General features: G+C 56.3%; 7 protein-coding genes and 1 non-coding gene across 9 annotated transcripts in view; 5 read left to right on the forward strand and 3 right to left on the reverse strand.

The window, feature by feature from the left end:
• The window catches only part of RAD54L (RAD54 like), a 27,890-nt gene extending 16,442 nt beyond the window's left edge, over positions 1–11,448 (forward strand). Inside the window, exons 9-18 of the mRNA XM_056130962.1 lie at positions 1,960–2,110; positions 4,327–4,453; positions 5,619–5,693; positions 5,835–5,965; positions 6,377–6,487; positions 6,594–6,717; positions 7,010–7,088; positions 7,907–8,086; positions 10,981–11,144; positions 11,224–11,448. Of these exons, the coding sequence (XP_055986937.1) occupies positions 1,960–2,110; positions 4,327–4,453; positions 5,619–5,693; positions 5,835–5,965; positions 6,377–6,487; positions 6,594–6,717; positions 7,010–7,088; positions 7,907–8,086; positions 10,981–11,144; positions 11,224–11,434 (1,353 nt within the window). The 3' untranslated portion in view covers positions 11,435–11,448. The remainder of the gene's footprint in view (positions 1–1,959; positions 2,111–4,326; positions 4,454–5,618; positions 5,694–5,834; positions 5,966–6,376; positions 6,488–6,593; positions 6,718–7,009; positions 7,089–7,906; positions 8,087–10,980; positions 11,145–11,223) is intronic.
• An 85-nt stretch (positions 11,449–11,533) lies between these two features.
• LRRC41 (leucine rich repeat containing 41) lies at positions 11,534–33,583 on the reverse strand. The gene is made up of 10 exons (XM_056130958.1): positions 33,375–33,583; positions 28,652–28,738; positions 27,987–28,057; positions 16,351–17,488; positions 14,401–14,661; positions 13,440–13,604; positions 13,250–13,348; positions 12,562–12,684; positions 12,306–12,381; positions 11,534–12,207 (listed from the first exon to the last, which is right to left on the reverse strand). Exons 1-10 carry the CDS (start codon positions 33,571–33,573, stop codon positions 11,988–11,990), a joined length of 2,439 nt encoding a protein of 812 aa, XP_055986933.1. The 5' UTR covers positions 33,574–33,583; the 3' UTR covers positions 11,534–11,987.
• Positions 33,584–33,949: 366 nt separating this feature from the next.
• On the forward strand, positions 33,950–44,814 carry LOC130039110 (cytochrome b-c1 complex subunit 6, mitochondrial). Its single transcript, XM_056130977.1, has 4 exons — positions 33,950–34,069; positions 40,131–40,154; positions 40,923–41,084; positions 44,706–44,814. The coding sequence occupies exons 1-4, from the start codon at positions 34,016–34,018 to the stop codon at positions 44,736–44,738; spliced, it is 273 nt and encodes a 90-aa protein (XP_055986952.1). The 5' UTR covers positions 33,950–34,015; the 3' UTR covers positions 44,739–44,814.
• Positions 44,815–45,140: 326 nt separating this feature from the next.
• Positions 45,141–45,247, reverse strand: LOC130039117 (U6 spliceosomal RNA). The gene has a single exon (XR_008794833.1). It is a non-coding gene; the product is annotated as a U6 spliceosomal RNA (small nuclear RNA).
• A 26,496-nt stretch (positions 45,248–71,743) lies between these two features.
• On the forward strand, positions 71,744–90,810 carry NSUN4 (NOP2/Sun RNA methyltransferase 4). Its single transcript, XM_056130894.1, has 6 exons — positions 71,744–71,837; positions 76,210–76,553; positions 79,777–79,931; positions 84,575–84,735; positions 88,377–88,501; positions 89,428–90,810. Exons 1-6 carry the CDS (start codon positions 71,745–71,747, stop codon positions 89,702–89,704), a joined length of 1,155 nt encoding a protein of 384 aa, XP_055986869.1. The 5' UTR covers position 71,744; the 3' UTR covers positions 89,705–90,810.
• A 19,611-nt stretch (positions 90,811–110,421) lies between these two features.
• Positions 110,422–126,723, forward strand: FAAH (fatty acid amide hydrolase). Its single transcript, XM_056130867.1, has 15 exons — positions 110,422–110,665; positions 116,732–116,845; positions 118,494–118,628; positions 118,727–118,860; positions 118,946–119,152; positions 119,368–119,408; positions 120,181–120,305; positions 122,416–122,541; positions 122,876–122,973; positions 123,922–124,021; positions 124,179–124,219; positions 124,810–124,849; positions 125,230–125,338; positions 125,750–125,895; positions 126,146–126,723. The coding sequence occupies exons 1-15, from the start codon at positions 110,474–110,476 to the stop codon at positions 126,272–126,274; spliced, it is 1,737 nt and encodes a 578-aa protein (XP_055986842.1). The 5' UTR covers positions 110,422–110,473; the 3' UTR covers positions 126,275–126,723.
• A 25,680-nt stretch (positions 126,724–152,403) lies between these two features.
• Positions 152,404–187,604, forward strand: NDE1 (nudE neurodevelopment protein 1). 2 transcript variants are annotated; one of them, XM_056130868.1, is made up of 9 exons: positions 152,404–152,487; positions 157,062–157,245; positions 158,039–158,192; positions 163,270–163,418; positions 166,260–166,396; positions 169,481–169,660; positions 170,845–170,936; positions 172,652–172,803; positions 173,913–174,009. In XM_056130868.1, the coding sequence occupies exons 2-9, from the start codon at positions 157,163–157,165 to the stop codon at positions 174,007–174,009; spliced, it is 1,044 nt and encodes a 347-aa protein (XP_055986843.1). In that variant the 5' UTR covers positions 152,404–152,487; positions 157,062–157,162. The 2 variants fall into 2 exon arrangements, with proteins under 2 accessions (XP_055986843.1, XP_055986844.1); XM_056130869.1 differs by lacking the exon at positions 173,913–174,009 and adding an exon at positions 187,367–187,604 and having other exon boundaries at positions 152,405–152,487.
• MYH11 (myosin heavy chain 11) lies at positions 175,957–243,434 on the reverse strand. Its single transcript, XM_056130866.1, is given in 41 exon segments — positions 175,957–176,090; positions 181,329–181,501; positions 182,205–182,313; positions 183,107–183,315; positions 183,511–183,531; positions 183,533–183,635; positions 183,847–183,935; positions 184,123–184,251; positions 185,024–185,185; positions 185,317–185,529; positions 185,863–186,075; positions 187,253–187,501; positions 187,684–187,836; positions 187,938–188,042; positions 189,165–189,371; positions 191,027–191,171; positions 191,855–192,067; positions 194,260–194,431; positions 194,630–194,753; positions 195,881–196,018; positions 197,162–197,368; positions 197,457–197,588; positions 199,762–199,870; positions 201,299–201,459; positions 201,910–201,979; positions 202,064–202,185; positions 203,532–203,725; positions 204,072–204,186; positions 204,672–204,845; positions 205,796–205,969; positions 206,877–207,029; positions 208,105–208,223; positions 210,039–210,134; positions 213,806–213,949; positions 218,633–218,731; positions 220,669–220,732; positions 221,420–221,512; positions 224,527–224,629; positions 230,458–230,485; positions 235,627–235,783; positions 243,096–243,434. Coding segments are annotated over 41 exon segments (5,913 nt in total). The 3' UTR covers position 175,957.
• Positions 243,435–250,123: the final 6,689 nt, after the last annotated feature.

Below are 250,123 nucleotides of genomic sequence, written 5' to 3' on the forward strand. Positions count from 1 at the left end.
ATGAAGAATTTTCCAGGACTGGAGAGAGAGTAGACCGGTTAGGTAGGGCACTGGCCTTGCCCATGGCCAACCTGGGTTTAATCCCTGGCACCACTTAATGGTCTCACTGCCAGGAGAGATACCTGAGTGCAGAGCCAGGAGTAACCCCTGGATATCACTGGGTGTGGCCCAAAAGCCACACCCCCCCCAAAAAAAGAATTTTCTAAGGGACCCTGGGGCAGATACATTGTTTCCACCTCTTGTTTCTGTTAGTTTGTATTTCTTTTCTTAACTTGTCTTTAGGCATAGCAGGGGCACTGGGAGCGGGGGTTACTCCTCTTGGTGCTCCAGAGAGTGCTGGGGATTGAACCGGCAAAGCATGCCACGTCAGCCCCCTGGGTTGTCTCCCTGGTCCTGTTGGCTCCTCTGCGGGAGAGAGCCGAGGTCACTGTGCTGGGTGGTAGGTGTCCAGTGGACAGACAGCTGGGACGGCCTCCTCCTGCCAGCTGATGGCCAGGTTGAACTCTGTTCCATGGACGTGGTCTACCCTGGTACCCAAAGGTCTCTGGGGAGAGGAGAAAGGCCGCTTTGGGGGTCACATGCTTGTTGTAAGCTCTTTTCCAGTTGGCCTTTAGTTTTTAGGAAAGGTTGGTTATTGACTGGCATATCTGCCAACTTCGGACACCGTGATGACCGTTACCCCCGGTATGGGCAAAGGACTCAGCAGGTCCGGTGACATGTAAGCAGCTCAGCACCTGGTCGTTACGTCACCACCACAGAGGGAAACTGGGACTCTGGTTCTGGGGCAGTCATGGTGGGGGTGGAAGGGGGGCTAGCTGAGACTGTCGAACCCTTGAGGTTGGGATGGGGCTTTTCAGGTAATCTTCTGCGCTCTATAGTATTTCCCTGGAGGGGGTGGGGGGTGGGGGTGGGGCGATGACTCACAGCGCTGAGTGCATGCTTAGCAGCTGGGACACCAGCTTTCATGCACCGTGTGGTCCCCTGGGCAGTGAACTGAGAATAGCCCCAGAGCTCTGCCAGACTTATCAGAGAGAACTTTGACGTCTTTATCTGCCCAATCGCTTGGTTTGTGAGATACCCGGTTGGGGTTTTAGATCTGGGGGTGATGTTGGCAGGAGCAGGTTCTTAACCAGTCATGCATCTAGGGAGGTCTTAGCCAGGAAGTGGTGGCTTTTTCTAAGGGACCCCCGGCACTTCGTGTTGGCCTGGGTCTCTCCTTCGGTTACTGAGCAAGTGTCTTATCCGTTGGGCTCTGGGAATCCTGTTGCCCGCCCTCAGGGAGCTCTAGTTTTGTTTTTTCTTTTTTTTTTAGTGAAATAAATAGATTTTATTTGGAGGGTTTTTTAAGGTGTGTGTGTGGGGGAGAGAGAGTAACGTACTCCAAGGGCGGAGAGAGCCTCTAAACACATCCCAGCATTAGACATGAAAGCATGAAAGTAAGCATCTCAAGAGGGAAGATGTGGGTGACACATGTGCTTGGCCACATGGGCACAAGCACACCTGGACCTACCTGTTGCCAAGGCGCAGAGCAGCCCAAACGTACTGGTCTGGCGCCTCCTTTTCAGTCACACATACGCACAGATGTGTGTTCTATAGGTGAGAAAATGGAAAATAAACCCCCTTTGGATCTGAACCAAGTTGAGGGGCCTCTCCGTGGCCTTTCTCTGATGTTGGGAATATGGCTATGGCCACTGCAAAAAACAGTGCTCTGAAGGTCGGACAGGGAAGAGGGAGGGGAGGACGGCCGCCCTGCATTCTGAGTACAGAGCAGGAAACCGACCGCCTCAGGCCTGCTGTTTCTCCCCAAGTGTGGCGGTGAGCTAGCTTCTGCTGCCCCGTTCCCAAAGCCCCGGGGCTTGGCGGTCTCCGACTCTTCTTTTCCTGTCTCCGCCAGACTCTGCTGCCCTTAGGGATTCCACGAGGGACACAGACCTAAGAGCCAGTTTATTTTCTTGCCAGGGACACAGGCTCAAGAACTCTGACAACCAGACTTACCAAGCCCTGAACAGCTTGAACACCAGCCGGCGGGTGCTCATCTCTGGGACCCCTATCCAGAACGACCTCCTGGAGTATTTCAGCTTGGTCCATTTTGTGAATTCAGGCATCCTGGGTAAGAATCCAGCATCCCGGGCTACACTGGGCGCCTTGCTTGGGTCTTGGACGCATAAGGGTGAGAACAAAGTTCTTTGGGGGCATTGGAAGTGCTGGTGGAAGATGTCTCGGGCCTTCTCTTGGCTGAGCGGCTCGCTCCACCCATGCTGGACCTTGCACTACAGGGGGTGGCACCCGTATGTTTCGAGGTAGAAGTGCCCCTGGGTATTTTTGCTCTGTACATGCTAACTGCTTCATAGGAGCTTTGGCCTCAGAGCAGTCTGTCTTGGTATGTTTCTTTCATTTATTAAATTTTTTTGGTTGGGGCCGCCCTCCGCAGTACTCAGGCAGCGCTGTTAATTGCTGAAGGACCAGGTCGTGCCAAGGATCAAGCCTCGCCACAAAGCATTTCAGCCCATTTAGCTCTCGCCAGCCCATTATTTAAATTTATTTTTTTAAAGTCTTTTTTTTGGGGGGGGAGGGTGCTGGAGCAGTAACACAGCAGGTAGGGTGTTTGGGTGTTTGTCTTGCACGTAGGAGTTCGATTCCCAGCATCCCATAGGGTCCCCGAGCACCGCCAGGAGTCATTCCTGAGTGCAGAGCCAGGAGGAACCTCTGTGCATTGCCGGGTGTGACCCAAAAAGCCAAAAAAAAAAAAAAAGTCTTTTTGTGGGTGATAGAGGGGGTCAGGGCCACCTCAGCTCTGTGCTCAGCTGTTTTCCCCCGAGGGTTGTCGTAAGTAGTGCTTGTGGAACCACATGGTGTCATCCGAGATGCCAGGGATCGAACCTGAGTTGGCTCTGTGCCAAGCAGAGGCCTTACCTACTGCACTGTTCATTTGGCCTCAACTTGACTTTTTAAAATTTGTTTAATGTGATTCATCTGGATAGCGGCTTGTTTTCCTTTTCACCGTTTACAAAGTGCATTTCGTTCATTCTATGAATATTCCCGGATTTCTTTTCTAGTGCTTGTGAGCAGCAGGTTCTTCTGTGCAGTCGTGCCGTGACTACTATTCCCTGAGCAGAGTTTGCGTTTTTCTGTCCCGAGTAGTTTTTCCTTGGATCATATATTATTGGATGACATTGGTTTATCCTGGGGGCCCTCCCCTCCCCTCCCACCCAGCGGGGGGCTTAGGTCTATCGAGTCACACCTATGGCAGTGCTCCCACGGCACTCCCATTCCTCTGTGCTTATCTTTGACTTCTCCTTTGAGTTCTGCTCCCCCTGTCTGTCGATCGCTTATAGCCCCAAATCGGATCCTGGGATTTATAAAGTCGGATTCTTCTGAGGACTCTGGGTTTTGTGTATGCATGTGAAATATCACTTTTCTCTTTCCTTTATATCCTTTGCCTAGTTTACTAGAGAGCAATATCCTTTCTGTATAGACACAGGAAGACAGTTAATGCTATGGTTTTGTAACTTGGGAGTTAATTGACAGTAATATTTACTCCTGGGCATCTCTCATTTACTCGACTTAAGCCTCCCAACACCCCAAAAGGAGGGTCCTGATGAAGGAATTGGATAGATCCAGGGCAAGCAAAGCGCCATGAAACTTAGAAGTCAAGAGCACGGACAAACTCTGTTAGGACACAAAAAGAAGTAACTGGACAAGGAACCTGCTGGGGTTAAGAAAGACTAAATTAGTGTGAGAACTGTAGTCTGGGATACATAACAAGGCGTCCCCAGAAAGAGCCAGGTAATACACCTTAGATGGAATTCCGCCCTGGGGTAGACCAGCCTAGTGGCCGGCTCTTTCATGCACCCATTCCCATCGGCCGGCCGGCCGGGGTGGGGAGGCGACTTTGGTCCAGTGAACATACCCATTGTGCACCCACAACTTGAAGTCGCAGTATATTATGCATCTGTTCAGTCAGGTGTACAAGTAATTTTACTAGGGGTGAGAGAAAGGACTCCATGTTGGATTGTCTCTTGATTGTGAAAAGTGGTTGATTTATATTTAATGTAATGAAATATATTTTTGTTTTTTTTTCCCCTTCTGCCTCATTCTCAGCCACTCGAGTTTTTGTTGCATTGCTTTTTTGCATTGCTGGATTCATTTAAACAGAAATTGCTGGGATTTGTTGACAGTGAGGAAGTTGGTTAGTAACCAAGTGGAGGCCCAGAAACCTTCCTTCGCCACGTTGTCTGTTTTACGGGAGGGGGTTCCCGTCCAGCTGTGGTCAGGGCACCGTGCCGTGCCTTCGTGCTTTAATCCTCCCTGCTCTCCTTTGCTTAGGAACCGCCCACGAGTTCAAGAAGCACTTTGAGCTGCCCATACTAAAGGGTCGAGACGCAGCGGCCAGTGAGGCAGAGCGGCAGCTGGGAGAGGAGCGGCTGCGGGAGCTCATCGGCATCGTGAACAGGTCTGCGGGGTCCCGTTCGGGCATCGCCCCCGCAGCTCTGCCCCTTCCTCTTGGGTCCCTCTAAGGAGGGTCAGACTCAGAGGATCGTCTCCCCCGTTGTCCCAGGCCAGTCCTCCGGGGTCTTGGCGGAGTCCTTAAGCGATGAGAGTGGGGCCTCTGCCTTGCTAGTGCCGGGCACGGCAGTGTTCCGATCCGGCCCTGCAGCCGGGCCCCTGACTCTGGCCCTGCAGGCTAGGCCCTGTGGTCTAGGGTGGGCTTCCTAGCAATCTGCTGAGAACGTTTCTGATGACCTGTTAACTTATTGGGCAAGTATCAGGCGTTTCTGATGACCTGTTAACTTATTGGGCAAGTATCGGGCGTTTCTGATGACCTGTTAACTTGCTGGGCACATATCCCTTGAAACATTGTTATTGCTTGAGAAGCATCGTACTGTTTGGTTTCCAATCAAGGCCACTGGCTTCCTTTCTCAGGGCCTGTCGCCTTAGCTCCCAGGTAGGAATTGCCTGAAGGAGGGGAGCAGGTTGAGAGGACCCACTTTTTTGGTTTTGGTTTTTGTTTTATGCTCGGGGGTCACTCCTGGCTCTGTGCTCAGGAACTACTCCCGCTGGTACTCAGGGGACCATATGGACTGCTGGGATCAAGTCTGCATCGGCCATGTGCAAGGCACACACCTTACCTTCCGTACCTTCGGTCAGGCCCTAGGACCTACCTCTTTACCATTCGTGCTCTGGCGCCCAGGGGCCAGGACATTCCTGCACTCCTGTTATGTCCCAGAAGTCCTGCCCTTCTTCGCTGCCCCTCTTGTTCCCTTTCCCAGGCTTAGGTGGCAGGAAGGAGCTTGTCCTCCTCGTCTGCCAGGAGCTACGGGCTTGATGTCACTGGGTCTCACTCCGCCCAAGGACCCCGTGATTTGCTCTTTGTGTCAGCGCCAGGCTCCGTGGGAACCCTTGACCCTACAGAAGGAGACGCTTGCCTTACCCGGCTACACTGGACTGTGAAGGGGTCTCTGTTCCCACAACGGGGCCCCTGATAGGGAGGTCTCTGCCACAGGACGAGTGGGTCTCTGACTCTTACATTGCGAAAGGGAGTGACGTGACCACTGTGATTCCAGTCGTCTGGGTGCCAGTTTCACCAGCGCTGGCTTTTCTTACTCTGTTTTCCCCAGGTGCCTGATACGGAGGACCTCTGATATTCTTTCCAAATATCTGCCCGTGAAGATCGAGCAGGTGGTCTGTTGCAGGTACCGAACCACAGAGGAGGGTCAAAGAGTTGAGCGGGTAACAGCTGAGCCCCCAACACCTGGCCGGACTTCCGGCAATCCTCAGAGGCAAAAGGGTCCCCCCGTCTTACAGCCGCAGGTTGATCAGGGGCCGTTTTTCAGGCTGACTCCTCTTCAGCTGGAATTATACAAGCGGTTTCTGAGACAGGCCAAGCCAGCAGAAGAGTTGCGGGAGGGGAAGATGAGCGTTTCCTCCCTTTCTTCCATCACCTCACTGAAGAAGCTGTGTAACCGTGAGTCGGGCTCATGCGCAAGGGCCGTGTCCTGCAGGGGGCCACCACTGGGACTTGTCCAGGGTTGTCAGAGAGGCCACATGTGGTTTCGGTCTTTTTCCGTGTCTGCACGTCCAGCCAGACCGTTGGCTTTGGAGCGTCTAGCTTCTAGCTACTTGGGGTCTATCTGTGTTTACACGTGTATGAATAAAATGTAAAGCACGAGGAAGAATCACGAAGAAATCTTCTCTCCTCAAGACAGTGCCCTTCTTGTTGGGAATATTTAGCGATGGGCATGGCTGTCCTCCTGGCCCAGCAAGCACGGGCAGCGTGTGGGAGGATGTGGGAGACCGGCAGGTTTGGAGTTCTAAGGCACATCGAAGTGGAAATTTCTGAAAAGCTGTCTTTGACTTTTTTTCCCCTCCTCTTCAGATCCGGCTTTAATCCATGAGAAGTGTGTGGAAGAGGAGGGGGGCTTTGAGGGGGCCTTGGATTTATTCCCCGCCGGCTATAGTGCCAAGGCTTTGGAGCCCCAGCTCTCAGGTGAGTGCGTGCCCACAGATCCTTGGACTTCTCAAGCGGGACATCCAGAGCAAGGCGCCGCGTCAGTGGGCCAGCCGCTGGGGCTAATGTTGTTGCCGATTCCCAGGTAAGATGCTGGTCCTTGATTACATTCTGGCAGTGACCCGAAGCCGCAGCAACGACAAGGTCGTGTTGGTCTCCAATTACACCCAGACACTGGACCTTTTCGAGAAGCTCTGCCGGACCCGGAGGTAAGGGGGAAGGCTGCCGAAAGGGGTGCCCTTCGCTGGCCCTCTAGTGAGCACAGGTGTTCTGAAATGTAGTTGAGAGTTTCCAGAGGGCTCTTCCCACGGTGCCCGTGTCTTGCTTCGGTCTGTCAAAGAGTCCTTGGTTCCTCTGGTGCTCCTGGGGCCAGTCTGTTTGGAAGCTTTGGACTTCAGACAGTTCAGAAGAGTCTAAAGTGTGACTAGTCAGTCATGTTGATGGCTGTGGCTCCAGGGGGCCTTCTCTCCTTTTGGGGTTTTAATCTGGGATCCCTTCCAGGTACCTGTATGTTCGCTTGGATGGCACAATGTCCATCAAGAAGCGGGCCAAGGTTGTGGAGCGCTTCAATGATCCGGCGGTAATTATACAGCCCCTGTCTTTATACCAGAGATGCAGTAGTATCAGAATTAAAAGGGCTGAGGGACTGGGAAACTGACCCAAGGGATGGAGTGCTTGCTTTCGTGCTCAAGTCCTGGGTTTTCTCTTGTACCACATGGTCTCAAGTGGTGAGTAGCTGCTAAGTATCTCAGGGATAGCCCTCGAGCAAAAGGAAAGGAATGAAGGGAGGAAATGAATAAGAAATGGAGGGAAGGAGATGGATTTCCTAAATAGCCTCCCATCTGTCCCCTCCTAGCCTTCTCGAACACCACAGGGGGAAAAAATGATGGGGCCAGGGAGTATAGGGAGTTGGTTGGCATATGCTGTTTTCACGGCTGACCTTGATATGATCCCGCGCATGGCAGCAGGGCAGGAGTTATCCCTGAGTACAGAGTCAGGAGTAAGCCCTGAGCATCAGTGGTTGTGCCCTCCAGTCCCCGAAACAATAGCAACAGAAGACCCAAGAAAACGAATGCAGAAATGGTTGACTGAAGGGCTCTGAGAGGGGCTCAAAGGACTGGAGTTCATGCTTTGCACGTTGGACCCTCAGCTTCCATCTCTGCATCTTACGGTCTCCCGAAAAAGGGTTTGAGTGGCCCAAGGAATCAGAATGGCAAGAGGTTTTGCTTTCTGGTCCTCTTGACCTTTAATCGTGGTTAATGATGCCTGACTAGGAAACTGGCCTATCGGCAGGCCGACTTCACAAGAATTCCAGTTTGAGTTGGAAAAACTGGCTGGGCGGATAATTCGAACTCAAGTCTTAAGAGGTTCTTTTCCTTCTATCTCCTTTCTTTCCAGAGCCCCGACTTTGTCTTCATGCTGAGCAGCAAAGCTGGGGGCTGCGGCCTCAATCTCATTGGGGCTAACCGACTGGTCATGTTTGACCCTGACTGGAACCCAGCCAATGATGAACAAGCCATGGCCCGAGTCTGGCGTGACGGTCAGAAGAAAACCTGCTACATCTATCGCCTGCTCTCGGTAAGGACGGTGACACCGTCGGGACAGCGGTGGGCTCGGGACCAGGTCTGCTAGAATGACTCGCATTCTGGGTTCCTCTTGGCCGTTTTCTCTCTGGCAGTGGCCAGCCTAGAGCCCTGGGGTTTTCTGTCCTCCTTATCCCGTTCCTTCTTAGTCTTCCCTTTGGATGTGTGCTCAGTAATCAGAATACTCCCTTATGACCTCCTTCTTCTCACTTTATCTCATATCTTTTGCGCCACTCGCACTGTGATCATATGTCCCGTGGGACGAAATGGCATTGACGTTCTGCAGATTCCTTTTGTCTCTTTGGGGCCACATCCCGGGGGGGTACACAGGGACTACTCCGCTCTGTGTTAGGGTCACTGCAGGCAGAGCTGGGAGGACAGAATATTAGCAGGGGCCTGAGCCAAGGCCTACTGCATGCTAACTTTCTGTCTGGTCCCTCTGTTTTTTTTTTCTTCTTAAGTTTGGGGGCCATACCTGGCGGGTGGTCAGGGCTTACTTCAGGGATCACTTCTGGTGGCTGAGGGGACCACATGCGGTACTGGGATTGAACCCGGGTCAGACACATGCAAGGCAAGTGTCTTATCTGCTGTATTTTCTCTCTTACCTCTCATCCTTTCTTTTGAAAAAGGTTATTTAGGGGCCGGGCTGGAGCGATAGCACAGCAGTAGGGCGTTTGCCTTGCACGCAGCCAACATGGCCGACCCGAGTTCGATTCCTCCGCCCCTCTCGGAGAGCCCGGCAAGCTACCGAGAGCATCTCGCCCGCACGGCAGAGCCTGGCAAGCTACCCATGAAGTACTCGATATGCCAGACACAGTAACAACAAAGTCTCCAATGGAGACGTTACTGGGCCCGCTCGAGCAAATCGATGAACAACGGGAGGACCGTGATTTAGGGGCCAGAGTAGTGATGGTACAGCCCATAGGGCGCTTGCCTTGCTTGCAGCTGTTTGGTCCTCGGCATCCTATATGGTTCCTCGAGCACTGCCAGGAGTGATTCCTGAGCGTAGAGCCAGGAGTAATCCACAGGGTATTTACTGAGATTTTTGGACCATACTTGGTTTACTGGGGCTACACCCAGCAGTGCTTGGGAATCGTGTGGTGCTGCGTATTGAACTGGGCCTCCTGCCTACAAAGCATATACTCCAGCCTTATAAACAATGCCTCCAACTCTATCCTTTCCTCTTTTTTGAGGAGGGGGGTGGAAGGGGGGTGTTTGCAGCCACACCTGGTGATGTTCAGGGGTTACTCCTGGCATTGCATGCAGGAATCCTGGCCATGCACCAGGTCCATCTGGGGTTGTGCAAGGCAAGGGCTCTCTAGCCCTTTGGACTGTTACTTTTTTACTTTTTTTCAACCCATTCTTACGCTGTTCTATTTTTTGTTGTTTTTGTGCCACACTCTGCTGTGCTGAGGTCTTACTATGCTGGCACTGTGCTCACTGATCAGTCCTGGAGGGTTCAGGGCACCACCCGTGTTGCCTGGAATTGAATCTGGGTCAGCCTTGTGCAAGGCAGGTGCTCTACCCTCCTTTGTCCTTTCTCTTCAACCTCATTTTTGTAAAGTCTACAGATTTTTACCTTTTCCCCTACTCATCAGATTATAGGCCGCTGAACCTACTTTGAAGTGTTTTTTTCCTTCATTTCCAAAGTGAGCTGGAGTGATAGCACAGTGGTAGGGTGTTCACCTTACAAGCGGCCAACACGGCTGACCCGAGTTCGATTCCTCCGCCCCTCTCGGAGAGCCCGGCAAGCTACCGAGAGTATCTCGCCCGCACGGCAGAGCCTGGCAAGCTCCCCGTGACGTATTCAATGTGCCAGACACAGTGACAACAAAGTCTCCAATGGAGACGTTACTGGGCCCGCTCGAGCAAATCGACGATCAACGGGAGGGCCTTTACAAACTTTACCTTTACCTTTCCAAAGTGAGACTGTCAACTTTTTCTGTTTGAGCATCTGACATTGTTTGCGAATAATCTTCAGCTTCTTTTGTTGGGGTCCAGAGAGCTTGAATTCAGTGCGCTGAATGCTTAGAATGCAGCTTTGCATGCTAGAGGCCCAGATTGGACCTCCACTGCTTTCGACAAGCTGATCACGTCTCAGTCCTTGTGTAGGCCAAACCTTATAACTTAGTCCTTCTGCTAGAATGCCTTTTTTTTCTTTTCTTTTTGGGTCATACCTGGCGATGCACAGGGGTTACTCCTGGCGGTGCTCAGGGGACCCTATGGGATGCTGGGAATCGAACCTGGGTCGGCCGCGTGCAAGGCAAACGCCCTACCTGCTGTGCTAACACTCCAGCCCCAGAATGCCTTTTATCTTGCAAACTAAGTTCATCTTTCAAGATTGAGCATAAGGATAATCTTTACTGCAAGCTTCTCAGCAGTCACTCTCGGTGGTGCTCCAGGACCTGTATTTATTACTGGGAATTAAACTGGGGTTGGCTACATTCACGGCAAGCACCTTACTCCTGTACCTCTCTCTGACCCTCTGCTCTGATGTTTCTCTTGTCCACCCAGTACATATTCTGATAATCCTCCTTTATGTCTGACTCTGCCACTCTTCTCCGGACTAAGAATAGACAGGTTAGATTTCTTCTTTGTGTCCTCCTCTCACCCAAATAACGTTTATTGAATAAGAGACTTGGGCCTCACGTGGAGGTCCAGTGAAGCTCCTGAGGGCCATCTCAGCTACCTGAGCTGTGTGGCTGGTGCCAGAAACTCTCCTGGGTGTTCCTGAGAGACTAGAGGAATGGGCTGAACCGAGCGGGGGTGTTGCTCCTGGGCTCTCTATTTGTGGCTTCCCTTGGGAAGCTCTAGTTTCAACCCTTGGGTGTTTCTGCCCCATCTGCGGGGATGAATCGGATCCTCATCCCTGATCTCTGGGCCCCTCAGACAGGAACCATCGAGGAGAAGATCTTCCAGCGTCAGAGCCACAAGAAGGCTCTCAGCAGCTGCGTGGTGGATGAGGAGCAGGACGTGGAGCGGCACTTCTCCCTGGGGGAGCTGAAGGAACTCTTTTCCCTGGACGAGGCGAGCCTCAGTGACACTCACGACAGGTGAGTGGAGAGCCCTTGCTGGCAGCTCTCTGTGGAGGGCTGGGACCCGTAGCGACCACTGCTTTCTCGTCTTCCCCAGGTTGCGGTGCCGCCGCTGTGTCAACAACCACCAGGTCCGGCCACCCCAGGACGGTTCTGACTGCACCTCGGACCTGGCTCAGTGGAACCACAGCACTGACAAGAGAGGCCTCAAGGACGCGGTCCTGCAGGCTGCCTGGGACGCCGCCTCCACTGCCATCACGTTCGTCTTCCACCAGCATTCCCACGAGGAGCAGCGGGGCATCCGCTGAGAACCAGCCGAGCGAGGCGTTGCTGTGCAAGGGCCTCCCCGCCCCGAAACGGGGGCTGCTGAATTTTGTTCTCTGGGAGAAAAATCAAGAAGGGCGACATGATGTTTGCCCAAAATTTATTTTATAAGAAAAACTTTTTTGGTTAAAAAAAAGAAAGGAATAAAGGTATGAAAGGGACTGAGGCCTGGGAGCAGCATGGTGAGCCCGCCAGAGAAGAGAGCTGGTAGTGGGCACCCTACATGTCCCTAAAGCCTGGTACCTGCCTGAGAAGGGAAGCAGGAATCCTGGGGCGGGGTGCGGGGGGGACAGGGGCTGCCCTCGGTGGCCAATAAGCATTGTGACCTCCTGGCCAGGGTTTCCAGGGCACTGAGAAAGGGGCCCGATGGCCTAAGCCTAGGTGGGGGATGCTGTTGATGGGCCCCATCAAGGCCTCCCGGACCTCAGTGAAAGGGAGGAGGGAGGGGAAGGTGGCCAAAGAGAAAGACAGAATTGGTGGCGGGAGTTCTGGGCACACCACGCTGAGCTTCTGCAGGGGCCTGTGAGGAGGGCCCTGTCACATGGTGCTGACGTAATCCGCGAAGGCCTGGGAGGAGTCCCAAGAATCGCTAACCACGTGGCAGGTGGCCCGGAGCCGCCGGATGGCTTCCCTGGCTGTGACTGCATCCTGGTCCAGCCAATTTTGGAAGAGGCGCAGGTGACCAAAGGCTCCACGACCCCAACGCTCCAGCCGCTTGGCGAATTCCAGAAGTCCATCTGGCTTGATGCAGTTGGAACTGGCAGGGGTGAGATGGGTTAGAAATCCAGGAACAACTAATCCCTCGTCTATACTCCTTGGGCTGCATGCCCTGATCCCCGACCCTGCCACCTGTACCTGATATCCAGCTGACACAGCGAGGAGGATGAGTCCTCTGAGAACACGTCTGCCAGGGCCAGCAGGCCAGCATTCCCTGTGAGGAGAGAGGGGAACAGTGCCTGTCACTGCCGCTCAAGAGCAGGGGCGAAGGGGGCCCTTCCCAGTCTGGCTGGAGAGAAACCCAGCCCCCAACCGCCCAGCACCCTCCCCGGCCCCCCCACTTGCCAGGTCAAAGGACCGGCTCCTTCCCTCTTTCCCAGGGCCCTGCCCCCACCCAGGCGGTTCCCCGGCAGCCGAAGGCCCTTCAGTGTGGAATTCCCCTTCATAGCAGCAACCATCTCAGGCAGAAATTGGGCTGGGCGCTTCTCGAACAGCCGGCAGAAGGAGAAGGTAATCTCTGTCAAGAGAAATCGAAATACAGTCTGATGGCTGCCTTGGGACTGGTGCTCCCTCAGTTGGCCTCAGCAAGGGGCGTGAGAGAATTGTCCAAGACCCCAGGCAAGACTGAAACTTCCTACATGAGGATCCACACCAGAGACTGCACCTCTGTACGTCATTGTAAGCTGGTTCTCTGCACGGACATTCTCCACTCCTGCCTCTTCTCCACTGACCACCCGCTCTGCAGGGGGGAATCTGAGGGTAGCTTCCCAACAGCACTCACTCTGCCAGTCACTGACAGTTAACATCTTTTGGATGAGGCAGTATGAAAGTGAGTGATTTCCTACGTTTTGCAGAAGATGAACTGCATTTTAGAAGGAAGGGAGGTTTTAGAAGGAAGGTGGTCATGCTGATTACTACAGCCCTTTTATGTTTTTGTGGTGCCAGGGATTAAACCCAGGCATGTACCCCACTACCGAGCCATAAAGCCGACTGTTTCATAGTTGTGGTTTGTCCCTTGTGAGAGTGGCAGTGCCACAGTGAGGATCCAGGAGCGTGCTGGGGATTCTGGAGGAAGGATTTACCTTGAAGCGTCAGGTTCTGTAGCAAAAAGAGCACCTCACTCTGACAGTCCGCCAGATTCATGTCATGGAAGCTGAGCCTCTTCAGTGCCAGGTTGTGCTCTGGATGGGGCACAAGACGGGTCTTAGGCTTCCAAGAACAACGCACGGTCCCCTCCTGTCCTCCACCCTTTGCCACCTGGCTGGATCCTACCTTTGAGCGTTTGCAGCACAAGCCCAAAGTCCTGGGGCGAGGCAAAGGTAGCGCTGTCCAGGGACAGCTGCTGCAGAGAACCAGAGGCCTTCAGGACGGCGCAGAGCAGCGAAGCCGGCTGGGCTCCTCTTGGAAACCCCATTTCCAGCTGTTCCAGGCAGTTTTCTGGATATGGCGGGGAGAGACTTTAATTGGTCATCTCTACTCCATTCTCTGTACCATCCCAGTTTTGGTATACGCTGCCGAAACAAGCGCTCTCTTGCATTCTCATAACTGATCCCATCCGATCCTAAGGGATTCGCCAAACAGTAACTGACGCACTTGTCTTGAGCGCCCACTATATGCTAAGTACCGCGATACGTTCAGGAACTAGCACTAAGCAAAAGATTTAGTCCGTGCCTTCCTTGATGGGACTAAAGATGAAATTGTGACACAATTAAACAGAATGCAGCGTGACATGAGAGAAACTAAGGGAACAAAATCGCCAATGGTTGGGTTTGTGACACCTAGTACGGAAAAAGCCATCACTGGGCCCAAGACCTGTGGGCTCCATTTTCAATGATGACAGGCTACTGGGTGGGAAGATGGCTCTAGGAGCTAGAATGGGGTTGGAGAGGGTGCTTGCCTTGCATGTGGCTGATGCAGGTTCAATCCCCCAAATCCATGTAGGACCCCCAGAGCCTGCCAGGAGTGATCCCTGAACAGTCCGGAATCAGCCCTGAGCACAGCCCTGCTACTGCCACCCTCCCCCCCACCCAAAAAAAAAAGTATGCTTGTGTCTGGAAACCCCACGTTCAATTACCGGCACATGGCTCCCCAAGCCCGACCTCTCAAAACCAAAAAGGATAGGCTTGAACCCAAAGACTGCAGCCAAACTAGGTCTGGATGGTGACAGGCCTGGACTAGAGGCTTTCTTGTCCTCTACACATTCGTACGGAGACGCGCATTCTCAGTGCTTCACCTGGTATCTCTTCATCCCCAATCATGTGTCTGGGGGGGCCCATATTCCCTGGCACCGCCGGATTATCCCTCTGGCTGGGGTGGTCGACTCGGACGGAGAGGACCCTCAGCAGGGGCAGGGCTCGCACAATGGCCCGGGTCAGCTCCAGGATGGGCAATGGTGAGAACAGGTCACTGAGATGCAGGGCTCGGAGGCGGCACCCGGGCTGGCCCGACAGGGCGCGAAGACTGTCCAGGAGGCGGAAGATGTTGGAGCCCAGGCCTGTAGCAGGAGAGAAATTTCTGTCAGCAGGCAAAGTTCACAGGTAACTGCACATATCTCTATTGGTACTACCAAATCTTGAGCCTGGGGGCTGGAGCAGTAGAACAAAAGGGAAAATGTGTGCCTTGCACGTGGCTAATCCAGGATTGATTCCTGGCATCCCATATGGCCCCCCGAGCCCTGCCGGAGTAGCTGTTGCAGAGGCAGGAGGAACCCTGTGTGTGGCTCAAATTTTTTTAAAAAAAAATCTTGACCTTGGGTCAGATCTAAGTCATTGTTGATCTACTTAACCCACTGTCTTGCTTTTTCCTCAGGTCACCAGCAAACTGATGTCTGCTGTACATCAAAAATCAGCCAGGGAATCACAAAACTGAAGATTGTGTTGGTATGGCGGCATGTGTTTGCGGGTAGGACGACAGGCTCTGGGGACGTCTGCAAACTAAGCAGCAGAGAGATGAGGGACTCGACACAGAGATGGTTCAAAGGGCTACAGGGCAAGCTTTGTGTGCAAAAGGCCTGAATTTGTTCCCTGTCACCCTGTGGTTCCCCAGACACTCTAAGGAGCAAGTGACCATTAAGCGGGGTATAGACCCTGAGTACTGCTGGTACAGCACCCCCCCCCAAAAAAAAAACAAACAAAAAACTCACCAAACAACCTATGTGAATTCAAGCAAGGATGCCAGGGTTTGAATTCTGGCTCTAATGAACTATCTTGATTTCACAGGGTTAAAGGGTTAACTGGGTAACGGAATGAGAATACTTAAAATGTGCCAGGATACATGCCAAGTGACATGTAAACGTCGTCTTACAATGAAGCCTTCTGAAGAGTGTCCCTAAACTGAGACCCAAAGCACATGTATCATCTGTTCCACTGCAGTGAAGAAAGGGTGAGTGCTAAATTGGGGTAGAATGAATATGTTGGCTACTGGTTGAAGGGCAGGTATGATGGCTCTGTGTTCTCCACGAAGTAGAGATAAGGTCTGGCGAGGAAAGGTTTGAAAGGGGTAGTGTAGGAACGGCAGCTTCTGTTGCAACCACAGGATTCACGTGACTATGAACACAGTACCAGCTGGAGGCGCCAGAGTGATAGCACAATGGGTAGGGAGTTTGCCTTGCATGTACCTGACCTGGCATCCCGTATGGTCCCCTGAGCACTGCTAGGTGTGATCTGTGAGTGCAGAGCCAGGGGTGACTCCTGAAGACCGCCAGGCGTGGCCCCCAAATCAAACAAACTAAAAAGAAAACGGCACTAAACTGCATAGTTGTGGATTTCTTCAGCAGCGCTGAGCAAAGAGCTTGCTGGGTTTGGCTACTTGGGTAGAGCCAGACGGGAAAGGAACTGAGGAACGCTTTCCGGATTTCTGGTCTGATTTAAAACAAGAACTTCTGTGTGTACATGTCTGTTCCGAATGACTGTAGGATGCAATGTCAACCCCTAGCTGGGCCTGGAGACACTTTGCCAATCTTGGATTGGCTTCCACATCTAAAATGTGCAACTTACTGGTCTCACTGCTCCTGAGGAACCCCTTTATAAATCGTTACAGCTCGGTGGTCTTTATCATCGTCTGCTGGCCATTAGTTCTCTTTGCCTTCTGTTGGCCATGAGGCCCGTCTTCGGCCACCTAGTCAGCTCTGCTCTGCCCCGCTGTTGCTGCTGGTATTCTCAACCCCGCCCTCCAGGGCACTCACCGTTGTAGGAGAGCGTGAGGCTCTCCAGGGACACCCAGGAGCTCAGCAGGTGGCACAGCGTCAGCGCCGCCTCCGTGGAGAGTGGGACCGTGAAGAGCTCCAGCGTAGAAATGCTGCGGAACCGCTGGGAGGCCTCCAGGGCTGGGAGTCCCAGGCAGCTGGGGTCAGATCCATCCAGGGCTCCGCAAGCCACTTCCCCGATCTCCATCTCTTCCCCGTCTTCCTTTTCACCGGCCACAATGAAAACAAAGTCATACAGGTCTTCCGACTCTGCGCCTGAGCCCTGCCGGCTGCGAGGGCCCTTCTTCCCTGCGGCTCGCTTGAAACGCTTTAGGGGCTTAGGCTGTGGGGCTGAGCAGGCCGGAGCCCGTTTGGATGCAGACGAGGAAGAGGCGGCAGAGGAGCTGGTGGCTGGCGAAGAGGGCGGCCGCTTATTGCCAGAGGCCTCCTGGGAAGTGGCCGGAGGGTGCGGCTCCTGCTTTGGCCCTGTCCCTCCCGCCGCCAGGCTTTCCTGTGTGCTCCTGCGTGTGATCCGAGAGGGAGGCACAGCTCTGGCCGTCTGCTTGACTTCGTTCTTCCGCCGGGAGGCCATGAGGGCCGCGGCACATCGCTCGGCGGCATCCCTGCGAGGTCGGCGTGAGCCCAGCAAGAGGGAGCCTTCCTCGCGGGACGGGGCCCGGCCCCGGGACACCTCGCCACACAGGCGGCAGGGCGGCCCAGCAGGGCCTGGCTGCCAGAACCCAGCACTCATGGTGAGGATGAGGATGAAGAGGGCCGACTCGGGCACGGGCCAGGAGTACAGCGACACCTGGCTGACAGCCCCGTGGTGGATGAGCTGGTGAAGCAACTGCCTGAGGGACTGCTGGGCAGCCACGTCAGAGAACAGGAGGTGACGGAATTTGAGGGTGTGCAGGGAGCTGGCCAGGGTCTCCAGAACCCTGCGGTTGGGCTCGGCCACCAGCTCGGTTGCGCCCTGCAGCATGTTGCAGATGGTAAGCTGCCGGACGTGGCGGGAGCTGTGCAGGAGAGGCGAGAAGCGCTGGTCACACAGACGCCGGTCAGAAGACACGTCGATCGTCCCACGAAGCACGTGGGAGAAAAAGGCCTCCATGAACTTGGCTCTCCAACAGGTCACGCTCTGGAAAGAGAACACGGCAGACAGACATGATACGGAGTACGACCCATGGAATCACGATCTGATTTGCCCTCCCAATGTCTGCTCACTGAGCCAGGTAACACTCTGCAAAATACAGATTCATTAGGGGCCAGAGCAACAATACGTTGTGTTGGGCATTTGCCTTGCATGTGGCCAGCCCTCAGTGCCCCATATGGGGACTGGGGGGACAGTATAACTGAGATGCGACTAGTGGTGGTAGCAGCAGCATGGTAGGGTGCTTGTCTTATATGCAGCTGACCTGAACTCGATCCGTGGCATCCCACATGGTCTCCCAGCACTGCCAGAAGTAAATTCTGAGATCAATGCCAGAAGTAACACCAAAAACAAAACAGAGCAGCATCCCGTATGTCCCCTGGGCCTCGCTGAGCATTCCCAGGAGTGATCCGAGTGCAGAGTCAGGAGTAAGCCCTGAGTATTCCTGGTGTGGCCCCAAAACCAAGGCGGGGGGGGGGGGTGTGAAGTCCATGTAGTCCTCATGTCTCTGAGATACGTATTGCTCTCTGTACCATTTGAAAGGCAAGCAGGCTCAGAAGTTGTGTGACTCGTCGAGATTTGGTTTCAGGAAATAAAGTTCCAGGGACTAATATGTAATGGAGAAGTCACTTGACCTGCACATTCTCATGTCTGCTTCTAGAACCCGATTCCACTTTAGATTGTTCACTGTCCTCCCAGTGTTCATCAATTTGCTCGAGCGGGCCCAGTAACGTCTCCATTTTGAGACTTGTTGTTACTGTGTCTGGCATCTCGAATACGCCACGGGGAGCTTGCCAGGCTTTGCCGTGCGGGCGAGATACTCTCGGTAGCTTGCCGGGCTCTCCGAGAGGGGCGGAGGAATCGAACCCGGCTCAGCCGGACTGGCTATGCACAAGGCAAAGGCCCTACCACTGTGCTACCGTTCCTGCCCCGACTAACTTTAGATTCTTACCACTTTTGTTCAGACACTCTTACCTCATGCCTGACTATATAAGCTTCCTGACTGTACTGTCCCTTTTCTCTTCCCAAATATTTCTGCCGTCACTGGGTTCATTTTTGCTAAACACCTTTACACCTTGTAACACTCCCAATGTTGGGACAGAAGGTACGGGACTAACAATGCTTGCCCTGTATCCTACTGACCGCAGTTTAGTTGTTTCTGGACCATACCTAGCAGTGCTCAGGATTACTCCTGGCTTTGCATTCAGGGATCATTCCCAGGGGACAATGTGGGGTACTGGGGATAGAATCCAGGTTGGCAGTGCGACAGGGAAGTCTTTGGCAACTGTTGTACTATTGCTCCAGCCCCACTACTGACCCGTTTGAGTCCTTGGCATCATGGAAGGTCCCTCAAGCACAGCCAGGGGTCATTTTTTTTTTTAACTTTTTCTTTTTTTTTTTTCCCCAGGGGTCACTTCTGAGCAGAACTAGGAATAGCTTTAAGCAGTGCTGGTTGTGACTTTGTCCGTAAAGAAACAATCTAATGTCATGGATTGGATTGATGCCGTTGGGTGGTAGAATGTTTGCCTCGTGCTTGTACAACACTTATCACTGCCCTATGGGCCCCCCCCCCCAAACCAAACAGGCTTTATTTCAGTGGGGGGGATATGAATGCCTCACCCAGAGGTGCCACTTAGCAGGGGCAGAGCTGAAGCTACCGTCACAGAGGAGATGGAGGTTTCGTGGGAGGGAAGAAGGGGCCAACTCAGCTGTTCACCACCTTGAACTCTTTGGGCCCAACACCCTACTTCTGGGGTCACACCTGATGGTGCTCAGGGCTACTGACTGCATTTAGGGATCACTCCTGGCAATACTTGGGAAACCCTGTGGGATACTGGAGGTTGCATGTACCTGACCCGGGTCAGGTGCCCCCTACTAACTGAACCGTCACTTCAGCCCCCTAACAGGTTACTTTTAAGTTACTTGGCCTGGAAAATCTCTCCGCAGTTTGGCCTGTCTGAGTTTTTGTTTGGTTTCTAAACCTTGCAGAGCAGTGTTCAGGGGCTACTCCTGGGAGTGCTCAGGCAGTACTGGGGATCATGTGGTGCCCTTGACTGAATCCAGGCAGGCGTCCCAAATGCAAAGCAGCAACCTCTCTGCACCCCTATCTGATCCTTATCTCATTTCTTGCTTTTTTTTTGGGGGGGGGGGCTTTGTTTTCAGGCAATAGCCATCTGTGCTTAGGGATCACTCTTGGAGGGCTCCAGACCCAGGTGGGCCACGTGCAAGGCAAACATTACCTCTGTCCCTCGATTATCTTTCTGACCCCAGCCTCCCAGCATTTTAAGGACAGGGCTGGCACCCAACAGTGCAACCTGCTAGGCATGTGGTCTATCACTTGAGCTACTGCCTTCTCCCCCTACATTTTGCTCTGGCCAAAATAACTGCATCACTGTTCCCGGCTTGCTTTGGTCTTTTCCTACTTTTGCCAAAGATGAGTTCCACTACTACCATGGACAGATAAGGTCCTGGGTTTGTTTTCACTGAGGCCTGTCTGTCTCCCCAGCCGGCTTCAACTCTCCGTCCTTTTGCTTTTTGCCGGGACTTCTCTGGACCAGGGATATGGGTGGATCCAGGAGAGCAAACACAATGCCTTGTGACCTCGCAGACATGTTCGATGGCATCAGCCCACGTACTTGTCAGCTCAGTAAGAAAGTCATGGAAAACAAGGAGCAATTCTGAGATTTCTGTTTTCTCTAAGGCATAAGTCTCTGATGAACAGACTTCATTAGACCTTGAGGACTCAATGCAAATTATTTTCAACCTTGAGTGCACATCAAAATCACCTGAAACTTGTTCCAAATAAAAAATTCCTCCCAGGGCCGGAGCAATGAAGTTTCCTCCCTTGTGTGGGGAAGGCTGGAGAGACAGTACAGCAAATAGGGTGCGTTTCCTTGCATGTGGCTAACCCAGGTCTGATCCTTGGTACCCATAGAGCTCCCAAGCACTGCCAGGACCAAGTGGCGTTAGTACAGGAGGTGAAGTGCTCAGCCTGCACATGGCCCTCCTAGTTTGCTCTGTAGTGCCACATATGGTCCCCTAAACACCAACAAGAATGGCTTCTGAGCACAGCCCAGGAGTAAGTAGCGTTCCTCACCCCCAAAGTATCTTGCTTCAGCTGTAGCACAAGCAAATTACTCAAGTCTGGGCATGAGGCCTTTTGGTTTTGGGCCATGCCTGGCTGTGGTTAGGGAACACTCCTGGCTGCACTCAGGGATCACTTCTGGCCGGCTCATGAGACCGTAAGTAGTGCCGGGGTTTGAAGCTGGGTGGGCCACATGCAAGGCAAGAACCACGCACCTGCTGTACTACCCTTCTGGTGCCTAGGGACGCTTCTGATTCGGAATAGTCACAGGAGGCAAAACCCATGGTCCATTTACGCCAAGAATCCAAATATATATAAAAGGAACCAGAATTTGGGGGAGTCAGTGTAAAGGTGACTCGAGGTTTGGGTAGGAAAAGCACGGAGAACTTGGATATCATGTCGGAACGCAGGGGCATGCTACAAGCTTGATGGGCTTCTGAAAAGGGAAGCTCTACTGCTTGAAGGTTTCACAGTGGTCAAATCTGAGGTTATTTACATATCCTAATAGATCAGTTAAAAAGTCTACAATTTTTTTTTTGGTCCATACCTGGAAATGCTCAGTGCTATTCCTGGCTCTGTGCTCGGGATCATAGTGCTCAGGGGACCACATGGGGTGCTGGGGATTGAACCCAAGTTGGCTATGTGTAAGGTACGCAACTTGCCCTTTGTACTATCTCTGGCCCCTAGTTTAATGATTTTTTTTTTCTTTCTGGGTCACACCCAGTGATGCTCAGTGGTTACTCCTGGCTCTGTACAAGGACTTGCTCCTGGCGGTGCTCGGGGGTGCTGGGAATCCAACCTGGGACTGAACCTGGGCTGGCTGCATGCAAAGCAAAACACCTTGCCGGCTGTACTATGGCTCTGGCCCGATTTAATGGGGCTCGTAACAGGTGGAGACAACACAGGCGGAGTGGCAGTCTTTAAAGAATGACATTGACCTAGAGAGCGAATGGAGGATTATTTACGGGCTGCTGACCAATTTGACTGATTCCTGCTTGGTTCTCCGAGCATCACTGGGATGGCCTGAGCCACTACAAGTACTGCAGGGCCCCTAGCATTGTGTCCCCGGGCTCTAATTTTGGACTACCAGCCTTGTAAATTACTGGGTGAGGTCCCTGACCTCCTAAGCATCCCTTTGAAGCCCGGCCCCCCCATAATGGTGATTTGGGGGCTAAAGAGCTCAACCAAGTTCAAGCTTCACATGAATTTCTACGGCCTGGGTTTGACCAGCAGTGCAATGTCCCCTAAACCCTATCGGAAGTGACACCCAAACAGAAAGCCGAAGAGTGGCCCCGGAGTCATTGGGTGTGGCACAGTGAACCAGGGACAGGGACATGGCTCAGTGCTAGAGCACTTGCCTGGCATGTGAGAAGCCCTGGACTCAATCCCAGCACAGCAAAAGAAAAAAAGTTCAGGGGCTGGAGCGATGGCCTTTGCCTTGCTTGTGGCCGACCTGAGTTGGATGGCCAGCACCAGACACAGTTCCCCTGAGCACCTCCAGGGGTAGTTCCAGAGTCTGAGCCAGGAGGAACCCAAGCATTGCTCGGTATGGCCCCCAAACCAAAGGAAACAACAAGTTCAATAAACTCGTCTGCATGCAAATAAACGTCACATCTTCCACTATAACACACAGGCAAGAATTATGAATCCACTGAAGTTGCTGGGTGAAGATTAAGAAAAAGGACATTTCAGCAGTCTCAAAAACAACTCACAGCACAGGTAAAGGTTGGAGCTGGGCCTGTGTATTAAAAGGTAAATGTCCGTTCCCAAGAGAGCCTGCTGTGGTGAGAGTCAGAAAAGACTTTATGCCCGAGCTAACTGCCTGGCACCAGCGAGGCGCTTACCAGCAGCAGCACTGAAGGCTTTAGGAGAGAGAAAATGTCTGGCAACCAAATCTGCTGATCTCTGTCAAGGGGAGGCAGAGAGGATATTCCTGAATGTTTCAAGCACTACCTCTACCTCTAATGTCTTCCCCTACAATCTGTGGTCCATGATGATTATGGAATAGCACTGTGGCACTGTCCTCCTATTCCTCAATTTGCTTGAGCGGGCACCAGTAACGTCTCCATTGTGAGATTTGTTGTTACTCTTTTTGGCATATCGAATACATCACGGGGAGCTTGCCAGGCTTCGCTGTGCAGGCGGGATACTCTTGGTAGTTTGCTGAGCTCTCCAAGAGGGACGAAGGAATCGAACCCGCGTCAGCTGTGTGCAAGGCAAATGCCCTACCCACTGTGCTATCGCTCTGCCCAACTACTAATTTCCAGGTAGTTCTAGAACAAAGATGTGAGCCAAGATAGTGTGGCTGTTTCTGACCACAGTTAAATTACATCCTATGTAATTTCGTTCACTAAGGGGTGAACTTGCTGCTTGATGAAGACAGTGGGAGAGAACACCTGAAATGTACACACAGGAGACAGAGAGGCCAAGCAGCATGACAGCAATTGGAAGAACACAACCTGGAGCTAGACTGACTTGGCTTGGAATCCCGGGTTTGCCCCAGATGAAGTAACACGAGGGAAGTCGCCTCATCTCCTTCTCCCTCGGCATCCGTGAAGTGGGGAAGACAACTAAAAATCCACCTCGGAGTTGTGAGGGCTAGTGAACAGGTCGAGTTAACCATGGCAACTGTCAAGGGCTTTCTCGTGAATTAGTGAATGCGTCAGCAGAGTTGACTGCACTTTATTCCACCCTGACCTTTTCATTTTAGCTTTTGGGCTGCACACGGAGGTGCTCGGGGGGCGATATGGGATGCTGGGGGACGGAACCCGGGTGCACACTATACTATGGCTTTGGCCCCCGTTCATCACCATTTTGTTCTGGTTCTGTTTTTCTGGTTTTGGACCACATCCGGCAGTACTCAGGATACTCCTGGGTCTGCACACGGGAATCACTCTTGGCGGTGCTCAGGGGGCCACATGCGATACTGGGGATGGATCAAAGCTTGGTCAGCCATGTGCGAGGCCAGCGCCCTACTCACTACTTTCTCTTTGGCCCATCGTAACCCATCGTAACTTCAACTCTCAGAAGTATCAGAGATATGGGCTGGAGCGATAGTGTAGCGGGTAGGGCATTTGCCTTGCACGCAGCCAACCCGGATTCAATTCCCAGCTTCCCATAGGGTCCCCTGAGCACCGCCACGAGTGATTCCCGAGTGCAGAGCCAGGAGTAACCCCTGTGCATCGCCGGGTGTGACACAAAAAGAAAAAAAAAAAAGAAGTATCAGAGATAGCTAATTCAAGTCATTTTGTAGCTCAGACAATGGACATTGATTTAAGTGGTTTCTTTAGGGTAAAACTGAAATGAGGTATCACATAGAGATGAAGTAAGATTGGTCCATCTAGAATGGTTTGCAGGCCAGGCACTGGTAGGGACGGAAGAGTTTGTGCAAACTGAGGGGGTGAAGGTTTACAGCAAATTCACAAATCACAATCAAAAATCACAATCTTGATTTTTTTCTAATACGTAACTGTGGAAAGCAGCAAAAAAGTGTTGGGGCTGGAAATGTGGCTTAGTGATTAGAGTACTTTGCTTTGTACGTGAGGCCGCAGGTTCTGTTCCCAAGCACCAACCCAGGAGTCATCACTCAGCGCCCTGAAGCGTGGTCCCAAAACAAGAACCACGTGTAAAGATTGTGGAGCCAGACAGACAATATAGCAGAGACTTGCACACGGCCAGCCTGGGTTTAATTCCTGGCATCCCATATGGTCTCCTGAGCCTGCTAGGAATGATCCCAGAACACAGCCAGGAAAAAGCTCTGAGCACCATTGGGTGTGGACCCCAAACCAAAAGAAATCAAACAACTTGGGGCCAGAGCAACAGTATAGCGGGTAAGGTGCTTGCTTGTGTGTGGCGGGCCCAGGTTAGACCCCCAGATCCCACCTGATACTCTGAGCATCGCCAGGTGGAGCACCCGAGCACTGCCAGGTGTGGCCCCCCAAACCAAAATAAAAAGTGAAAAAAAAAATAAAACCTTTACAGTTGGGGGTCTATAGGACAGTGGACGGTGCCTGTCTTTCGAGTGGCTGAGCTGGATGCAATCTCTTGTCTCCAGCTCCATGATTGACTCACAGTTTAACTTTCACGTCTTTATGGGGTGTGTGTGTTGTTCATAGGTCAGACTCAGCAGTGCTCGGGACTTACTCCTGGTTCTGCACTCTCAGGTCACTCCTGGCGGGGCTCTGGGGACCATATGGTGCTCCAAGGATCAAGTCCACGCTGGCCGTGCGCAAGGAAAACGCCCATTGTGCTACTGTTCTGGCCACCAATTCTATTTTTCAATCACTGAGACTGAACTGTTGCCCTGCGCTGGAATTTTGGGTGTGTCTTGTACTTGTCCGAATTTTTACTCACTGTGATGTTCCCCCTCTTTTTAAAAATATCGGGAGTGGGGGGCAGGGGGTTTGGGCCATGCCTGGCACTGCTCAGGGCTTATCCCTGGCCGTGTTCAAGGACCACACATATGGCGCCAGGACACAGACAGAGCCTGAGTTCGTTGCTTGCCAGGTGGGTCTCTCCCCTTCTGTGCCACCTCTCTGCCCACCCTGTATCTACATCCCTTTGTTGTGTCGATTTCACTTTACACTTCTTGGTTAAAGCAACTTTTGGTTTTTAATGCTGACTTCTGCCTGAATGCTGATTTTTTGCATTGACGGTGCTCGGGGCTTACTCCTGGCTCTGAGCTTTGGGGTCCTGGTAGCCTCGGGGACCGTATTGGGTACTAGGGATCTGACGCAGGTCCAGCAAGTTCAGGGCAAGCACCCTAACTGATAATCTATTACTCCTTTCTCTATAGTGCTGGCATTTTTGTATGTCAAAATCCAATTTTTTTCATTCTGCCCTCTTAATAATTAGCACTCTCCATCCTGAGATTTGATAATGAATCACCTTTATTCTTTCCAGTTGTTTTGTAGTTTTATTTTTGACTTTTATAGTTCATCTTTAGTCCATATAGAAAGAGTAGATTGTGAGTCTCTAACTTCACTTTTCCAAATGGCTAAAGAACCAATGATTCAGTAATTCTTCATTTTGCCACTGCTTTATCCCCAGAATATCTATTTTACTCCACAGCTTTATTTTTACGTCTACAGGTACTAGTGTTACTGCTGCTTTCTAAGCAAGCAGCCAGAGATCGGGCCTATTCTGCGCACCACTGCATCCCTAGAGCCAGGTATGGTGCCGGGAACTGAGCATACACTTCATTTATGTGAATAATGTGTACTGAATTGTGAATGCTCGAGCGATAGTACAGTGGGTAAGGCATTTGCCTTGCACACAGCTGACCCGGTCAGCCCAGGTCCGATTCCTCCGCCACTCTCAGAGAGCCCGCAAACTACTGAGAGTGTCTCGCCCGCACGGCAAAGCCTGGCAAGCTCCCCGTGACACATTCAATACGCCAAACACAGCAGTAACAAGTCTCACAATGGAGGTGTTACTAGGCCCGCTCGAGCAAATCGATGAACAACGGGAGGACAGCGCTACAGAATTGCGAATGAAAGTTACTGTCATGCAGAATGGGGAGCAAAAGAAGATACCTTTTGGAAAGGGGAATCCAAGTCAGGACCGATGCGATGACGACTGTTAGGTCACCAAATATGGGACCTCCTTAACGTTATCAAAATACTCTGAGACAAGGAAACAGAATAACAGACATTTTCCCCCAAGAACCTTAAGATGTTGGAAAATCTCTACAATGGGCATAATGCTTTGAAAACACTGGGACAAAGTAAACCTCATGTTTCTTTAAAGGTTGTAGGAAGTTGTTCCTGTTTTCCAATATTCCTGCATCCTCTTCTTTTCTCGAAGGGTCTATCTCCTGACATAGCACCTGAGGAGTTTGTTGGGCATCAGTGTCATCACACTGATCCCCACTGGTTGCATCCAGATCTAAAAATGGAAAAGCTGAAGGATATGGAACTGAAGATCACTGCATCACCAGAAACGCCTCCAGCTCCTGACGAGAGCTGATAGTTATTTGGTCTCATGCACCTAAGAGCCCAATTCAAATACTTCTTCGGAGAAACTCTTTAATTTCTTTCTCCCTCAAGCTCCTCGCTACTCTCCATCACGCAAATCACCTCATCATATCTATTTGCCTGCAGCTTCCCCCACCAAACAAAGAACCGTCTGTACCTTCAATATCTGGTGTAAAACTTCAAGGCAGCAAGGTTAGTAGTGTACACTGCACTCAATCTGTCACCTAATTATGAAGCACAAAAGATGTTTGGCTCAAGTGGGTGTTTCACTGCGTTCCAAGCACTCCCACTATACCAAAGAGTAACAGAATCGGGGCTTAGTCCTAAAGAAGTATCTTGCCCAACTTCTTTTACAATGCTCAATTTCTTCTGTAATACCCCGCGTCAAGTAGTTAAACAGATTCTATTTGAACATTTAATTGTGGGAAGCTTATCATCTCTGAAATTAGCTCACTTTAACACCAATAAGCTCAGTGTTAAAAAGTCTTACGCTCAGGGTCCAGGCAGATGGCACAAAGGGCGAGAGCTGATGCTTTGCATGTTATTGCCTCAGCTTCGATCCCTGGCATTGTGTGGTTCCCTGGACATCGCAGGGAGTAACCCCAAAATAAGTAACAACAAAAAAACCCCCACAGAAGTAGCGACAAATATTTCAAGTCAGTCTGTTCCCTCGACTTCTCTCCTTCAGGAAACCACCTCCAGTCCAGTCTTCCAAACGTGACTCAATGTGGCTCTGACCGACTTCTTTCTTCGTATCCCAGGAGTAGCCTGACGACTACAGAGCCAGGTAGGACTTATCATTTCCCTTATCCTCTTTTTAATTGTTGTTTGGAAGGGGGGTTGTTGGGCCATTCCCAAGGTGCTCAGAACTTAACTCCTGGCTCTGTGCTCTGGGAATCATTCCTGGTGGGGCTTAGGGAACTATACAGGGTGCTGGGGATCAAATCCAGGTCAGCTACAGGCAAGGCAAGCTGTCAGTCTGCCCCTCATTCCCCTTACCCTGCAGTCTCTATTTACATTAGTTCACAAAATTCAAGGTATTGTCATTATGAACAGCTTCAGCACACTGTTGACTAAACTCCCTTAACCTTTTTGAGGTCAGGCCCTGCCATTAGAATCTAGACTAAAGTGAAGAGTCGGCTTATTGTTATATATTAAATATGAAATTTGACCGTTATTCCAGCCCTGTCAAAAACTACGAATCCGGGTTCTACTCTCTACTCTGTTCATTACCTTTTCCCTTTTCGTGTCACTTGCAAACACTATGAATAAGCAAGTCGATGCCAAATGGGAAAGAACTTGTAATAAACCATCAGTGTCCTCCCAAGTACACTCCATCCTTACACTTTACCAATCCCCAGCTTATCTGCTATTCTTTCAAACTGTGCGAAGTTGAGCCAGATTTCTACTTGGTGTCTTAACTTACTTCCAAACTGGAAGGCCTTGTCTTCATTAACTCGTCCCATAGTCGACGCCAGATGGCCTGAGTGGAGAGGCCTGTGGAGAGAAATATCACACTTACTTGGATGATCCTGGACGATATGAGTGAAGGGCACCAGCCCTTTAATGTCTTCTGTGCTCAAAAAAACCATACGGCATCAGCAGTCACACTTACTCCCAGCACCACCATGAGTGGCTCCTCAGACCTTAGTCCTGCCAGAGTAAGGTGTGTGGGGGGAGGAGGAAGCTATTTCACAGGATTATTAGTTGCATAAAAGATTTGTTCTCTGTAGGAAACGTGGCTGTGACAGCTCTTGGTTCATCAAGGTTGTATAACGCCAGCTTGTTAACAGATGTTCAATGAGAAAATTGAGAGGCAGCTCAATAGAAGAGAAACACGGAAATTCAGAAAATCTATGACTAGTAGGACTGCTTTCTTCTGACCTCAGTTTCATTAATGGAGTAAGAAGCTTATTTATTTGCTTTGTACTTCACAAGACACCGAGTGATCAAATAAGAAAACTGGCGTGAGGGCAACATTTGAAAAGCATGAAGTGTTCGAGACAGGTAACAGGTGTAATATTTACCTGACGAACATCATGGTGCTTTGGCTATAATCACTGACAGAGATCAAGAGAGAAAGACACTCACCTTTCTTGAGGGCAGTTTCCTCAATTCTCTCCAAGTAATATATATTGAGCAGAGGTAAGATGCTTTGCAGTATTGGGCCTGGGAGGGCTATGAAAACCAAAATACAAAATTTATTTTTCCTCTCTCAGGGTTTCAAGCATTATTATCCAAATGAAACGGAAAAATGAAGGACACACACTTTTCACTTGATAAAAAGAACCTGAAGAGCCGGACAGGGCCCTTGCAATCCACCCCAGGTTCAATACCCCCAGCGTCCCACGTGGTCTCCCAAACACCACCAAGAATAATTTCTAAGTGCAAAGCCAGGAGTAATCCCTGAGCATCACCAGGTGTGAACCAAAAGCAAAACAAAACAACCTGTCAAAGCGAACCGAGGGACTGGAGCGATGGCACAGCGGGGAGGGCGTTTGCCTTGCACGCGGCCGACCCGGGTTCGATTCCCAGCATCCCATATGGTCCCCTGAGCACTGGCAGGAGTAACTCCTGAGTGCAGAGCCAGGAGTAACCCCTTTGCCTTGCCGGATGTTACCGCCCCTCCCCCCAAAAAGGTGACCCTAGCCCTAAAAAAAGGTGAACTACCCGTGAGTATTCAATATGCCAAACACAGCAACAACAAGTCTCCAAATGGAGAAGTTACTGGGCCCGCTCGAGCAAATCGATGAACACTGGGAGGACAGCGACAGTGACAGGAACCTAAACTTAATTCCAACTTTGTCTACTTATACTCCTTTAGTTGTCAGCTGAAATTTCAGGGTGCATCAAGAGTGAGATAATCCCACAAAGCAGGATGATATATATACCTTTAGAAGCTAGTCAGTTCCCTAATGCCCAAGCGTAGTAAAGCATCTGCATTAAAAAGATGGCATTAAATGAGTTCCTTCATAATCTGGGCCCCTGCACCCTCTCTAGCTCTTTGCTTTGCCCCCAGTACTTCAGCCACACTAAACTACCTTTATCCAGGCGGGGGGAGTCCACACCCAGCAAGGCACAGGGTTCCTCTTGGCTCTGCACTCAGGAATTACTCCTGACGGACTTGGGGGGCCATGTGAGATGCCAGGTCAGTCAGGTGCAAGGCATGTGCCTACCTGCTGTATTATTTCCCAAGTCCCCTAACCTACCTTTTTCTTACCTTCCCTAATACTGAAGTCTCCGTACCTCTGTCACGCTATTTTCAGTATATCGGCTACCACATACCCTTCATTTAATTCCCTCCCCATTTCCCCAGACTTTTTGTAGTTGGGGCACAACTGCTGTGCTCAGGACTTACTCTGGTTCTGCACTCAGGGATCCCTCTTGGCAGGGATAGAGGGATATACCACATGGGGTGACAGGATCGAACCGGGTCAGCTGCGTGCAAACCAAGTACCCTACCCACTATACTACCTAGTCCACCATTTTGTCAGATTGACCACCAACTTCATCTTTTAGCCCCCACTATACCATGAACTAGTACATTCTTATTAAAAAAAAAAAGGACCAGGAAGATAGCTCAAAGGACTGGAGAGTAAGCTTTACATGTTCAGACCCCTGTTCAGACTTAATCCTCAGCACCGTATGATCCTCAGCATCGTGGCATGTGGGCTCAGAACACCCTCCCCAAATAAACTCAGAGCCAGGCCAGAGAAAAGGCTGAAGTGCATGCTTTGCACGTGTTTGATGAAAGTCCAGGCTTAATTCATGGCACCACAGAGTTTCTGAGCACCTCTAGAAGCAACCCTAAGCGGGGGTGGAGGACCTCCAGTATGTCATCCCGAACCAGACAAAAATCAGCACTCTAAATTCAGTGTTTAAAAAAAACAAAAGTAAATTCAAAGCATTCTCAAAACAAAGCTTGCTTGGGATGAAGGGGACAGGGACTTACAGGGACTAAGGCACTTACCTTGTATGACGCGTGCACCAGTGTCCCCAGACTGGCTAAAGGCCTCCAAGCACCATCGGGAGCAACCCAGAGCAGAGTCAGGAGGAGCCCCCAGCACTGTCAGGTGTGACTCAAACATCCCTCTCCCCGCAACAAGAGACCCTGCTTTTCTGACTTCTCCAGTTCTAAGAGGCGCCACAGCAGGAGGCTAACGGGTTTCATCTGACAAACCGCGTAAAAATCTGCTTGTACACGAAGTTAACTTGACTTCTGAAGTAACTATCTTTAGGCCTCAGTTTTCAAGTTTTAAAAGGGAGGTGGTGAAAGGTGCGAGACAGTTCAACCTCTTGCCTTGCGTGTATCCAACCCCACGGCAGTCCACTGAGCCCTGCCAGGTCAGGAGTGACCCCTACGCACTGATGGGTGTGGCTCAAAACCCAAAATAAAACTTGAAACAGCTGGCAGGGCCTTGAGATAGTAAAGTAGGTAAAGAGTTCGATTTGCACGCAGCCAACCTGGCCTTCATCCGAGCATTCGATGTGGTTCCCAATCCCACCCACCAGGAGTGATTCCTGAGCACAGAGCCTGGAATTAGCCCTGAGCACAGCCAAAACAACCAAACAAACAAACAAAACAGAAGAAAAGAAAAAGAGGAGGCCTGAGTGATAGCACAGTGCAAAGGGTGCTTGTCTTCCACTCTCCTAGCTGGGTTCCTTCCCCATAGGGTCCACCAGTGCACTGTCAGGAGTGATTCCTGAATCCACTAATCAAAGTGCGGGGTGTGACCCCAAAAAGCCAGAGACAAACAAACTAAAGATCCTGGTTACTGTCTAAGACCATACGTGGCCAGGAGCTAGAGAGGGAATTCAATGGGTTGGAGCTTTGCATGCAAGCCTGGATTCAGTTCCCCCCTGCAGCACGGTCATCCACACACCCCAGGCATGATTCTGGATACCACAATGTGAGCAGCTCCTGACCAGTGCTGGGCGTGACCCTCAAACGAGTAACAAGACCACATCTGGCCGTAATAAATTCACTGACTGTTGTCTGTTACTCTTCTCTGGGGGGAGCGGGCAGGCACTCGGTAGCACTCGGGGCCCGCCCCACTCCGGGCTCTACGAAGGATCTTCTCTGGTTCAGGGAACATGTGGGCTAGTGGGGATCAAACTGGGGTGAGTCGCGTCCGAGACCTTAACACATCTACTCTCTCCGGCCCCAATATCACTGTCTCGTCAACAGCTTCTCTGTTCTACAGAAACAAGTCGGGGATGTTGGAGGATATCGCATGCGGGGAAAATCTTTCAGAGCTTCCATTCGAAGTCTTGAATTTTTACTTGTGGAATAACTGGGTCCTGATGCCCAAGGGCGGAGTATAACTCATCCTACACACTCTGCAGACCTGCTGAAGGAAAGTATCCCACGTGCCATCCCGTCCCCATCTCTAATGTGGGCTTGGCACCGCGCTCAACGCAAAATACAGACTTCCTGCCTGGCACTCCGGGCCTAACCCACCTAGGCTGTCTACCTTCACCTGCTGCATCCTTCCGCTGCCTCCGATGCAAAGCAAGAGCCCGTCCGCGGCTTCCAAGGCGCCTTTCCTGGCCACTGGCCAGTCCGGGGACCTTCCTCCCAAACGCCCCGCCAAGCGGGCGTCTCACCCTGCCAGGAGGCCTAAGTCGGTCCAGCTGTCCCCGCGCGGCCATTTCTCCTGGGGCCTGCAGCGTCCTGCCCCCTGCCTCTCCGCTCTGGCCCCTTTTCTGGTCGAACTGGCTCGCGGTCAGCAAGGATCCCTGTGCCTCCCCCTCTGCGAGTTCTTGTCCTTTTCCTGTCCCCCCACCCCCAGCGTTCTTGGCCCACACCCGGCAGTGCTCCGGGGTCACTCCTGGCGGTGTCCAGGCACCATCGGGGCGCTTGCAAGGGAGCGCCCTGCCTGCCGGGTGCCCCTCCGGCCCCTCCTACCCTGGGCACCTGGGGGCTTCCCGGTCCCGGCCCGGGAGCGGGGTCGGCCCCCACTGCCAGGCCTCGTCCCTCCCCTCGGGCGGCCGGCTGACCCCGACGGGCCTGGGCCGGCCCGGGCCTCCTCCTGGGCCTTGGGCCGAGGCCTCCGCCGGCCTGTCCCCGGGTCCGAGGGCGGCCGCCGCCCCCCGCCCCGCCTCGGGGACCCTCCGCGCCCCGGGGCCTCCTCCAGGGCGCGTCCCCGGGGCCCAGGCCCCCGCCCCCGCCCGCCGGCCCCGACCTGACCTCGGGCCTCCCCTTGAGGCCTGCTCGGCCCCCGCCGGCCCGTCCAGGCCTCGGCCTCCCGCCCGTCCCGTCCCGCCCGGCCCCGGCCCCGGCCGCCCGCTCGGCCCCCGCCCGCGCCCCTCCCGCAGCAGCGCCCCCGGCCCGGCCCGCCCCGCGCCCCCGGCCGCCCTCCGCCCCGGGCCCGGCCCCGCTCGCCCCGGCCGCGCCCCCTCCCTCGGGCCGGGCCCGGGCCTCGGGCCTCCCGCCGGCCGCCCGCGAGCCCGCCCGGACCCGCCGCGAGCCCGGGCCCGCGAGCCGCGAAGGACGGGCCGGGCCGAGCCGAGCCGAGCCGAGCCGGGCCGGGCCGGGCCGGGCCGCCCCCGCGACCCCCCGCGACCCCCGGCCCGAGCGGGCGCGCCGGGCCTCGACCCCGGGCCGCCGGGCAGGCCTCGGGCCCCCCTCGCCTCCCCGGCCCCGCGACCCCGCGGCGTGACAGGCAGCAGCGGCCGCGGACCCAGGCCCGACGACCCCCGCCCCCGCCCCGCCCCGCCCGAGGGTCCCCGCGGCCCAGGAGCCGCCGGCCGGCCGGCCTGTCAGCCGCGCCCCGCGCCCCCCGCGCCCCCCCGCGCCCCGGCCGCGACTCACCCCAGACCCCGCTCTCCAGGACCCCCATGTGCGCGCTCACCGCCCGCCCGCACAGCTCGAACAGGGCGGGGGGCGCGCCGGGGCCCGAGGCCGAGCTCTGCGCCGGCGCCGCCTCCCGGGACGCGGCCTCCATGCTCGCGGCCGCCGCTGCCTCCCAGAACCAGCCGCTCCGGGCGCGCCAGGCCGCGGGCGCCGCCATCTTGGGGAGGCGCGCGAGCCCGGGGCGGCCCCGCGAGGGCGCCATCTTGGGAGGGTCGGCGGCCGGGGCGCCTCCAGTCGGCGGCGCGGGGAGGGCGGCGCGGGCCGCCGCGGGGAGGGGGCCCGGGCGCGCCCGTCGCTCGAGGGCCCCGGCGCTTCCGGGCCTCGGGTGAACCTCCCGGCCGGCGGCCTCGGGCGCGGAGGGGCTCCGGGGCCGCTCCGGGCCGGGACTCCCGCGGGCGCGGCGCCGGCTCCCCCCGCCGCGGGCCCCCGCGCGATGGTACGCGCCCGCCGGGGCGTGTCTTCCCGGCGCGACCGGCCGGCCTGCCGCACTTCCGGCCGCGGCGCCGGATATCCGGCGAGTGACCCCGCGAGTCCTTCTCGCTCGGGAGCGGAGTCGCGGCGGCCGGTGCAGCTCGCGGGACTCGGGGCCGGCGCGGGACATGGGGCTGGAGGACGAGCGCAAGATGCTGGCGGGGTCCGGAGACCCGCAGGAGGTGAGGCGCGAGCGCCGGGGACCCTCGCGACCCCCCGCGCCCCGTCCGGCTTGGGACGCGGACTCCGGCCGGGGTCACGGCGCTCGAGGGCGGAGACGCGCGGAGACGAGGGCCCGGGCGCGGTCTTCGGGGTCCCGGGTCGCGGCTTTGGGGGGCAGCGAGGTCCTCGCGCGCCCTCACGTCCCCCCGGGGTGGACCTGGCGTCGCTGCGGGAAGCGTCTCCCTCCGGCCCCGGGGAGCGAAGCGGAGGAGGCGCCCTTGGGGGCCGTGGCGGGGGAGGGGCCGGTGCCCCGGCGGGAGCAGCTCCAAGGGCGGTCGCCTCGTCGGGGGGCTGGAGCGACGGCACGGCGGGGGGGCGTCGGCCTGGCACGCGGCCGACCCGGGTTCGAGCCCCAGCGGCATCACCCCTGAGCGCCGCCAGGGGGGACTCCCGAGCGCACGAGCCAGGACTGACCCTGTGCATCGCCGGGTGCGGCCCCAAAGGCCAAAAGGATCAAAAAAGGGCGGTCGTCGGCTGCTCGCAGCGCCTGGGCGCCCGTGGGAGGAGCGTCGGGCCCTGCTCGAGCCCAGAGGGTGTCCCGGGACAGCAGGCGGCAGCCCCCGACCCCGACCCCGACCCCGGGGTCGGCCGCGAGTGGCCGCGCAGCGTGCAGGTTCTGTTTCCCTTCGACCCCCCTGGCCCCCGTGCCCACCGGGGCATTGCAGAGCAGCCCTCCCGGGTGGGCCGGCGAGTCCTGCTGACCCTCGGGGCTTTCGCTTTCAGAAATGCGGAGGCAGCAGATAAAGGGGGAGAGCGAGTAACGAGTAGGATAAGTCGAGGACGAGTGAATAAGACGATAGAAGCTTTTTTGGGGGCGGGGGCTGTGAGGGGCTGCAGCGGGGTGCTGAGGAAGTTTTGGGACCCGCTTGACTAGCTTTGAAGAGCTTCCGTGCAAGGGCCCCCAGCGCCTGGATCACCCAAGCCGTCCCGCGGGTGCCGGCTGGGGCATCCAGAAGGGCGCCCGGCTGCGATCCTAGACTGGGCGGTGCTTGGGATTGCAGCTCACACAAGCGCGCGAGGCACGAACCTTGGCCCCCTGCTCTGTCTCTCCGACCCCCAGGACTCGCTCTATCTGGGGTGCTTTGCTTGGGGGCCACTTTAAGCGGTGTTCAGGGTCTACTCCTGGCTCTGCTCGGGACCATCGTAGGTGCTGATCCAGCCAGGGCCAGCCACGTGCCCAGCAAGCGCCTTATTATTGATCTTTGGACCACCTCTCCAATCCCAGGATAGATTTTTTTTTTCTCTTGTTTCCGCCATTTATACCAGAATAGATTATGTGCTTGATTCATAAATTTCAGTGTGAGTTTTATGTGTTCTCATGTGACCTCATATAGGTTGGTAGGTCTTACATCAAGCACTCACTTATTCAGTAGTTACCAAGCCGCCTCTGAACACAGTTATTTTTATTACCTTTTTAAGCTACTGAGAGTATCTCGCCCGCACAGTAGAGCCTGGCAAGCTCCCCATGACATATTCGATATGCCAGACACAGTAACCACAAAGTCTCCAATGGAGACGTTACTGGGCCCGCTCGAGCAAATCGACGATCAACAGGAGGGCCTTTACCTTTTAAGTTCCAGCAATAGCACAGTCTGTAGGGCGTTTGCCTTGCACACAGCTGACCCGGGTTCGAGTCCTCCACCCCTCTCGGAGAGCACGGCAAGCTACCTAGAGTATCCCACCCGCACAGCAGAGCTTGGCAAGCTCCCCGTGGCATATTCGTTTTGCCAAAACCAGTAACGACAGATCTCACAATGGAGACGTTACTGGTGCCCACTCCAGCAAATCGATGCACAACGGGACTCCAGTGCTACCTTCTTAAGTTGAGTGTGTGGGTGGATGGTCACGCCACACCTGGTCGGTCCCTCCAGCTCAGTACTCAGGTGATGTTGTAGTTCCAGGAGTTGAACTCAGGGCCTCACACGTACAAGGCACATACTCTTAATCACTGAGCCGCATTCCCATACTGCCTCTAAACAATTTGAGTTGTTAGGATGAGGGAAGATACATTTCTGTTTGAGGAAATGGCAGGTGCAGCGGGATGGTAGCCGAGTCTCCAGTGTTCATAACTTCCCTCTCCCCCATTAAGTCCTTTTTTTGAGGTTCAGCAACAGTACAGTGGGGTGGGTATCGCACACAGCGAACCAGGGTCCATCCAGGTTCCGTTCCACGCCCCTTTGCCCAGCACCACCAGGAGTAACTCCTGAGTCGGGGGGCTAGGAGTAACCTGAGTATTGCCGGGTGTAACCCAAAAAGCAAAAAAGAAAAGTGGGGGGTATGCCTGGTGATGGCTCGGGGCTCGCTCCTGGGTCTGCACTCAGGAACTCCTCCCGATTGGGCTCTGGACCATATGGGATGCCGGGGGCATTGGACCTAGGTCGCCCAACCGTGTGCTGTCTTTGCAGTCCCTAAATTCCTTTTTCGTTTCTCGGTGGGGGTTGGTGGTATTTGCAACCTGAATTGCTATAGGCTGTCCCAGATTCTCTGATCAGAAGTTGCTTCTGGACACCTATGCAGTGCCCAGACTTCCTGTAGGCAAAAGAGCACGGTCTTCCTGCATACAAGAAGACCATCTCTCCAGCCCTTGGTTTCGTTTGGTTTGGGGGCCAGACCTGGTTATATTCGGAGGCTGCTCTCTCTCCAGTCCCTGTTGTCCTTCCAGCTTAGGCCAGAAGCTGATTTTTCCTTTCACGTTTTCTTTTCTTGTTTGTTTTTGGGCCAACACCTAAATAACCTTAGTGCTTACTCCTGGGCCTGAGGAATAGTACAGCGGGTCGGGTGTTTGCCTTGCACGTAGCCAACTTGGGTTCAATCCCTGGCACACGAGTACCACCAGGAGTAATTCCTGAGTGCAGAGCCACAAGTAATCCCTGAGCATCGCCGGACGTGACCCAAAAGGCCAATTATATTAATAATAATAATAATCTCAGTGCTTACTCCTGACTCTAGTGCTCAGTCCTGGGTATCCAAACCCCCGGAGAGGAACTTGGCCTCCAGCAAGGCATTGCCCTACCAGCTCTGCTATTTCTCCAACCCTGAGGCATGTCGTGATCGCTTTCCTTCCCAGCCCACCTCAGTCCCACCCTCCCACCAATGAAACTTTGTTTTTATGGTGCTGGAGGAGGATGCCTGGGCCCCTAGAGTTTATGTCCTAAGTCCTCAGATATGAATATAAACTTTGACCATGGTAAGAGTTAAGAGGGCCCCCCCCCCCCCCCGTGCCCTTCAAGCTGGTTTTATGAACTTTGGTCTCTTCCGTGGTGAGCTTATCACCGGATTAGAAAGGTTGGAGTTTTGTTAATGTGATGATTGATGAGATGGCTACTATTATTTCCACAAAACCTTTATTTATTTGCCTTCTCTCACATGAAGACATGTGTGAGATATTATTCAGATGATGCTGTGCTCCTGATTGAGGCTTAGGGTATTCTCCAATAGGGGTTTTGTGTTGTGTTTTAGGGTGACAGCTGGAGATGCCGGGAGCTGCTTCTGACTAGATGCTCTGGGGAATTCAGTTGCCCGGAGCTTCTGTATGCAAAGCATGTGTTCCGGCCCTTTGAGCTATCTCCCCAATCCCAAAGATTGGAGGCTGGGGTAGACCGGTGACTGGGCCACCCAGCGGGGGGTCCGGAGTGACTACTTCGAGATCAAACCAGAGTTGGCTGCATGCAAGGAAAAATATCTCACCCCCTGTACTATCTCTCTGGCCCTAGGGATTTATTATTAACCCTGCTCTCCTTGGCGGGAAAGAAACTAAATTTGAGATTTGTACACCTGAATCAAGTAACTAAGTAGGATCTGCTGTTTCCAAACTTGTTGGTGGGCTCATAAACTTACGGTGTAATTGTGGTTGGGTCGGTTGTTTTCATTTTGTTGGCCACTGCTTTGAAACAACTCCGTCAATCTGCTCTGGGGTCGAGCCTGGGCCTCCAGCATTCTGCATAGAAACTGCCCTCAGCTGGAGCAATAGCAGAGCGGAGAGGGCGTTTGCCTTGCATGCGACCAAACCAGGTTCCATTCCCAGCATCCCGTATGGTCCCCCAAGCACCGCCTGGAGTAATTCCTGAGTGCATGAGCCAGGGTGTGACCCAAAGAGCAAAAAAGAAAGAAAGAAAGAAAGAAAGAAAGAAAGAAAGAAAGAAAGAAAGAAAGAAAGAAACTGCTCTCAGCTTGTTGATCTGTCGCTCCAGCCAGAGTACTTATGTTGATACCTAAGTAAAAACGCCCAGGGCCCAGAGAGATGGCTGACTCTGGGGCGCTGCTGTTTCCAGGTGCGGCCCTGAAAGCAAAGTCAAAAGGCAGGACCCATAACCATAAAATAAAACTATCTTGAGTTAAGGTTTGGCTAAAATAGACTTGAGCTTTGACATTTTCTCTGTGTGGTTTTTTGTTTGTTTTGTTTTTTGTTTTTTTCTTTTTGGATCACATCAGGCAATGTTCAGGGGTTTCTCCTGGCTCTGCACTCGGGAATTACTCCTGGCAGTGCTATGGGGACCATTTGGGATGCCAGGGATCAAGCCCAGGTCAGCCAACATGCAAGGCAAACACCCTACCCGCTATGCTATCACTCAAGCCTCCAGTTTTTGTTTTGTTTTGGTGTGGGGGGGGGCATACCTGGTGATGCTCAGTACTCAGAATTACTCCTAGCAGTGCTCAGGGGATCATATGGGGTGCTGGGGATTGAACCCCGATGAGCTGCGTTCAAGGCAAGCATATTCCCCGGTGTGCTGTCACTCTGGCTCCAGATTTGACATTTTCATATTCCAAATTCAAAGTTTAGAAAACAGTATTTCTCCTTAACTTGGTTTGAGAACTAGACTTGGTTATTTTTGGTAATACTTTGGGTTTACTAGGATTTAGAATTAAATATATTTAAATTTGTAAGTCCCAAATGAACATTTGACAGCTGGAATCTCTACAGAAAATTAGCATTTTTTACTCTTCAAACTGGTAGCCCCTTACAGGTGAGTTCTTAATCAAATCATTAACAGTATGAAAGTTCTTTATGAGCTTTAAAGTATTGTGCACTTAAGATGTTGCCTATTTTAATGAGCTGTGGTAACTTAAAGGCAGTGGAACTCAGGTATATAATCCCTAATACCATATATCGCCACCCAAGGATCATCAGGAGTGATCCCTGAGCACAGCAAGGGCTAGGCCCTGAGCTTGCCTAGGTCTTGCCCGACCCCTCCCGGGCCCTCCCCAAATAAGACAATAAATACGTTTGTTGCTTTTAGTTTTCAAGAGAACTGAGCACTGAGCCACCTGGGACCATGTGGGGTAGTATCAGGGCCAGTCAGCATCAGGAGAACCTGTTTAGGGAAGGCAAGGGTCAAGCAGGGTGGGTAGAGAGGGCAGAGAAAGTTCAGGGAGGGGGCTAGAAAGAGCACAGGAGCTTGCCTTGTGCACAGCCAACCCGGGCTTGATCACCAGCACTCCGTCTGGTCCCTTGAGCCCACCAGGATTCAAGTCCTGGGCACTGTTGGGTGTGCTTCCCACCCCTCCGCCACCACTCCCCATCCCCCCCCCCAAAAGAAGGGTAGGATGAATGTTTTCATTTTGGGTAGACCTTAGTCGACTTGTATTTGACCCTGGGGTGATCAGAGCCAGAGTATTCGGTTTGGGAAATGGTGAAATGAGTTTTAAATTGGTTAGTTTATTCCTGAAAGATGTCCCAAGACACGTTTGTTATGTCTAGACCTTGGCCAGCCCTGGGAGAGGCAGTTTTCCCAGAGTTAGCAAGGACCCTCAACTGTCAAAGCATCATAAGATTCGGAATTTTTATTTTGCAGGGTCCTTTTGAGGGTGAGGAGCGGACATAGCAAAGTTCGGGGGTTTCTCCTGGTTCGGCTTCAGGAATTACTCCTGGCAAGTGCCTACCTGCTGTATTATCTCTTGAGCACCAAAATTCAGTTTTAAAGACATGATCAGTGTCAGTCCTCAGCAATTACATCTGTATGTTAGGGAATGTGCGTATGACATGGAGTTGCTTCTAACTTTAATTTTATTTTTCTTCTGCAGGAGGAAGAGGAGGAGGAATTAGTGGTAAGAACTGTTTCAGGTTTGAAATCATCTGAGTAAAAGGAAGTTTGGGCTTCATGTGAAACTTGTTTCTGCATGTGGATTTTGAGCAAGACCCTGTGGTGTGGGGGGGGGGGGCAGCGTGGCAGAGTGGCTTCTAGTGGTGGTTGGCACTGGGGAGTATAGACACCTTCCAGAGAAGGCTAGCAGGAAAACCTTTTGATGCCTCCTTGTGTGGCAGTGTTTGAAGGTGTGGGCTGGGGGGTGGTTTTCTTGAGTTTGGGGCTTGTCCAGTCCTGGAACATCTCCTGTTAAGTGTTTTAGCAAATTATAGGTGACTCTCTCATAGGATTGACTCATATCTTGACCTTTTTTCCTGGAAAGAACTATTCTAAATGGTTCTTTCGTTAGCATTGCTTCTCTGGCTGATTCGCTGTGATACATAAACCTGACTACCAGGCAAAAAACTGAAATTCACAGGCCTGTGCATCTAAAAAACTATGCCGCCAAGTAAGGTCTCCTGTGGTTCTACTCATGGTTGGCCGGGTTTCCTTGGCCACTTTGTGTTTTAGATAGGACTGAAACTTTCAGTGTGCATACTGACATTATTTAAAGGCAGAGCTATGACATTTTTTCATACTAAACATCAGAAATGGATGGCAGACCCTTTTCTGTTTCTGGTCGCAGTGAGGTTCTGACAGCTGGCCTTCGCATGACAATTTAGGGCAGCGCCTTAGTTTGAGGACTGCGTATGGTTGCGGTCGCTGGTTCTGACTGGCGTTTCTCTTTCAGGATCCCCTGACCAAAGTGCGAGAACAGTGTGAGCAGCTGGAGAAGTGTGTAAAGGCTCGGGAGCGCTTAGAGATGTGTGACCAGCGTGTGTCGTCCCGGTCAAAAACAGAGGAGGATTGCACTGAGGAGCTCTTCGACTTCTTGCATGCCCGGGACCACTGTGTAAGTCAGCCTGAAAGTAGGACAGGGAAACGCTTACGTTGGTGAGGAAGGGCCACTCTTTCATCCTGGGATCCGCCAGTAAGCATTTACTCTGGGTCCAGTACATGTTGGATGTAATGCTTAGAACTTTATATTGAAAAATTCCCACTTCTTCTGAAGATCGGTGTAACTAACCCTGCTTCGTAGATAAGGAACTAATTTGGGGGCCAGAACGGTAGTGCAGCAGGTAGGGTGCTTGCCTTGGACATGCTGACCTGGGTTTTAGGGTTCCATATGGTTCCTGAGCCACACCAGGACTAAGCTCTGAGCACCTTCAGGGGATAGTCAAAAAAAAAAAGGTAGAAGCTGTTATCTCTCTAGCCCTCAGATTTGTTCCCTGGCACCACATGATTCCCTGAGCGTTGTCGGATGTAGCGCCCAATTTTTGAACTGTACGCGCGTTTATGTCAAGTTACGGCTAGGTTACATTTGATTTGGTTGCTTGTGTCTGAACGTCTTGGGTGGTAGATGAACAAGGAAGAGGCGAGACACATTAGCTGTCGGGAAACGCAGCCCAAACCCCCCGTAAGATCCTTCTGGCGGGAGGCCAGCTCTGATCCCCGAGACCCACCAGGCGTGGCTCAAAAGAGAAACTGATGGGAAGTGTGTGCAGGAAGTGGAGGGCATGCTCCTGGTGGGAGTGGGAGTTGATGCAGCTCCATACAGGAAGCGGGTGGCAGTTTTTCAAAATGACGAACGTAGTTTTACTGTGGCCGAGCAATTCTACTTTCTCGCTATATATCCAAGAGAACGCAAAACAAATTTACGCAGAAATGTGTTTACAAACACTCATAGAAACAAAGTAGCCCACACTGACGAATGCCTATCAATAGTGAATAGAATGTTTGTTCGGCCCGAGAGATAGTAGGCTGCTTGCCTTGCATGCTGCTGACCCGGGTTTAATCTCCGGGGTCCCATAGTGTCCCCCAAACACCACCATGAGTAACCCCGGAGCATCTGGGGGTGTGGCCCCTTCCCCACCACTCAGGGCGGCTATGCATTTAATGGAATATTGTTTGGCAGCAAAAATAAAGGCCAGAGAATATAGCAAATAAGATGCTTGCCTTGCATGTAGCCAGCTAGGCTTGAATCCTGAACACCAGGAGGTGTGGTTCAAAAAAAACAACAAAACAAGTGGAGTGAAATTAGGTACTTAAATGTGGAATTTTATGGCGCTGGCAAGATAACATGGAGAGCTTTTGTCTTGAATGTGGCCAGTCTGGATTCAGTCCCCAGTACTCTGTATGGTCCCCCGACCCCCACCACAAGTGATCCTTGAGCACAGAGGGAGGAGTAAGTCTGAGCACAAATGGGTGTGGCCCTGAAAGGGGGCAGAAGTCAGGTGGGGTGAGGTAGTACAGTGGGGGGGGGCCTTTGCCTTGCACACTGCTGGCCTGGATTGATTTCCAGCATGCCATATGGTCCACCAAGCCCTGCTAGGAGTAATTCCTGCGTGCAGAGCCAGGAATAAACCCTGAGCCCTTCCAGGTGTGGTCAAAAAACAAAGAAAAGGGAAATTAACAAAAGTGGGTTGAGCAGTAGAGGTACACCTTGGAGGCCCTGTGGGTCCGGTTCCAGATCACCCCAATAAAGTATCACAAGAAAGTCACTTGCATTTTTAGAGCGTGTACGTAGATATAGTGTGCCCTTGCGTGCATCGCTAGAATCAAACACAGCCCTTCATACGTGAGAGGCATGTATTGTGAGGCCACAAAGATACGATAGCAGGTAGAGTGCTTATCTTGCACAGGGGTAATACTTCAGTCCCCGGCACCTGGTATGGTCTGCCAAACCTGACACAAGTAGTTCCTGAGTGCAGAGCCAGGAATAAACCCTTAGCACCACCAGGTTTGGCCTGAACAGACCGCTCCTGTACACACATTCCCCCCCGATTTTTTTTGATTGAAGTAGTGGGCCAGAAAGACAGAACAGCGATTAAGGTGCTTGCCTTGAATTCAGTGAACTCTGGTTCTGATCCCTGGCGCCATATATTGTCTAAGCACAGTGCACGGCAGAGACTCTTAAGTACCCCTGGGTGTAGCCCAACCTTTTCTTCCTCTCAAAATTTAAAATGGTTAATTTTATTTTAAATGCTTTGCTTTGGTCTGGTTGGGGGGCCATCCCAGAGGTACTCGGGGGCCACTCTTAACTTGGGGCTCAGGGTCACACGATGCTGGGGATCGAGTTGTCCTGCATGCGAAGTTACGCTCTAGCCCTTTGAGTCATCTCTCAGCCTGTTTGAATAATTTTATGAGCCAAATACTGGGGTTAAGAAGTGGAAGTGTGGAGGGGGTTTTGTTTTTGTTTGATTGGGGGTGTTATATTTTGAGAGAGGGGAACTTTGGGTATTTGGGCCACACTGATTTTTGCTGAGGTGCTATTCCTGGGTCTGTTCAGGAGTGCTAGTGCTTGGGGGTGGGTGGGGGGGGCGGGAAGTGGAGGTAACGTGAGGATCAAACCGGGATCTACTTCCTGAAAAGTCTGCATGCAAGGCAAGGCACTGTATCTCCTATACGATGGGGCTATAGCCAGTAGACTGAATTCCTGATATGGATGAAGCCCTGTGGTAGACCCGCAGCACTAGGGAGAAAAACCTGGGAATGTGACAAGCACAGGCCCACTGTTGACAGAGTTAAGCCAACGTAGAATAATAAGTACATGGGGAGTTCGTTGGATAAAACCTCAGAATGATCTTTATTGACACCCACTCCCCGTTGAGTTTACCCACCCTTTTCTTACTGCATTTACCACGACTCTAAGTTACATTAGGGACTAGGGAAGTGGCGTAAAGGGCGGAACACATACTTTATATGTCGGAATAGAACTTTCACCTCTTGTACCAAACGATCCCTCAAGCACTGGGGACCAGAGAAATGGTACAGGAGATGGGCCCGAGCAGCAGTATGGTGGGCAGGATGTTTGCCTCTCACGAGGGTGACCCGGGTTTGATCCCCGGCATCCCATACGGTCCCCTGAGCAATGCCTGGCGTAGTTCCTGAGTGCAAAACCAGGTGTGACTCCGGATCGTTGCCAGATCTGACCCCAAAAAGCAAAAAGAAAAGAAATAATAAGTATTACAGGAGATAAAGCACTTGCCTAGTATGTGGCCTACTTCAATTTAAATCCTTGGCACCAGATACTGCCAGGTATGACCCAAGTCCCCTCCACACTCCCTTGAGAAATACGAGGCGTCTAGGTGTCTGTGAGGATAACGGAAAGGGTCTTCTTTGGTTCGGGGACCACATCCGGCAATGCTTGGAAACTACTGCCAGTCTGTGCTCAGCGTCAGTTCCTGATGGTGCTCAGAGGACCTCTGAGATGGAACCCTGGCCGCCTCACGCATAGCATGTACTCAGCGAGTCGCACTCTCCAGAAACTTGTATGGGGAAATGAAAGTTGGGGGGGAGCGGGAAAGTTTCAGGTAGAAAGTAGGAAGGAAACTAAGTAGTCAGGAGCTTAAGGTATAGGTGTGTGAGAAAGAAGAGTGAGAAAAGAGGCATTTACTGTTTCGGGTCATGAAGGATCTTAAACACCACGACCTGAAAAGTGCTATTTATTGACGTCTCTCTCTTTCTCCTCTAGGTGGCCCACAAACTCTTCAACAGCCTGAAATAAATGTGCAGACTCACGTAACCAGTCTTCATCACCTGTGTATCAGGCTATTTCCTTATAGTTTTGAACATGCCGTTTGTTTCTTACTTGAAAAAGTTTGTGTGGACCTCATGGATTTGGAGATAGAGTGTCTCCTGTGTAATTAGCAGTGATGTCAACATAATAAATTGCTGTTGTGCAGATCTGCCTCCTGTTTTCTTATTCTTTGTTGTTGTTGTTGTTGTCCTAGGAATTAAACCCAGAGCATTTTGAAATTTTCAAACTAATGTTTAGATAAAATAATGATCCATCATCTACTTTATATATATATATATTTTAATTTTTATTAGTGAGACACCATGAGGTACAGTTGTAGACTTACAAATTTTGTGCTTGGGTTTCAGTTATACAATGATCAAATACCATAAAAATATGGAACGCTTCATGAATTTGCGTGTCATCCTCGCGCGGGGGCCATGCCAATCTTCTCTGTATCGTTCCAATTTTAGTATATGTGCTGCCGAAGCGAGCACTACTTGTTATGTTTTCAACTATTCTTGGATAGTCGCATGGGAAGCCAAGTGCTTTAGGGGCTCAAACCCACAAACAAGACCTTGGGGTTCATGAGGCGTGTGCTCTGCCAGTTGGGCCACATCCCTGCCCCTCGAGCATGTTTTTTCTTGTAGCTTTTTGGGGGGCCATACCCGGTGATGCTCAAAGGTTGCTCTTGGCTCCACACTCAGGACTCAGTCCTGGCAGTGCTCAGAGGACCATATGCCAGGCCAAGGTTAAACCTGGGTTGGGTGAGTACCTTGCCCACTGTGTTTTTGCTCCATCCCCAAGAATATTTTTCTTAGTAAGGACTTAAACTTGTGTTTGCTCTATGCTAGTATCACATTTAAACATTTACAATGATTGCTTAACATTCGTACAAAAATGTCTGGTTTCATAAATGTTTTGTTGGTCAGTGAATGTCTCTCAGGGTGTTGCATACAGGAAATCCAGGTTTTAATTCCTAGCACCACATGGTGCAGAGAACAGTCTGAACAGGGATTAAGACTCATTCCTTGGCCCACATCCAAAAGAACAAAAGCAACCAGTGTTGGCGCGAATGTGGCGAAAAAGGGACCCTCCTTCATTGCTGGTGGGAAAGCCGACTGGTTCAGCCTTTTTGGAAAACAGTATAGATGATTTTCAAGAAATTTAGCTCCCATTTGACCCAGCAATACCACTTCTGGGAATATATCCCAAAAAGGCAAAAAAGTATAGTCGAAGTGACATGTGCACTTGTTTGTTCATTGCAGCACTGTTTACAATAGCCAGAATCTGGAAAAAAAAAAACCGAGTGCCCAAGAACAGATGACTGATGAAAGGAACTTTGGTACATCTACACAATGGAGTACTATGTAGCTGTTAGAAAAGATGAAGTCATGAAATTTACATACAAGTGGTACTACATGGAAAGTATCATGCTAAGCAAAATGAGTCAGAGAGGGATAGACATAGAAAGATTGCATTCATCTGTTGGATATAAAGTAACAAAATAGGAGACTAATACCCAAGAATAGCCGAGATCAGTACCAGGAGGATTACTCCATAGCTTAGAGGCCAGCTGGGCATTCTAGGGGAAAGGGCAGCTCAGATAGAGAAGGGAGCACCAAATAAAGGGTGTTGGGAGGATCCTCCCAGGGTGGGAGATGCGTGCTGAAAGACTAGACCGGACATGATTGCCACTCAATTCCTCTTTTGCAAACCACAGCACCCAAAAGGAGAGAGAGAACAAAAGGGAATGCCCTGCCACAGAGGCAGGGGGGAATGGGGGAAATAGGGGTGGGAGGGATACTGGGATCATTGGTGGTGGGGAATGGGCACAGGTGAAGGGATGGGTACTTGATCATTGTATAATTGAAGCCCAAGCACAAAAATTTGTGTCTACAACTGTACCTCATGGTGTTTTGTTGGAGTACACGGAGCTTAGGTTTATCAGATTGTACCCATCACAGTGCTCCCGAGTCACTCCCATTACTTTGTCTGCCTGTAACCTCTTCTATGCTCTCTTCCCCAACCAATTTGTAAGGTCTCATCCTTCTTAGACACTGAAGCTGTACTGTAAGTTAATATTGTCTTTCTCCTCTCCTTATGTCTTTTGAGCAGTTTACTTTAATGCAGTGTCCTTTTGTATAGATACAGGAAGGCAATTAATTAATATGCTCCGTAACTTAGGAATTGATTGGCTTTGAATATTATTCACTCCTGGGCATCTGCCTTCTCAACTTAAGCCTCAGTTGCCCTCACTTCCTAGCACTCCAAGGGCAGGGTCCCGACGTGGGACTGGATGGAACCAGGGCAAGCCGGTAAGTTATGTGCTACCCTGGCATCGCGATGGGCCAGGCCAAGGTGCCACGATTCTTAACTATAAGTTAAGAGGTTGATCATAGGCATTATGTCATGATCCAATAGTAACGATGAGACTAGGGCCCTGCTGCTAGGAATAGGAAAGATATCTGGCCTGAGCACTGCAGTCTGAGATCGAGATGGCCCTAGGAGAGCAATTCTATAAGCTCAAAGTATTTCTTACTGTGTCCATACGAAATGATTAATATTATGTATGCTTATATGTTGGTTGGACAAGGAGAGGAGAAACACGTCCTAGAAGCAGTTTTCTGTGTGTCCTGACTAGCTTGGATGAGACTGCTTTTTTGGAGATGTAGATTCCAAGCTCTAGCAGACTGGTCTTTGTTGTGCTAATCTAAGTGCTTGTAGCTTGTGAAAAGGTGAGGCCAGGATTACTGGCCTGCGGATGTAAGGAAACAATGTATGGTTTGCCGCCTCAACGTTCTTTCTGTAACTCCTTCTGATGACATCATTATATTGCGCCCTTTAGAGGTACTATGATCTATATAAGGGAGATTTCAGGGCTCTCTGGGGGGACACGTGCACCAGAGAACGGGGGGACACGTGCATCAGAGAACCTGGGAAGATGGGGCTGAGGACAGAAGCGGAGAGAACAAAGGCGCACGTGCTCGAGGATTCCTGAGGCCTCCATGACATACATCTCTTCCATGTAATAAACGGCTACTAAGACCAACTAGCTTGGCCTCGTTTCCTTTCTTCACCTGACCATCGCCTTCGACCTCCCTGGAGTGGGGAAACGGCAAGACTGCCGGCCGTTTTATTTTTTGTGTGTTTACACAGTGTTTCACTAATAAAAATTAAAAAAAAAAAAAAACTCACTCCTTGTTTGTTCCTGAATCTGGTTCACTCCCCAGTTCCACATGGGTCCATGAACATTGCACAAGTTCTCATGGCATATATCAAAGACGTGGACCAATACTGCTAAAATTTATATGGAATAGAGATGGAGAGAACAGGCTAACGTGTTTTGCATGTGGGGTGCCTGGATTCAGTTCCTGGCACCATACGGTGTGGCCGCCGTTGTTGTAACCCTGGAACAATTACATGAAATAATATAAATCTCCCCAAAAGCCAAAGTAGTTCTGAGAAAAAATTGAAGGCTTCTCTGAATTTAAATCATATTGTAAAGCTATAGTGATCAAAACTATGGTACTAGAATAGATTCTAATCTTTGTCCAAGAAGCTGGGGGCTTGAAATGGAGGAAGAAAAGCCTTTTCAGCAAGGTTGCTAGGGAAACTGCTTAACCACAAGCAAAAAGTATGAATCTGGACTCCTATCTCACACAACTACATGTTCATTCAAAATGGATCAAAGACCTCAATAAAAATAAGGTAAAGGTAAAGGCCCTCCCGTTGATCGTCGATTTGCGGGCCCAGTAACGTCTTCATTGGAGACTTTGTTGTTACTGTGTCTGGCATATCGAATACGTCACGGGTAGCTTGCCAGGCTCTGCCGTGCGGGCGAGATCCTCTCGGTAGCTTGCTGGGCTCTCCGAGAGGGGCGGAGGAATCGAACTCGGGTTGGCCATGTTGGCTGCGTGCAAGGCAAACGCCCTACCGCTGTGCTATCGCTCTAGCCCCAATAAAAATCAAACCCATAAAATGCATTAAGGAAAATAGGCAGAACTCCTTTTGGTTTTGGACTTAGGAGTTCTGGTTCTGGACTCAGGAATTGCTCCTAGCTGAGCACAGAGTCCATATAGGATGCTGGGGATCGAACCCTGTTGGCTACATGCAAGAGAAGTGCTCTACCCACTGCATATCTCTCCACCCCCCGAACTCTTCCGAGGCATCTTTAGCGATGCAGTGGGGCTACATTAAACTAAAGGGCTTCTGCACTGTGAAAGAAATGGGTCGAATAAACATCACGCCCTTCTGAGTAAGAGAAAATACTGTATACCTAACAATGGACTATATACGAGATTTATTCAGCACTCAATAAATGGGGGCCGGGGGTGGAGAGATCGTAGGTAAGGCACTTGCCGACCTGGTTTTTATTTCTGGCACCCCAATGGCCCCCAGAGCCAACCAGGAGTGATCCCTGAGTACAGAGCCAGGGATAAATCCTGAGCGCCACTGAGTATGGCTCAAAACAAGATTTAAGATTAAGGTCGATTAGTATGTGGAAAAATTCTCCTTATTGCTTATCGGAAATGCAGATCAAAACTGTGGAGTTGGAGAGATGGCACAGAAAAAGCACTTGACTTGGGGCCTGGAGTGACAGCACAGCAGGTAGGGCATTTGCCTTGCATGGCTGACCCGGGTTCGATTCCCAGCATCCCATATGGTCCCCTGAGCACCGCCAGGGATGGTTCCTGAGTGCAGAGCCAGGAGTGACCCCTGTGCATCGCCGGGTGTGACCCAGAAAGCAAAAAATAAATAAATAAATAAATAAATAAATAAAGCACTCGACTTGAATTCACCTGCCCGGGGTTTGATCCCCAGCATCACAATAGTCTCCTGAGTCCCATCAGGAATGATCCTGAGTACGGAGGAAGCCCTGAGCAGTACTTGGTGTGGTACAAAGACAAAATATCACCTCATATGAGCGAGGAAAACACAACAAAAAAAGACCGGAAACTAGTGCTGTTGTGGATGCGGAGGGAAAAGAAACCTCATCTATACCTGGGCTCAAACCGAGGGCTACAAGAGTCAGCCCTCAGCATTGCCAGTGTGGCCCCAAAAAACAAATAATTAACAACCCGAGAAAAAAAATAGCAAACAGATGGGAGGTAGCAGGAGACTGCAGGGAAGATTAAAAAATATTTCCAACAGTAGTGACTTGGAATCAAAGGCCTTCTTTAAATCAATGAACGTTAAGCAGAGCGGCATCTTGAACTCCCGAGAAACCTCAATGAGCTTGGTTATCGTGTGGATATGGTCGATGGTGCTGAATCCTTTGCGGAACCCGGCTTGCTCGCATGGTTGTCCTTCATCTAGTGTTCTGCCAATCCTATTCAGGATGACTCGAGTGAACAACTTGTAGATGACAGACAATAGGCAGATCAGGCGATAGTTGCCACTGTCATGGATGTCTCCCTTCTTGAACAGTAGTACGGTCCTGCTGGTTTTCCATTGGGACGGAACCTTGCATTCAGACAGGTAGCGAGTGAAGAGCCGAGCCAGTGTATTGATGAGTACTGACGGCAGGTTCTTCAGGTGTTCAGGTCTGACCTTGTCTGGGCCGGGTGCTGTTTGCTTCTTTACTGACGAAATGGCGTGTCGGATTTCGGAAGGGAGAACGTTGGGAACGACATACCCATCCTGTGGAATTTGGTATGTTGGCAAGTGGACATGGCTATCGAAGAGATTTGAGTAGAAGTCATGGATAATCTTCTCCATTGCCATTCTCGAAGATGTGATAGATCCGTCAGGACGTCGGAGGGCAGTCATCTTGGTCTTGTAGTTGGCGAAGGACAGGCGGGTGTTACGAATACTTTTCCCGGCTTCTGCCACATCTACCAGCACTTCTGCTCTTCTCTCTTTGAGGTCTTCCTTGATCGCATCTCTGCACTGCTTTGCAAGCTCGGACGTTAGCTTGCGGTTGCCTGAGGCATGCGCCAAACCACGCTGGCGAATTAGCTCAAGAGTTTTCGAAGATAGGCGACTTTTTGTGGCTATCTCTCTCTTGGCGTTCCTCGCACATTCATGGAGGTGCTGAACCAGTCGATCGTATTCCTCGTCAATGTTGTCAACAATGGCATCTTCCCATGTTGCCGCAATAGTACCAAAGAGTTCCCAGTTGGTGGTCATTCTGGGAGTTCTCTTTTTGAACTTTGCAGCCCTTTCTCCCCGCTCTGTGAAGTAGAATTTTGCACGAAGGAGACGGTGGTCCGATCCCGTTCGAAATTTTGGGACAACAGCGACATCAGTCAGGCAAAACCGTCGATTGAATATGATGTGGTCTATTTCGTTGTGGAATCGTCCACCGGGAGACTCCCATGTCCATCATTTAGATTCTGCCTTCTGGAACTGTGAGTTACCATGAATGGTCTTGGTCGACATGATGAACTCAGACAGTCTCTCACCCTGTTCGTTCCATTCTAGGCCATGGGTCCCGATGTGAAGTTCTTCAGCTGATCTTCTCGGTCCTATCTTGGCATTAAAATCACCCACAATGATCTTGTAGAAGGTGTGGTCTTCTTTATAGAACTTCTCTAGCTCCATGTAGAACTTCTCGATTTCTCTTTCATCATAATGAGATGTTGGTGCGTAGACAACGAAGATAGAAACTGCAGGCAGTGAGCCACATCTATTCAAATGTAAACGTCCGATTCGGGTTGTTAGGCATTCGAATGAATCAATGCTCTTGGCCAAGTTTGTGTTGACAAGGGCACCGACGCCTCCAACACCTCTTTTATCGTATGTTCCGAGGAACAATTCTTCTCCAGTGTCGAAAACAGCATGGTGAGATTCGTGCCTTCTTGTCTCGGTCAGACCAATGATGTCGTACTTGATCATTCGCGCTTGTACCATCAGGTCCTCGATGGATGCATCTGATGCTAGCGTACGTGCATTGAAAGTACAGACGATCATTTTTGTCTTCCTTCGTTGTGGCAGCCTAGGTCGGCCTTGAGATTTTGTCAGCCTCTCCTTTCTCATCCTTCTCGGTGCTGCCATGTCGGTGAAGCCTTCAGGGTCAGGTGAATGAGACCAGTTGTAGTTACTGGTTTTGGCATATTGAATACACAGCGGATAGCTTGCCAGGCTCTTCCGTGCAGGCGGAATACTCTCGGTAGCTTGCCAGTCTTTCCGAGAGGGATAGAGGCTTTTGGGGTGACCTCTAATCACCCTTGTAGGTGTTACCATATTTGAACTCTATCAAATATGGTACAATTCCAGAAGATGGGTATCAACAGAATCAAAGGCCTTCTTTAAATCAATGAACGTTAAGCACTACTTCCACTACCCAGCCGTCGCCACACTCCAGGACGCTTTCCGGACCCGCGCGGCCGCTTGCGGGTCCGGAAAGCGTCCTGGAGTGTGGCGACGGCTGGGTAGTGGAAGTAGTGCTTAACGTTCATTGATTTAAAGAAGGCCTTTGATTCTGTTGAGACGGAAGCGGTCATTGAAGCCCTAGCCAATCAGGGCATTCAAGCCCAATACATCAGGATCCTCCGTGAGCTGTATTGCGGATTCACTACCAGGATCTCACCATTCTACAAAGAAGTGATCGTTGATGTCAAGAGAGGGGTGCGGCAGGGTGATACCATTTCACCGAAACTCTTCAGTGCCACCCTCGAGAACATCATGCGACGACTGGAATGGGAAGGAATGGGAGTGAAGATAGATGGTCGGCAACTACACCACCTCCGCTTTGCTGATGACATTGTTTTAATAACACCAAACATCAGCCAAGCGGCACAAATGCTGGCCGACTTTGACCGTGAGTGTGGAAAGGTAGGACTACAGCTGAATCTTACGAAGACAATGTTTATGAGAAACAGCCTTGTTCCTGACGCCCCATTCGCTCTCAATGGAACGACCATCTCCGAATGCAACAGCTATGTGTACCTAGGTCGAGAGGTCAACATGACAAATGACCTGGCACCCGAGCTGCGCAGGAGGAAGAGAGCGGCTTGGAACGCCTTCAAGAACGTCGAAGAAATAGCTAAGAGGACGAAGAACCTCCGGCTCCGGGCACATCTCTTTGATTCCACTGTTCTTCCTGCATTAACATATGCCTCAGAGACCTGGGCCCTACGCAAACAAGATGAGAACGCCATTCAGGTCTCCCAAAGAAGAATAGAAAGAGCTATGCTTGGAATAACACGTTTCACTCAAATGAGAGAACGAATCCGGAGTTCTGACATCCGTCGACGATCAAGGATCAGGGACGCTGTCTCATATGCCAAGGTGTCGAAAATCAGATGGGCTGGTCACGTAATGAGATTTAAAGACGACCGTTGGACTAGAGCTGTTACTGATTGGATTCCACGGGATGTCAAGAGACCGCGTGGCCGCCCACCTACCAGATGGTCAGACTTCTTTGTCAAGATCATGAACGATCGGTTTGAGGCCCTCCATGTTCCCGGAGCGAAGAGATGCCATTGGGCTACACTAGCACGCGACAGGGACAAATGGAGACGTTACTGGCGCCCGCTCGAGCAAATCGACGACTAACGGGAAGTTAAGTGATAAGTGATAAGTGACTTGGAAGAGTATACACTTTCTAGGAAGTCAACAGACCCTCAAAAGAGTAATTTTTTTTTGGTGAGGGGATATCTCAAAGGCTTGACCAGTTCTGTGCTTGGTCATTGGTTCCAGCAGGACTTAGGGGATCATTCAGTGCTGCAGATTGAGCCAGACCTGCATAGGCACTCAGCCTGTTCAGCTATCTCTTGAACCCTAGAATAAACTATTTTTTCAGCACTCCCAAGTCACATTTTCAAATTGCTATCAGTGATGAAAGTTTTACACATTTATAAGAAATTCATCTTGAATCACTTGAACACTTGACTTCCCGTTAATCTGCGATTTGCTCGAACGGGCGCCAGTAACGTCTCTGTTTGTCCCTGTTGCGTGCTAATGTAGCCCAATGGCATCTGTTCGCTCTAGGAACACGAAGAGCCTCAAACCGATCGTTCATGATCTTGACGAAGAAGTCTGACCATATGGTAGGTGGGCAGCCACGCGGTCTTTTGACATCCCGTGGAATCCAGTCGGTAACGGCTCTAGTCCAGCAGTCGTCTTTAAATCTCATTACGTGACCAGCCCATCTGATTTTCGACACCTTGGCAAATGAGACAGCGTCCCTGATTCTTGATCGTCGACAGAGGTCGGAACTCCGGATTCGTTCTCTCATTTGAGTGAAACGTGATATTCCAAGCATAGCTCTTTCAATTCCTCTTTGAGAGACCCGAATAGCGTTCTCATCCTGTTTGCGTAGGGCCCAGGTCTCTGAGGCATATGTTAATGCAGGAAGAACAGTGGAATCAAAGAGATGTGCCCGGAGCCGGAGGTTCTTCGTCCTCTTAGCTATTTCTTCGACGTTCTTGAAGGCGTTCCAAGCCGCTCTCTTCCTCCTGCGCAGCTCGGGTGCCAGGTCATTTGTCATGTTGACCTCTCGACCTAGGTACACATAGCTGTTGCATTCGGAGATGGTCGTTCCATTGAGAGCGAATGGGGCGTCAGGAACAAGGCTGTTTCTCATCAACATTGTCTTTGTAAGATTCAGCTGTAGTCCTACCTTTCCACACTCACGGTCAAAGTCGGCCAGCATTTGTGCCACTTGGCTAATGTTTGGTGTTATTAAAACAATGTCATCAGCAAAGCGGAGGTGGTGTAGTTGCCGACCATCTATCTTCACTCCCATTCCTTCCCATTCCAGTCGTCACATGATGTTCTCGAGGGTGGCACTGAAGAGTTTCGGTGAAATGGTATCGTCCTGCCGCACCCCTCTCTTGACGTCAATGATGACTTCCCTGTAGAATGGTGAGATCCTGGTAGTGAATCTGAAACTAAAACAAAAACTTTTTAAAATTGTTTGTTGGTGTTTGTTTAGGCCACACCTGGCAATGCTCAGGGGTCACTCCTGGTACTGCATTCAAGAACTGCTGGAGGTGCGGGGGGGGGGGGGGAACCATATGGGATGCTGAGGATTGAACCCCGGTAGGCCATGTGCAAGGCAAACTCCCTAGCAGCCGTACTATTGCTTCAGCCCCAAAACTTTTATATCTCCAAGAACGTAAGCAGATAAAAAATGTGAGGAAATTATCAGATGAGACTCACAATGTTATGAGGCTTTCCGACATTTAACCCTTGCCTGTGAATTACCTTGGGAAGATGTCATATTTGTATTAGAACAAGCAAAACAGAAAAAGAGGACAATAGAGTAATTAGGGAAGACCAAAGATTTGATAATAGTCTTTATGTCAGGTGATAATTGCTGTGAGGGAAAATGTAGATCCCTCATGGGACAAAATGATAAATAGGATGAGTGGTCTCAAATGTACTTTCTGGTCTGCCTTAAAGAAGGCCTCCAGGGACTGAATAAATGTTATAGCTGTTAAGGTGCTTGCATGTGGCCAACCCGGTTCAATGCAAACACTACCAAGGAGCGATCTTCGAGCACCACTAGGTATGGCCCAGACATTCTCCTTTCTTCCCCAAACAAGACTTCTAGTCAGTAAGACTAAGTCACTCAGTTACTCCAAGCCATAGCCAGGAACCCAGTGAAAATCCTACTGCCTTTCTAAAAAGACAAAAAGAATGGTCAACACACTAACATTAACCTTAATGAATTACAGGGATGTATTATATTGAGGGATAAGTGTATTTCCCAGTAGCCCCTGACATATGCCATAGCTCCAGAGGGCCGTATAATCAATCCCTCATTAGATAAATTATTAGCAATAGTCACTAATGCCTTTTATAACTATGACCAGGATGACAAAATCAGTGAAAAGGAAAAGTGGAAAAAAGAAGAAAAGCAGGCCCAACTGTTGGCACCCCTCTAAAAGAGACCTTCCAAGAAGTTAGTCTGATGAGCACAGATTCCTAACGTGTTGAAACCCATTTGCTGGGAGTAGGGGTGAACAAACAGGAGGAGCCCTCCTGGGACACCTGCCCCAAGTATTACAAAAAGAGACACGGGGGAGATCATTGTCCTTTAAGAAGCTTGTAGAGCAGGGAGACGGGCACTGGAGCAGGGAGAACCCGACCTTGCAAAGCGCCCCTGAAGTGAAACCTTGCAAGAGGAAGCAATTGGGCACAGTTAGAAAAACAGGGTTCCTGCATCATGTGTCTGGTCTTGAGCCTCACTCAACTCCTTAGTCATTTATGCCTGAAATGCAGAAATCATCACATATGCCTTAAGCAAGTCATATAGCCTTGAAAGGGATTGGATCAGGGACAAAGCGGAAAGGAAAAAGTGATGGGCCAATAGTGGTAAGCTCTATGTGATTGGATCTCCTGTGAGCCAAGACCCTCTATAAAAGTGTGTGCATTTAACAGCCAAAAGGAGAGAGAGAGAACAAAAGGGAATGCCCTGCCACAGAGGCAGGGTGGGATGGGGTGATGGGGGGTGGGAGGGATACTGGGACTGGTGGTGGTGGAGAATGGGCACTGGTGGAGGGATGGGTATTTGATCATTGTATAATCGAAACCCAAGCACAAAAATTTGTAAGTCTACAACTGTACCTCATGGTTTTTCACTAATACAAATTTTAAAAAATATATATAGGAAGAACATTCCAAGACTTGGACCTCAAAGATGTCTTCAGTGATCTGATACCACTGGCAAAGGCAGAAAAATCAGAAAGAAACAAACGGGACCGCAACAAATAAGATTTCTGCAGGGCAAAGGGAACATGAAATGAGTTGAATGACAGCTGATTGGGGGAGAGTCATTCCCACTGGACATAGTTAAGCCTTGAAACCAGGAAATATAGGTTCTCATAAAGATCAACCCCAAACTTCCCAGAACCCTATCCAAACAACGGGTAGAGGACACGAACAGACTCTTCTCAGAGCAAGACAGGTGGGTGGCGGCAGTCCGTGAAAGTGCTCTGCATCCTACTGTTAGGGAAATCCAAATCAAGATGACAATGAGACGCCAGGTCGCACCGTCGAGGACGGCACACAGAGCCTATGTGACAGTCCAGCGGGTAGTGCTGCCTTGCACGCGGCTGACCCAGGCTCCGTCCCCAGCACCCCAAAGGGCTCCTAGAACTCCCAATTTTAATCAAGTTGTCCCCAACAATTCATTGCATCTACTATTCCAACACCAATCCCACCACCATTGTGCCTTTCCACCACCACATTTCAAATGTTTCCACCCCCAAATCCCAAACTGTGGCCCCCAAGGGAGAACCAAAACAACGAATTTTGTATTGCTTGTTATGAACAGTCTGCTAAAAATGGTCCAATAAAGTTTCCTTTCATTTCATTTTTCATTTCATCATCCTGTTAATCGTCGATTGCCTCGAGCAGGCCCCAGTAACGTCTCTTTCATCCTAGCCCTGAGATTATATTCACGGCTCTTTAAGTTTCCTTAGAGGAAAAAAAAATGTGTGCATTTGGCAATGACGTGAGCTGTGATCAACTGTTTTCAGAGGGTTTTTCCCGCACACTCATCCTCCTTCACCCCACAGCCAGGCTCCTACCCCGACCTGGTGTGCAACGTGTCTGGACATGTTGGGGATAATCATTCCCTAATAGAACCTCATCTCCTGGCTTTGCACCCCTGTTCACAATGAATTGGGAAGACCCCTGGCTAAACACTAGTTCCCACTAATGTGAGTGACACTGAGAATATAGATCCACGGGCTGATAGGGGATGTGGCAGATAAGAAAATGGTATTCATTCTAGATATGAGGCTTTCCTATTATGTTCTTAATTTCTATTGTGTGCCCTTTCCCATCCTGTGGCACTGTGGGGATTATGCATAATTTCAATATTAAACCTTTTACATAATCTCTGACCTCTCAGTGGCAAGATATTTAAGTTCTCACATTCATTCCTGGTTGTCACAGGATGCCCTTCCCCACCCTGGGTAAAATATCTTGGCCAGAGTAAGAGTCAAACAAACTTGGGCTTCTCTACTCCTCAAGGTATATGATTTTTACTTCTCAGCATCTGAAACTTACCCTTTCCAATTTCTCTATTTCAACCAAGAGTCTAGGCTAGACAAGCCTTCATAGCTGCCTCGAGTTAATTCTTTCCAAAGAACCCTCTAACTTTCCATGTAAGAGATAATACCTTGCTTGAACCAAGAGCACTTTAAGGGTCATAATCTCTTACTGTCAAATTTCTTAAACTGCACCATTGTTTTTTGTTTTTGTCTTTGGGTCACCCACCCTGCGATGCTCAGGAATTACTCCTGGCTCTGCATTCAGAAATTATTCCTGGCAGTGCTCAGGGAATGTTGAGGATCAAACTTCAGTCAGCCACATGTAAGGCAAGTACCCTACCTGCTGTACTATCACTCTGGCCCCTCAAACTACACTTTAAATTCCTATTAAGGGGGCTGGAGTGATAGCACAGCGGGTAGGGCATTTGCCTTGCATGCGGCTCAACCCGGGTTCGATTCCCAGCATCCCATATGGTCCCCCAAGCATAACCAGGAGTAATTTCTGAGTGCATGAACCAGAAGTAACCCCTGTGCATCGCTGGGTGTGATCCAAAAAGCAAAAAAAAAAAATTCCTATTAATACCCCCTTAAAATACTTCCATTCTCCCTATAAAGCTGTCTTGGGAGTACTGGTTTGTACCAGGCAGACATTCCTCGACACCTCGTAGCTCCTAACCCCTACTCCGTATTGGAAAATATGTGAGGCAATACAATTCTAGGACTGAAAAGATACCTTCTCTTGCATCCCTTTTTTTAAAACTTATTTTTGGTTTTGAGACTACACTTGGTGGTGCTTAGGGCTTACTTCTGGCTTTGCACTTAGGGGTTCACTCCTGGTGGGCTTAAAAAACCATATGAAGTACCAGGGATTAAACCAGAATTGGCTGTATTGAAGGCAAGCACCCTGGCTGCGGTGTTACTGCTCTGGTCTGCTTCCCAAGCTTTATTGGGCTGGAGAGCTAGAGTGGGACCAGGACACTTGCCTTGCCTTGGTTCAAATTCAGGTATCTCATACGGTCTCCCAAGCACTACCAGGAGTGATCCTTGAGATCAGAGTCAGGTATAAGTCCTCAGCACTGCCAAGTTTGGCACCCCCCCTTCCCCTACCCCCCCAAAACAACTTTATTGTCACAAGGACCAGTATTGGGCATTCCTAAAACTGTCTGTCCCTTCCAATTTTATGTCTCGGAAAAAATAGTTTTGCCTTTGGGCACTCAGCTAAAAATTTGGACCTACTAAATACTCTGTAGGTTATTTATCAAAAAAGTTGGATCTGTGGTCTAGGGATGTCCCTCTTAGAGCTATTGAGCCATGTCATGGCTGGCAGAAGAAGCCCTTAAAACCACTTCAGGCCAGTCTTCAACATTTCTGCCTCACACCTGACCTCTCAAATGTCCAACTTCTTAAATATCAGGTTTTATCTACCTGCGAACTCACATCCTAAGATTCAAATGTGCCAAATCTTAAATCCAGTCACTTTCTTTCCATTATCAGGGGAAGAAGCTTTGGCTCATAATTGTGAAACAGTCAAATCCCATAGTATGGCTATAAGACCTGATTTTAATTTTTTTTTTTGGCAGGGGGGAGGTTGGTCATACCTCAGTGATACCCAGTGATATCCAGGAGTCATTCCTGGCAGTACTGGGGGAATAAGATCTAACTTAATGAATATCGCTTGAATATCGCTTTTAGAAACCCAGAGTTGGGCCGTAGAGGTACGGTAAAAAAGTGGGGAAGACACTTATTTTGCACGTGGCTGACTTGGGTTCGATCCCCAGCATCCCCTATGGTCCCTCGAATACCTGCAGGAGTGACTCCTAAATGCAGATCCAGTGTAACCCCTGAGCATTGCTGGGCATGGCCCAAAACCAAAACCAAACCAACACACACACACACACACACACACACACACACACACACACACACAAACCACCCAGGCTTAATTTGATTAACAGATGGAAGTAGCTTTGTATATTTAGGACAATGCAAGGCTATACAATTGTTTCCCTCTCAGAGGTAATTGAGTCCAATTGTTCACCTCCAGGTACCTCAGCTCATTTTTGCTCTTACCAGAGCTTTGAAATTGACACATAGAAATTAAATGTCTGTACTGATTTTAAGTATGCTTTTTGGTTCTCCATAAACAGGCTTCTGTTTGGGAGGAAAGAAGTTACAGTTACTTTGCAGCTTGTAATAGTTTCAGCGGGTAGGGCGTCTGCCTTGCACGCGGCCAAGATGGGCGACCCGAGTTCGATTCCTCCGCCCCTCTCGGAGAGCCCGGCAAGCTACCGGGAGTATTCGATATGCCAGACACAGTAACAACAAAGTCTCCAATGGAGGCGTTACTGGGTCCGCTCGAGCAAATCGACGATCAACGGGAGGGCCTTTACTTTACTTTACTTAAATATGGCTCTCAGAAGGGATCACTAAGTCAATGATGGGAGCTGTGTGCTGAAAGTAAAGAACCAAACATGACAGCCTCTCAGTATCTTTGTTGGAAACCATAATACCCAAAAGTAGAGAGTAAGAAGGAAATTTTCTGCCATAGAGGCAGCGGGTGGGTTTGGGTGGGCATGGCAGGAGGGATATAGGATACTGGGGACATAGTGGTGGAAAATGTACACTGGTGGAGGGATGGGTGTTCGATCACTGTGTGACTGAAACTCAATCATGAAAGCTTTGTAACTATATATAAATAAATATATATATACATTTATTTATTCTGGCAAAGCCTGGCAAGCTACCCGTGATGTATTCAATATGCCAAAAACAGCAACAAGAAGTCTCACAATTTGTTGTATCTCAAATTCCGTTATAAACTATTCTAAAACCTGCCAGAATAGCAGTAATCCACCAGAAATCACCAAGGGGAAAACGTAACTGATAAAATTGCCCAAGAGGTGGCGCTGGAGAAACCCGTTTTCTGCCTTCCTACATGCCCTAGCACCTGTTTCTCCTCGACGTTTTATTTAAGAAAATTGCTTGGAAATCTGTCGTGGGCATCAGATTCTAAAGGTCGACAGCAATGAGAATGCTGATACACTCACGTGACAGTACACGCACCGGAAGTGTAGTAAATCCCTGCATGAAGCCAGCCACAGATGAAGAGAGTCTTCTTACCAGGCTGTTGCAAAACTGTCCTTCGGTTACAGCCCTTATCACACCCCTAGCGAAATGGTTTCCTCCTGCCCCTCTATGCTTTGAATCCCCTACAATGGAGAAAAGTGCCTCAGGTTCTTCACCCAGCCCAAAGTCAAGAATCCTATCAGGGGGGAAACTGGCAACTTGATTTCCTTCTAATTCCTCTTTACCTCCTCGTCTTTATAAACACTTTCACTGCATGGGGCTGAGCATCCTCCACCCAGATCCTCCGAATTCCAGTAGGCGGGGGTCACACCCACCAGTTGGTCCCCTGGCGCCGTGTAATCCCATCAGCGGCCAAGACTCAGAGACTATAAAAACCAGCTCCCAGAAGAGAACAGCACAGAGTCTCCTGCCCCCGCGCCTGGCTGTCCTCGCCGGGACCCCTTGGAAGGGAGCGGGTTGAGCTTTCCTCCCCGCCACGACCAGGGCTCCAGCAGCTGAAGACCTCCAGGACCAGCCACCACCATGCTGAGACCACTCTCCGCACACCTGAAGGTACTGGCAGAGGGACAAAGCCACGCGGGTTCCGGGGCCGAGGTCTCCAAGCCTACTCGGATTGGAGTCGAGCATCTTCCACCCAGATCCTCCAAATTCCAGTAGGCGGGGGTCACACCCACCACCTGGCCCCCTGGCGCCGTGTAATCCCATCAGCGGCCAAGACTCAGAGACTATAAAAACCAGCTCCTGGAAGAGAACAGTGCAGTCTCTCCTGCCGCCGCCGCGCCTGGCTGTCCTCGCCGGGGCCCCTTGGAGGGGAGGGGGTTGAGCTTTCCTCCCTGCCCCGACCAGGGCTCCAGCAGCCAAAGACCTCCAGGACCAGCCACCACCATGCTAAGACCACTCTCCACACACACGAAGGTACCAGCAGAGGAACAAAGGCAAGCGGGTCCTGGGGCTGAGATCTCCAAGCCTGCTTGGATGGGGGCTGAGCATCCTCCACCCAGATCCTCCGAATTCCAGTAGGCGGGGGTCACACCCACCAACTGGCCCCCTGGCGCCGTGTAATTCCATCAACGGCTAAGACTCAGAGACTATAAAAACCAGCTCCCGGAACCGCACGGCCGCGGTTACATCTTATTATGACATCTTATTGTCTCATTCCTACTTTGGACAAACTAGCAGGCTACCGAATGTAGCCTGCCCACACGGCAGAGTCTGGCAAACTCCCCGTGGCGTACCCAATATGCCAAATACCAGTAACAATGATGGGTCTCATTCTCCTAAAGAGCCTTGAATATGGCACTTTCTTAAAAATCTCAGGGCTAGGATGAAGGGCCTGCTCGAGGCAATCGACGAATAACAGGATGGTTGTGATTGTGATTCACTGCATGGTGGAAGCTTTCTACCCACTGTATGGGCTTCTGAGGCAGTTAAACACTCTTCCGGGAAATCACACTCAGCTAAAACCTTCCCCTTTCTCTGAAGAGTGGTAGTGGACCTGCTTTCATCTCAGCAGACAAGTAACTAAGGCGTTGAGTGTTAAAACTTTTCTTCTTGGATACCTCAATCATTCGGGAGAATTGAGGGCTTACCAACACATTAAACTCACCCTTGAATAGGTCACCCAGGAAATTTCTTCGTCTGGAAGGAAGGTCTTGCTCCACTGAAGAACAAACGCAAGCCCACAATAGGCCTAAGCAATGTGGGATATATAGAATGCAATGTGGGAAAACTTTTCTTGGAGATTTCATTTTATTTAGACCCAGAAATGAATTCACTCATGTATTATCTCAAAAGTCAGTTCTAAGAGACTTCATGACAATTCAGCATTTGTGCCTTCCTGTTCTCATTTCTGAAAATCCAATATATCCAGCAGGCTCCCAAATGCTGATTAAAACTTAAAAGGAGGGACTGGAAAGGCAGTTCAGGGCAATGCATTTGCCTTGCGTGCAGCCAACCCAAACTCTACCCCCCCCCAAGCCCTGCATATGGTTTCCCAATTCCTGTAAGAAGTAATCCCTGGACAGAGCTGGGTGTGGCTCAAAAAACAACCAAAAAATGTGCAAACACAACAGCCAGGCATGTGTGTGACCCCCACCCCTTCTCACAATAGCCCCCAAGGCCCCAGTGCCAGAGCGGGATAAGAGGAGAAGATGGGAGACCCATTGAACCACCCAGCCTCCTAGATGTTCTCCCCATGGCCAATAGAATCTCAAGTCAGCATTTGTTCTCACATTGGGCGATGCTCAGGGGTTACTCAGAAATTACTCCTGGTGGTGACTGGAAGACTATATGGGATGCTGGGTCGACCACATGTACGACAAGTACACTACTTGTTATACTCTCTCTCCAGTTTCCAAATAAGCTTTTTTTTGGGGGGGGTGTGGGTCAGGGCACATCCAGCGATGCTCGGAGGTTGCTCCTGACTCTATACTCGAATCGCTCCTGGTGATGCTTGGGGGACCATATGGGATGCCGGGGGTTGAATCTGGGTCGGCTGCATGCAAGGCAAGAGCCCTACGCTCTCTCTGGCCTCTAAGTCAGCCCTTCACAGAGCTCTGTCAGCAAGAGGACCAATAATCCCACCACTGCTGGGTGAGTCTACCACTTCCTCTTTGGACCAGAGGCCCAGTTGGGATCCAGGTCTGACCTTTATGGTTATGGTTTCCCAGACAAGGCTATGGGGGCCCCTGAAGGGGATTTTTTCACAAAGAGTGGAGAAACCTCATTAGCCTCAAAAGCTGTTCTCTTACGAAAATACCCAGCTACCCCAGGATGAACTAGTTGCAAAAGACAAATCCAGCCGCCCTGTTTGCTAACACTTTACCACAGAAGACACACAGGACCTTTTCCCACTTCTTGGAGAGGTCCTTCCTATGGAAGGAACCTTCTGTGGCCTGGGGCCATTTAGCTCCCGATGACCCTGTGATGGCTACTGGAAGGCTGTTGCACCCACCACCTCAGCCCATGAAGCCACCACTCAGGGTTCGGAACTGCTTTCTCACTGGTGCACTGCTCCTCCAATCCGGCCTCCAGGGGAACACTCATCTTTGATCTCTTCAGCTGTTTCCAGGGTCCTCTTGTCTGGGTCCTCCTAAAGCCTCTTGGGTGCTGTTTCTTGTGTATCTGCCCACCCCACCCTCAATATGACCCTCATTCCTGAACCCATAGAGCTATTTTCTTGTATTCTTTTTTTTTTTTTTCTGGCTTCACCCAGCAGTGCTAGGGCTTACTCCTCTCTCCTGCCTCTACCTTTGGTTGAAGAAACTTTCTGTGTGGATTTTCCTGTCCTCAAAGTCCTCAATCACAATCACAGTCACAACCATCCTGTTATTCGTCGACTGCCTCGAGCAGGCCCCAGTAACGTCTCCTTCGTCCTAGCCCTGAGATTTTTTTTAAAAAGTGCCACATTCAAGGCTCTTTCAGAGTTAGGAGAATGAGACCCATCATTGTTACTGGTATTTGGCATATTGGGTAAGCCACGGGGAGTTTGCCAGACTCTGCCGTGTGGGCAGGTTACATTCGGTAGCCTGCCAGGTTGTCCAAAGTAGAAATGAGATGATAAGATGTCGCGGCCGCGTGCTTCCGGGAGCTGGGATTTATAGTCTCTGGGTCTTGGCCGTTGATGGGATTACACGGCGCCAGGGGGCCAGTTGGTGGGTGTGACCCCCGCCTGCTGGAATTTGGAGGATCTGGGTGGAGGATGCTCAGCCCCGATCCAAGTAGGCTTGGAGATCTCAGTTCTGTGAAATTCACCTCGTTGTTTCAGTTGTTTCACCTGGGGAAAAGTTTGGACGATTGGAGTAGTTACTCTCTAGAAGATATTTTGGTGTTTTTTTTTTTTTTTTGGTCAGTCCTGGCGTTGCTCAGGGATTACTCATGGTTCTGCACCCAGGAATCCCTCCTGGCGTTGCTCAGGGGACCACACAGAATGCCAGGGATCGAACCTAGGTCAGCCGCGTGCAAGGCAAACATCCTACCCACCGTACTGTCGCTCCAGCCTAGAAGATATTCTTTGCAGCTTTAGGGGTTCAGTCTCTTAATTTGTGTCAACAGCCTGATCCCCGCCACTCTGGTCTGTGACACTCTGCCTTCATCCTTTCTTGGTATCCGTGACTTCTGCCAAATTACGTGAGACTTGGGCCCTCTAGACTTTCCCTGCTTCCCAACACAGAACTCTGAAACTTCCCAGAGGGCCATTTTCCACTGCCGGTGTTGTGCGTCTCACTCCTCCCACTGATGGTGTTGTGGATTTGACACAGGCCCATGGGATGTTCTGTTTGTCTGTCTGTCCGTCTCTCTGTTTTGGGATCACGCCTGGCAGTGCGACGGGCTTACTCCTGGCTGCACTCAGGGGTCACTCCTGGTGGGGCTTAGGAAACCTTGAGGGGTTCTGGGAACTGCACCTGAGTTGGCTGTGTGCAAGGCAAATACCCGACCCACTGTACTATCTTTCCAGCCTGGGCTACGTTCTTTAAAGTCTCTGAGGGATGTCCCCTCTCTGGTCTGTTCCAGTTAGATTGTGTCATTGTGAGGTCATCGGTCCTTTTAATTTTGTAACTCTCCACCAGGCGTAACTAAGATGGACCATGGTGTCACCCTCTCCAAACCTCGTTGCCTGCTTCCCTGTTCACTGTTTTCACAGAAATGTTTTGTTTTTCCTAGTTTTAAAATGTATTTAATTTTCTTTTAATTTTTTTTCCAGTTTTGAACTGGCTCTGAGGAAATGGGTCAGGAATTGTGTTATGTGGGCAAGAGAGCCCGTTGGAGAACTGAGGATGAATTTCTTTTTTATGTTGTAAAACTGAAGGTGAATTTTTTCTTTTCAGCATCTTTATAAATGCAATGGAAACAAAAATACAAACTAGTGAGGACTAGAGTTTAATACAGGGGTAAGGCACTTGCCTTATGTGCGGCCAACTCCAGATCCTTCCCAGCATCAATATGGTCCCCTGAGGACAGAACCAGGAACAGTCTCTGAGCACCAGTGCTGCCCACCCCCCCAAAAGAATATAGACAACTACTCATATCCAGTGTTCACGAACCAGTTTTATGTATTTCCTCCTTTTTACAGCAATGGAGTTATTTTATCACTTGAACATCAATCATAAAGTCTAAATGTATTAACAGAATGAAGAAGAAAAATAATGATTTCAGATGAAGGCCTAGGTTGATTCCCAGCACTGCCTGGTTCCTTAAATCCACCAGGAGGGACCAGGTAGAAGTCTCTGAGCACTGCTAGGTGTAGCCCCAAAAACAATTTTTTAAAGACTGAGCAACAACACAACGAATAGGGCGTTTGCCTTGCATGCAGCTGACCCGAGTTCGATTCCTCCGCCCCTCTCGGAGAGCCCGGCAAGCTACCGAGAGTATCTCGCCCACACGGCAGAGCCTGGCAAGCTCCCTGTGACGTATTCGATACGCCAGACACAGTAACAACAAGTCTCACAATTTGTTGTGAGACATCACTGGTGCCTGCTGGAGCAAATCGATGAACAATGGGAGGACAGTGCCACAGAGCAGTGCTATTTTGAAAACTACAACCGACATCACATAAAATTGATGAAATACTGAAAAAAAGCGGGTTTATTTAAAAAACGACAAAAACTTATCTGCTGGAGATGTAGCTCGGTTGTGCTTTGCATGCTTGTGCCATCCCGGCATCCAGGGCAAGACAAAAATAAGTAACACTGAGTGGTGTTAAGTAATCACCTACTTCAGCTCTAACTAGCTTCCTAAGAATAGGATAACACTGGCTTGTTCCTTTCTCCCTGGCCCCAGGGAGCTTAGGCTTATTGGGTTACACCCATCACGGTGCTCCCGAGGCACTCCCGTTCCTGTGTGTTTATCTTTAACCTCTTCTCTGTGCTCTGCTTCCCCAACCGGTCAGTCACCTTTATTCCCAAATCAGACTCTGATTTATATTTGTAAATGAAATATTGCGTTTTCTCTTCTCCTTATGTCCTTTTGCATAGTCTGCTTCAGAGTAATATCCTTGTTGTATAGACACAAGAAGACAGTTAATGCCATGCTTTTGTAACTTGGGAGTTAATTCGCTCTGAATAATATTCACTCCTGGGCCTCTGTTTTCTTGACTTCAGCCTCAGTTGTCCTTAAGTCCTAGCACCTCAAAAGCAGGGTCCCAAGGAGGGATGGGATCGACCCAGGGCAAGCCATGAGCTACCCTGGCATCGAAATGGGCCAGGCCAAGAGCCATAATACTTAACTATAAATCAGGAGCACGGTCATGGCCAAATTCTGTCATGATCCAAAGAGTAACAACTGGATTAGGACCCTGCTAGGGTTAGGAAAGACTAATCTGGCCTGAGCACTGTAGCCTGGGATTTATAGCGAGATGTCCCCAGGAGAGCCACCCTACAAGCTTAATGTATCCCTCGTGTCCATACCAAATAATTCATATTAAGAAGTAGAATTAAGATGAATGTTTAAATGGTTATTGGACTAAGGAGAGGAGACACACACCTGCCTAGGTGGTATGCACTCAGCAGACCTCTAGCTACAGATCTTTGTCTTAGGAGAGCTTCCCTTGGGAGGGCTTTCATATGTTGATTGTGCTACTGGACCTGATGTAGCCACTACCCCCAATGCGTGGAGGTGGGATGTGTAAGCACACACAAAAGAACGGGCAAAGGGGGTGGCAGCGGCCTATCTCTCCCGCCGCCTGCGTTCGGTCGTCTCAGGCCGTTTCCCCACTCCAGGGGGGTCGATGGCGATGGTCAGGCGAAGGAAGGAAACGAGGGCCAGGCTGGTTGGTCTAGCAGCAGTTTATTACATGGAAGAAGTGTATGTCATAGAGGCCCCAGGATCTCTCGAGCACGTGCTCTCTGGTTCTCTCGGCCACGTGCTCCCAGGTTCTCTAAGGCACGTGTTCTCCCGAGAGCCCTGAAATCTCCCTTATATAGATCATGGTACCTCTAAAGGGCGCAATACAATGATGTCATCAAAAAGAGTTACAGAAAGGACAAGGAGATGGCAGAACATACATCGCTTCTATACATCTGCAGGCCAGTAATCTTGGCCTCACCTTACACAAGCTGCAAGCACTTGGAGAACATATCAGAGCCCAGCCTGCTAGAGCTTGGGATCTACATCTCAATGACCAGCCTGCCTCTGACAGTAAGGTTTCTGTGAGATAAGGGAGGCTGCCTCTTGCTCACTGAAGGCAGATGAAGGGGAGAAATGTTCAGTCTCATCCAAGCTAGTCAGGACACATGGGAAGGCTGCTTCTAGGACAGATTCTCATATAGCAGATCAACTCACACTAGAACAGAATTCCCTGGATGTGTTTCTCTTCTCCTTGTCTGATCAACGTATAAGCATATATAAGTCATTTTGTATGGATACAGTAAGAAATACCTTAAGCTTATAGAATTGCTCCCCTAGGGCCATCTCGATCTCAGACTGCAGTGCTCAGGCCAGACACCTTTCCTATTCTTAGCAGCAGGGTCCTAGTCTCGTCGTTACTTTTGATCATGACAGCATTTGCCTATGATCAAACTCTTAACCTATAGTTAAGAATTGTGGCACCTTGGCCTGGCCCATCGCAATGCCAGGGTAGCATATAACTTACCGGCTTGCCCTGGTTCCATCCAGTCCCACGTCGGGACCCTGCCCTTGGAGTGCTAGGAAGTGAGGGCAACTGAGGCTTGAGTTGAGAAAGCAGATGCCCGGGAGTGAATGATATTGAAGGCCAATCAACTCTTAAATTACAAAGCATATTAATTAATTGTCTTGCTGTATCTATACAAAAAGGATATGGCATTAAACTATTCAAGAGACACAAGGAGAGGAGAAAGGCAATATTAACTTACAGTACAAGTTCAGCGCCCTAAAAGGATGAGACCTTACAAATTGGTTGGGGAAGAGAGCACAGAAGTGGTCACAGATAAACAAAGTAATGGGAGTGACTCGGGGGCACTGTGAGGGGTGCAACCTGATAAACCTAAGCTCCTTGTACTCAACAGTGGGGCACGGGACCAAGACTGTGAGATGGAGCACGGAGAGGAGCTGGGAATGAGGGTCAGTGCGAGACTGGAATGGGGCGCCCAGTGAGGCTGAAACAGGTGCTGTGAGAATGGAATAAACAGCAACTGACCACCAACTAGCCTGGCAGCCCCGTCCTCTCCTTCCTGCATCTATTGGTGGCAGTCCTGGTGCGGGAAGCAGCTCATGGCCACCAAACGCACATGGCGGGCAAGAGAGACCACAATGCCAGCCCACCCCCGATGAGTTATTTATTTTGTGATCACACACTAAGAGGGAGTGGTCTGGGGCTTCCTGAATGGTCACACTATTCAGGAGGCCCCCTCCGTTTGATTTATTTCTTCTTTTTGGGCCACACCTAGCAGCCGGGATCAAACCTCGGTTGGCTCCGTGCAAGTCACGCACGCTGCCTGCTGTTCTAGTGGAGGCCCCTCCTAAAAAGAGCTTAAAAATACGGAGGGATACCATCTCACACCTCAGAGACTGGCCCACATCCAAAAGAACAAAAGCAACCGATGCTGGCGCGGATGTGGCGAGAAAGGGACACTCCTTCATTGTTGGTGGAATGTCGACTGGTTCAGCCCTTCTGGAAAACAGTATGGACAATGCTCAAAAAATTAGAAATTGAGCTCCCATTTGACCCAGCAATACCACTCCTGGGAATATATCCCAGAGAGGCAAAAATGTATAGTCGAAGTGACATCTGCACTTGTTTGTTCATTGCAGCACTGTTCACAATAGCCAGAATCTGAAAAAAACCTGAGTGCCCAAGAATAGATGAATGATTAAAGAAACTTTGGTACACCTATACCTTGGAGTACTATGCAGCTGTTAGGAAAGATGAAGTCATGAAATTTACATACAAGTGGTACAACATGGAAAGTATCATGCTAAGCGAAATGAGTCAGAAAGAGAGGGATAGACATAGAAAGATTGCATTCATCTGGGGGATATAAAGTAACAAAGTATGAGATTAATACCCAAGAATAGCTGAGATCAGCACCAGGAGGATTACTCCATAACTTAGAGGCCAGCCGAGTATCCTAGAGGAAAGGGCAGTTCAGATAGAGAAGGGAGCACCAAATAAAGAGTGTTTGGAGGATCCTCCCAGGAGGGGAGATGCATGTCGAAAGTAGACTATGGACTGGACATGTTCGCCACTCAGAGCCTCTTTTGCAGACCACAACACCCAAAAGAAGAGAGAGAACACAAGGGATTGCCCTGCCACAGAGGCAGGGTGGGATGGGGGGGATGGGGGTGGGGGGATATTATCCATGGTGGTGGGAAATGGGCACCGGTGGAGGGATGGGTATCTGATCATTGTATAATCAAACCCAAGCACAAAAATCTGTAAGTCTACAACTGTACCTCATGATGTCTCACCAATAAAAATTAAAAGAAAAAAGCAGTGGTGTGACAAATAACGGGTGTTGGGAGGATCCTCCCAGGATGGAAGAAGCATACTGAAAGTAGACTCTAGACCGAACATGATTGCCACTCAACGCCTCTCTTGCAAACCACAACACCCAAAAGGAGAGAGAGAACAGAGGGGAATGCCCTGCCACAGAGACAGGGTGGGATGGGGGGATGGGGGGTGGGAAGGATATTGGGATCCGTAGTGGTGGGAAATGGGCACTGGTGGAGGGATGGATATCTGATCATTGTATAACTGAAACCCAAGCACAAAAATTTGTAAATCTACAACTGTACCTCATGGTGCTTCACTAATAATAAAAAAAATAATAATTAAAAAAATATGGCGGGAGAGGTAGCTCCGAGTACTGGGCAGGTGCTTTACACACAGGAGATTCTACGACCCCAGCACAGAGCTGAGAGAAGCTGCAGCACCTCTGTGTATATCAACCAGCACAGGTCTTGGGGGGGGGGGGGGTACAAAGGCGAGGTCCTGAAACAGAGTCCGTCACTTCACTAGAATCTGTCTTTGCCTGCCAGTCTACACTTTCCTCTCCTGGAGTGGTTTTCAAGGCCCCTCCCTTTTCTTCGCTTCGCTGATTTTTTATTTTTATTTTATCATCTCAGCCACCACCATGCCGAGACCACTCTCCGCACACATGAAGGTACCGGCAGAGGAACAAAGCCACGCGGGTCCCGGGGCCGAGATCTCCAAGCCTACTTGGATCGGGGCTGAGCATCCTCTACCCAGATCCTCCACCTTCCAGTAGGCGGGGGTCAACCCACCAACTGGCCCCCTGGTGCCGTGTAATCCATCAACGGCCAAGACCCAGAGACTATAAAAACCAGCTCCCGGAAGATGAGACATCTTATTATCTCATTCCTACTCTGGACAACCTGGCAGGCTACCAAATGTCACCTGCCCACATGGCAGAGTCTGGCAAACTCCCTGTGGCGTACCCAGTATGCCTAATACCAGTAGCAATGATGGGTCTCATTCTCCTAACCCTGAAAGGGCCTTGAATATGGCACTTCTTAAAAAATCTCAGGGGCCTGCTCGAGGCAATCGATGAATAACAAGATGGTCGTGGTCCTGATTTTTGGCAGGGTGGGGGGTGTGTACAGGGTGGGTGGTCATGGCTGGTGGTGGTGCTCAGGGACCACTCTGGCGAGCCCTGGAAAGGCAGTGGGGGGATGATCTACGGGGTGCAGGAACTCAGATCCGCGTTGGCCACGTGCAAGGCAACTCGGCCCACCGTGCTCCCTCCTGAGCCGGCAGACCCCAACCCTCCTAAGGCCCCCCAAGGTGAGCGACCTCCTCGGACTCCTCCAAGCTCCAGCTGCGCCCGGGCCGCCGTCCAGAGGGCGGCCGGCGGCCCTTGGCCTCCCCCTGGCCGCAGCCCTCGACGGGCTCCAGCCGCGCGGGACGGGCGTGCAGCGGTGCAGCGGTGCAGCGGCCCCGTCCTCCCCGCGCAGCACCCGGAACCGACGCGCCCCGCGCTGCGTTTCCGGCCGGAGGGACCCGGCGGCGCACCCGGACATGGCCGCGCTGGTGCGGAGGGGCGCGCGGGGCCTGCTGCGGTGCGCGGACGCGGCGGCGACCCCGCGGAGGTGGCGACACAAGAAGAAATGGGTAAGGCGCCGCCGGGGGGCAGGGCGGGACCCGGGAGGGCGGCCTCGGCCCGCCGCTGCCCCGCGTGGGGGACACACACACACTCCTCCGGCCGGCCCGACCCCCGGCCCTGGCGGAGCGCGCGGGCCCCGCCCCTTCCGGCGCGTCGCGCGCGGGCCCCGCCCCTCCCGTGCGTCACGCGCCATCGGCCCTCCTCATAGGCCAGCGGCCGCCTGGCCCCGCCCCCGCCGCCCTGCAGCCCCGCCCCCGCTCCTCTGTGACGTCACGGCCGCGCGGCCCCCCGGGCTCCCGGTTACCCGCCCCGGGGCCGCGCCGCCGCCGCCGCCGCCGGCCTCCCGCCCCCTCCTCCCTCCCCTCCCCTCCTCGCCCTCCCCGGCCTCCGCCTCTCCTCCCGCCCCCCATGACCTCTTCCCCCCCCTTCCTCTTCGACCTCGCCGCCCCCCGCGCCCCCCCCCTTCGACGGCTGCGCCGGGGTCTCCCTCCTGCCCGGGTCCCCGCTGCTCCCCGGCAAAGGCCTCGGCGCCTTCCTGGCCCTCGAGCTGCCCCTGGCGCCCGGGAGCGGCTGCAGCGACCACCCCGCCGCCGAGAGCCCCCGCGCCTCCCCCAGCGCGCTCCGCAGGGACCCCCGCCGCCCCGCGCCCCCCGGGCTCGCCCCTCGTCCCCCGGGACCCCCGCCGCGGCCACCCCGAGGCCTGCCCGGGCTCGCCCGCCGCCTCGCCGTCCCCGCCGGCCTCCCCGCCGCCCCCGCAGGACCCCCGCGCCCGGGCCCCCATGCCGCTGAGCTCGCCCCCGCCCAGCCCCTGCTGCGAGCCGGCCGACCTCCTGGAGCTGGCGCCCGTCCGCTCCCGGAGCACCTACTGCGCCTGGGTCGGCCCCCCGAGGGCGGCGCGCACCCTCGACCCGCCCCCCTACTTCTACTGCTGCTACCCCCCGTCCGCGGCGGCCAGCCCGGCCGCCTCCCCCACGCTCGGCCACCGGCTCCCGGGGGCGCCCCCGCAGCATCCCGCCGAGCTCCTGGCCGCGCCCCTGCTCGCCCCTGCGCCCCCCAAGGCGGCCGACCCCGCCAGCGCGCCCCCCGCCCCCCTGGGGCCCCTGGGCGCGTGCCCCCTGGTCCCGGCCCCTGCGGCTCACGGGCCCTCGGCCACCGGCCTCCTGTCCCCGCTCCTGGCGCACCGGCCCGCGGTCCCGCCCGCCCTTTCCCAGCGGGTCCCGGAGGGCGCGCCCAGGAACCCCCCGCGGTTCGCCCCCTGGCCCGCGGGGAGGTGCTGCGCCGAGCTGCCCCTGGCCCCCGCCCCCGCCCCGCCCGGCGACGCCTTCTACCCCGGCCCCTTCAGGGCCCCGGACGCCTGCAAGCCCAAGCCGCAGGGTGACTTTCCGCCCGGGAAGGGCTGCTGCGACGCCCTGCTTCCCCAGGCCTGCCTGGCCCCCTGCGCCGGCTGTCCCCAGGAGGGTGCCTGCCACTGCTCCCTCCTGGCCCCGGGGTGCTCCCTGGAGGCCCTCGCGCCCGCGCCCGAGAACCCGTGTTGTGCCATCCTCCTCCCTCCTTGCCCGCCCGAGTCCCCGGAGCCCAGGAAGTCCGTCTTCGAGTCCCTCTTCTCCTGGGAGACCGCTGGGAACTCCTACATCTTTGTGAACCCAGCTGACACGATCGCCTGTCCCCCCTGTCCCCCCTGCCCCCCCTGCCCTCCGGAGCCCCCCCTGACTCTCTGCTCTCCCTGTCCTTATCCTGCCATCTTCCCCTCGCCCTTGTGCGCCCCGCTTGTGTCTCCACCCCTCTCACCTCCCTGCAGAAGCTATCATGATCCCCCTCTTCCTATCTCAGTTTGCACCCAAATGAAGTGCCCCAAGTCCGAGTCAAAGCAGTCGCGTGCTCCCCAAAAGTGTCGCTCCCTGGTCACCACTATTGTACACAGTACGGAAGAGCCCAAGCCCTCTGCTGCCAGTGCCTCCCCCTCACGTCCCTCCAATCCCCCTGGTTCTTGTACGGTGGCAGCCGTCACAACTTGCTCAAGTCCCTGCCCCGAAGAATGTCTCCAAGAGCCTACCTTGCCTTCCGTGGTCTCTAGGACCCTCAAAACTGTCATCCCCACCCCCACGTCCCTTCCCCTCTGCATTCCTTGTGAGCCTGTCATGCCCATCACTTACGCTCCTTGCAACCCCCAGGGAAGCCCCAGAGAAGCCACCCGTATCTATTCGATGGTTCCCCCCTCCGCTATTCCCTGCCCACTTCCTTGTTCTCTCGATCAGGCCATCTGCCCAGCGCCCATATGCTCTCCTTCTATCTGCCCAACTCCTGTATGCCCAGCTCCTGTCTGCCCACCTTCTATATGCCCAGCTCCTGTCTGCCCAACTCCTATATGCCCACCTCCTATATGCCCACCTCCTGTATGCTCACCACCTGTGTGCCCACCTCCTGTATGCCCACCTCCTGTATGTCCACCTCCTGTATGCCCACCTCCTGTATGCCCACCTCCTGTATGTCCACCTCCTGTATGCCCAACTCCTGTATGCCCAACTCCTGTATGCCCACCTCCTGTATGCCCACCTCCTGTATGCCCAACTCCTGTATGCCCAACTCCTTTATGCTCACCCTCTGCATGTCCGACTCCCGTGTGCCAGGTTCCCCTGTGCCCACCTCCGTGTCAGCCCATAGTGCCCCCTTGTGGCACGTCTTGTACTCCCAGAGACCCGCCCCAGTCGTATCGCCCGACTCTGGGTCCTCCATGTACCACCCACATCTATTCTTTTATTCCTTTGAGAACACCCTTTGACCCTCAGTGCTTACCGATTTCCTCCCGAACCCGGATCCAGCCTGACTCTATGCCCTGTGGCTTTCACGTCTACTCTGTGGCTCCCCGGGGCTCCCCTAAAGAGCCCCCTCAGGTCCCCTACAGCTGCCCTCTGCCTTCGCCCCTGAGATCCAACTGCACCATTCCCAGCTGCAGCACAACCGTTGTTGTCAGTGACTGCCAAGACACTGACAGCCAGAGCAGCAACCAAGACAAAGGCATGGGCCAGGATGAAGATCCCAACCTCCTTTGCCGAAGTCACAGTCAAAAGGACCTCCGGTTCAGCAGGAATGCGAACCAGAACAACCCCCATCCAGTCAGAAGCCGGAGCCATAGCAGTAATTCCCAAGAAAGCCTGAACCAGGATCAGAATGAGAATCTTACTGGCAGTAAGGATCAGAATTTTCAGTATGGCAAAGACAAAGGTTCGCACTGTAACGAAAGTGGGAGCCAAAGCAGGAATTTCAGAAATGGCAAAAAACATTGCAAGAACACGGGTACTTCCCAGGGCAGGAGTCCAAGCAAGAGTCCCCAGCGGGCCAGAGGCAATGCCCGGAGCAAGAGTCCCAAAAACAAGAAGTGAGGACCAGAGCAACAGTTCTGACCAGACCAAAACTCCAGAACAAAATTCATCAACAGTAGTAGTAACAGTAGCTGTCAAGGAAGCAAACCACAGTAGCACCAGGACCAACTTGGGACTCCAAAGCAGAGGTCTTCAAATTTGGCTTAGTTTACGTTTTTGCTCTTCAAGCCTGACTCGTGCTCCTCTCTGCTGCTCCCGTATAGTTAAAAAAAAAAAAAATTCCATCCTAGAAGTTTTGCATTTTGGTTTTGAGGTTCTACAAGCTCCTTTTCCCCGCCTTCAGGGAACTTGGAACTCACCCTGAGTCACTCCACACGGTGCCGAGTAGCGTCCTTTGGTGAGTGACCCTCATCCCACCAGATGTAGGGGCTGGAGAGAGAACACAGTAGTCAGCGTGATTGCCTTGCACGCAGCCAACCTGAATTTGATCATTGGCATCACATACGATTCCCTGAACCCAGTCAGGTGTGAGCCCCAGATAAAGACTTAAGAGTAAGCTCTGAACACTGCTGGGTCTGATCCAACACCTCCCCCCTGCCCCCCCCCAAAAAAAAAAGATGTGGTAGGTTGGAATTTCTTTGTATCCATCCTTGAGTATATCTGTTACGCTTACATAATCAGAGTCCTAAAAATGCTTTTCAAAATGGAAGGACTTGTTCATCCCTCCTGGCACTCCGGTGTTTGTCCAGCCTCCGCAGGTCCAGGAGTCCTCTCCTGAACAACTGTTCTCTTAAATTCCTCCTCCAGGGGTTTCCTCTTTCTTGCGATGCTGGCAGGTGAGCCCGCGTTGTGCTGAAGAGCTCCGGCTCCTTTGTCTTACGACCCCGAGACAGAAAGGTCCATTGCTCACCGATGCTTTTTTCCCACACTAGACGGCAGGTACAGACAGGAGGCCAAGGCGGCAAAGGTGGGCACTAACCAAATCCACATTCGCCACAGGGCTCCCGAGAGTGTGGTGGCATCGGGTCCTGGAAACCGAGGTCTGTTCTTTCCATTGCAGGCTGCCACCGAGCCCAAGTTTCCTGCCACTCAGCTGGCTCTGCAGAGCTTTGACGTGACGTACAGCGTGCAGTTTGGAGATCTGTGGCCATCGATCCGAGTCAGTCTTCTCTCCGAGCAGAAGTACGGCGCCCTGCTCAATAACTTTGCCGCCTGGGATCACGTGAGCGCTGAACTGGAGCGGCTGAATGCCAGGGACTTTGTGAGTGAGGCCGTGGCCCGTGGGGCCCCGGAGCCCGAGGCGGGGCACACGGAAGCGCCATCCTCCACTTCGAGGGGCTGCAGCCCAAACCTTCGATGCTTCACTTTTGCCAGAGGAGATGTCAGCCGATTCCCTCATGCCAGGTAGGATTTGGTCGTGTCATGGGTGGGTGTTTTGAGGGTCTGTTGCAGCAGAAAGGGAAAAAAAAAAACCACACCTCTGCTCTGTTTAATAGATATCAGTGTTGTTAATATTTACTGATATCTTACACGTTAGGCTTTTGTTTTGTTCTGTTTGTGTTAGGGCCACACCCAGCGATGCTCAGGGTTACTCCTGGCTCTGTACTCAAGAATTACTCTTGGAGGTGCTCTCAGGGTCATTTTTTTTTTTTTGGGGAGGGTGGGTCACACTAGGCATTGCTCAGGGGTTACTCCTGGCTCTGCACTCAGGAATTACTCCTGGCAATGCTCAGGGGACCATATGAGATGCTGGGGACTGAACCCTGGGTTCGCCGCATGCAAGGCAAATGCCCTCCCTGCTGTATTATCGCTCCAGCCCAGCTCTCAGGATCATATGGATGCTGGGGATAGAACCCAGATTGGCCGCATGCAAGGCAAATACCCTACATGCTCTCTTATCACTCCGGCCTGTGTTAGCATGTTAGGCATTTTTCTAAGTGCTGTGTGTGATCACCTTTGTTCTGCAAAGAGCCCCCTAAGGGCAATTTCTTGCCTTCCTCTATGGAGAGTAAGTGGGAGAGTCTTTAGACCCAGGCAGTCTTACTCCGGAACTTTCATTTTCACCCTGCTTTGCTATAGGAAACAATTTACAGCTAGGTTTGGCCCCAAAACCAAGAATAAGAAGGGACACTTGCCTAAGAAATGGCGCTTGTTGCTGGAGCGATAGCACAGCGGGGAAGGCGTTTGCCTTGCATGCAGCCGACCCGGGTTCAGTCCCCAGCATCTCATATGGTTCCCCAAGCACTAACTCCTGAGCATTGCTGGGTGTGACCCAAAAAATGGGGCTTGCCTTGGGACCTTTCAGAGTTAGTACCAGACCAGGAAAAAGAAAGAACATTTGGTCTTCTGATCCAATGACCAGATATATGTGAACTGGACTTTCAAACGCTAAACTGTGCATTAAAAATTAAGAAATGGAGGGGCTGGGGAGATGGTTCCATGTGGGGGGCCGGGGGAACACATGTCTGACATGCGATAGATTTCTGACACCACTCGTTCCCACCCCAGCACTGCTAATGGTTGTCTGGATCTCAAAAGTTATACTTTTTGTAGGAGGGGCTGGTCCTTAAAATCTACTCCCAGGTCAGTGCTGGGGGGCGGGGGTGGCATGCCTGCGTGCTCAGGGAACCCTGTGAGGTATCTTGCATACAAAGCATGTACTCCAACTCCTTAAGCTGTATCTCTGGCCTAAGTGTGTCTCATTTAAAGGACACGCAGGGGGTTGGAACAATAGCACAGCGGGTAGGCATTTGCCTTGCATGTGGCCAACCTGGGTTGAGTCCCAGCATCACTTGAGGGTCCCCTGAGTACCACCTGGGGTAATTCCTGAGTGCATGAGCCAGGAGTAACCCCTGTGTATCGCTGGGTGTGACACAAAAAGCAAAAATGAATTAAAAATAATAAAGGAAACACAGAAGGAAAGTTGCTGGAAATTAAGAATATGGGGATTGCTAAAATAATCAAACTCAGTGAACAGATTTAAGACATGACTAGGACAGCAGATCATACGGTGATGTGATGAGAAAGACAAGGAAGTCTGGGCCGGAGAGATAGTGCAGGAGTTGAGATGCCTGTTTAAAGAGCTCGCCACTCTTTGAATGATTCACTGCTCAGCAAAGTAAGTGAGAAAGAGATCCACACAAGTGGTGAAATCTGGTGAATTTTTAGAAATTCAAACCCAGTGGGCTAGAGCGATAGTACAGCTTGCCTTGCACATGGTCAACCTGGGTTCAATCCCATGGGTCCAGTAAGGTCCCTGAGAACTGTCAGAAGTGATTCCTGAGTGCAGACCAGGAGTGAGTCCTAAGCATCTACAGGTGTGACACAAAAAAACAAAGAATTCAAACTTAGAAAACCATCATCCTCCACACACACACAAAACCTACAAAGCTCTTTAAAAATGCTGGGAATGTGAGTCATTGATAAAAGCTCTTGCCTTCCAGTGTTTAATCCCTAACACCAAAAAAAAAAAAAAAACCCCTCAGGGCTGGAGTGATAGCATAGTGGGTAGGGCATTTGCCTTGCATGCGGCCACCAGTGTTCAATTCCCAGCATCCCATATGGTCTCTGGAGCACCATCAGGAGTAATTCCTGAGTGCATGAGCCAGAAGTAATCCTTGTGCATCACCAAGTGTGACCCAAAAAGAAAAAAAAAATTAAAAGTGATTATTATGAAGGAATAAAAACTTGGTGATTATTTATGAAGGAATAAAAACCTGATTAACATCCAACCTCATTAGTAAAACACTAAATTCTAAAATACTATGAAACCATGTCTTTTAATTCCTTAGTTTGGGGCTCAGAGATAGCTTAAGGGTGCTTTGAGGGGCATGCAAGCATGCCAGGGTTTTTTTTTTCTTTTTGGGTCATACCTGGCGATGCACAGGGGTTACTCCTGGCTCATGCACTCAGGAGTTACTCCTGGCGGTGCTTGGGGGACCATATAGGATGCCGGGAATCGAACCCGGGTTGACTGCATGCAAAGCTAACGCCCTACCTTTGGTGCTACTGCTCCAGCCTCGAATTCCAGGGTTTTCAATCTCCAGTTTTGCAAGGTCCCCTCAGTACTGCCAGGAACAATCCCAGAGCACTGCTGTATGTGACCCTAAAGCCAAAAATAAGAATATTGCAAGCTCGGTGATCGGAGTAAAGGGCCCCCGTTTTAAGAGAGAGAAGAACCGCAGCCCCTCTCTGATGAAATAACTTTGAGACCTGAAGGGAGGGAGTTAATGAGGACTTTGGGGGCAGACGGTAAAGCAGCTACAAAAAGCTGGAGACAGGAGTCTGTGTGGCTTGATTAATGATCCAAATGGCTAACGTCATGACCGGAACGATAGTACAGCGGGCAGGGCACTTACTTCGAATACAGCCGACTCAGGTTTGATCCTTGACACCCCACATGGTCCTCTGATGCCCACCAAGAGTGATCTGAGCGCAGAGCCAGTAGTGAGTACCGCTGGGTGTGGCCCACAGACAAAGCTGTTGCTCTGGCCGCATTGGCAGTGAATGGGTAAGTGAAAAATCTGTGAGCCAGAGGCGAACTTTTACCGAGTAGCCCCTCAAGGCACGGACTTTCCTGGGTCTCCTGGTCTAGAGTTCGACTCAAAGGCGATCTTCTTTCCTCTAGGCTTGGCAGCCTGGGTGTCATGGACTACTACCTGATGGACGCCGCCTCCTTGCTGCCTGTCCTGGCTCTCGACCTCCAGCCCGGTGACACTGTGCTTGACCTATGTGCAGCGCCTGGAGGGAAGACGCTGGCATTGCTTCAGACTGGTTGTTGCCGTAAGTCCGAGGCGTCGTGGGTAAGGGAGGGGCTTTACCTCACCACCCTGAGTGAGGAGTGCGAGGTCCCAGAGTCGAGGGAAGGTGCTGGAGCGACAGTACAGCGGGGAGGGCATTTGCCTTGTACGAGGCTGACCTGGGTTCGATCCCCGGCATCCTGCATGGTCCCCTAAGTACCGCCAGGAGTAATTCCTGAGTGCAGAGCCAAGAATAACCCTTGAGCTTCTCTGGGTGTGACCCAAAAAGCAAGCAAACAAACAAAAAGTTGGAGGGAGGGAGTTTGTGCTTGCCTACTGATCTACTAGTATTTTCTCCCTTTTTATTTATTTTTTATTCAGGTACCATAATTCTCAAAGATTTTTTTTTTCCTTGCTTTTTGGGTCACACCCGGCGATGCACAGGGGTTACTCCTGGCTCTGCACTCAGGAGTTACTCCTGGCGGTGCTCAGGGGACCATATGGGATGCTGGGAATCAAACCCGGGTCAGCCGCATGCAAGGCAAATGCCCTACCTGCTGTGCTATGGCTCCAGCCCATCCCGTATGGTCAAAGATTTTAATACCAGTTTAAGGCATTCAGTGTTCTGACTCCAAACCCACCACCAGTGAACGCGAGGGTGTTTTTCTGTGTGAGGATTTTTTCCTTTCTCTGTCAGCTGACCTGAAATGGTTCTCAGCAGATCCAGGTCTCCGAGGGCACATTTATCAGGACTCTGATCGGGCTACAAATTACTTCTCCACATCCGTTATTCCTTTTTGGTTTTCCAGCCAGCTCAGCGGTGCTCTGGGATCAGAGCCTGCCTGGGCTCATGGACCGTATGTGGTATTGGGGATTGAACCCAAACCTGCTGTGCTGTTTCTCTGGCCCTTTACTCTTTGGAAAACTTAGATCCTTTTCCTTCTCCGGATGGTTAGGAGCTCTGCTTGACCACACTCACTCCCTAAGTTGTGCATAGACGCGGCTTTCTGGAATTCTTCCTGGGGCCTAATGTTCTTCAACTGCCTCCCACGGCTTTCTTTTGCCCGAATAACCTTTTGTCTTTGGTGCTGCTGCTGCTTCTGCTCCCTTCTTCCTTCTTCCTCCTTCTTTCTCCTCCTTCTTCCTCCTTCCTCTTTCCTTTTTTTCAGTTTTGGGGCCATGTTCAGCATGGGACTCAGTTCTTGGGGCATATGCTGTTCCAGAGATCAAACCTGGACCTCCACTTGCAGAGCATCCACTGTATTTTCCCGTCCCACTCATGTCACCTTTTCTCTCTAAAATCGTGTTTCTCGGCTGGAGGCCAGATGGCCCCTTTCGCCCCCCTCCCCACCCCTCGAATATTCCTAGGGGGCTGTAGGTGAAAATTTCATAACTGGGGCTCCTAGCACTACACTAGGGGTCAACTGGCTATTCGTGCAGTGAAGCGCTCTGCTCAAGTGTGCCATCTTCTGAAATTTTGCCTTGTCACACTCTGGCCAGTTGAAAAGAGATGTCTGTCTCCAGTCAGTTGCGTTGACCTTGCGAGTGTGAGCACATTAACCTGGCATCAGAGCTGTCTCTCTCCAGGATTCTGAATTCCTGAGTCAGGGAGGGAGCTCAGCAATAGATACTTTGCCTTGCGTGCGTGAGATGCTGGGTTTGATCTCCAGCACACACACACACACACACACACACACACACACACACACACACTATGGATTCCCATGGGTGGATGAAAGGGTCAGTTGTAGGGTTGCACTCTTTCAGTGGGATTTGCAAGTGTTATGGGTGTGGTGCTCCTGAGGGCTGTGGTCACTTCCTAGCTTTGGTGCTCACTTACTTTTAGTTGGGGTACTAATGGGGTCGCACTTCACCTGTTTATGGTGTTTACACATACCTGGATGCTGGACAACTGGAAATATCTTGTGGTTCTGGGGTTCACAGCACATCTGCCAGGGTCAGGCTCAGTATGTGTGTAACACCAGGGATTTGAACTTGTGAGCATGTAATTGCAAGACAGGCATTCTGAGCCATTTGTCATCCGTCTTGCAGTGATTTTTTTCTTACAGTAGAGCAAAGCAGGATACTTCTTGAACATATATATATATATATTTTTTTATTTATTTTTTTTTAATTTTGGGCCACACCTAAGAATTCTCAGGGCTTACTCCTGGCTCTGCACTCGGGAATTACTCCTGGAGGTGCTCAGGAGACTAGCGCGCTGGGGATCAAACTTAGGTTGGCCACGTGCAAGACAAGCACCCTATCTCCTGTACTATCTTTCCAGCTCCAGAAATTTTTATTTTTTGTTTTTGTTTTTTTTTTAGTTTTTTTTGGCTTTATGGGTCACACCCAGTGAAGCTCAGGGGTTCCTCCTGGCTCTGCACTCATGAATTACTCCTGGCGTTGCTTGGGACCATGTGGGATGCTGGGGATTGAACCTGGGTCGGCCGCTTGCAAGGCATACTAGATACCATACTGTACACCATATTATTGCTCCAGCCCCTTGTTTTGTTTTATTTTGGGGCCACACCCAGTGTTGCCCAGGGCTTACTCCTGGCTTTGTGCTCGAGGGATCACTCCTGGTTGGCTTGGGGCAATATGGGGAGTCAGGGACAGAACCTGGGTCAGCTGCATGCAGCATCCTACCTGCTGTGCCATTACTCTGGCCCCTCTCGAGTCCATGCCTTGTCGCAAAGGGAAAAGGGCATATAGAGGGCAGATCAGAATGAGTTTACTTACGTGTAATAGATCAGTTGCCTTAGAGAAGAAAAGTTGGCGAAACTGGGCTGGTGAATAGATCAAGTGGTAGAACACCTTCCTTCCTTGCACGTGCAAGGCCCCGGGTTGAGCCCCTCTTACTGTATGCCTCTCATTCCCAGCACTGCTGAAATCATGCAATAGTAATTTTTTTATTGGATCAGAAAGAGAGTACAGGGCTTCCCTGAGCACAGGGCCAGGTGTAAGCCCTGACACAACTGGGTGTCCTCCCGCAAAAGCATACTTATAGTGGGGCTGGAGCGATAGCCTAGCGGTTAGGGCGTTTGCCTGGCATGCGGCCGACCCAGGTTTGATTCCCAGCATCCTATATGGTTCCCCGAGCACCGCCAGGAGTCATTCCTGAGTGCAGAGCCAGGGGTAACCCCTGTGCATCGCCAGGTGTGACCCAAAAAGCAAAAAAAAAAAAAAAAGAACATCTGAAAGGGTTTGAGGTATAAGATTGCATGTAGGTATGATTGCTCTTTTACAGAGGTAAAGCATTTCAACGATGGAGGCAGTTCTCTTGGGGGAATTAATTCGAGGAGACATTCTGTCTCCCAGGGCTATACGAAGAGATTCTCTCAGGAGTGACAAGCATTATATTGCTTTTTTTGTCTTTTCCTAGCTACTAGCAAATATTAAACAATTAAATTTACGTAGCACAGTGTTAGGGCATTTGCCTGGCACGTGGCCGGCCTGGCCTACCCAGGTTTGTTTCCTCCGCCCCTCTTGGAGAGCCCAGCAAGCTACTGAGAGTATCTCGCCCGCATGGCAAAGCCTGGCAAGCTACCCGTGATGTATTCATATGTCAAACACAGTAACGGCAAATCTCACGATGGAGATGTCACTGGGCCTGCTCGAGCAAATCGATGAACAACGGGAGGACAGTGCAATGCAGTGCTTATTAATACTTGCAGTTAAGGTGTTCTGCCACTCGAGCCATTCACCAGCCCAGATTAATCAACTCTGTTCTCCTTGGTAAAGTTTGCTTTTGTGTTCTGGGTCATACCTGGTGGAGCTAAGGGCTTACTTCTGACTCTGTGCTCAGGGATTACTTCTAGCAGGGCTCAGGGGACCATATGAGGTTCTGGGGATCAAAACCAGGTTGGATACATTCAAGACAAGCACTCTAGAGAGGCCTGGGGTGATAGCAGAGCGGGTAGGGCATTTGCCTTGTACATGACTGACACAGGTTCAATCCCTGGCATCCCTCTGGTCCCCTGAACACCTCCAGAGGTAATTCCGGAGTAACGCCTGAGCATTGCAGGTGTGACCCAAAAATACAAAAAGGAAAAAAGAAGACAAGCAGCCTACCCGCTGAACTATCACTGTGGCCCTATGAAGTTTTTTGTTTTGTTTTTCTTTTAAGCCACACTTGGCTGTGCTCAGAGTTCAGTCATGAGAATTGACTTTCCTGATGTACTTGTCTGGCCCTTCTGAAGTTTATTTCTTTTTTTAAAATTTTTTATTAGTGAAACACCATGAGGTACAGTTGCAGACTTACAAATTTTTGTGCTTGGGTTTCAATGATACAATGACCCAATACCCATCCCTCCACCAGTGCCCATTTCCCACCACCACGGGTCCCAGTATCCCTCCCACCCCCCATCCGAAGTTTATTTCTTAATACAGCCATTTAGAGTACAATTATACGGCCTGTAGCCATTTATAATACAATTCCTGTCAAAATTGCAATGCCATTTTTTAGAAATAGAATTAGAAAACAAAGTTCTTGGGCTGGAATGATAGTCCAGTGAGTAGGGTACTTGCCTTGCACGCAGCTGACCTGAGTTTGATCCCAGTATTCCATATGGTCCCTCCCCTTTGCATCACCAGGAGTGACACTAAGCACTGTGAGGTGTGGCCAGAAAATGCAATAAATGGGGAAAGACAAAATCCTAAAATGCATACAATTTATACCTACAGGCAATCTTGCTGCTAATGATCTTTCAACTTCCCGAACCAGCAGACTGCAAAAGGTCCTTCATAACTATGTGCCTCAAGGTTTCAGGGATAGGAATCGAGTTCGAGTCACTTCGTGGGATGGCAGGAAGTGGGGAGAACTCGAGGGGGACACCTATGACCGGGTAAGTCATTCTTGACTGGAGACATCCAGCGAGTCAAATCTGATCTCCCCATTCTCAGCCTTAAAACTTAGACCTAAATTCAGCCCCAGATTTAGAACCTCAGGGTGCTCAAACTTCTGTTTGAGCACGTAGGGCTGTGTCTCGATCTCGCTGGCTTTCCATGTATGATTCTGAGAAAACAGCCTGTGATGCTGTCGCTTCAATTTAGATGACCAGCTGCTGTCATCGTTAGTGAACAAGACTGTGGGAAATAAGTTTTCGGACGTTTTCTCAACTCACTTAGGTTTCTGTATTTTTGGATCACATTCAGCAGTGCTTGTAGAGTGACTCCTGGCTCTGTGTGGGGCATGCTTCCGGCAGTGCTCAGGGGACCGTGCAGTGCTGGGGATCCAACCCAGAGCCGTAGCGCACAAAGCATGTGCTCAGCCCTCTGAACTCTGACCTTTAACTCACGCAGTTGCTCAGAACAGACCCAGGTTTGATCCCCTGGATCCCATATGATTCTCTGAGCACTGCCAGGAGTGATTCCTGAGCGCAGAGCCAGGAGTAACTCTTGAGCATTGCTGGGTGTGAACTCCCAGCCCCCCTAAAATTGTCACGAAATATTAAGAAGCTGATTTTATTTTTGTGTGGGAGGAACAGCAATACACATCTGGCAGTATACCAGGGGCCCTCACTCTTGGTGATTCTCAGAGTGAACATAGAATTAGAGATTGAACCTAGAGCAGCTGCGTGGAAGGCATGTACTCGAGCTCTTTGAGCCATCGCCCCAGCCCGTGTTTATTTCTTTTTGTCTTTGTTGGGTCATACCCAGTTACGGGCTGGAGCCATAGCACAGCGGCAGGGCGTTCGCCTTGCACGCAGCCAACATGGCCGACCCGAGTTCGATTCCTCCGCCCCTCTCGGAGATCCCGGCAAGCTCCCGAGAGTATCTCGCCCGCACGGCAGAGCCTGGCAAGCTCCCCGTGGCGTATACGATATGCCAGACACAGTAACAACAAAGTCTCCAGTGGAGACGTTACGGGGCCCACTCGAGCAAATCGATGATCAACGGAAGGACAGTGACAGTGACAGTGACCCAATTATACTCAGGGGTTACTCCTGGCTCAAACCTATGTTGGCCACATGTGAGACAAATGTCCTGCAAACTGTGCTATTGCTCTGGCCCCAATTTTTAAATTAATTTTTGTTGTTTTGTTTTTGTTTTTGGGCCACATCTGGAAGTGCACAGGGCTTACTTGTGGTTCCGCACTCAGGAATTACTACTGGCAGGCCCAGGGGACCATATGGGATGCTTGAGATCGAACCCAGGTCAGCTGCGTGCAAGGCAAGCACTTTACCTACTGTTTTATCTCTCTAGCCCTTATTTTTACTGTTTTGCTTTTTGCGTGGGCTGGAGCGATAGCACAGCGGTAGGGCGTTTGCCTTGCACGCGGCCAACACGGCCAACCCGAGTTCGATTCCTCCGCCCCTCTCGGAGAGCCTGGCAAGCTGCCGAGAGTATCTCGCTCACATGGCAAAGCCTGGCCAGCTCCCCGTGACGTATTCGATATGCCAAACACAGTAACAACAAAGTCTCACGGTGGAGACGTTACTGGGCCCGCTCAAAAAAATCGATGAACAACGGGAGGACAGTGACAGTGACAGTGCTTTTTGCGTGGGCTGGAGCCATGGCACAGCGGGTCGGGCATTTGCCTTGCACGCAGCCAACCTGGCCGACCCGAGTTTGATTCCTCCGCCCCTCTCGGAGAGCCCGGCAAGCTACCGAGAGTATCTCACCCGTACGGCAGAGCCTGGCAAGCTCCCCGTGACGTATTCGGTATGCCAAACACAGTAACAAGTCTCACAATGTTACTGGGCCCGCTCGAGCAAAATCGATGAACGACGGGAGGACTGTGATCAGTGCTTTTTGCGTCAGACCTGGCTCTACTCGGGGCCTGCTCTTGTTCTGCACTCAGGGATCACTCCTGGTGGTGCTCGGGGGATTATATGTGGTGCCAGAATTCAGACCCAGATCGGCTGTTTGCAAGGCTAGTGCCTTACCAGTTGTACTCTCTCTCCAAGGCGACTTTTTGTTTTGGGGCCACGCCCAGTGATGCTCAGGGCTTACTCCTGACTGTCTTCAGGGATTACTTCTAAAGGGGCTTGAGAGACTATCTGAGGTACCAGGGATCAAACCTGTGTGCAAAGCAAGTGCCCTGCCTGCTAGAGTATCTCTCTGGCCCCATGTATGTTTTTTAAAAATAGGAACAACATTGGGCCAGAATGATAGTGTAGCAGGTCGGACTGAGATGGAATTCTCTTTTTTTTTTTTAAGTTTAATTTGTATTTTGGATTATACTGAAAAATGGTCTATATGTGTTTAAAGTTTTGATAGAGATCACTAAATTGCATTCTCTGGAGGTTAAACCCGTTTCATTTCTCAAGTGGTTGGTTCCTCAATCAACCATTTCTCGGAGTCTTGATGTGACCCAAGTGGTAGAGAACATTTATGCTCTACAACCCAGCTCTGACTCTCCATCCCACTTTTGGGGCCTTCGGCCACAGCTGGAGGTGCTCGGGAGTGAATCTGACAGTGCTCAGGGGATCATCTATGGTGCTGGGGATCTAAACCAGGATCGGCATAGTATGCAGGCAAGCGCATTTTTTGGTTATGATTTTGGGGCCACCACACCCAATGGTTACTTGTGGCTGTGTGAACAGGGATCACTCCTGGTGGTGCTTGGGACCTAATCTGGTACCAGGGATTGAGCTGGAATCAGGCATTGAGTCTGGGTTGGTTGCATACAAGGCAAGCAACCTTGTATAAACTATATCTCTCTGGCCCAAGCCAAGCACCTTAACCCCCCTATATTATTTCTCTGGGCCCCTGTTTCTTTGCCAGTGAGGGGGTACACCTCATGCTTCTGGTACTCCTAGTCTGGGCTCAGGGGTTACTGATGGCAATGCTTGGGAACCATGTGGTGGGGATCAAGCCACAATTAGTTGCATGCAAGTCAGTGCCTTAACCCCTGTAGTCTCCTGCTCCCATTTTATGTTTTTTTTTTCTTTTTGAGTTACACCCAGCCGATGCTCAGAGGTTACTCCTGGCTCTGCACTCAGGAATCACTCCTGGCGGTGCTCGGGGGACCCTATGGGATGCTGGGAATCGAACCCGGGTCAGCGCGTGCAAGGCAAATGCCCTACCCGCTGTGCTATTGCTCCAGCCCCGGTTTTTGTTTTTTGTTTTTTTAACTGCAGTTCCAGAGCCAGCTCAGAGAACAAGAACATATACTTGGCATGTAGGAGTTCGAGGCCTGATCCCTGGCACTGCATGATCCCCTGAGAGCCACTGGAGTCGCCTCTAAACACTTAGAGGATGATCCAGACACACCAGTTAAACCAGAACAACAATAGGTACCAAATTGTCAAGGGCCAAGCCAAGGAATGAGCCCCAAGGAACCAAAGACTTCTTTCTAGGATGATGCCATTTAATTATAGTCATTTGTGTGTTGTTGGTTACACCCAAGTGCTTATCAAGTTAAAGTGTGAGTCTCCTCACATACTGTGTAATGGGTAGGTGGTCAGAGAGAACACCTACACAAGCTGGAGGAAGGAGCCTGGAGGAGTCCTAATACTTTGCCCTTGACCCTTCTGGGCAGGTGCTGGTGGATGTGCCCTGTACCACAGACCGGCACTCCCTCTTCGAGGAGGAGAACAACATCTTTCAGAGGTCGAGGAAGAAGGAGCGGCAGATGTTGCCTCTGCTGCAGGTGCAGCTTCTCGCGTGAGTGAGGGCTTCATAACGACTCAGGACTTGTGCAGGAGGGCCGCGAGGGGCTTGGGGAACGGGGGACCGAAGCCCTTGCCGCAGCCGTCCTCAGAGAATGGCTGGCCATCTGCCTGCTGGATTGTCCCGTAGGGCCACATTTCTCAACTCAGCCCCCGAGATGTTTCACGAGGGCCACGAGTGGAAGTCATGCAGAGGGGGCCCGGGGGTGGTGGCGTGGCACCGCATGAGAGCAGGGGACCAACTAGTAGGACAGGAGGACCGCGGGAAGGCAAGAAGGCCAGAAAGAAGGCAGAAACACTGCTTTTGATGTCCCATTTATTGGTAGGACATGCCTAGTAGGGTGAACCGCACAGACTCACTTAAGCCATATTCCCTCCAGGGTAGCCCCAGTGTCGGCGGGTAGTAGGAATATGAGAAGCAGATACTGGAATCAAGGCTCTGCATGCTGGACTGAGGACTCAGTCCCGAGCCACTGTCGGGTTTGGGTCCCTGTCCGTGTCAGAGTATGGGTCATTGTTTCCAGAAGGCTTCTTGGAAAATTCCGCCCGCTGAGGAAGGCAGGTTCTTCTTCGAGAATGACCTTCTAGGCAGTGTCAGTACGGAAGGAGCGTTAGAGATTGCATATTGCAGCTACAATCCCATAGTAGCCTCCCCTGTTCATGTTTCTAGTTTCTTCTATTGCCCGTCTGCTGGGAACTCAGGAGTCACTGCTTCTTTTTTTTTGGGGGGGGGTTACACCTGGCGACGCATAGGGGTTACTCCTGGCTCCGCCCTCAGGAATTACTCCTGGTGTTGCTCCGGGGACCATATGGGATGCTGGGAATTGAACCCGGGTCGGCCGCACGCAAGGCCAACGCCCTACCCATTGTCCTATGGCTCCAGCTCCAGGAGTCACCACTTCTTTCTCTTCCTGGTTCCAGGGCTGGACTCCTTGCCACCAAACCCGGAGGCCATGTTGTCTATTCAACCTGCTCACTCTCACACCTGCAGAACGAGTATGTGGTACAAGGCGCCGTCGAGCTGCTGGCCAATCAGTACAGCATCGAGGTTCAGGTGGCCGACCTGAGTCCCTTCCGAAAGCTTTTCACGGACACGTTTTCTTTCTTCCCATCCTGCCGGGTTGGCGAGCTGGTAATCCCAAACCTCACGGCCAATTTTGGGCCTATGTACTTCTGTAAAATGCGCAGACTGCAATAAACAGCATCACCTTCGGCTGTAGAAGGCCAAAGGTATGTTTTCCTGGACTCTCCAGAAACAGACCAGTGGCGGAGATGCGCTCTGGATCCTGGCTCTCGGACGATCAAGTCTTTCCTGGGTAGCTTTCAGCAGCAGTCGGAGTTTTTCTGTCCTGCTGTCCAGTTGTGGCACATCAACAGGTTTCTCACTCGCCCACTCAGCCTCCGTCTCCAAGCCTGCTCTGGGGGTACCTGCCTGATCAGGGGCTTAAGAAGACAGGCCTGACAGCAGGCCTTCATGCTGCGCTATAAAAATCGGAAAGAAGAATTTGACCAGTGCAACTGCTTGTGCTGCTAAGAGCCGGGGCTGCAGCTGGGGGCCTCGTGTTGTTCAAACTCTGTTCCTTTTGTACCAGCAACTGCCACTACCTACTGTCTGTACACCCAAAAGCCCGGGGCTCAGCCCAATTTCAGCCCTTCTCCCACTTGAGGGGAATTCTGTCTGCATTGTAAGTCTTAAGACCCATGGATCCGAATAAGCCTACCTGGTCTCTCCCTATGGCTCTTGAGCTAATTTAAGGAGTAAGGAAAGATGTTAAGCCCACGCTTATTAATCTGTTTACTTACATGGAGAAAGTTCTCCTGAGCTAAGTAATTCCGTTACTGGCAACAACTGCTGCCTAAATCTGGCTGAAGAGCTCCTCTGCCTCAAGCCTGGGGCTCTCTTTTGTGTATTTGTTCGTTCCACCAGCAAGTATGCCTGAGGGAGTGTAGCTGGAAGAGCTGGAGAATGGGCGTTGGCATCGCGGGAGAGAAGATCACCCTCAGCCCGTGGAGTTGGAGCCTCATGTTTGCTTTCTCCAAACATTTTGCCTATCATCTGTTTACTTGTTTTGCTTTAAAACAACAACAACCAAAAAAAAAAAAGAGCAAGAAAAATCAAAGCGATTGTTGAACCCTCTTGCCAGTTCTGTGACTTTCAAATCAGGCCGTTTATCTCCTAGCATCATAGGTCTCACCACCTCCCAAGTGTGTGTGATGTGCTGGTCACGTTTCTTTGGTGACTCTGGCACAAAGAAGGTAGCTACTGCTGTCGGGAATATTAAAGTTTGCTTATGGCCACTCGAAGACACTGCCTTGTTCATTGCTGTTTGGGGAACAACGGTGGGGCTGCTTCCTGCTGGGTACTCAGGTCGCTCAGGGACCAGGTGATACGGGGGATCAAAGCTGGTGTGTCTGTGTGCAAAAGCATCTGTCCCTCACTTTAAGCCATCTCCCTGGCCCTGGTTTTATTAAAATGTGGGGGTCTAAAGCATTGGTCCTTGTGAGAGAGGTTGCATAAGTTTAGGGTTCTCATATTCCCGGTTGTTCCCTATTTGGTGAGGAGCTTGGAGCTACTAGTGAGTTGCTCAGGTCAGGGCTCCTGAGCTCGCAGGAGGACAGCAGGTGCTCCAGCCCCTGAAGCCACCTCCCTGGCACTGGTTCTTCTTTCTCTTTCCTCATCTTTCCTGTCATTTTCTTCTTTTTTTTTCATTTTTTATAATTTTATTTGAGTCACCGTGAGAGCAGTTACAAAGCTTTCGGGTCTAAGTCTCGGTCATACAATGAAACACCCAGACCTTCACTGGTGCCCATTCTCCACCACCAAAAACCCCAGTATGCCCCCATCCCACACCCTCCCCCTGCCTGTGGGGCAGATGATTTCCACATTACTCTCTGTACTGTGATCATATTCAGTATTTCGACACATTATTTGAGATTTTATCCCAACACTCAGATATGCTGAAAAGGCAACAGTAGACAATTTGTGTTCTATTGCTGGTTTTGAAAAACATATGATGTTGCGTGGCTGCAGTAGGGCCATGTGATTTTGAAATTTCGAAATTTTAACACAAATCTGGAGGGATTTCTGCCAAAAGCCACTGGGTTTCGAGATCTGCTCCTGAGTCTTTGGGATCATGACTGTTGAGCTGCTTGATCAGGAGCCAGAGAGGCTGTTCGTGGGCGATGACTTGGGGTCTTGTTGGGGTGGGGAGGACAGGCCCGGCTCCACCCCATCCCGTGAAGCCCAGCAAGTTTCGTCACTGCAAGCCCAAGCTTGACTGTACAATGGCCTCTGGAAGATGGTGGCCACTGAGCCGCCAGGGGGAAACAGGCAGAGGGACAGCACCGTTTCCCCCCTGGGGTGGCCCGGTGACAGTAATCTACTGCAGAGTCCGGACACATTTCTGCCAAAAGCTGCTAGGTTTTGAGATTTGTTTCTGAGTCTCTGGGGTCAAGGCAGTTAAGCAGCTTGATCAGGAGCCAGAGAGGCCATTCGTAGGCGATGACTTGGGGTCTCGTTGGGGTGGGGAGGACAAGCCCGGCTCCACCCGCATCCCGTGAGGCCCTGTGTGTCTCGTCACTGGGGGCCCAAACCGGACTATCCAGTGGCTTCTGAAGGATGGCGGCCACTGGGCCGCCAGGGGGAACAGGCCAAGGCACGAAACCTATTCCCACCTGGGTTGGCCCAGCACCAGTAACCTACTGCAGGGACCAGACGCATTTCTACCTAAAGCCGCTGGTTTCCAAGATTCGTTTCTGAGACTCTGGGATCATGACCGTTAAGCAGTTCGATCAGGAACCAGAGAGGCCTTGCCTCCAATTATACAGCTGGGCCAATTATACAGAGGTGATTTGTGGGTGTGTCTCCCACATACCTAACTTTTGGCCGTTTACTTTCTTGGTAAACTTGGCCCCAAGTTTTTGGGGTCTGGCCAAAGGCACAGCAGCAATTCTGGGGTATCTGAAGGCCCGACGGTGCCATCAGGCTGCTGATGCACTCACCTCACAGGTACAGATTGACCTGCTGGCGGCACCAGACCCCCCATTTTCTTCTTTTTTTACCTTTTCTTCTAATCTTTGTGTGGGCATTAGAGGTGGCAGCTGAGAAGAATTTTAGGTTAAACCTTTTCATGGAATTTGGATTGCCACTTTCAGAGAAGGCTCAGGAAGGCTTTCTAGACCAAAACTGGGGGGCGGAGGACTTAGGAACACGAAGTTCTAGGAAGCAGGACCCCAATTAGTCTCCATGAGGGATGTGTGGTCTCTGCCTGCTGATTAAATTATTCTGTGCTGGGTCTTTTCTTTGAGCCCAGGGTTCCCACCAGCAATTCTTGAAAACTGGGCTAGGGGTTCCATGCAAAAGCCAAAGGAGGCGATGCTTCTTGGGGCCTGCAGTGGATTTTCACTTGGGGGGCCACTTTCAGTGGCGAATGTGCTCTCTGTGCTTCAGGGGTCACTTCCAGAGGTGTTCAGGAATCATTTTCGTGCCAGTGATCGAACCTGGCCTCCTGCATACGAAGCCTGTGCCCAGCTGATTGAGCTATCTCTCTGGTCCAGCGTGATGCCTCCTTTCAGGGAGACCAGGTTCAGATGACATCCAACAGTACTCAGTGGCCACTCCTGTCTCTGTGCTCAGGGGTCACTCCTAAAGGTTCCCAGGTGTCCATGTGTGGTGCTGTGGATGGACTCGTTGGCTATATGTAAAGTAAGCACCCCCTATACTGTCTTTCCAGCCCATGGGGGGGTCCTCATGGAGGTGGGGAAATGTATTTTTGTTACATATATGCTATAGGTAAAGGTAAAGGCCCTCCCGTTGTTCATCGATTTGCTCGAGCGGGCCCAGTAACGTCTCCATTGGAGACTTTGTTGTTACTGTGTCTGGCATATCAAATACGTCACGGGGAGCTTGCCAGGCTCTCCGGGAGGGGCGGAGGAATTGAACTCGGGTCGGCCATGTTGGCTGTGTGCAAGGCAACGCCCTACCGCTGTGCTATCGCTCCAGCCCCAACCCCTATACTGTACTATATAATTTAATATTTAAAGTTATTTTTAGACATGTATTTTTTGTTTTTATTTTGGGGCCACACCCAGCAGAACTCAAGGCATACTCCTGGCTCTGTACTCAGAGATCACTCCTGCCGGGGCTCCAGGGACCATATGGGGTGCCAGGGACAGAAACCAAGAAGATTATGCAAGGCAGGCACCCTGCCTGCTCTCATCCCCTATGTGTCATTTTAAAACTCATTGCCCAATAAACTTTGTACATAATAGCTAAACTATATCACTATTAAAATACAGTCTTTTTTTTTTCTTTTTGGGTCACGCCCAGCAATGCTCGGGGTTCCTCCTGACTCTGCACTAAGGAATTACTCCTGGCAGTGCTTGGGGGACCATATGGGGTCCCGGGGAATAAACCCGGGTCAGCCGCAGGCAAGGCAGAAGCCCTACCCTCGTGCCATCACTCTGGACAATAATTTCCTCTCCTCAAGTTTTCTGGGCACCTTTCCCCTCAATCCTCTTCCTTACCTAACCCCAGTAACCACTGCTCTACTTTGAGAAGTTTGCGAAGTCTAGAATTTCATACTGTGGAAGAAAGAATTGATTCACAGCTGAGTTACAAAAGCACCATTGCAAGAGATCTTGATTTGGATATCTTGTTTTTTATTCTTGGCCAACTTAAGGTCATTAATGATTTTTAATGTGCCATTTAAAGACTACAACTGGCCTAACTGGTTGCAATGATTTGGCTTGATTACATCGCTAGAGTACCATGAAGTTTATTATGGGGGCCAGAAACAAGGGAATAAGATGCTCTCATTGTACATAACCAACCTGGGTTCAATTCGTGGCACCACATGTGGTCTCCTGAGCACTTCCAGGAATGATCCCTGAGTGCAGAGCCAGAAGTAAGCCCTGAGCACCATGGAGTTTGGGCAAAAAAAAAAAAAAAACACCCAGAAAATGTAATATGGACTGCCAGTAGACAAGAAAAAGTATTTACTGTCTCTTTTATCAGGGAAATGTAAATCAAAAGGACAATGAGATATCTCATACCAGTGAGAATGGCATATATCAGAGATAAGATATAACCAGTGTTGGCAAGGACGTGCTGATAAAGCAGCCCTCTCCACCCCTATTGCTGGGAAAGTCATCCGGTTCAGCCTCTATGTTGGAGGCTTTTCAAAAAAGTAAGATTATAGCTGCGTTATGACTCGGAAATTTAACTTCTTGGCGCTAATGCCAAGGATACAAAAGCATTAACTAGAAAAGATAGGTGCACAGCATGTTTAGTGTAGTCATAAGAAGTATGTAGCCAGAATATGAAGGCAACCCAATTGTCTAACAGCAGATAAATGACTAAAAATGTGTAGGAGGGGCCAGGACAACAGTGCAGTGGGCATGGTGCTTGCCGTGCATGTGGCTGACCCAGGTTCAATCCCTGGCATCACATATAGTCCCCAGAGTACTGCCAGGAGTAATTCCTGAATGCAGATTCAGGAGTCACTCCTGAGCAGAGCTGGGTGTGACAGCCACCCTCCAACTCCTGGAAAAAAAGATAAAGGTGTGTGGGACTGGAGAGAGCGAACAAGAGTCAAGACAGTTGCTTGGCCGTGGCTGACTGACTTGGTCCCCAGACTCCCAGGAATGACTCCTGAGCAGAGTCAGGAGTGCCCTCGGACTACTTCCGAAAACTACTGGATATAGCCCAAATTCAAAACAAAACAAAAATCAAATTGTACGCACCAAGACCATAACTATTGACGCCACTGTAAACCGCAGTTAATATAGGAGTTGAGATAGATACTTTGCAGATAGCTGACCTCACCTTGTGTTGCTCAGGGATTATTCCTGCCTCTTCATTTCTGCACTCAGGAATTACTCGTTTTTTTTGGGGGGGGTTCACACCCAGCGATGCTCAGGGGTTACTCCTGGCTCTGCACTCAGAAATTACTCCTGGCAGTGCTCGGGGAACCTGTGGGATCCTAGCGATCAAACCCGGGTCTGCCACGTGCAAGGCAAACGCCCTACCCGCTATCCTGTTGCTCCACCCCCTCAGGAATTACTCTTAGCGGGCCTGGGGGACCATATGAAATGCCAGAGATCAAACTCCGGTCATGCAAGGCAACTGCCCTACCCGCTAATCTAGCGTTCCAGCCCCCATTTTGAGCATGTCTTTTTTTTTGTTTTTTGACTTTTTCTACCACACCTGGAGGTGCTCAGGGTTACTCCTGGCTCTACACTCAGGAATTACTCCTGGTTGGTATTCGGGGGACCATATGGGATGCTGGGAATCGAACCCAGGTCGGTCACATGCAAGGCAAATGCCTTACCTGCTGTGCTATCGCTCCCACCATTAGTATGTCTTATGTACTAAACCATATTAGTTACTGTTGTTGGCATACCTGGTACATCACGGGTAGCTTGCCGGGCTCTCTGAGGGAGAAGACGGAGACTTTGGGGGCGATCTCTAATCGTCCCTGCAGGTGTTCCCAGTCTAGTAGCTAAAATGGGTCTAATTTCCCTAGCCCTGAAGGAAGCCCCCAACTGAGTTGGGAAGAACGAGAGGGCCCGTACTAAGCAGACAGCACGCACTTCAACACCCCACAAGCAGCTGGCCACCAAGGGACCCGCAAGAGCGCTCCAGCCATGGGTGGTGTGAAGAAGCCACACTACTATCGGCTGCCACCGAGGCACTGGTGCGCGAGGTCACGCAGGACCTTAAGACCGACCTGCGCTCCCAGAGCTTGGCTGTCATGGCGCTGTAGTAGGTGGGTGAGGCCTACCTGGTAGGGCTCTTTGAGGACACCCACCTCTGTGCATTTTTGCCAAGCACGTCACCATTATGCCCAAGGACATCCAGCTGGCATGCCGCCTCCTCGGAGAGAGAGCATAAAGTTTACGATGCCAAAATCTCAGGGCTGGGACCGATGGAGACGCTACTGGTGCCCGCTTGAGTAATCGATGATTAACGGGATAACAGTGCTGACAGTGATATACTAAGCCTACTTCTAGATGCTGGAGGGAGTAGAGAGGAGTGGACAGGGTCATTCTTTGCTAAAATGAGATATACAGGGGGCTGGAGAGAGAGCACAGCGGGTAGGGCGTTTGCCTTGCACGCGGCCAACCCGGGTTCGATTCCCAGCATCCCATATGGTCCCCTGAGCACCGCCAGGAGTAACTCCTGAGTGCATGAGCCAGGAGGAACCCCTGTGCATTGCCGGGTGTGATCCAAAAAGCAAAAAAAAAAAATTTTTAAATGAGATATACAATCTAGTGAACAAGGCATAATACCAGTAATTATAAGTGAATTACAACCAAATTTCAAGTGAAGAAAGTACTTGAGGGTCCAACTTAGCCTGGAGGAAAGGTAAAGGTAAAGGCCCTCCCATTGATCATCGATTTGCTCGAGCGGGCCCAGTAACGTCTCCATTGGAGACTTTGTTGTTACTGTGTCTGGCATATCGAATACGTCACGGGGAGCTTGCCAGGCTCTGCCGTGCGGGCGAGATACTCTCGGTAGCTTGCCAGGCTCTCCGAGAGGGGCAGAGGAATCGAACTCGGGTTGGCCGTGTTGGCTGCGTGCAAGGCAAACGCCCTACCGCTGTGCTATCGCTCCAGCCCAGCCTGGAGGAAAGAGATGTTTAAATAGTCCTGAGTGGGAGAGAGAGAGAGAGAGAGAGAGAGAGAGAGAGAGAGAGAGAGAGAGAGAGTATATTGGGGTGAGGTACTTGCCTTGCAAGTGATTGAGACAATTTGATCTCCAGCACCACCCGTAGCACTAGCAGGAGTGACCCCTGAGTATAGCCATATCTATCCCTCCCCTCCCCCTAAAAGTTGAGTGGGGCAGAGCAATAATTAACAAACACGATTTCCTTGTGACTGGCTCAGTCTGGACTCACAGGGCCCTTAGCAGCATTGTGTCCTGGAACCCTTCAATCACTGGCCTGGTCACTGAGAATCACTGGGAGGGGTCCGGGCCTCCTAAGCACCAGTTGGAAGACCCTTCCTCAAATCAAATTAACAGTCTGAGGATGAGGAGTTAAATTGGTGAGGCAGGAAGTATGTGTGGGTGCTGTCTAGCACGCAGAACAGATCATGTGCTGTGAAGCTTCTGAAACAGGAAGAAGCGTATTTCGGGACCTGGTCCAGTGTCTGTGTCTAGAAGGGGTGGGATGTGGCTGCACAATAAGGGGTTGGAGAAGCTGGCAGAAACCAGGCGCCAGCCTGTGGACACTTGATCCGGGGTAATTGGAAACCAGTCTGGGACTTACAAGCTGGAAAATCATCTGATCAGATTTCCACGGGCCTCCCTCTGGGAATATGATTATCAATAGTATTTGCTGAACGAGGAAATTGAATAACTGGCCGGACGAAAATGCGTCTGAAGGTCATTCGGATCCTTAAGTCCATTCTGCCCCCATCTCTCCCGAGAAATGAGAACTGCCGCGTTCCAAGATGCTCGGAGCTCACTTTGAGGTGATGTTTCGGGAACTGTGTTGGTGATCTCAGGCAGAGCCCGAAGAGCGTAACTAGAATGGAGAGGAAATGAAAAACCTTCTCCACCTAGGGGGGAATTGGAGGGAATTGAAATCAAGCCAGAGGAGGGGAAGGCTTGGGAAGAGAACTCCTGACTAAAAATAGGACCGTACTGATTCAGGGGGATCAGCCCGACTAGGCCAGGAAAAGGAAGCTGTCAGGAGAATTGAGTGTTAAAAGGATTAAAGTAGGTAAAGGGACCTACACCATCACCTTTCAGTATCTGTATTGCAAACTACAGGTCCAAAAAAGGTGATTGGTGATGGGGGGGGGGGGAGAGAGAGAGAAAGAGAGAGAGAGAAGGAGAGCGAGTGAGAGAGTGAGCGAGTGAGAGCCAGAGAGAGAGAGAGAGAGAGAGAGAGAGAGAGAGAATGAGAAAAGTGCCTGTCATAGAGGCAGGCAGGGGGCGGCCTATCTCTCCTGCCGTCCGTGTTCGGCAGTCGCAGGCCGTTTCCCCACTCCAGGGAGGTCGATGGCGATGGTCAGGCGAAGGAAGGAAATGAGGGCCAGGCTGGTTGGTCTAGCAGCAGTTTATTACATGGAAGAGATGTATGTCATGGAGGCCCCCGGATCTCTCAAGCACGTGCTCCTTTGTTCTCTCAGCTTCTGTCCTCAGCCCCATCGTCCCAGGTTCTTTGACTCAAGTGTCCCCCAGAGAGCCCTGAAGTCTCCCTTGTATAGATCATAGTACCTCTAAAGGGTGCAATATAATGATGTCATCAAAAGGAGTTACAGAAAGAGCATTGAGGCAAAACACACATTGTTTCTTTATATCCGCAGGCCAGTAATCCTGGTCTCACCTTTTACAAGCTACAAGCACTTGGATTAGCACATCGAAGACCAGTCTGCTAGAGCTTGGAATCCACATCTCCAAGATCAGCCTGCCTGGAGCCAGGCATCTACATCCCAAAGATCAGGCCTGGCTTAGCACCTGGGATCTGCATACCTAAGGCCAGCTAGGTTCCTGTGAGATAAGGGAAACTGCCTCAATATACTGAAATCATTTATGGAAGGCAGTTTGAAGGGGAGAAAGTTCAGTCTCATCCAAGCTAGTCAGGACACATGGGAAGGCTGCTTCTAGGACAGATTCTCATTTAGCAGATCAACCCACCCTAGAACAGATTTCCCTGGGTGTGTTTCTCCTCTCCTTGTCCAACCAACATATAACCATACATAATATAAATCGTTTTGTATGGACACAGTAAGAAATACTTTGAGCTTATAGAATTGCTCTCCTAGGGCCATCTCTATCTCAGACTGCAGTGCTCAGGCCAGATATCTTTCCTATTCCTAGCAGCAGGGTCCTAGTCTCGTCATTACTTTTGGATCATGACAGCATTTGCCTATGATCAAACTCTTAACCTATAGTTAAGAGTTGTGGCACCTTGGCCTGGCCCATCTCGATGCCAGGGTAGCACATAACTTACCGGCTTGCCCTGGTTCCATCCAGTCCCACGTCGGGACCCTGCTTTTGAGGTGTTAGGAAGTGAGGGCAACCGAGGCTTGAGTTGAGAAAGCAGATGCCCAGGAGTGAATAATATTCAAGGCCAATTAAATCCTAAGTTACAAAGCATAATATTAATTAATTGTCTTCCTGTATCTATACAAAAAGGACATGGCATTAAACTATTCAAGAGACACAAGGAGAGGAGAAAGGCAACATTAACTTACAGTACAAGTTCAGTGTCCTAGAAGGATGAGACCTTACAAATTGGTTGGGGAAGAGAGCATAGAAGTGGTTACAGACAAACAAAGTAATGGGAATGACTCGGGAGCACTGTGATGGGTGCAACCTGATAAACCTAAGCTCACAGGGAATCCAGGACCAAGCCCGGCATGTGAAGGGGCATGCGATTACTGGGGTTTGAACTCAGGTTCAAACACACTCTCATGACCGCTGAACAATCTCCCTAGCCCCCAAAAAGATTTTTTCATTTTTTGGAGGGCCACACCTGGTAGTGCTCAGTCCTACTCCTGGCTCTGTGCTCAGAAATCACTCCTGGAAAGGCTCAGGAGACCATGTGGGGTGCTGGGGATAGAACCCAGGTTGGCTGCATGGGAGGCAATAACCCCACTTGCTGTGCAACCTGTCCCCCCCTTTTCATTTCATGTATGTGAATTCTTTTTTTCTGTTCCTTTTTCTTCCTTTCTTCGAGGATGGTACTCTGTTCATGCTCCTACCTACCATGTTAATGTTTTCTTCAAGGATATAATGATCTTTGCTTGTCCTTATTTATAAAATAAGGAAAATAAAGTTGTTTTTAATAAACCAACGGGGCTGGAGCGATAGCACAGCGGTAGGGCGTTTGCCTTGCACGCGGCCAACATGGCCGACCCGAGTTCGATTCCTCCACCCCTCTCGGAGAGCCCGGCAAGCTACCGAGAGTATTCGATATGCCAGACACAGTAACAACAAAGTCTCCAATGGAGACGTTACTGGGCCCGCTCGAGCAAATCGATGATCAATGGGAGGGCCTTTACCTTTACCTTTACCTTAATAAATTAAAAAACATGGATGGTTTCTTAAAAAGTGACACACTTAGGGCCAGAGAGATAACCTAAGAGGCTCAGTGCTTGCTTTGTATGTAGGAAGCCCAGGTCTGACCCCCTGTGGTCCCCTGGACAGAGTCAGGTGAAGTCACTGGTACCACTGGGTGTGATCCCAGAAGAAAACGAAAGTTACACTTACCCACACAAGTGACACGCACATTTTTATGTACTAGACTTTGATGTTCCTAGCAGTTTTCTTTAAGATATTCCCAACTGAAAATGATCCAAACATCCATTAACAGGTACATTTAAAAAAGCAAATTTGGGGGCTAGGGAGATAATTAAGTGGTCGGGGGCACTGGGGCCCTGGCCTCACCCCACTCCCACCCCCAGCCCGGCCCTGGGGGCTCCTGAGCAAGGCACCACGGGTCTGAGTAGGTGGGCATACCTGGACCCTGGCATTAAGCCACTGAATTGGTTCAGTAGCCCCAGGAATGACCCCAGGGCAACCTGAGCAGTGCTTGGGAGGCCCCCTTGAAATAAAGCCAAGTTTGGGGGCCAGAGGACAGTACAGTGGTTAAGGCACTTGCCTAGCACACGATTTACCCAAGTTTGACCCCTGGCATCTCATAGCTCCCTGAGCCCTGCCAGCAGTGATCCCTGAGTGCAGAGCCAGGAAAAACCCTGAACATCGCTGGATACGACTCAAAATCAACAAAGTCAAGTCAATACATTTACACTGTAGGGGGCATAGTTCAGGGCTTAACACTGGAAGAGGTCCCGAGGGCTCTGTCTCGGTCCCTGACTCCTTAAGGCCTCCCGTCTCCAGGTGTTGCCCAGCAGGCCCCCAGCATCGTTGGGGGTCTTGCTTGTCCCCGCACACCGGGCCCGAGGAGTGCCACATCCTCAACCTCTAGTCTGACCCGCTGACTTCGGGGCTGAGCATGACTTGGACGATCAAAAGGGAGCAGAGGCAAAGAGAACAGATAGACAACAGGGGCTTGAATGGTCCAGAGGAGAGGATGTGCTGAGGGCATTCTGAAAGAGGGAGCAGGAAGCAGAGGCCTCTTGGCCTCGAGAAATGAGTGGACGATGATCATGAAAGGGGAAGTCTGGCACATGCCACCCAGCTGTCCCTGGCGCCTTCCCGGACCCAGGGCAGGAGTCTTGGCCTGAAGTCCCGTGCTCAGTTCCTTTCTCTTCATGCCTGTCGCTCTGATGCCAGTGGGAGCGGCCCTTCCAAGTGGGGCAACTTATTCAGAGTCTCTCCAGGCTTGAGCCTGGGTTGTGACTTGGTTTATCAAAGTGGCAGCACATCTCAGCAGCACCACGTGCGTCACCCTGACTGTCTCGCGACTCTCGTGGCCGTGAGACCAGGCTTCACTTAGAGGACTCCCAGAAGGAGACGCTGACATCCACAGGAACTGTGGGACTTGGTCTCATGCCCCTGCTCGTGAAGAAAGTGGTTGTTGCCAGCCAGGACAGAAGCTGGAGAGCTGGGAGCTGACTCAGTACCCCCAAGGGCAGCAGCCCTGCACCTTCTGCTTCCACAGGGGTTCACCTGGAGACAGCGATTGCATAGGTCCCAGCCCCAGGGAGTCGGGACCAAGAGCCTCTTGGGGGTTGAACTGAGGCTCCAAAGGCAGCTCTGGAGCCAAGGGGAGGACCCTGGAAAGAACGAGAAGGGCCAGAATTCCCAGAGGGAACCCGAAGCTGCTAGATTTGTTTTCGACATCAAGACATTCACTTTGTCTCTCGCCCAAGTTTCAGATATCCCTCGAAGGGCGACTGATTTCTTCGCGAAAGCCATCCTCCCTTTGCAGAATGATTGCCCACGGGCGTTCTTTAAATGACATCGATTTCTGTGTGTTTGACCGGCACATAGACTGCCCAGAATATACCCGGTATAAAAAGCAGTGAGTGTGTAACAAAGGAAACTGCATTTCTCTGGAAGCAAGGACTGTGCTGGTCTGCATGTCTGGTATTCAAAAACGAATTCCCCACCCACGAGAAGTCTCCCACGCTGTCTCAGAAGAGCTTATGGCAGACAGGCTGACTCAACGCTCAGACTGATGTCACCATCACCCAGTGACAAATCTGCAGCGCTCAGGATCAAAACAAAAAATGTTTTCCTGATAAGATTGCTGTCACTGTGGCTCTTTTTTAGTCGCGTTATTTTTTCCTACACCGTTTCGCCAGCGCCGTTCTAAACTCTTTGCTCGCGTGAGTGATCTGATTCTCATAACCAACAAAGTAGCACCATGTCTCCATTTTACAGATAAGCAAACCTAGGCCAGCATCGTGAACTCACCCCACAGTTCCAAAGCCACGTTAGGAGGGAGGAGGCCACGCACGACACGGATAGCTCAAGAGGACCCTGGGGGAGGGAAGCAGGCAGAGGAACGGAGACGGAAGGGGAAGGGTGGTTGGTGTGTGGCCAAGGACTGAGCTCTCAGGACTGGCTCTCAGTTGGTCTGTGTCCGTGGTGTAGAGGACAGCAACCTGGAATCTCCACAAACTGGTTTGACTCACAGGCAGGCCTCCCACGGCCTCTGAGACATGAGTGACTCTCGTCTGCGTGCCTCGGTTATTCATCTGAGCCCTGGGCATTGGGAGGTTTATCTGTCAGCTGGTTACAGCTTGATCGTAAGATACTCCAAAATTGGCGGTTTGAGCAACCCTTTGTATACTCCGAGTCTCCGGTTGTCTTCTCGGAGCTTCTGCTGAGCTAAGATGGGCATGGCTCGGCCCGCTCGGGCATCTCTGCACCAGGGCTCTGCTGTCCAGGGCTGGGCTCGCACCAGCATATGTGCCTGTGCCAGGATGAGGCTCGAAGGTTCTGCTCCCAGGGCCTCCTCCTCTGGCAGGCGGCTCAGGCCTGTTTCTCCAGGCAGTGGCAAGGTTCCTGGAGAGAGCCATGCCCGTTGCAGCCCGGGCTCAGAGTTAGCACAGCACCCCTTGCATTACTTCCTACCATTCCTGATATTTTATGAGTTAAATCAAGTCTCAAGGGTCTGGCCAGATTTACCGGAGTGGGTTAATGTTCCCCACTCGCTGAAGGGACGGGCTGCAGCTTGAGTTCAGGTCCAGAGTGGTGCAGTGTACTGAGACCCTCGATGCAATCAACTTCTCACAGGATCTAAGTTAACTCAGAGCAGGGTGGCGAGGACAGGCAGGGTCCCTGAAGTAGCAGAGGAACTCAGACAGTGTCCCGCAGACAGTGCTCCTTGCGGGGGTCTCCTTTCTCACCAGTGGGACATTTTTTTTTTCTTTTTTGGGTCATACCCAGCATTGCACAGGGGTTACTTCTGGCTCATGCACTCAGGAATTACTCCCAGTGGTGCTCGGGGGGACCATATGGGATGCTGGGAATCGAACCCGGGTTGGCCCCGTGCAAGGTAAATGCCCTACCCGCTGTGCTATCGCTCCAACCCTCACCAGTAGGACTTTAGGCCCCTTAGAGCAGAACTGTCCCAGTCCTCAGCTCCCCCTCAGTAGGGCCAAGGAAAGGTTCCCAGGTATGACTGGCAATAGAGCACGTGATTTGCAAGGATGAGGCCTTGGGTTCAATCCCCAGCACTGCCAAATTTAAAAAAAAAAATCACAGAACCAAAAGACGATGGAGAGGCCGAGTGCGTGCGGAGAACTGGGTCGCGCTGCTCTCACCGCCCTCCCCTGGCAGACTCCAAAGTTCCCCCTCCCTTCTGCAGTCCCGCTCCCACCCCCTCAGCACTTGCAAACTATTACCTAACTTTTTGTTTGGTAGCGAGGGACACCCAGGGATGACAGGCTCAAGGCTGACCGTTCACCCAGGGGACCCCAATTCTGCTCAGGACCGCTTGAGGGCCAGCTGTGACCCTGAGGTAATTGTTCCACGTAATACCAATTCCGGCACAGGTCACCTGAGGATGGGCACGATACTCAGTAATGATGTTAGCAATTATTTCGCGTATTACCTGAGGCTGGGCACGGGCTCTTCCCACGGAGAGGGATGAGGTGCTGTTTACAGTTTCTCTTCTGGTAACAGGTGGATTCCTGAAAACCCATCTGCTTCCCTCCATGGACTTTGCCAGCTGGCCTCCCGCAGTCCTCTCCAAATAGACTTCACAAAACGCTGACAGGATTGCATCACCTCTCTGCTTTCGACAGTGAGCTAACCTTTTAGTCATTGCAGCGGGGTGAGGTGCTGTTGAAGGCGCTTTCCTTAAGCAATCTCATTAAAAACAGGTTATGAACTTACAGATTAAGCCTCGTGAATGATTAGAGTATTTTTTTTTGGGGGGGGTCACACAAAGCAGTGCTCAGGGCTGACTCCTGCCTCAGCACTCACTCAGAAATCACTTCTGGCTGATTCGGAGAACCATGTGAGTTACTGGGGGATCAAATCCAGATCAGCTGTGTGCAAGGACGGCACCTTACCCTATCTATACGGCCCCAGATTAGAGTATTTTTTTTCTTTTTGGGTCACACCTGGCGATGCCCAGGGGTTACTCCTGGCTCTGCACTCAGGAATTACCCCTGGTGGTGCTCAGGGGACCATATGGGATGCTGGGAATCGAACCCGGGTCGACCGCGTACAAGACAAATGCCCTACCCGCTGTGTTATCGTTCCAGCCCCAATTAGAGTATTTTTAAATAAATACATTCTTTTATCTTTTGGGGTTGGGGGTAGAACACCTAGCGATACCCAGGGGTCACTCCTGGCTCTGCACTTGAAGGACCATATGGGATGCCGGGGATCATGTCGGCCACGTGGAAGGCAAAGCACCTTACCTGTTGTACAATTTTCTTAGCCCTCGTTCCTCCTTTCTGAGAAGAAGAGTGTGCAAGAAAGCTTCTCACTAAACGAAAGAAGGAAAACAGTTCCCCGACATCATCCTGCTAGAAACCCTTGGTTCCCAGCAAGAGACGGAGGGCGGGAGCAACAAAGCAGCGTACCACGATTGGGGTGCTTGCCTCCCAAGAGCCCAACCCCTGGTTTGATTCTCAGCACCCCAGAGGGTACCCCAACTCCTGCCAGAAGTAATTCCAGATTGCAGGGCCAGGAGTAAGTCCTGAGCACTGCTGGGTGTGGCCCTCCCAACCCCCAAAATAGAGCTGGGGAAGGATCTACTTCGGAGGCCTGAGTAATACCTCAATGTGCTGGAGCACCTGCTTTGCATGCAGGAGACTCCCAGTTCAATCCCCAGCATCCCGTGGCTCCCAGAGCACCAGTGGAAATGCAGCCTGATCCAGAAGTAGTTCCTGAGCACCGTTTGTGTGACCCTTCCCCTCCCCACCAAAAAAAAAAAAGAAACCAGTGAAAAACTCCTACAGATTAGCCTTCTGCCAGCTATCCTCTTCCAGGGAAACTGAGGTGCAAAATTTGATACTTAGAGTCATCAGTGCTGAGTAGGAACTCAGGCACTAAACAGAACTAAGGACAGAAGTACAGGGGCCAACTCAATGTTTCTTTTGCAAACCACCCAAAAGGAGAGAGAGAACAGAGGGGAAAGCCCTGCCACAGAGACTGGGTGGGATGGGGGGGATGGGGGGTGGGAGGGACACTGGGATCCGTGGTGGTGGGAAATGGGCACTGGTGGAGGGATGGGTATTTGACCGTTGTGTAATTGAAACCCAGCACAAAAATGTGTAAGTCTGCAACTGTACCTCATGATGTCTCACTATTAAAAAATTTTTTAATAAAAAAAAAAAAGAAATGCAGGGGCCCGAGAGATAGCCCAACACATAGGGTACTTGCCTTGCATGCGGCAGACCCAGATTCAATACCCAGCATCCCACATGGTCCTCCAAGCAGCTATAGAAGCAATTCCTGAGTGCAGAGCCGGGAGTAATCCCTGAGCGTAGCCAGGTGTTGCCCCCCAAATGAAACAAATGAAAAAAGACTTAGAGACACCAGACCTCAGGGGTGGGGCACATGCCTCGCATGCAAAGATGCCTTGTATTGATCCTGAGGAAGGCTACGAGCATACCTCGAGCAACAAGCCATGAGGACACCCTCTCACACCACCCCCAGCACTGCTGCAGTGACCCCGAACAATCAAAAAAACCCCAAAGAAATAAAATACCAGGCCTGCTTCCTCCCTAACATACTTAAGAATCAGAGCGTGATTCACCGTCTTCAGGTCTGAATTCTTCCAACATCAACATTCATACGTGTTGGTACTATTGTGCAAAATAAAATTACAATAGAGGCCAGAGAGAGAGAGGACGGGGTTAAAGTCTCATGTCTTGCCACCCCAGTTTGAGTCTCTGGCACAACCAGAGGTTTCTCCTGAGCAGAGAGTCAGGAGTAACCACAGAGCACACTAGGTGGGCACTGTGTGTTGCAAAAAGAAGAAGAATCAAAGATATTTGGGAGGAAGAAAAATCAGATGGATTTATCAGTTAGTCAGTGATTTATGGAGGGTCTACTATATGCCAGGTCAAGGGTCCCAGAGATGCCCGATGATACTGTGTGGAAGGAATCTAGTATCCTCCCTTTCAAAGTTAATTGAGGTGAAGACAACTGGGTGTGGCATCTGAGTAATGTTTATGCTTTTGGTGTACAAAATTACTGAAACTTCATCGACATTAATAGGCCAAGAGTACAGTTGGCCAGCGTGCTTGCCCTGCATGTCACTGAACTGGGTTTCATCCCCAGCCCTGCCAGGAGTGATCCCTGAGAGCAGAGCCAGCAGTAAGTCTAGCAATGTGCCAAAGAACCTCCACCATTTTCTATTTTTCTTTTCTTTTCTTTTCCTTCCTTCCTTTCTTCCTTCCTTCCTTCCTTCCTTTCTTTCTTTCTTTCTTTCTTTCTTTCTGGATATACCTGGCAGTGCTTAGGAGTTACTCATGGCTTTGACTCGGGAATAATTCTTGGCAAAGCTCGGGGACCATATGAGATGCCAGAGAGTAAATCCGGGTTGACTGGTACAAGACAAGTGCCTTACCCACTGCACTATTGCTCTGACTCCGTTCTTTTTGTCACTTCTGCTCTGTCCCTTCCCTCCCTGATCTGAATCTCTCTTTCTCTCTTTTTTTTTGGGGGGGGGGCGTCACACTTGGTGGCGCTCAGGGGTTACTTCTGGCTCTGCAATCAGGAATTATCCCTGACAGTGCTGGGGGTCCATCTGGGATGCCGGGGGTGGAACCGGGTCTGCCGTGTGCAAGGCAAACCCTTACCTGCTCTGCTGTTTCTCCAGCCCTGGCCTAAATCTTTGTCCCCCACAATTAGGTAACTCGGTTCTCTTGTCATAGTCCAAAGGTTTGTTTTCATTGTACACTTACACACCCCCTTGTTTTGTTTCCTGTGCGTGATTGAGACCATCCAGTGGCAGGATGATCATCCCCTTCCTTTCAGAGGTAAGAGAGGTGAAGAAAACTGCAGATGGTTGCTGTGTGTTTCAGCGGGGTTTCCAGCCACAAAGCAGGTTCCTTTTCCTCTAACATTTAATACCGGGGTCCTTCTTCCTCTGATATTCCACTTAGCAAGACCCCCTCTAGTTTCATCCAAGTATAGCAAAAGGCAGAACTTCAGTTTTTAAAAAGCCGAGGGAGGACCACTCCATTGCGTATAAGCACGATTTTCTGATCCGCTCATCCATCTGTCATTGTACAGATCCTGTCTTTGTTTTCAGATCTTAGATTTTGTAAATAACGCTGCTGGGCCAAAGAGATCGTGCGGTGGGTAAAGCTTCTGCTTCGTACATGGTCAACCCACGTTTGCTCCCCAGCACCCCAGGTAATTCCTTAAGCCCTGCCGGGAGTGTGATCCCTGGGTACAGATCCACATAAGCCCTACGGGCAGCTGGATATGCCTCAGACAACCCTCCCCCGCAAGTTATAAATAGCACTTCAAATAACATAGTCATGCATCTATCTCTTTTTGGGGGGTCACACCTGGCTGTGCTCAGGGATTACCCCTGGCAGGGATTGGGGTGACATATGAGGTGTTGGGGAATGGATGCGGGTCGGTTGCTTCAAGGCAAGTGTCCTGCCCACTGTACTCTCTTTCTGGCACCTGTTTATCTTTGCATTAGTGTTTTTATTCTCTTGAGACAGATGCCAAGGTATAGAATTGCTGGTGACAGGAATTCTATTTTTAATTTTTTTAAATTATTCATACTTTTTCCCCCCCAAGCTCCCGGAAGAGAACAAGGCAGAGTCTCCTGCCCCCCACGTGTATCTGCATGTCTTCTCTGAGGAAGCGTCTGCTCTGCTCTTATCCCACTTTTGTGTGGTGGGGAGGCGAGGGGGAGGGGAGGGGCCCACCTGACTGTTCAGGGCTTACTCCTGATTCTGCATTCGGGGATCATTCTTGGTGGGGGGCTTTAGGGGACCAACCATATGGAGTACCGGGATCGAACCCAGGTTGGCCACGTGCAAGACAAGCGCCCTTTCCACTCTTCAGCAGGGCGTCTTTCTGTGTTAGCCCATGTTTTTGTTGCAAAGCTCTTTCCTGGTCCTCAGTCCACAAATTCCGGCTACTGAGGACAGTACTGGTACTGCTCCTTTATGGTTTAGAGCAATGGCTTCACTTTAGACCTGAGTTCTTTTGGGATGACATGGGTGGTGCTTGGGGATCACGCTCAGAGATGCTTGGGGGATGCCGAGAGGTTCTGGGAGGACCTTGCCGTGCCAGGGATCGAACCCAGGCCTCCCACATGTAAAGCCAGTGCTCCAGCCTTTTGGACCATCTCCCCGGTTCTAAACCAGAGTTTAAATTCCTACTTAGGCACCTTTGGGTTACATAAAAGTCATTTAATACCTTTTGTCCTCAGTTATCTAATCAATGAAATGAAGATAAAAAAACTGCCGATTTCAAGGTCTGGAGGACAGATGAGATAAAACACATAAACACAGGGTTGGAGAAAGAGCTAAGTGGCTCAGCACATGTTCATATGCCAGAGGCCTGGGTTCACTCCAGGCCACGGGAGCCCGAAAACAGCAGGGCAGGGCTCCAGAACAAACCAAAGAGCACAGAAATAAAATCAGGGGCCAGCGCGATAGTACAGAGGGTAGAGCGTTGGCCTTGCACACAGTCAACCTGGGTTCGATCCCTGGCACCCCCCCCAAGCACCGCCAGGAGTCATTCCTGAGTACAGAGCCAGGAGGAACCCCTGAGCATCACTGGGTATGACCCAAAAAGCAAAAATAATTAAATAGATAAAATCCTAAGAGGGTGTGTAAAGGTTGTGTGTGTGGTGTATATGAGAGGGTGTGCTTGTGTGCGTGTGTGTGCGTGTGTGTGTGTAATCCACGCGGCTGTCCCAGAGGGGACTCCAGATCTTCCTCTGGTCCTCTTCATTCTTTCTGCTTCCTGGGTCCCACCCACACCAGGACTGCGAAAACGTGACCCCCAAGAGGATCAGTTTGCGGGCCACGGCTGAGTAAAGGCCAGTGACTGTGGTTTGTGCACCAGGGCAAGTCCAAGTGCAGAGACAGGGATCCTCCTTTTAGGTAAAGGAAAGATTGGGGGCAGCAGAAACTTCCAGGGTCAGTTGCGGGGGTGGGGTGGGGGTGTGGGTGTGAGAGGGGTGGGGGGTCGGCGCCCTGGGGATGCCCAGGAACTCCGATGCTAACCGGTGGGGCTCCGTGGGGTCGGTCCCTCCCGTCGCGGCTCCAGCTTCTTCCCGGCGCGCTCGGGACGCGCAACGCGGCCGGGTCCTGGCACCGGGGGTGGCCTCGGGGCGTCCTCGCGCCCCGGCGGGTGCAGCTCGGAGGACGCGGAGTGACCGCGGCGGCCCCTCGCGAGCTCCCCGGCCGTTGGGGCCGGCGACCCACGCCCGCTGCCCGGCAACCGCGGCCCCTCCCCGGTGCCCGCCCCGCGCCCGCCCCGCGCCCGCCCCGCGCCCGCCCCGCGCTTGCGGGGCGCCGCGGCCGCGACCGACCGATCCGGGCCGGGTTGGCGGCGGGGCCCGCGCGTGCGGCCGCGTCTCGGGCTGGGCCGCGGCGGGCCATGGTGCTGGACGGGCCGTGGGCCGAGCTGACCGGCGCGGGGGCCGCCCTGGCCTGCTGCGTGGTGGCGGCCGCCGTGGCGCTGCGCTGGTCCGGCCGCCGGACGGCGCGGGGCGCGGTGGCCCGGGCGCGGCGGAAGCAGCGGGCGGCCCTGGACACGATGGACCGGGCGGCGCGGCGCTTCCGGCTCCAGGTGACGGGGGCGCAGGTGGAGGCGGGCGGAGGGCGGGGGGCGCAGGTGGGGGGCGCAGGTGGAGGCGGGCGGAGGGCGGGGCGTTGGGGGCGCAGGTGGGGGGCGCAGGTGGAGGGCGGGGGGTCGGGGGCGCAGGTGGAGGGCGCGCGGGGGGTCGGGGGGCGCAGGTGGGGGGCGCAGGTGGAGGCGCGCGGGGCGCTGGGGGGCCGCGCGGGCGGAGGGCGGGGCGTTGAGGGCGCAGGTGGGGGGCGCAGGTGGAGGCGCGCGGTGGGTCGGGGGGCGCAGGTGGGGGGCGAGGGTGGAGGGCGGGGGGTCGGGGGCGCAGGTGGAGGGTGCGCGGTGGGTCGGGGGGCGCAGGTGGGGGGCGCAGGTGGAGGGCGCGCGGGGCGTTGGGGGGCGCAGGTGGAGGGCGGGGGGTCGGGGGCGCAGGTGGAGGCGCGCGGTGGGTCGGGGGGCGCAGGTGGGGGGCGAGGGTGGAGGGCGGGGGGTCGGGGGCGCAGGTGGAGGGCGCGCGGTGGGTCGGGGGGCGCAGGTGGGGGGCGCAGGTGGAGGGCGGGGGGGGGCGGGGGCGCAGGTGGGGGGCGCGCGGGGCTTTGGGGGCCGCGCGGGTCGGTGGCTTTCACCGTCCCCCGCCCGCCGAGGGGCTCGTCCGCTCTCTGGTCCAGGCGGCGCCCGGGGAGGGACGGGGCAGGCCCGGGGGGGCCGGAGAGCAGCTCCGCCAGGTGCCCGGAGCCTCGAGGCCACCGGCTGTCAGTTGGCACCCCGACCTGCGACCTGCGTGCCCGGGAGGAGGCGGGATGCTCGGGCTCGGGGCCGCGGAGTCAGGGATCGGTGGCCCGGGGGTCGGAGCGACCTGCAGCCCGGGCGCCCAGATCTGGGCCGGGGGACCCTGCGCGGGGCGGGCGTGGGCGGCGCAAAGGGACTCGCCCGGTGGCCGGCGCACGGGGCGTCCCCCGAGCCCGCAGGGGTGGAAGCCCCCGCGGCAAACCCTGCCCACGTGCTCGGTCCGAAGCTCCGACCGACCCGCTCTGGGGCAGGTTTGATTCCAGCCCGTCGCGGTGGTCTGCCTGCGGGCCTTTCTCCCTCGCCCTCTGGATTGCTGGGGGTCTGCGTGGGGGCTGGGGCAGCGCCCGGAGGAGGGGATTGACCTCGCTGGTCAAAATGCTGATCTCTGCTAGTTCTTCTGTCCCCTTCTTTTCTTCTTCGTCTTATTTTGTTTGTTTGTGTTTAGTTTGGGGCTGTTTGGGGGCCTGCGCCCTGTGCTCAAGTGCTCACTCCTGACTCTGTGCTCTGTGCGTAGGGATCACTCCTGGCAGGGGTCCTGGGGATGGAACCTGGAGGTCCAGCAATTCAAGGGAAACGTCCGGTTTGCTGTCCAGTCTCCCCGTCCCCCTCAGCTCACTGGGAATGTGAGTCGGGGCAGGTATTTGACAGGACTCGGGTCTGACAGCTGGACAGGCTTCCCAGGTGCCGGGGAGAGGAGTCGAGGGGGCTTTCCTGGGGCAGCCAGGGAGAATCCCCTTGGGTGAGTGTCCCGCACAGGTCAGCCTTGAGCTTGGGGCAGAGTTGAGCCCGTACCCCGGTGCTTAGCTTCATGTCAGAGGAGCGGCTGGGTTCGGACACATGTAAGCGTGTGACAAGTTGATGCCACCATTATTTATTGAGACCCAGATGTGTCCGGTTTCCGCCTTCGCTTGTCGAGACGGCTGACAGGTCCACCATCAGCCGGTTCTGGAGTCCCTTCCTCCCACTTTGAGGGGCCTGGGCGTCCAGTCTGAATTGCCTGCGCCCTTCCCCAGCCCCCCAACTCCAGCCTCGTTTCCTCATCATCGAGTTCTCCGGCTCCGCTTCAGAGCGGCCCCGCACAACCCATGCCGTCATTGCCGTGTCAGTGTGAGCCCCTAAGTCCTTGTTTATTTTGTTTTTGGGGTTTGGGGCCACACCCGGCTGTGCTCAGGGCTTCCTCCTGGCCCTTGTGCTCAGGGATCACTCCTGGTGGCCTCAGCGTGCTGAGTACGGCCAGCTCTAAGAGCCGCAGGAATCCGCCCATGGATCCTGCCCACGGTTGCTCTCCTTCTTGCAAAGTACCTCCTGGACAGGCAGAAGGATGAGTCTTTCCTCCCTTCCGTTCCAAGCATCAGCCGCATCTCGCTTGTAAGACTCTTCTTGCACAGCAGGATTGAGGAAAGAGCTCAGTGGACTGAGTGTATACTGTGCATACGGGAGACCCAGGGTCAATCCCTGGCACTGCGTGGTACTCCCAAACACAGCTACTGGTGAGCCCTGAGCACTGAGCCAAGAGTAGATGGATGGGATCCCAAACCCAAACAAAATCTTCCTCTGCTAGGCAGTGACAGAGGCTCAGCGGTTGAGGCCTGGGGTTTGGCCCCTGGTGCCAAAGAAATAAGTCAGGACTCTTTCACTGCAAAAGGTTTTGCCCGCAAGTACTATTTCCATTTCTCCCTGGGACAAGAGAACCTGGCCACTGAACCTCAGAGCTGGCTCTCTTGGAGGGGTGCCACGGAGAATCACCTTTGGTTTCCTTAAGGAGTGAAGAAATACTGGTCTATCTGGAGCCGCCTGGTTCTGAGCAGTTAGCAAAGGGATGGGTTCGGAGTTAACACGGAGACCTTGACCTGTCACAGGGAGAAACAGGTTCCAGCAATGAAGCCTCTCCCTGGGGGTCAGCTCCCTTCTGCCCCCTTTAAGTACCTTTCTGCTTGACTCTGGAATGCAAGAATGGTGTGGGAGGGGGGCTTTGGAGACCAGTTCAGGATCTTTTCTGCTGCTGCTTTTTCAGTCCAGACCTAATAGTGGCGGGGAAGAAAGTTTTTCCTCTATTCTTTTTTAAGTCCTTTCAGTGGGAAAATAATAAAAATTGACACAAAATGATTTTTAGGAGAAAAAAAAAGACTAATTTCATAGGAACAAAGGTTCTGTGTGAATGTGGGACCTGTAGAATGACCAGTGTGTGATGTTTATGCATTTAAAAAAATGGTTTGCAGTGCTGAAGATTGTACCTAGGGCTTTACACCTGGGCGGGGTGTGCTTAACCGCCAAACTGCGTCCCTGTTCTTTAAAGAGACACATCTGGGGAGAAGTGAGATGATTGAGACTCATCTTCTCCACTCATTAGCAAGAACTGAAGTTTGTTTCCTGAGAAGCACCGGGTGTCTCCTGCTCGCCCCGCCTCTTCCAGGGTGGCCCCGACAGGGAAGCCCACAATGTCAGGAGTCACTTCCAGGCCTCCAAACACTGATGAGGAGGCTGGGGGCCATAAGATTGGCCGTTTGGAGCTTGGGACCACCAAGGCCACCTCAGCAGGGCTTGGGTAATTCTGTATGTGCTTTTGTTTTGTTTTGTTTTGAGCCATACCTGACAGTGCTCACTCCTGACGACAGTGCTCACTCCTGACTCTGCTTAGGGATTACTCCTGGCAGGGCTTAGGAGATCATATGGGATGGTCAAACCTGGGTTGGCCACGTGCAAGAATAGTGTCCTACCCACTATACTATTGCTCCGGGTCATGTATGTCTCTTAAAATATAATCAGCAGGGGCTGGAAGCATAGCACAGCGGGGAGGGCGTTTGCCTTGCACGCGGCCGACCCGGGTTCGATTCCCAGCATCCCATAGGGTCCCCCGAGCACCGCCAGGAGTGATTCCTGAGTGCAGAGCCAGGAGTAACCCCTGTGCAACACCAGGTGTGACCCCAAAAGCAAAAAATATATATATGTAATCAATAATTACTGTGTGTTTTTGGGCCACATCAGGAGGTGCTCAGAGCTTACTCCTGGCTTTGTGCTCAGGGATCATTCCTGGCAGGACTCAGAGGACCGTATGGGATGCCAGGAATCGAACCCAGGTTGGCTGTGTGCCAGGCAAGCGCCTTACCCTCTGGACTATTTCTCTAGCCCCTTTCTCTTTAAAAACAAAGAAACAAAAAAAACCCAATAAAACACCAACCAGGGCTGGCGAGATGGTACAAGGGTGTTTGCCTTGTACATGGCTGGCCTGGATCGGATCCCTGACAATTCCTAGGATACCTCAGGCATTGCCAGGAATCACCCTGAGCCTCACTCAAAGACAAGACAAACAAACAATCGCACCAACCTAATTAAGCTTGGCATTGGGTTGATAACTGCAGACAGGAACAGGGAGTTCCCAGGTGTCAGGGTGGCATTTTGAGGCCGTTATGGACCGTGGAGGGGCCTCATGGGACCTGGCACCTCTGGGCACTGGCTCTCGAGTTGGTGGTTTGGCAAGATTTTGAGGCAAATCCCCAGACTCGGGGGCCTGGTAGGAAAGGTGGGTGGGAGCAGGGAGGCCTGGACAAGCCGGCCAGGCTTAGCAACCAGGGCTGTGGTAGCCATTTCCCAGCCGCCGAGGGGATTTGGTGACTCGGGGAGAGGGAGGGAGAGGGTGCGTCCAGCTGCTTTCTGTCTTCCACTTCCACACCAGGTGGGACCTTCCCCGGGGACGGAGGGCATCGTGGGTTCCTGGAGGGTCACTGGGTTCCTGGAGGGTCACTGGGTTCCTGGAGGGTCACTGCCGGGCAGTTCTCAGGTCCTCTGTCCTGGCACTCCGCAGACGGAGGGCTCCTGGCCCAAGCCCGGAGAGCCGGCCGCAGACCCCAGGCGGTGCCTCCGCAGCTGCCGAGGGTCCGAGGACCCAGGAAATGTGTTTCCTCATTAGATCACGGAGGGACTCAACCAGGTGAAGAGATGGGGAGGGTCAGGGCTTGGGACGAAGGAGCGCCCGTCTTCCTTGGCAAGGCAGTGTGGGGTCATGCAGGGCTCCCTAACCCAGAAGCACCCCCCCTTTTTTCAAAGGTATATTTTAGTTTTGGTCATACCCGCAGTGCTCAGGACCTAACTCTTGGCTTGGTGCTCAGAAATCACTCCTGGCGGTCCTTAAGGGGCCATATATGGTGCCGGGGATCATACCCTGGTCAATTGTGTGCCAGATAAGCGCTGTACTCTGCGCTGCACTCTCACCCTGGCTTGAAGTCCCTCTTTTTTTCTTTTTTCTTTTTTTTCTTTTCATCACAATCCAGCGATGCTCAGGGGTTACTCCTGGCTCTGCACTCAGGAATTACTCCTGGCGGTGCTCGGGGGACCATATGGGATGCCGGGAATCGAACCCGGGTCAGCCCTGGGCAAGGCAAACACCTTACCCACTGTACAATCGCTCCGGCCCTTTGAAGTCCCTCTTTTTGGTGCTCTCATGGGGCCTCTCCCTAAATGCTGGTGACCTTTATCACTCAGCAATAAGGAAATTGCGGGGCTCTGGGGGAGAGGTTTTTTTTTTTCCTTTTTGGGTCACACCCGGCGATGCTCAGGGGTTACTCCTGGCTCTGCACTCAGGAATCACTCCTGGCGGTGCTCGGGGGACCATATGGGGTGCTGGGAATCGAACCCGGGTTGGCCATGTTGGCTGCGTGCAAGGCAAACGCCCTCCCCGCTGTGCTATCTCTCCAGCCCCAGGGGGAGAGTTTTGAGATGGTCACTGTAGGCAAAGGCCAGAGATGTCAGAGACCAAGATACAAATTCCTTAAAATCACAGGGCCCAGCTGATGATGAGGGCAGGGCTGTGTCCAGGGGCGGAGGCTGGAGTGTCCGAAAGCCTGGCGTGGAGGCTCCAGAAGGAAGAAGGAATGTTTTTCTGCATCAGAGAGGGAAGACATGCCCAGAGAATCAGCAGGGGGCCTGCCGCTCCCAAGCCCCTTTCAATCACAGCTCCTGGGGGGCCGGGAGGAGGGGGGCTTCCTCACACTTCAAGGCTTGGGCGGTCTTGGGTGCAGGAATGGTAGCAAGACGGGAGCCCAGCGCTTCTGGGCCTGGAACAGAGGGCGGCCGCTGGCTGGCGGCAGTGGTCGGTAAGGTTTAATGATCAACCCGATCAACCTGGTGGCCGTGACCTGTCATCCCGCGCCCCCTCCCCCGCCCAGACTTCTAGAAGAGACGGATCAGGCTCTGCTGGCAGAGCGGTGGAAGAGGGCTTGTCTGTGGAGGATGGGTGCCAGGGTTTTGTGGGGAACAGGGCACTGACTCAGGGCGTTTCCCCAGAACCCGGACTTGGACTCAGAGGCCCTGTTGGCGCTCCCCCTGCCTCAGCTGGTAGAGAAATTGCACAGCGGGGAGCTGTCCCCTGAGGTGGCCCTCTTCACCTATGTGGGCAAGGTAAGTGTCCTTCGGTCCCTGCTGCACTGGCTGTGGGGAAAAGCTGGCCTGGAATTCCTGCTGCTGTGGGCTGGGGGACCAAGTGTGTGTGTGTGTGTGTGTGTGTGTGTGTGTGTGTGTACAGAGACAGGGAGACAGGGACACAGAGGTTCCCGTTTTTCCTTCTTCCTTCTACCCCTTTGGGGCCTGTTCCCCCTGGGGTCCCCTCTGACCACTGTCTGTTCTCCCCACCCGTCTCCTGTGCCCTCTGAGGTGGGGGATGCCCCAGTTTTGACCTTTCCCTCCTTGCCACAAACTCATAGGAACTTGGGGCCTTGTTGTGCCTGTTGTGGCTTGTGGGATTCCTTTGCCTGGAAGGTAAAAGGCTTTTCTCCTGCCCACTGCTTTGACTTCTGTCCTAGTTTTCAGGAACTCAGGGAGGCGTCACCTCTTCCAGGAAGCCTCCCCTGACTCACATACCTCCCAGCACATACAAGAGTTTCCTCTTTAGTATTCCCCCCACCCTGTTTTTTTTTTTAGCTTTGGGACCACATCCAGTGACACTCAGGGCTTACTCCTGGCTCTGTGCTGAGAAATGACTCCTGTCAGTGCTCAGGGCATCATATGGGATGCAGGGGCTTGAATCTGGGTCTGCCGCGTGCCAGACAAGCGTCCTCCCTGCTGTGCTGTCTCTCCGGGCCCTGGTGTTCCCTCAGGTCTTTCCTCACATTATGGGGCTTGTGTTTCTCTGTCCGCGTCACACACGGGCGTCTCTGGCCGAGCGCATGTCTTACCTGCCTTCGCACCTTGGCCCTGACCCTGCCTCCCATCCAGTCAGTGTTCAGCTAGAGCGTCTGGTTTCTTTTATTTTTTGCTTTTTGGGGTCACACCCGGCGATGCACAGCGGTTCCTCCTGGCTCTGCACTCAGGAATTATCTCCTGGCGGTGCTCAGGGGATCATGTGGGATGCTGGGAATCGAACCCCGGTTGGCCACGTGCAAGGCAAACGCCCTCCCCGCTGTGCTATCTCTCCAGCCCCTAGCTAGGGCGTCTGAAATGAAGTGAGAGCGAGGCAAATTGTCCCTCGGGCGCGGGCCGTGCCGGTGATTCCCTGAAAGCTTGTGGTCCGGGCCCGCACGGTCATCCAGTGCCAGGGCGGCCTTTGCAGGGGCCCCTCCGTTGGGCGCCTGAATGTGGCCAGTGGGCTGGCGCCTGCTCCCTGGGTGTTTGCTGAGCCCCCTGCATGGGTGCACGAGAAGTGGCGTGAAGGGGGCTCTGGGGAGGCAGTGCGGCCCCTGCTGGCATCTTCCCGTGGGTCACGGGTGCCTGGGGAGGGCGGGCTGGAGTCCCCCAGTGCATGCTGAGGGGGCGATCTGGGGCCCAGGGTTCCCCCCTCCTAGGAGCATCAGTGGCCCGTCCCTGGCGCCCTCTCCAGGCAGAGGTGGGAGGCCGGAGCCGGCCATGAGGCTGGACCAGATGCCCCCCTGCCCCCAGCGCCCAGCACCGGCTGCATCCGTACGTCGCCTCTGTGCTCCTGGCTCTGGGCCCCGCGACCGGTGACTCTTCCCCCGGTTCATTCCGAAGAGACCAGGTTCAGGTCACGACTGTTTTCACCAACGCTTTGACCAAGGCCAGCCTCACCCGGCCGGTCCCTGTCTCCCTCCCGCAGGCCTGGGAAGTGAACAGAGGGATCAACTGTGTGACCACGTACCTGAGCGAGTGCGAGACTCAGATGACCCAGGCCCCCCGCCGCGGCCTGCTCTACGGCGTCCCCGTGAGCCTCAAGGAGTGCTTCAGCTATAAGGTGACGGCCCGGCCCGCTGCCCGCCAGCCCAGGGCGGGGTGGGGGGGGCGGCCCCGGCTCACGGCCTCTGCGCTCTGGGTGCTCGTCCCTCCCGCTAGGGCCAGGACTCGACGCTGGGCTTGAGCCTGAACCAGGGGGTGCCGGCGGAGAGCGACAGCGTGGTGGTGCAGGTGCTGAAGCTGCAGGGGGCCGTCCCGTTCGTGCACACCAACGTCCCCCAGTCCATGTTCAGGTTGGGCAGAGGGCGTGGGCAGAGGGGGAGGGACGGGTCGGGAGGGGCCCGGGGGACGCGGGCTGACCATTCCTGTCTCCTGCAGCTATGACTGCAGTAACCCCCTCTTCGGGCGGACCCTGAACCCGTGGAAGTCATCCAAGACCCCCGGGGGCTCCTCGGGGGGCGAGGGCGCCCTCCTTGCTGCAGGAGGCTCCCCGCTGGGCCTCGGCACCGACATCGGAGGCAGCATCCGCTTTCCCTCGGCCTTCTGCGGCATCTGCGGCCTCAAGCCCACCGGGAACCGCCTCAGGTTAGCGCTTGGGGGTGGGCGGGGGCCACCTGGGGACTGACCGCTCGCCGCGTGGCCTCGGCCTTGCTTCTGCCTCCGTGGGCCCGGCTCTGGGGCTCCTCCTGGGGATTTGCGGGGAGGGAGCCCCGCGGGCCTCGATTCCTGGTTTCTAGCGTGGCGGGGGGCTGGGCAGGGGGCTTGTGCCCCCTCTCTGACGCCTTGTGTCTCTCATCCAGCAAGAGCGGCCTGAAGGGGTGTGTCTATGGACAGCTGGCAGGTGAGGCCTGGGGTTCCCCCAACCCTGCAGGGGCCTGGGAGGGTCTGCTGGTCTTTCCTGTCCTCTTCCCCCTGGCCTCTTGGGTCTGAGTCCTCTCCCCCGTCTCTGCTCACATCCTGGACAGTGGCACACCTCTCTCTCTCTCTCTCTCTCTCTCTCTCTCTCTCTCTCTCTCTCTCTCTCTCTTTAAATAGAATCACCATAAATTAAGAGTTATTCGTGCTTGGGTTTCAGGTAGATAGCGTTCCAACTCTAATCTTCCCACCAGTGTCCCCAGATTCCTTCCTGCCCCTCCACCCCCTGCCTGTCTCTGGGACAGGCACCTCGTACCTCCCTCCCGCACCCCGTCCTGCTCCAGAGTGACCACGTCCCTCTGCCAGTGCCATATCACCTGCTCCTCCAGCGGTGAGCTTCCTCCTGGAACCAGTTCTCCCACTCTCCGTTCCTGTTGCCTCCGGTCATTAGTTGTTCCCCTACTGTGTGTCTTTATGCTTCGGTGTCTGTCCGCCCCCCTCTGCCTAGCTTCACTTAGCGTGATGCCCTCGAAGTCCATCCACGTAGCAGCACATTGCATGATTCAGTGTCCCATTGTGTCTAGGGACCATTTTTCTTCACTCAATCCTCTGTTCTTGGGCACTTGGGCAGTTTGCAGATTTTGGCCTCTGCGAATAGTGATGCAGTGAACATCGGGGTGCAAGTGGCTTTTCTGCGTCGCAGGCCTTGGCTTTTGCTCGGGCTCCCGTGATCTGTCTACTCTTTCCCGGCCCCACAGTTCAGCTCTCCGTCGGCCCCATGGCCCGGGACGTGGAGAGTCTGGCGCTCTGCCTGCGAGCACTGCTGTGTGAGGACATGTTTCGCTTGGACCCTTCCGTGCCCCCCTTGCCCTTCAGGGAGGAGGTGAGTGAGGGTCGCGATGACTCTGGGGCACGTTCAGTTGCCTCTGGCACCCCCGAGCCCACAGAGCGGCCCACCTGGATCTGAGGCCAGGGTCAGCAGCTGCCCCCGACGCAGCCGCCAGGTGGAGCCCTCGCCCGCGTTTCGCAACTCTTAGACTCTGCCACTTTCTGCTTCTGCCAGTCGCTGGTAAGAGGGGTTCGGGGTGGGGGGCGGAGACAGGACTCAAGGCTTTGCACAGAGGAGACCCGGGCTCCGTCCCCAGCACTGCAGGGTCCCCGAGCACCAAGCCAGGGATGGTCCCTGAGCACTGCTGGGTATGGACCCCCTTCAAATAAAAGCGAAATAGAAATTTAACAGGAGGGGGCCAGAGTGATAGTACAGAGAGTAGGGCATTTGCCATGAGCATGACCAACCTCTGTGTGATCCCTGGCATCCCCTATGTTCCCCTGAGCCCACCGGGAATGATTCCTGAGTGCTCAGGAGTACACCTGAGCACCACCAGAACAAACAAACAAAAAATGATTTTAAGAAGATGATGTAATAGTTTGGGACTGGGGAAGTTTTTGAGGTGAGGAGTGTTGAGGAATCTTGGGGTCCAAGATTCACTAATTCATTCACTTAGTGTTTCTGTTGAAGCATTGTTCTTTCAAGAATGAACAGTTGAGGGTCCAAGGAGTAGAGCGTTTGCTCGTACACAGCTAACCTCAGGCCCACGAGGAGTGATCCCTGAGCACAGCAGAGTGTGGTCCACTCCCCTAGCCCCGCCAAAGGAATGAGTTATTTTTTTTTATTAGTGAAACACCATGAGGTACAGTTATAGACTTACAAATTTTTGTGCTTGGGTTTCAGTTATACAATGATCAAGTACCATCCCTCCACCAGTGCCCATCCTCCCCCACCACGGGTCCCAGCATCCCTCCTACCCCCCATCCCCCCCCCATCCCACCCTGACGCTGTGGCAGGGCATTCCCCCTTGTTCTCTCTCTCTTCTTTTGGGTCCTGTGTTTTGCAAGAGAGGCACTGAGTGGCAATCATGTTTGGTCTACAGTCTACTTTCAGCACGCTTCTCCCACCCTGGGAGGGTCCTCACAACACCCTTTATTTGGTGCTCTCTTCTCTATCTGAGCTTCCTTTTCCCCTAGCACGTGTGGCTGGCCTCCAAGTCATGGAGCAAAATTCCTGGTACTAATCTCAGCCATTCCTGGGGAATGAGTTATTTTTACTTTTCATTATCTAAACAAATTGTGGTGGGGAAGTATTTTGGGCCACACCTGGCAGTGCTATTGGCCGCACGCAAGGCAGGCGCCTTGCCACGCGTCCTTTTGGCCTGTCATGTGCCGAGCACTCAGGAGCATGGGGGTGGGGGGGCTGAGCGCCACAGGAAACGGGTGATGGGCACGTCTGTGGAGTAGGACACCCTGGGACGTGGCTCCGTTGGCTCCTGCACCAGTCCTTGCCCCCGCCCAGCTGTGTCGCCTCTGTCCGTGGACAGGAACGAGGCCCTTGGTCGCTCCTGGTGGGCAGATTTCTGGAAGGGGGCACGGGCCACCCCTCAGAAGAGGAGGGGATTCTGACTGAACTCGGGTTGGTGAGCGCCCCTCCGAAGAGGGGGCTGAGAGGTCTCTGCTCCTGGGCGGGGAACCTTGGGGAGATTCACGCTCTTTTCTTTTTTTCCTTTTTTTTTGAATTTTTGTACTTCAGGCCATACCTGTTGATGGTCCTTTGCTCAGACTATTTCCACTGTGCTTGGGGGGACCTGCGGTGTCTGGGATTGAACCCTGGGCCTTCTGCATCCCGAGGATGTGCTCCAACCCTGGAGTCCCCTCTCTGACCCAGAACTCACGTTCTTGAAAGGGTCAGAGGAGAGTGTGGTCCTCTGACAGGAGACGGGGTTCGTGGTCACTGTGTGTGTGGGAGTGTGGGCCGTCTAGCCCCCCACTGGGGCCCGCTCCCTGCCTGCACCTGAAACCCCTGCCTGGTGTCCTCACGTTGCCCACCTGCAGGGTCACTGCTAAGGTTCCGTGGGAAGGTCAGATGCAGAAGGGGCTTCCTCCCGCCGGGCCCTGCCTGGGTCTCAGACCTGACCCAGCCTTCTGGGTTGCACCGGCAGGTCTACCGGAGCTCCCGGGCCCTGCGCGTGGGTTACTATGAGACGGACAACTACACCAGGCCCACCCCGGCCATGAGGCGGGCCCTGCTGGAGACCAAGCAGAGTCTGGAGGCTGCTGGCCACACGGTACGGTCCCGCACCCCGGCTGCACTGGGGAGGGACTGTCCCCCTGCTTGCCATCTCTGGTACCTGACAGGGGAGGCGGGAGCGTTTGCTGGGGTGGGAACATGTGGGCAGGTTCCAGAGATGCTGAGCCGGTGCCTGTGGTTGTGCGTGTGAGATGCACGTGAGAGGCGCGAGCACGGTGCTGGGCTTCCCTGGCCTCAGGACCCCCCCTGGATCCGTGGCTGAGAAGCCCCCTGCCCCGGGGGGCTCCACTCAGGGCAGCCGTGGGGGCAAGGCCGGCCCGGGCCCACCCTCAGCCCTCCTGACCTGCCCCCCCCCCCGGCGACCCCTGCAGCTGGTCCCCTTCCGGCCCAATGACATCCCCTACGCGCTGGAGGTCCTGTCGACCGGCGGGCTCTTCAGTGATGGTGGCCACAGCTTCCTGCAGAACTTGTGAGTGGCGGTGACTGTGGGGTGACTGGTATCCGGAGGGACAGAGCCAGGGAGAGCAGCGGGGACCGGGGCCCTGGGGTAGCGGGTCTGGAGACGGGCTTGAGCTGAACGGGGAGAAGGCCTGAGTTGCACAAGGGGAGCCTGGAGGTGACAGGCTGGGAAGCCTCTGGAAGGTGCTGCCTTTGCTGCAGCAGGGAGGCATCAGCACCCATGCATGGTTCAGCCCTGAGCTGAGCTTGCTGGGAGGCTGGTGTGGGCCAAGTTGCCTGTTGGAGGGGCTAAGACCAGGGCAGCGTGGGGGGAGGGAGAGGCCCGGGGTTGCCCTGCGCCCTCTGATGTCAGCCTGCTCTTTCCCTGGGGGCAGGAGACCCATGTTCTCCCTGAAGCGGGGGACTGGGCTCAGAGCCATGTGAAGGGACCGTTTAGAGAAGCCGCTTCCGCGGGAACGGTTTTGGTTCTTCAGAGCCGTCAGGCGGACCCAGGCCTGTGAAGGTGCTTCCCGGCTGTGCGTCTGGACTGGCCAGAGGCCCCCAGTGACTCGCTCTGGATTCGGGGCGCGGGCATCTGTTGCCCGAGATCTGGGACCACCCAGAGCGCCAGGGCCTTCTGCTCCCAATAGCCCCAGGCCTCCGGACCCGCTGTCTGTGGGGGAGACCTCAGCCAAGCCCTGGGCAGGGGGTTGTGCTCTCAGGCCTGCCCTGTCCAGGCTGAGCTTGCCAGGGACGGACACACGAGTTCTGCCTCGAGGAGCTGCAGGGGTGCGGGGTGGACCCCGGGTCTCCTGCAGGCTCAGCAGACACAAGCCACGTGTTTGGAAAGGAGCAGGTGAAGAGGGTGGGAGTCTAGAGGTCCCAGGGAACGGGGAGGTGGGAGGGGACAGAGGGGGCCACAGTAGGGGTGCGGCGGGGGGGTGGCGGGTGGCTCTGGAACAGGCCGTTTGTCTCTCAGCAAAGGTGACTTTGTGGACCCCTGCTTGGGGCACCTGATCTTAATCCTGAAGCTGCCCAACTGGGTGAAAGGACTGTTCACTTTCCTGCTGAAGCCCGTGGTGAGGACACAGGCAGGCGCGGAGGGTGGGGAGGGGCCTCTGGGCTTCTTTCCCTCCCGCTTGCTGCAGGGGTGCCGAGCTACCCCCGGGCGTGGGGGCGGGGGCTTGGACACGGGACGGAACCCGGGGCCTGTGCTGAGCCCCCGTCTTTCTGCAGCTCCCAAGGCTGGCCAGGTTCCTCGGCAGCATGCGATCTCGGTGAGAACCTCCCCCCCGCCCCCCGAAACCAACCCCCCTGCTCCTGACAGGAACCGAGGAGGGAAGCGGCCCCCACGGAGTGGCCCAGGCAGGGTGGCAGCCTCGGTGGGTGGCGGGGCCAGTAGATGGGCCAGGCCTGCGTGGGATGCGGGCGTTCAGAGGAGCCGATTGGCCCTGCTGGGGCGCGGATGAGAAGGGCTAGGAGGCGTGTCAGGGGGCATGGGAGGGGACGCCTGCGACCCCTGGGCCTCTGTAGACAGAGAGGGCACCTCCCGCACAGCAGGAGAACCAGGACCGAAGGCTCCGGTGATGGTCTGTGCCCTCGCTCCGAGCTTCGGGCCTTGGCCGGCTCTGGCGCTCCTGTGGGCAGGGAGCAGGGGTCAGGCCCAGGCCGGTCCTGTTTCTGCTATGGAGGCCCCAGCTGACTGGTCTGAGCCCCCGTGGCTTGTGGACGAGGGACCCAGCCCCGCTGCTCGTCTGCAGAGCCGTGCGTTGAGATGGCCTGGGCGAGGGCTTCGGAGAAGGGTCCAGCCTGCCTAGTGCCCTTGGCTGTGGGCCCCCTGACCAGGGACCTCCCTCCTCCTGCCCAGGTCAGCGGTGAAGCTCTGGGAACTGCATCGTGAGATCGAGGTGAGTTGGAACCTCCGGGCTAGAGTGTGGCAGCTGGTGGGGGGTTGGGAAAGGCACCCACCAGCTGGATGTCTTTTGAGCGCTGGTCCCACTGGTGCCCCCTCCTCCCCGGACTGACCACCTCGGGTTCTGTTGTCCTCACCTGCCCCGATGCCCCTCCTGAGGGCTTGTTCATCCTCTGTGGCTGTCTGGCTGCTCCCGGGTGTTTGGGGGTTCTTGTGGGAGGGGCAGCGTATGATACCTTGGAAGCAGGTGCCCCAAGGACCGGCCCCCGCTTGAGGCTCAGGGCCAGGCAGGTGCCACTTCAGCCCAGGGCTGGTGTGGGAGGACAAGCAGTGAGGCCCAGGTGGCCATCTGCCCCCCCCCCCCAACCCCTGCAGATGTACCGCCACTCTGTCATCACTCAGTGGAAAGCGCTGGAACTGGACGTGCTGCTCACCCCCATGCTGGGCCCTGCCATGGACCTGAATACCCCCGGCCATGCCACAGGTGAGGCCCCCAGCCCTGCCCCCACTCCCTGGCCCGTCCCTTCTCTTCCCTGAGTTTAGCCCTGAATCTCGGGACACTGCTGGGGACAGAGGTGAGGGGTCCTGGGGCGGGGGAGGCTCCCCCACCATCCTTGGCTGACTGGAGGGGCTGCATAGCCCGGGGGACCCAGCTCCCAGCCCTGGAGTTTGCTGTGTGCAGCCCGGGTGAGAGAGACTCGGACCCCATCTGATTCTGCTGCCCGCCCGGGCCTGGCCTCCTGGGCTCCGAGACTCGAGCCTCTTGCATCGGAGGCGACAGGACACCTTTCCACGGGCCGAGGAACCCAGGGCCAGAGCGGAGGGGCGGGGAGGCGTCGTTCCCCTCCCCTGCCCCCTCACCCCTGCTCCCCCAGCGCCTCCTGCTGTGCCTCAGGGGCTGTCAGCTACACGTTGCTCTACAACTGCCTGGATTTCCCGGCGGGTGTGGTGCCGGTCACCACGGTGACCAGCGAGGACGAGGCCCAGATGGAGCAGTACCAGGGCTACTTTGGGGACCTCTGGGACAACGTGCTGAAGAAGGTGGGGCTCCGCTTTCTTCTCCCCTGGGCTCCCTCACCCCTGCACCCCAACTCCGGCTGCTGTGGAGGCAGCTGCTGGAGGCCACGCGGGGGCAGAGTGGCCAAGGCTGGACTCCCGCGTGTGTCGGGGCTCACCGCACCCTCCCTCGAGCCGGGGCCCTGACTCCTAATGTGGGGCCTTTCGGGACGGAGCTGCTCACCAGGTGGTGGGGCCCACGGGGCCGGGGCCTTGATTCCTGCGTCCCCTACAGGCCATGAGGAATTGCGTGGGGCTGCCTGTCGCCGTGCAGTGCGTGGCCCTGCCCTGGCAGGAAGAGCTGTGTCTGCGGTTCATGCGGGAGGTCGAGCGACTGATGACACCCAAGAAGCAGCTGTCCTGAGGACCCGAGTCCACGCCTCCCCGAGGCACGGCCACCCACTGCGAGGAATCTTTCAGCCTGGGCCTGGTGCTTCCACGTGTCCCCTCCTGACCCCCGCACAACGCTCAGGCCCCGAGTCGAGACCCGTGGCAGCCTGTGGGTGTGGCATGTGGACAGCCCGTCCTCATCTGTGCCCTTTCTGGCCTGCCTTGTCCGGACCCCAGAGCCTTCCAGAATTCCGGACCGGGCCTTCGAGAGTCTGGCACCAGCCACGTCGGTCTCCTGCTGCGGAAATGCCCCTGGTTCCCCTCCCCCGCAGGGTGGACTCTGGCCTCTGGAGTTTGGCCTGCCCCCCACACTGCCCCTCACTCAGACTGGATCCCGTTTTGCAGGCTGTTGCCTTTTTTCTTGCCCCGCCCTCTGCCCAGGATGCCCGCAGCTCCTCTTCGATTAAATCGTTGACACCCAGCTCAGATGCTTCCTTACTCCAGAAGGTGCTGGCCTCAGCCCCAGAGCTGGGGGTGCTGACTCCTGTGCCTGGTGCAGTGACCACCGTGGGGGCCGCCTCTGAACACCCTGACTCTCCTTGGTGGCAGCAGCCCTCTCACTGCATCTTTGTCCTCCGTGGTCAGCCCAGGGTCAGCCCAGGCCCACAGTGAGTCTGGGGAGCCAACACTGAGCCGGGGCTAGGAGACCTGGGAAGGCCATCACAGGACAGAGGTCTGGTGGGTTGGTCTGGGAAGGCTTCCTAGAGGAGGAGGACCTACGAGGAGTCTAGAAGCTTCCCCAAGACTTGAGCTCAGAAACACGGATCTCCAGTGAGAAGGAACCATCTGCCCGAGGACCAGGTTGAGATGGGCAGAGGGAGGTGTCTACTGGGCACCAGAGAGGCAGCAGAGCTGGAGGTGGACCAAATCAAGGTGACTTGGGGGGCCAGTTCAGGAGCTTAAATCCCATCTCCAGGGCAGTAGGGTGCTTCCAAAGATCATGCCGGCGCAGAGAGGAGGGCTTCCTGGAGGAGAGGCGCCGCAAGCTCCAGGGTCCTAGTTGCCAGGGCAGGAGGCTGAGCCAGGTTTGGGAGTTGAACGTGAACGGGAGGCGTCTCCGGTTCTGGGCCCGTGGGAGAGCAGCTGGCCCCTGCCTTGTCCCCCAGCTCCCCGGCTCTTCCCTGAGCCCTGGCCTCATTCCCTAATTTGCTGGCAGAAACAGCTCAGGCTGATCTGGCCAGGAGGCTCCCGGCTTCTGCCAGGTCACCCAGACGTTCCAGGGCTTCCCCTTCAGGTGACACACCCAGTGGCACCTGCCCCTTCTGCTTTGCCTGGGTGGGGCCACTCGGGGCAGAAAGGCTCGAGGGAGGACCCAGGCCAGGCACCTAGTCAGGGTGGGGGTGCGTCTGTCAGCTGCCAAGCCCAGAGCTTCCCTGCTGTGATGTCAGCACCCTCCCAGCCTTCACCAGAACTACTTTCCTGCCCCTTCTCTGTTCCCTGAGGTGCCCGTGTTCTCAGGCTGCTGAGTGTGTGTGTGGGGGGAGGGCTGAGGAGGCAGAGGGCACTGGGCACCTCTCCTTCATTCCTTCCAGGGTCATTGGTTCACTCCCCCGCCAGCCCTGGGCTCAGGCGTTGACGCTTAACCCAGCCTGGCCCCTGGTCCACTCTCCAGAAGGCAGAGCAGCCTTCAGAAGCGTGAATCTGCCCATGGCCCAGTGGCGGACGCTTGTCTTGTGTTGGGGAGTCCTGGGTCTTATTCGCAGCCCTTTCAAAAAACTACGAAGACGGCCGAGTCACTTCCTAAGGCCTTTCAACGGCTTTCCTCCTCCCCGAATGAAACTCCGCTTCCTCTGGGGTCTCCAGACCCATCTGATGGGCCCTCACCCCTCCCCACGCTCCACTGCCTTTGGGGTGTCTCTTCCTCTGGTTTACTCTGCTCTGGCCACACAGGCATTTTCTGGTGCTCAGGGCTCACTCCTGGCAGTGCTCAGGGCCATGCAGTTCCCGCAAACCCCCAACCTCTGCCCCCCTAAAAAGGCCAGACCTGTGACCCAGTACCACTTGCCCCGCCAATGCCAGGGTTCAACCCCTGACTCTCTGCCCCTCGCCCTGGCCACAGACCGGCTTTCTCCTGTTGTCTATCAGGAGGCAACTGGGGGACCTTTCCAAGTACAATTTGGAGTCCCCTAAAACTGTTAGGGAAAACCCTGCGTCCTGGTCACCTGCCTGGGGGGGCTCCTCTTCAGGCTGATCCCGTCAAAGCCCCACCTCTGCCAGACCTGAGGGTCAGGAAATCCTCCAGGGCAGTCACTGTGAATTCACAAAGTGTGGGGGGCTGTGACAGTGCATGCTCCCGTGGCCGAGAGCCACCTCCTTCCCGTTCTCCCCAGGCCTCCCCAGCGGAGAGACAAAGAGACAGGGGCCACAGACTACGGTAAAATTGGCCCATTTATTTATTTATTTATTTTGCTTTTTGGGTCACACCCGGCGATACACAGGGGTTCCTCCTGGCTCTGCACTCAGGAGTTACTCCTGGCGGTGCTCAGGGGACCCTATGGGATGCTGGGAATCGAACCCGGTCGGCCGCGTGCAAGGCAAACGCCCTCCCCGCTGTGCTATCGCTCCAGCCCCAAATTGGCCCTTGTAATGCAGAGCTGCTAGCATGCTTACAGAACATCCGAGGAGGCTCAAAGTGAAGGAGTGTTACGTAGGCGTGGTTGGTCATTTACAGAGGTAAAGCATTCTGAGAGAGGCGATTCTTTTGGGGGATCAACTCAAGGAGATGTTCTGTCTCCTCGAGACATCTATATTGCTTTTCCCTTCCCCTTAAAGTATCCGTATTAAACAATTAACACTTGCAGTTCCTTGGATAAACACAGTTAAGAGGTACAGATTCCAAAATGTAGTTCTCTGGGCTCTCAGAGCAAGCAAGGCTCTTACTAAGTTCTCGGCCAGTTCAGCCTGTCCTTCCCCATGGGAGTCCTGTCTCTGAAGTGATAACACGCTTGCATCAAGACCGTGCATTTCTGCTTTCTAGACTGTTTCATTCCGACGCTGGGGCAGCTTCGCCGCTCACCCTGGGTCCACCCCACTCCCACGGCGGGACCTCCCTTTTGGCGTGTCTGGAATTACAGCAGCCGAAGCCTGAGTCAAGTAATTATGACAGATGCCCAAGAGAGACACATTTCAGAGTTAATCAACGCCCAAGGGTTAGGAGCACAGCATTAACGGTCCTTCTGTTTAAGCAAAGAACATTGCTCTGTAGTAAAATATAAGAAGGCTGTAGGGGAAATAGAAAAGCAGGTGATTCACAGCAAATACACAGTCCAGAATTACCAGAAAATTTTGGCTCAGAAGTAACCAAGTAAGTTCACTCGGGGAACTCTGGCAATGAGAGGCAAGACACAAAGGAAAGGTTAAAGATAACTGAGTGCCCGAGAACAGATGACTGGTTACAGAAACTTTGGTACATTTACACAATGGAATACTATGTAGCTGTTAGAAAAGAGGAAGTCATGAAATTTACATACAAGTGGTACTACATGGAGAGTACCATGCTAAGCGAAATGACTCAGAAAGAGCGGGATAGACACAGAAAGATTGCATTCATCTGGGGAACATAAAGCAACAAAATAGGAGACAACACCCAAGAATGGCTGAGATTAGTACCAGGAATTTTACTCCATGGCTTGGAGGCCAGCCACACATGCTAGGGGGAAAGGCAGCTCAGATAGAGAAGGGAGCACCAAATAAAGGGTGTTGGGAGGATCCTCCCAGGATGGGAGAAGCATGCTGAATGTAGACTATAGACCGAACATGATTGCCACTCAATGCCTCTTTTGCAGACCACAACACCCAAAAGGAGAGAGAGAACAAAAGGGAATGCCCTGCCACAGAGGCGGGGTGGGATGGGGGGGATAGGGGGTGGGAGGGATACTGGGATCCGTGGTGGTGGGAAATGGGCACCGGTGGAGGGATGGGTATTTGATCGTTGTATAATTGAAACCCAACCACAAAAATTTGTAAGTCTGCAACTGTACCTCATAGTGTCTCACTATTAAAAATTTTTTAATAAAAAAATAGATAAACTCAGGATTAGGGATGCTTGCAAGACCATGGTAAGCTGCTCTGGGAAGAGGAAGAGGGCAATTCACCGATGAAACCTAAAGCACTTAGGGTTAACATTTAGCAGTCCCCTAGGCTAAGCTCCCACCCCTGGGGGCTCCCCACCCCCTGGGAAACAGGCTAAGTGGTGGATGTGCCCACACAGGACCTCTCTGAAGTGACTCTCGGCTGCCCGCCTCCGTGGTCGTGCGCCCCCTGCTGGCCCTGCTGGGGACTGCTGGGCTGGACTCTGGGCTCCCTCAACCTCCAGCCAGGGACCATCGAGACCTCCTGGGACAGGGAGCAGCAGAGGAAGAACCTCTGAGGCGGCCATGGGTGGAGGTGGGTCTGCAGCCACCTCTTAATCCCAGGAGATTGACCTGCTTGGGACTGGACCCCACCCCAAGACAGGGAGCTGGGTACACAGGCCCCCTGTCCCAGCACTCCCCAGACCCGCCCTTCGCATCAATGTCACTTCCTCCTCCTCCCGTGTACATCTGTCCCCTTGAATCCAGGGCAGCATGTTTGCTGGGCTGTTCCCGGCCAGGCACCACACCCAAGAACTGGCGGGAATATGCAGTGGCCTGGGGCAGGAGGAAGACCTCCCTCAGCCGGACACACCCGAACCCCCTGTGGGACAGGGACCTTGGCCGGCCTCTCTCCACCCCCATTTGGTTCTGCAGATGTTTGCTGAGACCTAATAGAGGCAAAGTAATGGGGCCAGTGAGCTGAGCGTTCCAGGAAGCTTCGGATCTGTGGAGGGGCTTGGAGCCTTGGGAGGGAGGTACAGGGGGGCTTGGCTGGCAGGGCCGTGGGATTGCAAGGGGTGGCAGAGGGAGGCTCAGAAGGCGTTGGGGACAGTGTTACTCTGTGCCTGCAGCTCTCCGTATGGGCCAAAGGCTGGGAGGGACGGCCTCTCTCGGGGACTGGGACTCCCCGACTGCCCAAGCAGGAGGGGCAGACTGAATCTCAGGGTACCCAGCTGATGGTGGCAATCTCTCCCCAGAAGCCCTGGCCTGGGGGCTGGGGACGGTGCCTGAGGGGCTGTCCCCATGCTCCGGAGTTCCTGAGTGTCCTCTGCAGTCCCCTGGGTGGTGGTTGATAGCCCGGTGGGCAGCTTCTCTGCCCGAGCTGCTGCCGTTCTCAAGAATGTGTATTAATATTAATTGGGGCTAATTAGTTGGATAAATCAATCTGCCCCCAGAGAGTAGCTGCCCCTCCCTGGTTGATGATGAGGAAAGTCAGGCTAGTGGGGTCACTGTAGCGAACCCGCATGATGGAGAGGATTCCTCTGCTCAGGCCCAGCTGGGCATGGCGCTGGCCATGGATTTCTTTGCTGCAGACATGGGCCTGGGCCTGTGTCTCCTACTGTGTGTGTTTGTGGTGGGAGCCCTTCCATGTGGTGACATGCTGGTAAGGTGGGCCTGGTGGGTGCCTGACTGCATCATGGTGTGTGTGTGTGTGTGTGTGTGTGTGATGGTGTGGTCAGAATGTAAGACTGGCATCGTGGGGGCTTCTGGGCTCTTGGGATGGGTGTCCAGGATGGTTGTGTGGGGATGTGTCTGGTAGTAGAGGTGGGGGCCAAGATCATCCCTAGTGTCCAGTTGTCCTTAAATTCACTGAACCCTTGACCTCCTACTCTTTCCTCTGCAAAAATGGATAGGTCTGGGGCCAGGAACTAGTTCAGAGAACTGGTATGAGTTTGCTCTGCATGCAAGAATTCTGGGTTCGATCTCAAGCGTGGCTGGAAATGACCCCTGAACACAGAGCGAGGAGTAGGCCCTGAGTACCACTGGGTGTGGTCTCTTCCCCACCCCACCCCAAATTATTTACTCATTTAGTTAGTTTTTTCAGGTCACACCCGGCAGTACTCAGGGGTTACTGCTAGCTCTGCACTCAGGAATTACTTCTGGCAGTGCTCCGGGGACCATATGGGATGCTGGGAATCGAACCCGGGTTGGTCGCGTGCAAGGCAGATGCTTACCCATTGTACTATCTCTCTGGCCCCAATACAAATTTTTTAAAACCCTATAGACTCAGAGACTATAAAATCCAGCTCCCGGAAGCGCGCGGCTGCGAATCTCATTCCTCCTTTGGACAAACTTGCAGGCTATCGAATGCAGCCTGCCCACAGGGCAGAGTCTGGCAAACTCCCCGTGGCGTACCAAATATGCCAAATACCAGTAACAATGATGGGTCTCATTCTCCTAAATAGCCTTGAGTATAATCTCAGGGCTAGGATGAAAGAGACGTTACTGGGGCCTGCTCGAGGCAATCGACGAATAACAGGATGATGAAATGAAATGAAAAAAAACACTACAGTTATGGTTGTGATACATGTGTTGGCACCCCTTGTTGTTGTACTATCTCTGGCCCCAATGCAATTTTTTTAAAACCCTACAGATGTGTTGGTACCCCTTGTTGTTCTTCTTCTTCTTTATTTTGTTTTCAGTTTCCGAATCACACCCAGCAGTGCCCAAGGCTTACTCCTAGCTATGTGCTCAGGGATCACTCCTAGTGGGCCTGAGGGGCCATGTGGGTGCTGGGGATTGAATCCCAGTCAGCCACACTCAAGGCATGTGCCTGACTTTATCTCTCTGACTGTGGGCACCTTCCTTCAGCAGACAACTTCCCCAGGTTTCAGGTATCAAGCTTGGCAAGGCTGGGGGGGGGGGGGGGCAGGGAGTATTGAATAGATCAAACCCTCCCAGAGTGCAAACATAACCAGTCTAGTTTGGCAAAATTTCTCAACATTCCTCTGGGTTGTCTTCATCTAGGCCCTGGGGATGGACTTGTGGTAAAGATCCATCTGAATATCACCCCAGCTGGCCTCGTGGGCCTGTGTGCACAGTCTGGGTGGATGTGTGGGCAGACACATGTGTATAAGGTCGGGCATGTGTATGGTTAGGCACACGACTATCTGCCCTATCTGCCCTCTGCTATGCCTCCGGCCCCACCCGCTGAGAAGTTATACAGCCACCATCTCCACTGTCAACTAAGGTAAGCACACTGCTATTAGAATGCCCTAATAAATGATTCTGTCCCTAATCCCAGGGGCCTGATGAAAAGTTGTGGAATGAGCTAGTCAAGAGCGTGGCCTTTGGGGCTGGGCTGCCTGTATTCAAACTGGACGTCACAAGTTACTCCTGAGTCTCCTCCTTCCTCTCTGCAATGGGGTGACTGTCATTATAGCACTCCATATTACTATGCATTCATAGTGGGGCTTAGTCCCCCACAAGCCTGCGGTGATGGTTCTCAGCCAGCAGTCAAATAAACACTGTTGTCGTCACGGAGAGTAGCAGAGTATGGATGACCCAAGCTTCAGTCCAGAAGCTTCACTGAAGAACTGAAATGACAGCAAGAACTCTTGGAAGAAGTGCTGTTGTGAGGACTGAGGGAATGGTGGCAGCAGAAGTTCAGCCTGGTGCCCAGACTCCTGGTATGAGATCTGGAGGACCTCATTGAACGTATCGTCCTTGTGGGCAGAGCCTCCTCCTGTCCTTAGGAGATTGTGTGATGACTTTATTCTGAGGGTACTTGGGACCTGCAGTCATATGGGGGTTTGCAAATATATAACTTTTCTATGCGTGGGGCTGGAGAGGTAGTCCAGCCTGTGGGGCCTTTATCTTGCAGGTTTGATCCCCTGCACCCTATAGGGTCCCCAACTCTCGACCTTATGTGGGCCTAGAAGAATGCAGTCATTTGGGGGACCTTATATGAGTCTGGAAGGTCCTTATATGAGTCTCTGGACCTTATATGCACCTAGAAGGATCAGCCAGTCAGAAGTAAAGAAACTGACCTTCAGGGATAGACACGAGGGCAGAGAGGCAGGTAAGGGGGCTGTTGAGAGAGCTGAGAGCTAGAAGGTTTTAGGCAGGAAGGGGACAGAGAATCAGAGGTGGGTGACAGGAAGGAGACAGACCAATTTCAGCAGTATGCACGGGTCAGAGAATGGTCTTGGGGCTGCCTGGCAGACCCAAGTCCTGACACTTACGATCCCCGAGTCCTCAGGCCAGTCGTTCTCTCCCCTCAGTGTCTGCTTTAAAGGTGAGAGAACAAGAAGACCCCCAGCCTGGGTTGTTGGGGGAGTAATGGACACTCTCACAGGTCAACGACTTCACTGCGATGCTGTCACAGTCTTACTCGATGAGTACCAAAGCCCAGATGAGAAAGGGGGACCCCTGGTGGCCCTGAGGTTTGTTGCTTTGGTGACATGAGTATTGTCAACTGGAAGTTCGTGAAAAACAGGTTGGACAGAAGAACGCGGGGGGTCTGAATTCTGGGGTGGGTAAATGAGTCTGAGGCTTTGAACCCTGGAGGTTATGAAGATGTGTGAGTTACTCGGGGGATTTGGGGCTCTGTTTGCAGGAAGCAGTTCCGTCCCAAGCCTGGTACGACATAAGAGGCAACACAGTAGCTTGTGTGGTATCAATGGCCTTTGGACCAGAGGGGACCCTCCCCCATACTAACTGGTGACGGGGGGCTCAGTCCCTCCTACAGGCACTCTGTTCGTTTGCAGAAGGAGAGGGCCCATTGCATATGTAACTCTCTTCCATCCGATTCAGTGCTAGGGAGGGGGTTAAGATAGGAGGGATTCAGATACAGCTAAACATATCATGCTTGGTACGGGTGGCAGACAGACCTTCCTCTCAGTAATCAGCTCACGATCACGACCACGACCATCCTGTTATTCGTCGATTGCCTCGAGCAGGCCCCAGTAATGTCTCCCTCATCCTAGCCCTGAGATTTTAAAAAAAGTGCTAAACTCAAGGCTCTTTAGGAGAATGAGACCCATCATTGTTACTGGTATTTGGCATATTGGGTACGCCACGGGGAGTTTGCCAGACTCTGCCGTGTGGGGGCAGGTTACATTCGGTAGCCTGCCAGGTTGTCCAAAGTAGGAATGAGATAATAAGATGTCATAATAAGATGTCGCGCGGCCACATTAGTGGCCGTGTGGTTCCGGGAGCTGGGTTTTATAGTCTCTGGGTCTTGGCCGTTGATGGGATTACATGGCGCCAGGGGGCCAGTTGGTGGGTGTGACCCCTGCCTACTGGAATATGGAGGATCTGGGTGGAGGATGCTCAGCCCTGATCCGAGTAGGCTTGGACATCTCAGCCCCAGGACCCGCTTGCCTTTGTTCCTCTGCCGGTACCTTCATGCGTGTGGAGAGTGGTCTCAGCATGGTGGTGGCTGGTCCTGGAGGTCTTCGGCTGCCAGAGCCCTGGTCAGGGCGGGGTGTTGTTTGAGGTTTCTCACCATGTAATTTATGTGGCAAATATTTTTTGAGTGTTTACTCTTTGCCAGACACCTACTAAGCAATTGGAACAAAACCCTTGAAAAATACAACAGAGGAGCCGGATCGATAGTACAGTGGGTCGGGCATTCGCCTTGCATGCAGCCAGCCTGAGTCTCATCCCCAACATCCCATGGGGTCTCCTGAGCACCGCCAGGAATAATTCCTGAGTGCAGAGCCAGAAGTAATCCCTGAACATTGCTGGGTGTGACCCAAAAAGCCAGGAAAAAAAGGAAAAGATAAATGGAACACATCCTTCCTCTCATTTAGTCTTCATCCATTCATCCATCTTTCCATCCATCCCTCAGGCCCAGGTCACTTGCCCTCAGGTACCCACTCGTGATCTGTCCACGTTTCCGTGAATGTTTTCACTCATCTTCCATTTATCCAGGTTCCTCCCCACCGAGTCATCCACTCCCCTCTGAATCCCCAGTGTGGTAGACCCCACACTGGAGGCACAGCACCGCCAGACCTCGTCCTTCTGTGAGACGGTGTCTGGGGCTCGGGAGAACATCACAGGTGAAGCTTCAGTGCAGCATGGAGAGGGAGGACTTCCTGAGGGAGGCAACATCTGCGCTGGGATCTGAAGCGTGGACACACAGTGGTGGTTGGATACCTAGCGACTGTCAGGCCTATGCAGCTTCCTTAACCTGGGGCAGGATGGGTGCGAGGCCTGGAGGGGGACTGTGGGTGGGGCACTGAAGGGGCCCAAGAGCACTGAAGGGCAGGCACCAAGATGACTTTATGCTGTGGACATGGAGGGCTGGGGACGCGGAGCAGCTCATGTGAGGAGCAGCTCAGTTCCCGAGGGCAGGCCAGGACTGGGCACTGGGGCCTTCTTTCCAGGAGGGAGCCGGACTGGGCGAGTGGGTGGCTTTGGCAATGCCTTTGGAATTGCTTCTGCAGTTGAGGGCAAGAAACTTAGTAAGCTTCTGTCTTCACCTCTAGTGGAACACAGAAGCAAGCCTGCCAGAATTCCTTTCCTTTTTCCTTTCCTTTCCTTTCCTTTCCTTTCCTTTCCTTTCCTTTCCTTTCCTTTCCTTTCCTTTCCTTTCCTTTTCTCCCTTTCCTTCTCTTCTTCTATTTTTCCTTTATTTCCCTTGCACATGAAAACATATTATTATTATTTTTGGTTTGGGGTCGACACTCAGCAGTGCTCAGGGCTTACTCCTGGCTCTGCACTCACTGGTCACTTCTTCTGGTGGGGTTCAGGGAGAATATGAGGTGCCAGGGATCAGACCTGGTCAGCCAACTGCAAGGCCAGTTCCCTACCTACTGTACTATTTCTCCAGCTGCCCGCCCCCCCCCCCAAATTGTATTGCTTTTCAAAATGAATTTTGAATTAATTTTGGTGCCACGATTTGCAATCCAATCCATACTAGATTTCCAGGCATACTGGACGCCCCCATTTTTGCCTCTGTGGGTCTCTTCATCCTCATCCTCTCTCGGCAAGGAGCCGAGGGCCATCCTGGCGATACTTGGCCCTCCTGTTTGGGCCACATGGTTCGATACTGGCTCTGGTGATGAGGTACTGTCAGAAGTACTGGGACCACCAGGACTGCTCTGGCCATGCTTGGGGACCACCTGGACCATACATGGAAATGTTTATGGGAGAGAGAGGCATGAGGTGCCTGGATTCATGCCAGGCCTAGGAAGGGCTCCAGCCCTTTGAGTTATCTTTCTGCCCCCTCTGTGGACAGTTCCTCAGTTTAGTTTATTATTATTATTATTTTTTGCTTCTTTGGGTCACACCTGGCAATGCACAGGGGTTACTCCTGGCTCTGCACTCAGAAATTACCCCTGGCGGTGCTCAGGGGACCATATGGGATGCTGGGAATCGAACCCGGGTTGGCCGTGTGCAAGGCAAGCGCACTGCCCACTGTGCTATCACTCCAGCCCCTCAGTTTAAATTTTTGTGCCTTCAACCAGAGTGGTAGTACAGTGAGTAGAGATCTTACCTTGCACATGGCAGACTAGGGTTCAACGAGTATCACCAAGTGTGGCCCCCAAAACAAAACAGAACAAAGCAAAGGGAAAGAAAAAGAAAAAAGAAAAGAAAAACTTAAAACACCAGAGTGAGGCGCGTCATTGTTTAGAGGATGTGACAACATCTCTCTGGAAGAAGCTGCCCTGTTGCGTCTGAGTGGCACTGCAGGAGCCGAAACAGAACTTGAGGAACACTTTCACAGGCCGGAGGAACAGCAGAGCAGGTAAGGCACGTGCCTTGCCTGCGACTGACCTGGGTTCAAGTCCTAGCACTGGACATAGTCCCCCAAGCACCACCAGGAGTGATCCCTGGGGCTGGGTGTGGCCTGCAAACAAAATCAAACATCTTTGCTGAAGACCCCAGGCCCCTGGTCAGACAGGACGGTTCGGTGGACACTGTGCCACAGAGTCCTTCTTGACCTCCAGCCGCCTTCCTTTTCATGGCTTTACTAAAATACACGCCCCCGTGACATTTCTCTGCCGTTTTTGGTATATATGACATACGTTTGTAGTATGTTTCTCCCTTCCACATGCGCTGGCTTTCCCCTCATGAAGATGCATGAGTTTCCTGGAAAATGACTAGAATATGTGTAAGCTGCTACGTCACTGTCTCTGCCGTTGCCGAGACCAGCTCCCTGGCTCGGTGTCTGGTCTCCAGCCCCTGCGGTGGGCGTCCTTCCCCACTTCAGTTGTTTCGCTGTCAATAAAGTTCCTCTTTTCTCCTCAGCTTTCTGTGTTTTCTCTTTCTTTTCTTTCCTCCTCCTCCTCCTCCTCCTCCTTCTCTTTTTTTATTTTAGGCAATACCCGGTTGTGCTCAGGGCTTACTCCTGGCTCCAGACTCAGGGTTTACTCCTAGTGGGCTCAAGGGGCCCTATGAGATGCTGAAAGATAAAGACACTAAGGCAGCACCATGACAGGTTCAATAAAGAGCCAGGCCTAAGTTTTGGTTTCCTCGGCTTAAGTTACGGTTTCCCAAAGTGATGTGACCAGCCAGGACAACCAAACAGAAATGACCGGGAAGGTCCCTGGCAACGACCTCAGCCTACCTGCAGCCAATCAGAAGTTGCCAAATAGCTGGAAAGCCCCCTAGACTATTGCCAAACCCCTGTTATGTAATGCTGGAAGACTAAAATCCCTGCGCACCCGTGGCAAGGGGCCACTCGCTCTGAGGAAGCTGCCCCTGTGTTGGTGAGCCAGACGGGGGCCCTAACTTGAGCTAGCCAATAAAGACCCTTTGCTTGTTGTATCAAAACTTGTCTTTGTGTGACTCCTCTGGGGACATTCCGGTTTGGTTTAACAGCTCAATGCTTTGGCCCAGCTGTGCTGGGGTCACCAGACCACATCCTGCAGTACCCATAGATAGGGCCAATGTGGAATCCGGGAACAAACCCAGGGTCCTGTGATACAAGGCACCAGCTCCCCACCATCAAGCATCTCCATGGCTGTGGGTCTGGCTTCCTTTGCCTGTTCACTGTCCACAGGCTGTCTGGCCCCACGCCTCAAAGGAGGGCTCAGCTCAGCCCACTGTAAGGGCAGCTTCAGAACCGGTTTCCCTCCTGCTCAACCTCCCACGCCGCCTCTATGGCAGGCACTTCTCTCTCTCTCTCTCTCTCTCTCTCTCTCTCTCTCTCTCTCTCTCTCTCTCCTTTTGGGCCTATGGTTTGCAATACAGATACTGAAAGGTCATCAGGTATATCCCTTTACCTACTTCCAACCTCAGTTCCTGTCCACAATGATCACTTCCAATTATTATTGTCACATTGGTCCCTTCTCGATCCTAACTGCTCTTCAGCCCCCACACTCCTGTGACAAGCTTCCAACCATTTCCCAGTCCTCCTGGCCCCAGTTTTCCTTGGCCTTGGATGTTAGGCTCATATATTCCACAGATGAAGGCAGCCATCCTGTAACAGCCCCTCTCCTTCTGACTCATTTCACTCAGCATGATACTCTCCGTGTCCATCCATTTAAGGCTACCTCTCTAGATTTTTCCTTATCAAAATTACAATCTTCATGTTTATGAAACTGGGATTAATTTAAAATGCTGTTTAAAATGACTGCATTAGAAATGCGTCTGGTCCCTACAGTAGGTTACCAGTGCTGGGCCAACCCAGGTGGGAATAGGTTTTGTGCCTTGGCCTGTTCCCCTGGGCGGCCCAGTGGCCGGCATTCTTCAGAAGCCACTGGACAGTTAGGTTTGGGCCCCCAGTGACGAGACACGCAGGGCCTCACGGGATGTGGGGGGAGCTGGGCCTGTCCTCCCCACCCCAACGGGACCCCAAGTCATTGCCCACGACCGGCCTCTTGGGCTCCTGATCAAGCTGCTTAATGGCCATGATCCCAGAGACTCAGAAACAAATCTCGAAACCCAGCGGCTTTTGGCGGAAATGCGGCTGGACCCCGCAGTAGGTTACTGTCGCCAGGCCATCCCAGGGGGCAAAGGGTGCTATCCCTCTGCCTGCTTCTCCCTGGCGGCTCAGTGGCCGTCATCCTCCAGAGGCCATTGGACAGTCAGGCTTGGGCCTGCAGTGACAAAACTTGTTGGGCCTCATGGGATGGGGGTGGAGCTGGGCCTGTCCTCCCCGTCCCAACGAGACCCCAAGTCATCGCCCACAAACGACCTCTTTGGCTCCTGATCAAGCTGCTCAACGGCCATGATCCCAGAGACTCAGGAGCAAATCTCAAAACCCAGTGGCTTTTGGCAGAAATCCCTCCAGATTTAAGTGTTAAAATTTTGGGATTTCAAATTCACATGGCCCTACTGCAGCCACGCAACATCATCTGTTATTCATAACCAGCAATAGAATACAAATTGTCTACTGTTGCCTTTTCAGCAGATCTGAGTGTTGGGGTCAAATCTCAAATAATAATGGTGGGTCTGGTGTCAAAATATTGAATGTGATCAAAGTAGAGAGAGGGTAATGTGGAAATCATCTGCCCCACAGGTAGGGGGAGGGTGGGGACTGGGGGTATACTGGGGTTTTTGTGGTGGAGAATGGGCACCGGTGAAGATTCGGGTGTTTCATTGTATGACCGAGACTTAGACCCGAAAGCTTTGTAATTGCTCTCACTGTGCGATAGCACAGCGGGTAGGGCGTTCGCCTTACAAGCGGCCAACATGGCCGACCGGAGTTCGATTCCTCCGCCCCTCTCGGAGAGCCCGGCAAGCTACCGAGAGTATTCGATATGCCAGACACAGTAACAACAAAGTCTCCAATGGAGATGTTACTGGGCCCGCTCGAGCAATAAATAAAAAATAAATTAAAAAAATGAAAAAAAAGTAAGGTGGAGTTCATGCACAATTCAATCAGCTAATCAGTGGCTGAATAAATAGCAGTACTCCTACATTAAAAAAAATAAAATAAAATGACTGCATTTACATCAGATCCTAGATTACCTATCTCCAGCAAATTCTCTTCTGTCAGCTTAAATTTAGTGTTTTAAACAGTTAATTTTGGTGCTGGAGCCATAGCACAGCAGGCAGGACACTTGCCTTGCACACAAACCTTAGTTTAATCCCAAGAACGTTATATGTACGCCCCAAGCCCCACCAGGAATGATCCCTGAGCACACAGCCAGGAGTGAGCCCTGAACACCACTGGGTGTGACCCAAGACACTGTCCTCCCATTGTTCATCGATTTGCTCGAGGAGGCACCAGAAACGTCTCACAACAAATTGTGAGACTTGTTGTTACTGTGTTTGGCATATTGAATACGTCACAGGGAGCTTGCCACGCTTTGCTGTGCGGGCGAGATACTCTTGGTAGCGTGCTGGGCTCTCCGAGAGGGTCGGAAGTATTGAACAGGGGTTGGCCCAGGTCAGCTGTGTGCAAGGCAAGCGCCCTACCCACTGTGCTATCGCTCCAGCCCAAGACAAAGAAAAGAAAAACAAAAATCCATAGTTTTGAGAGAATGATTTAAGGAAAACCAAGCTCTATTAATAATTGAAAACTACGTAAAAAAGGAACCTAATAAAGACGGGAAAGATTTAAAAGTAGCCCAATGTCCTTCCCCCCACCCCCACCCCATGACAACCCTGGCTCTCTAAAGTCTTTTTTCCCGCAGAGAACTTTGAGGACAATCATTTCAATCTCTTTTCTCTTTATGGAAAATGAAGACAGTTGAGAATAACCAGTTTAAACAACGTGATCAATGCCTCTTAGCCAGAACTGGTCTCATCAATGTGTGCTCTATTGATAAACTGGAAACGATTCCGCATTCAAAAATTTCACATGTTGAGAGCCAAATTAATTCTTAGGTGAAACAAAGCGCTCATGACAAGAGAGTGCAAAGGATTCGTTCGCCTTTGGGAAGAGGATGGGAAAAAAATGTCTTTCTGAAAGGACATTTTGGTACTTTCCTTCCCTGTGGGTTCTGAACTTCTCAGGAACTACTACAGCAAGAACCTTAACTGTGGCTGACTGGCAGAAGGATTTTTTTTTCCTTTTTTGGGTCACACCCAGTGATGCTCAGGGTTTACTCCTGGCTCTGGACTCAGGAATTATTCCTGATGGTGCTAGGGGGACCATATGGGATGCCGGGGTTTGAACTCGGGTCGGCAACGTGCAAGGCAAATGCCCTACCGGCTTTTCAAATGCTCCGGCCCTGCAGAGGGATTCTTTTTTTTTTTTTTCCTGCAGAGGGATTCTTTGGGGTGAGAAAACTCACTTTAGAGAGCAGCTAAAATCTCTCTGCCACCGGCTTAGTACTCAAGAATGGGGAGGTAGAGGAGGGGTAAGGGGGAGAAGGAAACAGGTCCCAGCTTCTTTTTATGGCTCTCTCTCTCTCTCTCTCTCTCTCTCTCTCTCTCTCTCTCTCTGCTCCCCCAGCTCCATTTTCTCTCTTCGCTAAAATATCAGCAAGGTAGTCAAACTGATGGCACTTTGAAGACTCATTTCTTATTTGCGAATCTTGGGCCAAGACCTTGCACCTTTGTTTTCTCTTCTTTAAACCAAGAACAGGGGCAAGAGCCACAGTCCAGTGCGGGAGGGCATTTACCTTGGGACGAAGTTGGATCCATGGCATCCTATAATGTCCCTCCCTCCCCCCAGAGAACCACCAGGAATTGTTACTGAGTGCAGGGCTGGAAGTAACCCCTCAGCATCGCCCAGTGTGACCCCAAAAGTAAAAAAAAATTGTTTTAGATAAAGCTAGGAAATAAAAGTCCTTTCCTGGAGGTCCCATCTGGAGGTTCACCCCACCAGCACCCACCTTTCTGTCCGAAAGCGCCTGCTTCTCCCACCTCCAGCCCTTTTCCCATGACCTTGCCTTATTCACAGCACTTATGAGCATCTGAAACTATGGCACCTTTCCTGTTTCCTGGTCTGGTGTCTGTCTTAATAGCATCAGCCCTTTGAAGAGAGAAATTTTGTGTGGCATCCTCGTGTTTGAAGCATGAGTGTGACATGAATACCTGGTGATGAACAACGGAAGCTCCTGTGAAAATTGAAAGAGCAAACCCAGGGCAAGGAGCTGGCACTCTTGGGGCTGGAGAGATGGTGCAACGGCCAGGGTGCGTGCCTTGCAAGCAGCCTAGCGAGATTCATGCCTCGGCGTAAAACACAGGGTCTACAGAGCCCCATCAGGGGTCATCCCTGAGCGCAGCGCCAGGAGCCAGCTCTGAGGACCGCCAGGTGTGTCCCACGCCTCCCAAAACACAAAAACCAAGTTGACACTGTGCCTCATACAGCCAATCAAAAAATAAATAAATAAACAGTATGTTCTTAACGATGCACGGATGGGTCACTGTCCTAAGTGTCCTACAAATGCCCAGTTAATGTGTTTAATCTCCGTGGGACAGAATCCTATCAAGCCTGATTTTATAGATGAGAAATTAAGTCACAGAGAATGGAGTCAATGATGATGGTTGCAGAGGTAGGATTTCAAGCCAGGCAAAAGACCGAACTCTCATCGCCCACGAACGGCCTCTCTGGCTCCTGATCAAGATGCTTGACGGCCTTGATCCCAGAGACTCAGAAACAAATCTCGAAACCCAAGGCGTTTGGCAGAAATGTGTCCGGACCCTGCAGTAGGTTACTGTTGCCGGGGCACCCCAGGGAGGAAAGGGTGTTGTTCCTCCGCCTGATCCCCCTTGGCGGCTTGGTGGCCGTCATCCATTGGACAGTCAGGCTTGGGCCCGCAGTGACAAAGCTGGTTGGGCCTCGCGGGATGGGGGTGGAGCCGGTCCTGGTCTCCCCACCCCAACGAGACCCCAAGTCATCGCCCACTAACGGCCTCTCTGGCTCCTGATCAAGCTGCTCAACAGCCATGATCCCAGAGACTCAGGAGCAAATCTCAAAACCCAGTGGCTTTTGGCAGAAATCCCTCCAGATTTAAGTGTTAAAATTTCGGAATTTCAAATTCACATGGCCCTATTGCGGCCACGCGACATCATATGTTATTCATAACCAGCAATAGAACACAAATTGTCTACTGTTGCCCTTTCAGCTGAGTGTTGGGGTAAAATCTCAAACAATAATGGTGGGTCTGGTGTCGAAATACTGAATGTGATCAAAGTAGAGAGAGAGAGTAATGTGGAAATCATCTGCCCCACAGGTCCGGGGAGGGTGTGCGATGGGGGTATACTGGGGTTTTTGGTGGTGGAGAATGGGCACTGGTGAAGTTCGGGTGTTTCATTGTATGACCGAGACTTAGACCCGAAAGCGTTGTAACTGCTCTCACGGTGATTCAATAAATAAAATCATAAAAAATGGAAAAAAGAAAATAAGGTGGAGTTCATGCACGATTCAATCAGCTGATCAGTGGCTGAATAAGTAGCAGTACTCCTACAAAAAAAAAAAAACAAAAAACGAACTCTGCACACTAAATCTTGCGCTTTTTAGGAGAAGAAAATGCTGTCAGTTTTATCTGGGGGTCAGAGGGCAGGAGACACCCAGGGCCTGGCCCCAACGGCTCTTGGATCTTTGTCCTTTCCCTCCTGCAGAGAAAGTGCAAGGGCAGGAAACCGCGACTGGCGCCGGGGGGAACCGCGGGTCCCGAATGTGCAGACCCCGCGGGCCCAAGTCGGCTCTGCAGGGGTCCCGCGAGCCCCCGGGAGCGCCCAGAGCCGGGACCCGCGGCCCGACCAGCCCGACCCGCCCCGCCGCTCCCGCCCACGGCCGCCGCGTGGCCGGCCGCGCCCGGGCCCGGGAAGAAAAGTTTCCAAACGGCGCTGCTCGGCGCTGATTGGCCGAGGCGCGCGCCGGCCCACCAATGGGCTGCGCGGAAGGCGAGCGCGGGGGCGGGGCGGCGGGCCCAGCGCCGGGCCACGCCCCCTTCCGCCGCCGCCGCCGCCGCCGCCGCCGCCCGTCTTCGCCGCCGCCGAGCCCGGTAGGTGCTGGGGGTCGCGGCCGCCGCCCGGGTCGCCCCTCGCCCCTGCCCGCCGCCGTGCACGGGCCCGCCTCGGCCCTCGCTGGCCCCCCGCCCGAGCCCTCCACCCCCACCCCGTCGGGGCCGGGCGCCGCGCGAGAGAAGCCCCGCGGCCCCCGAGCCGGGACTCCGCGCGCAGTGCTCCACGCGCGCCCGGGGGCGAGGGGGTCCCCGATCCGTGCTTGGGGGCAACTTTCTCTCTCTTCCAGCGCGGTCCTTCTGCTCCTTTCCGTCCCGGGGCCCGGGGCCCGCCCCGGTGCCGCTGGCCGCCCGCCCACCCCCGGCCGCCCCCGGCCACCCCGGGGTCCCCCTCCGCGACGCTCCGGGGGGCTCCGCCCGCACCCCCACCCCGATCTCCTTCTGTCGCCCCAGCTCCCCCCCCCTGCGCCCCAGGCCTCCCTCCCCCACCCCGCCCACCCCCGGGGTCTCCGTCCCTCCCACCCCCGCCGCAGGCCGGTCCCGGTCTTACGACCCCCGCCCGCCCCCCACCCTGGCCCGGGGGACCGCGCGGTTCGGTTCGGAAGCGCAGCCCCAGTCCCGCGGCGTCGGTGCTGTTGGCCCACCCGGCACACCTGCTGCTGCCCGCCCCGCCGGCTCCCGGACGACCCCTTGGAGGGGGCCCGCTGGGGTCGTCCGGGGGGTCCCTGGCGTCCTGGTTGTCATTTATTCGTCATTTTCTTCTTGCTGCGTCTCTCTGCGTTGCGCATCTGCCAGGCCGCCCCCTGGGAAACTTGTCAAGAAGCGGCTGGCAGAGGGATCTGGTGTCCTGGGCTCAGGGGACAGGGGGAAGGGGTGGGCAGCGGCGTTTCTGCCCCCTCTGGGTCCCTGCACGTTGCAGGGGACCGGTGGCAGCCTTAGAAGGGGAGGGGGCACTGCATTCGACTTGGGGAGGGGTGCGGCCGGGAGCGCCCATGCCCAGAGGGTGGGAGCCAGGTTGGAAGGAGAAGGTGGAGGAACCCCGCTGTGGCCCCCGAACCCACCTCTCCCTGGCATTTCACATCGAAATACCCCAAACCCTTCTTCCTCTGTGTGTGTCTTCGTGCCGATGATGATATGGCTCGGATCTGGAAGTTTCTGGGGAATCTGATCCGCTTTTCTGGGTGGGAGGGGGCGGGGGGAGTGTGATTGGGCAGTGCTCAGGGGCCCCTCCTGGCTCTGCGCTCCCCAGGGCCACCCCTGCCATTGCTCGGTCCCAGAGATGGCGACACGCCAGGCAGGCAGGCGTCTTAACCTCCGCCATCTGGTTCTCCGGCCCCGATCGGTGTATCTTACCCCATTTTGGACAGTACTAGGGGACCGGGGCACACTCGGCAGTGCTCCAGGACCGTTCCCAGCTCCGTGCTGTCGCTGGTTGTGGGCTCGAGGGAGGCTGTGCAGTGTTGGGGATGTCACTGGGGTTGGCTGCGTGCACGGCCAGGGCCTAGCCCCGGTGCTGTCTCTGGTCCCAGAGAGTAGATTCGTTCCCCCTTTGCTTTATTCTTACTGTGTGTGTGTTTGGGGCCGCACCCGACAGTGCTCAGGGCTTTCTCCTGGCTCTGTGCACAGGGATCAGTCCTGGCAAGCTTGGGGACCCTAGGGGGTGCCGGGGATCAAACCCGGGTCTATCGTGAGCACAAGCGCCCTCCCTGCTGTATGTCTCTCATTATTATCAGTGATCTTGCTTTGGGGGCACCCCCAGCAATGCTTGGGGGCGACTTGCAGCTCTGCCCCCGGGGTTACTCCAGGGTGCTTGGGAGGCCAAAGGGAAGGGGTTGCCGTTGCCGGCAGGGACCTTAGCCCCTGTACTGTTTCTCCAGCCCTTAGGCAATAGATTTCTGATGTTTGGGCGGAGGGTGGGGTGTTGGGGCCACACTTGGTGATGCTCTGGGGTTACTCCTGACTCTGTGCTCAGGAATTACTCCTGGCAGTACTCAGGGGACCATAGAGGATTCCGGGGGTTGAGCCTGGATCAGCCAAGTGTAAGACAAGTGCTTTCCCCACCATGCTGTTGCCCTGGCCCTGACAGTAGATTCTTCTTTAGAAAAAGGAAAATTATTTGGGGTTGGGCTTTGGGTTACACTCAGCTGTGCTCAGGGCTCATACTTGGTTCCAGGGATGGGACAGATCAGATCAGGGCTGGCCGGATGCAAGGCAAGCGTCTTAACCCCTGTGTTATTGTTCTTCTGGCTCCTGGATACTGTGTCTTTGTTAAGAGGTTATTTTTGTTTCCAAAGTGCGTTCCTTTGCCCAGAACAGGGCGTCCTCCCTTTCCTCACCTGATCACTGCCTGACTCGAGTCCCTCCACGCCTCCGGGCCTGGCACCTACTGCTGCTGGGTGCCCCGGCTGGGTGGCTGCCCTCCCCAGCCAGGCTGACGAAAAGGGATGGAGGAGCAGGGAAGCCCAGAGATCATTCCTGTTTTGTTTTGTTTTTTGATGCCTCTATCTTTTATTTATTTATTTATTTTTGTTAGTGAAACACCACGAGGTACAGTTGTGGACTTGCAAGATTTTGTGCTTGGGTTTCAGTTATACGGTGATCGAGTGCCCATCCCTCCACCAGTGCCCATTCTCCACCTCCACGGGTCCCAGTACCCCTCCCACCCCCATCCCCCCAACCCACCCTGCCTCTGTGGCAGGACATTCCCTTTTGCCCTCTCAGCCCGGAGAGAATTCTTTCCCTGGCATCTCAGTTCAGAATAGAACTATTCCGGCACGTGAGCACTGCTGGGCTTTGGCACCAGGCTTAAACTTTTTTTTTTCCTTTTGGATCACTCCTGGCTCATGCACTCAGGAATCACTCCTGGCCGTGCTCAGGGGACCCTGTGGGATGCCGGGGATCGAACCTGGGTTAGCCGCTTGCCAGGCAAATGCCCTACTCGCTGTGCTGTCGCTCCAGCCCCACCAGGCCTGAACTTTTTACGAGTCCAAAAAGGACCCTGTGCTCCCAGCCGGACAGTATCGGTGTGTCGCGAAGCCCCATCTGAGGCTTGTCTCGCAGCTGCGTCTTTCTAGACGCTTTCCTGTGTGCAGGTGCATTTGTGAGCAGAGCCAGTGGCCGCCTTTCTGAAACCCCACGTGACCTTCCACGTGATTTCACGCCACTCTCCATAGCCACGTTGCTTTCCAGCCGTTCCCCAGTGACCGTTGCTGTCGTCTGGGGAGCCGGCTCAGAAAGAGGACCGAACCGGTCTGTACTGTGCACACGACACCCCCAGGTTCGATTCCCACTCCTCCACGGTGCCCTGAGCACTGCCTGGTGCAAATCCCCCTGACGGAGAGCCTGTGTGACCGGCCTTAAACATCACCCAGCTTGACCCTGAGCTCAGGTATCTCCAGTTGGCCGTCTTGGCGAATGATGCGCCCCCCCTCGGCCTGCCTCTTGACGTCTCTGTGGAGCATTCTAGGTCCGGGACGCTCAGGGAGGGAAGGCAGGCTTGCCGAGTCTTGACTGACTTTGCTTCGGTGATGTCAACTTCTGCAAAACGCAGGGCAGCCTGCGTCACAGCCCAGAAACTGTGGGTGCCTGTGTCGGCGTTGGGCAATCTCCTCGCCTCCCGTCCCCAGCGGCGTTTCCTTCCGAGGTGTTTGGGAAGGGTTGCAGTGGGAACGGAGGACGGGGAGCTGGTTCCCGATGACTTGTGGGTGTGGATTGCCCCGACCGGCGGGGTTGTGCCTGGCTCCGCGCAGAGGAAAGCTTGCAGAGTTGGTTGGTGGTGGTTTCCGTGTTGAAACGGGAAGTGTGTCTCTAGTGCATTTTCGTCTTTACCTGTCAGGCTTAGTTTGAGTAAACCAGGAGGGAAGAAAACCTTGTAGCGGGCTGCCGTGTCAGGGCACGTTCCTTGCATGCAGCCGACCCGGGTTTGATCCCTGGCACCGGATGTGTTCTCCTGAGGCTACCAGGAGTGATCCCCGAGTACAGAGCCAGGAGTAAGCTTTGAGCACTGCTGGGTGTGTGATTCCAAAACTAAAAGGATGTCGCACTGTCGCACTGTCCTCCCGTTGTCCATCGATTTGCTCGTTGGAGACCAGTAACGTTGTTGTTACTGTTTTTGGCATCTCAGATACGCCACAGGGAGCTTGCCAGGCCCTGCCGTGCGGGCGGGACACTCTCGGTAGCTTGCTGAGCTCTCCGAGAGGGACGGAGAAATCGAACCCGGGTCGGCCGCGTGCAAGGCAAAGGCCCTACCTGCTGTGCTATCGCTCTAGCCAAGAAAATCATGCTGAAACATGTAGAAGAGAGATACTGTACTTCAGCTCTTTCTTCCGGTCTTGTTTTTCCCAGGGATTGGAGGCGCCCCTTAGATTTGTCCCTGGACTCCTGGGGCACGATGGTAGTGGTCGGAGAACATGGGCTAGGGGGCCACGAGCCTGTGGCACTGAGGAACCATGTGCTCCCAGTCCGCCTTTGCAAGAGAGGAGTTGTGCATGCCACGAGCAACGTGCCACAGCCTGGCACAGTGCCCTTTAGAAGCGGGGCCAGGGGCTAGAGCAATAATACAGTGGGCAGGGCGTTTGCCTTGCACACGGCTGACCCGGGTTCGATTCCCAGCTTCCCGTAGGGTCCCCCTGATTACTGCCAGGAGTAATTCCTGAGTGTATGAGCTAGGAGTCACCCCTGTGCATCGCCGGGTGTGACCCAAAAAGAAAAAAAAAAGAAGCCGGGGCCAGGTGAAGCCAGGAGACCTTGAATTTGAATTTCAGATCCCCTCACACTTGCAGCTGGCTTACCTGCGCGGTTCACTGGCTCTCCAGGAGACGGCCTGGACACAGGCTTCTGACACCCCAGCCGTCACCTGCCTTCCAGTGACAGTGACTTCCGAGGACGATGTTTGAGTATGCTGCAGCCGCCTGCAGTATCTGCCAGAGATAAGTTCCACGAGTCCCCCAGTGGAGGCCAGGAACTGCACATAGTGCTGAGCACGAGGTTTTTCCTTCTACCTGATGCGTCTGTGATTAGTCACTCAGGCGCATCCCGAGAGCAACAGCAATCACGATCATAAATTCGCACAGATACGATGGTATCGGGGACGCGTCCCGTGGCTGGGTCGTCTCACTCAGAGCGTCTCATGTTCTCAGAACACAGTCGAGGGGTGGCAAGCTCTTGTAACCTCTGAAATTCCCAGCGCACGGCTCTGTAAATCGCGCCGGAAGAAGGGCGCCTTCGCCAACCCTTATCCTTGCTTTCTGTGGCAGAGAAAAATCCAAGCCCAGCCTCTCGGAGACATTTTCAAACGGCCAAGGACATCGCGTGTCCGGAGGGTGAAGTTCAACCTCTCCTCCTTTCCGCTTAGCCTCAAGTGTATTTTTCTTAGCCCTAACAGTTTTTGGGGAGGGGGTGTTGCCGGGGTGCAGAAGGCAGCTTGGATCGACCAGGTCTGTGGCTTTTGTCCTTTGGTTGAAGGAGTCAAAGACGGTGCAGGCTGGCCGCTGCCCAGTTCTCTGCCGCATCCCCCCCGCACCCCCCCACGTCCAAAACTAGATCCTTCCTCCCTGCATGGGGGTGGTAATTAGACCCTGTCCCGCCGCAGAAGTGCTTCCCAAAGCATCTCACATTCAGCTCTGTCCTGAGGATTCCATTTTAAACTGCACTGGCCACTCTGGCCATGTTCTAAGTGTCCCTTTATCCAAACCCTTTGGTCCTGAGCAAGGAGGAAGGGAGCCTGTTAGTGGCCGTGGAAGCCTGTGAAGAGGGTCACCTTCCCAGGTCTGCCCAGGGGATGCCAGGCAGATGTTGCGGACAAAAAGTGTCCCAGTGGGGCTGGAGCGATAGCACAGCGGGGAGGGCGTTTGCCTTGCATGCAGCCAACCTGAGTTCGATCCCGGCATCCCATAGGGTCCCCTGAGCACCGCTAGGGGTCATTCCTGAGTGCATGAGCCAGGAGTAACCCCTGTGCATTGCCAGGTGTGACCCCAAAAGCCCCCCAAAAATCATAAAAAGAAAAAGGTGTCCCGGCCTGATGAATGGCTCGGGGCTCCGAGCTGGGAACCCGGAGCTCATTGGCAGAGGGGAGTACTCGTATGCACTGAGTGGGGTGTGCGTAGCGGGGTGGGGGGGGTCTCGCCTCTCCTTCGCTCCAGAGATCTTTCCAGCCAGGGATGGGTCTGTTTTGCCTCCTGCGTTTTCATTCCACAGCCCTTGAATGGGCTTTTTTGTGCCCAGACAGTCAGCGGGGACACACACACACACACACACACACACACACACACACACACACACACAGGGAAGGTTTCCACTGCTCAGCAGGTGGTGTTCCAGGGCCAAGTCAGGGGACACAGTTGCCCGCGCAAGGGATCCTGTTACGGCAAGGGCTGGGGATTGTCTTAGAAACAGGTGTGGGAAGACAGTGGCACCGGCCGCTCAGCGACTGGGGACGGGAGCGCCTAGTGATCCCGGCTGAGGGGCTGCCATGGGAGGCGTGGGGATCCGGGTGGGGAGCGTCGAGAGAGAGGCCGCTGGGGCCATCACCGGTCCCCTTGGACACGGTCTCCCACGCGGCAGGAGAAGCCCAGCCGCCTTCTGTCCTGGTCCTCCGTCGCCTCCTTCCTCCTCCTCTCTGCTGCCACCAGACCCTGTGTGTGACCTTTGCGTGGGCTCCGGGCTCTCGGCACTTTCGTCGTCTTTTCTCAGACCCTTTCCCGAAGGCCCAGCATCAAGCCCTGGGCCTCACACATGCAGAGCCCAGCCCCCCCGAACTCCCGAACCCCTCCTTGTGTTGGGACTCCAACATGCTCTGGTTTGGTGCTCAGGGGCAGTGCTCAGGCCACACACTGCCAGAGATTGAACCGAGGCTTCCCGCGTGCAGGACGCAGGTGCCCCTTGACATTGCCTGGTGGTCTGGTGTGGTTAGATGTCACCAGGACCGAGGAGAAAAGCGAGCACAAGCGTGAGCATCTGGGATGTCCCCCAGAGCTCAGATTAACGGCCGTGATCAACACCCTCCTTGCCCGTTCCTTTGTCTCGTCAATAAATAGTGTCAGTGGCTGGAGCGATAGCACAGCGGGGAGGGCGTTTGCCTTGCATGCGGCCAACCCGGGTTTGATTCCCAGCATCCCATAGGGTCCCCCGAGCACCGCCAGGAGCGACTCCTGAGTGCAGGAGCCAGGACCCAAAAATCAAAAAAAAGTTAATAAATAGTGTCATCCGCACCACATGTCAATCGGCCTCACCTGGCAGAAACCCAGCCTGACTTGTGGCAGCCACGAAAGTCAGCCTCGATCAGCACCGAGATCGGCCCCAGCTTGAGTCAGGTTCGCCTGCGCGAGGTGTGGGGGCGGGAGGGTGAGGAGTTAGGTAACCCGCTCTGTCTGGTCACCTTGCTGGCCTCACGCTTTGGCTTTGTTCCCAGGCTGGCTCCTGCCTCGTGATGGCAGAGTGACCTCTGGCTGCCCGGGCCCTTTCTCCTACCTTGCGGACGGAGTTTCTCTCCTCACCACTCCCTGGGGCCCGATGGAGGTGGCGTTGACACGGAACCTTGTGCAAGTTGAAGGCGTGCGCGGGGCGGTTTGAGCCACCGAGTGAGTGTCCGTGCCGTGAGCTAGCAGCCGCGGGGAGGCCAGCGAACGTGTCCAGAGCGTTTCTCGAGAGCTCTGCGGAGGAGCTGGACCTGGCCGCTCCCGTGCTGCGTTCAGCCCACCCACGTCCCAGCTTGGGCTCGGTCAGCACCAACCCCGGAGCAGGGCCCTGAGACTGGACGCACCCCGAGCCCATCTTTCCGGGGCCCAAGCAGAATGGCCCGCCCTGGGGAGCCCCCGGGGTGGTGGGGCTGGCAGCAGGCTGTGAGCAGTGGGGGCATTTTGGACTAAGTGGGGTTGGTCGGGAAGGCTGGGGATGGGGTGCACTCGGACACAGTGGGGTCCAGAGCGATCCCTGAGAGCCCATGGCCACACTAAGGAATTCAGCCCTACGATGCTTTGTTCTTACTTGTGTACTTATTTATTTTGTGGGGGAAGGGCTTTTTGGGCCACATCTATCAGTGCTCTGAGGTTACTCCTGGCTCTGCACTAAGGAGTTACTCCTGGTGGTGCTGGGGGCGAGGGGGACACCCTATGATGCTGGGGATCGAACCCAGGTCAGGCGTGTGCGAGGCAAATGTCCTCCCCACTCGACTGTCGCTCTGGCCCTCTTTGTTTATTCTGGGTATTTATAGGTCACACCTAGTGGTGCTCAGGACTTAATCGGGGCTCTGTACTCGGGGACCACTCCTGGCAGTGCTCAGGGGACCCTGTGGGATGCTGGGGATCAAACCTGGGTAGACTGCCTGCAGACCAACGCCCTTCATATGGTGCTGTCTCTCCGCCCACCTTTTGATTTATTTGCTTTTTGATGACGGTTCCCAGTGGCCAGGACTGAGGGTCACTCCCGGTGGTGACTGAGCCCTCCTGTGCCCCAGACAGTTCAGTCGTGCCGGGGCTGGGTGAGTAGTTCCTGTTGCAGGGATCGAACTTGGGGCCTGGTACATGAGCTGCTGCCCTGGGAGCCCTCTCCAGAGCCCCCCATGGTTTGTATTCTTTTTTTTTGCTTTTGCTTTTTGGGTCACACCTAGCAGTGCTCAGGGGTTCCTCCTGGCTCCGCACTCAAGAATTATTCCTGGGCTGGAGCGATAGCACAGCGGGGAGGGCGTTTGCCTTGCACGCAGCCAACCTGGGTTCGATTCCCAGCATCCCATATGGTCCCCTGAGCACCGCCAGGAGTAATTCCTGAGCGCAGAGCCAGGAGTAACCCCTGTGCATAGCTGGGTGTGACCCCCCAAAAATAAATAAAATAATTAAAAAAAAATAATTACTCCTGGCAGTGCTCGGGGGACCATATGGGGTGCTGGGGATCGAACCCGGGTCTGCCGCATGCCCTTTCCTCTGTGCTATCGCTCCAGCCCATGATTTGGACTCTTAACTGAAAAGTGAGCCTGGTTGATGATGCTGTCGGGCGAAGTGATAGGTTGGCGTCTCTTGTCCCCAAAGACGCCACCGGTGTCTGAGATCCTCAGAGGGAAGGAAGGGGCCCTTCGGGCCTGTCATCTGGATCCCGATGACCTTTTGATGCCCCCAGAGCCCTAAATCACGCCGGCACCCAGCGAAGAGACTGAGAGGCGGGGTCCAAGTCTGCGAGCCGCAGTTCCCAGATCCGTTCCCTGATCTCCATCCTCGGGGCCAGGCCCTGCTTCCTCAGCCCCTGGAGTCTGCACACGCCTTTCTGTCCCTTCCCCCCCCCCCCCCCCCCCCCCCCCCGTTGAAATGCCTCTCTGGTCCCTGATCCTCGTTCCACTGACTGTCCCCGGTGGCCATTGTTCCAAGTGTTGTGGCCTCTTTCCTGTCCTCATCCTCCCAGTTCTACCATTGCCTCATGGAGATTCTGGAAGGTTCCCTGACCTTCCTTTCACCCCCCCCCGCCCCCGTTTTCCTCCCGGGACATCCCATTCTTCGGCGTCTCGTCTTCCGCCTCCTCCCCGTCCCCCTGCCGCCTTCGCCCGCCGCTGGCTTCTCTGCTGACCCCCAGCAGTGGCATTCCAGAGTCCCAGGAACAGCCCCAAGATTCCCGGTGCTCTGTTGGCATCGGAGAACAGGAGGAACCAGCCACTGGCTCCTGACCCCCCCAGGCTTGATCCCCGATGTTCAGGCCCAGAGTCGCAGCTTTGTGGTCGTGGACGTGCCAAACTAAAAATGACCCAAGCTGGGACTGAGCCCCGGGCCCGGGACTGTGTGCTGTCGCACTGGAGGCGTGTCCCCAGCCCAGGAATCTCTGGGCTTGCGACTTGCTGTTTTATCTCATTTCATTGTTAGAACATCCCAGTGAGTGCCAGAAAGATAGTACAGGGGTTAAGAACAATGTCTTGGGGCAGGAGCCATAGCACAGCATGGAGGGCGTTTGCCTGGCACCCGGCTGACCCAGGTTCGATCCCCGGCATCCTCTAGGGTCCCCTGAGCACTGCCAGGAGTAATTCCTGAGTGCAGAGCCAGGAGGAACCCCTGAGCGTCACCGGGTGTGACCCACCCATAAAAAAATGACAAGGTGGGATCATCTCTTCCCCCATCACTTCTGCACCCCAAAGACTTTCCCTTCTGATTTTTTTCATTGTTGGCGGCAGAGTTGGAGCTGCTGAGTTTGAACCCTAGCCTGTCTTCTCATTCCCTTTTACCCTTTCGGTTATCATCGGCAAGTCCAGGTAGCTATATATATGTGTGTGTGTGTGTGTGTGTGTGTGTATATACACACACACACACACATATATCACTGAAGCACTGTCCTCCCATTGTTCCTCGATTTGCACGAGCGGGCACCAGTAATGTCTCCATTGTGAAATTTGTTGTTACTGTTTTGGCATATCAAATACGCCACGGGGAGCTTGCCAGGCTCTGCCGTGTTGGCAGGATACTCTCGGTAGCTTGTCGGGCTCTCCGAGAGGGGCGGAGGAATCGAACTCGGGTCGGCCACGTGCAAATATACATACATCACTGTCACTGTATCACTGTCCTCCCATTGTTCATCGATTTGCTCGAGCGGGCCCAGTAACGTCTCCATCGTGAGACTTGTTGTTACCGTGTCTGGCATATCGAATACGTCACGGGGAGCTTGCCAGGCTCTGCCGTGCGGGCGAGATACTTTCGGTAGCTTGCCGGGCTCTCCGAGAGGGGCGGAGGATTTGAACTCGGGTCGGCCATGGTGGCTGTGTGCAAGGCAAACGCCCTACCCCTGTGTTATCGCTCCAGCCCATATATATATATATATGTTGATGGGGGAGGGTTTGAGCCACACCTTTTAGTTCTCAGTGCTGATTCCTGGCTCTGCACTCAGGGACCACTCCAGGTAGAACTCAGGGGACCCTAGGGGATGCCGGGGATCAAACCCGAGTCGGCCGCGGGCAGGGCAGGGGCCCTCCCTGCTGTACTGCTGCTCCAGCCCATCACTCCGTTCGTTTCGGCCCCTTCCCGCTGCTGCCCCTGTGGCCGCCGGCCCTGCTTGCCCGGATCCCGGGCATTGCGGCCCCTGGCCCGGTCTGTTCTCCCCAGCAGCCCCCTCGGCGCTGTAGCTCTCATCCTGCCTGTCCTCCACTCTCTGGGCTCCCCTGGCCACTGAGTGTTGCTGGTTCCGAGCTGGATAAGCCAAAGCGCCTCCAGGACTCGGCTCCCCCATGCCCTCTGCCTCTCCCTGTCCCTGTGGCAGAGTCCTGAGGTCTCACCCTGCCCCCCAGCCTGGCCCTCTGTCTTCTCGCCCTCGGCCCTGCTCCCTCACGGCCTTTCCTGCGTTCCAGAAGCCGCCCGGGAGCTGGAGCAATAGCACAGCGGGGAGGGCGTTTGCCTTGCACGCTGCTGACCTGGGTTCGATTCCCACCATCCCGTATGGTCCCTCGAGCACCACCAGGAGTAATTACTGAGTGCAGGGCCAGGAGGAACCCCTGAGCATCGCCGGGTGTGACCCGAAAAAGCCAAAGGAAAAAACCCAAAAAACAAAAAAACCCCCAAAAAACAGAAGTAGGCCCCGGCTCTCCAGTGGCCCCTTGGCCCCATGGCCATGTGCTCCTGATTGTGCCCTGGATTCCCTGGTGGCCGCCCGCTGTGGGCACGCACCAGGCACTCGCTCCCGTGCCAACACAGTACATATCGGCTGCATGTTTGCAGTGCCACGCTGCCCACCAGGTCTGCGCCCAGCTCTGTACCTGCTGCCCATCCTCTGCCAGGTCACTCATGCCTCGAGGGGAAGCTGGGCTAGGAGAGAGAGTGACCCCCAGGCCCTGCGGCTCTTGCTCGGGGGATATTTGGGGGGATGCCGGGTGTTCATCTGTGAATGGAATGTTTTGGGTGGGCTGGCAGGCATAGAGGTCAAGTCCCTTTTTATTGATTTTTATTGCTTTTTTCTTTGGGGTGGGGGGCACTCCCAGCAGTGCTCAGGGCTTCCTCCATGGCTCTGTGCTCAGGGATCACTCCTGGCCATGCTCGGGGGACCCTCTGGGATGCCGGGGATCGAACCCAGGTTGGCCGTGTGCCGAACACCCTCCCCGCTGTGCTGTCACTCTGGCCGCAGTCCTTGTTTGGGGGAAACATTCTCGTCCTTCGGAGCAGCGTAAGGTTGAAGAATATTTGTTCTCCCCGTGGAGGAGCAGCCGTGGAAGCCCGAGACGAGTGACGATCTGAACCCTCCCCTCCTGGACGGCATGCCACGCAAGCATTGACCCCCTTCGGCGGGCGGTCTTCAACCATGGAGGACGCAGGGAAGACGTTCAGCTCCGAAGAGGAAGCAGCGAACTATTGGAAGGACCTGGCCATGTCCTACAAGCGGAGGTCAGTGCCCTGGGCTCGCCTGCTCTTCCTTCCACCCGCCGTGGGCCAAGGACACGACCAGCACCCACGAGGGTCTGGCACGCTGGGCCCATGACAGGTGCCGCCTGGCCGCCTGGTCTCAGAACTGCCACTCGCCAGCCCTCCCCTCTCTTTGCAAGTGAGGAAGCTGAGTTACAACACGGGCAGGTGACTCGTCCTGGGTCCTGCAGCTGGGACGTGAGCCTGGTGTCCAGCGGCTTTCCATCTGTCTCTTCTGGCGGGGCCCGGCAGTTCCCAGGTGCCATATCTGGCCAGCAGGATTTCTCCCCCCAGCCTGGAAAAATAGGGGTTTTCGTGTGAAAACAGTGTCATTGCTTATATATGGGTGTAGTGGTGTGTGTGTGTGTGTGTGTGTGTGTGTGTGTGTTTAGAATTTTTGGCGGTGGTAGTTGGGCACATCTCACAGTGCTCAGGACTTAACTCCTGGCTCTGTGCTCAGGAATCGCCCCTGGTGTGCTTGGGGAACCGCGCGGGGTGCCAGAGGTCGAAACCCTGTGGGGCGCGTGCAAGGCCAGCGCCCTCCCCGCCATCTCTCCCTCCAGCACCCCGTTCCGCACCCTTCACCCAGGTGCGTGGGCGCTTCCAGTTCCTCGTCTCGTCCAGACCTCGTTGTCTTTCCTGGAGAGTGAGGCCGGTGGGGGTTTCTTCGCCCAAAGGCAGGTTGAGGGCGGAGTGTCCAGTGTCCCCCCCACAGCCGCAGGGTGGGATTAAGCACCCGGTGGACCCCGGCTCACATCTGGGGATGGTGCCCCAGGGCAGAAGATGCCCAGGAGGAGCTGCGGGAGTTCCAGGAAGGAAGCCGCGAGTATGAGGCCGAGCTGGAGACGCAGCTGCAGCAGGTCGAGGGCCGGAACCGGGACCTCCAGTCAGAGAACAGCCGCCTGCGCCTGGAGCTGGACGCCCTCAAGGTGAGGCGACCGGGGAAGCCGCGGGGGCCAATGGGGGCAGTGGGATGGGTCCGGGCCCCGGGCCGTGCCGTTGGGGGCTGCGTGTGGCGATCGCCTCACTCCAGCCAGCAGCCGTGCCCGAGGTCCCCCTGCCGAGGAGCTGAAGCCCAGCCCCCTCTTCCCCCTTGGACCACTCTCACCCGCGCCTCAGACACCAGCGCCAGCCCTGTGGCCCCCGACCTCAGCCCAAGCTTCCCACGAGTTCCTCCTTGGGCCCGCGGGCCTCAGGGAATGGGTTTGCACCCGGGAGCCCTGATGGATGACGGAGGCTGGAAGTCAGGACCAGCCTGCTTGGGGAGACGCGTGCACTGGGCTGACTGGGTCGGGGGGCAGCAGAGTGTCCTGGGGGCCATCTCGGTGCTCTGCCCCCTCCTTCGCCTTATTCGTGGGCCCTGGGTTCTTAGGCAGGACAGATGGGCTGGGTGACCACTGGGCTCTGTCCCTCCCTCCCTGACCCCACGCTCTGGAGGTGGGACCGAAGTTTTCGACCTTCTGGTCACTTGGCCAGGCCTCGAGACAAGCCAGGCTTGTGGGCCTTCCCCCCGGAGGTGACTTGTCCACGGAGGATGCCTTTCTCTGTCCCAGCGCCAAGGCCGCGAGCTCAGGAAGCTGTGAAAGACCAGACGTGTATTTGGGGGACTTTGTGTTTTTGGCGTTTGGGGGTCATACCCAGCCATGCTGGGCTGGCAGCTGGAGGTGCTGGTCGACTCCTGCCTGGCCTTCCGTGGCTGACCGCGCGGCACTAGGACCCCTGTGTGTCAGTGTGTGTTCCAGCCCTTTGAGCCGCCTCCCCTGTCCCTCAACATGTATGACTGAATTTTTTTTTGAATTTTTGAGATTTTTTTTTTGCGGGGTCACACCCAGCGATGCACAGGGGTTCCTCCTGGCTCTGCACTCAGGAATTACTCCTGGCGGTGCTCGGGGAACCCTATGGGATGCCGGGGAATCGAACCCGGGTCAGCCGCATGCAAGGCAGACGCCCTCCCCCCTATGCTATTGCTCCGGCCCCAGCAACGTGTGTTTCTGCAGACTGCATCAGTGACTAGAAAACGGGTTTGGCGAAGAGAGGGGCCAGGCCTGACCAGCGAGCAGAGGTGGTCACTGACCCTTCGTGCCCCCGTGGAAGCAGCTGCGTGAGGAGGGTTTCCCCAGGACCCTCCTGGCTACCTCCAGCCACCCCAGAGGGCAGGTGGAAGAAGCTGGTCACCACCGTCCCTTTGTCGGTCCGGAGCTGCTTCTACACCCCACAAGTTATACGACGGACCCGTTGACTCACTTCAGTGAGATAGAATGAAATTTCTCGATCCCATTCGCTGCCTTTCACGCTCTCGGTCGCCAGAGTCCCTGGGGGCAGTCGCTGGACGGGCACCCTGGAATGTTCCCGTGGTTACAGAAAGTTCCTCTGGATGGGGCCAGTCCAGATTTCTCAACCTGGGCACAGGGACGCTTGAGCCAGGTAGTTCCCTGTGCGGCGGCCGCTGAGTTTCAGGGGACGTTCCGCTGAGTCCTTGATTTCCTGCCCTCTGGCGGGTGGCTAGGGGCTTATCCCCCGCCCCCTGAGCCCTGGGGGTCACAGACTAAGGTCTCACCCCTGTGCCTGGTGTCTGGACCAGTCCCGCTCGACCTGGTGGGTGCTGGCTTCTGTCCTTTCTCCGGGGCCGTGCTGTGACCCAGTGTGACCCTGAGCTTGTCCTGGGCACATTGCCAGGCTGGCCGTGTGCAGGTTTGCAAAACGAGCTCAGGCCAGAAATGGGATGTTAGGGGCGGGGCCTGGGGGAGGGGCCCCGGGGAACAGACTGCCCCCTCCTCTCCGGGAGATGAGGAGGTAACCTTCATCATGATCGTGGCCTGGGACCCCTGGGATGGTGCTTTGGAAACCAGAGAGGGGAGGGGGGGGGACAGGGAGAGAGGGGGGGGGGGGAGGTGTTTTACAGCAGAGTCAGGCCAGGCCGGTGGCCGACTAGCGGGCTGGAGAGGGATCCACGGAAGGTGCCAACCTTACATCGTGGCAGAGACCCCCCACACCTGACTGGCTGAGTTCAGAGCCATCTGCCCCTGGAGGTGGCTTGTCCCCACTTCCTGGGCGGGCTGGTCCCCAGCTTGTCCGGGCACTTCCGCAAGCTGGAAAGAACTCAGTGTTTGCACAGTGACGGGCGCCCTGCCTGCCCGCTGCCCGCTGCGCGTTGATCTGTGGGTCCAACCCGCTGGTGCCCACACAATCTCGCACCCAGCACACTCCGCCCCTCCCCAAAGTCTTCACGGGCACTGGGACCAGAGTTGAGAATGTTACTGTTTCTTCTTCTGGCGGTGAAGTGCTATTTTGAATGTCTTTTAAGTATTCAGGGTCAACAGTTGAAGTGAGGAGGAAGGGGAGGGGGGGAGGGAGGGAGGGAAGGAGAGGGAGGGGGGAGAGAGAGAGAGAGAAAAGAGAGAGAGAGAGAGAGCGGATAAGACCCTTGCGTCACGTGTGTCCCAGCCGGTTCCATGCCCTGAGCCCTGCCGAGTGTGGCCCCAAGTCCCAGCAAACAGATCAACAAAACAGGCGTTTTTGGAGTTGGGACCCGGCCCTGCTGGTGCTCTCCTGCCATCCTGCTGCTCGCTGCAGTCCCCTCCCCGCCCCCATCTCTCGGACGCCCACAAAGGCCCAGTGTCCACCCGCCCGGCTGGTCTGTTCCCTGACCTCTACCATAGATGCCTCGGAGCCCTTGGGTTGTTGAGTTGAAGGGGCCTGGGGAGGGGCTGGGGCCGGGGGACCCGCACTCGTGCCGAGTGAACACACACAGTTGCTGAGGTCACTGACCCGGGGGCCTGCAGACGAGGACAGAGGCCCCCTGGTCCAGCGCCCAGAGCCCAGAGGACGTAGAGATGGGATCAGGAGCCGAGTGCCTCAGGCTGGGTCCTGGGCCGTCCCCCAAGAAACGCGCCCAGCTGCGCGCCCACTGACAGCCGGGGCATTCACCCCGGGCTGAATGACGGCGTGTGTACACCGGGTCACACAGCGGCTATTGAGGCTGCCAGCAGCCCCGAGTTCAAAGGCGAGATTGTCCCCTGGGGTGCTGGCCGGGAGGGCCGAGCCCGAGGCCCGCGGCTTCCCGGCACCTGCGGTGGGGCTTGGGTGCCTGACCCGGGACCCTGCGTCGTCCACTTTATTTGGAGGTGCACCCGGTGGGGGTGTCGGAGCCCGGGGGCCGGCCCCTCGAGTCCACCAGCCAGAGAGCCCGCGGGCTTCCTCGGGTCACGGCCTGGCACCGGTGTCCGCGGGCCGTGGGAGGATGTGCCCTCCCTCTCCGCTCGCCCAGTAAACAAGCTGCTTGCTTGGGGGTGTTCTTCCTTGGCGGTGACCCTCACCACACCCCTCCAGCCACCGCCGTGACCTCACCGCCAGACTGCGCCTGGCAACAGCTTTTTTGAAAGTATCCAAAGCCTTTTCCTGTGGGGAACTGAGGATGGGTGTGTGTGCTGGAGGCAGACGATTTGGGAGACGAGCTGGAGCAGAATGTGTGTGTGTGTGTGTGTGTGTGTGTGTCTGTGAGTGTATATAAGTGTATGTGAGTGTGTGTATGTGAGTGCGTGTACGTCTGTGTGTGTGTCTGAGTGTGTCTGTCAGTGTGTGTGTGTCTGTGAGTGTATATAAGTGTCTGTGAGTATGTGTGTGTACGCGAGTGTGTGTATGTAGTACGTGTGATCATGTGTTAGTGGGTATGTAGTGTGTGTGATAGTATGTAGTGTGTGCGAGTGCGTGTGAGTCAATGTGTGAGTCTGTGTGTGAGTGTGTCTGTGTGCGTGTGTGAGAGAGAGAGAGAGACCAACACCGGCGCGTGTGTCCGAGCTGCGTGTGTGCTGAGGGAACTGCATCTCTGGCTTGTGTGGATCCTGCCCACGGCCCAGCCCGGTTCCCAGGCGAGCAGGGGCGGGTGCAGCCGGCCTCGACCGCGGCCCAGGCATCAGCCCCCAGTGGCCTCAGGCAGATGGAACCTCGTGCTCTCCCCGTCGGCTCTTGAGTGGGCAGCCGGCCAGGGTGGGGGTGGCAGCTGACTCGTTCGGAGGAAGTGGCCCCCGGGCGTGAGTGAGAACGCGACTGGACAGCTCCGGGCCTCTTCGGAGAGCCAAGCCTGACCTCGTGGAACTGATGTCCGTAGGGAAGAGGGTCCAGTTTTTCTTCCTTCCCCATGGGGAGAGGAAGTCCCTCTCACATACTCAGGGTTAGGCCCCCTGAATGCCCCCTGAATCAGAGCAGTGTTTCACCCCGGCATGCTCGGGGTCTTGCGTGAGGAGACCGCCCTTGGGGTCCCGGCACGGTCTTTGGAACCCACGCCTGACACAGGGAACAGATTTGTGGTCCTCTCTGGGGCAAACTTGGGGGTCGGGGGAGCCGTTTATGGCTTCTCTCATCACCAGGGAATGGGACTGAGCAGATGTTCGTTGGGGACTCCTGGAATCCCTGGTGGCCAGAGGAATCGGGTTTGGGAGGGGACAGGAGACGGCGGGGAAGGAGTCTGGACCCCGGCTGCGCCCAGCTCGAGGCAACTTTGTTTTCTCTGGTCTGTGTTTTGGGGTGGTGGGGGCCATTCTGGCAGCACTTGGGGGCTACTCAGAGGGGCCGGGGACCGAGCCTGGCCCCCCCCCCCCCCCCCCACGTAGAGCTTGGAGCTCCAGCCCTTTGAGCCACCAGGGGATGGCTTTGAATGATGACCCCAGTTCTGCCATCTCGCGTCACTTGTCCGTGGAGAAACAGTTTCTCCGCGGGAGCCCCCAAGTGTCTCTGGAGCTCGCGTGCAGTGGGCTCTGGTCGCAGGCAGACCCACTGAGGCAGGAGAGAGTAGCCCCTACAAATGCCCAGGGGCTGGTGGCGCGCCTGCAGGGGGAGGGATGAGGCGTTCTGCGATCCCGTAGGCACACGTCCGCTTGTCCACTTCGTCCAGGATCCCAGAAGGGGTGGAGCAGAGCGGGGTGGCCAGACGGTGCACCGGGGGCTCTCCGGAGCCGCCTGTCCCCCCCTCTCTGTGCCCCCTCCCCTCACCGGGGTCTGTCCCCGTAGGAGAAGTTCGAGACGCAGCACTCGGAGGGCTACCGGCAGATCTCCGCCTTGGAGGACGACCTGGCACAGACCAGAGCCATTAAGGACCAGCTGCAGAAGTACATCCGGGAGCTGGAGCAGGCCAACGACGACCTGGAGAGGGCCAAGCGGTAGGTGTCCCCTGGCCACTGGGCAGTTGGACGCTGTGATGAGCTGCAGCCATCTGAGGACCCCCACGGGTTTCAGGGCTCTGCAGGGGACATGGGCGGTAGAGCGTCAGGAGACGGGGGGGGGACAGTGTGGGGGGCCGTTTGGGGGGCATCGTGCAGGGAAGGAGAAGCATGGACCGAGAATAGTCTTGCGGGCCTTTGCATTCCTTAGCAGTGCTGGGAGTGACCAGGACCTCGCACACCTCTCGCCCTGGGATTTATTTTTTGGAGTAGGGAGCTCCCACGCGGTGCCAGGCGGACCCGGGGGCTCCCCCCGGTGATCCTCGAACACCCCAGCCTGCAGTTCAGTGCACGGGCCCAAGAACAGGCTGCTGGTTCCCCAGGCCTCCTCAGCGGTGCTCAGGGTCCCTCCAAAGCTGCCCCCGCCGATGTTCAGGGGCCCCTGTGTGGTGCCAGGAATTGGACCCAGGCTAGGCACATGCAAGGCATAAGCCTTAACCACCCCCCGCCTTCTACCCCACGTTATCTCTTTGGCCCTGGTATTTTTTTTTCTTTTTGGGTCATACCTGGCAATGCACAGGGGTTACACCTGGCTCTGCACTCAGGAGTTACTCTTGGCAGTGCTCAGGGGACCATATGGGATGCTGGGACTCGAACCCGGGTCGGCCGCGTGCAAGGCAAACGCCCTACCTGCTGTGCTATCTCTCCAGCCCCCCTGGCATTTAATTTTAATGGGCCAGCCCCAGGTGAAGGGGGAGATTGGTGCCACTTTTAGAAACGTTTGGGCCATCTGGTAGGGCCAGAGGGTGGGGGCCCGGGGGTGGCGCCAAGCCAGGGCTTTACCAAAGGCTTTACTGACGAGCCGGACCTCCAGTTCCAGAACAGGGTTTATTCAGTGACTCTCCTGCAGTTTGTCAGAACTCACAATTATGAAGCAAGTTACTTTGGGCCAGGCCTTTTTTTTTTCTTTTTGTAAAGAAAACCCTTGGCCGCTGATGGGATTACACGGCGCCAGGGGGCCAGGTGGTGGGTGTGACCCCCGCCTACTGGAATTTGGAGGATCTGGGTGGAAGATGCTCGACTCCAATCCGAGTACAAGACTCAGAGTCTATAAAACCCAGATCCTGGAACCGCGCGGCCGCGAATCAGAACTTTTTTTTATGACATCTTGTTGTCTCATTCCTACTTTGGACGAACTTGCAGGCTATCGAATGTAGCCTGCCCACAGGGCAGAGTCTGGCAAACTCCCCGTGAGGTACCCAATATGCCAAATACCAGTAACAATGATGGGTCTCATTCTCCTAAAGAGCCGTGAATATAATCTCAGGGCTAGGATGAAAGAGACGTTACTGGGGCCTGCTCGAGGCAATCGACGACGAAAGAAAACCCTTAACTGTTTTTTTTTCTTTTTTGGGGGTCACACCCAGTGATGCACAGGGGTTCCTTCTGGCTCCTGCACTCAGGAATTAGTCCTGACTGTGCTCGGGGATATGGGATGCTGGGACTCGAACCCAGGTTGGGCTGTGTGCAAGGCAAACGTCCTTCCCGCTGTGCTATCGCTCCAGCCGCCCTTAACTGTTTTTAACGTATCAAGTGCTGGTGACGTGCCCGCATCTCTGGCAGCTCTAAGACGTGTGATGTTTCTGCTGAGACACAGATCCGGGCCTTTGCACTCCTTGACCCCTGCATCCCCACCCCAGCCCCTCACGAGGTCAGTGGCTGCCTTAAGGTGAGGAGGCGGAGGGTCCATTCTGCATCCTGCTTGGTCAGGGCTGCACCTCTCGAAGGACACGCAGCCACCTACCTCGTTCTTGGGCTCACCGGCCTTGATCGCGAAGCTCTGCTGGTCTTAGCGTCTGGGGCTGCCGTGGGGCGTTGTTCCCGCTCTTGCTGACAAAGCCAAGTGTCCTGTAGGGAACAGGGGGCCGGGCCAGGCCTTCTCCTTCTTCCTTCCTGGAGAGCTGCTCGCCCAGACTCTGCTGTCTGCGGGAAGTGCCTCCCCATCACGGGTGTCGGCTGACCGGGAGCTCTCCTGCCGCCTCACTGGACAGGGTCTATGTCACCATCACCCTTTTCACCTGTTCTGCTTTGGGGCCACACCCAGTGGCACTCAGGGGCCCCTCCCCTGCTCCCAGTGGCATTCGGGGGACCACGTGGTGTCAGGGGTCAGACCCAGGCCTCTTCATGCCACACGCGCTGCCTCTGGGCCGTCTCTCTGGCCTCTCTCTCCTGAAGCTGAGGTCACACGGGTGCGTGACATTTCCGGTGATCTCAAGTTTCGTTCATGGTGGGGCTCCGGGGCCCTACAGAGTGCGGGGATTGACCCCAGGTTGGCTGCATGCGAGGCAGATGCCCTCCCCACATCCCCACAGTGCTTGCTCTCTCTTATTTTTTTTCACTTATCACTTATCACTTAATCCCCGTTACTCATCGATTTACTCAGTGGGTGCCAGTAACGTCTCCATTCATCCCGGTTGCGTGCTAGCGTAGCCCAATGGCATCTGTTCGTTCTAGGAACATGCAGAGCCTCAAACCGATCATTCAGGGTCTTGACGAAGAAGTCTGACCATCCAGTAGTAAATGGATCTCATTCATTTTTTATTATTATTATTATTATTATTTTGCTTTTTGACCGGAGTCAGCATGCAAGGCAAACACCCTCCCTGCTGTACTATCGTTCCGGCCCCCATTGTGTCTGTTGTTAGAACAGCTGCGACGTCTCCCTCCGTTTCTGTCCACCACGTCTTTGCCGCACCGGCTATCCCTGGCTGGGCTGGGGCTCGCACCCCACACGGCCAGCCCTGCTCACTCTCAGACCCCGTCACCTGTTCCCTCCGGCAGGGCCACCATCATGTCCCTGGAAGACTTCGAGCAGCGCCTGAACCAAGCCATCGAGAGGAACGCCTTCCTGGAGAGCGAGCTGGACGAGAAGGAGAACCTTCTGGAGTCCGTCCAGCGGCTGAAGGATGAAGCCAGAGGTTAGGGCCTTGTCCGTTTCCCGGGGGGTCCCTGGGGCCACCCCCAGCAGGCCAGACCCTGGCCGGGGAGGACAGGACACCCCACCCAGGTGCCGCCCCCGTGTGTGGGTGAGCTGACTCACTCTCCGTTCCCTTTATGAGGTGACAGAGTCTGGGGGTGTCGGGCACGGGATCCTGACGTCTTCTCCACGTCTACTCTCAGGAGGGAGCGTTGGTTTCCCGCTGTGGCCACACGCTCGTGACTCAGTACCCAAGAGACACTGTTCACTGCTTCTCAGGGCCCTGAGCAGGACGGGCTTTTTAGGAAGGGCCTGGTCCCTTGGCTTCCCTGTATATATATTTTTTGTTTTTTTCAGCTTTTTGAGTCACACCTGGCGATGCACAGGGGTCACTCCTGACTCTGGAATTACTCAGGAATTACTCCTGGCGGTGCTCAGGGGGCCATATGGGATGCTGGGAATCAAACCTGGGTCGGCCGTGTGTGAGGCAAATGCCCTCCCCTCTGTACTGTCACTCCGGCCCCTGTATATAGATATATATTTTTTTTAATTTTTAAATTTTATTTTATTTTTATAAGGTGTTCACAATAATCTTTCACATTCAGTATTCTAACATCAATTCTGCTACGATTACACCCACCACCATTATTTCAGATTTTCCCAACCACTCCCCAACCTATATATGTAATACCTGTCACTGTCACTGTCTTCCTGTTGTTCATCGATTTGCTCGAGCGGGCCCAGTAACGTCTCCATCATGAGACGTGTTGTTACTGTGTCTGGCATATCGAATATGTCACGGGGAGCTTGCCAGGCTCTGCCGTGCGGGCAAGATACTCTCGGTAGCTTGCCGGGCTCTCTGAGAGGGGCGGAGGAATCGAACCCGGCTCAGCCAGGCTGGCTGCGTGCAAGGCAAACGCCCTACTGCTGTGCTATCGCTCCAGCCCATATATAATACCTATATATATATATTTTTTTTTAATTTTAATGAATCACTGTGAGATACAGTTACAGACTTACAAGCTTTTGTGATTACGTTTCAGTCATACGATGATTGAGTACCCATCCCTCCACTCATGCCCATTCTCCACCACCAACGTTCCCAGTATCCCTCCCACCTCCCCCCCTCCACCCCCTGCCTCTGGGGCAGGCACCTTCCCTCTTACTCCCTCTCTCCTCTGGGTGTTGCGGTTTGCAATACAGGCACTAAGCGGCCATCCTGTTTGGTCCACAGTCTACCTTCAGCACGCATCTCCCATCCCGAGCCGCCCTCCCACTGTCATTCACTCAGGTCCCTGCTCCATCCCAGCGGCCTTTTCCCCCGGCACATGAGATCGGCTTCCAGGCCGTGGAGCTGCCTCCTGGCCCTCATCTCTGTTGTCCTTATCCAACCTGTGTTTTCTACCTACCCGCTTCTCCGCCCGTATCCCAGAGCTCGACCCTGCTCGTCCGGACCCCGCGCTGGCTTCAGGCGGGCTGTGTCCTGATTCGATGTGGATGCGACCAGACAGTGATGCCCACCCTTGCACTAGCTCGTCAGCAGCAGCGCCCAGAGTTGGGTTCTTGGTGTTGGGCCATACGGGTTGGGTGCTCAGAGAGCCGGCTGCTCGCTGCTGGGCGTGGAAGCGAGGACTTCCACACGCCCAGCCGGCTGGAGCACGGGGCTCTTACTGCCCTGCCACACGGAGCCACAGCACGACGTTCTGGTGACGAGAGTCCAAGATAAAGTGCAGGGTCGCGGAAGTACACGTTTGACATGAAGACCTCTGGAGCTGAGGAATTGAGCAAGGGGGGGGCCCGGGCGGAAGCCCCGGGGGCTCAGCGTGTGTCGAACATACCTACAGCCCCGAGTTCAGTCATGTAAGAGGCGTTGCCTGATCTGCTGGGCACTGCCCTGGCGGCCCCCAGCACTGCCGCCTGCACCACCCCAGAGAAGCACAAGCCCACAGAGTGAACGTGCTGCTGTGTTCATGCGCGTTTAGAGAGTCAACTCCTTGTCGTCCAGAGGAGGGATCACAGGGCCTGACCGGCCAGGTGGATGTTTCTTTACTTTTTGGTGTTTGGCTTTTTGGGTCAGACCTGGTGGTGCTGAGGAGTGACTCCTGGCTCTGCACTCAGGAATGCCTCCTGGCGGTGCTCAGGGGACCCTAGGGGGTGCCGGGGATCGAACCTGGGTCGGCCATGTGCAAGGCAAATGCCCTCCCCGCTGTGCTATCGTTCCGACCTCACGAGTAGATGTCTCTGTTTGTACAGAATGAAGATCACTCTTTTTTTTTTATTGCTTTTTGGGTCACACCCGGCGATGCCCAGGGGTTCCTCCTGGCTCTGCACTCAGGAGTTACTCCTGGCGGTGCTTGGGGGACTCTATGGGATGCTGGGGATTGAACCCAGGTCGGCCAATTGCAAGGCAAACGCCCTCCCCACTGTGCTATTGCTCCCACCCCATGAAGATCACATTTTGTGCTCAGTACTTGGGCCGGAAACTCTGTGAGAGGCAGCGAGGGAGGAATGACACCCCCACACACACATGCCATGGAGGTGGTCTGGCTGCGGCGGGAGGTGCTGCTCCCTGGGCAGAGCTTCGTTTTCATCTGTTCTGTATGCTCTGATGCATTGAAAATTTCTGAAAACAGTGAAAGCAGAGGGGGAAAATTCTGCTTTTTAGATTTTTTTTTTTTTTTTTTTTTTTTTTTTTGCACAGCGGCAGGGCGTTTCCCTTGCAAGCAGCTGGCCCGGCCAAGCTAGGTTTGATTCCTCCGCCCCTCTCGGAGAGCCTGGCAAGCTCCCGAGAGTATCTCGCCCGCACAGCAGAGCCTGGCAAGCGACCCGTGACGTATTCGATATGCCAAACACAGTAACAAGTCTCGCAATGTTGCTGGGCCCGCTCGAGCAAGCCAATGAACAACGGGAGGACGGTGACAGTTTTTAACCCCAAAGAAAGATGGTATTGACTTGCCCACCGTTGTGCCGGGCCTGGCTCTGTGGGTCTCCGCGGAATCGCTCACTCGGTCACTCTCTGCCCTGCTTGGCGTCTCCTGGCCTCCCCCGAGTCCCGACTTGACCCGGGTCCCTTCCTCCGGCTCAGATCTGCGGCAGGAATTGGCTGTGCAGCAGAAGCAGGAGAAACCCAGGACCCCCGTGCCCGGCTCTGGGGAGGTGGAGAGAGCCGACTCGGCCGTGCAGGCCACGGGCTCCGTGCCCTCCACGCCCACCACCCACCGCGGCCCCAGCTCCAACCTGAACACGCCCACGACCTTCAGGCGCGGTAAGGGCAGTAAGGGCTGCCGGGAGACGAGTTCCAGGGCCAGGAGGGCCGGGCTGACGGCGGGAGGTGCGCCCGGACGCTCTCTAGGACGGAGAGTGGTGGGTCAAGGCCGGGGGTGGTGGGGGTCTGTGGCACATGGGCGTGGCCTCTTCGGAGGGGACGGCTGCCACGCTGTTCCCCATGCAAGGAACTGGGGCACGGCCGAGGTAGACCTTCGTGCTCTCCTTTCCTCCAGAAACCCAACATCCGCTCTCTTTTTCTTTTTGGGTCACACCCGGCGATGCACAGGGGTTCCTCCTGGCTCATGCACTCAGGAATTATCCCTGGCGGTGCTCAGGGGACCCTATGGGATGCTGGGGATTGAACCCGGGTCGGCCGCGTGCCAGGCAAACACCCTACCCACTGTGCTCTCGCTCCAGCCCCTGACATCCGCATGCAAGGCACCCTTAAGACAGGAAGTCTCTCCCATGTGGAGTTGAGGGAAGTGGGGCAGGAAGTGGACTAGGTTCCGCCTAGCCCTGGGGGGTTCATCACGAGGGAGGGAGGGAGGGACATGTGGGCGGCGTATGGGTAGAAACATACACGGCCAGGCCCCCCGTCCCCTGCTGGCTGGTGGCCAAGGGAGACTCCGGGGGTCCTCTGAATCCTCGAGAGTCCCTGGTGCTCCCGGCCCCTCCTCTGCTTCCCGCCTTGGCCCTTCTAAACGTGGGTCCCCGCCCTGGGTGCTGGCCCAGGGGACACTGGCGGGGGGAGAAGCCCGGTGCCTGGAACCCCAGATGGGGAATGGCAGAGCCGAGACCCAGACCCCCAGGGGCTGGGCTCGAGGGCTCCTGTGTCCCCCTTATCCCTGTCCCCCGGCTTCTGCACTGGTTTTTATTTTTTTCTTTTTGGGTCACACCCAGTGATGCTCAGGGGTTCCTCCTGGCTCTGCACTCAGGGATTACTCCTGGCGGTGCTGGGGATCGAACCCAGGTCGGCCGCGTGTCAGGCAAACGCCCTCCCCGCTGTGCTGCCGCTCCAGCCCCTCTCCCTGGTTTAAGCCTCACCCTGCTGAGACTTCGCCGTCGCCCGTCTCTGGTGGCCTTGCCCGCACAGCCCTGACCCCCGTGGCCTCCCCTGGGGTGCGGTGGTACCCGAGGCCCAGGGGTGCGGGGCGCCCTGACGAGCACTTCCTCCATCACCAGGGCTGGAGGACTCGGCCAGCGGCACGCCCCTGACTCCTGCGGCTCGAATATCGGCGCTCAACATCGTGGGGGATCTGTTGCGGAAAGTAGGGGTGAGACTGGACCCCCCCTTGCCGGGCCCGTGGGTGGCTTCTCCCCGGCCCCTCTGAGCAGGTGGGCCTGGCCACTTCCTGTCCCTGAGAGCAGGGTTTGGGCTGAGCTCGTACCCGGGTTGTCAGAGCACCCGTGGGTGGGCTCTGGGGTGACAGGCACCCCCAGCTCCCAATCGCACCCTCCCCAGGACTCCGGGCTCCTCTCTCCTGCTCGTTTTCCTTAGCACCTGGGGAGATTCCGAGGGGCTCTCTAGTCCCAAGGACTGTTTATAAAACTCCTCATTTCCCTCCTTGTCCCCCCCCCCCCCCCCGCCCACCGTCCCCAAACAGTTTTAGAAGGTTTTGAAAAGCTGCGGTCAACAACTTGACCAAACAGGTTTCCTGTTAATTACAGAGACGATGCGTAAGGCTCAAGCCCATGTTTATTCTTTGCCTTTTAGGAACTGGGTCTAGAGAGGCAGCTCCAAGGAAGGGCTGGGAAGCCTGGGTTTGGTCCCTGGAACTGTGTGGTGGCCTGAGCACTCAGCCAGGAGTCACTTTCATGTTCTGAAAAAACAAACACATTAAAAAATAATTGTTGTTGTTTGGGGCCTGGCCAGCTCTCTGTGATGTATTCGATAGGCCAAACACAGTAACAAGTCTCACAATGGAGACGTTACTGGGCCCACTCGAGAAATAGATGAACAACAGGCGGACAGTGACAGTGACAGTTTTGGGCTACACCCTGTGAAGGGCATCCGGCCTAACCCTCGCTCTGTGCTCACGGGTCACCGCCGGCAGTGCCCAGGGGATCATGCGGGGTGCCGGGGACCGAGCATTCCATCAGCCTCCGTACCAGCCCTCCAGCCAGAAGTTAAACAGCTCCAGCGATGCCTGGGGACCAGGCTCAGGCTCAGGGACCGAGCACGCATGTTGCGTGTGTGAGGGACTGGGTTCCACACCGAGCACCCCAATGACGTGAGGAAGGACGCACACGTGCTTGGCACACGTGAGTCCGCGTGGCAGGAGCGTGAGTGCAGACCTGGCGTGGGAGAGAAGCTCGTTCCTCCTCTCGGCCTTTGTCCCCCGGCCTCCACTCACCAGGTTTCCTACTCAGTTGGGAAAAGAACAGGAAGCCTTTCACTTCAAAGGGATTTTAACTTAGGGACTATGATCTACTGTGCTGTTGGGTCTCTGTATTTTAGCACAAAGTGCGTGTGTGTGTGTGTGTGTGTGTGTGCGTCTGTGTCTGTGTCTGTGTGTCGGGGACCTGGGTGTTCATCTCAGTACCCCTTGGGTTTCTGCAGGGCTCGCTGGCAGCCAGTCAAAGCCCTTGTCCAAACCACAGCAGGTCTTTAGTGAGGAGGGCTGGGGTGGGGGGATGCTTGCGGAAGTGGGTTTCCTCTTCCTCAGGGCAGAGCTGAAGCTTTGTTTTCTGTGTTCCGGGCAGCGATTTCCTGGGAAGCCCCTGAGTGTCACGTCCAGGCCCTGTGAGACCCGCTCCCCTGTCCCCACACTCAGCTCAGTGTTTGCCTGGTGACATGACCAGACACGACCCTGGTCTCCCAGGAATCGCAAAACCTCTCTCTCTCTGTGTATGTCTGTATCTGTGTCTGTGTCTCTATATTTTGGCACGAAGTGTGTGTGTGTGTGTGTGTGTGTGTGTGTGTGTGTGTGTGTGTGTGACACCTCGCCTCCCCTTCTCTCTCCCTCTCTCCCTCTCTCTCCCTCTCTAGGCGCTGGAGTCCAAACTCGCCTCCTGCCGCAACTTCGTATACGACCAATCCCCTAACCGAGCTGGCAGCAGCCCCGCCTCGGGGCGGGCAGGCAAATCCAGGGACAGTGACCGGCGACCGGGCAGTGCCAGCGTGCCCTTAGGCGACAAAGGGTCAGTACCTCTCACTGTTCCTCCCAGGCTCGGGGGAATCCCCCTACTCCCGTGGGAGCCTCTCGGGATGAGGCTTCCTCCATCGCCCCTCGCTTGGGTACGAGTCCTCGGGTTGGGGCAGCGGGTGTCCTGCCTCCTCGGGCCCTGTGGCACCAGGGTTCTGTCCCGCTCACATGCTTGGGGACTCGAGCTCCGAGCACTGCTCGACTGCCCCGTGACACCGGATTTAAGCAAATGAAGTCTTGGGGCTGAGCCCGGTAGGGAACTGGCCATGTGTATGTGAGGGCCCGGGTTCACTACCCAGCACTGCAAAAAAAAAAAAATGCCGCGAGGTTGGAGAGCTAGGACGGTGGGGAGGGCATGTGCCTTGCGCTTAGCTGAGCTGGGTTCGATCCCCGTGTGGTATCCCGGCCAGCCCCTCCGAGCATCACCAGGAGTAATCCCTGCGTGCTGAGCCAGGAGTCAGCCCTGAGCACCGCCGGGAGTGGCCCCCAAATGAAATAAGGGCCACGAGTCGAGTCTCCCCCCCGCCGCCTTCCTTCCTTCCCTTGTGGCAGCACCAGGGGCTTGGCTCCGGGTTCAGGAGCATTCTAGGCGGTGTCGCTGTCTTCCTGGACCCTGCGTCTGCACATAAGTCGGGGCTCAGGGCTGGGGGGCTGATGGGAGAGGAAGACGGGGGAAGATGACGTGCCTGTGGAGGTTTGCAGCGAGGCTCTGGCCTGGTCGGTGACAGTGGCGGCGAGACAGCCCGTGTCCTGTTCTTCACTTCACAGGAGAGAACATTGAGCCCCAAAGCGGCACGCAGCTCCCAACCCCTCGATTTCCCGCCTGTGACTTGGGGCGCCCTCCCCCCCCCCCCCCCCCCGGCAGTGTTCACAGCCTCCGCCGTCACATGCGCTTAACTTTTTTTTCGCTTTTTGGGTCCCACCCGGCGATGCCCAGGGGTTCCTCCTGGCTCTGCACTCAGGAATCACCCCTGGCGGTGCTCGGGGGACCCTATGGGATGCTGGGAATCGAACCCGGGTCGGCCGCGTGCAAGGCCAACGCCCTCCCCGCTGTGCTATCGCTCCAGCCTCATGTGCGCTTAACTTGCTTTGCTCTGTCTGAAGGTCGGGGAACCGCATGGAGTTCGGGAAGCTGCCTACGCACCTCGCCTCCCCTTCGCCGGCAACGCCAGCCCCGGGTGTGGTCAAGATGTTGCTTTAGGAGCGCGGAAAGCCCTGGGTGTGTGCGGGTGGGGGTGCCTCTGCCCCCGTCCCGAGCCGGGTGGTGCTGGGCAGGGGTGGGGCCGGCGGAGGGGGTTTGAAGTTGGCCCGGTCGCACTCGCTAAACACACCCAGCCCAGACTTGCACCCCGGTGGGCCATGCCATGAAGTGGGTCCCCCAGCACCACGAAACCGGCCCTGCGTCCTCAGGGATCCCCCCGGGAGGGTTTCAAAAGTGCCCAGAGATGCCTTAAACGTGTGCCCTGAGCCCATCGTAGCCCCTGCCTTGCCCCGAAGCCTCTTCCTCTACCAGGAGCAGAATCCACCCAGGGACGCCCATCAGGATGGGCACACGGGGAGACAGCGAGTGCCCCCGCCACACCCCGGATGGTTCACGCTTCTGGTCTCCTAAGCAGTGCTCAGGGTCCCAGATGCCCTCGTCTCACTGGGTGCGAGGGTCTGAGGCTGCCTGTCTCAAGTGCTCCCGGGAGTGGCTGGCGGGTTGGGACTTCAGAGCCAGGTCAGAGGAAACGCCGCATGCCAGGGGACTGGTGGGACCAGTGCCGTTGGACCCCAGGAACAGGACCTTCGTCGGGGGCCCCCCGAGATGCAAACCCCAAGGTGGGGAATGGACCCCGTGCTCGCAGGCACTTATGGGAACCGGCGTCTCGGGAACTGGCGTCTTGCGCCTCTGGACCCGCCACCTCCCAGGGACGGCCCTGCCGTCCCACACCTCCCAGCCCTCTGGAGATGGCCGCCACGGAACCCCTGGCTGACAGGAGAGTCCTCGAGTGCTCCCCGAGCACCACCACAAGCAGCCCCAGCACCCCGCTCCTGGCCCAGCTGCGTGCTGTCAGAACCCTCCCCCAGTCCAGAACGTCTCTTTATTTTTCTAAAAACAATAAAATCCAGAGCCACGCCTTCCGGCGAGCTGGTGGTATGACTGGTCACTCCACGTGGCCACATGTTGGGGGGAGGCGCGTGTGTGTCTCTGCTTTGGCTCCCACGGGTGGTACGGAAAAGCCCCCGGGGTCTCTTAGTGTGCCAGGCCCTGCGGGGTGGTGCCTCCTCGCCAAGGCTGGGGTCCACGCGTGGGTTGGTGGGGTGGAGTGTGAGAGTCACCGGTGTCATTGGAGGATGTGAGGGGCCAAGAGGGTCCTGCAGGGCTCAGGAGGGCCCAGCCTATGTCTCTGAGCATCCCACTGGGTGGCTTCTACCGGGACTGGGTTCGGGGATGTGGACCCCAGCGGGGTGCTTAGGGGACCCAGCGTGGTGTCAGGGATGGGCCCTGGCCATGCTGCAGGCCAGGCGAACGCCCCCAGGGAGATGGCACCTTTGTTTCGGGTTGGAGGTGACTGTGCTTTGGGGACTGCCTGGTGGTGGTGCTCAGGGAGTCCCCGGGCCTTGGGCGCCCCTCCTCCCCCCCGGAATGTGCTAGAAAACACACGAAGCCGCTTCTGCTGACTCGGGAGTGTTTATTGGTGATGGTGCCCTGGTGCGTTCCTGTGCCTCCCTCCCCGGGTGCCCTGCCTGCCGGCCCGAAGGCACTGGGCGAAGGGTGTGTGTCTGGGGTGTGGGACCAGGACGGGGGCACTCGGGAAGGCAGAGGAATCAAGTTGGCAGGACGGGGGATGGCCAGGGGGTGGGGGGCTCCCCCCGGGAGCCCCTCTCATGTAAACTAAGTTGCTGGTGAAATGGCGGTGTCTCTTCACAGCTCGCGGTCACGGGGGTGCGGTAGAGTGGGGGAGGGGGGCACGGGAGGGCAGCGTGGCCCCTTCTGGGGTGGGTCTGGGCTTTTTTTGGTTTTCTCACTTGGCACATCCTTCAAAACGCAGACAGTCACCCCCTTCACGGGGCGGTGTTCCCTGGAGTCGGGGAGGGGGTGTCGGTGAGCTTTGGAGTTCAGTGGTGGTGGTGGGGGGGTGGCTGAGAGGTTCTGGGCGGCCAGACTACTCGCTGGCTTTGGTGCCGTTGAAGTCCGAGTCCCGGCCGTCCAGCTCCTCGTCCGAGCCGTCCGCGTTCTCGATGACCCGACGGCCCCCTGACCTCCTCGAGGGCACCAGGCTGGGCTCATTACCGCGTCTGTGGGTTAGAAGGAAAAACGGGTTTCCTGAGCACGGAGGCCAGGTGGGGGTGGGGGTCACTCTTGTAAGGCAGGACCACAGGTGGGGGGACAGTCAGGCTGCCCCGGCTGGGATGAGCGGGGAAGGGTGGCCAGAGCAGCCGGCTGACCAATGCGCCCTGTGTGTCAGGACGGGGGTTTGGTCCCCCGGGCCCCGTGAGACAAAGGTCTGGCTGGGTCCTCTGCTGACCCACAGGGTCTGTTCCTCTCTGATTTCTTTGGCAAGATGGACAAAGTCCTGTGGTCACAACTGGTCCCCGTGCTTCATAGGCCCATGGGGCGGGTGGACAGGCAAGACCAGCCCCCGTGGCCTTCGAGGGGGACGCGGGGAAAGGTTTTAGTTTTTTTTCTTTTTGGGTCACACCCAGTGGTGCTCAGGGGTTCCTCCTGGCTCTGCACTCAGGAGTTACTCCTGGCAGTGCTTGGGGGACCCTCTGGGATGCTGGGAATCGAACCCGGGTTGGCCGTGTGCGAGGCAAACACCCTCCCAGCTGTACTATCGCTCCAGCCCCAGGTTTTAGTTTTTCGGTTGGTGAAAGGTGGCAGCTTGGCGAGGGACGAGGTGGCTGCAGGCGTGACAGGAGGACGCGGGCATTCTGTCTCAAGGACAGACTCGCACCCCTGCTCCGAGGGGCTGCACCCACTCGCCCCGAGTGCTCCGGGGTGCATGGGGAAGAAATGAACTCAGACCCGATGACCAGGTTCCAGGCCCTTTGTCTCCACCCTGACTGACCCCTCCTCCACACCGGGTGGCACTGGCCGTCCGGGTGAGCCCTGCCGTGCCCGGGGTGTGAGGTGGCATGCCAAGGTCACACACAGGCCCTTGTACGCGAGGTGTGTGTGCCACCCTGCCCGCCACTGGGCTGCTCAGAGGAACGTTCACTCACAGGCACGCAGGACCCCGACCCCTGGCAAGCGGGAGGGAAGGAAGTGAGGGACCCGGTCCACTCGCCCTCCAGGGAGGCCGCAGGACGGACGCCCGGTCACCTCACAGGGGAGTGAGTTCCAGGCAGGTGGGCTCTGCCGCAACCCGGGGCAGCAGTCAGGAGGAAATACTTCAAGTTGGTGACCTCCCCAGTGGAGGAGCCCAAGCTTACTTCGCGGGCATCCGATAGGAGTTTCTAGGCCCCCAGCGCCCTTCCCGTGACCCTCTCTGCCAGGGACCTGACGTCTCCTTCGTCACCCCGTTTCCCAAGGGGCTGTATTCCACACAGCCCAGGGGCAGGACGGGTGCCTGTGGGGGGCTGGGGGCGGGGGCAGCTGTGTGGCTCGCCCTGGCCCTCCAGCGTCCTTCCGCCCCTCTGGTCCCCGTGAGGTCTCGGGGGGCAGGGCTACGGGGCCTAACCCGAGCTGGAAGCCCTCACTGCATTGTTCGGTTCTTTTGGGTATTGTTTGGAGGGGTCACACCTGGCAGGGTGCCCGCAGCAGCCCCAGGGGGGCCGGAGGATGGACGCTGGGGGACCCAAGTGGACAGTGCAGGGACCCCGCCCTCGGGGCCGTCTCCCGGCTGCAAGAGCGTATCTGCTTACTAGATGGGCTTGGGTGCAGGTCCCGAGAGTTGGGGGAGAGTCGGGGATTCAGGTCCCGAGACACTGTTTGTGTCTCGGATGTTCCACGACCCTCCAGCGAGCCCCTGTGCCTGGCTCGCCCCCAGATGCTGTTAGGAGGGTCCCCGCCACCCTGGGTTTGTCCAGAGGCTCCAGATGCCTGCTGAGGCCTGGCCCAGCGCCACGGATTTGAGCAGCACCAGCAAAGCCGACGTTCTCCAGAAGAGACCTTGGATTCCAGCCTGGGCTGGTTTCCGGAGGACGAGGAGGAAGGGGAGGACGGGGAGGAGGAGCGAGGCCGCCTCCTTCGCCCAGGAGAAGCGCGTGGTCCCCGTGCCGGGGGGCAGGAGGCCTCCGCCCGCGTCCTCAGAGCCGGGCGTGCCCGTGAGCCACCCACCGGGGTGCGGGCAGTGCCCTGAGCCCTGGCTGGCCGCCCCGCACCCAGCGCCCGCTTTAGCTCCTGGTGAGAGCATAGGGGGTGAGGCCCTGGGGGCAGCCAGCTAGGCTGCGCTGTGCCGGCCGCTCACTCCGAAGCCCCCCAACACCCCGTCCCGAGGTGCTCCAGCCGGCCAGTGCTCCAGCCGGCCACAGCGCTGCCCACACACGCAGGTGAGAACGCTCCAGCCGCTCGCCCGGGTGCAGCCTGGGAAACTTCCGGGAGGTTCAGAGGCAAAGCGGGGAAGGAGGAGAGTGGGCCTGGCGTGGGCCTGGCGTGGGCCTGGCGTGGCCCCGGCTCCTGCGGGCTGAGCGCTCCACGCCCTCAGGTGTGGAAGGGACCCCGGGGATCGGTCCTGGGCCCGGGAGGAGAGGAGAGCGAGCGCCAGCACACACACACGGAGCCCAAGCAACACGCGGGTACCTGTGGTCACTCCGACGCTTCCTGGGGGAGGGGGCCCCTGAAACAGAGAGAGAAGCCCCCGGCCGTCACCACGACGCCGCGGCGCCCTCCTCAGTGAAGGTGAGAGGTTCAGGGGGATGGGCCCACAGTGAGGTGCCAGGAACGGGGCCAGGCGCCCGCAGAGAGCTGGCACCCGTCTTTGCAACGAGAGAGCCGACTTCCGTGCCAGAGAGGGCTTGGGGGTGGGGGGACAGCCCTCCTGTCCTGCCCTCGACCCTCTCCTGGGTCAGCAGGACCCTCGGGAGAGACCCCCAGTGGCTCCATGCCTGGCCTGGCCGCTTCCTTCCTGCCTGTGCGGCCAGTGATGGGTTCTTGTGGGTCTGGGGCTGGGGTCTCTGTCACGCTCGTTCCACAGTGCTCTGGACCGTGAGAGGCAGGAGCAGCCGCCAAGACCCACACACAGCCCAGGGCCTGGCTTTGGGTTGTGCAGATTTAGAAAGGGCAGAAAGGGCCGAAGCCCAGATCCTGTGCACACACACATGCAAACGCATACACATGCAGTATACGTACATGTACATACATGTATACACACACACACCCATGCATGCACACGCACACGCTCACACACATCCATGCGCATGGACTACCCGTGTATGCACACATACACGCAAAACACACGCACACACACAACAGGCACATACATGTAAGCACACATCCACAGCCACAATACACAGGCACACATGCACACATGCACACACACATACACACCCACACGCACCACGCACACAGCACCTCGGCACGGAGGGCAGGCTGTTCGCGTCAGTCCCAGGAAGCAGAACCTCCGGGACACTGTGCTGCAAAACCCTCATTCTCAGTCGCGGAGGGGGTGCAGACGGCCAGAAGGGGGGTGCTGGTCTCCCCACCACCCACCCAGCCTCTGAGGAGGGGGCAGACCATGTCCCAGGGGCTCTGCTGTAAGACCAGCTCCTGCCCAGGACCTGCCCCATCCCCAGCCAGGCCCAGGACCCCGGACAGGTTCTCCCCTCTGAGCGCAGATAGGAGCTGAGGTGACCCGCCCGGCTGGCGGGACCCCTCCCCGGCCCTCACCCCCCTGGGAGTCTCTGGGTGCCCCTTGGTGCTTTCCTGCCACTTCCCAGGTGCCACCAAACTCCAGCTACCTCCTTCCCCCTCCGTCTGGCCGGGGTGGGGCTTGCCGGGAGACGGGGAGCCCCTGTTTGCAGGTGGGCCTGGGCAGGGCTCCCCGTTGATGGCCGAGAACGGCGGGTTTGCACCAGGACAGGCAGGAAGAGGCCAGAGCCCGGGCGTGGGGTGAGAAGACAGGGTGGGGGACACTGCCCCCAGCCTGAAGGGCAGAGGCGCCCCTGCCCGCCTGCTCCATCCCAGACATCAGAGGTGAATGACAAGGCAGGCCTCGGGGCTCACGGCTGGTGTGCGTGTGTGCAGGAGAGAAGGCGGCTCAAGTCCGAGCGGTGAGGGTGAGGCCGGACGTGCCGGGCCGAGTGGGCAGGAGAAAGCAGGCGGCGGCGGCCGGAGGGCCGTGGGCCTCGTGGTACTGACCATGTGAGCGAGACCTGCGCTCTGGCACTGGGGTGAGCAGGAACCCTGGGGGAGCCGAGCCCTAACGCAGAGGGACAGTGGGACCCTCTGGCCACAGGAGTGCCTTGGGGTACTTGGACAGTGGCCGTGCTTGGGGTGCTTGGGGGCTGGCACTGAGCGGGGGACGCACCCCGTGTCGGGGGCCCCGAGTGCAGGAAGCACCTTCCGCTCGCCGAGCTGGGGGGCGCTGGCAGGAAGGGGCTGGGGGAAGGACGTGGGGCTGGGGGCCCCGTATGGCGGGTCGCGAGTCCCAGGAAGGGGCGGGATGTGTGAGAACCCAGGTGGAGGTCTCCTGCCGCGGCTCTGGGGCCGGGGAGGGGGCGCCCAGGTTGTCCGGGCGGGGGCGAGGAGGAGGTGGAGGAGGAGGAGCGGGAGGACTGCAGGGGGAGGCGGGAGAGAGGCGGGCAGTGGCCAGCGGAGTTTCTGGAGCAAACGGCAGAGGCTGCCAGGGCCGGTCGGAGGGAGGGCCCAGCCCAGGCCGAGGCCACTGTGCCCATGACACGTGCATGTAAGCACACACAGGAAGGGAAAGGGGAGCTGGTCCTCCCCGCCGTAGGGGTCAGGTTGGGGTTTTGTTTTGGTTTTGTTCAGGGGTGGATCACACTCGGAGGTGCTCAGGGATCACTCCTGGTGATGTGTGGGGGACCCTGCGGGGCGCCGGGATTGAGCCTGGGTCAGCTGTGTGCTCTCGGGCCGGTCAGGGTTCCGGGTTGGGGTGAGCAGGACGCGAGACCTTGGGCTGGGCTGGGAGACTGGGTGGGAATTCCGGGGTGAGCCCCCTCCCCCCCACTCGCTGGCGCAGGTCGGCATGCCATGCAGTGGGGCTCTGCGGGGTCACAGTCACCCCCACGCCCCCTCCAGCCTGGCTGGCGGCTTCCATGGCGGTGGGGGCCCCGAGGGTCCAGCAGAGGGCAGTGGGCGTCGGCAGGGGAGGAGGACGCGTCAGGAGACAGGGCTGGCCGCCCCCGGGGCAACCCGGCGCTCAGACCCGGAGGGTGCGGGCGGCCGAGTGAGGCCTGGGGAGCTGGGGGCCCCGGCCCGGAGTCGGGGCTGGGAGAGAAGCGGCTGCGCGGGGCCCTGGCGGGCAGCTGTGGGTGCTGGCCTCGCCCCCCCGAGACGCCCGGGAAGAGCAGTTGGGGGGCCGGGGCCTGGCAGGAGCAGGGCCGGGGGGGTCGGGACCCGGCCGCGCGGCCCACCTGAGCTTGCTCTTGAGCGCGGTCACCTCGCGGCCCATGGCCTCGTTGCTCTCGGTGGCCTCGTCCAGCTCGCGCTGCAGCTTCCGGCGGTTGGCGTTGATGCGCTGAGACTCCTCCTCCGCCTCCTCCAGCTGCCGCTTCAGCTGCTTCACCCGCACGTTCCCTTTCTCGGCCTGAGGGGACGGCGGAGGGGGGGGCCAACGAGGGGCGGGGGGAGATGGGGGTGATGAGGGTGATGGTGGTGGCGGGCGATGGTGGAGGTGACTGGGGCGAGGGGCTGACGGGGTGGTGGTGGGGGTGACGGTGGTGTCGGTGGGGCGGATGCAGGGGCCGATGGGCTGATGGTGGGGGTGTTAGTGGGTGATGGTGGAGGTGACTGGGGCGATGGGGCTGATGGGGTGTTGGTGGGGCTGATGGTGGGTGTTGGTGGGGCTGTTGGTGGGTGTTGGTGGGGTGATGGTGGGTGTTGGTGGGGTGATAGTGGGTGTTGGTGGGGTGATGGTGGGGCTGTTGGTGGGTGTTGGTGGGGTGATGGTGGGTGTTGGTGGGGTGATGGTGGGTGTTGGTGGGGTGATGGTGGGTGTTGGTGGGGCTGTTGGTGGGTGTTGGTGGGGTGATGGTGGGTGTTGGTGGGGCTGTTGGTGGGTGTTGGTGGGGTGATGGTGGGTGTTGGTGGGGTGATGGTGGGTGTTGGTGGGGTGATGGTGGGTGTTGGTGGGGCGGATGGAGGGGCCAATGGGCTGATAGTGGGGGTGTTGGCGGTGATGGTGGAGGTGACGGTGAGGCTGATGGGCGGACGGCGGGTGACGGTGGGGTGAGGGGCTGACGGCGGGGGGCGGCGGGGGGGTGAGGGAGGTGGGCGCCGCGGGGCCGCACCTGCTCCTTGTACTGCTCAGCCGCCTTGCGCTCGTCCTCCACCTGCAGCATCACCTCCTTCAGCTTCTTGTCCTTCTGCTTCAGCGCCTTGGCCACGGCCTGCTTCTCTCTGGTGGGGGGAGGAGCAGGGCTGATTCCCGTGCGTCCGAGGGTCAGGGCAAGGGCGCCTGGCCCCGGGAGGGGAACACTGAGCCTCCCTTCCCCCGCCCCGCTGACCCCTGGCACCCACAGGCTCTCATCCCAGAGTCCCCCAACGGGCCGTGGACGAGGCAGGTCAGGTCAGCAGCGGCGGGGCAGGGAGTGGCCACGGGGTCAGCAGCTCACGGGCCACACACAGGCCCCCGGGCGGGTGGGGTGAGGGTCCCGGGAACCGTGAAATCAGACATGGTGGGATTGTAAAGGATGGGGTGACCCTAGGGCCCTGATTTCTTTATTATTTTTTAATTATTTTTTTGCATTCTGGATCACACCCAGCGATGCTCAGGGGCTCCTCCTGGCTCATGCACTCAGGAGTGACTTGTGGGCGCTCCTCAGGGGACCCTAGGGGATGCTGGGACCAAACCCGGGTCGGCTGCGTGCCAGGCAGACGCCCTCCCGCTGTGCTATCGCTCTGGCCCCTGGGCCCCGATTGGAGACCATCCCCACCCCGTCTGCCTGTGATGAAGGTGATGAAGGCACTTCCGCACACGCGCCTCCACAGCTGTCCTGGGGCGGCTGAGGACCAGCCGTGTCCCCGCAGCGCAGCCAAGAGGCCGCCTTGTCCGTGCTCACCCGGGTTAGAGACGGTTTCTCCCAGGTCCTTGCCGGGGCGTGGGAGGGGGTCCCCCAACCCTGCTGTATCTGGGTGCCCCGGCCCTGGCTCCCCAGCTGGCTGTCCGGGGGCCCCCCACCCCCGTCCGCACCTGGCCTCCTGGTCCAGCTGCTCCTCCAGCTGCGCCACCTTGGCCTCCAGCGAGGCGATGGTGGTCTTGAACTTGGACCTGACGGCGCCCTCCATCTCCTGCAGCTTGCCCCGGAGCTCCTTGTTCTGCCGCTCCAGCTGCTGCCGGGCGCTCTCGTTCTTCTGCGCCGCGCTGCGCTCCGTGGCCAGCTCGCCGCTGAGTTGCTCGGCCTGCGGGAGGGGTGGGGCAGGCAGGGGCTGGGCGGGGGAGCTGCGGCTCCGGTCGCCCCCCATCGCTCCTGCAGCCCTGAACCCCCCTCCCCGCTCCTTCCTGGGGCTCCTCCGAGGACCCCGGGCCCCCCACCCCCGACAGCTGGCGCTCAGTGGCGTCGCCCGAGCTGCCCTCCGCCGCCCCCCTCGCCGCACCTGCTGGGAGGCCTTGCGCGCCCCGCTCGCTCAGGGCCTCCGTGTTGCTCTGCTCCTCCTCCAGCTCCTCCTCCAGCTGCGCGATCCGGGCCTCCAGCCGCCGCTTGTCGTCCTGCAGCGTGTTCCTGGCGGGGGGCCGGGAGGAAGGGCAGATGCAGGCGGGCTCGGGGCACCCCCATCCTCCCCGGAGGAGGGCATGGGGAGGAGGACCGGCTCCTTCTCCTGAGGCCCAGGGCCTGAGAGAAACTCTCGACCCCTGCCCGGCCCCCGTGGGCGGGTGAGACCCTGCCCCAGACCCTGCCCGCCCGGGCTTGGGGGGCTCAGGCTTGCTCGCACCTCCCGGACACGCTGCTGGCCAGCTCCTCGGCCAGCTCGTCCTTCTCCAGGTCCGCCTGCTTGCGAGCCCGCTCAGCCGCCGCCAGGTCCTGCGGGGAGGGGAGGACAGGGCACCCGCTGGGACCCGGGCAGGTCCTGGTGCGTCTCCGAGCTCGGGGACACGCGCCGCGGGGCCGGCCGCCAGAGCAGGCCGCGCGTCTCCCTCCCTGGCACCCGGGGCCGCTGGGGGGTGGGCTGGCGGGCACCCCTCCCCCCCGCAGCGGGACGCAGCCGCACCTCCTGCAGCTGCATGAGCTCGGCCTCCAGGCTCTTGGCTTTCTTCTCGTTCTCCTTGGCCGTGGCAAAGACCTCCTCGCGGGACGCACGGGCATCCTCCAGCTCCCTCTGGAAGTCCTTCATCTGGGCCTGCGGGGCCCCAGGGGGCGGTTTAGACGGCCTCACCCCCCGACACGAACACACGCGCACACACGGCCCTGCCTCACAAGTGCACGTGCCTACACGGGGCTCCATCCCCAACACATGTGCACATACACACGCTGGGTCCCGTTCCCCTGATACGTACACACACGCACACCCCGACCCATTCCCCCGACACATGCACACACAGACTCACACGGCCCCAGACCCCAACATGCACACACATACACACATACTGGGCCCCCATCCTCCCAACACACACACACACACACACACACACATATACATACACACACAATATATATATACGCATATATACACATGGCCCCCGTTCCCTCATATGTGCATATGTGCACGCGCACACACACACTGGGCCCCATTACCCCCACACACGCACACACATACACGCACACACACACTGGGCCCCATTACCCCGACACACACACACGCACGCACACACACACACAGACTTCTGGATCCCCGTGCACAATCAGCGGAGGGGCTGCTCCATCCCTGGGTGGAAACTGGGTCTGATCAGCGTGTGGGCGTGTGTCTGCTGGGCGAACCCCCGAGCCCTCACCCCGCACTGCCCCCACCCCTGCAGTTTGGTTCTGGGGCCACACCTGTAGTGTGTGCGGGCAGGGGTCAAGCCCGGGGGGCTTCCGGCCGAGCAGGACACTGCCGGCTCCGGCCCCCTGCAGTTCCTTGGCGCTGGGTTTTGCTGTCCTCGCCGTGGGGCCCCCGGAGGCCCCGCACCCACCTGCAGCTTCCGAAGCTGCTTGATGGCCTCCTCGCGGCCCTTGACGGCCGAGTCCGCCTGCAGCTCCAGGTCCTTCAGGTCCCCTTCCAGCTTCTTCTTGGCCGCCGCCGCCAGTGCCCGCTGCTTCCGCTCGTCCTCCAGTTCCGTCTCGTACTCGTGGAGCTGAGGGGCAGGCGAGAGGTGGGGTGGGGACGCAGACCCCCGCGGGGTGGGAGGCGAGCCGCCAGGCAGCCCCACCCGCACCCCGCGGGCCCTGGCCCCCCACCGCGTCCGGACCCCCGCGCCCAGCTCACCTGCCGCTGCATCTGCCGCCGCTTCTCCTCGTTCTGCTCCTCCCGCGCCTGCAGGTCGCGCTCAAACTGGCCCTTGAGCGCCTGCATGTTGACCTCCAGGCGCAGCTTGGCGTCCTCCGTGGCCTGCAGCTCGTCCTCCAGCTCCTCCAGCTGCGTCTTCATCTCCTCCATCTGGGCCTCCAGTGCCCGCTTGGACTTCTCCAGCTCGTGGACCTGGCGGGGAGAGGGGCAGGGGCCACGAGGCGGGGTGGGGGGCAGCTCAGACCCCCGCCCGTCTCCTGCCCAGGACAGGGAGGGTCGGGCAGCGCCAGCCCAGGACCACTTACAATCCTTTTATTATTGTTTTAATTACATATCTATTTTAATTTTATTTGCTTTTTGGGTCACACCCGGCGATGCACAGGGGTTCCTCCTGGCTCATGCACTCAGGAATTATTCCTGGCTGTGCTCGGGGGACCCTATGGGACGCTGGGAATCGAACCCGGGTTGGCTGCCTGCCAGACAAACACCCTCCCCGCTGTGCTGTCGCTCCAGCCCGCGACTTACGTTCTTGCCCACATCGTCCTTGGAGCTGACCAGGTCCTCCATCTCGGCCCGCAGCATCTTGTTGGCTCGCTCCAGCTCCTCCTTGGCCTCCAGGGTTTCCTCGAGGGCCCGCGCCAGGGACAGCGCCTTGGTCTCCTTCTCCCGGGCCTCCGCCTCGGCCCGGTCCCTCTCATCAGCGTATTTGGAAGAGATGTTCTTCTCCTCGGCCAGCAGCTGCCAACGGGAAGCAGGAGTGAGCGGTCGGCCTGCACCTGCTTTATGTATTTTTTTTGCAACCCCCCCCCCCCCCGCCACCACAAAGAGCTGACAGGATTCTTCAATACCATGTGGCCGGATATTCATAAGGGGGTGGGGGGCACCAGGCTCACAGACACCCACCAAATGCTTTCAAGACTGAGAAATAGGAAGGGGAAGAGTAGGATTTTTTAAACTGGTTTGTTTAGGGCCCCGCCTGGCGGTGCTCAGGGCTTCCTCCTTCTCCTTGGCCCTGCCCTGGCAGGGGTCCCTCCAGCCAGGTCTGTGAGGTGCTGGGGATCGAACCGGGGCTGGTCACAGACAAGGCCAGCATCATCCTTACTGTGCTAACTTACCCGAAAGGGTTGATTTGATGATTTGATGGGTTTTTTTTCTTTTTTTTCTTTTTGGGTCCCACCCGGCGATGCACAGGGGTTCCTCCTGGCTCTGCACTCAGGAGTTACTCCTGGCGGTGCTCAGGGGACCATATGGGATGTTGGGAATCGAACCCGGGTCAGCCACAAGCAAGGCAAACGCCCTACCTGCTGTACTATCTCTCCAGCCCCATCTTTCTATTTCTTAATCTATCTTTCTTTCTTTCTTTTTTCGCTTTTTGGGTCACACCCGGTGATGCACAGGGATTACTCCTGACTCTGCACTCAGGAGTTACTCCTGGCGGTGCTCAGGGGACCATATGGGATGCTGGGAATCGAACCCGGGTCGGCCGCGTGCAAGGCAGACGCTCTACCTGCTGTACTATCTCTCCAGCCCCAGCTTTCTATTTCTTAATCTTTCTTTCTTTCTTTCTTTCTTTCTTTCTTTCTTTCTTTCTTTTTTCTTTTTGGGTCACACCCGGTGATGCACAGGGGTTACTCCTGGCTCTGCACTCAGGAATTACTCCTGGGAATTACTCCTGGCGATGCTCGGGGGACCCCATGGGATGCTGGGAATCGAACCCAGGTCGGCCGCGTGCAAGGCAAATGCCCTCCCCGCTGTGCTATCGCTCCAGCCCTTGAGGGAGACTTTAAGGGGACGGTTTGACAGCCCAGAACCCGCCCACGTTGAATCTCCTCTCAGGGCGGAGAATGGGGGCGGCTTGCGGCCAGGCTCCCACCCAGGCCCCGAGTGTCTCCCCCGACTGCCCGCTCCCCTGCACCTGATCGAACTTCTTCTGCTTCTTCTCCAGGTTGGACACCAGTTGGCGCTGGTTGTCCAAGTCCACGAGCAGGTCGTCCAGCTCCTGCTGAAGCCTGTTCTTGGTCTTTTCCAGTTTGTCGTAAGCGGCCGCCTTCTCCTCGTACTGCTGCGTGAGGCCCTCGATCTCCTTCTGGAAGCGCTTCTTGCCCTCCTCCAGGGACTCCACGGTGAGGGCGAAGTCCTGCAGTTTCTTCTTGGAGTCGGAGAGCTGAAAGGGCGGTGCCCGGGCTGCGGTGAGCGCTGCGGCAACACGCCGGGGTCCCGCACCGCACAGAGACCGAGACCGGCCCGACACGCACCGCCCGGGGTGGGCAGCTTGGAGGGTGGGGGAGAGACGCGGTGGCCGGGCCCGGGGGTGGGGGGGAGGGGCCGCCCCCCACCCGCCGGCACCTGCATGTTGAGGCTGGACACGTGGCGCTCCAGGTTCTGCTTGGCCTCCGTCTCCTCGTCCAGCTGCTCCTGCAGGCTGTTCCGCTCGTCCTCCAGCTGCCGCAGCTTGGTGGACACGTTCAGCTTCTGCCGCGTCTCCTCCTGAAGCAGCTCCTGGACGAGGGACGGGCAGGTTCCGGGGCGGGGGGGGTGAGGGTCAGCCCCAGGGAAGGCGGCCGCCCACCCGGGTCACCCGCGCCCGCCCGGACACCCACCTGCGTGTCCTGGAGCTGGGAGCTGAGCGATGACACGTCCTTGGCCAGCTTGATGGCCTTGCCCTCGGCCTCACTCAGCATGCCCGTGACGCTCTCCACCTCGCCCTGGGGGGCAGGGGGGACGGCCCTGGTGAGTGGGGCCCTCAACGCACTTCTCCCCACGGAGGAGGAGGCGCCGGAGCCTTTTCCCCACGAGGGGGCGTCCCCGGCCCAAGAGACACCACAAGGCGTGGAGCCCGAGGGGCCGCGCTCTCGGGCCCCCAGGGAAGCGTCCAGCCGGCAGCCTGTGGCCCCTGCTTCAGAGACCCTCCTGGCCTCCCTCGTGGCGGCGCCATCGCTGGGCTCTGGACCCTCTGGAAGGGGCTGTGGTGGTCACCGCCACAGTGGACGGAGACGGAGCCACAGAGAGCCCAGAGCCAGGGGCCTGGGACTCACCCGCCCCCTCCAGCCAGACAGGCACCGTCCAGGGCGCCTGGGCTTGGCCCTCGCCTGCCCTTTCACCTGCCCCGATGGACGGAACCAAAGAGGGACAGCGATGGTGGGAAAGTGGACACGACCAGGGCTGCCGCCACCCACTCTTCCCGCCTAAAGTGACCTGCCCGCCGCCAGCGGCCTCGTCCCCTTCACAAGCAGAGACCCGTGAGGAGGCGGGGGCTGCTCTGCTCCTGGACAGCCCGAGTCCGGCCAGCAGGGTCACCACCACCACCCCCGCCGCCGGCTCAGACACGTTCAGCGTGTCCTGGCCATGACCACATCTCAGGGACAGTTAGACCAGCATGGACACGGGGCTCAGCCCTGAGAGCTGCGACGCACTGGCATCCACAGGACGGAACTGTGTGTGCACGGCAGAGTCCCAGCCGCAGCCCCACCGCAGCGCCCTGGACCCCAGGGCCTTGGCACAAGCCTCACCTGCAATCTATGAAACTCAGGCCCTTGGCACGAGCCTCACCTGCAACCTATGCAACCCAGGGCCCTGGCACAAGCCTCACCTGCAGCCTGCGGACCCCAGGGCCTTGGCACGAGCCTCATTTGCAGCCCACGGACCCCAGGGCCTTGGCACGAGCCTCATCTGTAGCCGCAGACCCCAGGGCCTTGGCACGAGCCTCATCTGTAGCCGCAGACCCCAGGGCCTTGGCACGAGCCTCATTTGCAGCCCACGGACCCCAGGGCCTTGGCACGAGCCTCATTTGCAGCCCGCGGACCCCAGGGCCTTGGCACGAGCCTCACCTGCAGCCTGTGCACCCTGTCGTCCAGCTCGGCCCGGACCCGCTCCCCATCGCTGCACTTGGACTGCAGCTCCTGCAGCTGCGTCTCCAGCTTCTTCCTCTTGTGCTCCACCTCCTGCTTGGCCTGGCCCAGCGACCGCAGCTCGCTCGCCAGGTCCGCCTTCTCCTTCTCCAGCGTCTGTTTGTTCTTGTCCAGGTTCGCCTTGGCCTGGCAGAGCGGGGCGGGGGGTCGGGAGGCGGCGTCAGGCTGCTGTGGTGGAGGCGTCCCCTCTCCCCGCCAGGGCGGACGCCTGGGGGCCGCTCTCCCCTGTGGCCCCTCCAACACCCCACGGGCGCGCAGGACAGGGACGCTCTCAGCCTTGGTGCCCAGGAGGTGACAGGTGACCCCCCTCGGGCTACCGGCGTGTCCCCCTGGGCCTATGGGAAACCCAAGAAACGGAGTCGCCAACATCGAACGAATCTCCCAGATCTGCCCGGCTTCTCTCTTTGTTTCCCTGGATTCGGGCCACCCCCAGCGGGGGCCGAGGGTGGCTCTGATGGGGCTCTGGGTGGCACACGGGGCCAGGATGAACCTGGGCCTTCCGTGGGCACACCTGGGCTCAGCCCGTGGCCTCCCCTCGGCCACCGCCAGCATCTCTGTGTCTGTGGGGCCACATCCGCTGGGGCTCAGGGCTTCCTCCCGGCCGGCTGTGTGCAAGGCACGCACCCTCCCTACTGGTACTAGCTCTCCAGCCCACCAGTTCCTCTTTCTTTTGAGTTTTGGGGGCTGAGTGTGGGGCTACCCCCTGCACTGTACTCAGGAGGTGCTCAGTGGTGCTTGGGGAACCGGGCGCTGCCCAGGGATGAATCGGGCCTTACCTCTGGGACTGTCTCCATGAGCATTTCTTTTTATTTGATTTTTTGGGGGGGGCGATGGGAGAGTTTGGGGCCACGCCCGGCAGTGCTCAGTGCTTACCCTCACTCTGCACTCAGGTCACTCCTGCTGGTGCTCAGGAGGACCCTGTGGAGTGTCAAGCCTGGGGCGTGTCTGGCAGAGACTTCACCCTGCTGTCCCATCTCTCTGGGTGAGTCGCAGCTCTTTTTAGAGAACCAGGGTGCAGCAGGGAGGGCGTCTGCCTTGCCTGTGTCTGACCCGGGTTCGATCCCGGCATCCCATAGGGTCCCCTGAGCACCACCAGGAGTGATTCCTGAGCGCAGAGCCAGGAGGATCCCCTGAGCATCACCGGGGTGACCCAAAACCAAAATTAAATAGAGAGCCAATGTCAGTCAGGACCGTGGAGGTCGATAAAAAGGACAGGGCTGTGGGGGTCACTGAAGTGGACACATCTGTCCTGAGTCAGTGAGTGAGACGCTCAGAACCGGCAAATGCAGGCTGGAGCGATAGTCCAGCGGGGAGGGCATTTGCCTTGCACGCGGCCGTCTCAGGTTCGATTCCCGGCATCCCATAGGGTCCCCCAAGCACCGCCAGGAGTCATTCCTGAGTGCATGAGCCAGGAGGAACCCCTGAGCATCGCCGGGTGTGACCCAAAAAGAAAAAAAAAGAACCAGCAAATGGTACCCTAGGGATCAGACCTCAACTCCATCCCTTTGCCTGACAAGAGCAGCTGGAGGCTCTGGGGCGGGTTCTTCCTCCTGGGCTGCCACTAGCGGCCTCGGGCACAGCCTTCGGGGGTCCCAACCTCTGGCTGGGACCCAGCCTCAGGGGGTGTCCCAGTTCCACCCCGGGGGTCACTCCCCCCCCCCCCCCCCCCGCAGGCCCCATCCCTGTGGTCACCGCCCGCCCCCGCAGGCCCCAGCCCTAGGGTTCCCTCCCAGCCTCCCTGCCCTGTAGGTCCCACCCAGGGGTCCCTGCCCGCCGCTCACCCGCTTGAACTGCTCCAGCTGCTCCGTGAGCTCCTCCACCGCCTGCGTGTGTTTCTGCCGCATCTCCTGCACCTGCGCCTCGTGCGACCGCGTCTCCTCGTCCAGCGCTTTCTTCAGCACCGTCACCTCCTGCTCCCTCTTGGCCCTGGGCCCGAGAGCAAGGGGTGGGCGTCAGACAGGCAGGATCAAGCGCATGAATGTTTTCTTAAGTACGTCTCGGGCTGGGGGACGAGGCACGTTCCAAACCCTGAATTCCAACCACCCCCTCCAACACCAAGTGGTTCCCCCAACCCCAGCATCACTGGGTGTGTCCAGAAAAAACAAAGGTGAACTCGAAGTTTCTGGATACTGATACTGTAACTTGGTATTTCTGGGCCATTCCTCTTGACAGTGCCGTGAATCGTGGTGCCTGAATTCAAAACCCCACCCCTGGAACGTGCCCTTGAGAACCCTGGGGACTGACCACCCCCCAAAAAACACAGGAAGGGACCCCCCCAGATATTAACGGTGGGGGGCCTGAGTTTCAGGCATCTGCTTTGCTCTCATCAAGACATATTTAAGCGCGTCCTACGCTTGTGACCGGAAAAGGGGTCGAGGAATCCTGTTGGGGCGGGAGGGGGATGTTGAGCACCGGCCTGGGCGGCGTGAGGAGAGTTGGATGGCTCCTGCCCAAATGCCCTCGTGCAAGCCCAGCCACGGACAGAGTTTGGGTGCCGGGCAGGACGACAAAGGGCGCGTTCCCCGGTGACGGCACCCCTCAAGTGTGTGGGCGCCAGCCATCGTGAGGACAAAACGTAGAATCGTGCTGGCGGGGGCAGGCCGCCTCACCTCAGCTCCTGCTGGGTGGCCGTGCTGTCCAGCGTGTCCTCCAGCTCCGTCTTCAGCGCCTCCAGCTCCTCGCCCAGGTCCCGCTTCTGCTTCTCGGCCTTGTTCCTGGCCGCCCGCTCCGAGTCCAGGTCCTCCTGGAGGTCCGAGATGTGCCCCTCCAGCTCCCGGATCTTCTTGAGGGCGTTGTTCTTCTGCGCGATTTCGTCATCCAGCCTGCCGGGGACAGGCGGCATCAGGGCCCGGGGGAGAAGGGGTGTCCGTTCTCTCATGGACAGAAGTGGTCTTCCGGGACCCCTCGTCCCTCCTCCCGCCTGAGACACGGCGAGCCCCTCCCTGCTCTGCCCGACCCCTGGCACCTACCCCACGAGGGGAGTTGTGCACACGTGTTGCGTGTACCTCCACCGATGTGTCATGCATGCCTATTGTCCACAGGTATGTGGGCGCCTGTGTGCCTGTGCGTGGATGTGTCCAGCTCTGCACGTGTGTGTCAGTGTGTGTATCTGTGTGCGTGAATGGAAAGCACCAGACCATCAGGACGGCCAGTTCTCAGCGGGGGCTTGAGAGATGCTTTCTGAGCATCAGACACTGAATTTCATTCTATCGCAGATTTTATACCAAATCTTTTTTGCAAAAAAAAAAAAAAAAAGAAAAGAAAAAGGTGTGTGCTCGCGCGCGTGCACGTGTGTGTGACCATTTGTGTCTCTTTTTCTTTTTTAATTGTGCCAGTATCATTTTTTCCCCGAAGCAGAGTGGAGCTGCTAAGAAGCGTCCATGATTTTGCTGTGAAATAGCAGGAAATTCCAGGGGCTGGAGCAATAGCACAGCAGGGAGGGCGTTTGCCTTGCACGCGGCCGACCCGGGTTCGATTCCCAGCATCCCATAGGGTCCCCCCGCCGAGCACCACCAGGAGTAACTCCTGAGTGCAGAGCCAGGAGGAGCCCCTGTGCATTGCCAGGTGTGACCGCCCCCCCCCAAAAGAGCAAAAAACTAGCAGGAAGTTCCTTCACAAGCGCTCTTGTCCTTTCTGCTATCAAGTGGCCAAGCGCCCACTGGGTGCGGGGCGCCTGGCCAGGCGCTCGGGAGGGGGCTGGACAGCGCAGGCCACGAGCGGCAAGGGCCTGCGGGATGGGGGCGCCCTGTGCCTGCTGTCACCGTTGCTGACCCAGCTGCTGGTCTGGGCACGCTGGACGGAAAGGAAGCACAGGCGGGCAGGACAAGCCGCAGGGCAACCAGAGGGCCAAAGTCGCCTGCGGTCGGCCAGACGGGGTAGGCGTCAGCGTCGGGACGACCTTCCCTTGCCCCCAAGGCAGCCGCGTTTCTCTGAGCGGGCCCAGTGTGTGATTCAGGGTTTGGGGTGATCCTTGGCACTGCCCTTTGGCACCAGCCAGCAGGGAAAGATCTGTCTGCCTCACGCTGGGAGGCAGACACGGTCTCAGCCCCCTCGGGGACAGCATCGGCTGCACAGCCGGGCCCCATCGGCCCGCGGCCCGCCAGGGCAGCAGGTGGGGCTGCTGTCACAACCCCACTGAGAGCCAGGAAAGAGGAACCCCGAGGGAAGGGGCTTCCCCAGGCCTGGTGGGCCACGTGTCCGTGGTGGGTGTGGGTCCGTGCTAAGGAGAAGCCCTCAGCAGCTGGGCGCTTGCAAGTGCGAGGCCCTGAGTTCCATGCCCAGCTCCAAAAGAAAAACAAACAACAAAACCCCCAAAACAGGCTGGAGAGATAGCACAGTGGTTAGGGCGTTTAACTTGCACACGGCTGACCCGGGTTCGATTCCCAGCATCCCATATGGTCCCCTGAGCACCGCCAGGAGTGACCCCTGTACATCGCCAGGTGTGACCCAAAAAGAAAAAAAAAAACCCAAAACAGAAGACCTTAATTTGAAAAACAGGCGAGGGGCTGGAGCGGTTTGCCCTGCACATGGCCAACCCGGGTTCGATTCCCAGCATCCCACAGGGTCTCCCAAGCACCGCCAGGAGTGATTCCTTAGCACAGAGCCAGGAATAACCCCTGAGCATAGCCGGGCGTGACCGAAAAGCAAAAATAAATAAATAAATGAAAAACAGACTTGGGAGGAGATTGGCAAGGAGGGGCTTGGGGCGGGGGGTGGGTCCAGCCTCCCGAGGAGTATCTGAGATGCTCACGGGGGCACAGACAGACTGAACCGCCACTGCGGGTAGCCGGGGCAGGGTGGGACCTGGGGGCAGAGAGAAGGGGCTGAGGGGAGGGGGTGGTTCTGCGGGGACAAGCAGCACCCAGGGGTGCCCAGGAGACCTGACCTCTGTGTCCGGGCAGTCCCCGGGGGTCTGAGACTTCAGGAGCCCAGCGGGCGAGGGGTGGCGGGCTGGCCCCGAGGCCTGGCTCCCTGGCCTGCAGGCGGGGACACCCAGGGCGGCCGGCCCGGCTACCTGGCCAGCGCCGCCTGCAGCTCCTCCTCCTTCTTGGCCAGCTGCATCTTGAGCTCCTCGATCTGCGCCTGCAGGTCCTGGATCTGCTCGTGGAAGTCGCTGGCCTCCCCCTCCAGCTTCCGCTTCAGCTTCTCCAGCTCCTGCCGGCCCTTCTCCTCCTTCTTCAGCCGCACTAGGGCACGGCCGGGCTTGTCAGGGGGGGCGTCCCGCCCGCCCGCCCGCCCACCCAGGGGCCCCTCACCCTGCCAGGGCCCCCCACGGCTCCCTGTGGGGAGGGTGTGGACGGGCTGCATGGGGGAGTGAGGGGGAGTTTGCATCTCGTTTCCGAGAAGCCCCAGACCCCGGCTCTCCTCCGCCCACGGGGCTTCACCTTCCAGCTCCGAGATCATGGACTCGTGCTTGTTCTTCAGCTTGGTCAGGTTCTTGGCTTTCTCCTCCTCCTCCGCCAGGTTCGTCGTCAGGTCGCTGATGCGCTCTTCGAGGAGCTTCCGCTCCTGTGGGGGGAGGACGGAGGAGGAAACGTGGGTGGCTCTTCGTCCGTCCGTCCATCCGTCGCCCCCACCCCGGCCAACATTCTCAAAGGCAGGGGACTCCCTTGGGCGGGAGCAGGGCACCTCCTGGCTCCACTGGCACTTCCAGGCGTCGCCCCGGTGGTCCCCAGGACCAGCCCCCCTCCCCGAAAGGAGGCGTTTTTGAACAAGAACCTCCCCAAGTTGGCCAGCTGGGCTGCCTGTCCCAGCCAACGGGACCCTCCTCCCCCTCCCCAATCATACACAGCGCTTCCCACCCCAGCTCCTCTGCATCTGCCTGGGACGTGGAACCTCTCCGTCCAGCCGCTTTGCACGCTTTGAGGTTTCCACGTCAAGGCCACCTCCTCCAGGCAGCCTGGCTGGAAGCCCCTGCCCCGACCCGCTTGAGTTCTGCTCTCACACCGGGGACCATCTGCTTCGGAGCCCGGATCCCCCGGGGGAGCAGGTGGCGACTAGTCGGAAGATCCTAGCTGCCGTCTCCCTAGAGCCGTAGCCCCGAGGGGCCCGCCCCCAGCCCTTGAGGGTGACCGACTCATGCCCTGGTCACAGTCACGTTTCCAGGGGCAGGGCATGTGGGTGGGGGCCCCCGGAACCCCGTGAACCCAGACAAACTCGGACAGTAGGCCGCCCTGCTTATGCCTGACAGGAAGTCGTGCATGGGAAGGGTGCCAGGGTCGGGTGGGCTGGGCCGGGGGCTGCCAGGTGGACGTGGGTTTGCCTTCACGCCACCTGGAGCCCCCCCCCCGGAAATGGAGTTTCTACAATGGGCTCGGTGGCAGCCCGGCTGTGCCAGGACCCAGCGTCAGATCCACGGCCCTTCTGTGTCCAGGTAACGTGACCGAGGGTGGTCGACCTATGCAGTCCCATGAGCATTGCCAGGAGTGATTCCTGAGCACAGAGCCAGGAGTCAGCTCTGAGCAGCACAGGGTGGCTGCAGAGCACAAAAGGGCTGAAAAGTACAAATCAGGCCGCAAGGGGGTCTTCGCTTTGCGTGGCTTCCCATGCCTGATGTGTGGCCCCCGGCCCAGCACCTCCACCCCAGCCCCGAACCCTGGCCCAGCCCCTCTCCGTGCCGCTGCCCGGCCACTCACTTTGGACAGCTTGTTGTTCTGGTCGTCCATGACCAGCATCTCATCCTCCAGTTTCTTGATCTTGGCCTCCGCTGTGACCTTCTCCAGCTGCAGCTTCTGCCTCGCGGCTTCTTCCTCCTCCAGCTGCTCCTCCAGGTCCTGCGTGGGGCGGGAGAAGCCGTTGGTGACCGGCTCAGAGTGGACTCTCTCTCTCTCACAGCGTGGGGGGCAGGCACAGGGGGCCGCGTCTGGGGCGCGTCTGGGAGTTTGCTGCTTCGGGCAAACTCAAGGGGGTTTGATGCGAAGCGTGGGTCTGTTTCGGCCCAAGGCCGGCTGCCCTCCTGCGTTCCCGCTCTCTGTCTCGGTCTCCTCACTTGGCTGGACCTCAGGGACAGTCAGATGGCCCCGGCCACTCATGGTGAGCGATGCCACGTGCAGCCTTCAGGTGACTGCGGCTCCCACCCACATGCTGCCCACAGCCTCCTAAGAGACGCGGCACCACACCTGCCCCGCCTGGACACTCAGAGCCCTGGCCGCGTGGGACATGTTTGTGGTCTCAAGCTGCCACCTTTGGGGCTGTTTAGGCCCAAGACATCAGCTACCTAGCGCAGGTTTTGCTGTCCAAGTCCACCCATTTGCACTCCAAATTCACCCTTTTGCCAACTGGTCAATAACATTCAGTCCTGAAGATCAAATTTTCCCACAAAAAAATCCGCCTATCAAGTGCTAATAATTCCAGATTGCCCGAGCCCAGGAATAAAAATCACCAAAAACAACAAGAACAACAACAAAACACCAAAACATTATTATATTATTTCACTCACTTGTCCCTCAAGAAGAATCCAATTTTCAAGAGTGAATTTGACTCCACAGGGTGAATTTGTTTTGGCAAGAGGGTGAATCTGATTTGTAAATGGGTTCGAGGAAGATTTGATTCACAAATGGGTGAATTTGATTTACAAATGGGTGAATTTGATTTACAAATGGGTGAATTTGATTTGCAAATGGGTGAATTTGATTTGCAAAGAGTGACTAGTTTGCAAAAGAGTCGCTTTGATTGGCAAAAGACTGAAGCTGATTTGTGAAAATGGTGGGTCTGGAGTGTGAATACTGCACAATGACCCCTTCCGTTAGGGACGCTAAGAAGAGAGAAGTGTTAGCACATAAAATAATGGGGCAGAACAGGCTCTAATCCTAGCTCTACTGTGAGGACTGTTCCTCTCCAAGCCTCTCCCTGCCCAGTAGTGGCTTGTGGCAAAGACCACGCCTCGAGGGAGGGGGCGGCGCCCCCGCGGTGCCTACCAGCATCTGCTGCGCCATCTTCTTCCTCTCTGCCTGCAGCTGCTGGCCTCTGTCTTCCTCCTCCTCCAGGCGGGCCTCCATCTCGTGCAGGATCTCCTCCAGTTCCTGCTTCTTGGCCGCCAGCCGGACGCGCATCTCCTCGGCCTCGGCGTACAGCTCCGTCTCCGCCTGGAGCTGCTCCTGCAGCTGGTTCTTCTCCTCGGACAGCTGCAGGTGGGGGTGGGCGGCAGGGGGTCAGGGGACGTCCCCCTCTCCCCCGCCACGCCTCCCTCTGCCGTCCCGGCCGGGCGGGTACCTGCGTGTGCTTCTGCTCCAGCTCCTTGAGCTCCGTCTCTGCCTTCTGCTGCCGCTCCTTGATCTTCTGCAGCTCGTCCTCCTTGGCCTGCATCTCCTCCTCCTGCCGCGTCACCTGGAGCAAGGGCTTGACCTGCGAGCACAGTGTGGACACGCACGTCACGCGCGGGCCAGACATGCTCTCACGATGAATCTGTGCTTTTCGGGTTTTAGAATCCGGCCCCATCTGCACCCCAAGGAGGTGAGAGCTAGTGTCAGCCGGTTTCAGCAGGGTACCAGGGTGAAAGGTACCGCTGGCTTCCACTGCGGCTCCTGGATGTTCTATTTCCTTCCTTCCTTCCTTCCTTCCTTCCTTCCTTCCTTCCTTCCTTTCCTTCCTTCTTTCCTTTGCTTCCTTCCTTTGTTCCTTCCTCCCTCCCTCCCTTCCTTCCTTCTTTCCCTCCCTCCCTCCTTCCTTTCTTCCTTCCTTTCGTTCCTGTGTCACACCCGGCAATGCCCAGGGGTTCCTCCTGGCTCTGCACTCAGGAATCACTCCTGGCGGTGCTCGGGGGACCCTGTGGGATGCCGGGGATCGAACCCAGGTTGGTTGCGTGCAAGGCAAATGCCCTCCCCGCTGTGCTATCTCTCCAGCCCTTCCTGAACATTCCTGAACATCCGCACAAATCACAGAACTGCGCCTCTGAAATAGACTCGTGCCAAGGCTGGGAAGCCCTAATGAGAGAAATTGGAAAAGGGGGACAGTGAACGAAGGACCTGTGCCTCCTTGCTTCTCACCCACCCCCACATCAGTCCCGCAGACAGTTACCGCGAAACCGATGCAGTTCCCTCACGGGGAAAAGGCTGATAACCCCTTGTAGGCAGGATCTCCATCCTGGTCCCTAGTGCGGGCCTTAGCATTTCCTGATAACCCTGTGCTGCTCAGGGCTGACTCCTGGCTCTGTGCTCAGGAATCCCTCCTGGCAATGCTCAGGGGACGGGATAGGTTGATGCCGGGATGGCACCTGGGTCGGCCGTGTGCAAGGCCGATGCTCTGCCCACTGCATCACGGCTCTGGCCCTTCTTCGAAGCCTCTGGTTGGAAGCATGTGGGACAGGCTCCTGGGCACGCCCCCGGCTGTGATGGGGGCGTGGGGGCCCCTCCCAAGGCTGCTCCCCGCAGCCGGGCATGGCCGGGCTCTCTCTGAGCCGCGTCCCCCGCCCCTCACCCCACTGTGGCTTCCGGCGCTGGCAACTAAGACCGTGATCGCCCCCCACCCCACCCCCCAGTGCTCGGCTCCTTGCAGCCTGATTTGTCCTTTTCAACCCTCTTGGGCTTCGCAGCCTCGCCCTGTCCTGCTCAGGGCTGATTCCCAGGGGAGCTTGGAGCGAGCGTCCGGCCATTAGTTTCCCAGTTAAGACGTATCATTCAGGTAAGACTGGCTGTAGCGCTCGGAGTCCCTGTTTTAAACAGCTGGCGAACACTCCACCCGGGAACGGAGTCAAGATGAAGGAAGGAGGCTGCAGGCCGGGCAGTGCACGCCCAGATTTCCAGTGCCCGTCTCAGACAGGCTCCTTCAAACAGTGCTCTCCAGACCAGACTTCCCAGGGCTGTCAGAGGCTCAGGGAAAACCGCCAGACCCGGAGGAAAATGAACGCATGGGCCCCTCAATACAGTGCTCCTGTCCAGGCCAGGCGAGGGGCTGAGGGCTGGCACACCTCTGTTTGCCCAGGCCCCGGGCGCCATCCCCAGCACCTCGTGGCCTGTCGAGCACCGCCGGGTCTAGCTCCGGAGGCCCTCGGCAACGCTCTTCTGGGTCTGAGTTCCGACACATCAGGTCAGCCAACGATCTCCAGGAGGGGCCCCTGGGCCCCCTGACTACTGACTGGGAGTCACTCTTCCCCCGGCCCCACCAAAACTCCACACACCAGACATGGAAGGAGGGACCGGCCGTGGGGGTGCGGGGACAGCTGGGCAAGGGAGCCTGGTGGTCCCAGAGATGCTCTGGGCCCAGAGCACGTGGAAGTCGCAGCTGGAACTCGATGGCCCAGGAGGGAGGGAGGGAGGGAGGGCGGGAAGCCCCCTCAGGGCACAGACTTGTCCAGGGAAAGGGTTGCCCTACAGCCTCCAGCCCTGTGGCCACAGCCACGCCCCAGTTCTAGGCTGGGGACATGTAGAGTCCAGCTTGTGTGTGTGTGTGGGGGGGAGGGGCGTGCAGGAGCAATCACCTGGGAGCAATCACCTCAGTGAAGGAGCACTCACCTCGGAAAGAGGGAGCGCACCATTCGACCGAGGGGAGCACTCCCCCCAAGAGGAGAGGGAGCACTCACCTTGGTGAAGAGCCGCCACCACTGCCAGTTGCGCAGCTTGAGGTAGGCAGCGCAGTTCCTCTGGATCACCTTCATGGCCGTCAGCTGCTGCTGCCGCTTGGTGAAGGCCCTGGCAGGGAGGGAGGGGGCCGTGGTGGGAAGATCTGTAGGGGCGGGGGCTGGCCCGAGGGCACCCTGACGTCTGCCTCTGTCTGTCCGTCCTCCCTTCGTCCAAGGAGTCCTGAGCGTCCACCCCCAGGCGGCTCAGACAGACGCTTAGAACCCCCGGAGCCCAGAGCCTTCCCACGGATCCAGGGAGAGCCACACCCAGGAAACCCGGCCCACGGGACCCCAATCCTCAGGGCCCCGCATGTGGCGGGCTGAGCCCCCTTCCAAAAAGCCCAGTGTCTGACACCGTCCTTCCCTTGGCTGTAGCCCAGTGCCCTCCAGCCGGACGCCCGCTCCCCCATCACTCTGATTAGGGGCTTGGGCCTGGCCAGCTACAGGGCCCGGGAGCGCCCCCCTTTCCCTCGGCCTGGCTGCATCACGACTCTGGGACCCTCGGCCCCCAGCAGGCAGAGGCCAGGGCGTGACACAGAGAAGCGGTTGTAAGCTAGGTCTGAGCCTGGGTCAGGAGCGCCTGCGTCTCTCCCGGCCCTCTGCGGTCCAACGGGCAGCGGGCGCGGTTAACGGGCTTCGGGCTCTGTAGGCAAGAGCCTGGCCTGGCCCTCACGGTACAGGCACCCTGGACACAGAGTTCCGGCTGGCCCGGGGGGCAACCCCTCCCATAAAACTCCTACTAGGATCATCCTTGGGTATCCGCAGGGGCGGGGCCTCAGGCCTCCCTGCCTCCTGCAGGTAACCATATCGAAGGGTGCCCTGGTTCCCGGGGGTCAGCCCTCTGTGTGGGGGGTCTCACACCCAACCGACAGGCAAGGTGCGTGTGATGGCTGTAAAACCCAGGAACTGATATATAGATACAGATCCAGGAATTAAAAAATGAGCGGCCCCAGGCAGTCCCAGGCCGACCTGGATGACGTGCCCTCCCCGCTGCGCCACCCCCCCGCCCGGCTTGGCAAGCAATTTGGGGGCAACTTTCATGCAGGAACCCCAGGCCCCAGCCAGGTCCCAGGATCCACCAGCCAAGGCACGCGCCTTCCCAGAGCCAGGCTTAGAATCCTGAGGGAAGGGAACAGAGCGTCCGCCAGAGACCTGCCTGGGGACACCAGGCCTGCGGCCCTCGCCTCTCAGGCAGCGCGAACCCCGAGACAGGAGCCGAATGCGCCTCCCGCCACTGACACTTGAGGCTGGCTCCGAGGGGCAGAGAAACGTACCCAGGGTGCTCAGCAAAGAAGGGGCAGGAGAAGCTAGCACCCAGCACCTTCCCGCTCTGCCCCGGGAGCTAACCCACCTCCCGACTGTGCCGCCAGCCCCTCTTCTGCCCTGCTGGTCAGGGCAGGCCCCTGCCGGGCGGCACAGGGACCGCAGGAAAGAAGGCCGGAGGCTCCCGGCCCCGTGTGGGCATCAGCCCCACCCGCCCCAAGTCCGCCGCCCTTACTTCCTGGCCAGGTAGCCGCGGCACATGGCCTGGAAGGCCATGATCACGTCGGTGATCTTCAGGTCACGCTCCTCCTCCAGGTGGGCCAGGACCCCCGTGCGGAAGAAGATTTTGCTCTGCCCGATGCGGTACAAGTTGGGGTCGAGTTCAAGGGCTTTGATCTGGAGCGGGAGGGAGGACAAGAGTCACCGCTGCCTGCTGTGCAAGGAGCAGGGGTGTGTGTGTGTGTGTGTGTGTGTGTGTGTGTGTGCGCGCGTGCACGTGTGTTCATGTATGTGTGCATGTGTGTGAGTGTGTGCACGCGTGTGTGTGTCTGTGTGTGCATGTGTGTGAGTGCATGTATGTGTGTATATGTGTGTGTGCGTGCGTGTATGAGTGTGTGTGTGTGTGTGTGTGTGTGTGTGTGTGTGTAACATGAAGGTTTAAGAGTGGTCCCACCCGAGGCAGGGGGCAGGGGGCCTGACTTCAGGCTCACTGTGAGGATGCGTGTGTGTGAGTATGTGTGTGTGTGTGTGTGTGTGTGTGTGTGTGTGTGTGTGTGTGTGAGACCTACAGGTTTCAGGATGGTCCCATCCGCAGCAACGGGGCCAGGGCAGGGGCTCGCAGCTCACCATGAGGATGCAGGCCTGCTTCCCGTCCATGAAGCCCTTGGGGATGGCGTTGGCCGCCAGAATCTCGTAGCTGGAGACAGAGCAGGGTGGGGGTCAGCCCTGGGTGCCCTGCCCGTGCGGTGGGCGCTGTCCCCCCGGGCTCACCCGCGCTCACCGCTGGCGGAACTCCTGGAAGACGATGCGGTTGGGGAAGCCCTGGCGGCAGATGCGGATGCCCTCCAGGACGCCGTTGCACCGCAGCTGCTCCAGGACCAGGAAGGCGTCCAGCTTGCCCGACTGCGGGAGAGGGCAGGACTCGGCGGGCGGCCGGGCGGGGACCCACGCGCCCCAAGGCCACTCTCCCCTGCTCGGTGGCTCAGGGCCAGGGAGAGTGTGCGTGTGAGAGGGGGAGAGAGGAGAGGGTATGTGAGGTTGTGCGTGTGTGAGGGGGTGAGCGTGTGGGACGGGGCGTCCTCCTGTCCCGCACCAGCCGTCCAGTGCCCGCACCCTGCCCTCTCCACACTCTCTTCCCTGCAGCCTTCCCACCGGCCCCCCTCTCTGCTTTCTGGAACGAAAATCGGACCAAGGCATGGCTCTACTCTGATGACCCCTCCAGAGGGACGGCCAAGGTCGCCCCATTCAGAAGGCCACGGCCCCTCCCTGCCCACCACCGAGCCTGACCTCCCACAAACCCACACACCCTCACACACACCCTCACACACCCCCTCACACACCCTCACACACCCTCACACACACCCTCACACACCCTTACACCCCCTCACACACACACTCACACACACCCCTGCATTCTCTCAATACATACACCCCCACACTCTTTCTCTCACACACCCTCACTCACCCCCTCACACACCCTCACACACCCTCACACACACCCTCACACACCCCCTCACACACCCTCACACACACCCTCACACAACCCCTCACACACCCTCACACACCCTCACACACACCCTCATAGCCCCTCATACACCCTCACACCCTCACACACACCCTCACACACTCTCACCCCCTCACACACCCTCACACACCCTCACAAACCCTCACACACACCCTCACACACCCTCACACACACCCTCACACACCCTCACACCCCCATACACCCTCACACACCCTCACACACACCCTCACACACCCTCACACCCCCTCACACACACACTCACACACACCCCTGCATTCTCTCAATACATACACCCACACACTCTTTTCTCACACACACCCTCACACAACCCCTCACACACCCTCACACACCCCCTCACACCCCCTCACACACACTCTCACACACACCCCTGCATTCTCTCAATACATACACCCCCACACTCTTTCTCTCACACACCCTCACTCACCCCCTCACACACCCTCACACACCCTCACACACACACTCACACACGCCCCTGCATTCTCTCAATACATACACCCCCACACTCTTTTCTCACACACACCCTCACACAACCCCTCACACCCCCTCACACACACTCTCACACACACCCCTGCATTCTCTCAATACATACACCCCCACACTCTTTTCTCACACACCCTCACTCACCCCCCCACCCCCACCAGCCTCCACAGCGCGTGCCCTCCCGCGCCCGCAGCCTCCCTTGCAGGCCCCGCTCGCGCCTCACCCGCTTCTCGTGGTTGGGGATGATGCAGCGCACGAAGTTGGGCGTGGTGTTGCGCAGAGTGGTCATCAGCTTGCCCAGCTGCTCCTTGTACAGCTGCCCCACGGTGCGGAACATGCCCTTCTTGGTCTTGGAGGCGCTGGGCAGGGAGCTCTCGGTCATCTTGGCCATCTGGTCCAGGCCCACGATGCGGTCCACTGAGGGCACGTCGGAGCCGGGTCAGCTCGGCCCCCGGCCAGCCAGGCCCGCGCTCTCGGCACCGGGAAAGTGAGCCGGGCACGGGGAGGGGGGTCGCGGGGCTGCCCCTGCCCCCCCCCACCCCGGTCACTGGGCCTCGGACACTTGAGCCACCATCACAGCCCAACCGGGCGTGGGACCTCCTCCCAGGGGTCAAGCGCGGGCTTTGGGGTCACTCTTGGTGGGCCAGTCCCCGCTGACATGGACCCTGAGCGCCTGCTGCCCCGGGCCAGCCTCTCTCGGGAGCACTGTGGGGACGGGGGGCTGGCCTCGGGTGCCCCTGAGCCCCGCATCCCCGGGTCTCACCATCCTTCCACAGGTCGGCCACAAACTTGTCCGAGGACGCGTTGAGGAGGGAGGTGACGTTGTCGTTCAGCGGGTCCATGTTCTTGGTCAGCCAGGCGCTGGCGTTGTAGTCCACCTGCCAAGGACCCCTGAACCTTCGGCTCTTGCCCTCCCGGCCGGCGGGAGCCTGTCCTGGCTCTCTCCCCTGGCCCCCTTCAGAGCCTGGCAGCAGCCCGTGGCTTCAGCGAGGGGCAGGGCTCTGCGGCAGGGAACCCCACATTCCCCGGCTGCCCCTCGCCCAGAGAGGGTCTGACTTTCAACCCAAGAATCCTGGTTTTCCAGGGCTGGAGCGATAGCACAGCGGGGAGGGCGTCTGCCTAGCACGCGGCCAACCCGGGTTCGATTCCCAGCATCCCATAGGGTCCCCTGAGCACCGCCAGGAGTAACTGCTGAGTGCATAAGCCTGTGCATCGCTGGGTGTGACCCAGAAAGAAAAAAAATTAAGAGCCACACCGAGGGAACTGCCCCCACGGCCAGACTGAGCCGAGCACGGGCCCGTGGGCTCTGCCACGCCTGCCAGGGTCCCCCGCACAGAGCGAAGCCCCAGGGAGCGGGCGGTACCTTCCCGGCATAGTGGATGATGGAGAACTCGGTCTTGTCCTTGAGCTGCTTGGGCTTCTGGAACTTGGGGTGGTTGCCCTGCTCGGAGCACAGCTTCTCCACGAAGGACTTGTCCGTGGCCTTGGGGAACCAGCACTCCTCGTCCAGCAGGGCCAGCACGCCGGGGGGATTGTTCTGGGGACACAGGAGGGGGGGTCGCGGGAGGGTCCACTGTGGCCTCCGTCGGCGGCTGCCCTTTTCTAGCACCGCATCTGCCTCTGGCCAAGGATGCTCGGTGATTCCCGCGTGTCCCCTGGAATCACCCGCTTAGGCAGGCAAGGGCTGGGCTAAGGGAACACGGGCTCGCTGCTGCCCCTAGTGGACAGCAGGCAGCACCACGGCCGTTTCACGCAGGCAACGGGGTCCTTGGCTTTGGAGAGAAACTCAGCCCTGGAGTTGGCCTTAGCAGACACAGCCTCGTCGCAGGCGAACTCAGCGCCGCTAAATTTGCACCTGCTGTTTCCCAGACTCCCAGGCCCACACGCACAGGAGGTGCTGACCCATCGCGGCCGGTGGCTGTGCTCTGGGCCCCCCTCCCGAGGGGCTGGGATGCAATGGACAGTGGCCTCAGCCCGCCTGGGGGCTGTCACACTAGGTGACAGACGGAGACACCTAGCCTCCACGGACCGGGGAAGGAGAGGGGCCGAGGGAAGGGGAGCGGGAAGGGGGAGGCAGAGGGAGGGAGAAAGGAAAGGAGGGAGGGGGTGAGTGGGCGGAGGTGTTGGGAAGGAAGGAAGGAAGGAAGGAAGGAAGGAAGGAAGGAAGGATGGAAGCAAGGAAGGAAGGAAGGAAGGAAGGAAGGGAGGGAGGGAGGAAAGAAGGAACGAAGGAAAGGAGGAAGGGAGGGTCAGAGGGAGGGGAAAAGGAAAGGCGGGAAGGAGGGAATGAAGGAAGGAGAGAAAGAAGGAAGGACCAGAAGAAAGAAATCAAGGAGGAGGAGGGAGGCAGGACAGGAGGGAGGAGGGGAGGAAGGAAAAGAAGGGAGGCAGGACGGGAGGAAGGAGGCGAGGAGAGGAGGGAGGCGGGAGGGGGCGGAGACAGGAGGCAGAGAGGCAGGAGGCCCGGGCGGGGCGCAGGGGCCGCACCGGCCGCTCGATGAGCTCAATGCAGGGCTGCAGGTCGAGGCCGAAGTCGATGAAGTTCCACTCGATGCCCTCGCGCTGGTACTCCTCCTGCTCCAGGATGAACATGGTGTGGTTGAAGAGCTGCTGCAGCTTCTCGTTGGTGTAGTTGATGCAGAGCTGCTCGAAGGAGTTCACCTGGACGGGGCGGGGGCACGGTCAGCCGGCCAGGGGCTCTCGGGGGCTCCGCGGGGCTGGCCGCGCCGCGCCTCCCTCCGGGGCCCCACAGGCCGGGGGGTGTTGATGGAGACCCGCCAGGGATCTTGGGGGACGACGAGCCCTCACAAACGCTACCCTCTCCGCCAGGGCGTGCCAGGTGTGGACGGAGGCCTGGAGAGGCAGTGGCTGCCCAGGACGTGTGTTCTGGAACATGTGCCCACCTTCAGGCCCCTTGCGGGAGAACGGGGGTGGGTGGGGTGGGAGGCGCCTCTGTTTGTTTATTTATTTATTTATTTTGCTTTTTTGGGTCCCACCCGGCGATGCTCAGGGGCTCCTCCTGGCTCTGCACTTAGGAATGACTCCTGGTGATGCTGGGGGGACCCTAGGGGATGCCGGGGATGGAACCTGGGTCGGCCACGTGCAGGGCACATGCCCTTCTCGCTGTGCTATCGCTCCAGCCCCACGGAACCTCTAGTTAACTTCCTATGTAGACCCTGACCGCTGTCTTGAGCACAGAAGTGGCTGTGGGGCTTCTGGGGAGGGGGGAAGAGGAGTCAAAGGAGATTCAAGTCCCCATTTTGGTCGGTGCGATCGCTAGCGGTGGGGATGCTGTCGAGAGCTAGGGCAGCCTTCTTGGCACCATGAGGCAAGACCCCCACCCCCAGAGAGAGAGCTGGGGTGCAGGAAGGCAAGGAGGCAGCAGGCGTCCAGGCATGACCTGCTGCTTCCAGCCCCCTCGGCTTCACATACCCTCCCCTTCACCAGCTGTCCTGCCTGGACAGAGCTGACCAGCACCTCCCTTTCTCCCCAGGAACATTTTCTCCAAGCATAAGGCAGACCCCAGAGAACCAAGACTTCCGCCGGCCGGGATCCTGCTCAGTCGTACCTCGAAGATCTCGAAGCCGGCGATGTCCAGGATGCCCAGGAACGAAGCCCCTTGCCGGTGGGTCTTGTCCAGCGCTTTGTTGACACGGCCAAGGATCCAGCGGAAGAGGCGCTCGTACGTGGCCTTGGCCAGCGCCTCGATGGCAAAGTCGGCCTGTGTCGTAGGGGCAGACACAGTGACTCCCGACAGCTCCATACACTTGGGCCCGGCGTGTGGCTCAGGGCCACTCCCCTGCCCGCAGTCAGTCCTTACAGAGTGACCACAGGTCTTCTCTGGCCAGGAGAGAGGACAGACCCACTGAAGGGCAAAGTGGGTCCAGACGCAGGCACAGAGTGACCCGGAGCGGGACAGAGCCTGCCGGCCACGGGGTCACTGGGGACGAAGCAGCGCGTAAGTCAGACCCACAGCCAGGCGCTCAAGGGCAGACGCGAGGAGGAACTGCACTGGCCTTTCGGAATCTGACTTGACCTTGAACAATCTAACAGTGGGTGTCTGAGGGGTAATGGGACAGAGAGACAGGTGGGTGCGCGATTAGGGGAATGAACGTCTAAGCGGGTGGTGGATGGATGGATGGATGGATGGATGGATGGATGGACAGATGGATGGAGAGCTGCAGAGACGAACGGACACGTAGAGACAGGTGGGCACATGGCTGGATGCACGGATGGTTGAGTGAATGGATGAGGTGACGTGTGCAGATGGGGAGGTTATTGTACGCGTGTAGAAGGGACAGATGGATGATGGGTGGATGGGTGGATGAACGGAGAGGTGAGTGGATGGGTGGATATTAATAGGCTGGTGGATGAATAAATGGGTAGATGGATCAATGAATGGATGAGTGGACGGTGAATGGATGGATGATGGATGGATGATGGATGGATGGATGGGTGGGTAGATGGATGGAGGGTTACATGGATAGATGGGTGAGTGAATGGATGGATAGATGGATGGATGGATGGATGGGGGAATGGATAGATGGGTCAGTATATGGATGGGTGGGTGGGTAGATGGATGGATAGGTGGATGGATGGATGGATGGATGGATGGGTGAGTGGGTGGATGGATGGATCAGTGGGTGGATGGGTGAGTGAATGGATAGATTGGTAGATGGATGGATGGTTAGATGGATGGGTGAGTGGGTAGATGGATGGATAGGTGGGTGGATGGATGGATGAGCAGAGAGGCGAGTGGATGGAAGCTGGCAGAGTCTCGATCAGTCGCCTCGTACCTGCTCTTTGGTCTGTGCCTTCTGCACGACATCCCGCCCAACCTTGATGCGTGGGGTCAGGATGGCTCTTGTGAAATCTGTCACGTTGATTCCTGCGAGGTGGCAAACCTTCTGGGCAGCTGATGGAGAGAAGAAGCGTAAGGGCGTGTCACCAAGGCAGGAGCCTGGACAGGGGTACGTATCCAAGGCAACTGAGGGCCACGCAGCTTTTCCCGGAGAGAGAAGGGGGTAAAGGGGGCCTAAAAAGGTCCCAAAAAAGGGGCTGACCAGGGGCCTCCCCCGGGGTTTGGCCAAGACACACTGGCGGGAAGGGCCCAAGGTGCTCCCGAGGATAACTCAGGGTCAGAAATTCTAGGTTTGAGTTCTCGCCCCTCTCCCCTGCCGTGTAATTCAGGAAAAGCCTTTTCACTCCTGTCTCGCTTCCCCCGGCCACCAGCAAGGCCCAGCTGTCCGGCACCTTCTTGGCGTGTCTTGGGAGAGAATGAAGTGAGAGAAAGGGACGCCCAGGGCCAGAGGCGGGGGACCTGCGCCATGAACCTCAGCCCCACGTGCCCAAGGGACGCCTGGCAGCAGAGTGCCGAGACAGAACACTGGTAGGCGCCCGAGTGCCCGCGGGCACGGGGTTAAGGGTTGGCAACATTTTCCGAAAGCGCGTCTCAGGATGGCCTCAGCCATGGCTTCTCTGTCCCTTCGTCTTAGACCAGATTCCCTACGGGGGCAGACTCTGTTCCTGTGGAAACTGCGGAAGCGTCGAGAGTCCTTTCGTCTTGTTCTGTCTGGGGCCACAAAAAGTGAGGATTTGGGCTGGGAAAATTCAAAATAATGGTGGCGGGAAGGTGTCATGGTGGTGGGATTGGTGTTGGGATATTGAATGTGATAAATCATCGCGGACAATGTTATAAAATTAAAAGAATTGGGGCTGGAGCGATAGCACAGCGGGGAGGGCCTTTGCCTTGCACGTGGCTGACCCGGGTTCGATTCCCAACATCGCATAGGGTCCCCTGAGCACCGCCAGGAGTGATTCTTGAGAGCAGAGCCAGGAGGAACCCCTGTGCATCGCTGGGTGTGACCCAAAAAGAAAAATAAATAATTTTTTAAAACACACACAAAAACCCCACGGGAACCCTCAGCCTTGTTTCCTAGCACCGCCCAGTCCCACTCGGAAACACTGAACAAAACACCTGGGACTGAAGGGGGAGACAGTTTCCCAAAAGAATTTTCCCCCCTTTCTTTTCTTTTTTTTATTGGGTGGGTGGTTGGGCCTCGCCCAGCAGTGCTCAGGGGCTATTCCAGGCCCTGAGCTCAGGAGCGACCCCTGGTGGTCTTTGAGGAGCACGTGGAGCTGGGGGTGCCAAGCCCTGCAATCTCTCTCCAGCCCCTTGGATTTTTTCTGACCTAAAGTGACTCGTATTCCCCGGCCCCTAAACGCTGGTTCAAGAACTTCCCTCTTCAGGAACTGCAGCAATCAGCAATTTGCTTTTGCTGGTTTTTTTTTTTTTTGCCACACCTGGCTGTGCTCCAGACTGACTCCTGGCTCTGTGCTCAGGATCACTCCTGGCGCTGCTCGGGGGACACTCCGGGGTGCCGGGGATCAAGTCTGGGCCGGCCACGTGCAAGGCAACCCACCGCCTTGCCCGCTGTAATATCGCTCCAGCCCCAGCAGTGGACAGTTTGGAAAGAGAAACCCGCGGTGGAAAGAGAGGTCTGGCACCTGTTCGTACCCTGATACCTTCAGTCGGAAAAGAGCCAGCAGGAGAGAGAGTGCGGGGTGGTTAGCCTTGCGTGCGGCTGACTCCAGTCTGCCCTTCTACACACACACACTGCATATGGAGTAACTCCCGGGTTCCACTGGGTGTGGCCCCAGCGCCCCTCCAAGAACCAGAAGTAGAACGCATCCCCCTCGCCCCCCACAGGAAGCCTGAGAGGACACGCACCCGTGTTGTCGGGCATGGACGCCTGGTCTGTGTTCCTTTCCTTCTTGAAGACGATGTTTCCAAGCTGCAGCACGGAGGAGACCACCTTGAGCACGGCTGCGGGGGGGAGAGAGACACATCAGGTCGGACACAGCAGGCCAGGGGTGGACCCGGAGCCGGCTGGCCCTGAAGGAAACTCGGCTCTGAGCTGTAGGAGGAAGCTGGAGGACCCCCACTCCCGGCCAGGGGGAGCAGAAATTTTGCAAAAGGTTGCTAAGACCTTTGTACCGCCACAGGGAAGGCTGTAGCCAACGTCAGCCCGCTGGGTCAAATCTGGCCCGCCACTTGCCTCTGTCAATAAAGTTTTATTGAAACACACTCATGCACTGACACGTAATCCAGAGCTGGTCTGCGCGCTGCGGTGGCAGATAAAACCGGAACGACCAAGCCCAGATCACCTGTGGACAAGGGGCACCCTAGTCCTCCAGAGAAAATGTTTGCCGACTCCTCCTGGGCATCAGTGCCAGGACCCTGCAAGATGCCATCCACCTGTCCGAAGATGCCGTCCGTCCGTCTGTCCTCAGCATGAACCCCGTGCAAAAGGTGGACGCTGAAGAACGGGCCACGCCGCAGCCTGAGGAGTCAGAGGTCCAGGCCCTGTTCTCCTGGTTCTCAAACTCTGAGTCTAAACTCGAGGCTGCCGGAAGCCTGCTGAGGTCCTGCTGCCTGACACTCTCGGGCTTTCTCAGTCTGGCAGCTCGGGGGGTTTGCACCGTCCCTGCATGAGGCTGGGCACTGGAGGCTGTTGACTGGCATCCAGAGCCCGACCACTAGGTGCCAGCAGAGTTCCCCTTCTCGGGACACCCCAGAACTTCAGACCGGCAAAAGTCTGGGGCGGCTCTCCCAAGCTTATTGTTTACACCTGGCAGTGCTCAGAACTTCCTCCAGGCTCTGTGCCAGGGATCACTCCTGGCAGGGCTCGGGGGACCCTGTGCAGTGCAGAGAATCGAACCCGCTGGGCTGTGTGCAGGGCAAAAACCTCCCCTCCGTCCTGTGGCTCTGGCCCCAGGAGGGACTCTGGGTGGAGCCGGGAGGCGGCGCCAAGCCGGAAAGAGGGACACCAGGACACGGTGGAGGGTCTCAGAGTCCAGGCTCCGTGAGGCGCTGCCACGGGTCACGTCTGGGTCCTATCCCAGGTGGCTGTGCAACCTTCAGTCGGGGATCAGCCTCTCTGGGCCTGTTTTGCTTTGGCCTCTTGGAAGGTTGTGAGGGTGAGAAGCTCAGCTGTGGAGCACAGTGGGCTGGAGCTGACGCCAGGCCAGGTCTGCCCTTATCAGTATTATTATTATTATTATTTCTGTCCTCCAGGGCTATAGCTTTCTCTGAGCTCCAGGACCTGGAGGGGACAGTCATCGGGGACCCCAGGAAGTTCCGGGCTCAGGTGTGTGCCCCTCCCCCTTTCCCGCTCCCACTCCTTCCACTGCTTGGTGGAAGGCAGGGTCTAATGGGGCCGGGGCCGCCTACCTATCGCTCCAAGGGCCCATTCTGGGAGCCTGAGCGACAGCACCAGGGGGAGGGCACTCGCCTTGCACTCGGCTGACCCCGTTGGACCCCTGGCATCCCATCGGGTGCCCTGAGCCCCGCTAGGAGTGATCCCTGGGTGCAGAACCAGGAGTCCGCCCTGAGCACTGCCGATGTGGCCCCCAAACAAACCAAATCAAATAAGAAATAAATCCCAGGTCCTCCCAGCTTTGGTCTTGACGCGCTGTTCGGCCGTTCCTGTCACTTTCTCTGTCCTGAGACCGACTTCCATAAGAGACTTTATCTTAAGTGAAAAATCAGCCTCTCGTGCCCAAAAATGACAACTGATAAAACACATACAAGGAGAACAATGTCGCCAGACCGAAGGGAGGTGCTGGGCGCCATCCAGGGCTGGTCTCTGGGCAAACGGGAGAAACAACCGAGACGGGACGGTCAGTGCCAGCCTGCTCGTCTGTCTGGGGGAGTCATTCGAAGCACCGCTAGAGGCAGAGAGAGGTTCGGTGCCACTGGCAGGGATAACACACCCCAGACCCTGGCTGGGACCTTGAGCTTTAAAGGCATTTGAAGGACAAGACCCCCTTGGCACAGATGAAAATGGAGCGGAGAGAATTTGGGGGCACAGGAGACCCACGGGGGAGTCCCAGCTCCCCTAAAACTCACTGCATGTCCTGGGGAAAGTTGCTTCACTGTGCCGTGCCTCAGTTTCCCCCTCTGTGAATGCTGGGTAACAAGGGCCACGTGGCAGGGTTGCTGTGATGCCAGAGAATTCGGGGGAAACTCTCAGACTGTGGCTGAGCCATGTGAGATCGTCAGGGTTAAAAAAAAAAATACTAGAAGCTAGAAGCTTCCACATGTAAGTTGACATTTTTCTAAATTTAAATAGTCCAAGCTTTCTCCTACCAAAGGTCAACTAATAATTGAATCCATCTTCTATCCATCATTTGTTCCCACTTTGATTACTGAAAACGGGACATCTTGGTACGATAAAAATAACACGGGGGAAGGGCAAGGCCTGGCCTGGCACGAAGCCAGGAAGGAATCATGACTCGGGTGTTTTTTTGTTTTTAAGCAAAGATTAGAAGCAAAACGGACTCTTGTCCCAAAGTAAAATCAGTCCTTCTTGGAGAGCCCGTGTCACTCTGGATTCTGGTACGAGATGCAGCCAAAGTCCACACATGCCAGCCATTTGCCAGCTGACCCCCGCCCCCAGCCTGTTTACGAGCCCCCCCCCCCCCGCCGTTATCTTGGGAGGAGCCCCCCTCCCCATCCTCTCTCCCTTTCAGCAACCTTTGTGCTATTCTGGGGCTCCAACTGGGAGTGGGCGTGGGAAGGAAGGGAAATTTTCCACAATCTTGCCCTCGTGTTCCAAAAAGAGATTAACCTTTCTGGGACCCGGGGGGCACGGTAAGCCAGAAGAAAAGGCGTTTCTGGAAGCAGAGCCTGGAAACGGGACTCGCTCTTAAGAGCTTCTTCCCTGTGTTGAAGAAAACAGGTTTCGCGGAGGACACTGACTGGGGTCTACCAGGCCCAAGTTTACTGGCAGAGTCTGGCTAGCCCACAGCCTTTCTTGATCCCCTTCCAACGCCCTCTCTGCCACCATGCCGCAGTGAGGAGCGGCCCCTCCACCCAGGCGGACCCAGAGAGCCCAGGTGAGGCACCTGAGCCCAGAGGCGTGAGTGCTGGAGCCAGAGCAGCTGTTTTGCCGCCAGCGACAGACCCTGTTGTTGGAAGACCCCGTTCCAGAGGCACCTGGGAGCTCTCAGAACACGTCGTCGGTGAAACCAGTATCTCTCACTTTTTCCTCTCCACAAGAAAACCATTTTCCTTTCCCTGGAACCAGCCTGGCTTGCTTTGCTCATCTGTCACAAACACTCAAGAACACTAACAACAACACTCGTTGTTGTACCCTCATGCTCAGATGTTGTTTGGAAACCTCCGCAAGCCGACGAGGCCCTCATTGCTTTTTCTGGAGGCGGTGGGGATTTCCAAGAGCAGAGCTTGGTCCTGGGCAGAGACACGCCCTGCCGGACGCCAGGACAGCAGGGATGCCTTGCACGCGGCCAACCCTGGTTCCATCTCCGGCATCCCCTAGGGCCCCCCGAGCACCACCAAGAGTGATTCCTGAGTACAGAGCCAGCAGTAACCCCTGAGCATCACTGGGTGTGACCTCAGAACAAAACAAAAAAACTGGGTCCTGGGGCACTCGCGGGGGTCTTGAGACCAGCCCCTCCCAGCCCGAGACTTACCCAGCCGCTCCTCCTCATTGAAGCCCATGATCCCCATGGCCTCCAAGGTCTCCAGGAACATCTCGTCGTCCTGAGCGGCTGGGATGGGCACGTAGCCATTGGAGAGGAACGTGTAGTTGCTGAAGCCCTCCAAAAGCAAGTCCTCTGGAAGGAACGAGAGAGAGGGGAGGTCAGAAGGGTCAGAAGCCGGATGCCCCCCCCCCCCCGCAAGGGGATGAAACGGGGGTGGGGGAAATGGTCTGGCCACACAGGGATGGCTGAAAACTGGTCACCGGCCTCCTGGGGCAGCTGAAACCCAACCCTGGCTCTCCTTCCTGAGCTCTGACCCAAAACTGCATACACAGGAGGGGGCGACCACCTTACCTTTCCCTCCACTGCCCCGAAATCCCCTGATTTCCCAGAACAAAACTATCAGCAAAGGAGACCCACAGGAGACCCACTTCTCTTTGTTTGTCTCTGTTGTTTGTCTGGGGCCATGCTCAGGGCTTACTCCCGGCAGTGCTCAGGGAACCGAATGAGCCAAGGGGTCAGCCCCATACTAGGCAAGGGCCCAACCCTCTGTACTGTCATTCTGACCTGCAGATCCAGCTCTATTTTTCCATTTTCTTTTTTTTTTCCCTTTTGGGTCATACCCGGCGATGCACAGGAGTTATTCCTGGTTCGTGCACTCAGGAATTACTCCTGGCAGTGCTCGGGGGACCGTATGGGATGCTGGGAATCGAACCCGGGTCGGCCGCGTGCAAGGCAAATCCCCTACCCGCTGTGCTAATGCTCCAGCCCCCTCCTTTCATATTTTTAAAACAGAAGATTTAATAACACACGAGCTTTAAAAATTCAGGGCCAGGCTGCAGTGATAGTACTGCAGTGTTGGCCTTGCACACACCCGACCTGGGTTCGATCCCCAGCATCCCATAGAGTACCCAAGTCCCCGAGCTGGGTGTGTTCCCCCTTAAAAAATAAAGATAACACTGGTGGAGAGATGGGTACTCGATCATTGTGTGCCTAAGATGAAGTCACAAAAGTTTGTAAGTCTGTAACTGCATCTCACTGTGATTCATTAAAATATAAAAGAAAAATGTTGTCTTGATATAAAACGTTAATTGTTAGGAAGAATTCCGTTTCTTTGACTTTCTGAAGAGCTAATAAAGGACAGGTAACACTCCTCTTTGAATAAAATAACATAACATGAGACTGACACTGGGCTGGAGTGATAGCACAGCGGTAGGGCGTTTGCCTTGCATGCAGCCAACCTGGCCGACCCGAGTTCGATTCCTCCGCCCCTCTCGGAGAGCCCAGCAAGCTACCGAGAGTATCTCGCCCACACGGCAAAGCCTGGCAAGCTCCCCGTGAGGTATTCGATATGCCAAACACAGTAACAAGAAGTCTCACGATGGAGACGTTACTGGGCCCGCTCGAGCAAATTGATGAACAACGGGAGGACCGTGACTGTGACCGTGACCGAGACTGACACCCAAGGGCAGTAGAAACAAGGGCCAGGAATACTGCCCTGTGGTTGGAAGCCTGCCTCACGAGACGGGGAGAAGGCAGCTGGGATGGAGAAGGGATCACTAAGTCAGTGATGGTTAGAGAGGTCGCTCGGGATGGGAGGTGTGTGCTGAAAGTAGATGAAGGACCAAACACAATAACCTCTCAGGGTCTGTACTGCAAACCCTAATGCCCAAAAGGAGGGATGATGGGGAACCGTGTCTGCCATGGAGGCAGGGGGAGGGTGGGGAGGGGGGGATACTGGGGACATTGGTGGTAGAGAATGTGCACTGTGGAGGGGTGGGTGTTCGCGCATTGTATGACTGAAGCTCAAACATGAAAGCTTTGTAACTGTATCTCATGGTGACTCAATGGAAAGAGAAAAAAAGTAAAAAAAATAAAAACCAAAAAGCCCCAAACCACCCCTCTTTGATAAACTGAAAGAACTCAATGAACCAATCTATACCTTGAAAAAAAAATAAACATTCAGGTCCAGGGAGAGAGTCCGGGCAGGGGGCACACGCCTAGCAAGCACAGGGTCCCTGCCGGAGGGACATGGGCCTGGGACCCCTGAGCACCCTGACGGGAGGGGCCGAAACACTGCACTACCCCTGGGAGCAGCCCCCAGGGACGCGCCTCGCTGCCTGGCAAGTCTCCCCCAACTCAATCAGGACCGGAAGGTCGAAGGCACAAGCACCACGCCCGTCTCCCCCTCCCTGCCCCCCACCCCCACCCCCGCCCCCGCTGCTCCAGTGTCAAGAGAACCCTCCAGAAAGGGCCGCCTCGGAGCTGCCTCTGGTCCCCCCCGGCTCTGGCTGCGAGGTGCTTGCGGTGGGGACCGCCAGGCTGCGATGTCCCTTACTGACCCCTAGGGCTCTCCTCCCCTTTACCCTCCACGCGGTTGGACCTGGGGTGGGGGGGGCACTGGCTGGAAGCGGCCACTTCCTTCCTCCTCTGTCTTCTCTGGGCTCCTCCCGGCGCGAGGGTGGGGCCGAGCAGGGCCAGAGAGGCCGAGGGTCCCCCCAAACCTAAACTGTTTACTCGCTGGCCCTTCCAGGAGGACATTCGCTTGTTTACACCACGACGTGACTAAGCGCTGGAAACTCAGCCCGGAGCCGCCTCTCCCTCCTCCCCCAGACCCCTCGGGCTCCTCCTCTCCTCCAAGCAGTGAGGAACCTCCCTAACATACCAAGAGCCCTCTCCCAGGGTGATTTATTTATCTGTTATTATTATTGTGCCCTGACAATTTAAATTTAAACTGCACTTACGTGTGTGTGTGTGTGTGTATGTGCATTTAGTGTACTTTCAAATGTGGGGAAATGGAGACCGAACTGAGTGCTTTATTTATTTTTTTTAATAATCGATACTTTTTATTTTATTTATTTACTTATTTTTTGCTTTTTGGGTCACACCCGGCGATGCTCAGGGGTTACTCCTGGCTCATGCACTCAGGAATCACTCCTGGCGGTGCTCGGGGGACCATATGGGATGCTGGGAATCGAACTTGTGTCGGCCATGTTGGCTGCGTGCAAGGCAAACGCCCTAACCGCAGTGCTATCGCTCCAGCCCCTGAGTGCTTTAATTTTAAAACATACACACACACACACACACACACACACACACACACACACACACACAGAGCACTGTAGCACTGTCCTCCCATTGTTCATCGATTTGCTTGAGCGGGCACCAGTAATGTCTCCATTGTGAGACTTATTGTTACTGTTTTTGGCATATCGAATACGTCACGGGGAGCTTGCCAGGCTCTGCCATGCGGGCAAGATACTCTCGATAGCTTGCTGGGCTCTCCGAGAGGGATGGAGGAATCGAACCCGGGCCGGCCATTTGCAAGGCAACTGCCCTATCTGCTGTGCTATTGCTCCAGCCCATATATATGTATATATAATAAATATATACGTATATTATACATAAATATACATCGCATGGTAGATATGCCAAAAACAGTAACAATAACGGGTCTCGTTCCCCTGACCCCAGGGGAGGCTGCTAAAATCTCAGGGCTGGGACGAACAGAGACGTTACTGGCACCCTCTCGAGCAAATGGATGAACAAGAGATGACAATGATTACTATTATTATTATTATTATCATTTGGTTTCTGAGCCATATTCGGCTGTGCTCGGGGTTTTGGCCTGGCTCTGCATTCAGGAATTATTCCCGGCATGCTTGGGGGCGGGGGGGGACCACATGGGATGTTGGGGATCAAACCCGGATCGGCCGCATGCAAGGCAAACGCTCTCCCTGCTGTACTATCGCTCTGGCCCCTTCCCAGAACAGTTTTTAGTTAGGCTGGATTTGATTCTGGTTTTGGAACGAAGCCAGCCAGATACTCCCCCTTTCAGTTGGGGCCTTTCATGGGTCAAGTCCCTTGGAAGCTACTCGGTAAACGAGAGGGTCAACTGACCGGGAGTGAGCCGGGGTCGAGGCGGGGTCCCCAGCACTGGCCCCCCAAGCACAGCACAGAGCCAGGGAACACACTGGAAACTGAGTCCTTAGGGGTTCATGCACCGTCCTACCGAGGAAGCTTTGGCAAAGCCCTGATCCTTGCCGTTTCCGTCAGGTGCTTCGCTTAATCCAGAGGCGAGTATCGTGACTCAGTTCATGGGGAGGTGGGGGGTGGGGCCACACCCGGGGTGCCCAAGGGTCAAAGCTGGGGCTCCTGTGCATGAAGCTTGGGTCCAGCTGGCTGTGCTCTGGCCCGACAGCTTCCGTTGCTGTCTCTGCGTTCCGGCAGCAGAGCTGAGCTGTCACCTGTAACTGTGTGGCCTCAAGAGCCAGAACTCGAGGGCGGGAGGGATAGCACAGCGGGAAGGGCGTTTGCCTTGCAGGCGGCCAACCCGGGTTCGATTCCCGGCATCCCAGAGGGTCCCCCGAGCATCGCCAGGAGTGATTCCTGAGTGCAGAGCCAGGAGGAACCCCTGAGCATCGCCAGGTGTGACCCCAAAAAGGAAAAAAAAGACCCAAAACTCTGGGGTCATTCACATAAAGCGTTAGCTGGCCACAGAGGCTACTTCCAAGCCACTTCACATGCACACGGAGGCAAAGGGGTCTGCTCCGGGGCCCCGCGGGACCCTCCTGACACGGGGTGCAGTTATGCCCTCTGAGCCAGCACACAGGGCGGCGTCTGCATCTCCCCAGCAGGCGGGCTGGGTCCCCCACCTCGAATGATCCTCCTCCCACGGCAAGTGAGCGAGGGAGTCTCGGTGGGTGCTCGGGACCGAGAAAAGCCAGGGACAGACACCCCCGCAGGACACGAAGCGTCTCACGCGAACGCCCGAGCGCCAGTTTCCTGTGGCCCCTCCGTGCTCCTGGGAGCACTCACCTTTCATCTTGTCCTTGGCCCCAGCGATCATGTAGTAAAAGATGTGGAAGGTCCTCTCGTCTCTGGCCTGGCGAATGGCCCGGGACTTTTCCAGCAGGTCTGGTGGGGGGAGGTTAAGGAACCGAGAGCACGTGGGGGAGGCGTTTGCCTCGCACGCGGCCGACCCGGGTTCCATCCCCAGCATCCCATAGGGTCCCCCTCCCCCCCCGCCCCGAGCACCGCCAGGAGTCATTCCTGAGTGCAGAGCCAGGAGGAGCCCCTGAGCATCGCCGGGTGGGACCCAAAAAGCCAAACAAAACCAAACCCAAGAAACCCACGGACGCCACGGATCCACCCCTCCAAGGATCGGACCCTCCCTGGGACCCTTGCTGCTGCCACTGCAGGGGGGGGGGGCGGGGGGGGGAAACGCTCCAGCTTCCAGGACGGTGGGTCCTGAGAGAGAGTTCTGGAAATATCTGGAGACGTCTGGAGATTTCTGGAGAGCCTTTGCGCAGGGTGCTGGGGGCAGGTCAACCCACCCAGGCCTGAGTCAGTTCTGAGATCCAGAGATAGATGCTGGAGGGCCCCGAATTCAAGGCGGTGGAGGGAGCAGAGGGAACGGACAGCTAGCGGGAGCCACCTGGGGGTGTGATCCTGGGTTAACTGCAGTGGAGGGAGATGTGGCAGATAGGAGGGAGAGAGAGAGCAAGAGAGGCAGAGAGAGAGAGAGGAAGAGGAGGGAGAGAGAAAGAAAGAGAGTCAAGAGAGCCCCTGGATGTGGTGGGAGGGACGTGCAAGGGTAAGACTTTGGTATCACATGCGGCCAAACTGGCAGGCCACCGAATGTAACCTGCCCTCATGGCAGAGTCTGGCAAACTCCCCGTGGCGTCCCCACTATGCCAAAGACCAGTGATGGGTCTCATTCCCCTAACCCTGGAAGAGCCTTGAATGTGGCACTTTTTAAGATCTCAGGACTAGGACGAAGGAGACGTTATGGGGCCTGCTCGAGGCAGTCGATGAACAACAGGATGATCGTGATTGTGGCCAACCTCACGCCTAAGCCCAGAGCCAGGAGTAGCCCCTGGTGATAGAACCACAGCAGAGGCAAAGCAACCTGATATGGGGGGTGGGGGTAGGGGAAAGACTCGGTGGACTCAAGGAGAAAGGGATGAGGGGAGAGTAACACAACAGCCGCCCACAGCAGGAGGTCAGCTCCCGCCGGTCATGGCACCTCACCCGAAACCCACAACTCCCAGCACACCCGTTAGGCAGGCGGCAAAACCGAGTCTGACAGCGAGAGGGTAAGAGACTCACGCTACACCTCGCAACACCGGCTGGGCAGCGCTGAGAGCCGGACGCAGACCCCTGCCCTTTCTGGGCCCCCTCTGAGCCCAGATACCACCCCCCCGCCTGGCCCCACCGAGGAGTAAGTGCTCCACAGGCAGCCCAGCGGCACCCCGAATCCTGGCCGATTCAGTCCCAGAGCAGAGTCCGGAAGATCAGGACGACCAGGTGACCACCCTGTGCTCAAGAGGCTCTTGGGACCGGGTGGGGGAGAGCTCAAGGGCGGGGCCAGCTGCCCCCTGAGGCCCCCAGGACGGTCCCTAGGAAGGGAAATAGAGTGATAAACTAAGGCGGTTGGCACGTGCTCTGCGAGGAAAGACCCAGCACTTCCCTAGGAGGATTTGGGGGCCTGGGGGTGTCGGGGGGTCTGCGAGGGCAGAGCAAAGAGCCCAGGCACAGCCCGGCCCCGGCTCTGTCCGAACGAGCGCACTGACCTCACTCCCGCTGCACCCCCCAAAACGGGCCCGGCCGTGGCCCCCTTTTTCCTAGTGAAACCCAGACAGGTTGGTGTCAGGGGTCCAGGACATTTAGGGAGAGGCTGTCTCGGGTTCCAGCCCGGGGCGTCCCCGTGCAGGGGAGAACCCCCTTCCATCCTCCGGGGCCAGCTGTTCCAGGGTGCCTCCCCTCCCCCTGCACGGGAAGACCAGGGGCAGAGAGGTGGTTCTCGAGGGGCCCCTGGCCCGGCACCCACGAAGCCGACCTGGTAAGGATACACGTGTCGATGTTGGCACCCACGATGTAGCCGGTGACGTCGAAGTTGATGCGGATAAACTTGCCCTGCAGAGGGGACACGCGTCAGGCCTGGTGCTTGGCTCAGCCCCTCTAGCTGGAGGGGAGATGGCGGGGAGCAGTGGGGGAGGGAGGGGTGCGGCCCCCGAGACACAAGAGTCGCTGCGGCAGCTGGAGGGAAGATGCCCCGTAAGTAAAGGACGGAGGACACGTGGGCGTGGTGCCTGGCAGATGCCCAGTTCCGAGGCGCTGCATACATAAAGTCTAGCGCTATAGATTCCCACTGCTGGCCTCTGGACGGGTGCCAGCTGGCAGGGAAAGAGGGTTGACAACCATGGGCCCAGCACGTGCAGAATGCACGGTCAGTGTCCACTGAGTATATCCCAAAAGCTAACGCTTGGCCAGGAGTCCAGTCTCCCAGGGATATTCAAAGCACGCCTGCTGAGTGAGTGAGTGAATGAATGAATGAATGAATGACCCTCACGGGGTCCTTAGGGCAAGACAGGATCCACCATCTGCAGGGAGATGCAGTTTCCTCACCACCCCATGCCAATGCAGTTTCCTCACTCCTCCCCCCATGCTGATGCAGTTTCCTTGCTACACCCCCTCCAATACCGATGCAATTTCATTGCTCCCCCCCACCCCCATGCCTGTGCCCACACTCTCTTTCCTAGACAGGCTCCCGGGGGAGGGGGGGCGTCCCTCCTGGGAAACCCAGACACCTTTGCTACTCACGAATCGCGAGGAGTTGTCATTCTTGACCGTTTTGGCATTGCCAAAAGCCTCCAGAATCGGGTTGGCTTGCAGCAGCTGCTTCTCCAGCTCCCCCTAGAATTCACCCGCAAGGAGTTACCGGAGAAAGTGGCCCCACACCCCAGCTGTGCCCTCGTGGGGGCATCGCAGCGCTCTGTCCGGACTGAGCCCGGCCTCCTCATCCCATCCAGTCCACCTCCGCACCACGTGGAAACAGACCACGCCCCCGGCCACAGGCACCACCCGCGCTGGGGCTCACACCCACCCGCCAGCCACCACCCTCCTCCTCCTCCGACCCGTCCCCAGCTCAGCGCCACAGTGGCGCCTGGAATGGCCTGTCCAGCTCCTGGGGAGGGAGGGACAGAGCCAGCCCCTGGGGGTGCCTCTCGCCCCCCTGGGAGCTTCCCCACCAGAGGCCAGCAGCCTCCCTGCCAACTAGCCCCCCGCCCCGGGGGCGCTCCTGGGCTCAAACACAGTGTTTCTTGGGGAGGGGATCGTGACTCGTGCCAGGGAAGCAGTGAGCCGCGTGGAGGCTGGGTCCCCCAGAGCCGAGAAAGGCGGGGGGGGGGCAGGGGTCGGCGTGGGGGTTGCGGGGGGAAGAGCCGCTTCCTCCTGCCTGGGGGATCAGCCCCCCTGTCCGGCTTGTCTGCAGGCACCCCCAGAGGCAGGGCTGGGTCCAGCACGCCTGCGTTCACCCCTGCGCCTCCTCCCGCAGCTCCCAGAGGAGGAGAAGCTGAAGAAGCCCACTGCCGGTGGCGCCCCCCCCCCCCCCCGCGGCGGGGGTTCTGGAGACCCGCCCCATCCCCTCGGATCCCAGCCCTCGCCCCGGGTGGTCACAGACACAACCCAGGCAAAGCCCCAGTCTTCCCCAGGAAAGATTCTCCTTCTCAAACGGGAAGTCCAGTGGGCGGGGCCGAAAGGGCCCCGAGATCCCCCCATGAGGAAGGGGGGGGCCCTGTTCCTGTGGCTGGGTGGGGGGTGGGACTCTGCCCAGGGAAGTTCTGTGACGAGACCGAAGCTGATTCCTGATTCTCGGGTGGAGGAGAGGCTCTGCAGGGGGAACCCTGGATCCAGCCCCAGGACCGCATGGTCTCCCGAGCACTGGACCAAGAGTCAGCCCCAGGACTGCCACTATGCTCCACCCCCCAAGAAACAAGACAACCAACCAAAGGAGTTCCCGTTCTCCTTATCTCTCACACTCCGCCACCCCGGGGGCTAGCTGCCTGTCCCTCTCCAGAGGGGCGCAGGGAACCCCCAAGCTCAGGGTGAGACGCGCACCCACCCAGGCCAAGGGCCGAGCGGGGTCCTGTGGCGACGGCATAGCTGGGGCCTTACCTCACCTCCAGGGCCATAGCTCATGGCAAACCCGTCCACCTGAGACTTGGCCCAGCCCCCGCATGCAAGGACACACGCGCACACACCACTGCACACACATGCGTGAGGACACACGTGCGCGGGGAGGGGGGAGGCATGCCACAGCGGGGAGACTCGGGGCTAGCTAGCCCTTCCTGGAACACCCCTCCAGTCGGGCCGACGCCACGGCTGGGCGCCGCAGGGGCCCTGGGGGCGGGTGGGGGGTGGGGTAAGGGTTCAGGCGTCATTCTCGACCGGGCCGATGGCAGCTCCCTGGTGAGAATTTCGAGGTGGCGACAGGCCCCCTGGCCCGTGGCGGCACGGGGCCCCCACGGGACTGCATTTGGGGGTAACTGTGGCTCTGGCGGGGGCTGGCCCCTTCGACCGTCAGCGGCGGGCGTTGGGGTGCGGGGGAAGCGTGCAGATCTGAGCCCACTCCATGCCTCCCCCACACGCTAGGAAACACTCCCGGTTACTCACGTAGGCAAAGGATGGGCCCTGCGGTGGTTGAACGGCACAGATGTCAGTGGCGGTCTCACCGTCACCCCAGGCGGGGCCGGAGAAGACGCCCCACCCTGCCCTGCCCCACCCACTGCGGACCGGTGTTCTCCCAGGTGACCCTCTGCCCGCTCGCTCCCCTCTCTCATCCCACAGGCTCCCCGGGGGGCTCTGCCGGGGGGGGGGGGGGGCCCCGTGACCGGCTCACTCGCCCCACCCCAGTGACCCCAACTGCCCAAGGTCCAGGCCTCGAGCCCTGGCAACCACGTCTTCCTCATCACCCTCTTCCTCTCAGCCTGTCTGAGCCGAGGACACGGGGGGGGAGGGGGGGCGCGGGGTCGGGGCCTGAGAAAGAAGCTTCCACACTGGTCTTTATTGCCGCGGGGGCAGGACAGAGGAGGGGGCAGAAAGGGTGGGGTGGGGTCCACTGCCTTCACTGCTGCCTGTGCTGGGGCAGCTGGGGGCTCGGGACCCTCTGCTTCTCCGCATGCGCTCGAGGAAGGAAGGTCCTGAGGGCGCATTGGCGCCCACCCCACGCCCCCCGGGCCCCCCCACAAGTTGATCTCTGGACAGTTAGAGCCAGAGCCCAGGGGGCAGGAGCTGGGGTACCCTGAGCCATCTGTGCGGCCCCCCAAACTCCAGACAAGCAAATCCAAGGTCCACACTGCCTGGTGTGACTCTGGGACAGAAGCGGAAGGAGGCGCAGGAGGAGGAGGAAGAGAAAGATGGTCCAGGGAGGGAGGGCTCTAGAAAGTTCTAGAAAGTTCTTTTCCTTCTCTTGTCTGAGCCCTAAGTAACGGACTGCTGCCTCCTCCCTCCCTGTCTCTGGCCACTCAGGGACTAGGAGGACTGTGGCTGGTCAATGGTCTGCAAGTGCCACCGAATGCCACCCACCTTCCCGTCCCCAGGGCCCCCATGGGAGGGGCACGTGGGGGTGCAGGGAGCCCCAGGGGCAGGAAGACACGGGCTCAGAGCCGTCCAACGGGGGCCAGTCCCCTTCTAGGGGCCAGCTGGGGCGGCCGGACCTGGCCCCCTTCCCGCAGGGCCTGGCAGCCCCACGGAGGTCGCTGGGGACAGCGGAGCATTCCAAAGGGAGCAGCTGGCAGGGCCGCACTGGCCCGGGTCCGAGAACTGACCCCCCGCGGGGGTAGGAGGTGGGGTCCTGAGGGAGAGCCCCCCCCCCCCCAGGGCTGCTCGGACTGGCGCTGTCCGAGGTGCTGCCCCGGCGCGGCGCTCACCGTGATGCTCGTGTCCTTCTTGCCCTTGTGGGAGGACGCCACCACCGCCAGGTACTGGATCACCTTCTTGGTGTTCTCCGTCTTCCCCGCTCCGGACTCGCCCCTGGAAGACAGCGGGGCCGGATATTCTATCATATATGGGCAGTCTTGCAGCCACCCCAGGGCAGCCTGCTGTGTGCTGACGGCGCCCGTGAACGGCACCCGGCAGCAGGTGTCCGGCCCTGGTGGCTGTGCTGGGAGCAGCGTGAAGGGGCCCTGGGGGGGCGGGCAGGGCCGCGGGACAGTGTGTGAGCAGCGTCCCTAACGGAAAGCACAGCGTCCACCCGCTGCTCAGAGCCCGGCCCTGCAAACCCACTGCCTGCCCGACGGGAGTGACCCACGCAGGTGAGCACCGGGTCTCACACGCGCCCGTGGGCAAGAGTTCAGACTGAGGTGAGTCCTGACAAGAGAGCGGGGGTCCCTGTCATGCTCCGGTGGCCCCAACCGTCCCCACCAAGCTGACCGGCCGAGGGAGGATTATTTCCCCCGCTCTGACGCCTGTAGAGAAGTGGGGGGAGGCGGGCTGTCCAGTGACTGTGTGAAAAACTCCCCCCTTCTGATTCCTTTTTTATTTATTTTTGCTTTTTGGATCACACCCGGCAGTGCACAGGGGTCACCCCTGGCTCTGCGCTCAGGAATTACTCCTGGCGGTGCTTGGGGGACCATATGGGATGCTGGGGATCGAACCCGGGTCGGCCGTGTGCAAGGCAAACGCCCTACCCAATGTGCTATATTGCTCCGACGCCCTTCCTTTATTTTCACTTTTGACTGAAACGTCTTTGTTTTTTGAATTCTCTGGTTCTTCCTCCCCCCCCATGCTTTCTTTGCCTGCGTGCTCTCCTTTTCCCGAGAGTTCTGAAAAGCGAGAGAACATTTTTTTTTAGTTTGCGTCTGGAGAAGAATCTGTCCACCCTGACCCAGGTTGGCTCAAGGGCTGCGGCGCTGAACCAGTGCGATGGTCCTGCTCCCTAATTAGGAAGCAGGGAAATGAAACTGCTCAGGGCCTCCTGGAAAGAAGGGAAGGAAGGGAAGGAAGGAGGGGGAGGGGGGCGAGAAAGAGAAGGGGGGGAGGGGGCTGGAGCGACGGCACAGCGGGTAGAGCATTTGCGTTGCACGCGGCTGACCTGGGTTCGATCCCTGACATCCCACGTGGTCCCCTGAGCACCACCAGGAGTCATTCCTGAGCCAGGAGTAACCCTGGAGCATCGCTGGGTGTGACCCAAGGAGAGAAAAAAAAGGAGGGAGGGAGGAAAGGAAGGACGAAAAGAGGGAGGGAGGAAGAGGAGATAGGGGGAAAGATGAAAGGGAAGAAGTGGAGGAAGGAAAAAGGGAAGGAGGTAAAGGAAGGAGGGAAGAAGATGAAAGGAGGAGAGAAGGAAAAGAGAAGTGAAGGAGGAAAGGAAAGGAGGGGACGGAAGGAAGGAAGGAAAAGAAGGCGGAAGAATGGAGGGAAGGGAGGGAGGGAGGAACGGAGGGAGGGAGGGAGGGACGGATGGAGAAACGGACAGAGGGAGGGAGGGAGGGAGGGAGGAACGGAGGGACGGAGGGAGGGAGGCAGGCTGCACAGAGAGGGGACGAGCTCGCCAAGGTCACGGAGCAGACAGGGCCGCGGTCAGCACCGGCCACTGCAGGCAGTTGTCTTTCCACGTTTGGCCAAATCGCCCCAGGACACAGGCCCCGCCTTCCAGGCCCTCAGCTTCCCAAGGCCAGCGGAAGGGACGGGGAATGGACAGGTGTTTGCCCAAGGCCTGCTCCGTGTAGGTGCTGGCGTCTCTCCTGATTCCCCCCACCCGATGGCGTCTGGAAGGATTAAGGATCATACACCAGGGGAAACTGAGGCGCAGAGTCCGACGGAAATCACTCAACGTCACAACCGCCCCTGCTGGCCCACAGACAGGAAATGAACACGAGGCGAGTCTGGGGCACGGTCCCACCCATGCCAGAGCCCCTTTCAGTCTGTCTGAGAGGAGGAGGGGCTGCAGGGCGCCCCCCAACCCCGCTCGGCCGCACAGGCTCATTTCCTGAACAGTTTCCTCGGGAGTTCTGGAAACAGCCGCTCAGACCCTCGCACCCGAGGAAGAATGATTCCACCAGGCTGACGGCCACAGTCCACTGGACATCACCCCAGACAGAGGGCCAGATTCTTTGAAAATTTTTTCTTTTGGCTTTTTGGGGTCACATCCTGCGGTGCTCAGGGGTTCCTCCTGGCTCTGCGCTCAAGCATTACTCCTGGCGGAACTCGGAGGGATGCTGGAGATTGAACCCGGGTCAGCCACGTGCCAGGGAAACGCCCTCCCCGCTGTGCCCCTGCACCCTTCCTGCCCCACGATTTCCTTCCTGCCTGTCAGTAGTTTGAGTCTCTGTCACCTCTTCCCTTACAACAAAGATGTGCGGGCCAGAGCGATAGCACGGCGGGGAGGGCGTTTGCCTTGCACGCGGCCGACCCGAGTTCGATTCCCAGCATCCCATAAGTCCCCCGAGCACCACCAGGAGTAACTCCTGAGTGCAGAGCCAGGAGGAACCCCTGTGCATTGTCGGGTGTGACTGAAAAAAGCAAAACAAACAAAATAAACAAAGATGTGGTCAGCCCTTCGCTGGGGCCCTGGTCTCCCACCTTGGAGGGGCGGGGGGTGGGGCAGGCACCCCAGAAATGTGCTTCTCCCCTTGACGCCACCGCTTCTAAGTTTCGCCGATAAAAATAAAATTTCCTGGGAGATTCTGCCAAAGAAAACGTCCTGGGCTCTGGGCTGGTGGGCATCTGGGACGGGTGCTCAGGGCTGCTCAGAAAGGAACCGATCTCGAGCCCTTCGGGGTGAGGACGCGGCTCTGCTCGGGGCGTCCGAAACGTCTGACCTGGCCCCTTGGGTATGGGGTGCCGGCTCCCCCCCACCCCAAGCCGGAATGCAGACTCAGAGCCATATAAGGCTTCCTGGCCAGATGGCCACTGTGCTGCCAAGTCCCTTTAATCATCCCAGTCCTGGCAGCTGGTGGGGGAATGACCCAAAAGCTTCTTCACCCCTGCCCCGTCCTGCTCAGGACCCCAGCAGGGGGCTCAGAGCCGCAGAGACCATCCTGGAGAGAACCTCCTCGCGCTGGACTTAACATTCCGATTAGCATCTTAAAACTTCATCGTTCAGAGCTAGCATGAATTTGCATTTCCCTTGGCACAGTTTTACAAATGACAGCGTCAGTCCTGGCTCTCAGCGGGGAACAGGGTGTCTGCTTCTGTGGCAGCCTGTCTGCCGGGAAGAGCAGAGTCCCACGGTCCCCTCCCTGGTCCTATGTGACTCCCATCCCCCACGCCTGGCAGGACGCCCCGGCATCTAGGTGGTCCACCAGCAAGAATGGACACCCCCAGCTCCCAGGAGAGACCATCGGAGTTCCACCCTCCCTGGGCGGCGGGCCGAGCGATCTCACTCTCCCAGGTCCGAAATGGGTAGTAAACACAATAATTATAAAGATAATTTCACCGATATTAGGAGTTTGGCGCCAGACAGGTACTGCAGCGGATGGGACGCCTCTCTTGCAGGGGGCTGCCCCAGCTCCGATCTCCCGCAGCCCGTGCGGTTCCCTGATGACTGCCAGGAGTCATCCCCAGGCACAGAGCCAGGAGGAGGCCCTGAGCACGGCTGGGTGTGGGCCCCCAAACACACAGAAGATTTATATTAGACCTTTCAGTATCAATATTGCAAAGTACAATGCCCCAAAGGAGAGACAGAGAGGGAGACAGAGGCAGAGAGAGGAAGAGAGGGAGGGAGGGAGGGAGGGAGGGAGGGAATAAAGGAGGGAAGGAGAGAGAGGGAGGGAGAGAGAGGGAGGGAGGGAGAGAGAGAGAGAGAGGGAGAAGAAAAGCACCTGCCACAGAGGCAGGCAGGGGGTGTGGGGTGATGGAGGGAAACTGAGGACTCTGGTGCTGGGAAATGTGCCCTGGTGGAGGGACGGGTGTTGGAACACCATAGGACTGAAACCCAATCACGAACAGCTCTGCAAGGTCTATCCCACAGTGATTCAGTAAAAAAAGTCAAAACTTTATATTCGAGTGCAGGTGGAAAATCCATCTGGGCTGGCAGCTCCCCCCGCTGCCGCCTCTTGGGTCCACGTCTTCTCCCCTCGCCTGCCACGCCCTGATCATTCCAGAAAGCGCATCCTCTGAGACCAGCCCGGAAGGCCGCCGGGCACGGAGACAGATGGACACAGCGGCTGAGGGGAAAGCGGGTCCTGGGGGAGGCTGGATGTCGTTTAGAAGCTCAAGTGCCCCTTCTCTGCCGGAAGGAGCCCGACAGGACGCCCCGAGAGCCACGCCGCCGGACCCCGCGCCAGGCTGGCTCACTCGGGGCGCCCGAGAGAGGGGCGGGTGAGAGCCCTCCCTGCCCCACGGGACCCAGGCCCAGCCGCTGAAAACCTCCGGAACCCAACGGCCGCCACACTCAAGGCCACTCCCCTTGCCCGAGTGAACCCATTCCTGGACCACGCGACCTGGGAGCTGATGCCGTGGCTAAACCCCAGACACAACTCACAGGAGCACGGGACCATGAGTCGGATCCCCGAGGCCACCAGCGTGCACCAAGGACAGTCCCAGCCCACAGCGCTGTGATCTGCCCCCCCCCCGCCCCCCGCCAGCCCCTAGTCCCGCAGCCTAGGGGAATGCACTGGGACATACAGCCTCGTGTGTGTGTGTGTGTGTGTGTGTGTGTGTGCCAACACCACGTTGAAGTGTGCGCCCCCACGCGTGCCCACGGGAGCTCCAGCTCGGGCAGCGTAAGTAGGTGGTTTTCTGTAGAAGCCACCATGAGAGCATGAGCGAGCTGGGCCCAGTGCTTGGCCTCCATGTGGCGCACAGCCCCCTCCTCAGGGAAGCCCTCCAGGTGACCTCCCGGGAGAGTTCAGGGGAACCCGCCCATCCTTGAGCAACCCGCCTCCCCCCGCCCCCTCCATCCCTTCACTCCTTCAGCCTGGAGGGTCTGGGAAGCAGATCCCAGGGGACTCCGCCCCGTCTCCCCGACATCTACAGCCGGGAACCCCCACAGTCCCCCTGGACGCTCTCAAATGCCTTCCTGCCACGCCCTGCACTCTGGGCCCGCAACCCAGGAGGGAGCCAGGCTCCAAGTCCTCAGCCCCGACCCCAGTTTCTCACCCTCCAGAAAACCCTCTCGGCCACAGCAGAGCTCGCCGAAGCTCCTTCCCCCAAAGGCAGGTGCACGTGGCCGGTGCAAGGTCCCTGGGGCGTCCCCCAGAACCCCCCGGCCGAGCAGAAGCCCCAGCCCTGGCTGTCCACGCCCCGCTCCAAGTCCCCACAGAGGCGTCTCGTTACCAGCCTTCCTTTTGATTACTATTATTTTTGTGTGTTGATTTGGGGGCCGCACCTGTGATGCTCAGGGTTTACTCCTGCCTCTGCACTCAGGGGTCCCTCCTGACGGGGGCGCAGGGGACCCTGTGTGGGGTACCAGAAATCGAGTCCTGGGTCAGCCACGTGCGAGGCAAGAGCCCTCCCCGCTGTGCTATCTCTCCGGCCCCCTCGGTATCAGCATTTATAACCCTGCCGGCTCACGAGCTCACCCTGTGGCTTCAAATACCCCAGACACTAGAGGAAAAAACACCCTCCCACCTCCCGGCCCCCTCACCCACCTCCGCTGCACCACAGGCCTATGAGGGAGAGAGCACTGCAGGGGGAGTCAACCCCGGGTGATCCAGGAGCCTGGGCCTGTCGGTCGTTTATTTGTAACAGCACGGACCCCCAACTCCAGGAACAAGATTGTACAGGGGTAAAGGTGCTTGAGGTGCTTGTGAAGGAAGAGGAGGAGGAGGAGGAAGAGGAGGAGGAAGGAGAGGGGGAGGAAGAAGAAGAAGGAGGAGGAGGAAGAGGAGGAGGGGGAGGAGCACAGCGCCACTTACGTGCAGAGGATGGACTGGTCCTCCCGGTCTGTGGAGAGAAAGGAAAGAACGGGGAATTAGGGTCGGCTTGGAGCTGAAGATGGAGACAGCCCCTCTGGGGCCGCTGGGGCTCTTTCAAAGCCTCCTCTGCACCCCCGAACCCTGAAAGCACCCCGGGAAGACCCGGGACCTCCATTGTCGGGGGTCTGTGAGCAGGACCTCTAGGGGCCCCGACCACTCCACGTGCCTAAGGAACAGACCCTGGCCGGGCCCTGGGCTCCACGCCCCGACCCTCACCTCCTCCTCAGTTTATCTGGGGATGGGGGTGGAGCTTAGAGAGCCTTGATGTGATGGCTGAGACGAGCAGACCGGTGGCTCAACCACCGGGCAGTGCCCAGGAACCTCTGGGGAGCTCCCCCTGGTCAGGCCTCTGAGCCATTTCCTCTCACTCCTCTCCCAGTGCTCCTGCGGTGCCGCATTCTCACCAGTGCACGACACAGTTCCAGCAAACTTTCCTTTCTCCCATCACCTGTGAATCGCGGCCTCCGACTCCTGCACCATCACCCTTGGCACTGCCTTAACACTCTCCACGAACCGACAGCTCTCTTTCTTTTTTTCTTTTTGGGTCACACCCTGCAATACTCAGGGATTCCTCCTGGCTCTGCACTCAGAAATTACTCCTGGCAGTGCTTGGGGACCATATGGGATGCTGAGGATTGAACCTGGGTCGGCCACGTGCAAGGCCAACGCCCTCCCCATTGAGCTATCGCTCTGACCCCAAACTGACAGTACTTGGCTTTCCCTTTTTTAATTTTTTCTGAGGCGCCGTGGTTGACTGAAGTCACTCATGACTCAGTTCCAGGCCTCCAATGTTCCTGCACCATCCCTTCACCAGCGTCCTCAGCTTCCCTCTCGTCCCCCCAGCCCGCCTCTACAACGGGCATGTTTTTATTTCATTTGATTTTATTTCTGGGTTTTGGGTGACACCCAGCAATGCTCGGGGCTTCCTCCTGCCTCTGCACTCAGGAATCACCCCTGTTGGTGCTCAGGGGACCATAAGGGGTGCCGGGGATCCAACCTGGGCTTGCAGGACAAACACCCTGCTCCAGCCCCCCTCTTTCATGGCACACGGCGTGGCTTATGATAGTGTTCGCGGTGGCGTTGGACGCCCGGTGGGAGCCAGGAGAGACGTGGAATATGGGCAGAACCAACCTCAGCTTCTCTCGGTCAGCCCGACTCCTGGGCACACGCGGACATCCACTGAACCTTTACTTTTGAGGGGCTCAGGAGTGAGGGGCTCCAACGGGGATGAGGGGGACAAAGGAAGGGCAAGGTTGGAGAAGGAAACCCCACTGGCATCCAGGGGGCCATGGGAGTGTGGCTGGCCTTGACCGGCACGGAGAGACAGGAAGTCATCCCAGAGAAGGACATACCGACTTGGGGCGGGGTGGGGGTACGCTGGCCAGAGCCTCGCCAGCAAGCACACTCCAGGCAGACCCCCCACTGTGGCCCTGGGTCCCGGAGAGACACCTGGACCACAGTTGCCTGCCCCGTGTCCCTCTGAGCTCAGCAGATGGCCGCGGCTCCCAGTCCAGGGCCCTGGGGTCCACGTCACCCCAAAACACGCCTCTCCTCCACTCTCACCCTTGGGGTTCAGTCTGCAGGTGGGCTTCCCGAGGAAATAAGGGCGCCGTGGCCCCGCCCCGTCCAGCCGCAGCAGGCCTGGCGGACCTCAGGGGACACCCGGGTCCCACAGAGCATCTATTTCAGCCGATCCCAAGCATGCCCGGGGTTGGTGGCCAGACAGCCAGAGGCCCGCGGCTGGCCATAAAAGGAGACACAGGAGCTGGGCTGGAGGCACGCCGGCCTCTCTCGGCCTTCCCGCTCGGCCAGGCTGCCGGGGGACCTGCAGCAGGGGGTGGTCCGGGTTAGGTTCCTGCTACCCACCCGGCGGGCTGGAAGGCACCTCCCACCACGACCAAGGCCAGGCAGAGGCCACCTAGTGGACACTCCTCCTGGTCAGCCATCGTCCAGACAGCCCATCGCAGGACCCCGGAGGCGGCTCCAAGCACAGCTCTCTCTGTATGTGGGACTCCCACCAGGCAGGGACAAGATCCCTGATGCAGCCCCAGGGGAGGGCCAGCTGGGTAGGGGCCGCCCCGGGGAGGTGCTGGGAGCGAGAAGGTGAGATCCGCACACGCGCACAAAAGCCTTTGGCAGGAGCATCACACACCAGGCAGTTCCCACTGACCTGAAGCCAGGGCTGGACCCGGGCGGAAGGGCTGACTCCCCCCAGAACAGAACAGAGGGCGCAAGATTTCCAAAGGACATGTGACATCACACATACACCTAAGAGATACTTTTTGTTTTGTTTTGTTTTGTTTTGCTTTTTGGGTCACACCCGGTGATGCTCAGGGATTACTCCTGGCTTTGCACTCGGGAATCACCCCTGGCAGTGCTCAGGGGACCAGATGGGATACTGGGAATCGAACCTGGGTCGGCCACGTGCAAGGCAGACGCCCTCCTCGCTGTGCTATCGCTCCAGCCCCTAGGAGATACATTTTTAAATTTCACTTGTTTATTTTTTGGGTCGGGGGCAGCCCCTTGTGGTACCCAGAGGTTACTCTTGACTTAGTGTGCCCAGGGGCCGTATGCAAGCTGGTTTTATTTGTTTGTTTGTTTTGGGGGGGGCACACCCGGCAATGCACAGGGGTTCCTCTTGGCTCTGCACTCAGGAATTACCCCTGGCGGTGCTCAGGGGACCCTGTGGGATGCTGGGAATCGAACCCCGGGTCAGCCGTGTGCAAGGCAGGGCAAATGCCCTCCCCACTGTGCTATCACTCTGCCCGCACCAATATAATTTTAATCTCTATTTCTCTGTCCCCTCTCCCTGACTCAGGGGCTCTCCTCCCTTCTGGAGGGAATGATCGGAGAAAGTCCCCCTCCTCCATATTCCCAGTTTCCCAGAGTCAGCAAAGGCTGGGCGAGACCACCACAGTCAGGCCAGATACGGGGGCTCCAGCCACCCTCACCCCCACATCACCACCTGCCTCTCCCCGTCTCTCCCCTCTGAGCAAACAGACAAGCTCCCACTCATGCCAACACTGGTCCATAGTTCTTCATTCATCCTTTCATTCATTCATCATGCACTGACAGATACCGATGAATGAATGAACCCATCAGTCGCAACGAGCCTGACCCTAGACAGTGTGCGGGCGAGACAGGAACAGGCCGACAAGGATGGCGCCTGGAGGTGCCCCGGGGGCCTTGGGAGACCAGGTCACACGTATCAAAGCTTCATTTAGGGTCCAGGGAGACAGGACAGCGGGAGGTTGTTGGTCTTGCATGCGATTGACCCAGTTTGGATCCATGGCATCCCATAGAGTGCCCTGAGCACCAACAGCACTTGGCTCTCCCCTGAGTGCAGAGCCAAGAGTGATCCCCGAGTACCGCCAAGTATAGCCCCAAAGCAAAAAAGCTAACAACAACAACAAAACCCAGCTTGCATACCACTAAGCCAGGGGTAACCTCGGAGGACCACTATTGGCTGCCCCCCCAAAATGGAAAACTTAAAAATGTATCTTCTTGGGTGGCACCAGCAGGTTAACCTATACCTGCAGGGCGCGTGTATCAGCTCCTGATGCTGCTTTCAGGCTTCCTGATACCCCAAAACTGCCGCTGGGCCTCTGGCCGGATCCCAACAACTTGGGACCAAGTTTCCTGAGAAATTAAATGGCTAAAAGTTAGCTATGCGGGGGCTGGAGCAATTGCACAGCGGGGAGGGCGTCTGCCTGGCACGCGGCTGACCCAGGTTCGATTCCCAGCATCCCATAGGGTCCCCCGAGCACCGCCAGGAATCATTCCTGAGTGCAGAGCCAGGGGTAACCCCTGTGCATCACCGGGTGTGACCCAAAAAGTAAAAAAAAAAACAAAGTTAGCCCACAAACCATGTCTGGCTCAGCTCTATAAGCTCAACAAACTATTCAACACCTGCCGAAGGGGCAGGCTGGAGGGAGGAAGGCGCAGTGTGGGGGGACTGGAGTTGAAATGCTGAACGTCCACAATCGTTGTGAACAACTCTTATCTTGTTCACAACGTCAGCACAGCCACCAACGGGGCCTGACGTGACCCTTCACAAGTTCCCACTCAGTGGAGGGGAGAAAAATCATTTCCCCAAAACTTAAACATCTCTCACGCTTTCTTTTGGGGACCTTCGGCTTTACCAAGGTGTCAGGCAACGCCCAGACAATTGGGCGAACACCCAGCCTACGTAGGGGGGCCTGAAAGACAGCACCGAGGGGAGGGTGCTCGCCTTGTATTTCGTGGGTTCCATCCTGACCTGGGTTTGATCCCCCAGCACTGCCAGGAGGCATCACTGGCCTCTGAGCACTGGTGGGGACTCTCTACCACCACCCCAAGTTTGAGGCTGGATTCAGGACATACTCAGACTCAGAAGCAACAGGACACGCTCAATGCACGCTTTGCCATAATAATGATACTCACGAAAGAACACTAAGGGGCTGCAGAGCTAGCACAGGGGGGTGGACTAGCACCCGGATGACCTGGGTTTGACTTCTGGCACCCCACAGGGTTCCCCTCACCCCCCGAGCCCCTCCCGGAGTGACCCCTGAGCCCAGGCCAGGGGCAATCACCATCACCCTGGAGGTACAGGAAAGCCCCGGAAGAACCTGGTGGCCGTTTCCCGGCCGCCAGGCGAGGCCAGTCTGCACTCACTGTGCGCAGAAGAGGAAACGGAGTCGGGGCCAGGAGGGCGTCTGTCTGACCTCCTGCAGGCAGGCAGGGAGGGTGGCCGTGGGCCCCGTGCCCGCGGTGGGTGCCCGCCCGCTCCCCCTCGGAGGGGACAGCGCTGGGCCTTTTCCCAGACGGCTGGCACGGCCGGACCCCGGGGCGGCGGGCTCATGCCCGTATTTGCCCAAGCTCCGTGCCCCCCACCCCCCCGGCCGCGCAGCTGCACACGCACACGCAGGCCTGACTTTTTCCCTTTTTCAGTCAGGGTTCTCCCGGGGCTCGCGCAGCTGCCAAACTGCACATTCCTGGCGAGAACCGCGGGCGGGAGGGACAGGAGAGGCCCTGGGCAGCTCTCGCTCCCGCTCGCGGCGCACCCGCCCTCCCCCAGCCCCGGGCTGGGCTGGGGCCCGCTGGCGGCCCACCCCGCGCCAGGGCCCTCACCTTGAAGCATGCTCCGGTAGGCCGTGTCGGCGATGGCATAGATGTGGGGGGGCATCTCGTGCCGCTTCTTGCCCTTGTACATGTCCACGATCTTCTCCGAGTAGATGGGCAGCTGCTTGTAAGGGTTGATGACCACGCAGAAGAGGCCCGAGTACGTCTGCCGACAGAGGGGCCCAGTTTACTTCCGGAAGCTTCTGCAGGGAAGGGGCTCTTCCACTCAGCAGCACCCACACTTACGAGCGCCACCCGGACTTCTCAGGCTGTGGCCCCACCCAACAGAAGCGACTCCCGATTCTCACTTTAGAGGTGCGGGGCATGGACACTCAGCGTCCTTGTGGGGACCCCTCCACCCTCCACCGCGCCCCCCTCCCCCCGCCGGACATGGCTGGGTCACCGAGAGGCTAACTTTATATCCTGGCCTGAAGCAGTCCTGGGTTCACATTCCAGCTCTTGCCACTTCCCTGAGTATCACAGACTAAAACAACAGCGACTGTTGGGGCTGGAGCGATAGCACAGCGGGGAGGGCGTTTGCCTTGCACGCAGCCCACCTGGGTTCGATTCCCAGCATCCCATAGGGTCCCCCGAGCACCGCCAGGAGCGATTCCTGAGTGCATGAGCCAGGAGGAACCCCTGAGCATCGCCGGGTGTGACCCAAAAAGAAAAAAATATTAGTAAAAAAATTAAGAAATACAACAACAGCGACTATTTCTGGAGGGATTCCCGGGTGCGGGCCCAGAGCGGAAGCCTTCCTTGGCGGCTTTTCCTGTCCACGTTTTGGGACCGCATGCAGCTGTGCTCGGAGAAACAGTGCCAGGGATGGGCCCTGGGCCCCTGCATGCAGATCACGTGCTCAGTCCTTTGAGACATCTCTTATCGGGGACGTCAGGCTGCCCCCTGACCTCCACTGCCACTGGACAATGGGGAAGTGGGCTTGAGAGGTCGTTAAGGGGTCTCAGTGCTGGTGGAGGAATTAGAAATCAAAGTCATTTTTTTTTTCTGTTCGGGTCACACCCAGCGATGCTCAAGGGTTCCTCCTGGCTCTGCACTCAGGAATCACCCCTGGCGGTACTCGGAGGACCCTATGGGATGCTGGGAATCGAACCCGGCTCCACTGAGTGCAAGGCAAACTCCCTCCCCGCTGTGCTATCGCTCCAGCCCCTGTCAAGAATTTTTTTAACCCATCTGGGACCCTTGAAGTTACGGGGGCGAACACATGGTCCACAGGCTATAGAAGGCCCGCGAAATCCCGAGGTCCAGCCCTGGTCCATGTCTGCCTGGGGCTGCCCGTCTGTTGCTATCCACACCCCCAGGGCTCTCGGCAGGGCCAGCCTGCAGAAGGGGCTAAGCACAGTCCTCCTTAAAAGGGATGGAATGGACACCACGAGGCTGAGGGGAGCCAGCTGGACACAGAGGTCACAGCACGGGGGACCCGCCAGGGGGAAGCGTCTGGAACAGGCAGGACCAGTGAGGGAGCACAGATGTCCAGCTTCCCGGCAGGGGAATGGGGAGTGACCGCTAGTGGGTGTGGGGTCTTGTGCGTGGACACCTGCTGGGGCCCTCTGAGGGGGTTCCCCTGGGAACTGGCCATGGCCCTGGTCTGGCAAAGGTGATTGGTATCAGGCTGGTGCCACGATTTTTAAATATAGCCCCCCCCCCCCCCCGTCCTGGCACAGGGATCCAGGCGGTGTCAGAAAAGGCTGCGGAGGCAGCATGTGGGGAAGCCCACCGACCCGAGTATGGGGGATCGTGGTACACGCCAGCATGGCCCATGGGTCCAGCTCACAGCGCGGGGTACGGGCGCCCAACACAGCATCTGAAGCCCCCTCCCCGCCCCGCTCATTTCCCTCCTAGCATTCCACCTCCCATGACAAAGGAGAGATGGAAATTCCAACCCCGGTCAGCACAGGGTGAACCGGACCACAGAGAAGTGAGCTGGCCACTGTCCCCACCAGGCCGCCCACTCCCACCGCCCCTAAAGAAGCCCCAGAACCAAGCTCTGCCGGGGAACGAGCCCTCACCCGCGCTCACTCACGCCGTGAGCCCTGAACGAGCCCTGGACCCCTGGACAGGGCTTCCCTGTCGACCAGGAGCACCACCGCCTGTGCGGGAAGAACTCAGGCTGGGGAGGGGCCCTCGGGGGCTCTGTCTGCTGGGGGCCACAGTGTGCGACGGGAGGGGCCAGGGCTGGGGTCGGGGGCGGTGCCCTTCCAAAGGCCCAGGGCAGTGGCAGTGGGAGGGAAGCATCTCCCTGGTTCTCGGCACTTCCCCGTAAAAAGGGCAGCCACGAGGCGCGTCTAGACAGTCGTCTGCTGGGGAGGGGGCTGCCTCCGCCAGGTCTGTGCTAGGTGCTGGCACCGTGTCAGGATGCCGGAGCTCTATCAGGGTCCCGAAGCAACGTCAAGACGCTGGAACTGCACCAAGACACTGGAGCTCTAAGGAAATTCTGGAATCTTATCGGAAGGTCGGAGCTGCAACACCGACGGCCTCACAAAGAGCCCACAGCTCAGCGAGCAGACAAAGGGGTTTGCAAATCACACCGTCCGTCGAGAGGACCGGGGTTCGGGCACCGGTCTTGCACATGGCCGAGCCTGGTGCGGTTGCCGGCACCCAATCACCTCCCTGGGAGAGCGAGGATGGGGACGGGGGATGCTAGGAGGCAGGGAGAGAGGGTCCCTCACCCATTCCGGGTGCTCGGGGACACCCCCAGGGGAAGCATGCCCTGCCCGGGGCCTCAGCAGACAGGGGGCGCTCACCAGCTTGGGGAGGCACCGAGGAGGCAAAGACAGCAAGACAAAAATGCCGGCCGTGGAGCACAGACAGGAGAGCGTGAGCAGAGCAGGCTTGTTGGTGCGGCTGGAGGAAGAAGGTGATGTGAGAGGCACAAGGCTTGTGCAGAGTTGAGCACTGGTCTGTGAGCACTGATCTTTGAGTAGTGATCTGTGAGCACTGATCTGCGAGTACTGGTCTGCGAGCACTGATCTATGAGCACTGCTCTGCGAGCACTGGTCTGCGAGCACTGGTCTGTGAGCACTGGTCTTCGAGTACTGGTCTGTGAGCACTGCTCTGTGAGTATTGTCTGTGAGCACTGGTTTGCGAGCACCAGCTGCCTGTGCTCGGGGCAGGAAGCCTGCCCTCTTCCCTCCCAGCTCACACCTTCTCTCACTAAATGCTCCCTAGAGAGGCAGGTGAGCTCGCTACAAAGCCTCCTCGGAGCAGGGTGGGGCTGGCTGCAAACAGGCGCTCACTAGGGGTTTGTTGATGGGGCAAAGCTCCTCCAGGGCTGGTGCAGAATCCTGCCCCACCCCCAGCCTGTAGGGCGCGCACATGCGGCATCCCAGGGCGATTCAGTCCAGCTCACCCCCTTTTTATTTTTATTTATTTATTTATTTTTGGGGTCACACCCAGCGATGCTCAGGGCTTACTCCTGGCTCTGCACTCAGGAGTTACCCCTGGCGGTGCTCGGGGGACCCTATGGGATGCCGGGGATCGAACCCCCTCCCCGCTGTGCTAGTGCTCCAGCCCCTCCCCCTTTCTTAGATGGTGGGCATCACTTACAGCCTGGACTCCCCCTTTCCCTCCGTGCTGGCCCTTCACCCGGGAGGAGGAAAGGCCGGCGGCTAAGAGAGTCTTGGACAAACACCAGGGCAGGGGCTCGAACCCTCGTTCTGTTGTTGGTTTCGCTTGGGGGCCACACCCAGCGGTGCCCAGCGCTTGCTCCTGGCTCTGCCCGCGGGAGCCACTCCTGGCGGGCTCAGGGGACCACGCGGGACGCCGGGGATGGAACCTGAGCAAGACACACGCAAGACAAGTGCCCTCCCTGCCGTCCCGTTGCGCCAAAGCCCAAAGCCCCCCAGCCCCCATCCCACACACACTTGTTTTTCTCCGTGTGTCTCTGGGCGACTTTCTCAGCCTCTGTGAGCCCCAGGAGTCCTTGTTTGCAAATACGCAATCCCTCCTGGCGGTGGGTGGGGGGAACCGATATTCCCACGCGTGGTGCCCCTGGAAGCAGGGAGGCCCTCAGGGAGCATCAGGGCAGGACATGCTTGGGTGTGTCACGGCAACCTCGTAGCACTCCCGACCTCCCTGCTCCCCTCCCCTTCCGGGGCTCCAGCACCCGAGGGTGGTCAGGCCCGGCTTCCTGTCCAGCCACCTGCCCTCAGCCGGCTCTGCCCCTCGGCCGAGGCCTCCGCGCCCCCCATCCCCCACTCCCGCATCCCAGCTGGCTCCTCGGCCCCATGCCACGGGCAGCCGGTGCCCAGGCCGTCCCTCTCGTGACCGTATTAGGAAGCAACTCGGGTTTTTCTCCGAAACTTTATATGGTCAACGGGCGAGCTCCGAGCCAGGCGCGTTCCCGGGGCGCCTGGCAAAAGCGGGAGCCTGGGGGCTGGGGGCTGGGGGGCTGGGGGTGGGGGTGGGGGAAGCCCCCAGGCGCTGAGGCCACACACACGCTGCTTGGACCTTCAGCTCATCACCTGCATGACTGTACTGGGGGGCCAGACCCCCCACAAGCCTCCTCCTTCCCGTCAGTAAGACAATGGCCGTCACTCCTTCCGCAGGGACACCTCTCCCGGGGTCAGGCACAGTCCACCAAGGACACGCCTTTGCTGCAGCCTTAATTAATTCATTTCGATTTTTGCACATCCAGCAACTGCTCAGGGCTTCTCCTGACTCTGTGCTCTGGGGTCACTCCTGGCGGTTCTCAGGGGACCGTACGCAGCGCTGGGGATCAACCTGGGTCAGAGGCATGTAGGGAAGAGCCCTACCCACTGCACCATCTCTCTGGCCCCGCGCAGACTTGTAGCATGCGTGCGGCTTATTTGAAATCGTTCCTGCGGCTCTTCGGCTGAGGCCGAGGCGTGCTGGAGCTCAAACCCCGGGTGATGAGGTGCCAGGAGTCACCGTGGGCGGCTCAGAGGCTGCGCCGGGCATGGCTGAGCCACAGCACCGACAGGAGAGAGCCATGGAGCCTTCCAGGTCCCTCAGAACATCGGCCGGGACCTCCCCGCGCGCCCACGGTGTGGGGTCAGGCTCAGAGAACAGAGGGGAAGGGGCTTCCATGAACAGGGACGGAGGGGCCACACCTGGCTTCCCCCCGCCCCACTGGGGCTCCACGCCATGCTCGGGGGAGGGGAGAGAGACCCTGGGCCCCCGACCCCTTCCGGCTTCGCTACAGACGACGGCTTCCTGAGAAAGTGAGTAGGGGGGCCGGGAAGACCCAGGCTGGGGAAGCGCTTGGCCACAGGCCACGGGCATCTCTGCTCATCTGAGAAGCCCAGTAGGGACATGAGGCTTTGGCTCATTTTTATGTTCGTTGTTTAGTTTTTGCTTTTTGGGTCACACCCAGCGATGCTCAGGGGTTACTCCTGGCTCATGCACTCAGGAATGACTCCTGGCGGTGCTCAGGGGACCATATGGGATGCTGGGACTCGAACCCGGGTCGGCCGCGTGCAAGGCAAACGCCCTCCCCGCTGTGCTATCGCTCCAGCCCCTTTGGCTCATTTTTAATCCACTGTCAGAAGATATTTGGGCTCTCTGAGACCCCTCGTTGCTTCTCCTGAGGGCTTACGCACAAAGTGTCAGAGAGAAGTGGGTGAAAGCCCCCAGTCCTTCCCTGGCACTTCAAGGCTCCCCTCGTCCTACTGAGCACTGAACAGGGAGTGGCCTCTGAGCACTGTTCAAAGAGTCCGCCTTCAAGCACTGCACAGCGAGTGGCCTCCGAGCACTGCCAGGTAAAACTCAGGCAACCAACAAGGCTGGAGGGACAAGACAGCACGGAAGGCCCTTGCCTGGCCTGGGTCCCATCCCCAAGCCCCCCTGAGCCCTGCTGGGAGTGACCCCTGAGCACAGAGCCAAGAGTCAGCTGCCCTCACCCCATTGCAGAGGCGGGCCCATGGGAACGCCCCTGCCCGGCACACAGCCGACTCCGGCTCAATCCCTGCACCCATAGGGTCCTCCAGGCTCCGCCAGGAGTGATCCCGGAGCGCAGAGCCAGTAGGGCGTTTGCCTTACAAGCAGCCAACCTGGCCGACCCGAGTTCGATTCCTCCGCCCCTCTTGGAGAGTCCGGCAAGCTACCGAGAGTATCCCATCCCCACAGCAAAATCTGGCAAGCTATCAGTGACATATCCAATATGCCAAACACAGTAACAAGTCTCGCGATGGAGACGTTACTGGGCCCGCCCGAGCAAATCGATGAACAACAGGAGGGCCGTGACAGAGGAGCGGCAGCCAAGAGCCTGCGCTGCCTGAGAATCTTTCGAAATGGGGTTTTTGGTGGAATCCCTGTAAGAGACCCTGACTAAGCTGTTCACGATCTGGCTTCAGTCGCACGGAGTTCCAAGCCCCGTCCCTCACCAGGGCACAGTTCCCAGCACCAGTGTCCCCAGGTGCCCACACCATCCCACACCCCCCCGCCAGCCTGCCTCTGTGGCAGGGGCTTTTCCTCTCTCTGTCTCTCTGTCTCTCTGTCTCTCCTCTCTCTGTCTCTCTGTCTCTCTGTCTCTGTCTCTCCTCTCTCTGTCTCTCTGTCTCTCTGTCTCTGTCTCTCCTCTCTCTGTCTCTCTGTCTCTGTCTCTCCTCTCTCTGTCTCTCTGTCTCTGTCTCTCCTCTCTCTGTCTCTCTGTCTCTCTGTCTCTGTCTCTCCTCTCTCTGTCTATCTGTCTCTGTCTCTCCTCTCTCTGTCTCTCTGTCTCTCTGTCTCTGTCTCTCCTCTCTCTGTCTCTCTGTCTCTCTGTCTCTCTGTCTCTGTCTCTCCTCTCTCTGTCTCTCTGTCTCTCTGTCTCTGTCTCTCCTCTCTCTGTCTCTCTGTCTCTCTGTCTCTGTCTCTCCCTCTTCCTCTCTCTCTCCACCTTTTGGGCATATCTCGCAATGCAGATACTGAAAGGTCGTCGTGTCTTTCCCTTTACCTACTTCCAACACCCAGTTCTTCTCCGGCGTGGTCGTTTCCAACCAGGACTGTCATAAACACGGGTCCCTCGTCTGTCTTAACTATCCTCCCCCATGCCCGCCCACTTGTGGTCGATTCCAACCATTGACCCGCGCTCAGTGCTCCTGGCCCCTGACCCAGCATCTTCAGCTGCAATCAGAAACTCTCTCTGCATATGCATGGGGGCGCTGTACTGCCTCGGCGGGGAGGGCGAGGGATGTGGGGGGGGATAATGCCCCTTGACAGAAAGGAAGTTGGGGGGGTTCCCGAGGGGCGCCTCGAAAGATCCGAACCCAGATCCGAGCTGACAATCCATTCGTCACAACAAGATGCCCCCGGGGGCCAGGGAGGTAGCACGGTGGGTAGCGCTTGTGTGCAGCCAATCCCTGCTCCATTCCCAACACCGCCTGAGCCCCGTTGGGGGAGTGATTCCTGAGCACGGAGCCAGGAGTCAGCCCGGAGCAAGGCCCCTCCCCCAAAAAATAAGGCGGGAAGAACCCAGGCGTCCCCCCGGCCAGGGGCCCAGGGCAGCCCGCAGGACTCACGTAGATAAGGCTGGAGAAGTATCTCTCACGGAGGTTGTGCAGCACCGAGGCCTCGTTGAGGCACGTCAGCTCGGCCATGTCCTCCACCTTGGAGAACTTGGGCGGGTTCATCTTCTGGATGTCGTCCTTGCCCACCGTCACCTTCTTGCCGTTCTCCAGCTCCACCACCACCTCGTCGCCCTTCTCCTCCTTGATGCTGGCCGCCTCGAAGCCCTGCTTCTCCGACGGGATCCACACCAGCTTCTTGGCCACCCAGTCGGCCTGCGCCACGGGGCTGTTGAAGTTCTTGTCCACGAAGAGGAACTTCTCATCGTCGCTGAGCTGGCCTTTCTGCGCCATGGTGCCTGGTGGGTCCCCTGGGGAGCGAGCGGACAGGGTCAGAAGCCGGCTGGAGTCCAGCACCCCCCCCCCGCAGAGAGGAACCCCAGGCCGGCGCGGGGACCAGGGGGCTTCCCAAGGGCGGGAGCCAGCATGTGCCTGGCAGGAAGGATGCCCGGGTTCGATTCCTGACACCTGCTAACGCCACCGGGCAGAGCTGCCCCAGGACAAGGATCTCTGAGAACAGAGCCTGGGACCCCTGAGGGTTGCTGGTATGACCCCCACACACACACCTCAAATAAATATAGTCATAGAAAAAAATGTTTTTTTATTAGTGAGACACCATGAGGTACAGTTGTAGACTTACAAATTTTGTGCTTGGGTTTCCATTATGCAATGATCGCGGACCCACCCTCGACGTGAAATTCACACACAAGTGGTACGACATGGGAAGTCTCACGTTAGGCGAAATGAGTCATAGAAAAAAATTTAACTTGATTGCTTCTGGTTGCCAGGTCTAGGAAGAGAGACTGTGGGTCGTTTCTCAAAGACACAGACAGGGATTGGGCCTTGCCCTGCGGCTTTGTGGTTCAAGGGTGATGCAAAGGCCCCTAGGGAAAGGCCGGCCTCCCTGTCACCCATTAAGCGCGCCCCCGGGACATGCACCTTGAGGGTCTTCCTAGGACTGATGTTGAATTGACCAAGGGGGATATTCAAGTCCTCTGATGGTAGAAAGAAAAAGGGAGGGCCCAGGGTCAGGTTCAGTGGGGGTGGGGGGTGGGCGCCTGCCTTGTGGGCATAAGGCTACGAGTGTCTTTTTCTTTTCTTTTTTTTTTATTTTTGGGTCACACCCAGCAATGCTCAGGGGTTCCTCCTGGCTCTGCACTCATAAATCACTCCTGGCAGTGCTGGGGGACCCTATGGGATGCTGGGAGTCGAACCCAGGTCGGTCCGTACAAGGCAAACACCCTACTGGCTGTACTATTGTGAGAGCTCTCTCTCCCCCTCCCTCCCTCCCTCTCTACCTCCCTCTCTCTCCCTCTTTTCCTCTCTCCCTCTCTCTTCTTCTCCCTCTCTCCCTCCCTGTCTCTCTCCCTCTCCCTCTCTCCCTCTCTCTCTCTCCTCTTTAGTAAGGACTTAGTTTTGCCTTTTGGAGGGATGCTAGGGGCCGCCAGGGTGAGCCCAGCCCACAGCACTAGCATCTGCTCCCGCCTTTGGGCCCTCCCTGACCCCGGCCTCCGGTCACGGGCAAGCAGGACCCTCTCCACCCCAGCCGCGCAGCCTGCAGTGGGCCGAGCTCACCCACCCAGGACAGCCTGGGGGCCTGGGGGCGTCTGTCCCAGCTGCGCCAGCGGCTCTCTCCAACCGCCCCACGTGAGCCGCCATAAAAGCCTCCCACAGCCAGCAAAAACCAACAAGACGCCGAACCCCCCACACACGGCAAATAAAAGGACACCGGCACGCCCCGGGTGGGTGCCCCGTTGCATCGGGAACTCCCCAACAATCCCAGATGGAGCGCGGAGATCTGGTCTCTGTCCAAAGGCGGCGGCTTCCTGCGGCTTTGATGTCCCTGACAGTTACGAAGTGTGAGAACAGCCTTGGTCCAAGAGCAGAGGGAAGGGAAGGCGCCCGGGCACCCTCCTGGGACAGCGTCTGCATCTCCCAGGGGGCGCCCCTCGGTCTAGAAAACCAGGGACGTCCCCAGACACGGCCAGAGTCCCCCAGGTCGGGGGTGCGTCCCCAGCAGGAACCACTGTCCGGGAACAAACGTCCAGCACACTCCGGACGACGCTGAGCAGGACTCAGTGCCAGCCAGACCCGCCTAGGAAGCGGGGTGGGGCAGGGGACCGAGAGAATCAGGACCGACAGCTGTCAAGGGGCCCAGACCTCACAGAGCACCCCACGGCCCCACTTTTGGGAGATTTTGGGGGGTGCTGCCAACATCCCAGAGCGAAACGCAGCACAGCCGGGGGCACGAGCCCACCACAGACGCAGGATGAGGGCAGAGCTCCCACGACCTCCCCCAGACCCGTGCTCCGACCCTGACCTTGACCTCAACGTCAGACCGATGGTCCCGTCAGGGGCTTGGGCACTTCTGCCCGTTCCGGCCCAGCTGGGGAAGGCAAAGGAGTCCAGCCCCCCCCCCCCAGGAGGGCTGTGTTGGCCCCCAACTGCATGGCCAGCCGTGGACACAGCCCACGGGGACGGGTCAGACACACTTTGTTCTGGGAGCACGAATAGCCAAGCGGTCGGAGCAAGAGGACAACGGGGAGGGCGCTGGCCTCAAACGTGACCCACCCGGGTTCGACCCCCAGCACCGCCCCCTCCCCCGAGCCACCAAAGGGGGCCTCGAGCCCCGCCAGAGTGATCCCTGAGCACAGGGCCAGGAGTCAGTCTCCTGGGCAAACAAAGTGCCCAACAGCCTCTACAGGACCCCAGGGGCAAGCCCAGCTCTGGTCTGCGTGGCCCGGGGGGCTCTGCACCCGTCTCGCGACTGTCAGCTGAGTGCCCACTCTCTTTTTTTTGTAAAGTTTCTTAAAAGTTTTAGATTTTGATTTTTTCCCCTACAGTCATTTATTTATTTATTTATATATTTTTGTGGACTGGAGTGATAGCACAATGGGTAGGGCGTTTACTTTGCACGCAGCCAACCTGGCCGACCCGAGTTCGATTCCTCCGCCCCTCTCGGAGAGCCCGGCAAGCTACCGAGAGGATCTCGCCCACACGGCAGAGCCTGGCAAGCTACCCGTGACGTATTCGATTTGCCAAAAACAATAACAATTGTCACAATGGAGACGTTACTGGCCCCACTTGAGCAAATTGATGAACAACAGGAGGACAGTGCTACAGTGACAGTGATTTATTTTGCATTTGGGGTCACACCTGGCGATGCACAGGGCTTCCTCCTGGCTCTTGCACTCAGGGATGACTCCTGGCAGTGCTCGGGGGACCCTAGGGGATGCTGGGAGTCGAACCCTGGCCGGCCGTGTGCAAGGCAACTGCCCTACCCGCTGTGCTTTCGCTCCAGCCCAAGTGCTCACTCTTGACAGCAAGTGCGAACGAGGGTTCCAGGGCTGTCCCTGACCTGGCCAGGTCCTTCAGCTGCCACGATTCCTCGGCGGGGGAGAGCCCAGATCTGCACCCCCTGAGAGCAGGGGGATTCCAGGTCCCCACCCCCACCCCACAGCCTCGGGCCTCGGCCATGGTGTCCTGTGGGAGGGACCTGCTGGGACGTAAGCTGGGGATCTGGGGCGGGCCAGAGCTGAAACCAGGGCCCAGTGAGCACTGCCCGGTGAGCCGGCCAGAGGGACGCGCTCAGCCTTAGCCAGAATCCCTTGAACAATGTTGGTGCCACTTGAACAGATTTTCACAAACTCCGAATCCAAATTTTAGTATCCAGTGTTCCGGCACTGCACATTTTATTTATTTATTTCTTGGTTCGGGGGGTGGGGGGTGCATACATGGTGGTGCTCGGAGCTACGCCAGGCTCTGCGCTCAGGGGTGGTCCCTGACAGTGCTCTGGGGCCCATACGCCGTGTCAGGGATTCCAACAACTTATAGTTGAGGCCGTCATGTGTAAGGTAAGGGCCTCCCCCCCGCACTGTCTCTCTGGCCCCTTATTTCCTTCCTACTCCTAATTTCTGCAGTGAAATTTTTATTTACTTCACTCTCTTTCCCGAGATTTCTAAACCTGATTCAAAATTATATAAGTCCTGCGAGATCTCATTGCATATTTTAAATGCCAAAGCAAAGGCTGTGATCTTCAACACAGCCCAGGTGCTGGAAACAGAGACCTCCCTCTGCCATGCAGAAATTTGTCCAAGATCAGGCCCAGGTGCAGCAAGTGTTGGGATTCCAGAGTAGCAGCTCTCCAGACCCTAACCTGTTCCTGAGAGGCAACTTGGATTCTGACTCTGTTATCAACAACAGACACTGGGAATGGGGCATTTCTCATCGTTCCATCATACTATAGAAGAACGTCCAAAACTTAAAATACAACTACCATAGGAATAGCAGTTCCACCTCTGGGACTTTACCTAAGGTTAACATAGACTGGAACTTTAAAATATATCAATGCAGCAATACTGTCAATAATCAAACCAAGGGACCGATCCAAGTGCACAAAGACAGGGAGGACATCCAGGAGAATATTACTCAGCCATGAAAAAGGAAGCAGTACCATTTACAACCATATGGATGGACCTTGACACTATCCTCTAAGTCTGGCTCTTGAAGCTTTTTACACGTGAGGATCAGCATCTGCCCTTCCAAACAGCAGTGAGAACAGCTACAGGCCTGTGATTTTCGATCTTTCCAGCCCTGCAAACCCGCATTTGTCCATGGGCCTGTGGTTTGAAAACCAGCGATCTAAGCGGACGAACGTGTCAGAGAAAAACAAATTCCATGTGGTCTGATTTACAGAGACGGAGAATCTAAGAAAATCTAAGAAAACGCGATGGATGCAGCAAACAGACGGGGCGGGGGAAGGGCAGGGGTGGCTGAAGGAGGTCAAAGGTAAGAGCTTCCGGTTCCATGTCTGTCCCGGGCACTCTAGTTAACGATCCGCGTCATGGAATTGGAAGTTGCTCAGGCGTAGAGCGTGACAGGCCCCGCGTGCAGGAGCCCTGGTCTCAGTCCCCCGGGTACCACCTGGAGCTCGAACGAAGCCTTGAGCACTGACCTAGGAGTAGCCCTTGAACACTGCCCTGGCAGTTGTGCCCCTCGAAGACACATACTTGCTGAATCACGTTATACGCCGACATACACGGCATCAAACGTTCACTATCACTCAGGTAGAGAGAAACGGCCACGTGCTCTCAGCCATCCTCCCACTCGGGGCCGGGCCAGGAACCTGGTTCCATGTCTTCTACGCACCACCCGACACTTCGTAGACAAATACAAACTTATCACAAACACACGACACCGGAGCGCCCAGCAAGGCGAGCGTCCCCCCGCCTGCAAGGCTGCCAAGGTCCCCAAAGTGGATGCAGCAAAACACAAGTTGGAGCCAGGACGCGCACCCACGTCTTTCTGACACCCCAGCTACCCTGAGCAGAAAATCACTTTCCTGGGGCCAGAGAGAGAGAGAGAGAGAGAGAGAGAGAGAGAGAGAGAGAGAGAGAACACAGAGGCCAGGGTGTTGGCCTTGCACACGGCTGACCCGGTTGGATCCCTGGCACCTCATATGGTCCCCAGAGCACTTCCAGGAGTGATCCCTGAGCACAGAGCCAGGAGTAATTCCTGATCACCACTAGGTGTGGCGAAGAAAAAAAGAGAAAGAGAGAAATAAAGAGAGAGAGGAAGGAAGGAAGGAAGGAAGAAAGGGAGGGAGGGAGGGAGGGTGGGAGGGAGGGAGGGAGGGGTACTAGCCGAGGTACCCCAAGGTCACCTGCACAGGGAAAGCAAAACTCAGAACCTGCCATGTCAAAAGTCACCGACTCAACTCAGAGCAATCCCGAAGGAGGCTCTTCTCGTTAGCCAAGAGCAGTCTGTTCTTTTCCCTACCGAGAACTGGGGTCCCCGCCGAAGGGTGCTTCAGGGCAGAGAGAAAGGGTCACTCCCAGCCTGCAAGGTGTTCCGCGTTTCCTGTTCTCCAGCTGTGGCGGCCCGGACCGGCTTAGACCAACACCGAGCCCGAGTCCCGTGCAGAGCACTGCGGGACTTGGCCGTGAGCCTCATCGCTCCAAGGTGCCATTCCAGCGCCTCCTCCTTCCTGTGCCCGGCCCCTCCATCCTGCCGGTGGACCCTCGTTCATGTCGTGGCCCCCCTCCACACGGTGTTCATCTGGGGCTCCATGTTCGGAAGCGCCGGGCACCGAGAACTGGCGCGTTAGGAAACTCCGGCAATATCCGTCCGTTTGCAACGCGCCGCCTGCAGGTGGGCCCCAGCCGTGCTGGGAATCTGTCAGACAAATAAACTCATCCAACTGGACAAAAACAGCCACCCGCGGATGTTCCCTCAAGCACCATTTATAAGAAATCATTAGAAATGGGGGTGGGGCGGGCAGAGAAATTGCACCGAGGGTGAGGCTCTTGCCTTGCGTGCGCTCGTCCTGGGTTGGATCCCCGGCACGCCCCAGAGGCCCCGAGCACGGCCAGACGTGATCCCTCAGCAAGGGCCAGGAGCAAACCCCGAGCCCCTCCTGGGGTGGCCCGAACGAAAACGAAGACAAGGAAGTGGTGGTGGTGGGAGTGGGGGCTGGGGGTGGAGCTGGAATGTTTCAGTCAAGTGTGTGGTTTGGGTACGAGGCCAGGAGTCACCCCTGAGCACTGTCAGGTGTGTTGCCCTCGCCCCCCCCCCCCCCCCCGCAACACACACATACACACACACAATCTTGTCCAGGGCCAGAGAAATAATACAGCAAGCGTTACTTATCTTACAAGTGGCTGCCGAATTTAATCCCTGGCACCGTGTATGGTCCCCTGAGCCCGCCAAGTGTGACTCCCAAGCGCAGAGCCAGGGGTGAGCCCCGAGTAGTCCACCCTCCCCCAATAAAAGAAAAAGACAAAGGAAGACCCTCATGTACTCGCCCCCAGCTCTGGAGAGGGCGAGGTCTGCATGGCCCTGTCCTCCTCTCGGACTCATGGGCCCATCCGAACAAGCCCCTCAGACCCCACACTTAGAAGCTAGGGCCAGTAAATGACACTGACCAGTCCACTCACAGGGGCCACTGGGAGACCTTCAAAAGAAAAAAAAACCACGTTTTTCCA

The sequence above is a fragment of the Sorex fumeus genome, unplaced genomic scaffold (assembly GCF_029834395.1).
Source record: "Sorex fumeus unplaced genomic scaffold, SorFum_2.1 ptg000082l, whole genome shotgun sequence".
Lineage (NCBI taxonomy): Eukaryota > Metazoa > Chordata > Mammalia > Eulipotyphla > Soricidae > Sorex > Sorex fumeus.

Coding starts and splice junctions, on each gene's coding strand:
- LRRC41 (XM_056130958.1), bottom strand. CDS start 33,573: ATGGCGGCGCCCGCGGCCTGGCGCGCCCGGAGCGGCTGGTTCTGGGAG. Junction 13,605..14,400: donor TGGGGATGAAGAGATACCAG/GTGAAGCACTGA, acceptor CGCCATATCCAG/AAAACTGCCTGGAACAGCTG. Junction 12,382..12,561: donor GCTGCCGGGGAACCGCCTGG/GTGGGGGCAGGG, acceptor CTCTCCTCACAG/GGAATGCTGGCCTGCTGGCC.
- LOC130039110 (XM_056130977.1), top strand. CDS start 34,016: ATGGGGCTGGAGGACGAGCGCAAGATGCTGGCGGGGTCCGGAGACCCG. Junction 40,155..40,922: donor AAGAGGAGGAGGAATTAGTG/GTAAGAACTGTT, acceptor TTTCTCTTTCAG/GATCCCCTGACCAAAGTGCG. Junction 41,085..44,705: donor TGCATGCCCGGGACCACTGT/GTAAGTCAGCCT, acceptor TTTCTCCTCTAG/GTGGCCCACAAACTCTTCAA.
- NSUN4 (XM_056130894.1), top strand. CDS start 71,745: ATGGCCGCGCTGGTGCGGAGGGGCGCGCGGGGCCTGCTGCGGTGCGCG. Junction 79,932..84,574: donor GCTTCAGACTGGTTGTTGCC/GTAAGTCCGAGG, acceptor TTATACCTACAG/GCAATCTTGCTGCTAATGAT. Junction 88,502..89,427: donor CTGCAGGTGCAGCTTCTCGC/GTGAGTGAGGGC, acceptor TCCTGGTTCCAG/GGCTGGACTCCTTGCCACCA.
- FAAH (XM_056130867.1), top strand. CDS start 110,474: ATGGTGCTGGACGGGCCGTGGGCCGAGCTGACCGGCGCGGGGGCCGCC. Junction 120,306..122,415: donor CCTTGCCCTTCAGGGAGGAG/GTGAGTGAGGGT, acceptor TTGCACCGGCAG/GTCTACCGGAGCTCCCGGGC. Junction 122,974..123,921: donor CACAGCTTCCTGCAGAACTT/GTGAGTGGCGGT, acceptor TTTGTCTCTCAG/CAAAGGTGACTTTGTGGACC.
- NDE1 (XM_056130868.1), top strand. CDS start 157,163: ATGGAGGACGCAGGGAAGACGTTCAGCTCCGAAGAGGAAGCAGCGAAC. Junction 158,193..163,269: donor TGGAGCTGGACGCCCTCAAG/GTGAGGCGACCG, acceptor CTGTCCCCGTAG/GAGAAGTTCGAGACGCAGCA. Junction 170,937..172,651: donor ATCTGTTGCGGAAAGTAGGG/GTGAGACTGGAC, acceptor CTCCCTCTCTAG/GCGCTGGAGTCCAAACTCGC.